Source organism: Xiphophorus maculatus, chromosome 16, assembly GCF_002775205.1.
Source record: "Xiphophorus maculatus strain JP 163 A chromosome 16, X_maculatus-5.0-male, whole genome shotgun sequence".
NCBI classification, from domain to species: domain Eukaryota; kingdom Metazoa; phylum Chordata; class Actinopteri; order Cyprinodontiformes; family Poeciliidae; genus Xiphophorus; species Xiphophorus maculatus.
This window is the reverse complement of record NC_036458.1, coordinates 12119164-12362956: the sequence shown is the minus strand read 5'-3', so window position 1 is coordinate 12362956 and position 243793 is coordinate 12119164. Positions and strand designations below refer to the sequence as shown.

At 37.6% G+C, this 243793-nt stretch overlaps 12 protein-coding genes, 2 long non-coding RNA genes and 1 other non-coding gene across 18 annotated transcripts; 11 read left to right on the top strand and 4 right to left on the bottom strand.

The window, feature by feature from the left end:
* The first annotated feature begins 732 nt into the window (after nt 1-732).
* Nucleotides 733-6718, top strand: tedc2 (tubulin epsilon and delta complex 2). Of its 4 annotated transcripts, none has more exons than XM_023348556.1 (9): nt 780-1221; nt 2015-2073; nt 2325-2862; nt 2957-3010; nt 3108-3186; nt 3572-3719; nt 4061-4156; nt 5816-6009; nt 6120-6718. In XM_023348556.1, exons 1-9 carry the CDS (start codon nt 1118-1120, stop codon nt 6267-6269), a joined length of 1422 nt encoding a protein of 473 aa, XP_023204324.1. In that variant the 5' UTR covers nt 780-1117; the 3' UTR covers nt 6270-6718. The 4 variants fall into 4 exon arrangements, with proteins under 4 accessions (XP_023204325.1, XP_023204324.1, XP_023204323.1 ...); XM_023348555.1 differs by having other exon boundaries at nt 2322-2862; XM_023348557.1 differs by lacking the exon at nt 780-1221 and adding an exon at nt 733-773 and having other exon boundaries at nt 2015-2862.
* trnat-agu lies at nt 1347-1420 on the top strand. The gene has a single exon. It is a non-coding gene; the product is annotated as a tRNA-Thr (tRNA).
* A 4467-nt stretch (nt 6719-11185) lies between the features above and the next one.
* Nucleotides 11186-14622, top strand: LOC102231619. Its single transcript, XR_002754083.1, has 2 exons — nt 11186-11278; nt 11414-14622. It is a non-coding gene; the product is annotated as an uncharacterized LOC102231619 (long non-coding RNA).
* A 4641-nt stretch (nt 14623-19263) lies between these two features.
* Nucleotides 19264-30703, top strand: ccnf (cyclin F). Its single transcript, XM_023348523.1, has 17 exons — nt 19264-19488; nt 20824-20978; nt 21057-21163; nt 21249-21316; nt 21456-21652; nt 21761-21814; nt 22140-22244; nt 22562-22639; nt 23005-23159; nt 23881-24045; nt 24173-24296; nt 24388-24568; nt 24650-24737; nt 26376-26475; nt 26557-26693; nt 27706-27884; nt 28956-30703. The coding sequence occupies exons 1-17, from the start codon at nt 19476-19478 to the stop codon at nt 29405-29407; spliced, it is 2358 nt and encodes a 785-aa protein (XP_023204291.1). The 5' UTR covers nt 19264-19475; the 3' UTR covers nt 29408-30703.
* A 1294-nt stretch (nt 30704-31997) lies between these two features.
* abca3 (ATP binding cassette subfamily A member 3) lies at nt 31998-56626 on the top strand. Its single transcript, XM_014472600.2, has 31 exons — nt 31998-32305; nt 33674-33772; nt 35248-35494; nt 37357-37484; nt 39705-39870; nt 40037-40296; nt 40394-40510; nt 41493-41613; nt 42904-43077; nt 43165-43346; nt 45019-45165; nt 45274-45403; nt 45499-45653; nt 45939-46094; nt 46184-46394; nt 47099-47249; nt 47706-47804; nt 49118-49316; nt 49399-49705; nt 50118-50391; nt 50495-50699; nt 50823-51042; nt 51661-51819; nt 51905-52077; nt 52437-52571; nt 52662-52856; nt 52944-53131; nt 53208-53378; nt 53689-53885; nt 53972-54045; nt 54845-56626. The coding sequence occupies exons 2-31, from the start codon at nt 33719-33721 to the stop codon at nt 54974-54976; spliced, it is 5127 nt and encodes a 1708-aa protein (XP_014328086.1). The 5' UTR covers nt 31998-32305; nt 33674-33718; the 3' UTR covers nt 54977-56626.
* Nucleotides 56627-57698: 1072 nt separating this feature from the next.
* Nucleotides 57699-61702, top strand: LOC102232134 (cytochrome P450 2K4-like). The gene is given in 9 exon segments (XM_023348942.1): nt 57699-57949; nt 58035-58197; nt 58586-58735; nt 58892-59052; nt 60114-60293; nt 60383-60524; nt 60808-60992; nt 61071-61212; nt 61303-61702. Coding segments are annotated over 9 exon segments (1518 nt in total). The 5' UTR covers nt 57699-57742; the 3' UTR covers nt 61491-61702.
* A 1556-nt stretch (nt 61703-63258) lies between these two features.
* LOC102232384 (cytochrome P450 2K4-like) lies at nt 63259-67940 on the top strand. The gene is made up of 9 exons (XM_023348941.1): nt 63259-63607; nt 63693-63855; nt 64363-64512; nt 64669-64829; nt 65389-65568; nt 65651-65792; nt 66528-66712; nt 66791-66932; nt 67023-67940. The coding sequence occupies exons 1-9, from the start codon at nt 63401-63403 to the stop codon at nt 67208-67210; spliced, it is 1518 nt and encodes a 505-aa protein (XP_023204709.1). The 5' UTR covers nt 63259-63400; the 3' UTR covers nt 67211-67940.
* Nucleotides 67941-71640: 3700 nt separating this feature from the next.
* On the top strand, nt 71641-75410 carry LOC102232646 (cytochrome P450 2K1-like). Its single transcript, XM_023348943.1, has 6 exons — nt 71641-72034; nt 73460-73639; nt 73717-73858; nt 74630-74814; nt 74898-75039; nt 75141-75410. Exons 1-6 carry the CDS (start codon nt 71828-71830, stop codon nt 75326-75328), a joined length of 1044 nt encoding a protein of 347 aa, XP_023204711.1. The 5' UTR covers nt 71641-71827; the 3' UTR covers nt 75329-75410.
* Nucleotides 75407-82474, bottom strand: LOC111611636. Its single transcript, XM_023348940.1, has 4 exons — nt 82255-82474; nt 78388-79074; nt 78175-78288; nt 75407-77938 (listed from the first exon to the last, which is right to left on the bottom strand). Exons 2-4 carry the CDS (start codon nt 79030-79032, stop codon nt 77009-77011), a joined length of 1689 nt encoding a protein of 562 aa, XP_023204708.1. The 5' UTR covers nt 79033-79074; nt 82255-82474; the 3' UTR covers nt 75407-77008.
* A 50-nt stretch (nt 82475-82524) lies between these two features.
* On the top strand, nt 82525-86026 carry rnps1 (RNA binding protein with serine rich domain 1). The gene is made up of 7 exons (XM_005809288.3): nt 82525-82596; nt 83431-83580; nt 83685-83864; nt 83950-84055; nt 85117-85270; nt 85366-85507; nt 85599-86026. Coding segments are annotated over exons 1-7 (840 nt in total). The 5' UTR covers nt 82525-82594; the 3' UTR covers nt 85705-86026.
* A 912-nt stretch (nt 86027-86938) lies between these two features.
* On the top strand, nt 86939-105173 carry LOC102232906 (arf-GAP with dual PH domain-containing protein 1-like). Its single transcript, XM_005809301.2, has 11 exons — nt 86939-87222; nt 90582-90712; nt 93349-93440; nt 94854-94936; nt 99673-99785; nt 99984-100130; nt 100283-100366; nt 101999-102061; nt 102173-102244; nt 102486-102714; nt 102805-105173. The coding sequence occupies exons 1-11, from the start codon at nt 87132-87134 to the stop codon at nt 102831-102833; spliced, it is 1134 nt and encodes a 377-aa protein (XP_005809358.1). The 5' UTR covers nt 86939-87131; the 3' UTR covers nt 102834-105173.
* On the bottom strand, nt 104242-155846 carry LOC102233168 (ras-related protein Rab-26-like). Its single transcript, XM_023349345.1, has 9 exons — nt 155270-155846; nt 153679-153789; nt 126512-126553; nt 125167-125233; nt 123581-123633; nt 107768-107833; nt 106718-106774; nt 106495-106571; nt 104242-105965 (listed from the first exon to the last, which is right to left on the bottom strand). Exons 1-9 carry the CDS (start codon nt 155453-155455, stop codon nt 105866-105868), a joined length of 759 nt encoding a protein of 252 aa, XP_023205113.1. The 5' UTR covers nt 155456-155846; the 3' UTR covers nt 104242-105865.
* Nucleotides 155847-187705: 31859 nt separating this feature from the next.
* LOC111611555 lies at nt 187706-188306 on the bottom strand. The gene is made up of 3 exons (XR_002754081.1): nt 188157-188306; nt 187961-188073; nt 187706-187888 (listed from the first exon to the last, which is right to left on the bottom strand). It is a non-coding gene; the product is annotated as an uncharacterized LOC111611555 (long non-coding RNA).
* Nucleotides 188307-189760: 1454 nt separating this feature from the next.
* Nucleotides 189761-191246, bottom strand: LOC111611554 (piggyBac transposable element-derived protein 3-like). Its single transcript, XM_023348416.1, has 2 exons — nt 190908-191246; nt 189761-190799 (listed from the first exon to the last, which is right to left on the bottom strand). The coding sequence occupies exons 1-2, from the start codon at nt 191098-191100 to the stop codon at nt 190321-190323; spliced, it is 672 nt and encodes a 223-aa protein (XP_023204184.1). The 5' UTR covers nt 191101-191246; the 3' UTR covers nt 189761-190320.
* A 25914-nt stretch (nt 191247-217160) lies between these two features.
* LOC102229521 (transcription factor Sox-8) lies at nt 217161-218957 on the top strand. Its single transcript, XM_005809289.2, has 3 exons — nt 217161-217576; nt 217874-218109; nt 218212-218957. The coding sequence occupies exons 1-3, from the start codon at nt 217161-217163 to the stop codon at nt 218955-218957; spliced, it is 1398 nt and encodes a 465-aa protein (XP_005809346.1).
* The last annotated feature ends 24836 nt before the right edge of the window (nt 218958-243793 follow it).

Here is a 243793-nt window from a genome sequence, read left to right as displayed (position 1 = left end):
ATGATTGATTTGATTAATCTCATCTCATAATTTCTTTTGATAGTTTCTTTTGCGTTTCAGGTATTTTAGTCCACTATTTGCTGTCCGTCCATCTGTAAGTCATTTCTTGACTCTACACATGTGGTAGTAACCATTGAATTCCCACCCAGCTTTACAAAGAATGTGGTGAATTACAGTTAACTCAGAATTTAGTTATTATTTAGTTACTAGTACTATTTCTTTGTGTAGGGCAAGGTTGGCTTGGATAGCTTAGTTCCTTTCATAAATTAAATAACAATTTAAAAACTGATCTTACATTTTCTTTAAGTTATGTTTGTTTGAGTTTAACATTAGTTTGATAATATGAAAAATAGCAAAAGCAGCTGGAGGTCTTTGAGTATACCAATCTAAACTGTGATAGAAAGTTTAAAAGCAGAGAACAAACCATAAAGATGAATGGTACACTCACATCACGCTTTGAGTGTCAAAAGGAAAATACTCAAACGGTAGAAATGAGAATATTATAAGGTGTTGAATTTTAATTGATCTAAAATGTTAATGTTTCTGGTGCCAACCATGAAAAATATCATATATGAATTTATAGATGAGTAGAAGATAAAAGAGCTGTTGCTTATATTTTTCTATTATTTATAACTCAATATGTAAAATGCACGTCAAAGCCAAAATTTTAATAATATTCACTGAAGCTTTATTTTTTTATTCGCGTGTGCAAACAGCGTCATACGTTGTCATGGTAATTCTCGCGAGAATTGGGAACTTGGGAACCTTGATAGGTTAGAAAGTTTTAGTTTGTGTTTGGTCGCTTGTTGTATAAAAATACATAGCCTACTACTCGCTCTTAAGAAATTATAGAATTACTGTTGATTGGTTTATTTTTACCGAACATGTAGATGTTAAACGTAATAACCAACTGCAGGCGAAACGTAGCTTCCGCATCCGTTAAGTGAGACTTCGCGGGTAAAGAGTATTTTATACATCAAGATATCAACCTGCGGTTTTGAATGCATATTATGCTTTGTAGTCGTTGAACGTTCAATTATTTCCTATTGTGAGAACCAGACGCTAAGCGGTATAGTTAGCTTTGTTACGAAAGAACAAACAGACCCACAGAGGAAACATGTCGCTGCTTTCTGCGGTAGAGGAGGCTATCAAGACCTATAAGGCCGAACAAGTCAAGCTTAACCGCAGCATTCAATTTCACCGAGAAATTTTACATAGTCTGTAAGTAGCAAAATATTTCAATGCTTAGCGGCCAATATAATTGCGATATCATCAACAACTTTCAAAAATGTACATTTTCACATAGGAATGGTTAAAGTCTCGAGTCCGGTGACGGTAGCGTGTCCGGCGCTGTGGCTTAGTTGGTTAAAGCGCCTGTCTAGTAAACAGGAGATCCTGGGTTCGAATCCCAGCAGTGCCTTTTGATGCAGTTTTGTCTCTGTGAAACGACTCAGCCTTCTATTGCATTATTTCTGCTGTGGCTGTATACTCAATAGAAAAAAATAACCAACTGAGAATTGGCATACTAGAATTAACATTTAGCTGTTTAGTCAGACCAAAACTATTTTAGGCTGCAATTAATCTCAATGTGGGACTAGAAATGAGCAGATTAGGCTTTCCGTATGCTACATTGATTTCCAATTTTCTTCTGTTTGTGTCATAAGACCACATTACACTATGAAAAGGTTCATCTGATTAATGTTGAATTCAGCAGAAAAACAATAAAATACAACATAATTTGTCCATAACTTAATCTGACTTCTACTTTATTTAATGATCATAAATAGTGTATAATTTTTGATACAAGTATTTCTGACGCATTTCTCTCATTATAAAAGCTAGCAATTTCTTCAAAAAGTTGCAGCACTGAGTAAATATCTTCGTAAAAGAGTGTGAAAATTGTATAGTCTATAATATATTGCTTTTGCTGTTTCTGCTTGTTATTTCCTTACTTTGCTTTCTACTTCTTTCAGGAAAAATGTACTGCTTAGTAACTTGTTTATTCCCCCCTCAGGATACCACAACCAGAGGCAGGCTCTGAAGAAGCAGAATTAGCAGACAATGCTGCTGCAGGTAACGTGGCCTGATGATTCCGACTGCATTAAAAATTGTTTTCTGAAATCATAGATTTAATTTACAGTCTAATGAGTGACGAATTACTGATAAAACTGTGAGCATTTGTACTATGAATAAAGCAAAAATATTTTACTTTCAACATTCACTCTTCTCTCCTTTTGAAAACATGTCATTTATATTATGATATGATATCCATAAGAGGTAATTACTGAAATCACTTAACTGTGACTGCATGATGCTCTCAGAAGCAGAGTCCTCGCCAGGGGAGAAGGAAGATATAGAACTGCTTGAGCAAGCACTGGAAAAAGCTCTTCGGGTCCGCACTGGCACAGAGGTCTCTAAGCAAGACTCCAGCAAAAGAAAACTATCCACAACTAAAGAAACAGAATGCATGCCAGCTCTATCAGCAGTGACTAAAGATAATCAGCCAACCAGCAAGTCAAGTAAAAAGTCTGCCAGCCTTCACAGAAAAGGGCACAAAAAGCCAAGTGTTTCACATAGCTCAAGGCCTTCAGCGGGCCATAAACCAGCACAGTCCAAAAACAGAACCCAACACCATCCCTCCTCAGCTGCTCATGCCGGGCATCACCAGCAGACTGTCTTGGCAGGGTTTGAATCTCCTGATCAAATCACAGCTTTGCTCTCGAAAAACAAGACGGTCAGAAGCAATATGCCCCGAGACGATGGGCTGAGCAAATTTGCATCTGTCCCCATGCCTTCTTCAGATCACATGTCCTTTTCAGGGACAGATGGATCTGGGGTCAGCAGTTTGCATCAACACAACGGGTAGGTTTAGCACAGCTGAGCTGTGGAAATAATCGTGTTTTTATTTGCAATTAAAGAGATATATGTATTTTTTTTCTACTTTACTTTTGGGCAGGGGGCGTCCTGAGCAAATTGCAAAATGGAAATCTTTAAGGAGCAAACAAAACAGGTCGCTAAGTATAGTTTTTTTTTTGTTATATAAGGTTATTGCAAAGTACAGATTTAATATTTGGATTCTGACATTTCCTCCTTTGTATTAACTTTAGATTGTTGGACAAAGTTATTGCTTTACAGAGGAACCCGGAGCCTGGGAGGAGTCGCTTCATACAGAGAATGAGGACGACGGTATTCTTCTGCTTTGAAATATATATTTTTAATTTCCAATAACCAATTTTCAAAATTGGTTAATTGATATACAGTAACTTTCAAATACTCAACTGTCTAGGTAATGTTCTGCTAAAAACAACCCCACCTAAGTCTTCATCTTATCCAGCACTATTTTGTCTATTTCCATCATACAGACTTATCCGGTTTTGTTAAAGTAAATTAATAGAGAACCTTATATCTTTTTACATTGGCTTGTCATAGAAAATCCCATTAAAATCCTGTAAAGTTTCTTCATCTAAGGTGCCTTAATATGGAAAGTTTCAGGCGTTATCAATACTTTTCCAAGGCATGGCACAGACTTCATTCAGTCCCTTGTTGCTATCTATTGCTCTGATCCATTTAGTTTCCTAGTGATTGGCCAAGTGGAAGTCCAGATGAGACCAGGTTTCAGCTCCACAGACTAACCGAAGAAGCATTCAACCTTGCACATCTTTGCCAGACCGAGAAGATTCTTGTCAATGAGGTGCCAGAAATGGACACTGAACTTCCGAGTAAGAACCGTGAACTGAATTGTACATGGAAACAATCAAAACTAAGAATGCAACAATCAATAGAAGTGTTGACATGTGAAAGGAGTGTCATGAAAATGTGGAAACAAAAGTTGGCAGAATTTTTATCAGCTTTTTTTTTTTATGGATATATAATCATGTTTTTATTTTTTTCTTTATTTTCTTTGCCAAAAATACATTTGGGACTTTTCTTTAATTATTTCAGCTATTACAAGGTGGTAACAACCTGCAAGCAGAGTGCTAATTGCAGAGCTACCCCATTCCACCTTGTTTTGCAATACTTTTTGTGAATAACACCAGTTTTTAATTATCTACCTCAACAGGTGGTAAGCAGACCAAGTCCCATTCCGACCTGACACCAGCAGGGTTGCAGCTGGCAGCTGCAGAGCTCCATGTCCTGGCAGATAAAGTGAAGCAAGGTAAAACTTTTATATGACCAAAAAGCAAGATTAAATTGCAGACTCTCTTAGATATTGTGTGCCAGTTTTAATTTAATTGTATAGCTATCACCCTGTCAGTCCAGATTGTGCTTTGCAAATATGTCTCTTGACTTTCTCTGCATTTTTTCATGCTGGAAATAGAAACATCATTGTTCGTATTGAGACTTTTTGTGATGGATAAAGAAATGATGAGTTATATTAAACTGTAGCTACCAACTGTATGTACAGTTAATACCAGATATTTACATAAAATATAATAAAAAACACCTTTTTTTGTTTGCCTGTAATTAAATTTGACTTTTTAGACTCATTTTAATTTGGCAAAGCTTAAATAATAAATAATTGTTCTTCCAAATGCCAGGGCAGTGGAAGTCATTTTTTAAATATTTTTGTAACTTTCCTCAAGTTCAAAGGTCAGACATATTGAAATTACAATGCCCTGATATAACTTTAGAGATCCCAGTTGATGTGGATGTTGAAGCGTTGTAAGCTTTTCATACAAACAATAAAAAGCTTCAAAAGACAGCAGTAGCTAAGTCCATCCATCCATCAATCCATTTTCTTTACACCCTTGTCCCTAGTGGGACTGAGAGAGGTGCTGGTGTCTATCTCCAGCGAGACATTTTGGGCGAGGTACACGCTGGACGCCAGTCTGTCGCAGAGTAGCTAAGTCTTTTTTTTATAATTATACTGTTTAGGAAGGGGAATGTTTCAGTGTCCTAGAGATGAATGATGCAAATTGTGCATCCCTAGAAAGAGCAAAAGGGAAAATACATTATGAAGACGTTGGCTGAATCTGGTAATAAAGTGTCATTATCTGCAGTGAATCTTTTGCCAACATGGGCGGAACAGTGAATTACCAAGAAAAAAAGACCTAATTCCAAACATGTAATAAAAAAGCTTGATTACAGCTAGCAAACAAACTGAAGGATGACCTGCTATCATAAAGGACATCCTTTATGATGTCCTTTCCATCATGAAGGAAAGGACATTACACTAATGCCTCTAAATAAAATCTGGTGCATGTACACTTTTGCAAGGCACTGAGTAAGGAACAGTACCTCAAGTGATACAGTTACCATGTAAATACTCACACATTTTCCATTCACACCTCCTAAATGATCAGGTCACTTTCAGTGAGGGACATTTGTTTATGTGCCTGTGTTAAATTTCAAACGTAACGCGAGCATATTGGCAAAGCCAGTGTGAGAGAAAAGTTTCCAGTTAATTGTAGGATCTCACACTTTTTTCTTTGTCAAAGGGAGCTGAATATGCGCATTAGATCTCACACTGAGGCGCCATCCAGTATTTTGTTTCATATTGTTTTATAGTGATTTATTTGGTTTCATTTTACGATCCAGATGTTTTTGATGAATATAGCGTGCTAACGAGCTAATGTGGGTGTCCATCTTGGCATGTGGAAAATGAAAACAGAGCCTCGGTGAAACCTCAGCGTCAGATCAGTACTTTGCTTGGCCTCATCCATGATCTCCTTCCTCCGTGACAGCAAGATTTTTACGCCGCCTCCCTCAGCGTGGCTTGGCGAAGTCCCAGTTATTTAAAGCGCCGACTACAGAGCAGAAAAACGTCTTGGGGTATGGTTGCTGACGCTCTAAAAATAACCTGGTTTTCCGTCAGAGTTGAAGGCATGGGATCGATGGAGGCCAGAGGGAGGGTGTCTTTGCCCGTCTGAGGCAGCTGGCCTGTTTGCAGATGGGGCGGCTTCACCTCTGCCCCTGACCATAACCTACAGCACACAGCAGGAGCTACAACAGCTGGAGGAGCTGCGGATGAGAGTGGCACTGCTGCAACAAGAGACTTACTTTGAACAGGTAGGGACTGTGTTCATAAATTACCTGAAAAACGGTAAATCAGATTGCGAACTCTACTTTTTTCATTCGTGTCCATACATTCTTTTGCTGACTCTGGTTTCGTGTGCCAGGTTCTCTTGGACTCTCTGTCCCCTCAGTTTTCATCCATCGGACCTGGACCTGGATGTCCCGGTCCAAGTACGCTCAGAGACATGTACTCCCTGCTGGGTGAGGGAGGGGAGCGTTTTGCTGCGATTGTCCAGGACTCTGAGCATGAATGACAGCTGAGGTGGTCACACTGGGAGTAAACAAAAAAGCTTAGCAGCAGGTATGGTTACATGAGGCACCTATTAGCATACGGTAGTGCATTGAAAACCCAATAGTCACTTCTTGTTGAAAGATTAGTTGAACCACAGTATAATAAAACATTAATAAATCATACTGAAATCTCTATTAAAGTTTCTCCAGTAAATTAAAATGTATATTTGTGTGAACTCTGATTGATGACCTATCTTTAACACATCTGAGCTCCTCCTTAACTCCTGTGAGCCTATGACTGATTAATGTTTTTGAATTTTTTCTTTTTAAATATCACCAGATATGAATGAATATATGGACAAATACAGTTAATGTTACTGATATGTGCTTATTTTTATAAGCTATTTTTTTTTCATAAATCCATGCTTTATGAATAAATTATTTAACACATTTTGTTATATTCCATTTCCAAACTTAAATGTATTTATTCTGGTGACCATAAATAAAGTTCACTGCAACAAATTGCCTCCAGAAGTCACCTAATTAGTAAATAGGTGTATAATCTCATTTTGGTCTAAATATAGCTGTTTTGCAAAAAGCTTTAGAAGTTTTTTAGAACATAATTAAAAAAAAACAACATTACAAAGGATTATGTTATAAAATATCCCAAGCTTAATCCAACTGAAAATCTGTGACAAGACTTGAAGATTGTTGGTCAGACACTGGATTTTATTTTGGGGTACTAGTGTAAAGGGAGATAGAATGGAAATTAACTACATGTTTTTACATTTTGTTGGTGAAAAATGCTGATCTTCCATGCATCATCTTCCTTCCACTTCACAGTAGTGTGCTACTCAGTCGATCTCATAAAATCCCAATACAGTGGAAGGTTGTGGTTGTTTAAAGTGTATGATGGCATTTGCTGAGCATTTTTAGTTAGACAATGTGCCAGCACTCAATATGAGAAGCGACCACAAAGTGACAGATGTTGTTACTCTGGGCAGTGTGTTAAAATAAACCTGTAAATTGTGAACTCTACTGAGCCAGTGATCTTATTTAATAATAGGACATCAATCTGGTTTTCATGATTCAAGCAATTATTGGTTATAAGTTGGGGTGATTCATGGACATTGGCCTGGTCTTTTCTGGGTTTATTTGATACGGTATGTATTTAAAATATTAGTATTTGAGGAGTTTTTGAGTCATGAGTTGGACCTGCATCACTTCCATTTTGTTTCAGTTCAATCAGTACAAGGGGTAAGGCAGGAAGCTCTGCCTTTGCGCTTCCTGTTCCACCATATGTTTTTGATTTCCACATTGGAGTTCACATCCAAACATACACATACTCAGCACATATGGGTCCATCACTATATGTTTGATTTGAAAACCCTGTTTTTTTGCCCATCTCAACTGTGATGCGAGGGCGTACGTGAGATGCAGGGGCTGGGTTTAAAAACGCTCGAGCCCACAGATGACGAGTGGACTGCAGGGGCCACGGCAGACTCGGCGACAGGTGGCGCTGGGTTCACACAGCAGGGCGTGGGTGTCTGAGCTCTGCTGCTCACACAAACATAAGGGACACGCACAACCAGAGCCAGGCTGAGTCACAAAGACGATGTGCTCATGGACCTGGCTCTCTGCACCCTGCAAGCTGGAAATGGCATGTTTCCCTGAGGACAGGAACCAAAATAAGATTAAAGAAAGATTACTATTTCAGTCTCAGATAGCCTGTTGCTTTTGAAGCAAAAGGCCATAGAATAATTCAATTGACTAATGCTGAGTTAAAAAATGATACTATTAGTTAAAACTTCAACAACAAATATAGCAAAAAGCTGCCTCTCGATAAATCCTCGGATCACTATTAGAGAGGAGATATGCGGGGAAGCGTCTCGGAGATCACGTCAACACCACACACAGGTCCCTCTGGGAACGGCGCCTACGCAGCTCAGCCTTCCTGTGACCTGTATACATCAGCGGCTCTGCTGTCACCAGCAGAGCTCCTCCACTCCCACCAGCATGGCCTACCCTGCCCAGGTTACCCATCTTTCACAGTTTTTTTTTTTCTCACGCTCCTTTTTGGTCACATTATGGGAAGATTTACATAAATTGTTTTACTTTCAAAGGTAGACACTTACTGGAAACTGCCTCTGGATCTCAGTCATATTCCCACACTAGTATGAATTAGCTCATAAATTCCTTCCTATGTTTCACTTCTTTCCGCCTCCCTTTTTTTATTTGAAGTGAAAGAGTTCAAGTACGAATCCAGAGAAACAAAACTGGGCTAGAAAGAATCCACTTCTCTCCTTCAATTGCCTCTTGCTTTTAAACTTTTTTTTTTCCTTCTGCCTCTGCCGTTCACAAACACATTCTTTACTTTCCCTCTTTTATTTGTCTTTGGCTCATGAATACGTCTTTTGCTCGGTGAGCTGCTTGTTAACTGTTTTGTTTTGTTCCCCTTAACAATCAGCCAGTTTAATCCCGCTTTTTCCCTCTGGTAACCTAACAACAATTGTCCCCACAAATAACCATGCCTGTCATTTACAGAGGAATACAAAGTATTTGTTCATTTGTTTTGTGCATGCCTTTAATTATCGGGAGCTGATTTGCTGCCAAGCTGAGGTCCTGTTAATGAAGCCATGGGGTTAAAAATGTAATTAAACTGGCTATTATTTTTTACAATACACATTTACTATGCCTTGGAAAGTATTCATGCCCCTTGAACTTTTCCAGTTTGTGTCTTATTAAAACCGTACACCTTAATGTTTTGACTTGTTTTAAGTGAGACATCGTCTCAAAGTACAAAGCAACTGTAGAGTTGACATAAAATACAATTCAGTTTATTAAATGACTTTAGAAATCTTCAAATTAGTCAATTGACCCCTAATGGCTTAAATAGACATCAACTGGACTTCTCTTGCTTCTTGAAAGTCTCAAAAGCTTCTTTAATTCTGACCATAGGTAGGATTATCATGGTTATTAGTTTTTGTCATCTGTAGTTAGTATATAGTCTACCTGTTTGTAATTTAGCCTCTATGTAAATGCAGCTGTGAAGGCATCAAAGGTTTTTTTTAGAATAGTGGAAAAAACACTTTGTAAGGTAAGCATAAGGAGTTATATTTGCAGTTTAACTCAAGTTATATAAAATAAAAGAAATAGGTGTAATCAGGTGACCAGGATTTGACTTTATTGGCCTGCGTGGCAAAAAACTAATACCACACATAAGCCCCAACACTCCATAGCAAGAATGAAACATGATGGTGGCAGCATTATACTGTGGGATGCTGGTGCCTCCAGGAAGTTTTCAAAGGGGTGGCTAGTTGAGGGTCATCTTTGTATTAGAGTTGTCCACCAAAAGCCATTAAAGAATTTCATGAGTTTTATAGGATGGGTGTGTGTGATAAGTGGACATTGAAATGTTTTTGTAAAGGACAAAATAATATGTATTAATATATAAAATATTGATTAGTAGGTTGTCATCTCCTTTAGACTTGTAATAAATGATTGATTTTGCATATAAAAATGTCCTTTTGGCCACTAGGGGCTGCATCATGCTGTGGGGAGACTTTTCTTCAGTAAGATTGATGCAACACATGACAGCCATGGAATAAACCTATTAGAGGCTGCAAAAACCTTGAAGTCAGGCTGGAGGTTCACCGTCCAAAAGAAACCCTAAATACACAGGAATGATTGAGATCACAGCCTATTCATGTGTTATATTGGCTTAGTCAAAGTTTGGACCTTATTTTAATTGAGAAATGTGTTATGACTTGAAAACTGATGCTCACACATTCTCTCTGCCTAGTCTGACCTGAGTTTAAGCTTTTTTTGCTACATAAATCTGGGAGAGAGATTTCCAAATGCCTTGCAGCTGTGGCTGCTGCAAAAAGTAATTTTATAAGGTATTGACTGCAGTGAATAAAAATACGTTACAATTTTCGGTTTGTAAAGCCACGTACAAATTTAATTCCACTTAGCTATTATATACTGCTTGGTATTCTATAATTAAATCCCAAAAAATACATTGAACATTTGTAGCATTACAAAAAAAAAGTTTGCCATGGAAAAATATTTTCTATGGCATGGTATGTTCTCATAGGCTCCTATGTTCTTTTTTGTATACATAAACTCTAAACCTTTACTTGTTTTCCTGGTCCATAATTATTTCCATAAATCACTGTGAGACATAAAAAAAATGCTTCGCCTCCATCTTCAAGCCCATAGTGCCTCCAGATAAAGACAGAAATCCAGATGTGTACTCCACATTTACTCTTTCCGTGCATTTCAGCCACGGAAAAGGAAGCTGTCTAGGCTGATGTTGTTTTCACAGAAAAGCGACCCGGGCATACTGAGAGATTAACTACAACCAGGTTGCCTTTCATTCAGAAAGAGCTGACTGAAAGAGCTGGCGTTTACTGTGTGTGTGGGTGGGAAATTACAGGGGGCTGCCTGTTTTTAATCACGACCATGACCATGCATTGAATTTTGCCTATTTTGATGCTGTTTATCTTTTTTTGTTGTTTAAATGCATGTAATGAAGTGTGGATGGTTGTTGAAGTTGGAATTTCTCAATTTTTCCACTTCCCCCCTTGGAGATTAAATGTGGTGCATATGTGCAGTACTAGTTCTTCTAAGTGAAAATGAGAATTTCCCTCTCTACTTCCAATCTTTTTCTGCAGGAGGCATTTTAATTCCCTATGGGAGGGTTGTATTCTCTGAAGAAAAAAACCCAGAAAAATACTGTTATAGAGGTGCAATGATGAGAAATTGAGTAAAGGAGGGAGATGTAAAGTCTTCTCCCCTCCCCCTTCCTATGCTTCCCCGTTGTCCTCCCTTCTTCAGGGTTTGATGTCACTCAAAATAAGCCAATCGTACCTCGTGGATTCCTATTCCAGTCTTTGCTCCTCCTATTTCCTCAGTCGTTTAAATATATTCTGTGGCACTACTATGTGCAGAGTGTACAATGTGCTGTCGAAGAACCAGCAGCCTGTGTAGAGCGTTACCGCCAGAGAGGAAAGAAGAGAGGAGGGAACGCGTGAGTGGATTTCATTGCTCAATAGAAGCCTTTATTTGACATGCTCCAGCGATTGCAGCTCAAGTAATTTCCTCCGTCTCGCACAGACCTTCTCTTTGCTGATTTTTTGTTTTTCTTTATGTCCTGTTTTTCCAGGCTTGTGCCTAGGATCAGCACTTCTGATTCAGTTGGAATTGCCCCCACAGTTAAGATGGGCTGCACAACGGGACAATTTGCTTGCCAACCACAACCCCAGATAAACTCTGGTCAGGAGAGTTTGTCTATGGAGGCTGGTGGTGCTAAAGTACCCGAAGTTCTCTCCTCCCTGGAGCGTCTATCTCAAGCTACTGGAGGCATGGAGAAGTCGTGGTACCGCTGCATCTTTCCCTTTGGCATCATCTCGTTGGTCATAGGGATTGCAGGAACAGGGGTGACCTACACTTACAATGACCTGCCACAAACTAAAGTTGTATCAGTGGTGCTACTTGTCATGGGTGTTGTGCTACTGCTGATGGCCAGTGCTTGCTGGACTCTCCACAAAAAGAAGAGAAGAAAAAAGAAAGAGGGAGAGTCTCTGACATCTGAGCAGTGTCCCCTATGAAGCAGATAACGGAAAGCAATTAGAAGAACCTAAAAACAGAGACTGGCCAAGAGTTTGTCTGTGCTCAAGGTATAGCTGAAAACACCCTCACCTTACCTTCAACCAATGCCAAATCCCCTCTTTTATTTATCACAGAGTTAAGAGACAGCTCAGGTAAAGAAATTAGAGTCAAAGGACAGACGTTGTTGTCTAGAGAAGGTTTTGGGATCACAATTTCTGAAACTCTCTTTGGTCATCAGGCATCAGGTACCTCTTGTCAAAACAACTATGGCGGAGACACACAAAAGCACACAGTTTGTGTGTTTACAAGCACAGAGAGACCCTTTGAGCTTTAATGTGTTGACACCCAACATGCTCTGTAGGACTGCTGCTGGTGTCACTGCTGCCATCACGGGGAACGTCAGTCGCAGCATTCCTCTCATAGGGACAGGTGACTCTCCAAGAGGTTAGAAGTGGGCCAAAGACTGCAACCTGATACCCAGCTGAAAGAGCAGCATGCCCGTGTCACCCGCCAACGTCATTCGCTCGTCCTGTGACACTGCAGCAATGTGTGAGGGGCTTTTTATACGCAACAGAAGAGTGGAACTTGAGTCCGCCAGTATCTTTGCTGGCATATGTGCCGATGATGACCTGGGGAGGACAGAGGACTGGTGAACTGGTCTCAGATCAATATTTGGTTGAGAGATTTCTTTAGAAAGTCCTGAGGAAATGAAAATTTGCACACATGCCCATCTCCAAGTCCATGCTTTCAGCGGCCTTTAGTAGCTTTGGGTGGGGGCTGACATTGACTTTCTGACTGACTGATTGCCTTTCTGTCAAGTGCGGGTATTTATGCCCAGCTTTGTGTCTATGAGGGATATTTATTGAAGGACACTGCCTGGGGGAGGCATACTACTGCAGGGGCACTTTGACTCATCCTGCTCCTCCATCGCCCCTCCCGCTTGGTGCCTTGATGCACTAATGGAAAAAATCTCTGTTACATTCCCCCATTTCTGTTTGAACTTCAAAAAAAAAAATCTATTTCTTCTTTCACCCAGCAAATATCTCTCCCATAGTTGAAGGGCAGTAACTTCGTCAGAGTAGAGTACAAAGCTGCACTGAGTAATGTTTTGGTTCTGATAATCTCTGGGGTTTTCCTTTCCCACATGCTTTCCTTCAGAGACAGACTGCTTGTGAATAGGGGCATTCGGTGAATGCGTGTGATGCACAAGGCTATTTTATTGGTGTCTTAAACACTTCTTTTCGTGACTGATTGTTGTGTGAGCTAAAATAAAACATGAAATCAAAGAAGGAATGTGTAATGTACACATAGATTAAGTGAAAGGAATATGCTCTGCTTGTCTCCACGTGAGTGACTCAACTAGCCCTGCAGGAGCTCTAAGAACTTTTATTGATCAAAACCACATTGATCCTGGCTTGGAGTTCAGTGATGTTTGCCGGGGAGAGCGTGGCTATACATGCACGTTGAGCAGTTAGCTTACAAAGCCACAGACCATCTTAAGCTTCAGCTTGTAAACTGGCTTTTGCCTTCCTGTCTGCTTTTGAGAACTGCCTGTTCTAATGGTTTGGAGCTCATTTGTGCATTTACTGCTCATGTTCCTTTTTGTATTGATGTTAGCCACACTGGTCGTTTAAACAGCAGCAACTGAGGATTGAACAATAGCGGTAATGAGCAGCAGGATCTTGGAAGTCGCTGCTTTTGAGATTTATGTGAGAACAGAGAGGAATGCCTACAGCTAGATTAGGATCAGTCATCCTGAAGAGAATGTAATTATTTAAGAGGAAATATGTTGCATCACTGGAGGTTACAGAGATGATTTCTGCTGTACTGCAGCGTAGCAGCTCACCTCTGAATCTACTCTCACTGCCGCGAGATGAGATTTAACAATTTCCAAAAATATTCTTACAGTAACCATTAATTTCTTTCACTTCATATGCCAATTTGTTTTTTTTTTACATTTGTGCTCAGAGCAGTGGTGTCCTTTAAACTCAGAGACAAAGCAGAAGCTCTGAAATGACATTACATTGGACAACATAACAAGCTGTCTGCCTCTGCATTTTGTGTGTGAACTACTTTTACATCTGCTCACTTTATGGAATCCCCTAAGAAAAACATAATTTTGCGATCCTTTGTTGTCTTTTATACATAACTACTCAGTGTTTAAATTAAAGTAAATACTAAACATATGATCTGGAAACCTCCTGCCTTATACAATGTTGATTTTTTTTAAGCTGTTGACTTAAAGGAGCCGAAAGAAAGACTGAAATCTTTGATGGGTAATTGTCTTGGGGGATGTAGTGCTTGCAAAAAATATAAATAAATGAGGTACACAGTCTTATATTTCTGCCTTGGCTTGTATATCATTGCAGTTTTTACATGTACAACACACACCGACTATATTTTGTTTGGATAGATATACCTAAATTTACATTTTTAAGCTGTATTGTGCCAGTATAAGTTGATGGGTGTTGACCAGATTTTCTTTTTGTCTGAAACATAAAGTGATTTCTTCTCTGCCTTCTGAATTTTTAAAGGGAAAGTCTACCTCTTTCTGCTGCAGGGACTAATGTCCCTCTCCTAGTAGACAGCTAAGCTGTCAGTCTGTTTGCTGTTTACTTCACTAAATATGTTGCTTACTGTGCCCTCCAATTTTTGGTGCTGTCTGTTTTTTTAATGTGTATTCTGTATTTCTATCTTTATGTTAATGTTCTCTTTCTGTTTCTATTGCATTAAATAAATGTTTATGCTTTGTGTCTTGAAGAAAACATGTTTTGTATTTTTTGAATGATAAAGTGGTTTCTTTGTGAACTAACTGGGTGGGGCTAAAAACAGTGAAGACTTGTTGGTTGTGGACATATTACAAATTACAATTGTTTTCTAAAGTATAAAAACGTTTTTGCAGAACCCACCTCAACTTCACATATAGCTGTAATATCTGTGTTAAGCAGACCTTTTGTCATGTACTGCCTTTGTCTGACTGGAGTAATGGCAGAGATATGCAGTCACTTGGTAGGAAATCAGACTGGCCAGTGTCAGGCAGAATAAATAACTCCCCCTACTGGCAGGCCACCCTCAGATATATTGTAACTGCTGCTAATATAAATGAACAGCAATCATACACAGTCAGAAGTTAACATCACCATGGCTGTGAGTGTTATAGCATAGCATGGTGCATGTAAACCATACTATCTTCAGGATGAAGCTGCAAGGATTTTTAAAACCGGTCTCTTTTTGCAAACGTTTGGATTTTTTAGGAAATTTCAGGATCTGATTCATGGACACAAACTCAATACACGTACACCCACACTAATACTTAGTCAGAGGTCTCTTATTGAGTTGACCTTACACTTTTTGTAGCCTTTGACTACATTCTTCAATTCTGAATGGGTAGCGTTAATTTAATTTGTTTTGTGCCTTTTAAGGATGGCCAGCAAAATTTAATATTGCAGTTGTGGAAAGGACCCAATGTTTAGATCGCTCTACTGGGTGGAGCGGCCAAACAGGTCAAAGTGCAGACACGGGTGGAAGTGGTCATTTGGATTTTGACTGTCAGCACAGATCACAGGAAACCAGTTGGGAGCAACTCATCCGCCTCCATATCTACAGGACTTGGCCTCCAACCAGAACATTCAACACTATTTGACCTCTCAAATTTTGAATTATACAAAACTGACATCACCTTAGAGAGAGAGGCATAGAGATGCAACAGGGAGCTCAGTATGACATTATTAAATCTGGATTGGAGCCATCTGGAGCCTGATGGCTTTATTTATGCTTTATTCAAATTCCAAATCAACAGCATCTGTGGAAAAGACAAATCTGTATCTAATTAGTCACTGCCTGAAGCCGGCTCCAAACGATACCTTCGTAGAGGGGATAGAGTTACTTTTCAATTGTGACTTGGCTAAGATATGATGACAGCTGATTTGGTGCCAGGTGTAGACAGAGATTATACACACAAGACCAGACAGTCAAACTGAATCAGAGGGAAATTATGTTAAAATGCCATCTCAACCTAGCTATTGTTAGCCAAATGTGATGAGACATATTAGATTTAATGAGACTGGGTAATAACAAGCACTGTCAGGCAAACTCAATTTGGATCTTTGATTATTTTTAATGTCCAAGAAGAAAATTTCCCTCTTTAACAAATATATTTCTTCATCTATTTCAAATATAATGAATCAGAATGATGAAGGTCAGAGTATCATTCCTTTTTTTATAACGCATCTTTGTGTGTGGTGCTTTACAAATTATGTGGTTTATTTCTTTAAAAATTTGATTTAAATGCCATTATTACCATTCAACCTACTATGATTTTTCTGAGGAAGTGCTTGAGATGGGTTGGTGTTTCTACAAAAACAGTGCATTTAGCTGATGATATCAGAGCCCTTAGCCTGACTGAGGTCACTCCTGCAATCTCGTCAGATAATTTGATCACTCACCTCCAGTGTGAAGTCAACGAAAAGTTAAGTTCCCCAGTGAGCTAAGGATAAATGGGAAATGTGCTGCCCCTATTTTAAATTGGCATACACTTGGATAATTGTTTCTAACTTTCCAAGAACTTGTTTTTACCATTCTGTTGAGTTAAACTCATAATCCTAAACCAGGGATCTCAAACTCCAGTCCTCGAGGGCCGCAGTCCTGCAACTTTTACATGTGCCTCTGCTGCACCACACCTGAACAGAATAATTAGGTCATTAAGGCTCTGGAAAACTGATCTACACAAGGAGGAGGTCATTAAGTAATTTCATTCCAGTGTTTTGTACCTGTGGCACATCTAAAAACTGCAGGACTGCGGCCCTCGAGGCCTGGAGTTTGAGACCCCTGTCCTAAACTCTTGGTCTTGTTTGTGATGATGATGATGATGATGATGATGATGATGGGGTTAGTTGCGCAGGTGATGTGCAGCTCAATATAGAGCCTGAGAGGGACAAATGATTATTATCAGGGCACTCTGCATCTCCATCACCCTTTTCAAAAGACCAGCAATCAGCAGGACACTACTCAGCTGAGAGAGTAGGGATGCAACACAAAGGTCTTAATTATGTCAGTCCCTCAATAACAGCTGCTTCAAAGGCCTAATCAGTCTGTTACTCTATTCAATCTCAGGACCGGTCAAAAGATTACACACTCATCATGAACATGAATGTCATATTAATTTGGGGTTAAAGGAGATGCATTTGAACCATTCTTCTTTCAGGGCAGACTGATAAGACATCATGCAAGCATAGAGATTTTTATCAACAAGAATTGGGTATATAAGTAATCCACCCAAAGAAATCGAAGTGAAATATTCCACAAATAAGGTATGAGTAAAAATGTTGAATTACACCAGTATTACGCATTGAACAAGTGTATATAAATGCATTAAGTGCTTGCAGAACAACCTTTTTTGGGGGGGAAATGACAACTACTAGAAAGAAGTTACATGAATTGTTCAGATTTTAAATTGGATACAAGTCAGGTGATCTTTCTATCTAATAGAATAGTATAGAATAGAATAGAAGTACTTTATTCATCCCAGCAGGGAAATTACTTCGCAGTTACAGCATAGAGACAAGACACAATAACAACTACCACTGAGTAGTAGTAGTAGTAGATAAAATAAAAAAAATAAAATCTAAAATACTATGGATTGTGAAAATATAAAATGCTGTTAATATAAAAAGCAACTTAGAGCAGTCCTTGCAAAGATTAAAAAAAAATGCAGATATGTATATTTAAATATATGTACAGTAAGTGTGCCACAGTGCAGTTGTGCAAAATTGGATTGATTAGTGCAGAACAATGATTTAGCTTTTATTGTACAGTGAGATGGCATGTGGCAGGAAGGATTTCCTGTATCTGTCCCTATGACAGCGGAGCTGGGGCAGCCTATGTGAGAAGGTGCTCCGCTGTCTGTCCACTATGTGGTGGAGAGGGTGCTGTTTATTGTCCATAATAGACAGAACCTTCTTCAGTGTCCTCCTCTCCACCACAGTTTCCAGGGACTCCAGCCTTAGTCCCAGTACAGAGCCAGCTTTCCTGATGATTTTGTCCAGTCTATTAGAGTCGCTGGCTCTGATGCTGCTTCCCCAACACACAGCAGCAAAGAAGATGGCACCGGCAACAACACTGTGATAGAAGGTCTCCAACATCTTGCTGCACACATTGAAGGATCTCAGCTTCCTTAAAAAATAGTCTGCTCATCCCCTTCTTGCACACAGCGTCAGTGTTAGATGCCCAGTCCAGTCTGCTGCCTATTACAACTCCCAGGTATTTGTAATCCTCCACCTCCTCCACCACTTCCCCTTTGATCTTCAGTGGCCGTGAAGGTGTCTTCTTCCTTCTGAAGTCAATCACCATCTCTCTGGTCTTACTAATGTTGAGCCTCAGGTGATTCTGCTCAGACCACTCCACAAAGCCGTTCTAAACATTCCTCCTATTACTGTGTTTTTGTCTGATTGTAAAACATTTTTTTTCAGATGTCATTTAGCTTGTCAGCTTGGGAAGCTGTAGATTGTAGCTTTGGCACATTATCAATTACAACACAAGATTAAGGTTTTGGAGTAAACTAGTTAAAGTCTGTGCTTAAATTTGATCGAGATGTGGTTATTGTAGCTATTCATAAGAAAAGCCCTCCAATGTGCCTGATTTAATTAAAACCCATTTGCAAAGAGGAGTGGGTCAAAATTCTGGAGTTCAAAAATAATTATTTGGTTTAAGTGGCAGTTACTTTTCACAATAAGCATATTGTTTTTGAGACTTTTCTGGTAATAAACAGAATCATTAACCCCACAAAAGACTTAATCTGTTAACGGGCAAATATGTTTTTACAGTTTTGTCTGTATTGTTCAATTTTAGCTGTACATAAAAAAGTTTTTAGTGACCAAAAAACACAGGATACATAGCAATCCCAAGTCTTTTGTATTTACACTCTGATATTATTTGTCTTTCTCTTATGAAAGTCAATAAAAACTGTCAAATTAAACTACAAATGAGGTACAAGAACAGGTTCAAAGAGATTTCCTCCGATACTGACGAAGAGTAATATGTAGGTACGTGTCCCTTTAATTACGGTACCTTTAAACGTTGTTATTCAATTCAACTACATTTCCCAAAGTACTCCACAAGAACGTGGAAGTTTGTCATATTCAGGTCAACCAATCAGATGTTCACACACGTGAGCGCGTACTTCGAAATGGCGTTCTCTTGTCCAATGACTTTCTAGAATTTTACAATTTATATGATATAACCAATCAGTGCTATCGTTCTTCAAAGTGACCAATCAGCATGTCGCGTCGTTGCGTAGAGGCGTCATCATTCTCCTCCAATCAAACAGACCGCAGCGTTTAAACCGTGTGCGCGGGCGGTCCTAGGGCGCTTTAGGGGCGGGTCCAAAGCAGGACGCGTGCTTAAATTTGAATTCAGGAAAGGTGCTAGTAACTTGTTTAAATATTAGTCAGCTACAGCAGCTCAACATTAGCTGTAACCTTTTATAAGTATTAATCTATGTAGAAATAATTGTATCCCTGGTTTACGTATAAATAATATTAGCTTCTACAATCGTAACGTTTAAACATCTGCTTAGTCTTGCATCTACATCCTGCTAAGAAGAGACCAGTCCACTTGCAATGAAAGCGGGCGGTAAGTAACTATTCTTATTTTCAGTTGTCTTACTTAACAACAATAGATGATAACTCACAAAATAACTGTTTAAAGATAGTATTTAATCGTCTTAGCTTCCGAGAATTCACTGGTTGCATGCTCATATCTTACCTGAATTAGTGATCGATTCCTTCTGGACTTCAGGACAAAATAGAAATGTTTAAAAGAAGCAAACCCAAGCCCCTTTTAGAAATGTTATTTTCTCACTGTAGCAGCTGCTGCAAACTAGATTCGAAGTTTAAACTTTGTGAAACTAAGTAATAATTGAACCCAACTTTACTGGACGATAGGAGGGAAATTTGGGCGCTTACTTGATTTGCCTCCTCCCTTACAGCAGCATTAGTTCGCCGTTGTTAGATTGGTCCTAAATGCAGCAAATAAACTTAAGAAAAACGTTTTGTTTCAGGTAATAATTAAGTCATTACTTGTACTTTTTATTTTAAAAAGTTTTAGTAGTTTTGCATGTGTTTTAGATTACCTTAATAGTCCCCCTGGGGGTGTCTTACTCGGGAACAATTTAGTAGGGTGACTTTCACTGTAAAGTTACAGGAAAGTAATAATTTTATTATACTGCAAAAGTAGGATTAATTGCTATATTTAGAAAATGACCTTCAACCATATATTGTATTTATAATTTCAACTGAAGACACTTTGTTCTCCTTATGTTATGTTTGTCCTTATGTTTATGTTTTTCAGTATAATTTTACCCAATTTTGAATATCCTTATTAAATACAGCTGTCATGTCAAGTGAGAAGTGTGCTTTTTCTCTTAGATGTTCAAAACTTCATAGTAGGTATGAACTACTGCATAGTTCATACCTACTATGAACTATCTAGTTCATAGTAGGTGCTACTAATTGGTATTGGCACCAATTCGTATTTATTTTGTTCATTGAATAAGATGAGAGTTCAAGCTACAAAAGGAAAAGCAGTATAAATTGTAATATGTTGGCCATGTTTTTTTATTTTATTAATTCAGTTTACTTGTACATCACCAAATGACAAGAAATTTAATTTTGGACTACTCTACGGATAAATCCAGATTTATTTCAGACCAGTTGTCATTAGATTTGTAAGGAACGCTTGTTGCACTGTTCATTTTGAATGTCTGTTCACAGTTTGCTAGTAGGCTGCACAAAAGCTTTAAATCAAGTGTAAATATTGGTTTGTCATTAGAGTGAGAATTGGTGTGCCAAATTTGCACTAAGATGTGAAGTGCTTGTTCACATTGTGAAGTAAATGGATCTGTTTGCCTGATATTGGATGGAAAAAACGGTTATTAAAAGTTTTTTTGCATAACTTTCTTCCTTCTAGTCGTCCACTGCCGTTGTTCAAAATGCTACTCGGTTCCGGCTCGGAAGCGGGTTCGTAAGCGATCGTCCACCCTAACTCTTCTGTCGCTACCGGAGGAAATTCTTCTCTATGTGCTCCAGTGTCTCTCTGCAGAGGACCTCCTGTCTGTCAGAGCGGTAAGTCAAACAACTCGTGACCCATATTTGACATCTCTTGTTGTTGATGGGTCTAAAATCCTTTGGTATCTGCTGTAGGTTCATTCACAGCTACGGGATATTATTGACAGCCACAACAGTGTATGGGCCAGAGTCAGTTTCAGAGACACGTGGCCATCTCCTAACGTTTTATGGCTGTTTGAAAGGTACAGATTCTTCTTCTGGGTAAAAAAGAATAAAAATAATTGCTCTCCGAAAAGATTTTTAGCTAAAATTATTCACTGATTTCAGGGCTGCTGAGAAAGGGAACTTTGAAGCTGCTGTGAAACTTGGGATTGCCTATTTGTACAATGAAGGACGTAAGTACAGCAGTTTTTCCTCCTACACTGTAAATGTCTGCTTAAAACATCATGTTAGTTGAATGGACGTCAACGATGGGCGCAAATTGTCTTGATGAAATGATTGCAGCTCTTCACTCTTGCCATCTCTCCCCTCCAGCTTTGTTGAGCGATGAAGGGCGAGCGGATGTGTGTGGTCGAAAAGCCTCCCACTTCTTCAGCTTGGCGGAGAGCCTGCTCTCTCCCAAAGCGGATCCCTTCACTTGGGTTTTCATCCGTCCTCCGTGGTCGCCCACTGGCAGCTGCTGCAAGGCCGTGGTGTTCGATCACCTAAAGGCTGAGTGTGAAAGCAACATGGTAAGTTCCACTGCTGGCAGTTCAGAGGAAACGAGTGTGAAAGCTGGTGATTGGATGATGCAGTAAATGCACACAGATTGATATATTTTTTACTCCATTTCTCTGCAGGACAAGAGGGGCCCTTTGTTGCACTGTTTGGCCCGAGTTTTGCTCCTGTTTGAAGTGAGTAAGCGTCTCATATATTTCTGGGTGGGGTTCGTTTGGTTTTTGTTTTTGTTATCCTCTTAACAAAATGTAAATGCGTTTTCCCTTGTCACCAGAAACGCAGGCCAAGCGGCTGCCTTTCTTCTCTTTATGCAACTGTTACTCAAAGCCCCCCAGTGGGCTCCGTTGTTTGACAGCATGACACATCAGGAGACTTTGTGTTAGCCAGAAACAATATGTGTCAGGCGCTGTTATTCAGCCGCTTTCTCAGAAGTGTGAGAACAAAACGCTCCTCTCCAAATACGTGCCGTGAACATCTGGATTTGTGCTGCCTGTTTTTCAGGAGGAAGAGAAGCGATCGGATGCTGTAGCCATGCTGGAGGAGTCGTCGCGGGCTGGCTGTCTGCAAAGTTCATACTTGCTGTGGGAGCACAGCAGGAAAGCAGCTGTGAGTTTGGTTCCGTCTTCAGTAGAACCTGGAGCGACTGCTAGATTTACACTGCCTTGCAAAAGTATTCAGACCTCTGTAGTGTAGCTCTGGAGGGGCTGCAGAGGTCCACTGCTCATGAACTGAGCTGGAAGAAAAACCTATGAACTGTATGTTTCATAAACTCATACTAAGGTTTTTCACTAAATACCAGTGAATATATTTAAATTTGAATATGACAAAATGTGCAAAAGTCTTTGGATAGTAATGCTTTCAAGGAAGCTTTTTAAACTACGTAAGGGGATAAATGAGGCTAAACTTGTTTTTTTGCAATTCAGATGTCTGACCCTGGAAGGTATCTTCAGTGTGTGCGAACCCTCAGGGACTATGCCAGCAAAGGATGCTGGGAAGCACAGGTGATCAAAGGCCTTTAAATGCATGGTTTGTTATATCACTGTGTGTTTTGTTTTCTCTTTGCTCCTCAAAAGTTTCCTTTGACACCATTCAGTTTCTCTTTTTGTTTTGACTCCTCCATTTTGAAAATTCTTGTTGAAACATTTATCACACTGTGTCAAAGAGGGCCTGACAGATTCTGACAGGATTTAGTTTCCCCCCCCCCCTTCTCATCCCAATGAATCATAATAATATGACTAATCTAAATCACTCTTAGTAAACTCAAGCCAGATTGTCATTAGGGTGCAGCACCGTTCAACAAGATGTCAAGATGTCTAAAGCTATTCTGAAGCACGTTTTAACATTTGGTCTCTTTTGTTCTTCTCAGTTGTCTCTGGCTAAAGTGTGCAGCAGTGGGAATCCACTGGGTTTGGAGTCCAAGGCCTGCTCGGAGATTGTGGCACAGATCTTCAATCCCTCCAACTCGGTGCATCAGCACAGCACTCAGGGTATCCTCAGACGAGGCATTAAGGACACAATGAGGTACGAGGAGACAAGAATTTCACTTGACCTAGTATATTAGAGGTTAAAATTCTTGTTTACGTTTTTGTCAATAGCAGATTCTCAGTGGTACCTGTACAATTTGCCAAAAATGCACACAGCTACTAAAAGATTTGTCATGTTTTATTAGTCATGTCATAACCGGCAGCTTTAATGTGTTTGCTGGATTTTATGTGATGGAACCACACTAAGCAGTGCATAATTATGAAGTCTGGTCTGAAGGTTTGACACCAGAGATGAAGAGACTGATTTCTTGCCCATTTCCCTGGACATAATACCACAACCTCTCTCTGATTGGATGGAGGCCTTCAGTGAACATCAGTTTAAGTTTGGCCATGAATTCATGACTTTCTTTAGGTCAGGACTTTGACTAGGCCATTTTAGCACATGAATTTGGTTTGATCTTAACCATTCTATCACTGCAGTTCCTCCAGAGACATTATGTGCATCTTGTTGGTTATTTTTGGGGATGTTGTGGCACATAAGGGTGAAGGGGATGCACTAATTTGTGTTGATCTGTAGCACTAAATCATAGAAAAATAAAGTGAAATTTGTGATTGACAAAATGTGATAATTGAAGGAACGCAAATGCTTTTGTGAGACTTTGTAGTGTTTGTGTTCTTTCTATACAGCTGAAATAAAAAAAATGAATAGATTTGTCATCATGAGAAATAATTACGTCCTTGTTTTCCTGCGGCTGCAGGTACATTCTGGTGGACTGGCTCGTGGAGGTGGCCACTATGAAGGACTTCTCCAGCCAGACGCTGCATGTGACTGTGGGTTGCGTTGACCGATACCTGGCCCTGCGTTCTGTCCCAAAGGCCCGCCTTCAGCTGTTAGGAATTGCCTGCATGGTGGTTTGTACACGGTGAGGGTCTTCACACTTTGAAGTGTTTTATTCTGTTTGTTTTTTTTCTCTCCAAAATTACAAGGGACATTGTAGTTTGGCTCATAATCATGCCAAACTGAAAATGTTTTTATTTATTTATTTTTAGATATATCAGCAAAGAAATCCTGACTATACGCGAGGCCGTTTGGCTGACAGACAACACCTACAAATATGAAGACCTGGTGCGAATGATGGGGGAGGTTGTGTCTGTGCTGGAGGGAAAGATAAGGGTGAGTGTAGCTGACTATCTAACTGCTGCTGTTCTTTAGTTTTGTATTCTATTGTAGAAGTAGTAATTAATTGTTCTTCTCTCCCCATCAGAGCCCCACGCTGCTGGACTACGGGGAGGTGCTGCTGTTCCTGCTCCCCCTGGAGAGGCGCTCCTCTCATCTCTTCAGCTATGTCTGTGAGCTGTCGCTGCTCTACTCTGCTCTCGCCACGCTGCCTCCTGCCAAGCTGGCCTGCGCTGCACTGCTCCTCACAAGGGCTCTGCATCACTATGGTAATAACACCCCTCTTTAACACAAGCATATAATGCAAGAGTGACGTTTCTGCTTAACTTGACTTGCCTGCTGCTCTGCAGGTCCCGTCTGGCCCGCCCTGCTGAAGGACTACACAGGGTTTACAGAGGAGGACCTCGTTCCTCTCACTGTGCTGCTTTATGTTAAGTGGTGAGTGCATCAGTGTGTGGGCGTGTGTGTGTGTTTTGATTGGATTGGATTAGCTAATCCAATCAAGTTTAGTCAAAAACCTGGCAAGCAAACTCAGGAGGATTAAAGAAAATTCTTGTTGCAAAGGTTGAGAAATGAATTACATTGAGATGATTACATTCAAAAATATATTGCATCTATATCTTTATCACTATACCTCTTTATTTTAGCATTTGTCTATTAGTATTTTATTTTTTAACCAACCAACTCGCTCACTCACATTCAAAAACAACAATGTAACATTTTATTGTCTTGAGTACAGGTTGAATTTTCTGATTTGTGGATCCAACTACCACAGCAGTTTTATAGTTAATATTTTTCTACTACATTGTTAAATGTCCAGAGTGTTACAAAAATAGTGAACAAAACCCCCCAAAAACTGTAGATTTAAGTCTGGAAACTTTAACAGTTGGAAACAAACACAAAAGAAACCTGGATATGTGCACTGCTGATGAGGTGGCTGAAAGAAAACTTTTAAAACGGACAAAATGTAATTGTTTTAAAATATTTCTGGTTGTGAAAAACAGACTGTCATGATTTGTGAAACTATTGCAGCACAATAGAAAAGTCCAGCTACTATGAGCTACTTGTTGTTACACTGTGTTAACTTCTAGGGCTGTGTAATTTTATCAATTCTATTATATTTATCGATATTTTTTCCCTCAAAGTATCAATTTTCCATCTGCGAGTATCATTACATACTACTTTGAGTTTTATGTCAAATTCACGCGAGTTAAATGACGGCTATCACACATGACTTTTTTTTTTCTCAGTTGCACATGCACATTAAAAATGACATGTAATGAAACAACTAGTTACAATTAATTAAATAATGAAATATATAAATCACATTATCTAATATAAATAAGACAAAAAAGGTTCATTTTCTGCATAACCAAATACACAAAGCCTCACAATTAACATTTAAACAAGGCAAATGTATAACAAAAACATTTATTACACCATCACTTCAATTAATTCAATCCAAGTCTATGGAACAGTCACAAAATGTCAATAACTCTGTCCCTCTACAATCTTTCAGAAAATCTTAAAAACGTAATGAATCACATCAAATTGTAATTAAGTGTCTTTACTGATTGCAAAACAGTGTGAAAGAAACCCACATTCTGAAGTGGAAACGGCTCTTAAAAACACTGCAGCCCACTTTCTGTTTTATTGCTGTCCCATGACTCACATGACCATCACCTATCTGTTCTCGTTCTCCATGAAGATAGTAAACAGGAATTGATTAGTCGTGAGTCTAGCTGTTCTCAACTTGCCTACATTGATTAGACAAATAAGATGTCAAACATATCTGTGTAGAAGGGAAATGGATGCCCATTTTGGCTTTAAATCAAACATGAAGCACAGAGCTACAGTGTCCTAAAGATGGTGGGAGGCATCGCTGGTTGAGAAACGTGCCTCAGTGTGAGTCACTTTGATAGGTGTGTGGCCTATCTATGGCCCAATCCTCAAATGGACAACTAATGAGATTTGTCCTGAAGAGTTGATTATACTGTGGAAGCAAGCAAAGTGCTCTCAGCTTAGTTTTTTTTTTTTTCTTTCTGTATTTTTTCCCTCGCTTCCATCTGTCCTCAGTTTCAGTCAAGATGTGCCCAAAGACTACAGGCACGTGTCTCTGACTGGAGTCAAGCAGCGCTTTGAAGATGAGGCCTATCAGCAGATCAGCAAGGAGAAGGTACCCAATTATAATTTCTTTTCTCTATTAGTTTTCTAAACCTGAATGGCTATTGATTTCTGAATTATTCTCTTTCACAAGGTTATGGATTTTAAAGAGCTCTGCCAGATATTGGAGATCCCCGAAGTTGTGCCTCAGATGGAGCCACCTAGTCCAACTAGTGGTCAACCAGCTGACATCCACACCTTCCTGGCTTCTCCATCGAACACTAGCAAGAGGTAAGACAGAGTCCAAACCGGCAAATTTTGGCTTTGAGCTTACCAATGAGGACAAAATGTGCTGTTTCTTCAGTCTTAAGATCTGCAAAGGTTCTTAATGTCTGGAAAATATTGGGAGATTGATTTGTGTTAAAATGATGGTCTTTATTTTGCATTGGACACATCACAACTTACGTTTTTGCCTAACTCTTCAATCGTTTTGTTGTTTAGGTGACAGAAAAGCCTCAGATGAATTCACACTAATTGAAAAAAAGTTAATTGACAAAAAAAAAAAAGACTTTGGATTCCCAAACATTTTTTCCCCACATTGTCACCTACCTAAAATTACAGTCCAAGTCAAATTTTGGCAATAAGGAGATGGTGATTTTTATTTATTTTAAATCATATTTAGCAAAAAATCACTGGGGCCATTATATTAGGAAGATGCCTTTATGTCAGGCTAAAGAATCCCAAGCAGCTGTTGTCACACTGTCATGAATTGCTTGGCGGGTTTATATGATGGGAGTTTATATTCAACAAAGGTTATTTCAGTACAGACATAAAAATATACATCTCTTCACCACTCTGGGTGAGCAGAAGAACTGTATTTTTTTTTCTGGAACATACAGTTTATAAAACCACTAGAAATCTTTTGAAGATGTGTAATTTTAAAACTCAATTTTATTTCCTTTCAAAGTTCAACTGGAAAACCATATGTACTGTTTAAAAACAGTACATATACTACAGTATTCCAAAAAAAAAAAAAGCTACAGTATATGACCATTGAAGAATCTGTTATTTGTGCAGTGAGAAACCGCAGCAAGGCTTCTGTCATGAGCCTGAACTTATCAGTAGAAAAATGACCACTGTTCCTGTGCCACTTTTCTTGCTCATGTGGCAGTTCTCGTGGGCCCCGTGCCGTGACAAACAGCCTTGGTGAACCGTCCAGACGGTGTTTTTTCTTTGTGCCATCTGCGAGAAGCTCCTGTGACTCACTGTAACCCCTCCACTCGTCCACTGTCTCTGTCCACAGGAGACGTGATGATGGCACACAGGCCCACCGAAGCGGCCTGGTGGCCACGCCCACAGCAGAGCTGTCCAATCAGGAGGAGATGCTGCTGGGAGACATCCTGGACTGGAGTCTGGACTCTTCCTGCTCCGGTTATGAGGGGGATCACGAGGAAGACAGCGAGGCGGAGAAAGATGGGGATTGTGAGTATAAAATAGAGATGATCTCACTGCAATGCCTCTGTGTAATGCATGTAAATGAAGTACTTTATATGCAAAGGAGCAGAATGATGCATCATCCCTTCTTTTAGTGGAACATTATTCCACTGGAAATGACTCTGCTTTGTCTTATCTTCATACACTTTTTTTGTTAATAAAAGCTAAATTGAGTAATGATTTACACATTGTTTGAAGAAGTTTGAAATTTCCATCATTCTCCAAATCTAGATTAGTCTGAAAAAAAAAACAAAAAAACATTTTGCCATTATTTTTTTTCAGCTGCCATCATTTAGAAAGTAATAAATAACCTTTTGTTTTTGGTGGTTGCAGAACAACTTATTGATCATTGTGATATTACAGTTCAGACTGGTAAACGCTGACTCCTTTGAAAATGCTTTTCTGTTTTGCCCTCAACATTGTTTTACTTATGAAGCATATGATCAAACGTTCTGATCTGAATTCAGTTCATATGCCAAACAAGCCTCGAAGCCACAGCTGAAGCCAATGTAATGTCCTGATTTGTGGAGATTAGAATTGTATGTTATCTTTAATTATTATACAAGTAAAACATTTTAAGCCTCGTTCTATTTTTATTTTGATAATGGCTTATAGATTATGAAAACCCCAAATTCAAACAAATAAGCTTGAAATATTTCTGTCTTAATAAATCAATATGAGTTTAAAAAAAAAAAAATTATATAACTATTTCATAATCCATTTTTTTTGTCACACGTATGTTTGGTTTTACCTGGCCTTTAGGTACAAACAGTTCCTCTACTGTGGCACATTTTTGATTCAACAATGTTTGGATTCATACAAAGGGAACATTTTATGCTCACTTTGATCACCAGTGATTGAGAATAATTTAATAACAGATAATTAAATACAAGTGGGCTGATGTTTACATGCTCATATGTTCTCAATACAATAAAAATCTGGAGTCTGGAGAAGTATGTAATGAAGAATTTGTTGGAACCATGGCTTGCCACAGCTGTGCGGATTGTTTTGATCATATCTCTCTGGTTTGTTGAACCAATTTCTTACTACTTTCAACAGTTTCCATGATGTATATCAAACTGCACCCCCTGGTTGATGGGGACAATAAACTGGAGCACTGCCGAGCTCTCTCCAGCGACGACGACGACAGCTTCTGTGAAGCGGAGAGTGACGGGAGCAAGGACTGCCCAGGCCGAGAGCCATCTGCCTCATCCGCAGATCTCCACAGCTCAGGATACTCATCTGTCCAGAGTGTTAGCCCATCATCTACATGCTCCTCGTCCTCCCTCGTGACCCACACGTTCAGGACCTTTACCACATCACTTGGCACGCCATCTGCCAAGGCCCAGCCAGGTTTCCGCCTCTTGGTGCCCATGCAGAGGCCCTGGGGGACCTCCACCAGACAGGTGAAGAGGAAGAACGTAGCGGCGCATAGCGTAAGTGAGGTGGAAAGGGAAGATGAGGATTTGGAGGAGGATTTTTCAGCAGGCACAGGCTTCCTAAGCCTGTGAGTCTCCACGACCACATGCTGTTCACAGACTACTTGCTCAGTTTCTAACTTGCAGAACTTTTAAATCTTTATCAACGTTCAACTATCCTGCGAGTCTGAGCTGGTCATTCAACTGCTAGAAGATCAAAGACGATAAGCATTTTAAGACTAGGCGAGAAAAAGGAACCGCTTGGCTTTCCTTTTCTATCACATTTCAGTTAGATGTTTACAGAAACGGAGAAGTAGAAATGCCTCCCAGGAAACCATAGTCGGCTCTAAAACCACTGGAATATCGGCTCGACTTTCCTCAGGAACCCAAAGTACTGGCTGCCATTTCTTTGTGCAACAACCTATCTCAGATACCATTTGAAAAGAAACAAAAACCTCAATGATTTATTATTTTCAGGGGTAAAAAGTGTTCTTTGTTATTAAAAAACAAGCATAATTGTTATGTTTGTGGTTGTTTTTGGTTGCCATCACCTCTGTTATGCACTGCCTGTACTGTATTTGAGTTATAACTGAAGGTGACTGCTGTTATTGAAAATATCTGCAACTGAAGTCTAAAAAATAGTTTTCTAATGATTTTTCTTCCTGAGTTTTGTTGTCCTGCAGCTTTTCCAAAGGTACTGTGTTGTAATTAGTTTTCAAAAATAACAGAGCTGTGAAATCAGTCACTTACAGCCTTAAATGGCTTCAGTTCAGTTTTGCGCAAGCTGTACTGTTGATGAATCATTTTGTTTACCTGTGGCACACTAATCCCATCAAGAGCCTCATACAGATGTTATCTTATTCACTAACATGAACTGATGCTTAAGCAAAAGAATAAAAATCAAGATACTTGCTGGAATTTTACATTTTGAAAAGACCATTGAGGAAATGTAAAGTAAAGTTTCCTCCAAACTGAATCAAGTTTAGCACTTTTATCACGTGTGCATAGGAATGTACCATTCTTCCTAATTTTTCTGTCGACATTCAGTATTGAAGAATATTTTAATGAATGTGTTTCTTTATTTAACACAACACACTAGAAGAAGCCTTAGAGGGTTTTTGTGCCTCATTCAGGATGCAGAAGACATGTCGTCTAAATGACTGTGATTGACTAAATACATTTTAAACTGTTACTCCAGACTGGTTGTATTTTTTTAAGTGTACATATTGTTATGTATAAATGGGAGGAAGACAAAGACCATGCCACTACTACTTGAAATTATATTTGACTTATTCCCAAAAATATTTTCTTATTGTTTTTCTACAGTTCAGTGTATTCTTTGATGTCCACATGTAATTTTTGTACTGTTTGAATTAAAAAAAAAAAAAAGAGTAATTAAGCTTTGTTTTTGGGCATCACTTTTATTACTTTGCTATTCACATAGGTGATGTGTGATAGTTCCTCCACATCCCATAGTTTTTCACTTTTTTTACTGCTATAACCACATGGTTTCATCAATGTAGACCAACACAGATTTGTTTAGAACTGCTATGGGCAATGAAATATGGATTTTAAATGATTCCTTGTAAAAAGCAAAATAAAAAAATCACACATGAAAACATTCTTATAACTCTTAGCCAGGCAGAGTTATACATACCATCGTATATTTGGCATGTTACTAAAAAAGCTTTAACAATTGGAAATCTGAAAAGTTGGACAAAATGGCATCCCCACAGCATGATGCTGCCACTGCTATGGTTCTGTGTCTGGTGGTGTGTGTTCAGAATGGCATAGTATGTGACAGTTTGGAATAGAATCAAATTTGATTGTATTTACATTAAAAAATTCCCAGAGAGGACTGAGAATTCTGCAATTTAAATCTGAAAATGTGTGAAAGTTTAGCATGAAAAATTAGTAAGATCCCTAAAACACTGAAAGACCTGCAGGATTTTTTTGTGGCTAATTTTAGGAAAAACATAAATAGTACCAAAGAGATAATGTACTGTCATTGCATCATTTATTTTGTCCATGTGAGAGCACCAAAAAGCAATTATGCTCGTAACGGATATGGCATGCAGCCTGCATAATTGGAGGGCAACAATTAAGATGCATTATGGAAATCAACTGGATCTGGCCGTTTGATAATTGGAGCTAATGTTTTAAATGAATGCCTCTACCTCTGATGCAGTGTTCTATTTTTTATCTTCTGTTTATATATATATATATATATATATATATATATATATATATATATATATATATATATATACTGCTCAAAAAAATAAAGGGAACACTTTAAGTGTTAAACACCTGTTTAAGTGTTCCCTTTATTTTTTTGAGCAGTATATATATATATGCAGGGGGAAAAATATTAAAAATCATTTTCATTAGTTTGAATCTTCCTGTTTGCTTGGGGGAATTATTTTTGTCACCAAGTGTTACAACAATTTTACTTGTGCAAAGACAAAAAGACAGGAGGTAAGGCTGAAAATAAAAGGGTCATTGTTAGTGATGATGGAAATGAGTATAACATATATTATTATCGTAGTGGCCTATATTGTAATTTTTTTAATATACATTTTTGGTTTCTACAATGATTTAAAGAAGATTGAAATATTTAAAACACTAAAAACCCCCAGCTGCTGAAATCACGTGACACTCCAATTGTGGTCACGTGTTCCGTGTTTTGTTGACGTTTGTCGGTCGCTGGCTTTTTGTGGATGAATTTACAGACTTTATCCAGCCGCTGGTGCAATGTCATCGGCCTCTCTGGCAGGCAGCAAACTGGAAGGGAAACAGTCGGCCGAGCTTCGCTGCCAACGCGCTTAGCTCCTCCAGATGCAGCCGCACATCGACAGGGAGGCTCGCTGTGATGTTTTACGGACCCGAGTGAGAAAATAAGGAGGAAATTGTTTTCACCTCGACTGGAGGAGAGCGAGAGATAAAGAGCGAAAGACCACCGTTTATATTCCGAAACTGTTTAATTTTAAGGTAACTTTTCATATTTGCATAATAAGACTTTAAATTGTCAATTCCATCTACAAGCCTGCAGATAAATGTAAATATAAAACGTCAATATTTCCTTTTCCCTTTTTGTCCAACGTTTCTACCTAGCTCCATCGTTTGCATTCGTGAGATCCCTTAGGAATTGACAAGCAGCTGTATTGTCCAATCAGATGAGCGAGAATTCGGCCCCTAGCCAATCAGAGAAGAGAGAGACAGTTTCTATTTTTCAGGAAGGAGTCCATGTCTTTTACGGCATTATTGTTTACTAAAACAGATGAACAAAGAAATCGTTGTCTTTTCGATACATAGCACATGACCTTTTAAACTGAATTAGGCAACGAATACGTAACATAAACCCAGAAGTATCATAATAATAGAATCGTCCGAAAGTCAGACAAATGCTGCCATTGTTAGCGTTATTACACGTTCAGACTTAATTACGTGATTATGCATAGGCAAAATAAGGCAAAAATGAGTTGTACGGTTGTCCATTTGTGAAAAATAATGTTATTTTAACCCGAGCACTTCTTTTTTCTTTCTTTTTTTTTACTGCTATACCTGACAAATGGATCTCTGTAGTTACATTTGCATAGGTCATTTTTTAAAATCTTTATAAATGTATTGATATATGTTGTAAAAACTGACTTTAAAAATACGAAATTGTGGAAAATAATACTTTTTTAGCCATCGTTTTTTTTTTCACGTTACAACCACAACTTTATTTTCCACATTTTTTTTCACAGCTTATGATAAATGTCTAAATAATTATCAACACAATAAAGACAATTTAAAATCTAAAGCTTCCATCGGTGTAAATATTTTTTATTTTTAACTGTATGGCTGACCAGCATAAAGCAGCACATAACTATGAAGTAGAAAGAAAATGACCCTCCACGCCAGTCTCAGGTGTTTTGCAGCCTCTAACATGTTTCGTTCCAGGATCTCCACAGTGTCATTCAACCATCACCATGTTTCACAATAGGGATAGCCACAAATAGCATTTTGATATAGGGTCAAGAATAAATAATTGGTTTTACCTGACCAGAGTACATTTTTTCCATGCGTTTGCTGGCTTAACTACATGACGGGGATTTTCTATCCTTTCTTTTAGCAGTTCAACAAAAAAACACTTTTGTAGCTATTTGAGATGACTAAGATAATTTGGTAATTATAACACTGTCGATTGCTCAATTTCACTTCTCTTTTTTTGTTTTGTTTTCTTCATTTATTTTGAAATGGAAACTGAGAGATCAGAGTCCTTTGCAGGCATTATTTCAAAATTTGCATAGTTTAGTGCCTTTAAAAAACAAGTAAAAACCCCTGTAAAATGTTAATGTCTTCTTTTTTTTTCAGCCCCTAAAGAAAGCTGCCTGGTTGGTGCCTTGTGTCTGTTCAGCTATGGCTATCGCTAGACAATTTGGACTGCTGGTGTGGAAAAATTATCTTCAGCAAGTGAGTAGGACATTCAACCCTTTTCTGTCCTTATTAGGTCCCATCATGGTTTACAACTGCATATTGTCTGGTTTTGAGTTTGGTTGAACTCAAAGAGCAGCTTGTATAACAGTTTTTAAGTGATGGGCTTTTGGACACAATAAATAAAATAAAGTGACTAACATTTTGCATTAACAATTTCAGATATGTTCCAGCCACCTTAAAATAAATATCTATATTATGCTGCATTATGTCACATGCTTTCTTCTTCCTTATATAGTTTTCATGAACTGTCTCATCTTCCTTCATTTAAGTTTTTAGAGGTATTGTGAAAGAAATCATGAGACTAAACAAGTCAGATGTTTTCCCAGAACACCATATCATAAGATTCAAAGGCTGACGGTGTACAGATGATAGGAAGTAATTCTTCTATTCAACAATGTTTAATTTTTCCCACCCACAGAGAATACTGGCACAGCTCTGTTTGCCTATTACTGATAGTAGCTGCTTGCATGAAGCAGAACATTATTATCAGACAATGACAACAATAAGTTAGATTATTGGGCAATGGAATGGCCTGTTGGCTATGAATCATACTTGCTTCAAAATATTAAACCCTCTGGAAACGTCTGTGTGAGATTGTGGTTCCTAAAGAATTTCCATCAGAAAGCAAATTAGATAAAATTTAATCCAGAAAAATTTTTGGCCTATTTTTTTTTATATTCAGCATTAAACAGAAGTGCTTAGAATCTGTTTTATGTTTTTACTCTCCTTTACGGAATGTGAGCCCCAATGCTTGGGAGTTTTTTTTGTCTATCTGAATTCCATGTTGTGTTTATATGCCGAGATAATGACTCAATATCAAAGCTGCAAAAATATTATAGATGTAATTTTTTGGCCTTAGAGAAATAATTGGTTTCAGAAGAGACTTTGTGTTGCTTAAATCCACCCTTCCCTTCTTTCAAAGTAAAGTCCAATTTTTTATTGATTCTGCGTAAACGTGATCTAATGCTGATGTCATATTCAGTTATGACACAGACTTGAACTTGATAATAAACATCCAATGTCCTGAAACTGTTCATCTCACTTTATGCTTTAACTACTGGTCAATGAAGTCAAGCATTTTTTTCCTGAATAGAAGTAATAATCTGATAAACAAATCTAACGCACTTTAAAATAATTTTGACTTTTTGGAAGTGCCATAAAACTACATTTGACTTTTTTGTATTTGTGTTTCTTGTTTTAACTTTTCCAAATGTCACAAAAACAGATTTTAATGTATTTTAAAGTTTGTTTTTATGCAACAAACCAAGGATTTGAAGAATTTTGCATTCTGCATTCTGAAACTTGCATTCTGGTTCTATGTTCCTGCTGAACCTGAAAGATATGCACACCTTAGCAAGACACTTTATTTATTTCCACGTATTTTTGTTTTAATCTATATTTCAACTTGACTGACTGCTATAGAAAAAAAATCTCCGATTTCTCCTCTCCAGAAACGTCAGATTCTGGTGACGCTGGTGGAGATCCTCTTGCCGCTGCTGTTCTCTGGCATCCTCATTGTGCTGCGTCAGAAGGTGCCTTTTCAGGATTACCCAAATGCCACCATCTATGAGAGCTTTCCTGTCAACATTTTACCCAGCCGTATTTCACGAGACCTGCAGCTGGGCTACGTGCCCAGTAACTCCAGCGTGGTGCGTCAGGTGGCGGAGGACGTCCGAGGCAGCCTGTCCCTGCACTCGGGTGGGTAATCATCAGATAGGGTAACAGGCATGGGGCCACCGTTGTAACTGGTAAGACAAATACCACAGGCTTCTCAATGTTTGTGGATCAGGACGGAGCTGGGAATACTGGTTCCTCTGGAAACAGCTCTCAGGAGAGAAAACATGCCACACCCTAGTCCTTTCCCTGTAGACAGGGAAAGAAAGGCAGCATGGACAATATAGCATGTCTGTCTGCTCCCTCAAGACACAGGCATAACGTCTCTTTGGTCTCTCCATACGCGTACATACCTTTTCTGCATGACTAGTCTTCCAAACAAACACTCAGGACACCTGACAGCTCTGCAAACATTATGACACATTTGGATTCATTTTGACAGACAGATAGACATACACACACACAGTGGCTGCTGTGTAAAGCAAAGATGGGTGAATGCACTAGCATTCACAAGTTTTCCTGTGGTCAGACAGGTCAGACATGTGAGATCCCACACTGGATCTCACATGTCATTAATTCTGTTTGAATTAATGAATAATTCAAACAGACGAAAAATACAGAGGGGAAGTTGGAGGGGAATGAACTGAATTACATTTTATTATTGTCGCATGCATGTGATCTCTGAAGTTAAAACTTGGACTGCATGCTTAAAATAGAATGTTTTTTTAACAGTAGGTTCATATTTAACTACTGCTGTAGGTGATCTGCACAATGCTAAATAATCTAGTTTTTGTAAACGCTGATAGCAGGGAAAAGGATATATGGTTTTACATCAGTAAACCACTGAAATTTATAGGGTTTGGACAATGAGGACATTAATCAGAGAAGCAGCCAAAGTCCATGTTGATCTGCAGAGACTCACCGCATTACACAGGGCAATACTGGAAAAAAAACCTGTTGGAGGTTGCAAAAGGCTTTAGACTGAGTTGTGGGTTCACTTTCCCATGCGGTGATAACCCTACAAATACTGGCAGAGTTATAGTAAATTGGCTATTCAAACCATATTCATGTACTAGAATGGCCCAGTCAAAGTTCAAATCTAAATTCTACTAATGAACTGTGGCAAGACTTGATTCTAAATGCAGTTCAACTGAGTTCTGGCCACTTTGCAAAGAAATGTAAAATATTTCAATCTCTGCATACGCACAGCTGGTAGAGAATTGGTAATTGTTGCAAAAAGTACAAATTGAATGTATTAAGAAAGGGCAGCAGAACTCTCAGGTTTTTAGTGGAAAGAAATCCATGCTTTTCTTTCCACTTTACAAATGTGCTCTATTCACATAAAATACTCATAAAGTGCATTGAAACTTGTGGTTTCAAAGAGAAAATTTGAAAAAACTCAAGGGGTAAAAATACTATTGCAAGGTGCTGAAAATATGACTCTAATTTTCTTTTCTAATTATACAGTTACATTTGCTTCTTTTATGTTTGCCCACTAACAAATAAGGCACAATAATCTCTCATTAAGCTGTACTGAAATTGCCAGCAACCTATGTGATTATTGTTTAAGCTTTTGGTTTGGCAGCTGCTTGCATTCCCTTCCATTCCCTCAGATTGTCTTTTACGCAATATTTGTTTTATGAGGCTAACCTAGATTTAACCCTGGCACTGATATAATGCTTACAGTTTATGCAGTACTCACAATATCTTTGTATTTGTTTGATAGAAGAATAGAAAATGACAAGTTCGGGAAAAAAAACTAAACAAAACTAAAAATAATTATCTATTGTTGATGTCTGTTTGGGGAAGTCACAGTATTCAGGACGGCAGCCAGATCTTGGCTATTTTCCTGCTCGTGAGAGTTAAACATAGAAACCAAGAGGCAGACATGGGCACAGTCGAACATGAGAGAGAAGTACCACTTTTTGTGTTTGTCTTGGTCGCAGTGCGTGGCTTTGAGACGGAGGAGCAGTTTGAGAAGCACGTCCGAACCGACCCTCAGTCGCACCAGATATTGGCCGCTGTCATCTTTGAGCACTCCTTCGCTCATGACGACGAGCCCCTACCCCTGCAGGTAAAAGGCATCGCATTCTCTGTCACACCCATGCTATGTGCATTTGAATACTCGGTCAACAATCCTGAAGCTGATCTCTACGTAAGGAGAAAAACCAGCATTGCTGGTTTAGCCCCTCTGGTCCACTTTCTTAAAATGTTGTTGATTTACTGGTTCAGAGTTGACAGCTTGGATAGAAGGAAGAATCCAGTCTAATTTCATTGAGTCTGGAGAGTTTAACAGTTGAGATAAAACATTTATTCTTGCGCAGCCAGAAAAACTAGAAGAGCAGAGCTCTGTGCTGTAAAGGAAACACTGATGCTTACCGCAGTGAAAGGAAATGAACCTCGACTAGAGTAAATCACCAACATCACCACTGTATACCCTGTCTCATTACATTTTACACCTTTACTGTTTTCACTTCAGTTCACCTGCAGTCACAGTCATAAAGTCTGAGACAACAAATGCATAAAAGTCTAATGTAAAACAGTAAACTGTTCACATACAAGCATTCATTCCTTTCAAGCATTTTTTCCTTTGTTTACAAAGTAGTGCGTTCAGAGGCTCATTTATCAAAGCAACAAAGTAATACATTGAAGAAGAATTAGATAAAACTTGACAGTGGATAATATTTCAGTGTAGTTCCTAATATATGTGGTTACATTTCTCATAAGATATAAATAGTCAAATGCGACAAGCCTCAAGTTGCTGAACTGGCTAATCACCACAAAAAGTATCGCAGCTATACATAGGTATATTTAGATTTGTAGATAAAACATTTATCTACAAATCTATTGTCATATTACTGAAGCTTCACAGTTTTCTATTTTTATTGAAATTAGTCGCTCTTTATTTACAGTTGAAATCAGATTTTTAAATACACTGTGTAAAAAAGCAAACAACCATTTTTTTCTTACTGTCATTGAATCAGACTAAACTTTTTTTTTTTACATCAGTTAAAATTACCAGAATTATTTCTAATTATTATTTACTAAGTACCAGGAAAAATATCCAAGATATTGTAGATATTTAAAAATAATTTCTTCAAATTCAGAATTTTACGTTTGTTTTATTTGTTTTATTGTGTCTGTATGTATTTTATATATCAGTCTTTTCTATTTTGTAATCGCATTGTATTTTATGACTGTGATCCTGTTGGTGTATAAAGTGCTTCATAAATAAAGTTGGTATGGTACATTGATATCCATAGTATCTGTTAGAATGTTTTTTTTTTAACTTTATGACTTGAGTAAAAGGTTTTGGATTTCCTTCTGCAATCTTCTCACAAACATTTTCTGGTATTATGGCCCATTGTTCCTGACAGAAATAGTGTTAATGTGTCCGGTCTCCAGGCTTATACACCTTTTCAACTAAGCCTACTAATCTCATACAGCACTGAGATCTAGGCTTTGCGAATGCCACTCCAAAACATTGACTTTTTCATCCTTAAGCCACTTTGTTGCTAATTTGGCAGTATCTTCTGAGTCATTGACTCACTAGCGCCCAAGCTTTAATATTCTACATAATCTCTTGAGATGTTTCTTTAAGATTTCCATCTCATCACCTTCCTAAAGTAATGACGTAGGTCACTTTTTGCCAAAAGTGTTGTTTTTTTTTTTACCCAAATCTTCTTCTGGCAATAAATAACTTGGGCCATTATTTTAAGAAGGAAACAATATGATGTTCTTTCCTCATGATGTCATCTGTTTTAGGAAGTGCACCAATCCATTCTGCACCAAAACACCCCCACAGCATACACAGCTGGTGCTCTCAGGCTTGGAAAAATTTCCCCTTAGCCACAGATTAGTTTCATCATGTTACAAAACATGAAGTTACTGAGTGCATTTGCAAACTTTAATCTGGCGTTCTGTGGTTCATTTTAGACTATTTAGCTTGTTCCTCTATGATGTTGATGCAGGACTTTTATTTATGCGGATAAACCAGCATCTTTACAAGATCTTTTTCTTTTGTTCTGTGATTGAGATGCACATTTCTCATCAAAACCATTTCACTTCTGGGACATAAAACATGTCTTTGTCCTGAAGGCATATTGAAGGTTACACATAACCATATTCTGGATTCTTTAATATAACTATTTGAACAGAAGATTGTGACACCTTCAGTTAACAAAACCTTTAAAGGAGCTTTAGACTCTGCCAGAGAGGCTAAGCATTAAGCTTTGCTCTAAAGTTGATTATGATTTTGGTGTTTTTATTTAATTTTCACTCTCTTGACTTACAGGTGAGCTACCACCTGCGCTTCACCTTCACCCCACGCAACGCCCCACCTAGGGAGAAGTCCGAACTGAGCCCAAACAGTGACCTGGACTGGCATACTCTCAGCCTCTTTCCCCTTTTCCAGCTGCCAGGGCCAAGGGAGCAGCATGACAAGGATGGTGGGACACCAGGTGACAACCAATTTTTGTGCATAAATTGCTGTTAAATATCTTAAAATCCTCATATGTTATTGCCAAATTCTGTAGATTTCAGTGAATAATTTCTTCAACCCAGATCAATGATGGCAGATTTACATTACTAACTGTGCGTTGTTAAAATGCATCTTTTCATACCAAGGTTATTACCGTGAGGGCTTTCTGGCAGTCCAGCACGCAGTGGACAAAGCCATCATGCGATCCCACAACAGTACTGGAGCAGACCGTCTGCTGAAACAGACCAGGGTGGTTCTGTCACGCTTTCCTTACCCTAGCTTTATCTATGATGTCTTCATCTTGGCCATTCAGAACCAGCTGCCTCTTCTCTTAGTGCTCAGCTTCACTTACACGTCCCTCAACATAGTGCGAGCTGTGGTGCAGGAGAAGGAGCGGAAGCTCAAGGTATTGTTACGTGCCCCTGTAGGAAAGTAGCTTAAATGATTAATTCAGCCGTAAAACATATACATTACCTTTGCCTTGTTTATCTTGTCCATTTCAGGAGTACATGAGGATGATGGGCCTCAGTAACTGGCTGCACTGGAGTGCATGGTTCCTGATGTTCTTCCTTTTCCTCTCCATTTCAGTGTTTTTTGTTACTCTGCTCCTCTGTATCCGGGTGAGTTTGTGACCAAAACAATCCCCTTTATTCTGATGTAAAAATAACATGACTTTATGGTTACTATTGTGTTTACTTACCGCATGTATGGATCCAATGAAACAATGTAAATCTAACTTAAAGCTCAGTGCTTTTAAGTGGTGGTTCAGCAAAATGACTACAAAGGTTGTGCTCTCAGTGAATCATTTAGAAACATCTAATCGCTTGGAGAAACAGAAGGAATAAAGAAGACAGATTTACCAAAATGCAAAAAAAATATCAAATATCTTTTTACTTTTCCATCTTAATCAGATTATTCATAGATTGATTAAAGTCTACATTTGTTGTATGTTTCTCTCCTTAGCATAATTGTGGTATTTTCATAGCTATTGTTATAACCATCACCATTTTAGCCAAAGATTTGAATATTTATTCTGTTGGAAACTTGTGTTGTTTAAGATAATATTTTTTATACGTTGTTGTTTTTTTTTTTTCAAAAAGATTAAATATGTGTTATGGAAGCTGATAGATTTTTTTGACCTTACTGCATCTCCTGAGTGCTGTTATTGAAGGCTGGTTGAATTGCAATTGCTTGTTTGAAAGTGAATTTTAGCAGCAGAGGTATTTAAGTGAGCTGATAGAAAACAGACAGCTGTCAATCAGATAAAAGAATGATTAAGCAACACTTTCTGTTAGCCAGATAAATAAAACTTTGCCTGCCAAAATTTTCACTGTAGAGGCATTTTGAAAGCACCAAAAAAACCCATGCAATGGACACCTCCACACACTTCTGTGGGATGGTGCTACATCTGTAGTGTTATTGTGAAATTTTACAGTTCATTGTGAGCAGAAAATTGCACTTGCTGACATTTTTTCTTGGGTTTTCTGTCCAGTAATTTTCTGTCTCTTTTTCGTAAGCATATTATTTGAAAATCCCTTTCATCACTGTTTAAATTATGCATTAGGCCGGATGCCTCCTTGACAGTCCATGTTATTGATTTAGGTGAGTCCTAACGGTGCAGTGCTGAACAACAGTGACCCCACCCTGGTCTTTGTCTTCCTGCTGGTCTTCACTGTGGCCACCATCAACTACAGCTTCATGATCAGTGCCTTCTTCTCACGAGGTGGGTGGCTTTGTCTGTTTGTAGTGGGTAATTAAGTCTCCTTTTCACTGGCTTTTTTTGTGCTGCACGTGTGGTCAAATGATTTTTTTTTCCCCAAAAAAGTACAAGTTGTACAACAGTTTGCAGTTTATCAGATTCTCCCCCTTAGTTCAAACAATGACTTAACAGAAATATGTACAATCTTTATATGCACAAATCATATGTACCTTTTAATGGTTAAAGGTAATTTAGTGATCAAATTACCTTTAATGTTTAAAGGTAATTTAATGTAACTTAAGTGGTTTTTTCAAGATCACAAATGTTCTGCTTACAGTAAATCTTAGAAAACATGCATAACAGGAGGCTTTAGTGGTCATTTTAAATCTCAGCATCTCATTGATAACCTCAAAGATAAAACAAGCTGCGTAAGCCTCTCCTTTTTCACTTCCCTTTTCTGCTTTCTTTGCTCTTTCACTCAAAGTCCATCCATCAAACCAGAATCCATTTCGTTTAACTTTTCTCCAACAATGCAGCTAAAATTGCAGCGGTTTCAGACCAATTTTTGCTCCATTTTGCTACAACAGTCGCACACAAGTTGTTATTCATTACATGAAAAGTATCTTGAGTACATCACTTGGAAATGTTTACAGAAGGAAGGTCTTGGAAAGCTTGAGATCAATTATTTACTCTTTTAAGACTGACATCGGTGCATTGATATGTTGTTTCAAAATGTGACCTCACTGCACTTTTTCACCTGTGACTCATTTTTCTTATCTGTGTCAGAAAATTCACTTGGTAATCTTGACCTGCATTACCTCTATTACTCTTGTTTTCAGCTATCACTTCAGTCTACCATTCCTGACCTTTGCATTGTTGATAAGCTGACTCATTTAAATAATGGCAACTGTTGCTACTCTTATAAAACTTAATTTTAGGAGGAGATAATGGCATTTGACCAATGGATGTTCCAGTTGAGCTCAGAATGTCACATTGACTGCTACAAGTGGTCTTTGATGGGTTCATGTTGTGCTCATTGGAGTTGGAAGCAGAAGCAGCTCCTAGTCTGTCAGTTTTGCTTCCTTTCCCATTTTTCCTCCCTTAATGTTTTATCTGAACCTCCGGGAAGATTCACGTTGCCAAACAAGGAAATGGCTTTTTGAAGAGCTCACAAAATCCTTTGCCTGTCAGCTATTTGCTTTCATTTATGTTATTGAATTGTATCAGCCAGCAGAATATATCTGTAATGTTTCTTTTGCAAGATTGCTCCCATTTTTAAGATGAATTTTCAAAATTTTCTCTGATGCTTTTTAGCCAACGTGGCGGCAGCAGCGGGCGGCTTCATCTACTTCCTCAGTTACCTGCCTTATTTGTTCTTGTGGCCTCGCTATGACTTACTGAGCCACGCTCAAAAAGTGTCGGCCTGCCTTATCTCCAATGTGGCCATGGCCATGGGAGCTCAACTTATAGGAATGTTTGAAGGCAAAGGTGAGGTTTGTGATCAAACTCAACCCCTGAAATGCTACAGTTTTCTTTGTTATTTCAAGTATTTATTATCAATTCTTTGCTCCTCAGGTACTGGAATCCAGTGGTCAAACCTGTTTGACTCTGTGACAGTGGACGATGACTTCTCCATGGCCCAGGTTCTGTGCTTGCTGCTCTTTGACTCGGTGCTTTACGGCCTGGTGGCCTGGTACATGGAGGCAGTGTTTCCCGGAGAGTACGGAGTGCCTCTTCCATCTTACTTCTTTCTACTGGTACGCCAATCATCAAAACACCAAATGCAAAAGAAACTTCTGGGGCTTAGGGATAAGAGTGCAAATTGATATTTTAGTATTTTGTCAATTATGGTTTTAATTGGTGTTTCAAACTAAAAAAGAAGGCCTGAAAATGTGAACTTGATGGTTGATAAAAATCCCTAACGCTTCTTCAGCACAACTTTTGTAAACTTGGACTCTATGCAATTTTCTTTTATTTAAATACCGTACACTAAACTGCATGTGCTTTATCCAATTTAGGAACCGGTATGTTTACTACTGTTACCTTTAAATGTAAATCAGAAATAATCAAAGGGTTTTTAGAATATAAAATAGACAGGCTAATGAGCAGAAATATTTTCTAATTGTAGTTTGCACCATTAAAGTATCACCTGGGCCAATTTTTAGACTCATCTCTCCAGGACTCAAGCTAACACTGTCAGTAACATCAACATTTTTTAAAATGTAGCAGAAATTTAAGATAATTAAAAAATGTGCATCCCTTCTTCACATTTACAGCAACTCCTCCAAAATCAAACTGTTATAAATATCTACATTCCAAATGCACACTGTTGAGTCGAACATAACACAAAATATAAAGAAGCAAAAAAGACTGAGGTAGAGGTATGTGGATAATGTTTCAGTGGCTGATAGATATAGTTACTTCACCCACTAAAATAAACATGAAGTAGCAGCAGAGTTTACAGATTTCCCTTCTGACAATATTACGTTATTAATGCTAGTTGTAGCTTCAAGATAGAAAGGAACAGGCCCTGCACTGCAACAGTTTTCATGCAGGCATGTGCTTGGACAGACTATTATTTGGTGTGGCTTCAGAGCATGTCATTAATAGTTAACATAAAAATTTTTCGCAAGGCAACAACTGATATGATGCCAATGTTACTGTTAATAGGTTAGCATCAATGCACACATAGAAACACATAAGATAAGAATACATGGATCTGTTTGCAGCCTCGCTACGGGGAGGTTTTTTTTTTCTTCATTTTAGAGTCAGGCACTCCTTGACAGGTGTATTTGATAAAGACTTTATACAGAACGGCGGTTGTCATTTTGGTCTGTTTAATGCATTTTTCTTCTTCCAAACACCAGTAAGTGTGGGTGTGTAAGAGCCCAAGAGAGACATCTGCTTTCAGTGAGACTGGTTTTGATACAGAGAGATTGGAAGAGACTTAAAATGGGAGGCTCAAGCATGTCAGCCAGAATGAGACCTTCAGGTTCAGCTGGTTAGAATAACAGGAAGTCCTTACCAGCCAACACAAACACTGTTTATCTTTACAACAACTTTGTGTGATCCCAAAGTGACGTTTCTTTACACAAACACATGTGTTTTTACACAAAAATAAATTCCTGGTAATTCGTTTCCCAGCTGGTCAGGAATTCAAGGGACTGCCAGTAGGGTGTGGTTTAGACGCTGACGCACGTCTGTCAGCATCCATTGTGTGTGTGAGGATGGTGGGCAAAAAATGAGCTTTTATTCTGACTCTTAGGAAGAAACATTCTCTTCTCATGCACATAAACATCAATCCTGCAGCTCAGCTGTGCTCCTTTGTTTCCTCTGTCTAATCCCTATTATTTGTAAGTGAAAATGTAATGTTTTCAAAAGCATTGATAACAGTTCTTGCGTATTTTGTTTTAATCTTCTGAACCGCAGCCTTCATACTGGTGCAGCAGCCCTCGCATGGCTATGGTAAACGAGAAAGAGGAAGACGAGGATGCAGAAAAAGCTATGAAGGGAGAGTTTATAGAGGAGGAGCCAGCTGGAGTAGTATCTGGAATAAAGATTAAACACCTCACTAAGGTAAGAGGCTGAAGACCGACTATCTCTTGGGTATTAAAGGCTCTGGGTCCCAGGTGTGCACACGTTATGGTAATGGTTGCACTGGTTCTGGGTATCTCCCTCTGCCAGGAGTTCAAAGTAGGGAACAAGACACGGCAGGCGGTGCGAGAACTGACGCTGAACATGTTCGAGGGGCAGATCACAGTGGTGCTGGGACACAACGGTGCTGGGAAGACCACCACACTGTCCATGCTTACAGGTCACCAGTCACAAACATGACCGGAAGCAAACACTGACCATGCACATCAAATGAGTCACCTAACTGGGATCTGTTCTGTTTCCTTCACATTGCAGGTCTGTTTCCTCCCACCAGCGGTCGGGCCTACATAAATGGTTACGACATCTGTCAGGACATGGCTTTGATCCGACGCAGTCTGGGCCTCTGTCCTCAGCATGACGTTTTGTTTGACAACCTCACAGTGAGAGAGCATTTGCTCTTCTATGCACAGGTATTGAACGATATAGCAACATGCAAAGTTACTTATAACTGTAAACTGATCTTATGATTTTTCCTCACACCAAAAGGTAAACATGAAACTCTTTATCCAGTGGTGCCACTGTTTTCAAGAACTGCTTTCTAATTAGATGCAAGTTTAAGGTGTAAAGGAGCTTAAAATGACCTCTTAGACTGAAGGTCAAAACTTATTTGTTGCCCGTTGACTTAAATATAAAAATGTGAAGCTAGTAAATAGAAATGGATTATTGTTTGTTATGTAAATGTTTATTTTATACAGCTAAAAGGCTTCTCCAAGGAGCAAATTTCAGACGAGGTGGATCGTATCATCTGCATTTTGAACCTGGAGGACAAGCGGCATTCTCGCTCCAAGACCCTCTCTGGCGGCATGAAGAGGAAGCTTTCCATCGGAATCGCCCTCATTGGGGACTCCAAGGTCAGGAACTTTACAAGTGCCTTTTATGGTCATTCATTTACTTAATGTCTCCCTCCGTCAGTGAATACCTCCTCTGCTCCTACCTCCAGGTCGTCATGCTGGATGAGCCCACGTCGGGGATGGATCCATCAGCACGACGGGCCACCTGGGACCTTCTCCAGGGAGAGAAACGAGGTCGCACCATCCTGCTCACCACTCACTTCATGGATGAGGCCGACCTGCTTGGTGACCGGATCGCCATCATGGCAGGAGGCGAGCTGCAGTGCTGCGGATCGCCATTATTCCTGAAGAACAAATACGGTAAGAAAAAGGTGTAGGGCGCTGCAGCAGGCCTTTGCCTGAAGAGATTTTTACAGGGTGTACATTTTGTTCTTTTAATATTAAAAACAAGTTCAGTCTCTCTCTTCTGTTCACTTTATATATTGAGACTTAATTTCACCTTTCCTGACCTCTAGGGAAACTAAAATGCAATGATTAGGCAGCAGTTGTAAAGGCTTCAACTCCTTTGCTTAACCCTCCTGTGGGCTTAAGAGATGGGGTCAATCGGACCCCACAAGCTTTTTACCCTATGCACGATCTGGTACAGTCACTCTGCCTCCGCATGAATTTTTTTTGTTTTGTGGGGTTTTGGGAACTGACTGTCTGATGGGGCACCTGCCACCCCTGGCTTCTGCACTGTCTGACTGTGACATCTGCCGCTCTCCTCCTGAGCGTTTCGCTAAAACCACAAGAGAGTTAAATACGATTGTGGAAAAAAAAGAAAAAGACAAGAATCGTGAACAGAAAAAATGCAAATCAAAGCCAAATAAAAAAAGTAATTTAAACAACTTATACATATACTGCATTGACAAAAGTACATTGCACTTCTTACATGGATTTTAAGGATCTGGATCTGTGACCCAGTGGCTTTGCCAATATAATATCTTAACATTTCCAATTTTGCATTGCTTAGTAAAGGAAAAATTATTATAAAAATAACATGTATGTTTGCGTTTGTTCGCCAGGTGCTGGCTACCACATGGTGATTGTCAAAGATTCACTTTGTAATGTATCAGAGATCACTCGCCTTGTCCATATGTATGTTCCCAATGCTACAATGGAGAGCAGCGCCGGAGCCGAGCTCTCTTACATCCTGCCTAAAGAAAGCACCAGCAGGTAAGTTATGCTGCCCCCAGATCATTCATGCTAAAGCTCTTGTAATCACAGTGTGGGCGGCCTTCCAGGTATTAGATTCACAAAACCCCAAATCAGTGACTAAGTTGTAATTATTCTGAACTGATTTATGAGGAGTACATTTTGTGAGTCAGCAAATGACTCACAATTAAATCTGGAGTCACTTGGTGTGTTAGCAGTTAGCTCAGATTTGTTTCTCATTACATCTAAAATGAACATCATTACTTTTTTATTTTTGTCTCTTTTACATACATTTTTGTACATTGGGTCAAACAGTAGAAGAGTATATTATTTAACAAGAACATTATTGTGGAAATTTAAGTGGTTTTAGGCTATCACTTTTTCGACCTTGCTATACCTTGACCCCTGTTCCCATTGACAGTTGAAAGTCAGCAGGTGATGTACAGTGTAGCACAGCTCTTTTGTTTGTTTATGCAGGTTTGAGCTGCTGTTTGCTGAGCTGGAAATGAACAAAGAGGAACTGGGAATTGCAAGCTATGGAGCCTCAGTGACCACCATGGAAGAAGTTTTTCTCAGGTAGGACACAGGATCTTCCTTATTTTCTCAACCACACCTTTTTTTTGTAGGAGCAATGTTTGTCTTCAGATTCAAACTAAGCTGGAGCTGATGTTTGCCTTCCTCCTTTGTTCATATAACTCCAGTTCCTGCTGCTCATTTATCACGTCTTTCTGCTTCCTCATGGGTTTGATTCTGTATCTGTGGCAACTTGCGCGCAGTCGCTTCCTCTGCTGTGGATTTAGCTCTGCTTGCTGCTGATACTGGATGTTTAATGATAACTTTGCTGCTCCCAAAGCCTCATTATTTACAAGTCCTGCTGAGATTCTGTTCATACCGAAAACATCAGATATGTACCGAGACTAGCTTTTATTTGAAAACCTTAATAAAAGACTTCATATTTAGTTTTAAAAATGCATCCAAGAGCTTTTTTACCCTTTGTTGTCACTTTGCAGTGAGTAGAATGCTATAAACTAAACAAAAACAGTAAGTGATAATAATATTCCCCTACTTCTGGGTATCTGAACAAACAAGTGGGACAAAACAAGACCTGAAAGGGTTTATTGATTTCTAATTTCCTGAAAACCTGAAGTGTTCTGAGAAAAGATTAAAACTGTGCACAGTGGGAACAAAGATTTAGTTTTCATGCTTTTAAATCAAAATATATTGATTATCTGTCATTCCTTACTTTTTCTGTGAAACATTGATGTGAACGTCTCTAACTGACCTGACCATCGTGCTGGTGACAGTGATATTTATTCACTGCTAAGTGCTGTGGATATGTCTTGGCCACATCCGACATGGACAGTTTCTAGTTGCAAGCCTCCCGAGGGGCTGACTAATTGTTCTGCTCCTTGACCAGACTACCTACAAAAGCATTTCAAGCATATTTCTCTGGATTCCTTGCATTCAAACACCTGGGGGTCAGTAAAGGATGCTCTCTCATAGAGACTGTGCAGCACTCTGTGTCCTACTGGTTTATTGAGAGAAAAACCCTCAAAACTTTCACAATGCATTGTGAAAGCTGCATTGTGTTTTCTTCAAGAATGTGCTTGCAGCAAGCACATTCTTGCTTCAAGGGGGAGCAAGAATGTTTAACTTTTTAAAGTCAAAATCTCATTTTCACTGGGAATTCTGTTTGAAGTCTGAAATTTTTTTTAGCAGAAAGTCTGACCACTGCACTGGTCTCCTAAAAGTAGCAATTTATTTATCCATAGGTTAAAGAAAACAACTTTTCTACTGTGTTTTTTTATTTTTTATTATGAAAGCTAAATTTATATCCTGGCGGTAAAAAAAAACAAAAAACAAAGTCTGTGGTCAATTTATGTCTGCAGAGTTGGAAAGCTGGTGGATTCTAGTTTGGACATTCAGGCGATCCAGCTGCCAGCCCTTCAGTACCAACATGAGAGACGCTCCCATGACTGGACCACCGATGACGCCAGCAGCATCAGTGGCCTGACAGATGTCACTGATTTCACAGACAGTGGAACACTCATCTCTGATGATGGGTCAAACATTAAACTGAACACAGGGGTAAGACTGCAGAAGTTACATGTTATATTCAGCGTATAACATCCACAGCTCTGTTTGAGTTCTGCTGGGTTTGCGTCAACAGGTCAGACTCCACCTGCAGCAGTTTTATGCCATGTTTCTGAAGAGGGCACTGTACAGCTGGAGGAACTGGAAGGTGATGGTGGCTCAGTTCTTGGTCCCTTTGATCTTCACTGTTGTGGCCTTAGTGGTGGCGCGCACCCTCCCTAACCACCAGGACGCCCCCCTGCTGAGGCTGGCCCTCAGCCACTACGGTCCCACCAGGGTCCCTGTGGCCCTGCAGCCAGGCGCGGGTTCGCTTTCTTCTTCTTTAGCAGAAATGTATACATCCCAACTCCCGGCCCAACTGGGTGAGCTGAGAAACATCACAGGTGAGACACTGAAAGAAAGAAAATGACTAACTCTTGGTATTCAGCTAACATTGTTACAAAAAGTTCTTTTGAATGGGGGGTAAGGGGTTCTTTCTTAAAATTGGATCAACCCACCAAAAAGTGTCACACAAGAATCTCAAACACTCTATGTGACTCAAAGCAGCAACAGTCAGCACATAATCTGTAGGGTACATGAAGTACAGAGACTTGTGGATTCCAAAACTTTAGAAATTGCTGCAAATATGGTCAGGTAGATGTAAAATGTCAGAACAAAGATCATCAACCAGACAAGTCAAGGTGTACTTAAAAATTACTTAATACTGTGTAAATGTATATAGGAATTAACAATTCAAAACCAAATTGCATGAAGATGTCAAATCACAATCTGCTTTCTTTCTTTTTGACTATTTAGATTTCACTAATTACGTCCTGACCAATGCGAAAGCAGAAGGCGGGGTCTTTAACGAGCGCTGCGTGGTGGGCGCTGCCTTCCTTGGCAGGAGTAGCCACTATTCAGAAGCAACAGCCTACTTCAACAACCAGGGCTACCACACACCTGCCACGGCCCTCATGATGGTGGACAATGCTCTGTTCAAACTCCTAGCTGGGCCCAACGCGTCCATCCTGACAGGCAATTACCCCATGCCCAGAAACCTGTCTGAGACTGCGAGGAGCCAGCTCACAGAGTGAGTACAGGACAGGATGTCCCTGATTAAAAGAAGCAGAAGCATGAAAAATTAATGAGTAACATTTGTAACATTTGCTTTTTGTTATTTCTGTTTTCTGTAGTAGTAAGACCGGGTTTGCCATTGCCATCAACCTGATGTACGGCATGGCCTCACTGTCTAGCACTTTCGCCCTGCTGCTTGTAACTGAGTCTGCTATCAAGTCGAAGCACGTCCAGCAGGTCAGCGGCGTCTACCTGTCCAACTTCTGGTTCTCTGCCCTGCTGTGGGACCTGGTCAACTTCCTGCTGCCATGCCTCCTCATGCTGGTCAGTGGGAAATCCAACCTCTGTTCACAGAAGAAATACTCTGAGAATAAATATCTGGCTGTGGTTTGGATTGTTTTGGCTACCATAAGAAGAGATTTTGTGTGTTTTCGTGTTTCGTTCCAGGTTGTATTCCAAGCGTTTGGAGTTGAGGCTTTTGTGGCGGATCACCACCTCATCGATGTTCTCCTGATACTCCTCCTGTACGGCTGGGCCATCGTGCCTCTGATGTATCTGCTCAGCTTCTTCTTCTCCACTGCTGCCACCGCCTACACACGCCTGACTATCTTCAATATGATCTCCGGCACGGCCACGTTTCTGACCGTTACCATCATGACCATCCCAGGTGAGAAATGGGCACAAAAGTAAAAAAAGCAGGCTGTTTTTGACTGAACCCTGAATGATTGCATTTTTGTGTGGAAAGAACTATCATTAAATATAAAGTGAACATAAACCAGCAATAACTGACAAAAAAGTTGTTTTTTCAGAAATACACAAAATCTATTACTGAATTTTGTAAAGCATTTTCTTTCCACCTATTTTGTGTTGATGCATCACTTAAACTCCCAATAAGATAAACTGAAATTAGTGGTTTTATTAAGACAAAATAAACAGTTTAAAAGGCATAAATACTTCAGGAAATAAGTACCCTGTAGTAAAACTGCACAAATTAATTTGCCTCTTCTTGCCAAATACAATGATCTTTATTATTGTGTGGGAAGGCATTGAGGGCTAATGTTCACAGAGTTGGCGCTTGGTTAGTTAAAGTGGGATGTGTGAAGCTTCTTGTTCTGGAAAGGTAAGAAACTGCAGGTGTGATTTCAACTGTATGAGGGAAGGTGTTTGTGAAAAATCCTTGAGATTATCTTTGGGTAAATAGTTAAAATCAATAATGACAGTCATGCAAAGGCCAATTAAGTGTCCATCATTACTGTTTATAGTCATTCTTCCTTATTTCTTGCAGAGTTAAACCTGGTGCACCTGTCACACTTATTGGATAAGGTGTTCCTGATCTTCCCTAACTACTGCCTGGGCATGTCATTCAGCCAGTTCTACCAGAACTATGAATTCATAAAGTTTTGCACCTCCAGTGAAATCAGCGAAGTCATTTGCAAAGTCTTAAGTAAGTTCCTCTTCAACAGAGCTGAAGTTAATAAAAAAGATTATGAAAATCATGAATTTGACTGAGTGTTGCTATGTTTTTGCAGATATCACATACCAGCCAAACTACTTCTCCATGTCAGAGCCTGGTGTAGGTCGCTTCCTGGTGTCCCTCATGGTGCAGGGCGTCGTCTTCAATGCTCTGCTGTTTGTCATCGAGCTGCAGTGTGTCCGCACCGTCTGCAGGCTCTTCACCTCTCTGGGCAGAAAACGCAAACAGGTGGAGGCAACAAAAATACTTCAGCTTGACCGTCCTCTTTATTTAGAAACTGCACAAACTGCAGTGAATATTTTCTTCTTCCATTTGTGAATCACAAGGAAAAGAAAGGATGACATGTCTGTATGTTTTAATCCATAGTGTGAGTTAAAAAAAAGTAGCTTAAGCGGAAAAGTAATTCAACACCTTCAAGTTAAGATTATTAAATATGTTATGCATTTTTTTAAAGGAATTATTTTTTTTTTTTTTTACTTTTCTAACTTTTATTGGTATTAAATGTAAGAAAATGTGATTTAAAATTTATATTGAAGTAGGATAAAATACTGTCATATTTTGATCTAACATATTTGCTTGGACCTCAGGTGACTCTCTTGGATGATGCGGCATTCCTTCCAGAGGATCGGGATGTGGCTGAAGAGAGGAAGCGGGTCCTGGAGTGCCAGCCAGTGGTGGAGTCCATGGTCGGCAGCCCTCTCATACTGCACGAGCTCAGTAAGGTGAGTTGCACAGTTGCCTCAGTGTAAATATGCGTGCTGCGTCGAGATGTAAAAATGTGGCAGGTAATCACGTCGCTCTGTCCTGCTCAGGTTTACAGCAGTGGGGAGAACCTCTTGGCTGTGGACAGGCTGTCTCTCGCGGTGGGGAAGGGTGAGTGTTTCGGCCTCCTGGGCTTCAACGGAGCAGGAAAGACCACGACGTTTAAGATGCTGACTGGTGACGAGAGCGTCACATCCGGAGACGCCTACATAGACGGCTACAGCATCCTGAGGGACATTAAGAAGGTGAGTCAGAGAAAGGGACACTATTTCAGTGAAAGACGGATTAGATGGTGCTGAAATCTGACACAAATGTTTATCCCGCTGTCGCAGGTGCAGCAGCGCATTGGTTACTGTCCTCAGTTTGATGCCGTGCTGGATCACATGACAGGAAGAGAGACGCTGAGCATGTACGCCAGACTCAGAGGAATCCCAGAGAAGTATGTAGCTGGATGTGTGGAGAATGTCCTGAGGTCGCTGCTGCTGGAGCCTCATGCTGATAAAGTGACCCGCAGCTACAGGTGAGTGGAGCTCTGTCCTGTACAGATGAAACAGTTAGTACATACAGTGTTAACTGAGATATTTGAACTCATGCAGCGGCGGTAATAAGAGGAAGCTGAGTGCAGGTATGGCTCTGATTGGTGGGCCTCCGGTCATCTTCCTGGATGAGCCTTCCACAGGGATGGACCCTGTCGCTCGGAGACTGCTGTGGGACGCCGTCACTCGCACCCGGGAGTCTGGGAAGGCCATAATAATTACCTCCCATAGGTGAACTCTTTATTAATTCTTTACTTGTTTGGTAAAAATGAGCAAAAGAGAATTATTAAAAGAGATAGAATTTATCATTTGAGAAGGTAAGAGACAAAAAAACCAAAACAACAAAGTCAGAACTAAACAAACGGAATGTTGTATCTCCGTTAATGGAACAAATCTTTGGAACAAACTGTCTAAAGAAACGAAAGAGAGTAGATTAATTTTTACGTTTACAAAGATAATAACATATACTAATATAAATAATAAAAATATGTATTGACCAATTACATTTTGGTCAATGTAAATGGATGTGTTCTCACATCAGCATGGAGGAGTGTGAGGCCCTCTGCACCAGGCTGGCAGTGATGGTGAACGGTCAGTTCAAGTGCCTCGGGAGTCCCCAACACCTGAAGAGCAAGTTTGGCAGTGGCTACACGCTGCTGGCTAAAGTCCACAAGGAGGATGATCTGGAGGACGGCGACCTGCAGCTTTTTAAAGACTTCATTGAAAGCACCTTCCCAGGTCAGAGGCATCAGGATAAAAGTGGAGTTGAGACCAAAACTGTGCAAGCAAACCAAATCTCACTTTGGACTTTCTCTCACAAACAGGAAGTCAACTCAAAGATGAGCACCAAGGAATGGTTCACTACCATCTGACAGATAAAGCACTAACCTGGGCACAGGTACAGTCGCTATGTTCATATCGAACGGCTGCTAGTTCAGCTGTATGTCACAGAAAGTAACTGCCTCTCTAAATGGGCTGTGCTAGAGCTCCCTCTAGTGGAGAAGGAATAACTAACTAGTAACTTAGGTAGATATAAGGAGAACAAAGCGAGTTAAGTAATGATTCTAGAAACTAAATGAAGTTCTACAAAATGTTTGATGTGAAAACGTACTTTTTTTTTCCTAATAAAGGAACAAACCAAACATTCACATGACAAAGAACCTTTACGGAACTGATTGATCAAAAACAATACATTTTAGAAAATAACATGAAAGAAACGTGGCGAAAAAAGAAAAAAAAACATTGAAATAGAAAAGCAATCAATATAATTAAAACATTGGACTATTTTCTCTGAATATTTTGGACTTATATTTTCTTGTTAAAATTAAGTATTTTGTGGCAAATACAAAATTTTGTAATATTTCTTTGTCAGTTTCGTTGCCAACCAGCACCAATGCTTATATGCTTCAGGATAGACACAAACTGTATGCTTTTAGTCATTTAGATTTCATGCATTACATAACATGACATGACATGACATGACATGACATGACATGACATAATATGTCAACATAACAAATATAATAAATGTGCATAAGAAAATTTTAAAAAGTATATTTATATTATAAATACAATATAAGAATATTTATATTTGAAATAAATACAGTTTTTAAGTGGTTAAAATTACATTACCTCATCACAAAGACATGCTTCATCTCTTTTGTCTCCCCTCGTCACCTTCTTTCTCCACTGTTCAGGTGTTTGGCACGTTGGAGGCAGCCAAAGAGAAGTACCGCATTGAAGACTACTGTGTGAGCCAGATATCTCTGGAGCAAGTATTCCTCAGCTTTGCTCAGTTCCAACACTGCACACAAACGGACAGGAAGTAGGTGGAAGGAGCCAGGAATCCGTCCATAGTCAACCTAAAACCTGGTGGAAGCAAAAACATTGTTTGACTCCCATCTCCATCTCTGACTTGAACATCAACACTAACAAAGTCAACGGTCCAGTCTGAAACTTGAGCATCTCTTCTGCTTCATGAGACTTTAATTGCTCAGTCACACTGTTTGTTGTTGCCGTCTGAAGCTAGGAACACTGACTCTTATCGTAGCTTGTGGGGTGTTGATTATACCAAGTGACAAACTCCTAGATCTGCACCTTTTTTAATCGAGTCAAACGCAATGTCAACCCTCAACCACTACGAACTGTGTGTGAGGGGGTTAATGTGTGTATGTGTGTTTGTGTGCGTTTAATATTTGTGCAAACTTTGTTTTTCTTATTTATGACTTTTATGACTTCTGTTCCCAAGACTTTGTGCTGATTGTCATCACAGGAGAGTGAACCACTGATGATTGTGAAGCTGCTGTGCACCTTCGAGCCTTATCCAACAAACTAATTCTTTTTATGTCGTCCTGAACAGAAGGACTCCAGACACCGAAGAGTCTCTTAATGTTGCCAGATGTACATAATGTGACACATCTATGGTACTCGTACTCAAATCAAGACTGTTTTCAGTGTAATGCATGCGGGAAATCTAAATGAGCAAAAGCATGAAGTTCAGCGGGAGGAGAGCAGCAGGTAATGAAGAATAATCCTTAAGTTAAATTTAATTATTTCTTATTATAGACTGTACTCCTCCTCTTTCAGTTAATGGGAATCACAGTTTCTGCAGCAACATGCAGCAGCAGCAATGTTAACCATTACAGTTTAGCTTACATGCTCTTACAGGTAATTAAATTGCACTTATGCAAATGATGCAGTGAAAATCTTAATTTGAATAATAATAGGGCAAATAATAAATCTGCCCTGTTATTATTGTTATTCCTTAACTAACTTCTATCCTAAAAAAACAACAAACCTAATTTAATATATGACAAAATTAGTTAGGAATTAGGAATACTTCTTCTAAGCAAACCAAAGCTTTTTCTCTGAGAGATAATAATCATCACTGTATTTTACTAACTTTTTCTTCTGCCATTCATGATATATTACACCCTAGATCAAAACTTGTCAACATTATTATATTCCCCATATATTATCTAGAAATACTCAGAGCTACATTTATTAAATAGTAACATTTCCGACTTAGGTAAACCAAGTCTCCTGGTTTCCTGTAATCTCTGTGATACAAACCGGGACAAATAAGATTATCTGCTCATCTCCTCATATTCGAGCGAATCACTTCAGCAGTCTGATGAATGTACGCTTCCCCCATGCCGTCTAACATAAGCAAGATAATACGTTATCTTTTAATTTTCACTTTTATGACTTTTTTTCTTTTGTATTTTTTTGCACAATTCTTTCCCATTAAGCGAATGACTTGAAAGAGTTACAGCATGAACACTTGAAATGTACGCACGGCAAACTTTTAAAGATCGACTCCTGCTGAAATTACGGTGTCATATTTTAAAAAAGGGAATTTGCATCGTTGTAAGTGTGTATTGTACTGTACCATGGAACTGAACCTGTCAAATCTGTATGTATCATTGTCCTTTTTAAATAAAATAATGCTCTCCATGCAAATGGGAGCAAACCTTTAAGTGTGATTATGGGTTTTCTATCGAGAATACTGGAAACTGTTCTTGCATAATCTATTTTGTATTAGTTGCAGGCAGATGTGAAACTGGTAACACTGGTAATGATTGTTTAAAAATAACAAATACAGCAGAATATAATTTAGAAATCTTTATTAATACAGTGTCATGTCAAAATAAAAAAGAAATGTATACATCTATATTGGAACTGCACAATGTTGGGTAAACATTTTATAATGCTAGTGAATATTTGACGTTCAGAATGGTTGTTCCAAAGGTAAAAGGCCCTCAGTTGAAAAATACCCCACATAGTGTTTTAGTCTGAAATCCCGATAGAATGAAAAAACTGAAAAATAAAAGAAACTTGTTTGGTGTTTCAAATATGAGGCCTGTGTGGCACAAAGGTTGTGTATACATGAGGGAGGATGAGCTGGCAGGAGGTGAAAGGGAAGGTGGGGAAATGCAAACACTTTTACGTCAATACCTGCAAAGTCAACAATTGAGGACAAGGAACCTTTCAAGAATTTACAGAAGAGCATATGTGCAAAAGAAAAAACACATCCATCAATTTTCTGTACACCCTTGTCCCTTAGAAGGGCCAGTAGGGGTGCTGGTGCCTATCTCCAGCTAACGTTCCGGGTGAGAGGCAGGGTACAACCTGGGCAGGTCACTAGTCTGTCGCAGGGCAACACAGAAACAGACAGCACACACAGAAAGACCCCGGGCCAGGAATCAAACCCAAGACATTCTTGCTGCAAGGCAACAACTCTACCAACTGCACCACTGTGCAACCCAAGAAAAAAATACAAATAAACATAAAATCATTTGCCAGTACAACCATAGAGGAAACATGACAGACTCAGTTCTTTATTAATGGGAAAATGTTCCTGGCATTAAATATTTGTGGTAAAAGTATGAATCCATTTTCTATATATATTTTTTATTCATCAAAGCTTCAGGGATGGAGTGGAGTAAACCAACACCAGAGTTGAGATCAGTGTCATGTTATTGCACAAAGGTTAGATAGGTGTGGCCAACAGAGAACAACAATCCTACAGGAAAATAAATTCCTCTCTGTCATAGCTGAAAATTCAGACCAGGAGATTGCAAGCAGCTGAGAACATGGAGACTTTGAAGGATTTTGGTTTCTTTCTTTTCTCCAGTCCTACCACTGTACTTGGAGTAGGTCTCCTTTTCATAATCCTTTATTTGGTGACTGTTGGTTCCTCCAGAGAAACGGGTAAAGAGCCTCCAGGACCAAAGCCTCTGCCTCTGCTTGGCAACCTGCTGCAGCTTGATCTCCAGAGACCCTACAAAACACTGTGTGAGGTGAGCTCTGACTTAAACTGTACAGCAACATTTAAATATATTTAATCTCTGTTTAAATTTTATTCTCCTGTTTTCATTCACTCAGCTTTCCAAGAAATATGGGTCTGTATTTACAGTTTATTTTGGACCAAAAAAAGTGGTTGTCCTAGCCGGGTACAGGACAGTCAGAGAGGCTCTGGTCAACTATGCAGACGAATTTGGAGAAAGAGGAATCACACCTATGTTTGTGGATTTAACAAAACATCGTGGTATGTCCAGAAGTAAATTATTACAAATTTTTTCCAAATGTACTAATGAACAACTGTTCTAATCCTCTTCAGTAGAAAAGTGTGACCTCTATTCAGTTTTTCTTTAGATATACTTCTCCCAGTATTGCAGAAGTAACATTTCTGCCCTTTTGTTTTTGGAAAATTGATCAATGTAAGTGAGAATGGATGGAGATTATCTCTATTCATTCTAAGGTATTCCAATGATTTTTAAAATAATTTACTTTTGGGTTTTGTGTTTATTTTAAAGCATCACTACTTATTGTTGGTCTATCACAGTAAACCTGCCAATGAAATGTTTGTTTTTGTAACTTGACAAAAGATTGAGACAAAGTTCAAAATTGATTCTGAGTTCTGTTTACTGTATAAGGAATTCTGTTTTCAAATGGCGAAACATGGAAAGAGATGCGTCGTTTTGCCCTCAGCACCCTGAAAGACTTTGGGATGGGGAAGAGAGTTGCAGAGGAGAAAATCTTAGAGGAGTGTGGACACCTCATTCAAGTGTTTGAGAGTTATAAAGGTATAACATAATGCTGTGTTTCTCTAAGAAACAGACATGAAATTCTTCACTGAAATGGTTTAATCATTGTTGTGGTCTACTAATTCATATTCCTTTTGTAAGTTAAGTACATTTTAATAGCAGACAAGATAAAACAGTTACTTTCTTGCTCCACAGGGAAACCATTTAACACATCCTGTCCAACAAATAATGCAACATCCAATGTCATCTCCTCCATCGTGTTTGGAAGCAGATTTGAATATGATGATCCTCAATTCAGAGGCTTGGTTAGTCGAATCACTGAGAATATTAAGATATCTGGCTCGGCAGGAATCCAGGTAAGCTTAATGTTTCACTTAAGTAGTTAAATTATTTACCAAGTTGCTTAAGTTAAACTTGGTATATGGTAGACCACGACAAAGTTAGCTGTATGAAAGGTAGAGACTGTTAAATTATTATCTAAAGTCCATGAAGTCCAAATCCATTAATTTACATGTATAAAAATACTCAGAAGTTTAAAATGAAATTCTCACAAAAGACCTATTTAGATTTATGTAATTTTCATAATTTGCTTTTTACAACCACAACCTTTAATGTATTTTGCTTTGGTGATTTTATGTGATAGACCATCAGAATGTGTGGATAAAATGTGAGGTGCAAGGACAAGCACACATATAGCTTTAAAATGTTTTCACATAAATGTTACATCTTTTTCCATTGTAACAAATAGGTGTTCTTCCAGGATTGTCCTTCATCTGTCCTTTAAATTATCTACCTGCTTTTGCTGCACATTACTGCTGCCACTAACATTTTGTTATTGTTATTGTTAGCGGTGGTTGTAATGTGTGGTACCTGAAGAGCTGGATTTTGAAAGATCAGTTTGTAGGGCTGGAGGAAGTTTTTGTGCCCTAACCAAAGAAATATTCCAGGACATTAATAGGACGGCCTTCACATCAGCAGGATTAAAATGTCCCATGTGACATGGCTCCACCTTGACCCAAAAAGATGTACTATAAGTTAAGAAATTTTAAATATTTGAGTATTGTCTACATTAATAAAATTGTAGCAATATTAAAACAGCACACTTCATATGGATGTGTGAGTTTACAATGTAAAACCTGTAGTCATTACAAAAACATTCAAAATCTTTGCTGCCCCCCAAAATTTGAGCCCCTTTAAGCCATTTCTAAAGCTGGGCTCATGGTGCCGGTTTGTTGTTAATGTTCAACCCAACATCACATTTAGTATACTGCAGAGCTCTGAAAGCTCCTTCCCAACAAGGATTTACTCTGGCCAGTATCTCAAAACAAGCTCACCCTGACTTCTTTCATGCTAAATAAATGAACCACTATTGAATTTCTCTATTCCTAAAATATAATATATTTTTCTTAATTTCAAGCTCTACAATACATTTCCTTGGCTGGTTGGATAGGTAAAAAGCCGTCAAGTTATGTTAAAAAATGGTGAAACGACGATGAGAGAAATTAAGGATTTAACCCAGAAACTGAAAGAGACACTCAACCCTCAGATATGCAGAGGACTGATCGACTGTTTTCTGATTCAAAAGCAGAAAGATGAGGCAAGGCAACACAAATCTATTTTTAAAGAATAATGGCAACATTAAACATGTTTGCCACAGGTACAGTATTTACACAGTTTTCTTTTTAGGATTCTTGTGTCAAAGACACTCATTTCACTGAGGATAACCTGTTATATACAGTGGCAAACCTGTTTGCTGCTGGAACCGACACCACAGCTGCAACACTGAGGTGGGGTTTGCTGCTCATGGCAAAGTATCCACAAATTCAGGGTAAGAAAGAGGAGAAAATATCTGGGATATTTTTCCTATGCCCAGGAAACATGATTTTCAGCATGTCCTCTGACGATTAAATGTTAGTTAAAAATAATATATAATCCAAGCATACAGTACATATGTGTACATAAGTCTATGAGGTAACTGTGATCCCTTGAGGGAGAACTGTTGATCATTTCCTTTTTGTTTAGCATACAGTACATATGTGTACATAAGTCTATGAGGTAATTGTGATCCCTTGAAAGAGAACTGTGGATCATTTCCTTCTCGTTTACTGCAGACCAGGTTCAGGAGGAGCTGACCAGGGTGGTTGGAAGCTGTGAGGTTCATGTGGAAGACCGTAAAAATCTGCCGTACACTGATGCTGTCATCCATGAGATACAGCGGCTCTGTAACATTTCTCCTATGGCTGTCCCACACAAAACCAGTCAAGATGTTACCTTTCATGGATATTTTATCAAAAAGGTCAGCAGGATGAAAATATTTCTAGGCTTCCAACAGACAACATCTTCCAGATGATCATGCTCGTATTTTTGTCTTCAGGGAACTACTGTGATTCCCCTCCTTACATCTGTTCTGTATGATGAGAGTGAATGGGAGAGCCCTCACACCTTCAACCCTTCTCATTTCTTGGACAAGGAGGGAAGATTTATCAAGAGAGATGCCTTTCTACCATTTTCTGCAGGTAAAACAACTCTCGCAGTTTGTTAATCAATCAGATAATCTTTACCATCCATGTTCGAATTGAAATGCATTACATGTTTTCTCGTTGCAGGTCGCAGGGTGTGTCTTGGTGAGAGTCTGGCAAGGATGGAGATTTTCCTCTTCTTCACCTCACTCCTTCAACGTTTTCGTTTCATTCCTCCACCTGGAGTTTCTGAAGATGATCTGGATCTGACTCCAGCGGTGGGATTCACCAGCCCTCCTTCTCCTCATGAGCTCTGTGCCATCAGTCGGCAGTGAAGACTGAAGCACTGGATTGTAGATGATTTTACTATCATATGTTACTTTTGCATATCTTTACTCTTAATTTGCTTTAAATATGCTTCTTTAATTTGAACACTTTACTTAAAGAGTTGGATAGTTTTTACTGTTTTAGTTACTGGCCTTATCCCTGCATCTTTCTACTGAGTTAATTTCACTGACTTATATAGATGATAAAGAGATTCAATTTGTTTCCATTTTATTTACTGAAGACAAAGCAAACTAAATTTACAGAGCATGTAATAAGAATTTAAGAGTGTCATGAAGTGCGGCTGTAAGGTGGTGAGGCAGACGCAGATGGAACCAGGTAGATGAATGATGATGATTTAATGAACATAAAATCCAAAACAGTCCACAAACACCGGGCAGCACGGCCGAGCGGAAGCCAGGGCTCGACGCCAGTAGCAACCGGTTACACGAAGGGACTAGACGCCACAATGAGACAACAGCTAGACAGTATGAAGCGAACAAACAACAAGGACCCGACAAAGACACAGACACGCAGGTGACACTAAATACACAGGAGGTAATTAGGGAACGAGAAACACCTGGGAGTAATCGAGGGGAGAACAGGACAACATGGAGACACAGAGACACAGAAAACTTGAAATAAACACACAGAAAAAGACGGAACATGACAAAGAGTGGTTACTCTGAACGTTACCCCTTACACGATCTCTTTTTCAGAAGTTGAAAAACAAATGAAATAGGAGCAAAATAAAATGAACAAATATGTATAATTTTAATGTGATAAAATGGTAAAAAGCAACTGTTACTGTATATGGAAAGCAGTTATGCAATTAAAAATAACAACAAATACTGCAGAATATAATTTAGAAATCTTTAGGAAATTTGATCCATCTTTTAATGCTGTAATACAATCTCAAATCAACATAAAAAATAAATGTATACATGTGTATTAGAGCTACACAATGTTGGGTAAACATTGGATAATGTTAGTGAGTGTTTGTCATACAGAATGGCTGTTCTAAAGGTAAAAGGCTCTCAGAAGAAAAATCCAACACATACTCTTTTGGTCTGATTGGCTGATAGAATGAAAGAAGAACTGAAAAAAATAAAATAAACTAACAATGGACTTTGAAAACCATTGAAATATATTTTTCTTAATTTCAAGCTCTACAATACATTTGTATTGTTCGCATTAGTATATTAAAACTAATTCTACAATGTAATAAAGTAGAGACCTTAACATGGATATACACTAATGCGAACAAATAAATTATTTCTCTTCATTAACTAAATCTCACATATTAAAAGAACTCCTCCACTGAGGATCAGGCAAATTTAGTAGTTTGTGACTTGCTATAATTAAATTGTTTCAAATACGAGGTCTGTGTGGCAGAAGGTTGTGTGTGCATGAGGGAGGATGAGCTGGCAGGAGGTGAAAGGGAAGTGGGGGGGGAATGCAACCACTATTATATCAATACTTGCAAAGTCAGAACAGTTGAGGACAAGGAACCTTTCAAAGATTTACAGAAGAGGATATATGCAAAAGAAAAAACACAAATAAACATAAAATTGTTTATTGTTTATCGTTGTACTGGCATAGTACAACGTCTATTGTTGTACTATGCCAGTACAACAATAGAGGAAACATGACAGACTCAGTTCTTTATTAATGGGAAAATGTTCCTGGCTTTAAATATTTGTGGTAAAAGTATAAATTCATTTTCTATATATATTCTTTTATTCATCAAAGCTTCAGGGATGGAGTGGAGTAAACCAACCCCAGAGCTGAAATCAGTGTCATGTTATTGCACAAAGGTTAGATAGGTGTGGCCAAGGGAGAACAACAATCCTACGGGAACATAAAGTCCTCTCTGTCTTAGCTAAACGTTCACACCAGGAGATTGCAAGCAGCTGAGAACATGGAGACTTTGAAGGATTTTGGTTTCTTTCTTTTCTCCAGTCCTACCACTGTACTTGGAGTAGGTCTCCTTTTCATAATCCTTTATTTGGTGACTGTTGGTTCCTCCAGAGAAACGGGTAAAGAGCCTCCAGGACCAAAGCCTCTGCCTCTGCTTGGCAACCTGCTGCAGCTTGATCTCCAGAGACCCTACAAAACACTGTGTGAGGTGAGCTCTGACTTAAACTGTACAGCAACATTTAAATCTATTTAATCTCTGTTTAAATTTTATTCTCCTGTTTTCATTCACTCAGCTTTCCAAGAAATATGGGTCTGTATTTACAGTTTATTTTGGACCAAAAAAAGTGGTTGTCCTAGCCGGGTACAGGACAGTCAGAGAGGCTCTGGTCAACTATGCAGACGAGTTTGGAGAAAGAGAAATCACACCTATATTTGCGGATTTAACAAAACATCGTGGTATGTCCAGAAGTAAATTATTACAAATCTTTCCAAAAGTGCTAATGAACAACTGTTAGACATTGTCACTTTTCTCTTATTACACCCACTGACTTCAATGTATTATATGGTTTCTCTGTGACAGATCAACATAAAGTAGTGCATAAATTGAGAAGTGAAAGGAAAATTATACATATGACTTTCAATAAAAAATAGAAAATCTGATAAATGTGACATCTGCTCAGTTTTTTTAGTTATACTTGTACTGGTTTTGCAGAAATAACATTTTTGCAATTTTGTTCTTTGAAAACAGACCAATCTCAGTCAGAATGGATGGAGATTGTCTGTGAACATCCATTTACAATGTATCCCAGGGATTTTTAAAAAGAATTTACTTCTGGGCTTTGTGTTTACTTAAAGCATAATTACTTATTGTTGGTCTATCACAGTAAAATTGCCAATTAAACAACTTGACAAAAGATTGAAGCAAAGTTCAAAATTGATTCTGAGTTCTGTTTACTGTATAAGGAATTCTGTTTTCAAATGGAGAAACATGGAAAGAGATGCGTCGTTTTGCCCTCAGCACCCTGAAAGACTTTGGGATGGGGAAGAGAGTTGCAGAGGAGAAAATCTTAGAGGAGTGTGGACACCTCATTCAAGTGTTTGAGAGTTATAAAGGTATAACAAAATGCTGTGTTTCTCTAAGAAACAGACATGAAATTCTTCACTGAAATGGTTTAATCATTGTTGTGGTCTACTAATTCATATTCCTTTTGTAAGTTAAGTACATTTTAATAGCAGACAAGATAAAACAGTTGCTTTCTTGCTCCACAGGCAAACCATTTAACACATCCTGTCCAACAAATAATGCAACATCCAATGTCATCTCCTCCATCGTGTTTGGAAGCAGATTTGAATATGATGATCCTCAATTCAGAGGCTTGGTTAGTCGAATCACTGAGAATATTAAGATATCTGGCTCGGCAGGAATCCAGGTAAGCTTAATGTTTCACTTAAGCAACTTGGTAAATAATTTTCCAAGTTGCAATTTGGTAAATAATTTACCAACTTGGTATATAATATACCAAGTTGCTTAAGTTAAACTTTATATATGGTAGACCACGACAAAGTTAGCTACATGAAAGGTAGAGACTGTTAAATTATTGTCTGAAGTCCAAACACTAAGCTTACTTATGCCACCCAATATTTTAAATGTATTAAAAGACCCCAAAGTTTCAAACTAAATTCCCATAAAAGACCTATTTAGATTTATGCAATGTTCCTAATTTGTGATTTTACAACCACATTCTTGATTGAATTTTGTTTCTTGGGGTTTTATGTGATAGACCATCAGAATGTGGTGCACAAAATGTGAGGTGAAAGGATAAGCACACATATAGTTTTAAAATGTGTTTTCATATAAATGTTACATCTACAGTATTTTTATTTATCACTGAATGGTATTCTACAAGTCCTTTAGCTCTCTTTAATGTTAAATACTTGAACTAGTTTTACATTTTTATATTTCAAAAATATATTGTGCTTAATTTGAAGCTCTACAATACATTTCCCCGGCTGGTTGGATGGATAAAAAGCCGTCAGGTTATTTTAAAAAATTGTGAAACGACGATGAGAGAAATAAAGGATTTAACCCAGAAACTGAAAGAGACACTCAACCCTCAGATATGCAGAGGACTGATCGACTGTTTTCTGATTCAAAAGCAGAAAGATGAGGCAAGGCAACACAAATCTATTTTTAAAGGATAATGGTAACATGTTTGCCACAGGTACAGTATTCACACAGTTTTCTTTTTAGGATTCTTGTGTCAAAGACACTCATTTCACTGAGGAGAACCTGTTATATACAGTGTCAAACCTGTTTGGTGCTGGAACCGACACCACAGCGGCAACACTGAGGTGGGGTTTGCTGCTCATGGCAAAGTATCCACAAATTCAGGGTAAGAGAGACAAGAAAACGTTTGGGTTATTTTCTCTATATCTAGAAGAAATTTTTTCAGACCTTTGTAGCTCTTTGAGATCACAAATAATGTAAAGAACATAATAACAATAATAACAATAATAACAATTACTATTATTACTATAATAGTAACTGTATACTATTATTATATGGTAATGGTAATTACCGTATAATTACTATTATTACTATAATAGTAATTATACGGTAATTACCATTACCGTATAATAATGACTATTATTACTATAATAGTAATTATAATTATATTATTATTATAATAGTAATTATTATCATTATTATTCTTCTCTCTCTTCTTCTTCTCCTTCTTCTTCTTCTTGTTATTATGGTGCTATATTTGAATATTTGGTATAAGCTTTCTGTTCTTCTCTTAAAGTGTGAAATATAAACTTGGCTCTTTGGAAATAAAGTAATCTCTGTACAAAAGTTTGTATTCAACCTGTCGATGCAAAATTCCGTCATATCATTCCCAGTTAAGCATGTAGACTTTAATGGCTAATTTTAAGCAGGATGCTTAAGTTTTTTAGTTGGTGCAATATTTTTTCTCAATATGTAAAAGTTAGAAGGTTTCAATGTTTTCATCTGGAAATAGAAACTGTAGAATATTACATCTGCTAAACTTCAACAAAAATACAGTATTTGTGGTAACTGTGATCCCTCGAGGGAGAACTGTAGATCATTTCCTTCTCGTTTACTGCAGACCAGGTTCAGGAGGAGCTGACCAGGGTGGTTGGAAGCCGTGAGGTTCATGTGGAAGACCGTAAAAATCTGCCATACACTGATGCTGTCATCCATGAGATACAGCGGCTCGGTAGCATTGCTCCTATAGCTGTCCCACACAAAACCAGTCGAGATGTCACCCTTCATGGATATTTTATCAAAAAGGTCAGCAGGATGAAAATATTTCTAGGCTTCCAACAGACAATATCTTCCAGATGATCATGCTCGTATTTTTGTCTTCAGGGAACTACTGTGATTCCCCTCCTTACATCTGTTCTGTATGATGAGAGTGAATGGGAGAGCCCTCACACCTTCAACCCTTCTCATTTCTTGGACAAGGAGGGAAGATTTATCAAGAGAGATGCTTTTTTACCATTTTCTGCAGGTAGAACAACTCCAACAGCATTTTAATCAATCAGATAATCTTTACCATTCATGTTTGGATTAAAATGCATTGCATGTTTTCTCGTTGCAGGTCGCAGGGTGTGTCTTGGTGAGAGTTTGGCAAGGATGGAGGTTTTCCTCTTCTTCACCTCACTCCTTCAACGTTTTCGTTTCATTCCTCCACCTGGAGTTTCTGAAGATGATCTGGATCTGACTCCAGCGGTGGGATTCACCAGCCCTCCTTCTCCTCATGAGCTCTGTGCCATCAGTCGGCAGTGAAGACTGAAGCACTAGATTGTAGTTGATCTCTCTACCAGAACACTGATGTTACTTTTGCATATCTTTACTCTAGATGTCTCTGTGTTACTTTAATTTGTGCACTTAATTTTAGGAATTTGATTGCTTTTATTTTTTTTAGTTATAGGCTTTATCCCTCCTATTTTCACTGCGTTAATTTCACTGACTTATGTAGATGATGACTCCATTAGTTTCCAAATACTTATGACATAGGAAATTTACAGAGCAAGTAATAATTTATGATAGTTTATTCTGAACCTTGCCTCTTACAAGATCTTTTTCAGAAATTGAAAAACAAATGGTATAGTAACAAAACAAATGAACAAATATATATAATTTTGATGAGTTAAAATGGTAAATGCTACTGTTACCGTATATGGAAAGCAACTGAGAAGACAGACCATGGCCAGTTTGCCACAGGAGCCTCTATTAGCTTCAACAGGGGAAGCGCTGGATGTGAGAAAAAGTCTTTGAAGTACAAGTACTCTTTTACACTTACTTAAATCAGACATGAACAGTAAAGCTACAATTTTTTATCCGTTCATTGTGGTAACTTCCTTTGTGATGCTTTGTGGATAGAAAATGTCATATTTTGGGCATGCTGTGGTGGCGTAAAGCATCATTACTTATTGTTGGTCTATCACAGTAAAATTGCCAATGAAATGTTTGTTTTTGTAACTTGACAAAATATTGAAACGAAGTTCAAAATTGATTATGAGTTCTGTTTACTGTATAAGGAATTCTGTTTTCAAATGGAGAAACATGGAAAGAGATGCGTCGTTTTGCCCTCAGCACCCTGAAAGACTTTGGGATGGGGAAGAGAGTTGCAGAGGAGAAAATCTTAGAGGAGTGTGGACACCTCATTCAAGTGTTTGAGAGTTATAAAGGTATAACATAATGCTGTGTTTCTCTAAGAAACAGACATGAAATTCTTCACTGAAATGGTTTAATCATTGTTGTGGTCTACTAATTCATATTCCTTTTGTAAGTTAAGTACATTTTAATGTCATGATGGGTACCATTTTTCTAACATGCAGAACACAAGACAGGAGAAGTTGCATATGAATAAGTGAGTTTATTGTGAACACAATAACTGATGAACGTGGAGTGACGGGTCTGGTCCAGGGAAGGAATGGGCTCACGGAGCGATCGGCACACTATGTGAAGCAGAGCAGGATGAGATGAGTTCAAAGGCCATCGGAAACGGGAGTACTAACAGGTAAATGGAACGAGCTTACTTGTGGAGATGAGGTTTGTTGTTTTGGGCGGATTCACAATAAATGAAACACTGACCAACATATTTGACGTGTATGATTTTGGTGATAGCTCATCAAACTCATCAAAATATTTGTTCAGTTCTTGACTGTATGGTGTTTTCTTTATAAATGTAATGTAAAGTGTAATGTGTTCTTATGTAAAGCACTTTGAACTGTCTTGCTGCTGAAATCTGTGATACAAATAAACTTAATTGATTGATTAAAAGGAACAAATATATATAATTTTGATGAGTCATAAGGTAAAATGCTTACTGTTACCATGTATGGAAAGAGGTGTGGTGAGAGGACACAACCTAGCTCAGTGAGAGGTACTTTGTTGTTAGTTTTGTTGGAAGGTGCCAAAGAGTTGTGCTGCCAAATGTGATGTGAACATTGAAGAATGGTGTTAATTTACACAAGCCAGTCATTATCTGTCACACCTGATGCCCTAGCAGCACCCCTCCCACCTTGAACGTGACTATTAATATTCTACCATCTGTAATTGCAAAACAAGCAGCTGTCACTTTGATTTTTTCCAACAACAGGACATCACCTGAAGTGTAAGCTCTGCTAGGAGATGATTTCTCTACCATCTAACACAAAAACACTACCCAAAAGTTTCAGTTGTATGAAAAAGTGTTTGCTCCCTTCCAGATTCCTTATATTGTGACACTTGTTTCAGAACATTAAAACAATTTAAATATTAGTCAAGGACATCACAATTAAACATGAAATGCATCTTTTAAATGAAAGTATTTGTTATTAAGGGAAATCCTGTGTGAACATTAATAATCCCCAGTTAAACCATAACTGTGGTTTATCACACCTTACTTCACTGTCTCTAGCCACATTCAAGCCTGATTAGTCCCACACCTGTTCTCAAATAAGATATCACTTAAATGAGATCTGCCTGATAAAGTGAAATATACCAATAATCCTAAAAAGCTAGAAATCATGCCCAGATCCGAAGAAATGGAGGAACACATGAGAAAGACAGTCGTTCTGAAAAGGCTTTCAAGGCCCTTTCTAAAGCTTTGTGACTCCAGCGGACCACAGTGGGAGCCATTATCCACAAATAGCAAAACCATGGAACAATGATGATTGATTAACCTTCTTACACTGCAAAAACACAAAATCTTGTCAAGCAAGAAACTAAACTAAAAAGATTAGTTTCTAGTGCAAAAGTGTCTTAAGTCAAATAATATCCTAGTGGAAGTAGCACTTTTTCATCAATAAAAGCAATTATTTACTTAAAACAAGCTTCAATATTTTTCTGAAAAGTTACATATCAGTTAGTTTTGTCTTATATTATGCTGAAGTTTGACAAACATGAAATAAGGGACATTAGGAAAGAGTAAACATTTTTTCACACCACCAGGTTTAGAAAAATTAGGTACACTGATGACGACTGAATTTTGGATAAAATCCTGTCTCTCCCATTGCCAAAGCTCCGTCTGGTGGATAAATATCTCAACAATAGCTGATGTGTGGCTCTGACGTCTTGTGTTCCTTTGGAGTTATTGAAGTGTAAAGACTTGAATGATAAGTGAAAAGTAACTATTTTTACCAATCATACTACATACATGGCAATGATACTTACAAAATCACCAACCTAAAGTTTTAAGTGTTTATGCCAGCATATGAGAAGCAATATTTGAAATTTATCCAAAGATGAATACACATTAATGAAGTGGTGACTTTCTGACAGCTTTAACAATGTTGTTCAGGGTAAGATGGAGCTACGTAATGTGTCCAAAAGCATAAAGTTACATCACTTTACAAGGATCCAGGTGTGAAATTGCGTTCTAAAGATTGCTATGTGGTAGTTTATGTATGATGAGTTCATTATATATTTTCTAAATTATAACAAAATTGATTTCACAGGACTTTAAAAACTAAGTAAAACTGTAACTTTTCTCTCGTAGAAACATCCTATGTAAGTTTTACTGTTAATAAAAAAAGCACACAGATTTCCCCGAGTAAGAGACGTTTTGATAAAAGTGAAATAAAATCCTCTTTCAAGTTAAATAATGAATATATGACTTACCACAGTAACACTGAAGTCCGTCTCTGATTCTTTTATTTCTGCTCCACATGCAACTCAGGGATCTCACAATGAGATTTACTGAATAATCTTTGTATCTTGTTAATATCTGATTCAATTCATGAAGAGCATTACATGTCTAAAAAGCAGGCAGCCAATCACTGAAAAAGCCTCAGTGATTAGAAAATGGTTCACAAAGTCATGTGGGGGTTGAAGCAGCATTCCTGTGAGTTTTTCACAGCAACACAAACTCTATCTCTGTTCAAAATGCAAAACAGGACTGGAGCTCACTTACTCACTGATCAGTTTCAGCTTAACTTTTAACTGGAGACTAATGTTTTCACACCACCTGTGTCTTCATCGCAGTCACCAGAGAGCACTGCAACAAGGTGAGTAATCATAGGCAACTTGACACAAATGTACAGGACTCATTAGAAATTTGGCAAAATCATCCAAAAAGCTTATTTGTCAGTTGAAATAATGTTTGAGGTCACCTACGTGTTCACTGTCAACACCCCCAAGAAATGTACACATCAATACTAAGCACAGGATATCACAAACCATTCACAGAAGAGCATATATAAAAGACCAAACACAAATAGACATAAAATCATTTACCAGCACAACTGTAGAGGAAACATTTAACAGAACTGAATTTGACAGTTTCAGTTCTGTCAAATTCAGATGGAGTGACAGATTCACTCACATCTACAGTAGAAACTGAACAGAAATTTCGGTAAAATAACTGAAGTTCAGTCAGACTTAATACTTTGTGACTTGGTATAATTAAATTGCTTCAAATACGAGGCCTGTGTGGCACAAGATTGTGTGTGCATGAGGGAGGATGAGCTGGCAGGAGGTGAAAGGGAAGGGGGTGGGAATGCAAACACTATTATATCCATACCTGCAAAGTCAGAACAATTGAGGACAAGGAACCTTTCAAAGATTTACAGAAGAGCATATGTGCAAATGAAAAAACACAAATAAACATAAAATCATTTGCCAGTACAACCATAGAGGAAACATGACAGATTCAGTTCTTTATTAATGGCAAAATGTTCCTGGCATTAAATATTTGTGGTAAAAGTATGAATCCATTTTATATATATATTTTTTTTTATTCATCAAAGCTTCAGGGATGGAGTGGAGTAAACCAACACCAGAGTTGAGATCAGTGTCATGTTATTGCACAAAGGTTAGATAGGTGTGGCCAACAGAGAACAACAATCCTACAGGAAAATAAATTCCTCTCTGTCTTAGCTGAAAATTCAGACCAGGAGATTGCAAGCAGCTGAAAACATGGAGACTTTGAAGGATTTTGGTTTCTTTCTTTTCTCCAGTCCCACCACTCTACTTGGAGTAGGTCTCCTTTTCATAATCCTTTATTTGGTGACTGTTGGTTCCTCCAGAGAAACTGGTCAAGAACCTCCAGGACCAAAGCCTCTGCCTCTGCTTGGCAGCCTGCTGCAGCTTGATCTCCAGAGACCCTACAAAACACTGTGTGAGGTGAGCTCTGACTTAAACTGTACAGCAACATTTAAATATATTTAATCTCTGTTTAAATTTTGTTCTCCTGTTTTCATTCACTCAGCTTTCCAAGAAATATGGGTCTGTATTTACAGTTTATTTTGGACCAAAAAAAAGTGGACTGTTTAATCATTTTCATAACAATCAAATGGACATTGTACCTGCAAATGCATCATTCACAATCATAAATTGATTTTGATTTCTATGAACTGTATAAGGAATTCTGTTTTCAAATGGAGAAACATGGAAAGAGATGCGTCGTTTTGCCCTCAGCACCCTGAAAGACTTTGGGATGGGGAAGAGAGTTGCAGAGGAGAAAATCTTAGAGGAGTGTGGACACCTCATTCAAGTGTTTGAGAGTTAACATGATGCTAAACTTGTCATTTAATCGATTTAATCATTGTTGCAGTGGACTAATTTACATTCCTTTGTAACTTAAGTGTCCTCAATAGATAAAACAATGACTCTTGCTCCACAGGGAAACCATTTAATACATCCCATCCAGTAAATTATGCAACATCCAACATCATCTCCTCAATAGTGTTTGGAAGCAGATTTGATTATGATGATCTTCGATTCAGAAACCTGGTTAGTCGGGTCAATGAGTCTATAAGTCTATTTGGCACTACAGGAATTCAGGTAAGCTTAATGTTTCACTTAAGCAACTTTGTAAATAATACACTGGGAGCCAAAGAGAGACTTTAGCAGAGTATATATTGATGAATGTTATCTGTGTGAAAGGCAGAGACTTAAATGATTGTCTGAAGTCCAAACACTGAGCTTACAGATGCAACACATAGTATTTTACATGCATAAAAATACCCCAAAGTTTAAAACTAAATTCCCATTAAAAACAAATTTTGGATTTTTATTTTGTGACCCTAAAGTTTTAAACTAAATTCCCATAAAAGACAAATTTTGGATTTGGGATTTTTATTTTGTGATTTTACAATCACATCCTTGATTTTATTTTGTTTCTTGGGGTTTTATGTGAAAAACCAACACAATGTGGTGCACAAACTGTGAGGTGTCAGAATGAGCAGACATATAGTTTTAAAATGTATTAACATGTACAAATTTGACATCTTTTTGTATTTATCTCTAATATGTCTTCCTCAAGGATTGTCCTTTATTTAGCTCCATCCTTCTGTTCTTTAAATCAACTACCTGCCCTTGCTGCGTATCTTTGCAGGGTCTTGCTGCCAATAAGAAGTTGATATTGTTGTTGTTGGTGGTTGCAATATGTGGTATATTTCTGATATTAATGTTCTACCACATTTAGCATATAGACCTCTTAAAGCTGCTTTCCAACAAGACTTTACTCTTTGCTCAAGTTCATTTTGACTCCTTTAAAATAACTTAATAAGTATTGATTTTTTAAAATGTATCTTTCTTAATTTAAAGCTCTACAATACATTTCCCCGGCTGGTCAGATGGATAAAAAACCGTCAGGTGATTTTAAAAAACACTGAAAAGACGATCAGAGATGTGGAGGATTTAACACAGAAACTGAAGGAGACACTCAACCCTCAGATTTGCAGAGGACTGGTGGATTGTTTTCTGATTCGAAAGCAGAAAGACGAGGCAAGGCAACACAAATCTATTTTTAAAGAATAATGGCAACACCAAACACATTTGTCTCATGTATATTTCCCTTCCAGGACTCTTGTGTCAAGGACATTCAGTTCACTGAGGAGAATCTGATATTTACAGTGATGAACTTGTTTTCTGCTGGAACCGACACCACAGCTGCAACACTGAGGTGGGGTTTGCTGCTCATGGCAAAGTATCCACAAATTCAGGGTAAGAAAGAGAAGAACATATCTGGGATATTTTATCTGTATCTAAAAAACATGATTTGCAGCATTTTTTCTACATTTAAATGTTACAGTGTCAGTTCCAGTAGTGCTATAGTGCCTTGCCAAAACATTCACAACCCTTATTTTTTTTTTTACACTTTATTAAATTTAGGGTAAAAAGATACAATTACATCTTTCATTTTTTTTTCTTTCTATTTTCAGCAAATTTTAGCAAGTGTGGATATGTTACAGTTTAAAGGCAGGACGGTTCTAGTAAAGCTATGTCCTGTTTCAGATATTGGCAGTAAATGTTTATAACGATTAATGTGATAAAACACTACAAAGTGATATAGTCCTTATTTTAAGATCTATTTTGATTATTTGGATGTTTTGAATCAACATAAGCAGAAATGTTCTCTACATGAAACAACATTGTATCCTTTAAATCCTGGTCGGAGCAAATAATTTCCTTGCTTACCATTGTAGGGGCCAACGTTCAAATTTGGAAATTTTAACCTTGGCTTTCAGTAAAGTTCACATAGCTTTAATGGTTGATCTGCATAAAGGAAAAGCAAAGCTTCACATAAACTTTAACATTAGGTTCTTTATTTGGTTTAACATTTTGACTTAAGGCTTAAAGACAAATACAAGGTTTAGAGATTTCCATCAACTCTGGCAAACTGTTAACCATTAGGTTTGCGTTTTGCCTATTTTTTGTGGTAACTGTGATCCCTCGAGGGAGAACTGTTGATCATTTCCTTCTTGTTTACTGCAGACCAGGTTCAGGAGGAGCTGACCAGGGTGGCTGGAAGTCATGAGGTTCATGTGGAAGACCGTAAAAATCTGCCATACACTGATGCTGTCATCCATGAGATACAGCGGCTTGGTAACATCGTTCCTATGGCTGTCCCACACAAAACCAGTCAAGATGTTACCATACAGAAATACTTCATTAAAGCGGTGAGCAAGTGGGAAATATTTCTGGGCTTCCAACAAACAATATTTCCAAATTTATGATGATCATGCTCATATTTTGTCTTCAGGGAACTACTGTGATTCCCCTCCTTACATCTGTTCCGTATGATGAAAGTGAATGGGAGAGCCCTCACACCTTCAACCCTTCTCACTTTTTGGACAAGGAGGGAAGATTTATTAAGAGAGATGCCTTTCTACCATTTTCTGCAGGTAGAACAACTCTGTCTTTTTTTGTTTTACTCAGATACACTCTATCAGCCATGACTGGATTAAAATATGTTAAACTTATGTTAAATGTTTTCTTCTTGCAGGTCGCAGGGCGTGTATAGGAGAGAGTCTGGCAAGGATGGAGGTTTTCCTCTTCTTCACCTCACTCCTTCAGCGTTTTCGTTTCATTCCTCCACCTGGAGTTTCTGAAAATGATCTGGATCTGACTCCAGCGGTGGGATTCACCATCCCTCCTTCTCCTCATGAGCTCTGTGCCATCAGTCGGCAGTGAAGAATGAAGGAAAATATTAAGGTTTTTCCAGTCATAATAAATAATTAAAAATAATTAAATATTAATTAATAATAATTTAAAATATCTTAGTTCCTCTGAGGCTTTTTTTTTAGATTCAAGGTACCTTTTAAAAATAGTCTTTAAGCAGGTATTAACCATATATTTGATTAAACCCACCTTTCTATTAAAAATGTTTTATGTTGATCTAATGTGGTATTCTAATTTTAAATTATGTGTTCTTATTTGTTCTAAGCAGAAAAATTCTAACAGAAATAAAGGCTTGAACATCTATCTGTGTAGTTAATCTATAATACTAATACAAAAGACAGCTACCAGTATTTATAGAAAGCCACAACTGCTGCTGTGTACTCCTGTAAATGTGTCATCGACACAAACAGTCATTTATGTACATAAATCACAACTGACTTAATAGTTTTTTCATACTTATAATTGTTGTTTACTGCATTAAAATTTTAGCCATTTCTGTTGTGCTTTCATTGTATGAAACCTCAGGAGATGTGAACATGTTTATTTCTCGAAGTTTAAGATGGAATAGTTTGTGTGTTTAATTTGGAAGTCTAGGCGGCGCTGTTGCCCTAAGTAGTTGCTAGCAGAAGAAAAGTTAAAGTTTTTGCTAAACAGTCACAAGATAAGAGCAAAATATGTTGAACTTCTTTATAGCTACGCACATCTCTCTAATAGTGTGAAGACACAGTTCTCTGACTAAATTTAATTGGACATTTGCTAATCTTTTGCTGAGGTCACTGTAATTGCGTAATTGTGACTGGAAGGATGGGTAGGAGCCGCTTTATTGACAACTACTCTGTGCTCTCATGGCAGGGGCCTTTCGACGTAATCACTTTTTAAAAGTTTGTGTCGCAGCCTTTCTGCATTGAAAAATCTCTGACAGACAATACTGATGAGTTGCATTAACTTTACTCATAAAAGAGAAGTGCGATCGGTGTACATATTTAGACAACAACTGAATTTTCAAACATTTCTTCAATATTATTAAGACCAGTAAAATGGGCAAATTTAGCTGGATTTTCATCTCGATATATAAATTCGCTATGCTTTTGCAACTTACTGTACATGTTCGCTTGGCTTTTGCGTACTCCTGGCTCAGTGGTTGCAGCTACTGGCCTATACGTAGGGGGGGAAAGTTATTTAATGGTTTTGATTCTCCTTCTTCATAATATTAAGTGTTAGAATTATAAAACTGTAGTCTTGTTCTTGTTAAGTTGCTTTTGGTTTAATTGCTTCTTTGTCTCCCAAGATTTCAGCAGTCAACATTCCATCCCGTTACTGGAAATACCTTACATTATGAAATAATTACTCTTTCTGGATCAAAATCTGAGTTTTATTTGTTAAACAGGTCAAAGTTATGAAAATTAACTGTTTGCGTTGGGTTTTCTGTTGATACAAGAAAAAAAATCACAAAAATATACAGATTCATGATTTGTTTTAAATTGTGGCCAAGTTAAATCAGAGGATTTAAAACTTTCAAATCTGTCAAGCTATTGCTGTACGTATTGCATGATAATGAACCTCAGAAATAAATTGAATAAAAACAGCTACTTTTACATTAGTAGTCCTAAAAACGTACCTTACACAACAATGCTACAGCAAATTAAAAGAAACACAAGTTCAAGTTCTTTCAGAGGACTGAACCTGTGTTATCTAAGGTCCTTCCACCTTGATGCTACTGAGTGGCTGATTATGTGAAGAGGAGTTCATGACCTGCTGGGTAGACCCGCTGCAGTCTGTGAAAGTCCTCGCAGAAAAATCTGCTGTTTTACTCTCTGGCGTTCTGAATGACTGAGTGTGTGTGTGGTCGTACAAGGAGACGTATGACTGTGTGTAGGGTGCCAGGAGGGCTTGACTGTTTTGCTGTTGATACGCAGCTGGATAAGTTTGTGACTGAGAGGAAGTGTGAGTAAGAGGAAGACTGTCTGCGTTGCTACATGGTGGAAATCCATTTATGCTTGGTGGGCTCATTCCTGGAACCTTAAAGGCCTCTGCGCTTTCTAATCTCTCTAAAGAGTTGTAGCCCGGCTGAGTCTGGCCGCACTGAGAGAACGTGCCTTGACTAAAAGTGTACGTTTCTTGGCCGAAAGAGGTAGTAGCAGAGGTTGCTGGCAAAGACGATGGCGAGGGAGTTTTGTTGAGCCGTTGCGGGGTTCTGCTACAGAGTCCTGCTTTAGAGGAGAGTGTTTGGAGAGTGCTGAGGATCTGCTTCTGAATCTGCGTCTGCAGTGACTGCTCCCTTTCCAGGCGGCACTGCTGCTCCACCATCATCTTCACTGCCAAGCCCAGGCTGCGAACCTCAGAGCCAAGGGTCTGGATCTGGTCCTGCAAGCTACCTCTTGCTCTGGTGTCCTGGACCGCCGATGGTGGATTTGAATTCCCCTCACTACTGCCTTGAGTCCTGGGGGACGGCAGACGAAGAACGGTTCCCGGAGATGAGGATGTCAAAGGCACTGGCGGGCGATTAGGAAGGTGAATCCCGACACGTGGAGGAGGATGAAGGGAGCGGACGCTCATTCCTGGTCTCTGTGCAGCAAAGCGCCGAGGGGAACTATTATGCCCAGGCTGCCCCTCCATAACAGTCTGAAAGAATAAAAACACTATATTTAGGAGTGGCTATGGTGGGACCTTCAAAAGGACTGTTCAGACTTGTATTTATAAATCTATTGCCACTTCTCTCTTGGATTGTGTTGAAGCTATTTGATAATAAACACAAGTTTTAGATAAATACTACACAAATGCTACTCCCAGTAAAACATAATATACAGGAGCAGGCGAAGCATTACTTTTAGACTTTTTAAAGTTTGTCGAGATCACACCTTTTCAGTGGTCAGGTCATAGGTTTCCGGCTGCTGTGGTAGAGCACTGCTTAAATCTGAACTTTGAACACCAGCCTGATCTCTCCTTAACAACGTCGCCATCTGGTGGAATGACTGGTAAATGTGAAAAGTATTTAAAAAAAACTACTTTAGCAATTTATACAGCTTTAAAGCAATTCACCAATTTTATAATTGAGAAAACTCTGTAGTTACCTTTGTCCTATGTGACAATGCTCTGTCCAAAAGTCTTTTTCGAGCTGCCAAAATTGAACTGGTGGCTGGGGAAGGTGTAACTCTTCTTCTCAGGAATGCTCCAGAAGCCATTAACGTGGAAGACATGTTTGAACTTGTTTCTGGCCTCCTTACAGGTGGCTGGGTCACCCTTTGTTGGCCATGCTGTGCAAGTGAAGTGACACTAACAATCTGAATGTCGTTTTCTTCCTTATTTCCACCGGATTGCTGCTCCGGCCTGCTGCTTCCGCTAGCCTCCCCAGATCCAGAGGAATTTGAGGTGGTCTCTGAATTGGTGGATGCCTGTTTGGAGAAGTTAGATGGAGCTGGATACTCAGTGCGATGAGGCCCGTCCCTCATCAGGTTCTGAAGGTGAATGTTGCTCCACCTCTCCTGCAATGCCCCAGCTTGCGCTTGAGCTGTTTGCGCCAATGTGCTATCTCCAGCCTCCAGAGGTCTAACCCTCCCTGGTGGTCTACCCTGGAACTCCCTCAGGTACAGGTAGATGGCTTGAGCCGACACCTTGATGTTCTCCAACTCCAGCACAGCTTTGATTTTGCGGAAACTGAGACCAGCCTTCCGCAGCTCCACCACTTTGTGTTTGGCAGCATCATCTAGTCGGCCCATGCTTGTTCAGTCTAGATAAATCCCCAGTTCAGATGATAATTGCTACAAGGGTCAGAAAATAAAAGAAGTTAGAAACAGTTTATGTTTTTAAAGCACACTGTTATCTTGCATTGTATTTACTGTAAGTACATGTTAAAAGAACAAAAGTGCTTTTTGAAGAATATCAAGTCTCATCACGTTTTTGAAGAATGCCTGTTGCTTTGGATGTTTTGTACAGTCAGTGTATATTGGGAATAAAGCGTGTAGAATTCAGTGTGTTAAATGAGTCAGAACAGAGTACTTTTGCTCTAATGTCAACAACAACTCTATTTCTTTACTTAGTAATTTTGAGGGAAAGACATAATGCACCTCACAGTCTATTTTGAGTCATCAAATAATTAATTGCTGAAATGATCAGAAAATGATCAGAGTATGTCAGATGAATGCACTGTGAGCCCTCAGAATGTTGTGGTGAGCTTGACCTTCAATGGTGCTGATTGAGTGTCTGCATAGGGTATCACATATCTTATTAGAACGTAGTCACTGCTGCAACATTATAATAAGTGTTACATCCCCAAGGCAGTCTAGGGGTTTTGGAAGGGGGCTGTAACAATAGATAAACCACAGAAAAATGAAGAGACAAAACCAGGAGGGTAAAGTTAAAGGGTTTATTCTTTAAGTGGGATTGGAAGAAGTCTCAAAATTGAAAATGAGAACCTAAAAGAAAAGAAAGGGGAGAATAACAACAAAAACCGGGGTTTCTAGGAGACAAATCCTCCATCACCGCACCACAAAGCTGCAGCACACATGCTGCCCAATTGGCCAAGAGGCCCTGAAAGTCAGTTTCCCAGCTAGCCTTATACTCTGCTAATCAAGAGGCAGAGTGAAACCAGCTGGGCCTGCTTAACCCGCCGGAGCTCAACAGCAACCTGAATTGGGGGGGAAATCCTACATGCAGCCACCACTGCATGTAACAATAAGAATTGTGTTGATACTGCAGGACGTATATTCCTCCACAGTTAATCTATCAGATTCAATTCAGGACTTTGGCTGGGCCACTCAAAGTTACTAATTTTACTTAAAGTTTAAAGACATTTTGGTAAAATTTAAAGTTTACTTGAAATCTAAACCAGTTAGGGGTCTGTTTACTTAACTGCATATACTGGCTGGCTATGGCTAATAATACATTTTTGTTAATGTTAACTACTACTAAAGTATTGTAGGATCTTTTGCAGTATGTGCGGATAATTGTTCTAATTTCATCTACTTCCTCTATTCTTATTTACATGTTTGAAATAAAATAACTTTCCAGTACCAAAACGTTGTTGTTGGACTTATTTTAGAAGGAGTGTCTGTGGCTCAGTCATCAGTTACCACTAGTCAAAGGCTTAGTGTAACATCCTTAAAGGCCATCTTTTAAGGATGTTTAATTGTTTCAATAATTTAAGGAAATCTCTGGCACTATTTGAATAGGTGTCAAATAAGATCATTGTTTTGCATCCAGCCCTTCACTGTGTTGTTTATGTGCGTGCTCTGTTTTGCATATTTGATAATTATATTATATTAAACAAAGTAACAGAAAAGTGAAACTGAACAAAAGGTCATGCACGACATTGTACTTCAACTTCTTCCTTTTTTCTAATTTGTAATCTTTACAGTAAATAGAACAGAAGTTCAACATTAATCAGCTTCCCTCAAAAAAAGCACCTTTGAAACTTGTCATGCTTTATGTCTTCAGTTGAGACATCTTAAGAAACTCTTTTCAGTGACACATGTTCAACAAGATTTATTGCTCACAGAGGCAAGAATCAAACAGTGTGGGTTGAGATTTTAGTTCGCTCATGCTGGTTATAATTTTTCATGGATAAAGGGCCTTGTAAAGGCCCCTTTCACACCCCTTTCACATTTTATTTAAAAAAAAAACAAACTGTGATGTACTTTATAAAGCTTTCATATGTAAAGAGCAGCACAGACAAGTGCATAATTATAAAGTGGAAGGAAAGTTATAGGTGGGTTCCTATTTTTAGTAAATATAAATCTGAAAAGTATGGCCTCAAAATATACTTAACCCCTTTCAACTGAAGCCCCGCAATAACAAAAAAATACAGTATAATGATTTGGCTTCAGAAGTAAATAGAAAATTTGAAAATAGAATGCACCTGCATATAGTTTAATCTTAGCATAAATACAGCTGTTCTGTCTTGGCTTCATAGATTTGCTGAGATAATGTTTGGGACTGACCAATGATAAAGCTGTGGAAAAATTTTAAGCAGGGTTAGGTTATTAAACAATACCCTAATCCCTAAGGGCACTGTTCAAAAAACATGTCGGTCCACCTAAAGTGACAAGCTGGGTCAAAGGAAAGCATTAATTAGAGATACGGCCAGGAGGCCTATCAAGAAGCTGCAGGAATCCATAGTTCAGGTGGAATAACCTGTTGAGGCAACTATTAGTCATGCACTGAAAATGTAGTCTTTATGGAATACAGGGAAGAAGACAGGCATTTCCAGAAAGAGGCCATAAGAAGATCTGTTTGCAATCTGTTATAGACACAGCAAATATTTGGAGGGAGGTGTCCTGGTCAGATGATATGCACAAAATCCTGTTTGGCTGAAAATGCCTTACCACTTTAACTAGTACTCCCAATTAACATTGCCAACTTATCTTAGTTGTACCAACTAATTTAAGAAAATCTGAATGCCTATATCATTTGTGGACACTAGTGAGGAAGGGAGATGTAAAAGACTAGGGTGGAGCAAAACGACTATAAATATACAGACAATGCTACAGTCAAATGGTTTAAAACAAGCCATGCTCATGTGTTTCTTCAGCTCAGTAAAAGTCTAGATCTAAATTCAATTAAGAAATTGTGGCAAGATTTTAAAACTCATGGTCACATGCTGCCCTGATTGAGTTCTGCAAAGAAAGGCTTGGTGTTGTTGGTCTTAGTAAAAGCCCAGTAAAATACATTTAAATTTGATCTTATAACATGACAATGTATGAAACAGTTCCAATGGTTTTAATAATCTAAATGAAAAAAAAACTATTTGATCTTACTATCATCTTGTTTATATATCTGAACTCAGAAAAAACAACCACATATTCAGAATAATAACTATGTTGCTGGCATTGTAATGACTTGTAATAAACTCCCAACTATACACCCGTTTTATCCAATCAGCTTTACAAGCAAATGCCCACACTGGGCTGCTTGAAAATAACCCGCATGTGCAGGAAACTCACCTGGATTAGCTGAGCTAGCTAACAACAACAGCCAAAATAAAGTGCAGCATTCACCTTGCGGAAGCCAGTCGAAAATAAGGAAGCTCTGCTACTTTTTTTACATTAAAAAAAAAGATAAAATGATTTCATGCACACAAGTGACACGGTTTGGATATATTTCTCTCTTGCGCTCTCTCTCATACGCAAACGCGTAAACCATTCCTCGTCAAATAACGTAAAAATAAACAAATGATCATAAGTGGCGCTCAAGCAACTACGCAACTTCCGCTATCATCATCAGCCAGCGACGTCTTTCCAGGCCGCGAGTGGTTCAACTGTAGCCTCCTGGTCCGAAAAAGAAATGTAGGTTCAAGCTTTTTTTATGGAATAAAAACTATAAATATATACGTGCGTGAGATATGTCTACTCAACTTTTAAGTATTTAACGCTTCACATGGTCGTAGTTTCGCTATAAGAGGATCTGTGCGGAAGGTTAACGGAAGCAGCTTGTTTTCAGGAGGGGGTGAATGAAATACAATGGCGGCCTGTTTTGTCCGAGAGTCGAGCTTTTTCATGAATGCACAGAACTTTGTATTAATGTTCCGACCGTGTTCCTAACATTATTATTCAAGTATATTTGTTCTGTATAATCAGAGTGTTTAAAATTAATCAACCATTTGTGTTTTTGATTTTGATAGACGGTATATATAGAAGCAAATACAACCGCAGTAATTTGAACTCAAAAATAAAAACAGCCACACAAACAAGCAAAAATGAATAAAATCTTTATGAGTATGGTGGTTGTCCAGCAGAATTATTTACTGTGACGTTGGGGTTCTTAATAAAGAATAAAATTGGGAATTTTTATTATTTTATATCATTTTTATCGGTCTGCAGCTTATCTTTTCTGCACAAGCTAATTTCTTTGTACCTTAAAGTTCATATGTTGTTATTATACAAGGAAGCCAAATGTTACACGTTATCCTATTAAATGAGCTGTCTCACTTTTACCTTTCCACGACTTAAACTGAAAGATTTATCAACAATATTTACAATTTTTAAGATTGGTAAAGGCAAAACACGTCAAGAACGTGATGTGATTAGATCTTGCATGCAGATTTCTTTCTGTTTGTATTTTCAAGAGCATGACACACAAGCATAACAGAACTAATATAATGTGTTTCTTTTTGAATTTAGGGCTCCATCACCCACAAAGCGGAAGGAGGATGAGAAAACTAAAGATAGAGGTAAAGAGAAGACTGGTACCAAGGATGGAGACAAGGAGAGGGGGAGGGAGAAAGTGAGGAAGCGCCGTAGTGCTTCGTCTGGTAGCAGCAGCAGCAGCAGGTTTGTATTCTGATGCATTTTTCTAGAGTATTTTGCTTGTTTTAGATGTCCTGCTCCAGCAAGATATTTTTAGTAAAATAATTGTGTTTCTGCTTCTGCTCCAGATCGAGCTCATCGTCCAGCAGCAGCTCGGGTTCCAGCTCAGGTTCCTCAAGTGGCTCCAGCTCTTCTGGCTCCAGCCGCACCGGATCCTCAAGCTCTCGTTCATCCTCCTCCTCCAGCTCCTCAGGCTCCCCGAGCCCTAGTCGCAGGCGCCATGACAACCGTCGCCGCTCCCGCTCACCGTAAGGGTTTCCTTAAAATCTTTTCTACAAATTGATGTTTCATAATTAGGCTTTATTGAAGAGGTTTAACTTAACGTTTTTGTAGCTCTAAAACACAGAAGAGGGGAGATGATAAAGACAGAAGGAAGCGAAGCCCCACCCCAAAACCAACCAAGGTTCACTTAGGAAGGCTGACCAGGAATGTGACCAAGGTTAGTGAAAACAGTCCAAGGTGACCTGGAATGTTTTCCCTGGAATGCTACTTTGCTTTGTTGTATTTTTCACATAAATTATGTCTGAGATGGTCCTTCTATTGCAGGCATGTTGCTGTTTCAGCACCTTTGATTAGGAGATCTAGATCTCTTTTCACTGCAACAGTCCTAAATGTGACTAAAGATGATAATGTCTAACAGTACAGCGTTGATCTCTGATTTAAAGCAAAATCATCTCCTCCGATTTCAACATTCTAGATAGTGTGGGACAGAAGGAAAGCGTTCCATTTCTAAAATAAAAAGCAGTAAGTTTCTATGGCAAAATGTTTTGAGTGGTTTTGTCACTGCAAATATATGTCACTACTTACGGAAAGTCACTCTGAACTTTATGAAAGGTCTGACTGTAACAAACCTTTCTGTCCACAATGACAACAGAGAAGAAAGTTCTGCTTGCGATTACAGTCGAGTGCTCTACAGCCAGAACTTTGTAATTGTTTTCTGTAATTTACTAAGTCAGAGAAAATGTGTAACCTTTACAGATTTTAACATTTACATAACATGAACACTGAGATGTGTTGATGTTAAACTAAAGGAAAACAAATAAAATGCCACGAACTATGCTGGAACTTTTTTTCGGTAACCAGGGTAGTTTTCTTATTTCGCTGTTTGAAACGCATTCTGTACTCCATTCAACCAGCAACACTCCTGCAGAAGGAATGACCCAGTCAGCCATCAGCGGATCTAATATTTGTACATTAATTGTGCATTTTGAGCATCACTTTAGAAACAAACAGAATTGATGACCAGGATAAAATAAAACGTAAAGTTCTTCGGTAACAATACTCTAGGTTTGATGGTCAGAACATGCCTTTTGTTTGTAAAAGAAAGAATGACAGACTGGACCTGATTTTTGCAAAAAATTATATGTGGTACATCAGGACAACTGCATGCATAATCTGTTGGCCTAAAGTAGAGTTATACAAAAATTATAGACATGACATGTTATCCTTCTGCTTATGATCTTGTAAATCCATTGATGATGCTGCTTCTCTGGTTAACAGGACCACATCCAGGAAATCTTTTCTACTTATGGGAAAATAAAGATGATAGACATGCCTGCAGATAGGCTCCATCTACACCTGCCCAAAGGCTACGCTTATGTGGAGTTTGAGACTGCCGAGGAGGCTGCGAAGGCCCTCAAACACATGGACGGAGGTTGGTGTTTGTTTCAGTGCCTGTTAATTACCCTAAGCATACGGCTGTGTCTGTGGTCACTGAATAAATATCTTTGATTGGATTTAAATGTTTAGGTCAGATTGACGGACAGGAAATCAGTGCAGCTGCTGTGCTGACTCAGCGGGTTCGTCTTCCACCTCGCAGACTGTCTCCTCCTCGCCGAATGCCCCCACCACCACCAATGTGGCGTCGCAGCCCCCCACGCATGAGAAGAAGGTACTCATTAGTATTCCATATAATTTGATTCCTTTCTTTTTCACTAGCATCATATTTTCATGGCTGCCCCTGTTTACTTTTGTCCTCTCAGGTCTCGCTCCCCGAGAAGGCGGTCCCCTGTACGCCGCCGCTCTCGCTCCAGATCCCCCGGTCGCAGACGCCACCGCTCTCGCTCCAGCTCCAACTCCTCCAGATAAATAGTTGTTTTACCTTCAGAGATCACATAGATTCATAGAGTCTGACACCAGATCAGCTGCAACTCTTAACCTTCTTGATGACTTCAATAGGATTTAAATCATCAGTTTTTTTGTAGCCATCTGTATACATGGTAAGAGCGAAAGTGCTTTTGTCATATTTTGGGCTAAGATTACTCAGAAAAGTTGGCTCTCTTTTTTTTTTTTTTATGTTGTCTCCACAGACATCTACCAATGTTTTGTTTGAATTGTGGCGTATTTTTACCTTGTATTGAATTTGTAGACATTGTGAAAAATAAAATTGCCGAACTGTCAACATCCTGAATGGCTTCTTTTCTTGAATTTTTTTGCTGCACACCCACTTAGTACTTGGGACAGGATTTCAGCTCAGTCTTAAAAACGTAAGGATTGGAAAAACCATGCTCCATTTTCTGCAAATTAACTAACAAATATCAAATGAACACTTCATTGGAAAAAAAATCACTTTTTTGCACAAAGCATCCATTTAGTATCTACAGCATCCAGGATTGAAATGCAGAGAGCCCAACATGCTCACAAGCTCTTCAGTGGCATTATTCCATGTCAGAAGGACATTCAGAAAGCGTAAATATTTGCTACGTGGCAACCACAAACTAATATATTAAAAATTATTTGATTACATAATGGATATGCCTTGAGTTTTTAAATTTTGTTTTTTTACAGAAATTAGATTGAGTTTGTAATCAACAGAAAACATGTAGAGAACGTTCATTTTCCAAAGGGAGTTATTTTTCCAAAGTACAGTTGGCTCAAATAGTTCAGATCACAACATATTCATGCATTAAAATTGCTCAATTTATTTTCTTTTTTGTTAAACTGAAAAGCATATCCTCCCTTTAAATGTTATGCTTCGTCTTAGTCTATTGTATAAAATCCCAACAGAGCACACTGTAGTGTAGTGTTTTTGTTATGGAATAAAATATGAAAAACCTCAAAGTGTGTTCTTAATCAATTACTATCTATAATCAAGAATAATAAGAAGAGTGGAAATCAGTGGGACTCTTGCTGTCAAGGAATTTGATCAGTTGGGTGTCAAATGTTGGATTCTATTTCTGAACCTTGTGGACGCAAAATGAAGGTTTTAGAGAATAAATTCACTTTTTTTTTTAATCTTCTCAAGACCCGTTTAGATTTTATTTTTAAAGGATGTTCATCTTAAAGCTGCCGCTGGGTGTCTCACTTCATGGGGAGACAAAGTTGAGAGCTTGCCTCTGACAACATGCATTCACCAGAGCATGCCCTAGGTGTCTTCTTCCAGCTGAAATGACAGCCTTTTTGTAAGTTGCTTAGACATCTTCCTGTTCCCGAGAGCTCAACGAGCCTACCTTGGATGACATTTGAGGGGTTTTCAAGCCTCTCAGCAGGAACCGGTCAAGCAGCGAGCGTTTGTGATGTCTTCGGAGCAGGAAAAGATCAGGGAGCGCATTAAAGCGCTCCTGAAGAAACCTGGGAATGGAAACTGTGCCGACTGCGAAGTTGCAGGTGATTTTTTGGAGCCGATCCGAGTCAAGCTGGTTAACAGTTTTTAGTTATTGTCAGTATTGTATATTGCACAGGGGAATTTTCTTACGAGTGTTTCTCAACCGTGCTAGCGGGCTTCTTCTTGAGATGCTCTGACTCACAACGTAAGAGAAAAGCATAGTGTCACAATTACTATTGAGTTGTTTTTCTTAAGCAGCAACAATGTAGACTCGTTTCTGTCCTCAGTGACACTGCGGTCAGGACATGATGAAACTAAGCGTTGACTCAGTCAACATCCTTTCTGCAGCAACACGCTATTGCGTTTTATTTATTCAGGCGTGTATCTTTATTCAAAGTTTTCCTATATTTAGGAAGATCCCAAATACATGTAACTACATACAAACATCCTTTTTATCTCATGTGCAACATTATGTCGTTTTAGCCAACTTTTGAAGAGGGATTGCTATAATGACAATTCTACACACATTTTGTTAATAATACAAATGTTACTTGTGAGACATGTGTTTGCATTTTAACGTTAACTGTTCTGATTACAAACAGGTCACATTGTGTTTGACCCCACAGAGGCCTGTTTCATTACCCACTTTCCTGTCTGACTTTTCTCAAATAAAAGCCACTAGAGCCAATAAAACCTTTAAAAAAGGGAAGAAAAAGAAAGATATTAAATAAAGTTAAGTACATCCAGCTATTGTAGCAGCAGAGTCTGCATGGATGACACTCAACATTTATCCTGCCAAATATTATGTCTATACAGTCATTTGCGTTTGGGATATTGTATGCAATGACACTTCAATAACGAGAGTAGTTCAAGGAACTATGCTGCTCTAAGTAATGACATATTTGATATTGTCATTAGCTAGATAATTGTTACATTTTGTTATTTAACAATTATGTTTTTTTTATTATAAAGGATGGTATGTCTCACAAAACAATTTAGCATTTAAATTATTAAAGAAAATGCTGTAATTCATACATAAATTTGTAACTTTATTGTTTCAACGAGATGTACCGTAGTTTTCTTTTTCACTGAGCTAGCTGTGAGTTCTGGTTTCCTCTAGCATGTGGTTACACATCCTGATGATCACAACTACACTGTTATGCTTGGTGTATCAAACTTTACCTCATGTGAGACATGAGCAATCAAGCCTAGTTTATAAATTGTAGTTTCTTCATTTGCTGAAAATGATTCCCAAAGATCTAGAATTTAGAGTTTTGTCATAAAATTATATTTTTTTTGTTTATGGAAGAATGCTCTTAAAATTTAGCAGATTTGTTTGCTAAATGGAGACTGATCAATTTACCAGTTATTATTAGCATTTTTAGTAGATCCAGTTAATTGCATCCTTTTTTTAAATGCATATTTAATGCAGGAAGTAAGGCTCTTGTTGTTTGCTATCTTTATTCTTTTTCAGTCCATTGTGTCTGCATGGCTTAGCCATGTGTCTGCATCACAGTCTTTATTTGTGATGGTGTAATGGTGCACACCATTTTTTTTCTAGAAGCCCACCTGTCAATTCAGTTCAAGTTTATTTCACCAAGAACAGCCCATTAAACAATGCTACATGTTTGATTTGTACATAGGTTTTCTAGCCAAGGGCTAATTTGCAAACCCAGTCTTTGGTTGAACCTATAAAAAAATACCCTCCTGACAAATTTAATTTCACCCTCAACTAGTAATTATTAGACTCAGTCTGTGAGTGAAGTCACACCTTTGCTGCAAGAATTTCTTGTTCAGTGTGTATGTGGTGATCACAGTTGAGTTGGTTGCTTCTATTTAGCGATCTGCTTCCTGTCTACTTCACATGTGTGGAGTGCAACAAGGCAGTTATTTAGGCATGATGCAGAAGAGTAAAAAAACAACTACAGAAGTAAGTGGAAAGATAAACAGTTCTATTTTTAGACATACCTACCCTACACTGCTACACCTTGTATGTAATTTTTGGCTGAAGAATCTCCTCAAAGTGTATATACTAAACTTTTGATTTTCATATTTGTTATGAACATACAGTGCCTTATGAATACTGTATCTTCATAACTCTAACTTTTTCTTTTACGACTACAAACTATCACTGTCTTTGTGTTAGTTTATCACAAAAGAATCCAGCTAAAAGTTTGTGTTTGCAGCATGAGAAAATGTGAAAATGTTCTTCCTGTCAATCTGTTTTCCCCAAAGTCAATTTTCAGCTTTAAAACTATCACTCATTTAACGTAAACAGTTTCACACAGCATCATGCCCTTTTTAACTGGTAATCATGGATATTAATACACTGAATAACTGATTGAAATAACTTTAATCATCTAGATTTGAACATTTTAATTTCTGAAGACCAGGGTCTTAGGTCTTTGTGCCATAATTACACATAAGGTCACAAAAGACAAAAATGATGCAAATGCAATACTTTAGTTTTGAGAAATTTCAATATCAACATGAAAACTTGACCTATATATAATAAGAATGATTCTTTATTTCATTCTTGATATAAAGAATTTATATTAAGAATACCTTTTTAGCAGGAGTGCCTTGCTAAGAAATAAGCAGTAAAGTGAAGCTATACTATATTAAAAAGTATATTTAACACTTTTGTTCTAGAAGGACTACCGAATAGAAACATACTTTATATCATCACTACATAAATCACCTTGGCCTTTTATCTTTGCTTTCTTTTGTGTGTTTGCGTCAATAGTTTTGGTAAGCTTTAGCAATAACCTCACTACTTCTTGATGCAAATATGAGATAATTACACAATTCTTTAACTTGGGAAGAGGGTTTTGTGAAATCTTCTTTGTTGTAACTCGAAGGCTTCCGCCGAACCCATTACCTCTTAGAGACAGTGAAATAAACATAACTTCATTGTTACATTTGTTTGCTGAAATGTTCTGGAAAGGGCTTCAACTTGTGGTTGTTAGTGGGGTTTTCAGCCTGTGTTTGGTGAAAGAAAACATTGTGGTTTGGTTTAAGAAAACCAAATGCTTGGCCAACTTTAAATTCAACCGAAAAGTCACAACAGCAACTCTGTTCTGCTCTAATCTGACTGATGAATCCGCAGCAGTTTTACATAAAACTCGTTGTCATTCTCTACTCAACTATTAGACTCCTGTCTCTGTTTACTAATATGATTATCACATCAGTTGAGATTTCACAACTAATTATCTTTTTATGTTTTAATTAAGACTTAGGAAATCTATAAATGGTAAAATTAGGATTGTTTTTACTTTTTGCAGCTAGTTCAGACACAATCTGGAGAGACAATAGAGACTCCTACTGAGGAAATCAGACAATGCATATGATTTATCCCACATGTAATATTCCTCTGCTCACTTCAACTAATTTCTGATATATGTTTTATATTAAATTGCAGACCCAGAATGGGCATCCTACACCTTGGGGGTGTTTGTGTGTCACAGTTGCTCAGGTCTCCATAGAAACATTGCTCAGATAAGCAAGGTAAAGTCTCTAGTGCTGGATCCCTGGAGCTACTCTGAGTTAGAGGTGAGATTTAGCTTTTTTTACTGTTTTACCTTCTGGACAAATCAAAAGACCCAGTATTTCATCTTTGAGCATAAATTATTATTGACTATTCTAATTATTTTTATTGATTCTTTTTTGATTTTCTACTTGCTTAAAAATAGTGTGAACTTGCAATATTTTAATTAAGTAGACTGATGACATCATAGTGCCAAGGCAAAAGATTTTTTTTAAATGTTTTGAGTTGTTTCCTGTTTTCTTAATCTTGTAAAAAACCACTTTCAATATATTCTCAGCAGCAACAAGAAAAGGACATGTGTCACTCTTCCTTTAAGCAAAAACATTCTTTATTTCGCCAAGTTTTGACGAGTTCAGCTAGTGGACGAGTTCCACTAGCTGGATGTTTTATTTACTTTGCTTTTATTAAAAAGCAAACATACTTTTTGTTGTGCCTTTTTTATTTTTTAAGAAGATTTTATTTAATCAGTTAGAAACATCATCATAAAAGATAAAAAAGCAGCCTTCAATCTGCATCAGCTACTGTATTATTCTTGAATTGACACAAAGTCCCTCTATGGGCCGCAAATCGCCCACAGGGCACTCTTTTGACACTTCTGATTTAAAAGAAAGCTTAGAGTAACAGCTGCTTCTAGAGCCTTTATTCCCTCTCAAACTACTGACACTGTCGCTTTCTGCCTCCTACGTTATCACTGTTGCTAGTCAACAGTATCAATTGAGCTTGGTCTAAAAAAAAGGCGTGAGCCAACAGCTGGCCGACACAGCCAGCATCTTTGTTCGAGTTTTCAGGGGCGCTTGTGTGTTTCTAAGATCTTGGAAATGTGCAGACATTTATGTTACAGAAAATGTGCATAAAACAAAATGACTTCTCTGTCTTCATAAAAATGTGAAGCAAAAGGCCGTTCAAAGCAGGAAATTAAATTAACATTTGTGGCAATAGTGGTCCTCCTGTTCTTTTATCTGTGTGGACTCTTTCCGTTTGATTTGTTGTTTTGAAAATGTGCAACATATGTATACATATTTGAGCTTAAAAAACAACAAAGCAAAGATGGCTATAAAATCTTACAGCTGCTGGGAGAAAGGCCTTAGGCTAACACTCCTTTGTGCATTTAGGATGCAGCAGTCTGTCACTGAAGAAACCTGCAAAGTCTGCAACAGCTTCATGTCCATCAGTGATGTTATTTCAGCCAGAGTTCATTTATCTCCCACCCCATACACTGGGTTGAGGGTAGGACAGAGCTGTTTTTCCTGATGAGCTTGGCTAATTGCTTCCTCTCAGCTGTAGATAAGCTGCTGCTCCAACTTATAGCACCATAGAAAATGGCGGATTTTACTGCAGAGTCAAATAAATTGTCCAGGAGCGTCCTCTGCACTCCCAAAAAACTCAGCCTCTTCAGCAAGCAGTTTGCTCTGTCCCTTCCTCTTTCTGTTAAAATGCATCAGTGTTGTGAGTCCAGTCCACTTTATTGTCTAGGTGAACACCCAGGTACTTTTAAGAGTCCATGATCTCAATTCCACTCTTAAAAACAGAGACTTTTAAGGTAGCAGTGCATTCTGCAAGATATTGGTAACATTATTTATGCCTCATATTGTTCCATACAACCAGTGTGTGCAAGTGTGTTGGAAAATTTATAAACTGACTTGCCAAAGAATTCATCATGTCCCTTGAACTTTGTCATATTTTGATACCAAAAAATAAAATCAAATGCAAAGAAATCACCCAATTAGTAGATAGAGTGTGTAATTCACTTCTGGTATAAATACAACTGTTCTGCAAAGGCCTCTTAGGTCTGTTTGAGAATATTGGTGAATGAATCTTGACAAAGAACACAGAAAATGTGGTTTAAATGGAGCACTGTTTATGCCCTCATCCAAAAAAATGTAAATAGAATGGCACAACTGTAAATTTACAAATGGCCATCCTCCTAAAGTAACAGGTTGGGCAAGGAGAGCATTAGTCACACAAATAGCCAAGAGGTCCGTGGTCTCTTTGGAGGAGCTGCAGAGATTAAACAGCTCTAGTGGGAAAGTCTGTCAGCAGGACAACTATTTATCATGTTCGTCATACTTCCATTTTTTTAGGTAATATGACAAAATGTAAAAAAGTTCAAGAGAAATTAATGGTTTTGAAAATCACTGTCATATAAAAGTAACAAATAAGATGAAGGATGTCATAAAGCAGCAATATTGCTCTTTCAGAGGTAAAACTTTCTGTTTCCCCCCTTATTCATAAGGTGAAATATTCTGCTTTTGTTGTTATTTTCTTCTGTATTACTCAATGCAAAGTCTTGCCATTTTGCTCTAAAATTATAGCAGCACTTCACTGAAAACAAACCTTTTATTTCAACAGTATAGCATGTTGAAATACTGCTCAATTTAGAAAAACAAACAAGCAGGGCTCTTGAAGATATAATCCCAATAATGAAGGACAAACGTTTCTCCTCATCCAACCTCAAAATCCAATATGACTTTGTTGTGGTAATATTTATCATACTCTACCATTAAGGGGTTTAATGACAGTGGCCCATTTCAGTATCGCAGCACATATGAACTCATTGTAAGTTAACAAGATCAGCTAGCTAAGTTAATGTTGCTCAGTGTTTGCTATGTGGTAAACGAACTCTCATCTTTCTTCTTTATAGTTTATAGATTCTGTGGGGAATAATGCTGCAAAGGCCAAATATGAACAGATAGTACCTGCCTTCTATTATCGGCCCACGTCTAAAGATTGCATGTAAGTAGTCCTCCTTCTATGACCCTCTTTAATCTTAGGATTTTCTGTCCTGTTTGATATTTGAGTTCAAACTTGTACAAGTAAGACAATTTTTTTTCACTACACATTAGCATAAAATTGTTGAAAGTTTCATTTTTCTTGGATTAATCCCTGGTCTGAATAGCTTTTGTTTGTAACGCAGCATCACAATGACACACAAAGTAGTGAAATCTGACCATTTTCATTTCAGGTTGCATTACAGTGGTTACAGCTTTTTATTCTAAGCCATTTTTAATCAATAAGCAATTTATTTAAGAGCATAAAGATTTTTAAAATGTTAAACTAGATTTTTTTAAAAGCAGGCTCAATTGAAGTTCTTTTTTTATCTCAATGGCCACAACCATGTTTGACCGAACTAGGACAAGTGGGGCGTATAATGCTGTAGATGTTGTTCTAAATTGTTATGTGATTTTCTGTATGAGTCATTAATGCATTAGTTAAATAGTTTTGGTAGGCCGTCACTCTAGAGAAAGTTACCCACTGTTCTGTTTTCTCTACTTGTAGACAATTGCTCTAAATTTGGTTCTCTGGAGTCCAAGGTCCTTACAAATGACTTAGGAACCTTTCCAAAACTGGAAAATGTCAATTACCGGTACTTACTTTTTGTTTCTATTTCTATCAGATTGGAACATGTCTTGCATTTTGTGTTTATTATAAATTGTCAGACAGTTTATATTTAAGTTTTACTTGAGTTTGTCATTAATGTAAAGGCCTGGTTGCGGTGAGTGGATCTGAACAAAAGTATTTGGTTTATCACAATTAAGCGGGGCAATTTTTGACACATGGCTTAATTAGTTTAAAGAGCTTTTTGCCATTAAGAATTTAAATTTTAATTTGAAAATTGCTGTGTGGATTTATTCAGTTTGTTAATTGATGATCTGAAACACTGAAGTAGGACAAAAAGGTGACTAGTTTATTTTCACAGCACTCTATTTTAAAGCTTTCTGAATAATAAATGTACTGCTGCAGACAAGCTTGCATTACATTTTGTAGACAAACATCATCTTCTGTATTGGTCAGTGCTTAGGCATAATTGGTGACTTCATATTTAGAGTTCTGCTGAACAAAAAGATGCCATCTGTGGTTTTGGTTTACCAAGAAGACGTGTACAAACTTAACAGTTATAAAGTTTGTACTTGTAAAACCATGTGTATTTAGAGCTAATGTGTATTTGAACTTTGCAACCTAAGTGAAGAAAAGGCTTTAATAAGAGGTAGCTGAGTTTAAAAACACATGCAAGACTTTTCATTTAGATTTCTTCTTCTTCAGAAACTAAATTGGAGGAGTGACATCAACCACAAAAGATCACCTCTTCCTCTTCAGACAAATGAGATAAACAACCATTAATCATTTACCATTCACTGTGTTCTGCAGGCTCCTTCGGGACCAGTGGATCCGAGCAAAGTACGAGAGGAAGGAGTTTATGTGCGTAGAGAGGCAGGAGCCCTACTCTGCAGGTCAGACTGAAATGTATCTGTACAATTAAGCATGAGATGCTTGTTGAGTGCGTTGGAACCAAATTGTTTGCATCTTGCACAGCAAAACAGATTCAGTGGTGAATGAAGTCCCAGCATCATCGGCAAATGATTAACAGTGTTCTTGGTTGCAATGGCTGACACAAAATGAGAAGCTACAGGGAAACCTTCGCATGCCAGTGTTGCATTTACTAAATTAGTTTTTAAAATTTCCGTTAGAGTTTAATGACTGTGTCTGTCTGTCTATGCTAGATAGCCAGCTAGCTGTTTCAAAATTGCTAAAACCTTTCATACCCATTAGTGTAATGGAGGTAACACTATTCTAAAGGTACAGCCTGTTAAGCAGTTAATTAAACAGGTAATATTAAACTCATTGTGGTACACAACAAATGCAGAATGCCAGTGATGTTACACAGTTTTTAAAATTTATTTAGCTTGTATATTTTTAAAGTAAAATAAATCTGTGTTATGGTAAAGTTTTTGTGTTTTTACTGAAAAGTTTTAAGCTGTTAGCATCTTGTGGCTTCTATGTATAATAAATATGACAAAGGATTATTATTATTATTAATAATTATTATTTAATTAATTAATTATTATTTTTTTCTTTTTCAAACAGTCAGGTAAAGTATTAAAAGTCATTAACACAGTTTAAGGAGGAAAGAATATGCACATGCACTTTTCTGCCTATTCTGAGCTGTGGTTACTAAGGGTGGTTTTTATCAGCTTTAATTGACCATTTCCCTTGGTTTCATATGTGCAGGAAACAGGAAGCTTGCAAAATAAAGACAGTTGAGCCTGCCTTCTGGCCATTTTTATCTAACTTTGCAGTAACAATACATAGTTTGCATCTCTGAAGCTGTTTTTCATGTAACAAATGAACACTTAGCACTTCCCAGCTTAAATTACTGGTACTGGAAGTATCAGTAATCAGTGTAGAATGCATTTATTCTTCACACTACAGTCTAAAGCATCTTGGATTAGTATCATGCATAAACGTAAATGTATGCATGTAAGGACTAAATGTCTGATTTCAGTTTCAGGTAGAGGATTAGAAGCTGCTATCAGAGTCTCATGACTGCTAAACACTGTGTCTTGCTGTCTGTGGCTTCTTGTTTTACACTGTGCAGAGGTTTGGGAGCATGTGGCTACGTGCCTTTGCCATTGAGGAAGAATGCCCTCTTTGTCCGCAAGCATTCTGGGTAACTTTGTTCGCAGAATTTAAGCCCAATACAGTAATGGAACCTGCAGGCACAAACTGGCATAAGATTATTATCAATGCATGTGTAAAATGTGTGAAAATACCACTTTTACAATATTAATATTAAATAATTATTTAATATTAATATTATAATATTAATATTACAATATTAATATTGTAATATTACTGTGGTGCATGCTGTGGTGGCGCAGGGGGTTAGCATGCCCCACGTTTGGAGGCCTTAGACCCGCAGACGTCGCGGGTTTGACTCCCGGTCCCGACGACCCTTGCCCCATGTCCTCCTTCAAAAATGGCGCCGGCTCAGCTGGCTGCCTGCAGACGCAGCTCCCGTCGTGTGTGTGTGTTAATCTGTGTATAAAAAATTCTTGCTGTAACTGCGAAATAATTTCCCTGCTGGGATGAATAAAGTAATTCTTCTTCTTCTTCTTAAAAAATATATAACACAATTGAGGAAAAGCAGCAATTATTCCTACTGCTGATAAAATAACATTTGAAATTTGAGAAAGTAACCTAGGCTTTTATTACATCCCACTTGGATTATTGTAATTCTATTCTGTTTTTCTAATCTGATCTAACATCACACCTAAGCTTACCTTTCTAGTATGGCTTCCTATTTGATCCAGTTCAAAGTTTATTGCTTCTTTTTATTGCTTCTTTTTAAAAGTCATAGTGATTTAGCTCCAGCATGTTTGTCTAATCTTTTGCACTCTCACGCTCCACCCAAAGCATTAAGGTCCGCAAATCAATTGTTGAATGACATCCGTGGAACCAGACTCAGAGGTAGAGCAGATGGAGCTGTAGAACAACCTTCCTCCGTACCTTAAAACTGCACAGACTGTTAGTGATTTTAAGAACAGCTTAACAACAAATTTCTACTCCATTGCTTTTAGTTCTAGTTGAGCAGAATACATTAGGTTTTATTATGTTATTTTATTTTATTCACTTAAAAAGTTTCAATATCTTATGTTCGGCTGACCGATTTATCGGTGCCGATTTCCTTAATTTTGGGAGATTGGTGATCAGCTGATTTTCACATATGAGCCCGATCTTATCCACCAATCTTATCTAGCTTGGCAAATGTGTAAGAATCAACCACTGTCCTTTTGCTCTCCAATGAGAAAGATTTGACTGACAGATCAGCCCTCCAAGTTATGTCTGCACGTTTATAATTAACAATAGTGACCCCACTGTTTCCTACTCAACAACTTTCTTGCTATGTTGAGCAATATTTCAGACAAAAAAAATTGGTATTGGCCAAAAATCAGAATCGGCAGATTACGGTTTCTAGAAGATCGGTAATAGGCAATCGGCCAGAAAACTGCAATGGGTGCACCCCTACTTATGTTTTAATGTAGTTTTAATTTATTTGTCAAGTTGCTGGTGAGTTTATGCAGCACTTTGGTCAACTATTGTATTAAATATGCTATCAAAATAAGTCTTTATGTTTAACTTTTTGGCTAATAAATTGATAAATTGTTCGAAACAATTTTTATCTCTAGAAATTTCTTTGGTATTTCTTTGGCATTTTATTTCAAGGACTTCACCCCATTGGAATCATTTGATTTTCGTGGTTTTGAAATTGTAACTTTGTAAAACCTTGATCTAGCTTTGCACTAGTACAAAAACCAGTTGGTTTAGTTGTAAATTCACTATTTTATTTTCAACTTCTGCCAGTCTTGAACTTTGTCACTTTTCTGTGTTGATGTAATTATGACTAGAGGGACCACGCCTCTCTCTCTGGAACAATAATAGCAGTCTGTCCCATGAATCATTGATAAAGTCATTGCTCAACAAGGCGTTTACTGCAGCATGTGGATAAAACATGGTTACTTTTTAACTGAACAATGAAATAAGAAACTAATGAGAGAGATCTCGGACAAACTTGCAAAGCAAACATCGATATCTTCCTTCCTGGTGCAATAAGGCTGTTCTTATTATTTATTGCATTCTTCTTTATTCTATCCAAATGCAGCATGGTGATCTCAACTTTATAGGGAAATGCTTCTCTAGTATAGTTTCTAGGTGAGGAAGTGGTTTAGTTCAGTTGTTTCTCATGTTGTCTACTTTCAGAAAATTCCTGTGAAGTATAAAATATAGCTATAGAACTGTAGGTTGGTGTAGCCACAAGTTAACTTTTATAGTGTTAAGCTACTTTTGAATATGTAAATTAAACAAAGTACATTCTAAAATATACAATTAGAATCATAGTAAACCCAAAAAGTAAATATATAGTATTTATTAGGGAAAAATTGTGCTTGCAATCAGTGCTGCATCCTGCATCGATCAGCACTTTGCCCAGAGAATACGAGATGTACTAATATTATTATAATTTGAATCTGCATGTCTGTATTCTGATGTCACGCATGTAAAAATGCATGCATAACAATGCAATGTGTTCTCTCCGATAATGGCTAAATATGGGCATTGTGGTGATGTGGTGAGTATCAGGAAGAGGCCCAGGACTAGATAGACAGATGAGTCCGATTGTGTGTGTGTCGGCGTTTCTGTGTGTGTGTGAATTTCAAAAAAGGTGATGAATGTTCATTGTCTCTTCAAAAATTTAAAGGCTCAACTCCTTCAGTTTTTCTGAAAATTAAAAGCTTTGCTGAAAACCTACTCTGCTGTTTTTTTTTTTTTTTTTTTCTTTTAAATGCCCTAGTGTGTGTGTTTATGTGTGTGTGCTTGCTTTAGTGATGTTCTGGCTGGTTCTGGAAGCAATCAGTTGAAGTTGAATTATTTATATCTTTTAATAGCAGATGCTCTTCCTCCCATTGCTGATTAAGGTTTACAAGACTGACCACATACGCTAAAAGGGTGAATGTATGACATGCGCAGACACACATACGCCAAAAGCTGTCGTTTTTCCGGTTTTTGTTTAAACTTTGAGGGCTTTTTTTAACTCGATGTGCTTTTCACGCAATAGTAGCAGACTGAAAACATTTCAGTACCATCATGTACTGTATCTCATTGAAGAAACACTCTCACAGATGTAAATACAAGCAAGAGCAGCGCAAAAAGCAGAAATTGCTGCTTTCTTTTTTACTTGTTGAGAAGAGAAGATAATGTTCCCATGTGAGTATATAGTGTCATAAATTATGTTTATGATCTTATCCACAATACAGACAAGAAAAGGAGCCCAGTACAAGGAACATGTTCAGTTGTCACATTTCAATGACAAGAGCATTGGCAACCGACCCACATTTTCCTCAGTGTTTTTTAATCATCACTCCTGACCTCTTTTAATGGGCTTTTGTTCTCACCAAAATGCATATAAATTGTTCATAACAATATCAATAAATGCTTAAAAGAACATCACGTTGTAATACTGCATGCTCTGATATTGCACTGCCATTGTGAATAGATATATTGACCTACAGGTTTGTTGAATGAATCATGGATCAGCTAAACAAAAAGAGAGGTTCGGTATGTGTATTGCTCCATTTGTGTGTGTTTTGAATCCTTAATTACAGAGAGATCTTTGTGACTCTGTTTTTGGCAGGCTACAGGGAAGGATGCTTATGGAAAAGAGGAAGAGACAACGGCCAGTACCTCAGTCGAAAATTTATCCTGACGGAACGTGAAGGTGTGCTGAAATACTTCAACAAGCACGATGTGAGTTGGTTTTTTTATGTGTTTCTTCGCACAATGCCACATAGGAAATTTTATGAACTAAATGAGCAAATTCAAGTCTACATAATGTTCAGGATGGGTTCAGCTATTGCATTTTTATAAAAATTGTTTTACATGAAATTGATAACTTAGGACTTAAAAGCATGATGCCTTACCATACTCCTGTTTTTCTCCCACCAGGCCAGGGAGCCCAAAGCGATCATGAAGATCAGCACAGTGAATGCTACTTTTCAGCCAGCTAAAACTGGCATTGCCCATGGGCTACAGATTACCTATTTGAAGGATAACAGCACCAGGAATATCTTTGTCTATCATGAGGACGGCAAGGTCAGCATGTTTCAGTCAGAATTCCTTCAACTCAAACATTTTAAGCCATAATAAATATCATGTACTGTGTTGGAGTCATCTGTGTCAAATGTGACAGAGGGAGAGCTGGAAGTGACTTGGTTTCTGATGCTTCCTGATGTTTTGTCCTAAAGGAAATGGTTGACTGGTTCAATGCAATCAGAGGTTCAAGATATCACTACCTGCAGGTGGCATTTCCCGGTGCTCCAAACTCTGAGGTGAGTATATGTTTAGTATATGTCTGCAGAATTCATATGATTACATAGGTATTTCTAAAATGATATATTTTCCTAATAACTTTTACATTTCGAGAGTAACTTTGGTAGCAGTATTTGGACTGGAATATCTGAAAACCTCTGCGTCAAGAGCAAATGTAAAATAATGTCAACTTGACAGATGAGGGAACAAAGACTGAACCTTAAACATATTGTATCCTGTAGAGGTTGCTAAATATTCTATTTTAATTGGACTTTTTCTCAGAGACAGTCTAACAGATTTAAAAACATGATGTTGCCCAGAAAGAAAAGAAAATCAAAAATTGCATGCATTGAACATCACTGCATCAGTTGTCAAATCCACACTTGTTTTGTTTAAACTGTCAGAAGTCTAAAATTTCACGGTAAACATGTTTAATTCAATGCTGTATTTTGAATTGCACCAAAAAGACATATTTATGACATTGTTGCAAAATCTTGAGAAGAGAATATCATGGAAATGGAATTGCATTTTAAATAGTTTCATTAAAAAGACAGCGTGCCTTGAATTCAACAGTAAAATTTTGGTCATGATCATAGTCTCTATAATATATTCTTCAAAGTCTTGTCAGTTTAATCCCTAGAGGACTAAAAATGAATTAAAATGTGACTAAGTGTAGCTTGTGACATTCAGAACTATGAGTATGAATAATGATAGCTTTTGCAAGTAAAATAAAAACGAAGTAGATCATCTCCAATGCCAGAGCCTTAAACTTGGACTGTGAGCAGAAAAAAAAGGTTTTTATACGATGATTCATTCTTATGTTGCAGTTTATAACTCAGTATATACAGTATATGCCACAGTATTAACAAGGTTGCAGCTGAAACTATTAAAACGAACTATAAAAAGTTTGAGAAGCAGGTGTGAAACCGGGTTGTTACTATGAGAACTGGCACTCACACTTTCTCTCCTATTGGTTATTAGACAGTGTGAATCCTTGACACTGTGATAATGTTATAGGCTGACAAATCCACTGCTGTGAAGGCCATTTTGAAGTTCTTCTAGAGTTCTGTTGCTGCAGGCAAAAAAGTAGAAAGGCCTTTGGGCCTCCTAAGGATCCTTGTAATTCTGACTGCTTTTCACCAAAAGTATCTTTTTTTCTTTTTAAGAGTTTATTTCTTTGCTTTGTTATGTCCCTGGTTAATACCTTTAAACATATACCGTAGTAGATGACAGACATATATGTGGACTTTTTCACATGTTTGTCTCTTTATGACAACAAACTGCACTTTCCTGGAATGGTGTACTATAGAGAACACAAAGTCGTGCACAATTGTGAAATGGAAAGGAAATTATACATTATTCTCACACTGAAATCTGGAAAATGTGGTGTATTTGTATTGTATTGTATTACAAATAAGGTGACTCCCAAAAAGAATTGGTTAATCAGAATTTTGTATGGGCTTTCATATTATGGAGGACTGAATACAAATGCACTCCACAACTTTCAAAAATCTTTTTTTGTGAAAATGTTGAAAATCCTGTCCCAATTTCTTCTTTTTTTGTACAAATAAGTGCTACTCATTGTTGCTGCTATAACAAAATTTCAGCGAAATACTTTCAAGTTTGCAGTCATGATGTTGTTTTTTTCCTAGTTGTTGCCAAAGCTGACCAGGAACTACATAAAGGAGGGTTACATGGAGAAGACTGGGCCAAAGGTGATATGCTTATTCCCAGTCATTAACCCCAATGTAAACTTATAATTGACAATAGTGATGTAAAATTGAATGTATCGATGGTTATGTTGAACCTTTCCTTTTGTCTTATAGCATACTGAAGGCTTCAAGAAGAGGTGGTTTACGATGGATGACAGGAGGCTCATGTACTTCAAGGATCCGCTGGTACATACTCAAAAATTTCAAGAGCAATGCTGTAGTTTACCTCAGTCCCCAGGAGATGCTGCTGTACCTCTTGTTTAGAGTAGAAATGAGTTTTGCGTGAAAGTAGCCAAAATAACTAAAAAGACAAATTTACTTGGTTTGTGGTGCCTAACTTATCAGGACAGCCATGTAGCTTTTTGCATGTTTGCATGTTACCATGTTTTGCATGGTAATATCTGTGCGACTCTTTCTGTGTTCATAGGATGCCTACGCTCGAGGTGAGGTTTTCATCGGCAGTAAAGAAAACAGCTACACTGTCCATCCTGGCCTTCCTGCCAACGTTCAGGGGACCCACTGGCCATTTGGAATCACTATAGTGACTCCAGACAGGAAGTTTCTTTTCGCCTGTGTGACCGCAGAGGATCAGAAAAGCTGGATGGCAGCATTTCAGATTGTCATAAATCGACCGATGCTGCCACAGGAGTATGCAGGTAAGCTGATTACCGGTAATTGAGTGATATTGGTCACTTTTGACTCACAGAATTATTCTGATGCGTTACTTCTGTGATTTTTTTCTGCAGTGGAAGCTTATTTTAAACACAAACCATGATTGTGTTTCTGCTGGAAGTGCATCTCACAGTGGAGGCTTGCACAAAGCCTGGTGTTTGATCCAAAGATGAACATTTGACAGCTACACTTCCACTACACTTCTTGACCCCAGCAACAACAGGAGCCAGACTAATCTTCTCTGAAAAAGTCCATCACTCCGCAACTCCCAGATGCCACAACATATATGCTCCTAATATAACAGGCGCAGTTGTTGTGTTACGTTACGTACAAACTTAAAACGGGACAAAACTGCTGGTGCTTTCATGTGAGGAAACATCAGTGTCTAATTTTCTCAGTTACTTTGTAGAATAATCAATACTGCAATTACTGATCTTTGCTGCAAATAAATTATATTTGGACCACTTAACAGGAATATAAAGACTGAAAGTATAATATCGTACAAGACTAATGATATATAGTCTCACATTTGGATGCTATTTAGAATTAGAATTACTGTACATGTATGAGTGCAATTGTATTTAATAATTTATTTTTAATTGTAGGCTATATGTATTCAATTCTTCTAAGATTGTATTACAAGCACTGATTTGCCATTTTATTTTCAGTTTCTGCATTAAGCAGCTTCATGTTAAATCCAAATTTAACATGCAAGTGGGTGACATGTTATTGCATTTACGTCCAGCAGAGGGGGACAAAATAACATTTTTTTTTTAAAACAAAACTCAAGTCTTCCCTAAAATCTCCAGTGACTCATTCATTTTGCCTAACTGGTGCCTTCAGGGCTCCATCCGAAATAATTAGCATGAACCCTGAATAATAAGGCAAGATAATGTTTTATGATAATCTATGGTTTCTATTAAGATGTATTAACACACTTTTAATATCAGTAATAATATTATTATGGTGCCAAAAACTATCTGTATGAACATGTAGCACAGAAAGATGTTCAGTATAAGACTTCTGTGATGAGAAGAATACAAACAGAAATGTTTGTTTTTTTTAAGAAATACACCTTTTTGTGTTTTCCAAAGAATAGATTTTATTTTAACAGCTACAAACAACAAGTTCAAATGTTCTTAAGAAAACCATGGCATTGTATATCATACTTCTATTTATTCATATTGTAGCACTGAAAAATAAAATATGAAGTAGTCTACTCAGTTTGCATATACGACAAATATCACAAGAGAACAGACATTCACATAAACTTCTAATTAGGGATGACACTGATCCTGATTTTTGTAGTCTCCAACTCTGATGTGAAATATTTAGGATTATATTTTACATATGGAGTCTGATTATTTATAAAGCGTAAATTTTCTTTTCATTTTTCTTTATAGTAACAGCTGTTTTGGTTCATCTTGACACTTTGCAGGACATTATCAGCATGCACCCTCAACACATTTAAAAAAAAACCTTCCAACAACATGTGATCTAAGATGTGATTCAATGTATTTCTATTTCTTGTTAAAGACAACTTGTCCTATCTGATGATCTTGTACTGAAGTTGTTTCTAATCTAAAGTCAGCTCGGTTTTGATTTGACTTGTTGATAATTTGGCTTAAATGATATTTCACTTTGAACTCCAGAACTTGTAGAAAATGCTATATGCACTTGGTGCTTTGCTTTTAAAGTCATCAATTATAATAAGAAGTGTTTCAGCTGATTTCTTTACAAGTCTCTCTTCCTTACACTCAGAGCTGTTTGGGAGTTTCCAAGCATGTCTGACAAAACCACAAGCAGTAGACCAACAGCAGGTATTGGAAGTTTAGTTCCTTCAGGGACTTGGATCAGCAGCACATCCCTATTTCTAATACAACATGTAACATAACACCACAGTAAGTCCCTTTAAGGTACTATTAAGCTTTATTATAATTATTTAAATATGGAAAAAATAGGTATGTACAACCAACATTCTTGACATATTTTAACACCTAATACATAATAGTATTTAAACATGAATTGTTTTATCCATTCATTTCCTATCTCTGCTCTACTTCATTGTCATGGCACAGCAGGTGCCTTTCTCAAATGGTCAGCAGGTGACTGATGGGTTACACACTGGACAAGATGTCATCAAATCACAGAGCCAATGCTTATGAAAAGTCAGACAAACAATCGTTCACACACACACACTCACTTTCTGGGTGATTTAAGTCAACCTGGCATGCATGATTCGGGACTATGAGAGGAATACCGTAGTACCTGGAGAGGACCAACGCATGCACAGGGAGAACATATAAACTCCACACAGAAAGATGTCAGCTAAAATTTGAGTCCAAGATGCTATTGCTGTGAGGCAGCAGGTCTAACCTCTATCCACGGTGCTACCCCAATTAGGCTTAAGATAAAAAAAAAGTACATTAGATAATGACAAAGAGAAGTTAACAATGCAAGATAAACATTTTTACACATAGGAATTTTCAAACTCTTCTCATCAGTAACTTTGTACCAAAAATAGCAACAACAGTTTGCTTTTACTGTGTGATGAAAGGATGCAAGTCCCCAAATGTTCACCAATGAATCATCAAAATATTCTGAATTAGTGCTGGTAAGTCAACCCGACCCCCTGGAGCCTGCTAAAAGACGTCTATGGTCACTGAAACATGTACAGAAGAAACATCAAAACACAACTAGATTTAATAATCCACAACATTCTAACAAAAGCTGCCAATATAGATAAAAATAATGAGGACATGTGGGAAATAAGCTGCCTTGCAACTAAGCATCTTCGCAAAAGAAAAAAAGAATCATGTTGTGAATAAATTAATTTGAACAAAAATAATTAGTCAAAGACAGTACAGCTGCCTTGAGAAGTAAAAATGTTCATTTTTAACATGGATCTAACTAAGCTGTTCTGTCTTATATGTTCAATCTTAACCTTGGTCTCCATTCATAGCTAAAGAAACAATTAGGTGAGTAGAAGAATATTAAAGGATTTAAACAAGAGAAACTTAATGTCAGGAAGATTTTACAACTGTGGAGACAACTCATCGTCCTTCATAAGTCCAGAAATGATTTCCAACATTAAAATGACGGTTAATCGGCACATGGACACACATTTTCAGCCATTTAGGTCCTGCAGCAGCCAGCGCCCTTCATCTCCTTGTTCACGTACTCATGCAGCTTAAACTTTTCACTGGAATCCTTCATGGACCTATGCTTCAGCTCCCTAAAGTGAAACAAAAACAAAAAAGAAAACAGAAAGTAAAACTGCTGTTTTACTTTCTGTTATAGAAAGTAAAGCTACTGTTTTACTTTCAATGTAGTAGCTCTTCTATTCAATTAGTCTTATTCCAAACTATTGGAAATATTATGGCAGACGTCTCTACTAGCTCAACACTTTTATAGAAATTTGCCCATTCTTCTTCATAAAATACCCAAAATTCATTTAGATTGGATGAAGAGTATGTCAAAATATCAGTTTCATCTAGTCTTGAAAATGTTTCCCACAATTTATAATCTAGTGAACTGTAGTGAATCAGCATATTCAACTGTGAGGAAACTAACTACAAAGCAGATATCCACAATCTCTTCTGAAAACAGGTTTGTTAAAGCAACATGTCTGTTGTCTTCCTCTTGTTTTAACAATTGCTAACAAATCTACTGTATGTGAGTTTGGAAAATTATACAAAAATCGCTGTCTCCTGTCCTCTCAGAGATCATATCTCCAACACCCACGGAAAAAAAAGGATACTCACTTGGCCACAGCAGTGAACGCCAGCTCTACATTCAGCCCTGACCTGGCGCTAGTCTCCATAAAGGGAACCCCAAACTCCTGCAGAGTCAAAGCATTGAATGTTTATCAGTGTTTATCTTTATTTTTCTCAGTGTTGATGTGACAGAGCTTGTACTAGAGCTTATAATGTCTGCAGCTTTACAACCTAATCTAAACAAAATCCTACACATTTCGCAGGTCTTTACCTTAGCAAGCTTCTCACCATCTTCTCTCTTTACCACCCGGTTATGAGTGGCATCAGCCTAAGGTGACAAAAAGTTTTATATTTACAAATTACCCCTAAAACATGAACCATAATTTTAATATATGATCCTATTTACCCCAAAGGTCATGTACACTATTGTCAGCCAAAACGATGGTTGATAAAGATTGTGAAGATTGTATGGGTGATATTTTTCTCTATGACTTGCTGAATGGATGAAATAATTTTTGGTTCTATAGTAAAGTTGTCTTGAAATATATTTTTCAGTTTTTTCAAACATTCCTTTAAACTTTTCTTTCTGAGGGGCATTTATTTTTATAGTTTAATTCCAGGACCTTTAACATTTTAAGTAATAGTCATTTCTGTATGCTAAGCTAGCTTTCTTGACATCGACCAAGTCCAAAAAAACATCTTTGTGTAAGTAAAGAACTTTATATTGAAGTATTTTAATAAGTTCTTTAGGTGTTTTGTTACAAGAAGGAAGTGATACAAATGTTTCTATTTCTAACTGAAGCGACTAATGATACAAAAGAATATACTTTACTAAAAACGTATTATTTCGTGAACGAACAACATGTGCTCTAAATATCAGTCAGTCAAATTTAGCACACTATAGATATTTTAGGACAATTTAGATTTTTTCCCCCAGCAAGACTGCTTTACAGACATTTTCTCTGTACTCAAAGTATCATTGTAAAGCCTAAAAGACCTTCAGTATCATAAACCTGGGTCAGTTTTCATTGCACGTCATGCTCTGTAAGTCTGTAATTTTAAAAAAAGTATTTTTCAACAAACGCTTTGCTCTGCCTTTGGGTCCTTTCCAACAACAAACATGACATTCAAAAAATTGGATGAATCAATCCATTCAAAAGACCAGAAATAATCATGATCGTTGTAAATAAGAAACACATTCGGAAAACTTGAATTGACTCCCAAATGTGTGGATATATGGACATTAAAATACTTTCATAATTAAACAGGGCATAAAAAATAACTTATTTTTCTTTTTTTTTTAGTTTGTTTGACCACTTGCCTTGTTTCCAAGCAGCATGAGCACCACATCTTGTTGGGCATATTCATGGATCTCAGTCAGCCATGCCTGGCAAACACAATAGAAACAAGAAACCAGAACACATAATAAATACCTGTTACAAAAAATGCCCCACCTTAAACAAAACATCAAAGAAAAAACAACAACAAAAAAACACAATACATGTAAACCTGATCTCATACTCGACAGAAACAGCCTATTAAATTTAATAAAATTGATACAGAAAAAAAAATAATAGAGAGAGACTACCGCTTCTTTGGCAGGATAATGGATCAACAAGTAAAGAAGGTGATACATTGTAGAAAAAAAGAGCGAAAGAAAGTTTTTGAAGAGAGAAACATTCAGTGTTACTGTGACAAACCAAGTTAATCAACACAGTCTGCTACATCCTGTCTGATACACAGGGGAAAGATACAACCTGAAAGAAGAACAAACAGACCAAACAGAACAAACAGACCTGTGACTGTTTACTCCAAGTGCAACAGAACCATTTTCTGCTATCTGGGTTCCTAAACAACATCATTTTCAGGCCCACATTTCTCTAAGTAATTGTTGAAAGACAACAAAAACAAAAATGTAATTAAAAGAAAAAAAAAACAATTTCAGATTTTAAAGCACAAGGCTCTTCACTTTCAAAACCTATACTCTGTTATACTATATACTTTTTAAATATAGCACCTTTAACGTACCAGAGTCGTTTTAAGTACCATGGGTTTAGATGAAAATCTGGATCTATATGAATTTGATTATTTTACTCATTTAGAATTCTGGTGATGATTCTGTGTTGGTAAAAAAGAAAGTTCCCCCCTCCGCACCTCGGGATCTGCCGTTTCCTCCTCATAATCTCACCCATCCAATAGGAAATCCAGGAAATCTTTATGACTGTCAGTCTGATTTCCCAAACGGCAGATACATTTTAAGGCTGATTACTTAAGCTCCTTCATCTAAGTGTTCAATCTGCTTTCTCAATTTTGGTGTTAATGCTTGAAAGATATGATTCAGGGGCCTCCGTTACACTGTGTCAAGAACAATCATGTCTGTTTTATGCTTTCAGTGCTGTGCAAACGAGGTGTAGGGTTTGTATGCTTTGGAATATTTCAGGGGCAAAGGTAATAATTCAAAGGCATTAATGCCTTCATTATAGTTAGAACAGAGATCCATAAAGTATTTAGTGACACACAGTAAATGTAGACAGAGTCAATATTTTAGGCTTTTGATTTGGTTAAGATTTGAATAACTAGTGACTTCTGTTATATTACAAGAGAACAAGAACATATATTCCAGAGACATGTTTTTGTTGTGACTTTTACTCTGGCATCTTAAATATGTGTACAATATCTGTTTTTTAAAATTGTGGGTTAGGGTTAGGGTTAGGGATTAGGGTAACCCTCATGCAAATATGAGTGTGCAGGTGCCCGTCTCTGATTGGTTCCCAAAAGACGACAGAGACGTACAATTGGTGGCCTCCTGGAGGTGACGGATATAAAAGCTGCAGACCAGACACCCTGCCATCCATCCTCAGCTCATCCCAACTGGCCACACATGGTTAACACCATGTGAAGTTCTGGAGTTTGTAGGAGTGAGCTGCCGTTTATGTTTCCTTAGTTTTCTCATGTTTTTCTTTATTATTGAGGTAAGTTTTTGCCATTTGGTTTATTTACTTTCAATTAGGTAAGTTGGTTAATATTCAGATAGTTTCCTTTTGTTTGTTGTTTTTGGCATTATAGCTTACTCAGAAGCCGTATGCTCCATTTGTAACATCTTAATCAAAAGTACATCTTTTTAAGATAAATTACATTATAAAATGTTCAACTTCGTGTGTGTCGGCTGCTTGGGATCTGAAGAGGATGGATCCTTCATGTTATCATCTGGCCACCACTAGTTGGGTCGTAACAGAAGGTATTTATTATTGTTCAGTAACTTAATGAGATAAAACAAGATGATTTAATGGGGACACAACATTATTGAACGTGCATTACACTTTGACATTTTTATACATGTATACATACAGTACTTCTAAGTTACAACAACATTCTATAAGCAGCATGTTTATTGTAAGCTTTGAAAAATATTTTAAGTCACTGAAAGGATATAGGTACTAATTGACTTTATTGATCAAGAGAGACACAAAGAGATTAAAATTTATTTTGAATTGATGTTTTATATTTGGTCCACTCTGAAGTTGAGTCAAAGGTAAAATGGGGTTTAGATCTAGTCAACAACCTTTGAAACAAATGCTCTTTTGAGAAAACTTATAGTGAATAATATAATAATAGTGAATAATTATTTTTAAAATGAAATTCTCTGATTCAAAATGGGCAACCTGCTTGCAGCTACTTGTTTTGTTTAATTTTTTTTAGTAAGCTTTTACAAAAATCCTATAATTGCTCTTCACATGTACAGCATTAGCTCTTCGATCGATTCTCTAAATCGCTGTGTTTCCTTTAAATCAATGAAGCATTATAATGGATTTGATGGCTGTTGAAGTAATGTCGTCTTGATGGAGAGTGTGTGGTTTGCATGCAGTGAGCTGCTCCTTGGTGGGCTAAGTGGGAGTGAGTCCAAAGATCACTTGACGGGGCGTAGACCTGAATATAATTCAAATTAGCGTAATTAATGCTTCTTCAAAATTCTGTTGGATTTTTTGGAAATATCAGAAAGAAACATTTCACATTTGATTTGGTTTGAAGTGAATCATGGATGATGACATCTGTCACCAAACCCTGCAGTATAATTTTTCCACAACAAGAGCACTTGACCTGTATGAGTAAGGCTGGGCAGCTTGCCTCGGTTATTCTCTTCATATGCTTGGATGCTCTTGATAAATAATAGCTGGTAATTATATCATTTGGCTATTTATAGCATGCTGCCTCATGGGTCATTTCACAGATACAATCAGTGATTCCAGATGATCCCACTTGTCACTTCCATTCAAGAGAATTAACTCTTCTCGCTGCGCTCATTTCACGGAAAAGAGATGCAATCAGATGAGTACATCTGTAAACATTAGTTTCGGTAAATCCTAATGAAAGTCATTTTGTGAAGCTATGCATTACCTACTTGCTACAAATGTTCTGTCAGAGTTGGTAAAGAGTTAAGTGTTATGGCCTGTCAACAAGTGATTTTCTCCCATCTTTACAGCAAATCAGAAGCTATAAGATGCCAAATGCCTTTTCAAGTAAATATTCTGAGCTACAATGTATGCTATGCACAGTTATTCCTTGGTGGAAGAGTCTTTAATAAATTACAAGCACCTCCTCTTTATAACCACCTGTAACAGCAACACTGGAGGGAAACCTGTTAGGTGTTATAAATCCCTGAGCCCGGTCTAGCTGGAGCTCCACTGGAAGAGTTTAGATTAAAGCAGGTTAAGGTTTTCAATTTGCTCAGTCAAAGTGCAGAAATAAATCTAACTGAACATCTCTGAAACAAGAATTTTAGACTCCAGATTTGTGAAGCTGTAAAATACACCCCCAAAAGACTTATAGCTGCAGGTATAGTGAAAGGCGGTTCAGCAAAACAGCAACAAGGGAGACAGAATACAAAAGCACTTTGTACAATTTCAAAAGACATGAACAAAATGTGTAAATTTTATTTTATAGTTATACCCTACTTTGAGTTGGTCCACCATGTATATAAAAAACAGCAAAATACCTTCATCTCTGTGGTTGTGACATGACAAAAGGTGAGTGGTTAAGTATGGAAGTAAATATGTGCATCAGGGTTTGAATTAAAAATGTCTCTGAAATTGTATGTTTGTTCTTACTTTTTCAGTGTTAAAATGTACTTACTGAAAAGTAAGAACAAATATACAACATTCAAATTTCAGAGGCATTCTTAATTAAAATCCTGATGGCACATATTTACTTCCATATTAAGGGTTACAAAAACTTTAATTGCAAACCATTACGTCTCAAATGCATTTAATTTCTTCCACATAACACATTAAAAGTATTTTTTTAAATAAATAGAACCATATTGCAATTCAAGATTAATTAACTACGAGCTTTGCAGCAAATGGGCATTCCAGTTTATCAGAACCAGTGTAGTGGCCATTAATGTGGCTAATATCTCTCTTTGGGTTATGCTACATATGAATCATTGTTGATTAGTTCAACCAAATTTATGAACAGGTACAGCAGTGGAAGGTCACTGTCTGTGAGACAGCTGCACAAGCAAGAAGCCGTCACATCCAGGATTCATCAGAGGGAAATTAGATTACACACCAGTGTTGTTCAGGGAACGATTGCTGGAGACAGTCCAGAATTAAGATGTTTGGTCCTAATCACCTAATCTGTTTTTTTTTTTTAAAACACATTAAAATACTCAATACTCAAATATATCGAGACAAATGGATCCCTAAGCTAATGACAATAGGGTGCAGAAATAGAATGAGAAAAGGATTATACCTTTCATCAACCTGTTATTACAGCAAAGTTGAGTTAATGTTGTGAAAATGACTTTGGTTTTGCATTTAAATCACAATGAGCAACAAGAGAACAATCCTAATGGGTACAAATTACACATATTATTCCTTAGAGGGCCTCATAGCCATTAATTACTTGAAGAGTAGGTTTTTGAGGTTGTGTAATGTTAAATTTGTTTACCAAGGTCATAATGGGACTGGATTTTATGCTGCTGGCTGGTTAATCATAAGTAACACTAGATTGGCCTGCTTATTGTTAGTGTATATGTCTATATGCCTAGGCTATTCAGTCTCCCTTTCAAACCATTATGCTAAAACTATTCAACACCTTATATAACTAATCATTATATAGGAAAAAATGAATGTGTCTAATATCCTCTGTGGCCACTGCAAGAAGAAAAGGGCTGTTTGTCCAGTTTCAAGACTAATGCCAAGATCTTTGGCCAAATGCTCAGGGAACCAAATGACTATAAACTGCACAGAGTCAGGAGGTGATAAATTGCTTCCCCTCCTTATTTGACTTGCATTAAGGTTTCAAAAGAGTATTACCATTCAAATTCAGCTCACTATGATTGTAAAAACCAATAAAAATGATCTAACACTCTGAGCTCTGTGAGTCAGGATAACAAGTCAACACAATTTAAAACTTCTCTGAATTTGGTGTTGAGTCTAAAAGAGAGTCAAATAAACTAGGAGATCAAGTTCAAAAAAATACAGACAGAAAGAATACAGACAACAGATGTCAAAACTGTAGATATAGTTACTTTAAGGTAAAAATAACCCTAAATTTGAATTTGTTAATGAATAGAAATGTTGAAAGAATTCTTTATAATTACCACATTGCAATGTTTTCTAAGAGCCAATACATACTGCTATTGACAATTAGTTCTGCTGTTTGTCTCATTCTATAAATTCTTCTCAAGAAAGAAAACTGATGGAGGTCCACTGTTTTTTTTTCCAGATATTTTTGCTGAATTCTTTAGATGTTTTCATAATGTCACATAAGGAAGCAGAATGTTTGAGGTGTTTCCTTGTAAGACTTCCACTCTACACAGGAAAAGTTAAGTCTCTCTACAACCCTGAGGATGAACTGTTACCTGTTTTTATACAGGCTCACCTGTTAACCATATACTTGAGGGATGTGAGAAAGGCTACCCATGACCCAATCAGTCAAGCTTGCACTTCAGCTGAAGTCCAAATCAATTTCTGCTTTCATAAAGTTACAATGCCAAAACAGTGAAACCTGACGAAGAGACTATGACAAAGTCAGGAAGCTTGATGCTACGTGTCAAAAAGGATGTTAAAAAGTAACAAGATGGAGACACCAAGTGAAGACAGAAGAAAAGACCGAAACATTTTAGAGGCGGCTGGCAGCTCTGACATTAACAAGACAAGCTGTCACTTTGTACAGGTTGCAGAGGCTGCTCTGATGTTGATGTTTTGGTTTTTCTTTTGTTGTCACTGAGAAGACAAATGAGTTATTTTCTTCTCTTTCAGCTCACTTGATTTAAAACGACTTAACTCTTTCAAATTATATACAAGCTCAGATGCAGTTTGAGATGAAAATAATCTAATAATAAAAGAGTTTTTTGTTTCTCCTGTTAAAAAAAAATACACACAAACAAGATAAATAAAATTTTCTTAAATTGGGATAGTTTTAACTACAAGACCTGGTTTAACAGTGCTGCTGTCACATTTAAACCATGAGAAGTGAGCGTCTTCAAATGCCTTGAATGCCTTAGCCTTGAATTCCCTGATGTCTTCTGAGCTATAAAAACTAAGAAGCCTAATGCAAGCACACATGATCATTCTCTATGCTGAAAATCTCAGCTCTTGCTTTGACTACATTAACAAACCCTAAATCTTTTCAAGTAGGCTTGGAGTTTTCCCTCACTTTGCAACTTTCCCTCTGTTGCTCTCTTGTCTAAGCAGATTTGCTACGGGTTGACAATGCTATTCTTGCCCAGCTTTGATCAGAGGGTTACACAGAGAGACAGAAGGCAGACGTCTGCTCCCGACAACAGGCTGAGTCAGCCTGAGCGACCCAGAGGAGCGGAGGATGAAAGTAGGACTTCTCCCCTGAGAGGAGCTTTAAGCAGCTGAGCAAAACACAATGACACCGTGTCACTAACACACAGAGAAACACTGGCACACCGACGGAGAAACAGGCAAACCTGCAGTTATTTAAAAAATACTGAAACTGTTTTAATCAACATCTTTAGGAAGTAACAGAAATAAAGTAAGGGATGCTTCTGTAGTAAAACCTTTGTATAATAATAATAATAACTGTAAAGAAAGCACTTAATTTCTTTGCGAAAGAGCAGATTTGTTTCAAATGACTATAAAATATTCTTATAGACTGATGAGCTGTGATAAGCTGCAGTCACACTCAATATAAAGAGAACATTGATGAAGACATATCCAGTTGTCAATCATAAAACACCCAAATCAGTGGATAACATGTATATAAATTCAGAATAAAGATAAAAACAATAAACATCAAAATAAATCAATAATAATCAATATAGCTACAGAGATGTTTATTAACACATTGGTGCACAGCCATTTATTTTATACTGACTAAAAACAGCACCTAAAAACCTTTCACAGGTTAGGACATTGAAATGTCATTTTTCAAATCTAAAGTTTTGAATTGTTCATATTAATGTCAAAATAAATTCAAGCATATTGACAAGGCTCACGCTGAACTTACAGAAAGTTTTTGTGTGACATAAACAAGTGAGTGTGGTGCTACTTTATCACATACAAACCAGTAGCTATGTGATAAAATCAGATTCAGCTACCATTTTCCATCTTTTTATATGTTCCCAGGGCAATATTTTTTTTTCCAAAAACTAGATTCACAAATCCTTAACTTTCATTAAAAAATATAAAGAAAAAACAACAAATTTCAGCTTTTTGTCATGTCACACTATCATTTTCTGTTAATTCAAAATGTTAACTGTAAAACAACTTTTTGCATAGAAAGAAGTCCAGGTAAACAACCTGTTAGCCATTAAGGCAAATAACAAAACAACAGAATTAAGGGAGACTACTGGGCTTCTCAGCTCATTAAGCAAATTAAGGACATTAAGTAAAAGTGCCTTCAAGTTGATCTCAGCACATCTAAAAACACTTAGTGTTTGGATAGAGGGAAATGAGACAGGACTGGGCGACATAAGTCTCTGCTTTATGAAGCACCACATCGATATATGCTCATCATCATTTTGGTCTTTTTGGATCCAGGAGTATTGCTATTTTGACAAGGAGGAAGAATGTAAAACAATGCAGATGCATAATTTAATAATCTATCATTTTACCATCACATTTTTAAAAATGACAAAGCCTAAATAAGACTATAATCACATGCTTAAAAAGCTTAATGATAGTCTATTGAAGATATTGTGGAGCCACACGTTTTTGCACAGCAGGACACTAAGATTTAATTTGACAGCTAAGGCCTGCAGTCTGTCGTCCAGCATCGCCCACTGCTACAGTCAGAGACATAAAGATTGCCCACTATTAACACTGGACTTCTAACCATATAAGGCCATCTCTCAAAATTATGAATACATGAAAACGAAGCTGAATAATTGAAGGTTTTCAATATAACATAAAGCCTATGATGAAGTGGGTGCTAAGAGTCAAGTGCCAGTAAAGTGGAGACTGGTCACAAAAGGATTGTAAAGTTTCTTCACTGCAATGAAAAAATGACTCAAGTCATTAGGAAAAACCTTAGCATGAATACAGTGTAAAAACAACTTAAAATGTGCAATTACATACAAAATATGCTTTTTCAGGAACAATATAATTGTCATATATAAATCTCTGTTGTCGTTTCTTCCGCCGCTTTTTAAAAGGAGTTTTGCCTCGAGTCTATTTTCTGTCAGTCATAATATTGTATTTGAGGTGCTCTGTTGCACTTTTTGTGAACAGAAAATCTCTGTTCACAAGACATCCATTCAGGTGAGGTAGGCAAGATTCTTTTTAAGTTAAATTTGGATCTTTTAAGTTAAGATCCAAATTATATAAATTGATTATCTTGAGTTATATATATATTATATATATATACTGTATAAGCTGACAAAGACAGACAACAAAAGGCATTTTTACATGCTACAACTACAAAATTGAATAGATTTCCTAGTTTATAGTTTGAACTTTGAATAGTCCATTTAGCAAATAAATATAGCTTAATCTAAAGTATTGAATTGTAGCTCTGGCTGTATGATTCAGGCAGTATAACAAAAGCAACTTTATGAGGATGTCGTGATGCTATCTTTCCAAGATAAAGAGATTTTTCTAAGCACTTTAGTCTTTTTAAATGGGACACCTTTAACCGATTCATATAATAGAGGAACTGCTGTTATCCTATTTCTGCTGGAATTGACTCCACTGCAACAAACAGCAAGCAGCTGTAAAATCCATCTTGCATTGTTTGTGTGCACATACAGTAATCGCCCCATCTGTTTTGTCACAGTGCTCCCTACATTCAAAATAAATTGGAAAATCCACAGAGAATGGCGGCCTGAGCACTGCAGGTCTCTTTTACCTGCAAGACGTAGGCACAGCAACACTGCACTGGCTGCTGCCTACATGTCTACTCAGACTGGAGCTGTAGCGCCAGTCCATGTTTCATGCAGTGCAGCAACACAGTACTGGAATCATTGCAAAGACTAATGTATATCATGGCTTAATCCACTTTTACTGAACCTGATAGTGTGGAAAAATTCTTAAGTTGCTTTAAAGCACACTTGCAAACCTAGAATGAGTCACTCTTCAAATGCCGGCACATATTCTTATTATAAATAATTGCTATTTGACTTTATATCACTGCATTATTTACAGACAGTTTCTCTCATCACCATCTGGTGTGCTGGTGCCATGACATTTAACTAGCAGCGATGTGGTAGGCAGGCGGCCATTTCATTTGAAGCCAGAACATGCCCTGGGGACAGACAGAAAGATGAATGAAAACAAGCAGCCGAATGTTTCATCTCCCTCAAGGCTTTCATTGTATTTCCACAACACAGACACGTACCCATGAAGCATTGGAACATCGGCACGTGCAATCTCACACCAAGATTTGCAAGCAAGAACAGATCATTTAACAGTCAGTGTAAAGGCTTTAGTGTTCGATACGGAACATTATGATATATTTACAGGCCTACAAAGTGGGCTTTCTAATTTGGGTTGGAGCAAGTCAATATGCAATCAGTGAGGTTTTGTTTTTGGTAGTCTATTTATCTGAATAGATCTGACTGACTTTGAACATAAACAGATAAAAGGTCTACATCTTTTGGTTCAGAATCAGATAGTACAGAAAACAAGCCATTTATAGGCTGGACTTTTTTATTAGATAGGTATGAAAAAAATATGCTGGCACTCATAATGCTTGTTTATATTCTGGTTTCTATAGCTGCATCGATCAATATTTCTTTATTGTGTGTATTGGTCGGTGCATCAATTATGTGAACGTTATGGACAATATACATGAAATGCACAGAAAACTGCACAGAAAGGCCAATCAGAGTTGTATTTTGTTCTTCTAATTTCTATAAAGTTCTGCTTGCAATAATGGTTGATGCTCTTGACCTGAGAAATGCTGCAGTATCAAAGAAACCCTTTCCAACACTATTACTGATACTAACAATACATTTTATTTAAAACAATCATTTCAGGACACACAAGGTCACCTAAATAAAATAAAAGCAACATATTTAAAACACAAAACATTAAATAAAACTTAGCGAGTAAAATGATGGGAAGTGTTGAACAATCAAAGTGAAAATGCTTGTTTGAACAGTTGGGGTTTTCAGTCAGGATAAAAAAAATTGCCAGAGAGTCCCCGGAATGATTGGGGAAATCAAGTCGTTGTTGAAGCCTATGAAGAAATCATGTGTTAAACCAGGCGAACTTCATTTGATTAGTGCATTTGTGCATCACAGATTGCACATTTACTGAATGGAAAAGGTTTATATTCACAAAGCCACATTCACTTAGAGTGATCTTGTAGCTCTGATTATGTTTTAATGTTCTTTTACCCTAAAAGAAAAGGAACTACAACTGATTAATACTTTTTTAACCACATAGGGAAATAATCATGTATCTAATGAAAAGCATCAAGATGTTGTATGACGTAAGACATCCAATCCAAACTTCACTTCAGAACAGTGGCCACAATGAAATTGTTCTAGGCTAACAAATAAAGTTCCTGGAGCTACATAAAGGATTATAAAAAGTTGTGTCTTGCATTTAATTAAAATCACTCAACTAATGCCATAGTACAGAAATCATTAAATCATTAATTTATTTTTTTTGCTTTGTTCCAGGCAAAAAAAATGCCTGGAACATTTAAGCTTTCTTCTGTCAGAAAGCTTATCTGACAGAAGCTTTCAATGGCTTATTTTCTAACTTCCTGTGCCTGCAAGCTGTGCCGTGATGCTAAAACTAATGGTTAAAAGTAATCTTCAACAAATGTTTTGTCTTTTATGGTATTTCATAAGGTTTAAAAGTTTTTTCTCAGTTAACTGTGCTTATCTTTTGGCAACCACAATAGCAGCAGCAGAAGCAGCTATAGGCCTCCTCTTAACATGTTAATGAGAACAAAATTACCAAACTTCTAAATCACACCACAAGAGCCAGGCTGATTTTTAGAAGACTAAGAGACAGATTACTTGCAATGGCAGCCTGCATAGACTTTTATGAAGTAAAATAAAATTGCCCCTATATTTTGTTTGAAGGACTGAGCTGCAACCTATAGCTAAAATAAAACAATCTGCAAATTTTATTTTCAAACTTCCTAAAACAGAGCAATGTTATTTAAGGAAAGTGACTGAATATATAGTTAAATTGTTTTGACTGAGCCTTTCATGCCTTATATTTTAAGCCTCTCTCTCCAAAAATGATTAACAGCTTCAGTAATGGTAATGCTATGGTTTTCTAACTCTGCCTCACTAAGAAGACAGTGACAGAGTACAAAAACGAATAGATCTGAGGGTAGAAAATATATTTTTTAATTTCCATCTGATTTATATCTTTCTCTCAGAGCGACATTTATCACCATTAGTGTTCAATAACCTGAGTTAATGCTCGTTAGACAGCAGCATGCCAGCAGGCATCTGGGGCTTGTAGCCAGAATTTCTTATTTCACTAATAGATGCTGAATAAATGTGCAGCAGATGATTGTAGAAGAGGGGAGGAAAGATGTCATTCTGTGCTTCCTAAGAATACTCAGATTCAATGAGAGACTAAAAAACCCTTTAAAATAATGATGTGCAACAATCTCAGTAGCTTCACACATCAGGTTTTGAAGTTTGGGCTTTTAAACCAAACACTTTGGAGACATTCTTAAAGTTGTGAACTAGTGGTATTTTCTCTTCCACTAACAATTCTGCATCAATAATACCACTAGAGGATTTTCAAATAGATGAACTTTTAAAACAATAAAATAATTTATAAAAAATAATAATAAAATCTTGCGACGTTTTCTTTTTGTGTATTTGGGTCAATATTGTCAATCAAGTCAGCAACAATCAACACAAGATTGTTGATTCTGGCTATTTCCAAAATTTGAGGAGATAATTGGCATTAGAAAGCAGATTCTTTTTTATTTTTTTAAAAGCAATTTCATCTCTTGCGCCAGACTTTTCCTTTAGGGAATACTACTCAGTTTTAGAAGAAAATAATGAGAATCAGACAAAGCTGAGCAAGGACTTCAACTTAACTTCTTTGAGGTAGAGTTTGACAATTTAGAACACATGATGAATACTGCTTGTGGTGACGAGGACAATGGTTGAATCTAAAATTATAATTACTACAGACTGAATGTTTCCACTTGATTAATTTCTATTCTATCTTAAGTGGGGGCTAACGTATAGGACTGGCCTCACCAGTAATTAGCCATCAGTCCTGCCAGGATGCATCGTTGGAACATCATTTTCAGTTCCAGCTTCTTATTTAAATGCACTGAAAAAACCATATAACAAAGTTGTTGCAGGTTGCTTTCAGTTAAATTGGATGTTTTTTTCCAGAACATAGAATGGGCATAATAAGCATAACTCTGACCAAATAACATCTGTCCTATTTGATGTAAATGGAGGCAGGAGCTTACATTCATTTTTAAAATGTTAAATTAATAGAATAAATGATTGTGGCCTGTTGCTGCGTAATGTCTAAATAAATTTTAAATACGTTTTACAGAAAAGTAAGGATAATGCTTACAATTTAGAAAACTTTTAATACAGACAATATTATTAATGGACTCAACAAAATAGGTTGGAGAAAAACTGACTTTTTCTTTACAATGAGGTAAAAAGAGACATAATTACCTGGAGCTACTGTAACTGATACTTACTGTATATCACAATTATATATCAGCACAGTCAGTAGAGGTGTCCCATTGAGAGGAAGGCTTGCAGGAAACATAATAAATTTCACATTTCATAGCTGTGTTGTGAGCATCTCTATGTCTCCTCCCCCAAAAGATGAATTTAAAGAAGTAACTATCTGGAAAACCAGGCAATTTGACAATTTGCTTACATATTTTGTGATGTGACCAGGTTCCAGATATGCAGCAGAAAATGGATAGATAGTAAAATCAACTCTGAATGTTTTATACATTGTGTTACACACTGTTGTGAAATTGTGCACAATTGTGCTCACAGGTTTCTCACCTTTTAGGAGGTAATGTGCTGTACCTCAGATGAACAACATAGTTCTGATGGTTTAAATGAGCAACACTAATTGACTAGGGTTAAAGGAGATGAGCTAAGATGGACATTTTGCTGTCATGATAGACATGTTTGAGTACACATTCACAGTTGCCCTACAGTAGAAAACCTGAGGTTTTGTGGATAGATGGGATCCTAGTGGAAAACAAAGCCTGGATTCCTGTGTGTTGTATCCACAAAAAAGTGCATAAGACTTTCTGTAGCTCCACCGCCTCACCATAAAAAGGGTAGGAGACAGTGTGTCAGATTGCTGACAGTTACTCATCCTCCCCTGTGTAACTGCCAAACAAATTCTTCTTCCCGGCAGTCTGTGCTCAGACTTTTGTTTTGCTCTTTGCTCACATCTGAACTTGAAAAGCATCTTGCCTGCTTCAGGGATCACTCAAAGCATAAAGGAACATCACATTTCTCTACAGTCTAGTACCAAAAGCCTCTTCTTCCATTAGAGCCCGTTGGTCCCCTGAAAGAGCAATTTTTGTGTACAATGTCAAATACAGCAGCTGAAAATTGCCTCTCTTCAAGCTGTAAGATACACTTACTTCACAAACAGAAACTGCAGATATATAGGCTGGAACAACTTGAACCTTTTTGACAGCAGAAAGTGCATGGAACAAATATAACATGGGGAATGGTGGCTTAGAAAGGCAACAATTTTAAAAGCTCCAACTGACACGTAATGTTTACAAGTGTTGAACATGCTTTGTTTTCAAAAGATGGTGAAGTGTTTCTGTTCAGCCTGTGTTCCAATGTAATAGCTGTTTTTATTCTCATTATTTTGCTGTAGGGAGGTTGCAATTACTACTTTTTATTGAATATGGTTGGCATTTTTCGCTTTAAACCTTCAGAGGGCATTCAGTCTGACTGCACATGCATCTCCTTAAATCCCCCCAGCATGCAGCTGACATTTCTTGTTTCCTGCCTGGTCCAATCATTTTGTCAATACAAACAGAAAAATCCAAAGCTTAGACTGTGTGGACACAAATGATCAACCAGCTGTGTTACAGTTTTCCAATGGGATGTTAGTCTTTCCAAATATTATCGTGCAACCCCGTTCAGAGCTTTTGTGGTCAGGGCTCAGCCAAAGCGTAAAAGGTAAAGCTGCATTTTATGGATTCACGTATTTTTCAGTTACCTTCAATCAGAGAGGTGTATGTTTTGGGTTAGAACTGCTGTAAATTCATTTATTATTTGAATGCTCCATTTGTCTCTCAATCTAGGTTTTTGTTTTTCAACATTTCAGTTTCAGATCTTATACTTACTTGCTATTTTAGGTTGTTGAACTTTTGGAAACATTTAATACTACTGTGATTACCAGTGTGTTTATGCATTCAGCTTACAAGTTATATTTGTCCTTATTCTTTTGTGTGGATATTGGAGTGAGGAAGACTGCAAGTTGACTATTTGTTCTATCTTTAAGTTTTGTTATGTTAACATTGGAAGTATCACCGATATAAATAGATCACTCAGACCACTATTTGCTATTTTCTGAAGAGGTGCAGTGGCTTCCCAAAGTATTCACACCCCTTGATTTTTCTTTTGCATTTTTAGTTATCTATAAGCTTGGATTGGGCCCACTAAACCAAGAACGAGGAGGCGACCTCCCACTCCTGTTTCTCCTTAAGATTGCTCTCACATATGGCTAGTTCACATGGCAAGAATTTTATGCCAAGTTTTGTCAATCTTATTCCTGCCATGTGTGGTGTGTTAAGAATGGTGTGGTCCAATCCAAAGGACGTCTGCACCTCGCCGTCCTGAAATTAGGGATATTCAACATGTGGGATTGTGTTGGCCCTATATTGCAGCATGTGTAGTGTTGCCCTATTTTTTCCCCCCTATTAAGTATAGTGTGCAAACAATAATGTTAATGATATGATATAATAATTCTATGTTGTTAGGAAACTATTATTGTGTTTCAGTCCCACCTGGACTCAGCTGGCAGCTTTATGTGAAGAGTTGTCATGCTTGCTCCTGCAACACTAAAACTCAGTATTTGGAGTGGTAGAGCATTTTAGGAGTAGTCACATTTAATACATAAGTGAGAATTTAATATTGCCTTGGAAGTGGGTCAGCTCACTGAACAATAATTCTTAGGTTTAATCAAATTCAGAAGATACATCTCCAGGCAGGGACTCATAGAGTAGAGGTTAACCAAATTGCTTGAAAGGCACACAACTGCAGGAAATATATTAAGAGGTACAGCATAATGTAAAGTCTGGAGGAAAGAGAGGTCAGATTAAAAGTATTAGCTTTCTACAGATTCTTCTTACCTGAAGAGTGATACATGTAGTTGCCTGGGACTGCTGAATGTTCACATTCAGCTTACAAGTTATATTTCTCCTTCAGCAGGCAATGCAGTCCAGCAAGAAAATGTTCAGATGCATGGAGAGACTAAAATCTGAACCAATCTTGCTGGGTCACATTCAGTCTCCATACTCTAAATCTTTCGATCTAATTGTGTCTCTTTCTCCAGAAAACACAACCGGAATTCTGCTTACAGTATTAGATGTGATATCTGGAGTACAATTTGATTGAAAACATAACAGCAAGTGTTCAAGTAATGAGAGAAAAGGGTTTGAGTCAACCAAAAAATATTTGGAGTCAAATAAGAACATTTAAAAAGAAAAGCAAATTACAAACCTGTATATTGTCAAAAGATGATCTGTTGGTGACATCGTACAGCAAGAGCAGAGCTGAAAAACACAAAAACGGATTAGGTTGAAAACACTTTGATAGACAAACTTCTTACCGAATGTTTTCTTTTTTTGCATTACCAATAAGTTCTGGTTAAGCTCACTTTATTATTTAGCAGCTCAGGAGACAGGAAAATTAAATGGATCATAAACCATATAATAATACTCATTTGGGAGAGCTGCTATTTGTTGTCATTCCATAGTTTGGAACCAGATCAGGGAAAATGAAAGGTTGTTTGTTGCATGACTGTGGTAAGTCCTGTGCATCTCTGCTGTCTTAAAATCTTGCCATGCTAGAATGTTTAAATGATAAATAATTTGAGGAAAACAAAAAAAAACATTTTGCATTTGTTTTGCAATTTGAGGAGCGAGGCTACATTAATTTAAAACAACAAATATAATATAATATACAAAATGCTGAGAACAAACCAAGGCAAGTAAAATGCTTTATGTCTGTTTTTGAACATATGTCTCCTGTTTGCAGCAAAAATAATCTAATACAATTGGAATATTTACATTAATGATAAATTAAGTTATTTTCCGCCAAACTTTTGGTGGGAGAGAAAATTAATTTGAATAATAAAATTCAACCATGATAAAAAGTCATCCAGCTGCTTTGGTTTATCATTTGCACAGTATGCTGGAGTTTAGTAATAATTTGAAAATGACTTCTTACAGGCTTATCACAGATATCTGAGAACCACCTCTAAGAATTTGCAAAATTATAAAGATAACACCTGTAAGATGTGTCCAAATATCCAGTCACACAGACAAACACTGAGCAGCATGTGATAACTGATTACAGAACATCAAAGAGTCCCTGAATCCTGAATGTGCCGTCCTTCCCTTTTTGAACAGAGTTATAAAGCCTCAGTACTTGATAAACACTGCAGAGTGGAAGTAAATACTCACATCTAAACCAACATGTCTTAGAAAAATAACTGGCATAAATTTTTGTTTTGATGGCAAGGGAGCAACCTTTGAAAATTCAATCAAAACACTCACCTACTTTCATGCCCATATAAACCTCTATAAATGTGTAATAATTTAATCATGTTTTGTTTAGAGTGTCACAACACAAATCTTAACTTTAGCAATTAGTCAGAAGTCCAATTTAAATCTAGTTAAACAGAGTCAATGCATACCAATTATATATGGCCTTGATTGAAGGTAAATAAATTTAGTATTTCGAAAATGACAGATTGTAGAAACTAATAGGCTGCCTTGGATATTAGTTTTCAGTCTGAGCACATATTAATTGACAAGGAAGAAAGTTATCTTCGTGATTTGTATTAAAAAAAAAATCAAGAAGAACCAAACACCCGAAAGTCAGCTCAAACTTGTGAAACTCAAATTATTGTACTTTGTATCAGAATCAATATACCACAACTTGAGAGATATTTATCAAATGGTAAATGCACAAAAACCTTACTGCAGCATAAAAGTTAACCATGGTTTCACACACTATTAATAATCACAAGATGTATTTTTTCCCAGAAACTGTAAATCAGCAAAGGGGTATGAATTTCTCACCATGAGCATCCCGATAGTAGGCATGTGTGACACTGCGGAAGCGCTCCTGTCCAGCTGTATCCCAGATCTGGAGACAAGATAAGAAATAGAAATTAAAGTAAAAAAGATCTTAGTTTTTGCTATGAGTTGATGTTAAAACAAGGGCATGATTTACTTTGATGATCCTGTGTGAGGATGAAATTCCTACCTTACTGTTTTTACTAAAAAGTTAACATGATTTTCAACAAGTCATATCAAGACAGAAAGTGCTAGAGTCACCCTACAACTTCAGCAATTGCTCGTAGTAAAATCAGTTGTATTAATCACTTTATTTTATTAAGACTGTAGATATACAGTATGTATGTCTTCAGATGATAAAATCAAGTTAAAAAGCTATATATGCTGTAGGTAATAAGTTGTCACATTATGGACGTTTGTCTGAGTTCACTCAAGCTGAAGAAATTACGCCAAAACATATTTTGCTGTAAAGAAAAATGAATAGGGATGATTGGCTTGATAGTTGCAAATATTGATATATATGGCACAAAAAGTGCAAAATAATTGGGACAGCTCTAATAAATTATGATCAGTGTGTCAACAGTAAAGCTACTTTAAACTCAAGTTTTAGTTACAGTTTTGTTTACACTAAAATTATGTTCAGTCTTCAAAGCTTTGTTTTGATCTGTGCCCCCTGAGAAAAATACCAGTCGCAGTAATTGCTTATTTATTATATATTTATATTAGTTTTTATTAAAAGGCCACTGTTTGATAATTTTCTGGGTTGCAGCAAGGCCGTCTCTCTGGTTTGAGTCAAATTTATGTTTTGATTTTTTTTTTACTTTTGCCACAAGTTAAACTCATTAATGGAGAACCTTTAAATCAAAATGTTTGCCAATATTTTCCCATCCATAAAATATTTTGACAAAACCACAAAAATAAAATAACCAAATTAAATATGCTTCCAAAACAGTTCAAGCCACTAAAGATTTCTGCACACTCAAAGAACACTGTTATACCTTTTTATTTTACTCTGTAATTTACCTCCTTTATATTAAATCAATAGAAATTAATTTAATATGTGGCCAGCTACAATAATAAATGTAGGCCACATAGAACCTAGTAAAGTCTGATATCTCTCAAACATTTTTAACTGGCTGTGTTGTACACCGGTATGGATCATAACATTAAATAGCTACGTATCTGTTTGATGCAAACCTGGCAAGCCAGACTCTGCTCACAATTTGGGTCCAATTATGTTTTAACCTTTTTTATATTGCAAGAGCTATGCTGTTTTGATCTTTGGATGCTTTTATCTACATATCTTTTCATTTTCTCTAAACTTACATTTTGATGGTGAATCACTTACCTGCAGCTTCACCTTGACTCCATCAATGGTCAACACTTTGTTCTGAGAATGAAAGCAAAAAAAAAGGAAAACTGTTTCAGAACAAGCAAGATGTCAATGTTTATTTTTGTTTGTGGCTAAAAGTTTTGTCCCGTCATGCTCTCATGCGCCTACGTATAGTGTTTGGAAATTTCCATCAATTCTGCATTTCTCCACCTCACTTGGACTCCTTCAGAAGAAGTCTGCCCTATTATAATTCTGCTGGTGGATTAGGCCCCTCTGCTCTCCTCACCAGTCTCTTTCTAATCTCTGAAGTTTAGTGAAATCTCAGTGACTTGCAGAAGTATGCAAACCACTTCAACTGTTTCACTTTGCAACAACTATTTCCAGTGTAATTTGTCAGAATTAATAAGATAAAATAAAGACAAAGAAGTGCATAAAACTGTCATCAGCTGCAAAAGGGGGAGGAGTTAGGTAGAAGTGTTGGTAATGGAATGCTTTGTATGGTATGTATGGACTTTATAACAGAGAGTTATAAACTAACCAAAATGAAACATAAGTGGTGAATAGAGGAATCCCAAGAAGTGAACCCTGAGGGAACCATAATTAACTCTGTCAGAGGTACAGCAGATGTCTAAATTACAATTTGAGATCAATAATTAATTTTCTTTACGATATATTAAATATTCACTTCACTATGCTTTATTCATTTTCTACATACTCATATTTCTCAAAGAATAAGATGTCAATTATTCTTCCATCCAGCATACTAACCCAAATCATATTGGTTGATACCAAGTGAGAACTGAGAAGTTTTCCACTACAATCATCCTACTTCCTATACAATATTCCTAAGTGGTTCTGGCAGTCACCCCCTAATACTCAAAGGTATTTACTGCTGATGAAACTTAGACCTGGATAGTCTTTGTTGACGTGTGGAGCTCATACTTCTTCGAGGGACCCAAAGGTGAACCCATACATATTCATGGGAGAATTTGAGCTGCAAGCTAGACTATAAAGTGGAGTCTGAAAGGAATCTCACAAGACAAGCTCCTTGTTGTTGTTGCTAAAAACAACCCAAAATGTGCTCAGAGGCTTCATGAATATTTAGTGACCCAGAAAGGAATGTGGTGATCACAGCACAGTGAGGACTTTGGGGGTTTAGCTCAGCTTGATTGCTTTAGTAATAATGCTGAATTTGTTAAGAGAAAAATGTTCAGGTTAGACCTACGGGGGCCAGAAATGCAGGACTGAAGATGATGAAATGGTGCTTCTTATCATCTAATATAAGCCAGATTACTGTGATATGAGGCACTGTTCAGAAAGACAGCAAATCCCACTTTAACAAGAACTACCTCCACTTTGCCTACACATCTCTCTCAGCAAAGTGTTCACAGAAAGCTCCACTTTAAGGTAAGTTTCACTCCCCGAACTGCTGCAAACACCCTCTAAGACAAGAACATCTTCAAATACAAAATCCTCCACTTAGGAGCAACACACTTGGTGTTAGCCACTTAATGCTTCTTGTCTTCCCCCCCAATGTACACGACTGAGAATATACCCTCAGAATAGATTCACTCAAACAGCACTTCATGCGGATCATAAATTACAGATGTTAGAGAAGCTTTCAGAGGAGCCCGTCAAAAGTGTGAGCCTATGAAACATTAATGGCTGCAGCATGATGCAACTAACAGGAACATGATGTCCACAGAAAGCCTCGATATGTGACAAATTACTAGTGCTGATGAGAATCGTACAGAAAAGTCCATCCAAGGCTGTTCCACGATGTCTTTGCTAGTGACTGACGCTACCTGCACTCTACACACAAGTCATAAATCAACTCACCAGGGCAATAAACTGGAGAACAGATGTGGGATGGAAGTAGTGTGAGACAGGGTGGTAAACCCAGTCCCCAGCTGGCATATCTAACGCACACTGACATACTGTGCAAACACACTGCACCGAAGAAGTCAGTCACATAACAGTCCTGTCTGTGTCAGAGAAACACATTTTACCAGCTCGGGCTTAGAAATTGTGGTTCAACTTTAAATAATACAGTTTAACATCCATAAAAATAAATATTTTAATAAGATCATATTTTGACTGAGCCAGATTGTGTTTTATGGTGCCATGCAAGAAATCTTCTGCTTGTCAAAGATTTTGAGAAGCAGATATATTTTTTTTCCCTACCTCCCAACTCTGCATTGAAATGGATATGAGCACATTTGCAAAAATATGCAGTGAAAATTTTGTAAATTTTTATTGACAAAATGATTTGCTAATTCCTTCAAAATTAGGAACAAAAACACAGGCAGTGTGTTTCTTGACTTTATAACAGCAAAATACATCTACAACTATCATTGCGTCTATTAAACATTTGGGTTTAACACTCAGTGAACTATTGAATATAATTACCAATAAATATTCAAATCACCCTAAAATGACACATTCTTTTGTATAAAACCAAGCACGTGCTAAGTTAAGATGTTAGTCACACATTTTGTAGGAAAATTAATCACTTAGTTATGGTATGAGAATAACTAATACATTTTCTTTTTTCACTTTCCAGTACATTCAGAGCAAAGCTGACTTAGTCTCTTCAAACTACAAGATTAAATACTTTACAAATATTTGAGTTGTAAAGTACCAGACATGTTTAAAGATCATAATAAATCACGCTACATCACATTTACATATAATATAACCTACATTTCTCAAGGAATTCATCTTTTGATGCTGAACTTGAGTGAAAAAAAAAAAAATACAGGAAAAATTATTTGACCAAAATCCTGGAAATTCATTGGAGAGCAGAGTTTAATGTAGCCAAAAAGAACAAATAAGGTTTCATCTGAGAACTTGAACACCCTCTGCAGAGCTCTGAGGTAAAGTTTTTTTTCATTTTTGACTGAAGCCCTGCTTTTCCAAACCACAGCAATACCTGCAGTCAGTGTAATAGAGGCAGCTTTCACTTTTATTGATTTTCTCACTTGGGTGGCCAGGTGAGGCTGAAGCCAGACTAATTGAAAGAGTGAAGAGCCTTTGGGTCATTTTAGAATTGAAACTGCAGCGCTGCAAAAAATAACCTCTCCTCATTCAATTGCAGAGGATGGCAGCAAGATAATAATAATAATAATAATAATAATAATAATAATAATAATAATAATAATAATAATAATAATAATAATAATAATAATAATAATAATAATAATAATAATAATAAAAAACATAATGACATTTGAAACAGGTTTTTTGCATTAATGCATGGCTGTGTAATATGTTAGGTTTTCATCCCCTACCCCTGTCCAAAAAAAAAGATGATTTGAATTGAACTCAAAAATTATATTTCAATATTTTACAAGGTGAGCTAAATTGGCTGGATGACTACTTTCTTATCAAGCAGTTTTGGGGAATCTATCATGCAGTCATTACTCATCTGAATGCAGTGAGAGCCAGCCTGAACTCTTTCAATGTTTGTCTTTATGACATTTCACAAGGAGTGCTGATAAAAATGGAAATGGCATTATGGCTCTAAGTATGTGTTTGTGCTGTGGCCAAGTGTGATGGTGAATAATCGTATGAGGCGGAGGGACCATGCTGTGAAATATAGCTGGTTGTTGAAACTCCAACTCTCAAATGCGCTTGCTATTCTGGATAATGAGTGTAAAGAAAACACAAACTAGGGATTGTTACAGGCGTCAAGATTTATCTATTTATCTCAGTCAATGTACCCTGCTTCCACAAATGGAGGCTCATGAATAGCTAAACTCAAACCATGTTGACAAGCTCCTAAAAACTAAACCTCTTGCACATCTGCATAGTAGAGTAACAGAACTAAAAGCATCATAATATCTTTAAGTTATCACAATTCTTGCATTGTTATTGAAAACTTTTTTCCAATATCACTTTATTTTCCCCCAATATTCAACAATAAAGTATTTAATTCCATCATTAAATATTCACAGCGCTCCTCGGCGCTCACCTCTCTAGATTCCAGTGACATTAGAGCAGCAGGTGGTAAAGCTGCTCATCATTAATAACAGACACCTCTATTGGTAATGCAAACACCCATCTGGTGCCTTCAATTTAGTGAAGGCAGAGACTCATAAAAGCATTGCAAGATAGTTCTTCATAAAGGAACCACTTCTCTTTTGCAGTGGGAAATGGCAGTATATTTTAGCTTAATTCATTGTTCAATAAATTAAGCAACATTTTAAGAGGCAGTGCAACTTAGACTGATTATGCAAATTTTTTTATTCGCACCCACTCAGAAAAGCAGAGTGGGTAACAGAGAGACCAGTCACCCATCTCTTCATTAAGCACAACAGAAAAAAGTGCAAGATCAGTGAGGCTATGACTGGATGGGCAGTGACATTAACAATGACATAAGATTTCAAAGAAAAATGTTCAAAAGTCAAAATGAAAAGTGAGTTTTATCCTCTTGCTGCATCTCAGTCTGTTTGTCTGTATTCACTCCCCTCATGATACTCTAAAATAGCTATGAAATACAACTTAACAGTCACTGAACACATGAATAGTGCCAAGTAAATATATTACAAACTCCTCGAACTTTTTCACATTTTTTCCAATAGAGTCCACCTGCATGTAAGGTAATGTCAGTGTAAATACAACAGTGTTGTCAAAGACTCAGAGGTTTATGAGAGAACAGTAGTGAAAAAAAACAGCCTCAAGTCCAGTGAGCAAAACAGAGAGGTTGGAATGTTGTAGTTACATATTGGGTACTCATGGTGTTACGGTCTAATCAGATATTAATTCAAAACACCTACAAAGGTTTCCTGAGCCTCTAAATGGTCTGGGTCAGTAGGTTGCACAGTCTTAGAAGACTGTTGACTTGACAAATGTCCAGACAGGAGGGTAAACCTGAAAAGGTTAATGAAGTGAGCACAACCAGGAAATTTTAGGCCACTTTATGCTTCCTTATACTGAAAAACGTTATGGAGAGGCTGATTTCATTTGCCAGCAGGACTTAGAATTTGTCCATACTGCCAAAGGTACCAAAAGCTGGTTCCATGACCACAATGCTACTGGTACTGGCAGGCAAACTAGCCTGCATTGAACCCCATCGAGAATATATGTTGGACTGTCGAAAGGAGAATGAGAGACACCAGAGACCCAACAATTACATGACATGGAGGCTGATACCCTCCATCTCATGCTGCATTGATGCAGTAATACATGCAAAAAGAGACCCAACAAAGTACCAACTGCATAGAAATGAACAAACTTTTCGGAACGCTACACTTTATATTTAAATTATATAATATTCACATTTTCTAAGACCTTCACTTTAGAGTTTCCATTATCAGTAAGCCCTAGCCATCACAATTAAAAGAAATAAAGGCTTAACATATTTCACTGTATGTGTAATGACTCAGTCTAATACACAAATCTAATTTTCATGAAAAAAATATATATATTGGACATTTTCATGGTATCAATATTTTTAGACAAAGTATTTTACTCAGCCTCTACAGTCAAGTCCACAGATTATAAAGTTCTGATAAAGAAAACACTTGTGTATCTTATATTCCCCTTGCAATACAAGGTCCTACATCAGTCTCTGATAAAAGAAGCAAAAATTGGACATTTTTGTTGTAAATATAATTAAGGTCCTCATCCCAGCAGGACCTTGCTCTTGTGTTTTTGAACACAAAGGAAACCAAGGACAGGATTCAACAACCCTGAAGCAGAATTACCATTAAAAACACTCGTAAACAAAGAAAATCTAATTTCTACGAGAGTGGCAGCAACCAAGCAATGACTAATATCCACTTGTTGCATGAGTCAGCCTCTCAAAGTCATCTGAAGATGGTGACCTCATATTTCACATAATAAAGCCAATTTGACTAGTCACAGACACTTCAGCATGTAATAATGCACTCAGTGCACCCATTTCAGATGATGTTGATGAACAAAGCAGCCCACAGTCAGTGTTTGAGGGGTGTGTAAGTATGCACACAAACAAAAACTCAAACTGACAAACACAATCTGAGTGCTACAGACCTTGATTGTCTTTATTTATTCCATTTTAGAGTGCCATCACTGAGGATGATCAGTCTTATGAGTCAGCAGCACAAAGAACAGAGGCTCAGTCCTTCAGCTTGAGTATGTTTCCATGTTTTGCATATCTGAATCAGTACCACATATGCTGCAATTAATGATTAGCCCCATCTCTGAATAATACTGTCTTGATTAGCAGACAGATTTAATAAGTCAGAGTAGTAAAATGCAAAAAGAAGTTAGCACCATCATGCACAAATATGATCACACGCAAGGGCAATTTAGTGAGAAGATCTTACTTAACATGCATGCGTTTGTGTAATAGCTAATGTATGCAAACTTTTGCATTTGATACATTAATTTGAAACCTTTTTTTAAATTTTCTCATTCTATGTATAGCATAATTGTTCTGATTAAGGTGTGTTCCTTCCCACACTATAAGCATGAACTGGGAAAAAATTAGTCAAGTAATATCAATTTTGGCAGGAAAAAATAAAATGCCAAGCAATTGATCGGAAACCTTTACAATGCAACAGTGAGACAATTTGGTGGTAGAATGAGTTAAGGAGATGCTTTGCTGCTTATCCCTGTAGGTATCAATCAAACAAGAAACAATAGGAAGTCAAATAAAGAAATATAGCATGCCTGATTCTAAACAACATGTCTATTTGTCTGTGGGTCACTTTTTGTTTAGTTCTTCTAGAAAATCTGAGGTCAAGTTAATAGTTGAATCTCAAAAAACATTACATGGATGGAGCTTCAGGGGAAAGCTACACAAAAATATATGTTTGTAATAACTCACTGAAAACAGATCACAAGGGTACTTATGATCCTTGGGGTCTTTGTACGGGACCCTTTGGGTCAGAAAAACAGGAAACAGTTGGCTCCTGCACCATTTTACAAGATTGGAGCATATAGAATAAGGGATCTTTCATTTAAGTCATTGATTATCATAAACTTTAGGACTTTGTTTCATTTCATTCCTTAGAATTAAGATTCCTTGCAGTTTGCTCTAGTATATGATATGTTTTTTCATGCTACTCTGAGTTGCAGTCATTAGTTACACTTGCTTGGTCATTGTCCCATTTACTGCTTCTTTGTTAGCTCTTTGTTCACAGTATTTGGGTTTGTGTGTATCCCAGTTTTGTATCTACTGTTGTTTACTTTTATTAGTGTCTGTTTTCCCAAATGAGCTCACAGAACTACAGTGAGCTTGTTGATGAGGCCATAGATGACCTCATGCTTGCTTGTTGTTTTCCTGGATCACAACAGATCAAAGAAGTTCTGAGGCTTTGAATGTGTGAATCTCCAAACACTCAAGCATTTTGGATCCAGACGGTTAATTGAGATTCTGCTTTGTGCTTCTTATGGATGTTTAATGTTTCCAAGGCACTAGTCCACTTCCTTATCCCGCTTGGCTGGGGGATTGGATATGCAGTGACTACAGGGATGAAGAAGGTGTTTGATCACTACTTTCCTGGAAAGGATTTGACAATACTGATATAACATATGAAGGTATTCCTTGTTTTGGTGTAGTGGGTTGAGGAAAAAAAGGTTTAAAAAAATCAATAAATAAATAGAAAATACACCCCCTATTTTTCTATTGGAGTTGGTCTTGTCTTTTGTCTTTGTTTTTTTCCTGTGTGTGTAGACGTGTTTGTTGTGTGCGTGTGTCTTCTTGCCAGTGGGGGCGCTCTCGCGCCGCTGTGGGTCTAGCGAGGAGAACGAGTTTCCTGGCTCTGGGCATGCGCGGCTCAGAATAAACGAGCTCTGCCAGAGTAACATTGTTTCAACTCGCTTCCTCTGTGATCCACAGGTAAGATAGAAGGCCACTCTCATAAGCCATGTAAAATGATCTGTATAAAGTAGTGATGGTGAGATGAAGCCTCATGAGGCATTGAACCACTTGAGCCAACTGGTTCGAGAAAAGGTTCATTTCTTGAAGCTTCATGTGCACACGAAACCACCTACTGGCCAGGTGTATCTTAACACGTGTGATGCATTGAATTTTTGTCTATTATGGCTCTTGGGAATGACTTCACAAAAGGTGTAGGACAAAATCATTTGTCTACATAAATTATGTATACACATATGTGCATAATAAAATATTGTTTGAATGTATTCTCTGTGTGTAATTATTCCCCAAATAGTAGTGTCATGTGATATGGTATGTTGTGTAATAATGTTTTTCTGTGACTCTAGAAAAATGGCATGGGCTTAATCAGGCAGAGGACAGTGAAAGTGCCTGTGGAACTAGGGAGGGGGTAGTGAATAGGCTAATGCTTGTGTAACTTGGATGATTTCATGAATTTTTATTAAGAAACAACAATTTCTCCACAGTTTTTGGTTTCAAACGATTTCTCTTTTTTGACACTACATGGATGAGGTGTTATTATTGTACCCCAACTCCTTGGAGCACAATAAACACCTCACCTTTACAGAAAATAAGAAACAGTGAAAAATACAGTTCCTCATAAGCAAACCTAATGCCTCTGCAAATGTTCAGCTCACCTTACCTTGTTAGGGCTTATCAAATCAAAATGTTACCACATAGGGGAAATCCTCCTCTTTCTCATCGGCTCCATCCTACTCCTATCCTGTCCTCGGGCTCCTAAATCTCCTATCTATCTATCTCTCTCCTAAACTCTCCAAACACCAAACTAACTGTCTCAAACTAAATAACCACTATTAAACTCTGCTATCCAAACTATCAAAACTCTATCCACTCTCTCAACTGACCGCAACTCGCCTACAACAACCCACATTTTGAATGGAGCCTGTGGGGTTTCTAAAGCTGTCAAACCCCGCGCCAAACTCTGAGTCACTTCACGAAGCAGTCACGTGGTACAGCCGGGCAGCGAGGCTTCGGACGTCATCGTTTTCGGCTCCTCCCCTAAATGAAGCAAGCCTCGATACGCGCTTTACGGAAACGCCCCCTCCATTACTCGACACACGCCTCGAAGCCTCGGCACATCACGTAACATCACTAGTATAAAGATTAATTTCAGAGTCTATTGTATAACTTACATGTATAATTGCAAAGTTTTGTATTGCCGTTGATCTGTGTCGGCGTGTAGCTTGCTTTTTGTTGTTGGAGCCTTGGGGATTTTAAAATTTATTTATATCACTTGATCGGTCAGTATTGTTTGGGTAGCATTATAATATTTTTGTTTCTTATAACAGTGTATTTATTTGTGGTGGGCTTGATCTCTTTTGTGGCCGCTGTAACAGTTACAACAGTTGTAACTGACAAACGTTAAAAAAAACAGTTGTAACTGACAAACGTTGGTGTTTACTGTGTGTTGTAGATGGAATGTTTTGTTCAGTTGGGTTTGAGGATTTTATTTTATTTTATTTTATTTTACTTTATTTTATTTCTTTGTGGAAACTCCGGATGTTGTTGACTGCATTTGAATTGTATTGTGGTTGTGTTTGTTTAATTGAAAATGCTCAGAATAAACGAGCTCTGCCAGAGTAACATTGTTTCAACTCGCTTCCTCTGTGATCCACAGAAATTGGTTGCAAAGGATTCATGTGCCTTTGCACCCCTTGATACTGGCTCAGATTCCCCTAGGTCTGGTGCCAGTAACATTGGCTTCCATTTATGTTATACACACGCACCCTTTAATCGATCCCAAACATCACTGAACCACTTGTATGAAAATGACATTCAGCTGCCCTGCTTCTTCAAAAACATTTTTTCCCCCATTCTAAATGAAGGGGTTGGTTTGAAAAGTGTTTTTTAAATGCCAGATACCCAGACAAAATATTTTCTAATAAATATTTTCAACAATAAAATAAAGGTATTTTGTGGTGGTTTATGTTTTTATTTCGCATCTCTTTATAATTTTCATTGATGTGCTCACATTCAATGTCATGAATGTGAGCACACTGCTTCCATCCATTAAACAAAATAACAGCTGTCATGGTGACATTGTCAGTTTTCATAGAGCATATGAGCCAACAGTGATGTAAGAGAGGCTGTGAACAATGCCTGGCTGCAATCAGGGATTGGTATCACTAAAGCTGCCATCCTGAACCTCCCTTGGTTCATTAACAGCTTCCACATCTGCTTAGCTTTGTTGTTAATCTCTGTTTTTATTTTCTCTGTGTGAATGTGATCATTGCCAGCTGCTAAATGTGCTGAATAATGTGTGACTGATTAACACGAATGGGAAGCACACCGATTGTTCTCTATGAGCTAAAGAAACATGCAAAAAATTTCAGATTTTGTTTAAATGATCAATGTTTGGGAATAGCCTTTAAATACAAAATATTTTTATCAAAACCAGACCTAATCTTGGCAGTGTGTTACCAGGTTGTTATTTACTTATTTATTTTTAACCCTAAACCCATGTCTTCTGTAAATACAGTGCAGACCAAAAGTTTGGACACACCTTCTCATTGAATTCAATGAGAAAGTGTGTCCAAACTTTTGGTCTGTACTGTAACTCTAGTTATGAATAAGATAATGCCATTGAACTTTTGGCTGAGGATTATGGGGTCAGAGGCGAGGCACGAAATCAGTATACACAAATCCTGTTTCAACTGAAAGGACAAAAAAAATACAAGTCTTGCACAGTTTTGTCACCTCCTTTTTCAGATACAATCACATGACGAATTTAAAGTATGTATATAGTAAGTATGATTATTAAACAAACAAATAAAAATCACCCCCAGTAACAACAATGACAGATCTCATGCAAATGGATTTGGCTTGGAGTTAAGTGAGTAAGGGTACATTTTGTTTTCTATTTTCTCTTTAATCTAATATTTAAAAAAATTCAGTTTATCATTCAAATTACAGTTGCTTGGAAAAACAGGGTGATCTAACCAGATGCTGTTTTTTCAGACAAATGTTGATTTATAAACAAAAGTGAAAATGCTTCCTATGTATTGCACAGACTGTTTTCAGGCAGGGAGATGGTGCTTGCTATATTGAAATGCAAAAGAGGGAAATTAATTGCACCCTTATTCGAAAATTTTTGAAAACACTGAGGGAAGTTGCCTGATTCATACCCTCCACCCCCGCACACATACTAAGCGAAGGCAGAAATAACATCAGAGAATATATGATTCAAAGGAGATGTGTGTTACATGTCAAACTCTTCTGTTGTGATTGAAACAGAAATATGGCTACAAACACATCAGCCTTGAAGATAAAGCCAAAGAAGTGGCACACAGAGCCTGTGTATGATAAACAGGTTTAATGGGAAAAAGGGACTTGATCTTGTATGGGAATTAAAAGTTATTTTATTTTCACCTTTAATGAGCTGAATAAGATATTTCATGAACCGTGACAGTTTAGCACAACAGCTGCTGACCATGGTTTCCGTTTGCTATCCCTGCTCATTACTCTGTCTGCTGTAAAGGAAAATCATCCAATGAAAAGTTGTTTTGGTACCAGCGGCTACAAACATGATGGCATTTGTTGGAGCCTATTAAGAATTGGATTAATTTATTTTTGCTAATGTATTAAGGTTACAGATCTAAATTTATATAAATAATATATCTATTGTAACTTGTTTATTTATTTGTTTTGTTTAGACCCTCCTCCTTATCAGGTGGCCTCCTGCTGTGATTAGGGAGCGGAAGCAGCTGCTGCAGGGCATCTGATTGTTTGGTTAAGGAGCGAGGGGTGAAATAGTTTTTCCACCGCACCAAATAAAGTTTAATTTTACAATTTTTGGAAAGTCAACTCGGAGAGTGTTTCTGTTATTTTTGTACATTGAGAAAGTCACCTTTTGCCACCAGAAAACTTTCCGCAAGTGCTTTGTTTTGGATGAGTCGGAAAACCCTCCTCCTAGAAACTAATCTGGCACCTTTTGATTGGGGCCTGCCATGCAAAGCAATGGCAGGAACCTATTGCTATTCTCCCAAGAAAAGTTTCTTTATTATTATTGGGGCCTGCCATGCAAATGGCAGGAACCTATTACTATTGTCGGAGAGAAGTGTCTCTTTATTTATTTTTCTTCCGTAACCGTTAATGCGGCTCATACCGCTGGGTGCACACCTACAAATGAGGTATCAAAACGTGCAGAAAATTCACGCCATGATTGCTATTACTTTTGGTGGGATTTGGGCTTAACGTGGCGACATAATTCGCAAAAAACTACGAAAAAAATCCCATTATAAGTCAATGGGAAAAATCCTAGAAATACCCTATTTTACCCTATTTTTGAGGATTTTCTGTGTCGTCACAAATTCACCTAGAAATGCCATTCAAATTTCATTTTGTAGATACGTCTGTGATCTCTTCGAAAGTGAAGACGGCTCGTCGATACCAGTTACGGTTTGTCCACAATTTGCCTCTAAGCGACCCAAAGTTTCTCATTTTTCTTCAAATTAGAGTGACAGCAGACCTCGGTTCATATCTGGGCACAACATTTCTTTCTCTCATCACTGTAAATGCTCTGAGTGAGGTACAGATATGAATCTCGGGACTATCGCAGAAGACACATTGAACTGTCATACGCTTAAAACGCTTTTCGAATATGTATTACGGTTCCCGAACAAGAAGGATTTGTTTCCAATGCTTTTTTTCAGTAAAGTGTGTTTGCTCAAACACACTTGTGTGTTTGAGCGCTCAGAGCTCAGAGCTCACACCTGCTGAGACCATTATTTGCCATAGCAACGGATCTCAAGAGGCTATTGGCTGCTGGTTAGGACTACGAATACGCATCACTGTAGTTCTATCTATAGTGGAATACTCAGTTGAAACAGAGGAGGACTGAACTGGCCTTTAGAACTGCTATGGGCTGTATATAACTGATTTAACTCAGTAACTGTTACACATGGGATTAGTTTGGAACTTTAAAATTAAGCATACTGAAAATTTCAAAATAAAAGCCTTGAATATTTTACATGACGTAATTGCTCTTTTTGGCCGTATATGACTTTTTCATCCAAAGCACTGTTACACATGGGATTAGTTCGGAACTTTCAAATGGAGCATAATAATAATTTCAAAATAAAAGCCTTGAATATTTTTACATCAACTACTTTTGTTTTGAGCATTATATAACTGATTTAACCCAATGACTATTACACATGGGATTAGTTTGGCCCTTTAAAATGAAGCATACTGAAAATTTCAAAATAAAAGCCTTGAATATTTTTACATCATGTAATTGCTCTTTTTGGCCGTATATGACTTTTTCATCCAAAGCACTGTTACACATGGGATTAGTTCGGAACTTTAAAATGGAGCATAATAATAATTTCAAATTAAAAGCCTTGAATATTGTTACATCAACTACTTGTGTTTTGAGCATTATATAACTGATTTTATCCAATGACTGTTATTCATGGGATTAGGTTGGCCCATTGAAATGAAGCATACTGAAAATTTCAAAATAAAAGCCTTGAATATTTTTACATCATGTAATTGCTCTTTTTTGGCTTTATTTGACTTTTTCATCCAAAGCACTGTTACACATGGTATTAGTTCAGAACTTTAAAATGAAGCGTAATGAAAATTTCAAAATAAAAGCCTTGAATATTTTTAAATCAGGTAATTGCTGTTTTTGGCTTTATGTGACTTTTTCATCCAAAGCACTGTTACACATGGTATTAGTTTGGCCCTTTGAAATGAAGCATACTGAAAATGTCAAAATAAAAGCCTTGAATATTTTTACATGACGTAATTGCTCTTTTTGGCTTTATTTGACTTTTTCATCCAAAGCACTGTTACACGTGGTATTAGTTCGGAACTTTAAAATGAAGCATACTGAAAATTTCAAAATAAAAGCCTTGAATATTTTTACATGACGTAATTGCTCTTTTTGGCTTTATTTGACTTTTTCATCCAAAGCACTGTTACACATGGAATTAGTTTGTCCCTTTGAAATGAAGCATACTGAAAATTTCAAAATAAAAGCCTTGAAGATTTTTACATGACGTAATTGCTCTTTTTGGCTTTATTTGACTTTTTCATCCAAAGCACTCTTACACGTGGTATTAGTTCAGAACTTTAAAATGAAGCATACTGAAAATTTCAAAATAAAAGCCTTGAATATTTTTACATCAGCTACTTGCGTTTTGAGCATTATATAACTATTTTAACCCAAGGACTATTACGCATGGGATTAGTTTGGCCCTTTGAAATGAAGTTTAACAAAACTTCCAAAATAAAAGCCTCGACAACATTTTAAATCGTACCGAACGGTGCGCGTCCGCCTCGCTCGACGTTCTTGCGGTTCTCCGCGTGCCGCTGATCGCGTCGCGGCGTCCTTTGGCGTCGACGCCGATTTCTGGCGTGACGACGCCGGGCCCATGCCCCCCGGGCGCGCCTCGGCAGGCCCCGGCTAAATTTCTTCCGAAATTTTCTAGTTGGGGCCTGCCATGCAAAGCAATGGCAGGAACCTATTGCTATTCTCCCAAGAAAAGTTTCTTTATTATTATTATTCTTTATTTTTCATCCGTAACCGTTAATGCGGCTCATACCGCTGCGTGCACACCTACAAAAGAGGTATCAAAACGTGCAGAAAATTCACGCCATTCCAGCTATTACTTTTGGTGGGATTCGGGATTAACATGGCGACATAATTCGCAAAAAACTACGAAAAAAACCCCATTATAACTCAATGGGAAAAATCCTAGAAATACCCTATTTTTGAGGATTTGCTGTGTCGTCACAAATTCACCTAGAAATGCCATTCAAATTTCATTTTGTAGATACGTCTGTGATCTCTTCGAAAGTGAAGACGGCTCGTCGATACCAGTTATGGTTTGTCCACAATTTGCCTCTAAGCGACCCAAAGTTTCTCATTTTTGCTCATATTAGAGTGACAGCCGACCTCGGTTCATATCTGGGCACAACATTTCTTTCTCTCATCACTGTAAATGCTCTGAGTGAGGTACAGATATGAATCTCGGGACTATCGCAGAAGACACATTGAACTGTCATACGCTTAAAACGCTTTTCGAATATGTATTACGGTTCCCGAACAAGAAGGATTTGTTTCCAATGCTTTTTTTCAGTAAAGTGTGTTTGCTCAAACACACTTGTGTGTTTGAGAGCTCACAGCTCAGAGCTCACACCTGCTGAGACCATTATTTGCCATAGCAACGGAACTCAAGAGGCTATTGGCTGCTGGTTAGGACTACGAATACGCATCGTTGTAGTTCTATCTATCCTCAGTTGAAACAGATCAGGACTGAGAACTGGCCTTTACAACTACTTGCTGCTTTGGGCTGTATATAACTGATTTAACTCAGTAACTGTTACACATGGGATTAGTTTTACACTTTAAAATTAAGCATATTGAAAATTTCACAATAAAAGCCCTGAATATTTTTACATGACGTAATTGCTCTTTTTTGGCTTTATTTGACTTTTTCATCCAAAGCACTGTTACACATGGTATTAGTTTGGCCCTTTAAAATGAAGCTTAACAAAAATTTCAAAATAAAAGCCTTGAATATTTTTACATCAGCTACTTGTGTTTTGAGCATTATATAACTATTTTAACCGAAGGACTATTACGCATGGGATTAGTTTGGCCCTTTGAAATGAAGCATCCTGCAAATTTCAAAATAAAAGCCTTGAATATTTTTACATGACGTAATTGCTCTTTTTGGCTTTATTTGACTTTTTCATCCAAAGCACTGTTACACATGGTATTAGTTTGGCCCTTTGAAATGAATATTAACAAAAATTTCAAAATTAAAGCCTTGAATATTTTTACATCATGTAATTGCTCTTTTTGGCTTTATTTGACTTTTTCATCCAAAGCACTGTTACACGTGGTATTAGTTTGGCCCTTTGAAATGAAGCTTAACAAAAGTTTCAAAATAAAAGCCTTGAATATTTTTACATGACGTAATTGCTCTTTTTGGCTTTATTTGACTTTTTCATCCAAAGCACTCTTACACGTGGTATTAGTTCAGAACTTTAAAATGAAGCATACTGAAAATTTCAAAATAAAAGCCTTGAATATTTTACATGAAGTAATTGCTCTTTTTGGCCGTATATGACTTTTTCATCCAAAGCAATGTTACACATGGGATTAGTTCGGAACTTTAAAATGGAGCATAATAATAATTTCAAAATAAAAGCCTTGAATATTTTTACATCAGGTAATTGCTGTTTTTGGCTTTATTTGACGTTTTCATCCAAAGCACTGTTACACATGGGATTACTTTGGAACTTTGAAATGAAGCATACTGAAAATTTCAAAATAAAAGCCTTGAATATTTTTACATCAGGTAATTGCTGTTTTTGGCTTTATATGACTTTTTCATCCAAAGCACTGTTACACATGGGATTAGTTTGGAACTTTAAAATGGAGCATAATAATAATTTCAAAATAAAAGCCTTGAATATTTTTACATCAGGTAATTGCTCTTTTTGGCTTTATTTGACTTTTTCATCCAAAGCACTGTTACACGTGGTATTAGTTTGGCCCTTTGAAATGAAGCATTCTGAAAATTTCAAAATAAAAGCCTTGAATAATTTTACATGACGTAATTGCTCTTTTTGGCTTTATTTGACTTTTTCATCCAAAGCACTGTTACACGTGGTATTAGTTTGGCCCTTTGAAATGAAGCATACTGAAAATTTCAAAATAAAAGCCTTGAATATTTTTACATCAGCTACTTGTGTTTTGAGCATTATATAACTATTTTAACCCAAGGACTATTACGCATGGGATTAGTTTGGCCCTTTGAAATGAAGGTTAACAAAACTTCCAAAATAAAAGCCTTGACAACATTTTAAATCGTACCGAACGGTGCACGTCCGCCTCGCTTAACGTTCTTGCGGTTCTCCGCGTGCCACTGATCACGTCGCGGCGTCCTTTGGCGTCGACGCCGATTTGTGGCGCGACGACGCCGGGCCCATGCCCGACGGGCGCGCCTTGGCAGGCCCCGGCTAAATTTCTTCCGAAATTTTCTAGTTGGGGCCTGCCATGCAAAGCAATGGCAGGAACCTATTACTATTGTCGGAGAGAAGCGTCTCTTTAATCTTTATTTTTCTTCCGTAACCGTTAATGCGGCTCGTACCGCTGGGTGCACACCTACAAATGAGGTATCAAAACGTGCAGAAAATTCACGCCATTGGAGCTATTACTTCTGGTGGGATTTGGGCTTAACGTGGCGACATAATTCGCAAAAAACTACGAAAAAAACCCCATTATAACTCAATGGGAAAAATCCTAGAAATACCCTATTTTTGAGGATTTGCTGTGTCGTCACAAATTCACCTAGAAATGCCATTCAAATTTCATTTTGTAGATACGTCTGTGATCTCTTCGAAAGTGAAGACGGCTCGTCGATACCAGTTATGGTTTGTCCACAATTTGCCTCTAAGCGACCCAAAGTTTCTCATTTTTGCTCAAATTAGAGTGACAGCCGACCTCGGATCAGATATGGGCACAACATTTCTTTCTCTCATCACTGTAAATGCTCTGAGTGAGTTACAGATATGAATCTCGGGACTATCGCAGAAGACACATTGAACTGTCATACGCTCGAAACGCTTTTCGAATATGTATTACGGTTCCCGAACAAGAAGGATTTGTTTCCAATGCTTTTTTTCAGTAAAGTGTGTTTGCTCAAACACACTTGTGTGTTTGAGAGCTCACAGCTCAGAGCTCACACCTGCTGAGACCATTATTTGCCATAGCAACGGAACTCAAGAGGCTATTGGCTGCTGATTTGGACTACGAATACGCATCGCTGTAGTTCTATCTATCCTCAGTTGAAACAGATCAGGACTGAGAACTGGCCTTTAGAACTACCTGCTGCTATGGGCTGTATATAACTGATTTAACTCAGTAACTGTTACACATGGGATTAGTTTGGAACTTTAAAATGGAGAATAATAATTTCAAAATAAAAGCCTTGAATATTTTTACATCAGGTAATTGCTGTTTTTGGCTTTATTTGACGTTTTCATCCAAAGCACTGTTACACATGGGATTACTTTGGAACTTTAAAATGGAGAATAATAATAATTTCAAAATAAAAGCCTTGAATATTTTTACATCAGGTAATTGCTGTTTTTGGCTTTATATGACTTTTTCATCCAAAGCACTGTTACACATGGGATTAGTTTGGAACTTTAAAATGGAGCATAATAATAATTTCAAAATAAAAGCCTTGAATATTTTTTACATCAGGTAATTGCTCTTTTTGGCTTTATTTGACTTTTTCATCCAAAGCACTGTTACACGTGGTATTAGTTTGGCCCTTTGAAATGAAGCATTCTGAAAATTTCAAAATAAAAGCCTTGAATAATTTTACATGACGTAATTGCTCTTTTTGGCTTTATTTGACTTTTTCATCCAAAGCACTGTTACACGTGGTATTAGTTTGGCCCTTTGAAATGAAGCATACTGAAAATTTCAAAATAAAAGCCTTGAATATTTTTACATCAGCTACTTGTGTTTTGAGCATTATATAACTATTTTAACCCAAGGACTATTACGCATGGGATTAGTTTGGCCCTTTGAAATGAAGTTTAACAAAACTTCCAAAATAAAAGCCTTGACAACATTTTAAATCGTACCGAACGGTGCACGTCCGCCTCGCTTAACGTTCTTGCGGTTCTCCGCGTGCCACTGCTTACGTCGCGGCGTTCTTTGGCGTCGACGCCGATTTGTGGCGCGACGACGCCGGGCCCGAACCCCACGGCCGCGCCTTGGCAGGCCCCGGCTAAATTTCTTCCGAAATTTTCTAGTTATTCTTTATTTTTCATCCGTAACCGTTAATGCGGCTCATACCGCTGCGTGCACACCTACAAAAGAGGTATCAAAACGTGCAGAAAATTCACGCCATTCCAGCTATTACTTTTGGTGGGATTCGGGATTAACATGGCGACATAATTCGCAAAAAACTACGAAAAAAACCCCATTATAACTCAATGGGAAAAATCCTAGAAATACCCTATTTTTGAGGATTTGCTGTGTCGTCACAAATTCACCTAGAAATGCCATTCAAATTTCATTTTGTAGATACGTCTGTGATCTCTTCGAAAGTGAAGACGGCTCGTCGATACCAGTTATGGTTTGTCCACAATTTGCCTCTAAGCGACCCAAAGTTTCTCATTTTTGCTCATATTAGAGTGACAGCCGACCTCGGTTCATATCTGGGCACAACATTTCTTTCTCTCATCACTGTAAATGCTCTGAGTGAGGTACAGATATGAATCTCGGGACTATCGCAGAAGACACATTGAACTGTCATACGCTTAAAACGCTTTTCGAATATGTATTACGGTTCCCGAACAAGAAGGATTTGTTTCCAATGCTTTTTTTCAGTAAAGTGTGTTTGCTCAAACACACTTGTGTGTTTGAGAGCTCACAGCTCAGAGCTCACACCTGCTGAGACCATTATTTGCCATAGCAACGGAACTCAAGAGGCTATTGGCTGCTGGTTAGGACTACGAATACGCATCGTTGTAGTTCTATCTATCCTCAGTTGAAACAGATCAGGACTGAGAACTGGCCTTTACAACTACTTGCTGCTTTGGGCTGTATATAACTGATTTAACTCAGTAACTGTTACACATGGGATTAGTTTTACACTTTAAAATTAAGCATATTGAAAATTTCACAATAAAAGCCCTGAATATTTTTACATGACGTAATTGCTCTTTTTTGGCTTTATTTGACTTTTTCATCCAAAGCACTGTTACACATGGTATTAGTTTGGCCCTTTAAAATGAAGCTTAACAAAAATTTCAAAATAAAAGCCTTGAATATTTTTACATCAGCTACTTGTGTTTTGAGCATTATATAACTATTTTAACCGAAGGACTATTACGCATGGGATTAGTTTGGCCCTTTGAAATGAAGCATCCTGCAAATTTCAAAATAAAAGCCTTGAATATTTTTACATGACGTAATTGCTCTTTTTGGCTTTATTTGACTTTTTCATCCAAAGCACTGTTACACATGGTATTAGTTTGGCCCTTTGAAATGAATATTAACAAAAATTTCAAAATTAAAGCCTTGAATATTTTTACATCATGTAATTGCTCTTTTTGGCTTTATTTGACTTTTTCATCCAAAGCACTGTTACACGTGGTATTAGTTTGGCCCTTTGAAATGAAGCTTAACAAAAGTTTCAAAATAAAAGCCTTGAATATTTTTACATGACGTAATTGCTCTTTTTGGCTTTATTTGACTTTTTCATCCAAAGCACTCTTACACGTGGTATTAGTTCAGAACTTTAAAATGAAGCATACTGAAAATTTCAAAATAAAAGCCTTGAATATTTTACATGAAGTAATTGCTCTTTTTGGCCGTATATGACTTTTTCATCCAAAGCAATGTTACACATGGGATTAGTTCGGAACTTTAAAATGGAGCATAATAATAATTTCAAAATAAAAGCCTTGAATATTTTTACATCAGGTAATTGCTGTTTTTGGCTTTATTTGACGTTTTCATCCAAAGCACTGTTACACATGGGATTACTTTGGAACTTTGAAATGAAGCATACTGAAAATTTCAAAATAAAAGCCTTGAATATTTTTACATCAGGTAATTGCTGTTTTTGGCTTTATATGACTTTTTCATCCAAAGCACTGTTACACATGGGATTAGTTTGGAACTTTAAAATGGAGCATAATAATAATTTCAAAATAAAAGCCTTGAATATTTTTACATCAGGTAATTGCTCTTTTTGGCTTTATTTGACTTTTTCATCCAAAGCACTGTTACACGTGGTATTAGTTTGGCCCTTTGAAATGAAGCATTCTGAAAATTTCAAAATAAAAGCCTTGAATAATTTTACATGACGTAATTGCTCTTTTTGGCTTTATTTGACTTTTTCATCCAAAGCACTGTTACACGTGGTATTAGTTTGGCCCTTTGAAATGAAGCATACTGAAAATTTCAAAATAAAAGCCTTGAATATTTTTACATCAGCTACTTGTGTTTTGAGCATTATATAACTATTTTAACCCAAGGACTATTACGCATGGGATTAGTTTGGCCCTTTGAAATGAAGGTTAACAAAACTTCCAAAATAAAAGCCTCGACAACATTTTAAATCGTACCGAACGGTGCACGTCCGCCTCGCTTAACGTTCTTGCGGTTCTCCGCGTGCCACTGATCACGTCGCGGCGTCCTTTGGCGTCGACGCCGATTTGTGGCGCGACGACGCCGGGCCCATGCCCGACGGGCGCGCCTCGGCAGGCCCCGGCTAAATTTCTTCCGAAATTTTCTAGTTTTTGTTAAAATCCAAGAGTAGCCGTAACAGCATTAGTTAGTATGCCTGATGGTATCCATCTCTCCTAAACCTGTCAGGGACTTTTATAGGCTACTTCAATGCACAGTGCTCCCAGTAAATCACTAAACATCTGAGGATGAATTGTTATACCACATAAGCATCTTGGTTTCAGGGTGTTCTTTGTGGTAAAAACAGAAACTTTTCTTTGAGTTGGAAATTATTACAACATTTCTATTTTGTCATTTTTGCCCTATTTGGACACTGAATAAGTCTTAATTTAGTGAATTCACATTTTTTACACACATTTAATCTTCTAAGGTCGTTTCACCTGAATTAGAAACGACTGATCTAGAAACATGGGAATTGGTTGGATCTGGAGGCTTTGAAAATCACAGAATGCAAAACAATTGTGCTATTAAAGTAAATCATGTATTCTGTTTTAAAAGGGTAAGTGGTTCAAAAGAGGCAGAAAAAGATAGCAATTTTAAGTTTGTTACTCTGACATTAAGAGCCAAAGGAACATATATTTAATATATGAATCTTAACAAATAAAATATGACTTGTACCAACTCTGCATCACATTCTGGTCAGCAATGACTTTTTCTACTTCACGTTATGACAAGAAATATTTTTATTTTGATAACAGTGAGAAATGTCTTTTCCAAGTGATACACATTTGCACTGTGGCTTGTATTTCCCTGGCAAGTCAGTCCAGCTCTTGTAACTCTGTCCATCAGGGACACTTTGAAAAGTCAGCATGTTCTTCAAGATTGATTTTCAAGTCCCAGTTTACACGGACAAAAAAAGAAAGGCGGTGAGGATGCAAACAGAAAGAGACTTAAAGTAAAAGGAAACCAAAGGGAGAGAAGAAAGAATGTCAATTTGGAAAGGCTGTTTTCTCAATTACTAGTTTTTACCTTGACATTACACTACATTTGTCAGTTTTGGTCATTAAACATCAAATGTTTATGTAAATCAGTGCTTTTGAGACTCATGTAAACTCAAAGATTATTTTAGTGACTTTCACCCTCCATCTCAAGGTTGGAAACCCTTGCAGTTACTTAATGAAGCAGGTCTTTAGTATATTGATGCAAAATGTAAGACAACATGTGACTACATTGCTACGTATTGCTATATATCATCATCCAGGACAAATGATCACTGAGATGAAAATGTGACATCTGAACCAGACAGTACTTTTTGAAAATTCACATATACTAAATCTTAATGTGTAAATCTTTCTGAAAAAGTTGCATATGAAACATATTATGAAGTAAGGAAAGAAATTACAAATATTATTTTAAACAGTATATCAATGCGGTCAAGCAGTGACATGAAAAAGCTCACAAAATCCAACTGAGACAAAATGTTCTTCATTTTTGACAAGATAATAACTACATATAAATTTTCATTATCAAAACTCTTTATGGCAATAACTGTTCATCAGATTTATCAAAGAAAAATGTCAGAAATTGTCACTAGTGTGGCATATGAGGAGCCACTGATTGTAATGATGGGCAGTTTTAATCTAATGGTTAAAAACAGCACAGTTCAAAATCATAAAAATGAAATAGCTTATGACTGAAACAATACTCTGTTACTATACCACACCAGGTAAGTACAAGCTACTGTGCAAAAAGTATATATCTCAGAAAAATGCATTATTCACTCCACATACAACAATATTAATTAATCTCTCTTACTTTTTTCATCTGTCCTGAAAATGACAACTATGACATTTTCATTTTAAGCAATATTTCTTATTTTTGGTAATTGCCTGGGCTATGCATGTCTTTCAAAGTGATTTGGAAAGTCTGGAACTGGATACGGAAACGGATCCAGGCTCAACTTCAGGTAAAACTTGGCCTGGCTAATGTCCCCATGATTTTCGTCACTCAAAAAAGTAAATGAGGACAGACTCGTATATTTGGGCAAGCCTATGACATGGACTCCTCTTTAAATCATGATATATGGTATAATTTATCATTTTTGGATTTGATCTATAACGTTCTGTATCTGTAATCCTTGTATCAACAAGGATTTCTGTGTTTTCTGAGCACGAATGTTAGCAGTAAAATAACAAAAAAAGAGAAAAAAACCAAACCTTGCTGGTGCTTGCTGTTTATGTAACATGAGTCAGTAGAGGCCCAACTGACCACTGTGTGGGAGAGTCCAAAGCATAGTGCAGCCACATCATTATAACACTGGCCAATAATTGATATTTTATATTTTAAAACCAAATTTTTACAGAAACTTTTTTGGAAGGTTTATCCTAATATGAAACTAAGACAATATAGCAGTAAAAAAAAACATAAAAATAAAAGCAACCTAAAGGGAACCTGAACTTTCTTTTTAACGTCTTCTGAATGTAGGCTATTTGCAAATTAAGACTCTTGGATTTTAGGATTATGACAGGAGTTTGTAATAGGAGCAAAGCAATTTTAAGGGTGAGAAAAAAAAATTAAGTCTTCTTTCAGATGCAAAAACACCGCTACTTGTACTGAAATACTAATAAATTCTAATAGCAGAATGACAACTTAAAATAAAAATTATTTTCAAAAATGATATTCTAATTTCTATCATTTAAAAAAAAACCTACTGGTCATTATTATATTACTTCCTTTACAAGGTCATGTTGTGTTGTGGTTTGAAACATAACAGAATGATTAAAAAATCACTATGAAAACTAAACCTTTATTTATCTACTGGCTCAAATACATGCTCCACATGCAGCAGAGTTGTGCAGAGTTGAAGATACACAAAGGTAATACAATAATCCTCAGCAAGCCAAATATATTATCCAGAATATTAATTTGTGTCATTGTTTGATTTATTAGGCTACTATAGAGGAGAATTTGCATCTAATTAATTTCATACATACCATAAAATTTACATAAATGTGCAAGGCGCTGCATGAAAGAACCTAGTTACCTATCAATAATACATTGCAATAACACGATACCTCTGCTATAATTAGATTCCAAAGCACATTTTTATCAATACAAATAAAACGTGAAATTGCATCCTGCACTGAAATTTGCTTCAGTTTAAGCCAAACAATGCACTGAAGCATTTCCATAATCCTGATAACATGTTGAGATTTAAACAACATGAAAGTAAAATTCAAAAGGACAGAAACATGGAATGTTGCTGCAGCTTTGAAGTGGGAACTGATTCAAAATCCCAGTGCAAAGCAAATTGTGTTTTGTTCCAAACAACAAAGACAATCAAAACTGTCGTCCCTAAAAATAACAATCACACCCTGTCACACAATCTCTGCAGTCTCTCCATTAGAAGAAACAAAACCCAAATTCTGCTTCTTAAAAAAGTCCTGGTTTCTGAACTCATCAGGCTAACTCACTACTTTTTAGATTTTACATATATGCAATTATAATGCATCTGTGTATTTGAACCAATTAAGTTCTATGTGAATGTCGTAAACTAGATATATAAACTATATATATATATATATATATATATATATATATATCAACATTTCATGAGTTTGATGATTTCTATTTGACCTGCATGAAAAAATTAAAAACATGAGCATAAAAGAGCTGGAGCCTTGAGTGAAGCAGCTCTGTACCACACTGCAATTAAATAATGAGCCAAAAATACAAAAGAACAGAGTAAGCAGTAAGAAACAGCTTTGAAATTTGTCATCCATTAGCAGGAAATGTTACAGAGAGAGAGAGAAAGAGAAAGAGAGAGCGAGAACTGATGAAGATCTTTAGTGTCCTTAGATGGACTTAAATGTGCTACTGTTATGCCATGTGTTACATAAGTAAATAAACCAACTGCTCATCCACCCACATACACATCCAGCCCACAAACAGGGCCACACAAGGATCAGATACTTTAGTTCAACAGGAACAGGTGGCAAATGTGCCTTAAGAGAGTAGAAGGACCTTGGATTATATAAGTTTCTAAATATTAAAACCTAAGTCACTTTCAAAAAGTGGAAAAGTTTTCATGTTGGCAGCTTAGAAAGTCCAATAATTTCGAATAACTTCCAACAAGCCAGTTAGGGTAAGTAGCTTTTTGTAGTCAATATTTTACCTATGAAGATCAATTTGAATGGCATATTTGTCATGTTTCTATTTTGAAGTTTAGCAAGGATAAATGACCTCCTGTGAACACAGTTTCTACATAGTTATCCTTAACATTAAACAATATGATGGTCCAAACTGGTATGTGATGACATTACTCTTTGTTATGTCACAGAAAACATATTTTTTCTTAAAAAGTGGAATGGAAGTTGAGAAACAACTTGGTGCTTTTCTGCCACCTTGTGTCTATTTCGTTGCTATGTGTCAAAAGCAGCGGGTAAAAAAAAAATCATATTTCTGATCCTGAAGATTGTAATACGAAGTTAATAAAAGAATATGTAGCTTAAGAACAATCTTAATACTTACTATTTTTCTGTTTAAAATTATACGCATAAAATGTTCATATGAAACGTTGATAGAGAAACTATTCAAATTTATTTAACAGTAAAATTAAGTGTTGAAACTTATTTTTTGTTTAGAAACAGAAGATCTTGGGTTTGGTTTTATTAGACTTTAAAGAACTTGAGATTTTAATTCCTAATCAGTTTTACAGATGTAAACAAATAAGTGACACAACTTCAGGGAAAGAAAAATGATATTAAATCTTTCACACAATGTAATTTGCATTTCTATGGCTTCAATAGGTCTTTTAACCATTCAGGCAGTTTTTACGCTATGATCACATTTGCTCATTCACAGACGGACTCACAGACTGGTGGGCAACAAGGGGCTCGTATCTTGCCCAAAGACATTTCGACATGTGGAGGCGGGGAGCTGGAACTGAATTCTCAATCAACCAATTGCCAAATGACTGCTTATCTCCACTGAGTATGAGATGGGACAAAATGCAACAACAAGATGCAGGCGTTTCTTAAAACTTTAAGCCTGTCATGATGCAAGTTTCTTCATACAAAAAGTTGTTTGGTTGCCATTTGTAAACTGCAATAGTATATTGTAGCATGTGCAGACATAAATTGATACAATTTTAAAACCAGCAGTAATGTGCTAACAAAACCTTCACTTCGACAGGTGCCAAATCATGTTGGAAAATAAAAACTGAATCTTCATGTGGCTTTTCAGCAGAAGCATGAAGTGCTCTGAAATTTACTGTGCAGACTTTGGACTTGTTAAAAAAAACTCAGAGGACAAACACCAGCAGGTGACATGGTTCCTCAAATCATCACTGAGTATAAAAACGTCCCGCTGAACCTGAAGCAGCTTGAATTCTGCAGCTTTCTCCTCTTCCTCCAGACTTTGGGACCTTTGTTTTCAAATTAATTGCAAAACATATTTTCCACTGAAAAGAAGACCTCGGACTATTGCAGTCCAATTCTTCTCCTTATTCAAGGTGAGACTCTTCTGACACATGTCATAGATTTGTCTGTATGGAAGCACTGAGTTCAGGTGAAGTCAAAATCCTTTCAATATATCAAAGTATCTAACTAATGTTTCACTTTTTGAACAGAATAACACTTGATAGCTTAACTTTTCAATGACATACTAATTTATTGATGTCTATATGTGAATAAATCTGCCTTTTTTCTGGCATTTATGTCAAACAAATAAAATAAAAAAAGGCTTCTGGGTTAAATTTATGATGTACTGATTTCTTTACGAGTCTCATTTAAAAAGTGGACCCATTGTCTCCCTGCTGCCCATTAGTGTCCACAAAACTGGTACATGATAGACACCATAATCACTCAGATAGGCTGAAAAAGTAAAACATGTCAAACTAATTTAAGAAATCAATATCTATCTTCTGACGCAAGAAATGCTCAAAGCTCTAGGGCCTTAAAGACACAGAATGGCTCTAAAAAGAATTCTATTAGAGACTGGCCCTGTTTCACTAACAGCGCTAAACACGAAAAATATGAAAGAACATGTTCTGCTTGTGGGGGGATTTGTGATTGCTTTCTCAGTCCATTGATTCGAACTCACCCTAAAGTCAATTCCCACTGTGGAGATGAAGCTGCCGGCGAGGAAAGCCCCGTCTTTGAAACGGACCAGTAGACAGGTTTTCCCAACACCGGAGTCACCAACAAGCATAACCTGCATAAAACACATGAGATGAAAAGTCGATTTGGAAAGATGGGATGAGAAGTGCTAAACATTGAACCCATGAATATTAATAAATTAGAACATCCAGACAAAAAAAGAGAATAAAAATCCTATGTAGGGGTGTGAAAAGACTGAACTTCCTGTGTATTTCTGTGTTTGGTCAGTGAAGAGTGCACCCATGACTGAGTTTGTGGACAGTGGATGTCCCTGCATCCTTCCTGTAAGTGTGTCCTTGCATGCAGAACAAACATACTTTGCTGTGCTTCTTTGTCACAGACACATGGTTTTCATTCAGAGCTGTGATTGGATTAAAGGTTTTATGTGATTACAGTTATCAAGTTAGCTGAGGGACTCTGGGACCCAGATATGGAAATCAAAAGTGGCTCCTGGGTCCAGAGAGGAAGCAGACAGATGAAAGACAGAGGAAGCAGAGCGAAAGGTGCAGAGAAACAGGGTCACCGAGCAGATGCACAGTTACAGTAGAAGATCTCACTCTCCTTTTTTCTATTATTTATTGTGATTATTTTCATTCAACAAGATTCATTAGTGACTAAAAGCTACAATGTTAACAGAGAAAACTATAATGCCTTGGAACAAGTCTTCAAAATCTGTTGATAGTTACAGATTTGAGCCTTTATTGAAGAATAACATGAAGAAAGTGGTTGCTGAAATGAAGCCAAAAACTCACATTGGTATTTGCTATAAGCAGTAAATATGCAGAAGAATGTGCTCCAGTGAGAGATGAGAGCATAGTTAAACGTTCTGGTCAACATGCAAAATGACAGAGCATTGCACATCAGCCTGAACACACCATCCATAACATAATGGTGATGACTGCATCATGTGCAACTACTTTTCAACTGCAGATCACATTTTATTGAAAGAAGGTTCTCTAAGATAATTATGTAATGGGAATGAACCCAACCTTTTCAGAATTTACTTGGATTAAAAATAGAAGCGTCACAACTTTATATTGGTCTACCACATAACCCCTCTCCCTCCCTCATATCCCTGCAGATACACTGAAGTCTGTAGTTTGTGGCAGAGTGTGGAAAAGTTTAATTTATACAAATAACTGTGGATTCATTTGTACAATGTCGCAATGTAGTGCGAAAAGAGCAACAAACTTGCTTCAAACAGTTGCTTCAAAAACATGAAGTAGGTGGCAGACGTGAAGCGTTTTTGACGCACACAATGAAAACCCGTGGGTGTGAATCTGTTTGTGTTTCTGTGAAGTGGCAGCTCTCCACTCACATGCGTGCTCTCTGAGGATGAAACCATGCAACAATTGCTTCGTGTGTGTGCAACGTCGTATCATCTGTAGCACGAAAAAAAAAGTGTACATTTGTTGTATAAAGTGGGCAACCCAGGATATGATCAAATCGCCCCTCACCTTTTTTCTTTATAACATTGTTTTCATCAAACTGACTGACATAAAGTAAATCTCACCTGCGCTGCTGTTTTACCTCACCTTGAAAGCGATGTCATAAAACTCGCTGCTGCTGCTGATGGAGGGTCTGCTGGGATGCACCACGCCGTTCATCTGAACAATGCTCGGGCTGCTCCACGCAGCTTTTCCGACGCCTTTCCCGCCTGGGCTGCCAGCTGACGGGCTGCTGTTAGGGGCTTTGCCTTTGGCTGCCTTTTTGCGAGACATCGCTTCCCCCCCAAAAAGATTTCAACAACTGCGGTGTCTCTCTCGGTTATTTCAAACTACAACCTAAAAGAAAACATCAACCAAATCCACGAGAAATTGGGTTGAAAGAAAGTTGCAGTGGTGCAGAAGTTCGCTGTTCTTTCACCTGTGCGTTGAACGCATCTTTGTTGGCAATTCGCTGCTTTTCAAAGTAAGAGGGAAAATGTCGCAAAACGCTGGCTGCGTCTTTCTGCAGCTTCCTGTTCCTGGTGTCCTTCTGGTTTCAGGACAACAGCCTCGGCGCTGAGCGCGGCAGCAGCATCAAGTGCATGTGATGCAGTAGAAAACTCCACCTTCACGGTAGATCAAAACTTACAACAACTGATTTAAAGCAAGCGGCAGAAACTCGCAAAACACGCTTAGACTTAAGAGGGGTGCCGATTAGGACAGAAAAGCTGGGATTGGCATACAAGAAACACACATATTGAAAGATTGATGATAAAAACAGGGCGTCACTGTCCTTGGTGCTGAAAGCCTGTCTTTACTTATATTCGGTTTTTATGAAGAGTAATATCAACAAAAACAAAACCAATCAATTTTGCAAACCATTATTTTGTAAATGTCATAAAATCCCACATTTAAAAGCATAAATTTAGAAATGTATATTTTAAAATCTGTATTTGCTTGCAGTCATATTTCTAGGCAAATATAAAAGAAATCTGCTTTAACCTGATGTTAAAATTGCATTTGGCAGTTCATTGTTTTATTTTGGTTGGTTCATTGTTTTATTTTGGAATAGAACAATGAAGGGAGCAAGTGAGAAGAATGACAGTCGTTTTTAAAAAATGTGTTCTGGAAAAACAACTGAAACACATTTGCCACCTGTGGAGCGTGCTTTACGTGCGATTTCAGGACAACGCCACACGAGGGTGCTACACTAACATAAAATAGAAAAATCAAATTTACACACCTGCAATGGACTGGCGACCTATTTAGGATGAATCATACCTCTTGCCCAATTAGAGCTTGAGATAGACACCAACCTTATAAAAACAAAAACAAACAAAAAAACAAACAAACTATGTTTTGTAAAAGTATTCACACCCCTCATAGTGTTTTACCTTCTATTACAAACACAAATGCCATAAAGACAAAACCAAGTCAACCGAAAAGTTTTATTTTGATCTCACCTGACCAGAAAACAGTGTTTGCAGTGTTTGTGTTTGCCTCATGGCAAAGGTTAAGCATGACAAGGAGTCGTTTTGTAAATAGATCGCACCACCTGAACTCTCATCTCTCCTCGGTCTGATCTCAGTCTTCCACAACCGGTTATTGCTTAGTTTAAGCAAAAGTCCATGTCGTAGGCATACTTTTATGAATTTCTACTGAAATTTTTGAAAGCTGGCCAGCCAGGTCAGGTATAAAATTGTGGAGGAGTTTCACCCTCTAAACTTCTCCACAACTTTCTCACTGATCTGTCTGCTGTGTACCTTGGTCTGCACAATGTTATTTGTTCACTAAGTTAAACAAATCTCCCAGGAGGTCAGGAAATAACTATAATCATAATCAGATTATATTACCACTGACAGATGTCTTTACTAATTAGGTCATTTCTTGAGACAACTAGTTGTACTTCCCAGTAATATATACATAAATTTGTGATTGCAACATTTTAAAGTGTGAGAAAATTCAAAGAGCTTTCATTATTTGTGCACAGCACTGTGAATTTGAGGGTCATTAAGACGTGGAAAATCACAGGTCAAAAAATTACATGAACTGCACTTTTCTAAAACTAAACTCAATAGGCTATTCCCCTGCGTCTCACCAGAATGCGACAAATGTAAATTAGATGATGGGACTCTGGGTCACATGTTTTGCTCCTGTCCTAAACTAATGGACTTCTGGTGCAAGATTTTTGAATTTTATAGCAATGCTTATGGCAAGCCTCTGTGTCCGGATAGGCATTTGATCATTTTGGGTTGCTCTAAATCCTCTCTTGCTCTTCCCATGTCCCTACAACAGTCTCTAATGTTTGGTTTAGTGGTAGCAAAGCGGGTTATTCTACGGGAATGGAAATCCTCTACCCCGCCTTGTTTTAAGAAATGGCTTAATGATATGGTGTCCTGTATCTATCTTGAGGAGATTCGATACTCTTTGTCTGACAATCATCAGAAGTTCCTGGATGTGTGGGGTCCTTTCAATAGATACATACAAAATAATAGGCTAAAATAACTGTCGTTTACATCTGGACCTGTATTTTCTAATAATTTATTTTACTCATTTACCGTTTCGTCATGTTTATTGTGATTATAACTTGTGTTCATCTTTTCTTGTTATTCCATATTCCATGGTGGGCTGTTTGTTTCAATGTCCTCAGAAATGTCTTTTACTCGCTTGGACTCTGTCTCATGCTCGATAACACTCTACAATCTGATGTGCATTTTATCCTCTTATCAGACCCTTTGTTAGCTGACAGTGTTTTGTTCTGTTCTGTGGATTTTTGTTTTGATGATTCTGGTTAGTTTTTTTTTCTTTTTTTTATCCTTGTTGTTTTGTCCTCTAATTTGCCTGTTTATTCTTGAAAATCATAAATAAATATTAAAAAAAAAAAATAAAAAATTACATGAAGGTTTAATGGTATGAAACAAAAACCACAGTGTTCTTTGCTCCTGTTGAGCTTAATTTGCTCTCAGTTGGAGTATTTCAGCTGATTCCTCTTGTAAATTAGGACACTCTAAAACTTAAACGCTGTGGCTATTCCTCTGCTTATTATGAGTTTAATGACCAACAAGATGAAGTTGATCTTTTTCCTAAATATCTGTTCTAGCACACAGTTCAGACGTACCAAGTGACTTGGTTGCAAACATACAGAGCATTCTGTCTCCAAATCTGCTGGCTGTCAGCATTTTACCACCCAATGCCAGCCGAAGAGCGAAGTGTCATTGGTTTTAAGAAAATCCAAACCTCAGGCTCCACCAACCCCCATGCACAGCTACCCATCGACAGCTGAGATTTGTTCTGCCCCCAAAGCAGCTGTCCACTGAAGCAACAGCTGTGCATTTTGGAGGGAATATAGGAAAATGTCACTGGAATCCATTCCTGGTTTCAGGGAAATTAAAAGCCTTGCAGAAATGAGTTAACCATACGTAGTGGCTGTGCTGTACGTTGGAAGGTTGTGACATATATTCAGTGTGCCATCTGCTTTTATGTACTTTTAAAGGTCTCTATTGAAATACGTGGCGACATAAAACTATAAACAGGTGTGTGAATGTAAACAGCAGAGCCAGTTCAGAGAAATTATGTAAGGTTGGTGTGGTCGCTCTGTTAAAACTAATAAAACAGCAAATATAATAAAGAAGTCTCTGAAGTGCTATAAACTGTGAAACAAAAGTCAAGCAGGCATCCAAACACTTCCACATAATAGCTGTAACACAAGCATCCTTAGAGGCATTTTAGATCACATTATGCCAACTCAAACAATCACAAAAGAGTAGCTTAAGTGTAAAAGTAAGTCAGTATTATGACTTTTAAAAGAAGGTAGACAGAGCTGGGCTGTAATGTGGCTGCATATGCAGACCCAATGCAGAAAGGTCATCAGGGCCTTAGGGTCATAACACTCTGCAGGCACACCCAAAGCAAAGGCATTTGTCAGTTTACCCAGGGTCAGGTGCCCCAAGTGTGCACTGGCTGGTGTGCAGCAGCCTGGCCAGTCGCTCAACCAAAGTCAGAGCAACTGTTGATCTCTTGGCATCCCCCTTTTTCAGCTGCCTTTGGACCGACTGTAGCGTGTGGGGAGGCGGGGGCACCAAGGGGCATCCTGCCAGACTTCACCCCTGTTTGTCAAGCCTTGGCGAGAGGAACCAACAGCAGACTGGCACTGCCAGGCACACATTCACTCACTGAGGCGTCTCCAAGAGAAAAGCACAGAGCAGCTTTGAGAGAGAGAGAAAAGAGTTGTTTACAGTCTTTTAAACAGACTTTTAGATAAACAGACCTTAGGGTAAAATAACCTTATTGTGTCAGATTAATAAATGTTAGCTTTACAAATAAGAGTTAAATAAGTCTAAATATTTGAAATTAGAGAGCTGTTACCATCTCAGTTACAACTTCAAGGGACAATTCATGTAGGTAATGGAAATGAAAATTACACACATGCAAGCATGGGAATTGTTTTTCCACCATTCTGCTGTCAGTTTGACAAAATAATGACAGAATGAATAGATCAGCATTTGTTTTTGCTGGGCCACAATAAACATTTTTGTTTACAGCAACATAATGGGATGCTGAACCTCATGTGTTTCTAAAACATAGCTATTTTAGAACCACTAAATATAGATATAGAATACTAAATATAGAATACTATATTACTATACTGCATATAGTAATATAGTATTGTATCTGGTTATGCATCCCTACATTTGGAATTTTAAAAATTACTTCATATCATACATAAAAACATATACTGTTTTTAAAATTACATTGAATTATATCACATTACAAGTATATTAAGACTAAGTTGTACCATGTTATATTGTGGTACAACTTTATTGTAATCCCACCTCATTGTGAATAGTCTTATTATATTTACGTCTAATATATTCCATTATAAACATATTTCTTAATCTCAAATCATATTTCATTGTCTTATCTCATATCAAATTACATCTAATTGTATCATATTGTAAGTGTCATTCTGTTGTACTGTATCATATAAAATTTTCTCAACTAGGGTTGTATTTTATCATATATTCTTGACTCATACCATATCAAGTCATAGTATATCATACTTAATGTGTCATTTTATATCACATAGTAAGTCTTGATATCACATTATATTGTGTATCACACATTATGTTCTACGGTCATATTCAATAAATCAGAATATGCAATTCAACTGTCAGATTACAAGTACCTTTTGAAAATAAGCACTGAACATATCGTGAAGCCCATATTTCTGTATTGGAAATGTTTTTTTCTTTATTGGTCTAATGTAATATTCGAATCTTAAATATTATTGTTTCATTAGCTAAAGAGGAAAATCATCAAGATGAACAGAAATACAGACTTAAAGACATACGTCAATCTGTATGTAAATAATCCATACAACATGTTATATTTGGTGAATTGAGTTACTGAAATCTATTAACTTTTCATTTCTTTAGTGGATCTGTATATAGTAATATAGTATTGTATCTGGTTATATTATATCACTTAATATTATCACTTAATAAAAAATAAACCCTTTACGTTACAGATTTAGATTTGATGTGAAACATTGTTGAATCTCTATAGGTTATGACATGTTTCCATAAAAATAATATAAAGCCAAAGAAACATAATCCCTCTGTGTCCTAGTTAACAACTCTTGCAAAGTATTGGCTTATGCTTTTATAGTTGCTTGGAATTGGCTTGGCAAGATTATTATACTTGGTTTCTTGTTGAACCAGTGTGTAAAAGTAACAATGTCAAGCCAGGGCTTCAAATCTGTCATCATTTAAAATTTTATTCTTTTTCTCTGCATCATTAAAAAAAGGTGACAATATTTAATATTGCCTTCAAAAGATATCATTGCAGCACCCAAGTGTCACACCTGCAATTTCCACTTGAAAAATGTTGATAATTTATTTATTAATTTCTTATTTTTCATTTTAGTCATAATTATTCAAGAGGGATCCATATTAGTTATGGCTCAGGGAGTAATAGCAAATTTATTTCAATGTGTTGAAAATAATGTAGACATGCCTCAATGGGTCTTTTAAAGGATCCAAGCATAAAAGTGGGAGCCAGGTTACCAGAGTGGAAAATGTCCACATGGGTAATAATTACAACCAGGAGCTCAATTTCAACCCTATATCTGCTCCACGTTTCAGACTCCTCGTTTTCTTGGACATTGACGTTGTAAAAATTAAATATATTCCAAGACTCATCTGTGTTTCTACTTGCACTTTCATTTCCACTTGCAAAGTTGACAGTCTGTCATCTTAAGAGAGTGGATAATGGGTGCATTCACAAGTGATGGTTGTGTTATCTACGGCCTGACCATAAATCCTTGCTAATCCCGGTTGCTTCCTGCAAGCAACAGTGTCGCTGGATTCTGTTGCGCTGGTGATCAGATTTATGACCTTGCATATGGTGTTGCTGTCAAAAAAGGAAGCATTTGGTGTTTCACTGACTCCCTCGTACACACCCCGACATGCAGAGTAATTTCACACACGAATGGTGAGATGAGAAGTGGCCAAACATCTGATTAAGCTCCAAAATGTATCTGATCAGACACTTGGGGCTGAGAGAATAATTGAATCAGAAGCACATAAAAAGTGGAAATTCAAAAAAAGTGGGGATAAATGACCTAGAAGTCACTTCATCTCCCTTTCTACTGTCATAAATAAAACTAGTTGAAATTAGGAGTGAAATAAAATAAAGCTCATCTCTTTTCCCTGTTGCCTTGCAAAAGCAGAGGTGGGTGAAACCATGTCTGTACTCAGCTGGAACTGCCGCTACAAAAAGCCTGCATGTTCACATATGAACGCACACACAGTTTACATGCAACCAAGAGTGGGCACATGAGCACCAACTGGAGAGAGTCGTGGCGAGCGGGAAAAGGTGTGAGCAGGAAAAGTGGTGTGTGTGGGTGAGTGTGAATATGCAAGAGTGTGCGTGTGTATTAGTAGAGTTTTTGCAGTTGTGACAGCTGGGATGAGGGAGTGGAGGCGGCGTGTGTGATTGGAGGAGGTGCCAACAGAGCAAGTGTCTCTTTATTTTCACGACACGCAAATGTGTATGTGTGGATATATGGTCATGAACAGCGTGCACATGTGTGTTTATGTCCAGCAGAAGTTTATGCTATTCTGATTTGTTTCCCTATTGTTGCAGTGTATTTAAAGTAGAATCACATGCTAGTTCTAAAACAGCATATGCAGACATGCAATCATATGAGCAGGCAAACACAGAAAATAGAAAGTGTACAATCATTTATTTGCAATCCCTGCAGGCACTTCACAACTGCTACTACAGTCTTGGCCCATCATGACAAATCAACAAAAAGTAGTTTCAGAGTCTGAAGTTAAAGGAAAATAATGTATGTTTTCATGTTCTACAAATTAAAATGGGATGCAATTATTATCCAGCCCCATGCACCTTTACACACTTTAAATAAAACCCAGTGCAACAAATGGCTTTAGGCTGTACAAGGAGGGCGTTAATCAGAACAGCAGGCAAGATGCTTACAGTAACTCTGGAGGAGCTGCAGAGTTCCGGAGTTCAGGAGCGAGAATCTGTTGACGGGGCAACAGCCTTTACCCTTTAGGCACATAAAACTGAAGCCCTTTGCATGGTAAGATACTACTAGTTTTGCATGTTTTGGGCATTGCACTGCAATATCTGCCTGCTTTGCATGAGACTGTGCATGTGCTGTGTAGGTGAGGTCACTCGCAGCCACAGGAGCCTGGCAATGATGAGCTCACCCTGCAAGAAGGATTAAGGCTGTAACAACTGGTCCTACAGCCAGCGCCAGGCGAGGCAGTTGTGCGGTGGGCATAGAACTGTGGTCCCAGCTCCACACCAGTGTTTACCCCAGTGTTGTTTTTTCATTATCCCGAAGCTGGCTGACGGTGTTGTGCAGCTTGCCAGGCCCACAGTGGGAACCCACAGTTGTTGCGTGGCTTTAGGGGTCTTTTTTCCTCTCTGCCCATATCTGTGGTCACACACTATGACCACAGTCCTCACACAGAGTAAAGCATCAGGTTACACACCAAACACACTCGTTAACTCAATTATACAAGCCTTTCCCGCTTTGATGTGTAGCAAAAATGCCAGGATTACTGAGTGGACAGATGCCACCCGACCACAGCAGAGCTCTGCTGCTGCATGCCTCAGCTCTGGCCGATGAGAGATGGACAGAACGGACTGCTGAGGGAAGACGGGTGAAGGACCACTTATAACCTGGGAGAGTTGAAAGATAGAGACAAACACGGGTGCTGGTAGGGGGTGGTAATAAAATGGCTTTTACACTTAATAAAGGAATAAAAGAAAAACTAAACAGGACTTAAAATTCATGCTGTCTACAAACCTGCACTATGTCTAGATCTATATTAGGTGATTTTATCATATCTGTGCACTCTACATCCCTCCTCTGTAGCTGAATAAAACACAACAAGCCCTGTGTAAGTTTCCACATTATATTTTGGACACATACCTTAAACCATTAGCAACACCACAGGGACCAGTTAGTTAAACCAAGCCAATGTTCTCTCAGTTTTACAGCATTTTCAGTCTTTTTTTTTTTAACCCTTTGTTAATTTATTCCCTAATTTTCTCTTTCACTAACCTTGGCAAACAAGGGGATATTTTAAAATGGCTCAGAATATTTATCTTCTTGATGCTTCATAATGGCACTTGATCCAGAATATCCCACAGAAACTCTAGATGAGACTTCAGACTTGCTTCTAGGGTTTGCTGAAGGGACGGGTGACGGAGGCCAGAGAAAAGTCCCTACTGTTCATTCCAATTACAAGATGAAACACAATAACTGTATAAAAGAATGCCACTTCTTTTCGCGGAATGCACACTAATTTAATCACAACAGCAAGGTCAGTTTGTGTGATTTCCACTAGGTGGCAATGCAGCTGTAGACTGACAGAGCAGGACATAGAAACACACCTGTAGATCACACCACGTCCTTTCACACTCACTTCATGCCACTAGAAATTACACTTTATTAAATTAAGCTGTTTGATTTCTGAAAGAGGAAATTGAAAAAGACAGGAGGTTGCCATTTTCAGAAGAAATCCAGCTGAATTCACTTTATGACAAGCCAACTTCAAGCCAACTTCTTATATACATATCTACAGATAGTCATACATAAAAATAATAATCCAGGAAATTGGTTTTCAGTTGTTTGAATCCAAAGTGGATTGAATCTACATTCCAGCTGTTTCACGTTATCAAATTTTATCACGTTATCAAGTCAAATTTTCAGAATCGTGTAGCACAAAATAACAAAAAATATATAAATCTCAGTAGTATGAATATTTACATACAAAAAATTGGATGCAAGTAATAAATTAAATTACAAATTGACTCATTTCTTAAATAATTTTTGATTTATTTCAAAGGTAGTCTAAAGTAACAGACATGAACAAGAAATGCAAAAGACATATTTCTGTACCGCAATCATCTTAACATGCTCGAAAAGGAGTAGGAAGAAGTACAAAACTTATGAACTCCTGCCCCATACACTCATACCATGTTTTCATATGGACCCTTATTATTAAATCACAAAAGGAAAATTTTGACATAGGCTAATTAATTTTTTGTTGTTGTTTTTTTGAAGAATAAATAACTATTTATTGTATCTTTTTGGCACACATATTGGAGTGATGAAGTGCCACCCTGAATACACATGCTGCTTTATTAAGTCATACAAATATGAGCAAACCCCACAAAATTACAGTTTGAAAAAACTCACATCACTGGCATGAAGTGTTTAATACAGTACACATACGTAAACTCACACACGCACGTCTCACCAAGTGCTGGTACGTTTAATCTAATATGTTCCTAACAGTGATTGAAATATAAAGGTTTTATTTTAGCTTTCTACGTAGCTTTTTTTTTGTTTTCTTTCAAATAACCCATCTTTAACATAAACGTCCTTTAAAAATGATCATAAACAGCGCTCCAAGCTTCAGTGTGTAGAACGTTTTGACGAGGAACAATAAGCCCCTGACTATTGTACACTATTATGTCTAACAGTTGTGAAAAAGTTGATGTTATTTGATCCTGTCAAGAAACTAGAAAAAGAGGTGAAACTCTTCAAGAATGAAGTTTTTCTCTTCCATGACATTGTTTTTCAACAACTACAGTTTATGACTGATGGTTGAGGTTGGAGTAAAGAGTTTTCCTGACCTTCTCACCTTTTTCTGGTTTCAGTTCCTGTTTTTAATCTTTAGCCAAGAGTAACCAAAACAGTGTCTGATGTTGTTAGTGAGGTTTTTGTTGTCTATCTCACAGCCTGGAAATCCCCTTCTCTTTCTAAATGGTTATCCTGTTTTTCAAGCTGGTCCTGCGCATCATTTGAGAACAGACAAAAACCCAGAAGCCTAACCTTGGGACTTTTCCACCACATGAAATAAATGTCGTATATAATGTAAATGTATGAGCCATAAAACAAGAACAACACAATTAAACATATGTGAGGCAGAAAAATCAAAGCGCAGATAGTAAATCACTTGTTAGTCTCTTGAGTTTAATTGGGTGGGAATAGGGGGATTGCTGTGCTTTGTCAGTGTTCACAGTGTTCTATCTTTTCAAAGGGGCTCATGAAAAAAATGACAGAAGAAGAAAGGGGATGAAAGTGGGATCAAGCTGATGCTCAGACAAGAGAGAGGATGAAAAATGGAAGAGACAAAAATAAGCGAGCATGAGGAGAGACGAGCCTGGAATCAATAATCTGGTTTTTCCAGTCAGGCCGAGGAGGGGAGAGTGATTGAGCGGCGCCTGAGGACAGCAGACCGCATCCTTCCTTCCTGCGAGGCAACATGGGGACAGGAAGGGCCACCAGGGGAGGTCACTCAGCCAGAGAATCACTTCCTCTCAGGGTCGACAGACGTGGGGAGGGATAAGTACACCCGGGTCAGAGGAGGGGTCTCTGTGATTATCTCCCTCTGATCACATGTTAACCCCAACTGCACCCAGGTGGGGATTTCAATGAAAAGGTGCCACTGTTGTTGTCTTTGTGTCTTGAGGTTGGCAAACCGCTCACAAATTTCCTTTGAAAAAGAGAATAAAGTACATTAAAATAAAGGAAAGTTGAAATGTTTACAACAATGTCGAATTTTAAGCTGAAAGACCTAAAATTCTGTAAATAGTGCTTTCCCCATTTTTATTGACAAACACATATTTTGTTTTCATGTTTTCAATAGATATATGGTGAGTTGTTAGAGTAGCTTGTTAAAACCCTTTCAGCACAATTACAGCACAAACCCTTTAGGGGTGCATATATTATCTGTAAAACAGTTCAAGCTCAGTCAGATTAGAAACAACTATTTTTAAGTCTTGTCACCTAATCTCAATTAGATTTAGGTCTGGACCTTTACTAGGCCATTCCGACATAAAACCATTACACCGCAGCTCTGGCTTTATTTTTAAAACTTGCTGTTTGTATTTCCATCAATTCTGACCAGCTTCAAAGTGTCTACAAAAGAAGAGTGTCCCATCCAACACATGTTTAACTCAAAACCATGGGGCAAAATCTTACCTCCCATAATGACTCATGGACCACCTAGTATACAGAGCCAGATAAATAGAACTTTCAAGATAAAAGTTATGTGCTTAAATTTTAGTTTATCGATGAAATCAAGCCAATTTTTGTCTGTAAAAATGTTCAATGTTATTTTATTTTAACAGTTTGTCAGTGGGGAATTTTATCAATACATTCTTCTACAAATGACAACCGGCCCTTTAAGGACATTTGATGTGGCCTAAAATTAATATGAGTCTGACGTCCCTGTCATGCAACATTATGCTGCCACCACCAGAGCGTTTCACAGTGGAGATGGTATATGCAGTGTTAGGTTTCTGCCTCACGTTGCAGTTTGGATGTAGGGAACCTCTGAAAGCAAATATTTACATTAGATTTTATTGAGCTGTATCACAATAAAAGGCGCTGAATTTTAATTATAGGCAAGACATTGAATTTCATGGTTAGAAAATGTTGAAATCTAGGAAACGTTCAAAGGTTATGAATCCTTTTGGAGGTTGCTGTATACTTGTTCACCAACTTAAGGTCTCTCAAAGTGACACAGTAGGGAGTAAGTTGGTTCAGGATGTCAAAACCAAATAGGATATGCAGTTACCTAATCTGCACTGGATGAATAAAAACAACAGGAGCAAAGAAACTGTACAGCTTGCCACTGTTCAGTCACCTCTCGCCACAAAGCAACAGGCGGTGACTTAAACCAGCTGACTGGTGTTTGCATGTCCGCCTGTATGTCTGCCTGTGCTTTTGAGAGCATGCCAAGCTGACCAGAAAGCTCTAGCAGTTTCCTTTAGATGCAGAGTTCCCCCAGGGGAAGGCCAAATAAACCTCAGATGTGAAGTTCCCCCACTTTGTTTACCCCCCTACTAAGACTGCACATGGGAGGGAAGAAGAACAGAGGGATATGAGGACAGAGAAGACATGAGGGAGGTAAAAAGATAGGGGGCATTCTGAGGTTTTAGACTATTTCTTTGTTTCTTTTTTTGGAACTTTCATTGTTGACTCATGGGAAAATTATACATGTTGAGCACAGGAACAAGACATTTGGAATCATACATTTTATTACCGTGCACACAGTTCACAAGCTCATGTCCTTAAAATGCACAAACAATGCATATTTTCTGTATTTACAAAAATTATAGGCCATAACATTTAACTGGATGAACACGATGAACTATAGTCTTGGAAAGGTATTCATAACCCTTCAACTTTTTCACTTTTGTTGTGCTTAAACCTCAAACTTCTAACTTCAACTTTGACAGGACCATTCTAACATACGCTTGCACCACTGTGCAGCTGTGGTTGTTTGGGGAGTCTGGTCCTGTGGAAAGCTAAATCTCTACCTGTTTTTTATTGCAGGTGGTCTTCCAGGATTTCCCTGTATTCACCTCCATTCCTATTCCCATCAGCTCTGACCAAATTTCTAATTCCTGCATATAAACACCACTATAGCAGGTTCCTACCTTCAAGATGTGGCAATCACATAAAGTACTCAAATAATTTCATTAAATTTTGTGGTCATAATGTCACACAATACAAAATAATAAAAAATAATGGGGGATATAAATAATTTTGTAAAGCACTGGTATTTTGGTAGGAGAAGATTTGTAAACAAAAACAGTTGCCTGGAAGCTTGTGTAAAAATAGCAAACTATTTTAGGGATACAGTCCCTTCTGAAAAACCCTCGCAAAACATTTTCTTAAAAATATACTTTCACGTGATCAAAGATTTGCTTCTATTGGGCCTCTGATTTGACTGCCTGGAATAAGTTATGTAAATAATCTCTGTGAAACACACATTAAATGTTACTTAGAAACTCTGCTGGTCTGAGAATGCAAACCATTACTTATAGGTTGTCCCTGCTACACCCAGTCATGACCACAAATTCTCTTTATGGACTGAGGACCAACTATGCAAATACAGGCATGCGTGAGTCTCTGACCCCACACCCTTAATTTCTAGCAGTGTGCAGATTTCAGCACACATTAGTGGGTTTACAACTACGCAAGACACCAGGGTATTTATGCCTTCCTAGGAACACGATTTGAATCCCTTGCTTTAAAATAGAACACCTTTACTCAAGGTTTGCATCCAGATCAGTAATAAAAAGTAAAAAATGATAGCCCCAATAAATCTATTTTGAAAATAAAAATTGTGAAACACTACAAAACAAGGTGAAACAATTCAAGAAACAGCAAAATGTGAAAATGCTAACTTTGCCCAGAGAAAACAATTCCCCATAGTGAATGGGGAAATAACTGAAGGTTACTGTTATGTTCAAATGCTTTACTCTACAAAAGTAAAAAGGCTTAAGAAGCCACATATGGTAAAGCTAAATACTATCAGAGTTTTTGTTGCGCAGAGTTGTTCAGTGAGAAAACTAGAATTGTGTGGACTGAAAAGTTTTTGGCATACCCTTAAAATCTGTTTTTTTAAGCAACTGTAACAACGTTATAATAATTAGATCTAAATTGCTCACAACCATTGTTTGGGGAAAAAAAAGGCGCTGGAAGTTTCAGGCTTTCTGAACAAACTAATAAGTTGTCCCACAAACGAACATTTACGTGGTTTTTGTTCGAGTTCACGATACCATAATTGGATTTCCGCAATTTAGCATTTTTGTGGTTTTGTGTCAGTTTGTTGAAATATTGTTTTTAAATTTTGTGTTCTTGTTCTCTTTTGTTAGTCTGCTCCATTTTTGGTTTGAGTTGGTTTTGCTTTCTGCTCTCTTCTGATGAGGTAGAAGGCAAAGTGTTTTGGCATCCTAAGCATACCTTCTTTTTCTTTTTGCGTAATTTAAAGTCTTTTATTGTTGTTACATTGTTGTTGCTTCCCCCCCCCTTTTAATTGCCATGCCAAACTTTGAGTTGGTTGTTTGAACCTATTTTCTGTTGACTTGTCTCACAGATCCTTTAATAATATTGAAAGCATTTGTTGACCCATATGACTACCTAGTTTTTCTGAATCTTTTAATTTGGGTGCTCATCCAATGAAAACAAGATGCCAATCACAATGGAAATTAAAATAGCTTTTCAAAAGTACATTTGGTACAAGAGAATCCACAAAGGACTTGAGTATAATTAGAGTAGTAAGTAATGTGCATCACTCTCTTCAACCCACAAAATCACCTAAATATGAAAAGAAATTATCACAAAAAAATATGCACAGTTCCTATGATTGGTACTCATTTGTTTGCTTCATAGCCCTTAACTTTATGTGATAGTATTGACAGTTTTGTTGGGTCAGTAATATATGCTTATAATGTATTTTTGGTCCTGTTTTCTCTTTTCCTTGACTTATCCTTTTACAGAGTACAATAATTTGTGAATGTATTAGAAAAACGTATATATGCTGTACCTCAGAACCTTTTACTCAAAAAAAAGAAAGAGCCAAAGACAGTATAGTGACAATAGTTCCAAACTCTTTTGGACTCAGATTCACAGATTTCTTTGTTGTATTCTATCTATTTTTTTAAAAACATTAATACATAAAACCTTTAATCAGTGCAGACATTTCTACAATGGAAATGCTTTCACCTGCAACTTGCTAAGAATAGAAGGATAGATGGATGGAACCTAATTTTTCCTTATCCAGACCTAGAAAATACTTAAAACAACTGATATGCTTTTCCTTGATTAAAGAACTTGGCTAAACATAATTGATTATTTATTTAGTTCTATGATAATTTGACCAAATGCAAAAATGTCTACATGTTATAATAGTTAGACTGAACTGTCTTGTGGAACCGTTATTGGAACCTTACTGATTAGGTATTTTTCTGTTTCTCAAACTTTTCGTATGAACCTGCTTTATTTAGACTGGACCAGAGTTGTCTACTTTATACTTGGCAAAATGTAGTACAAAATGTTAACAAAAACCACCCCTGCATTTGTATCAAATAGGTCTTGGCCCTTTGTGAAAAAATTTATGTAATCCCATGATGTCTAGAAGGTTTTGATGAAAAGCTGGACAATATTCTAAAACAGAGGATGCATAGAAACAGCAGATCAGAAACAGTTCCTTACACCTTGTTAAGAAATGCACAGGGATATTCAGAGTAATTTCCACTCAAATGCAACCTTCAAAACAGCCCCACAACTATGCATTGCCTAAAATTACTTGGACTGGATTTTCAGATTAAAAAAAAATCATTGCTGTAACAAAATGGTCTGGGATCAGGGAATGTTCCAGCTGAAGTAAGTGTTTGTCATCTTTTCAGAGGGAGTAATTTGTAATCCTACAAAATGCTGTAAATCAGTTGTTTTAGGACATCAGTGGGGGATCTTCTTGTTTTCCAAGCTTCTATCCTGCCAACCTTTTCTGGCAACTTGATCATCCTTCTGTATTCCCAGCTCTTGGACAAAATCGGCTGAGATGTACCATGCAAATATCCGCTGTGTCGATTATTTGCAATGTAGTTTCAGTGTGATTATAACAAATCACTTCTCCCAAAACAATCAATTTGTAATGGGTTTCATTTTAGCCTAAAGGAAACTACATAAACTGGCTTCCTGTCATTCCTAAAACCAACTTACAAAGCCACAGCAGAGCCTGAAACGTATGGGTGCCACCTTTATTTTCCTTCTAGACGTTTTCTGTTTAAGCAATCATCATTTAACAAGTCTGTGAACTGCTGCAGCAGCGAGGGCTGTGGCTTGATGTGAGCTTGGATTGGATGTGGTGTTGCAGTACTCGTGCCATACCCTGACGACTAAGCTCACAGTGGGGAAGTATCCGTTTACCCCCAGGTCTGCCCCGCTCTTTCAGACTCTGGAAGGATGCCTGTGAAGCTGGAAAGAGGGCGGAGGGAGACGTCTGTGTATTTCCATTATTGCACCCTTGAAACGTTAGAAGGCTCATTTTGAGGATCTAATTTTATTAAATCAACTGTGTGACAACATCGGGCAGTTTCCACAACACGAGCAGGTAACGGTGGGAGTTGGGCACGCAGACAAAGTGGTCTTTGAGTGCTGTGGTCAGGCGTTCTGCCAGACACCTTTCCACACCTAGCACTTGGGGAGCCTTATTGAGCACATAAGCTGAGCCTGTCATTACCTTTAACATTATTGCACTCAACACATGGCTGTGATACTCTGATAGCTGCAACACCGTAGCTACCAGGGACTCATTCTTGGTTTGTGCTTGTGCTTATAGGTCGGCTGAATATTTCTGCTTCTGTTGGTGCCGGTGAGTAAGAATGGTGACCCATGCTGCTGCTGGATAAACGCTTTGGCGATTATTTTGCACCGCTTTAGCCTGGCGGCAATTACAACATGGCAGGTGTGTGACAAATTAATCATAGTCTGTCACTGGAATAGCTGCGAATCATAATGAGACTTTAAATTATTAAATATGTGAGGGATTATTTATTGAATTTGGAAAATATGGAGTTATAATTCATGCTTCATTGGAGTTGGCGCCGGTCATGCTGTGGTTTCCAACATGGTGAGAACCTCCTCCCAGTGAGGCTTTGCTTCGCTCTGACTCAATTTCAACAAAACATACATCTGCTTGCGTCCTGTAAAACCAGCAAATAATGTACATCAATACATGACAGCTTCAGAAGACCTCATTCACTTTCCTGAGGGATTTAAAAAGTTGTAGGGTTGGTTTTTTTGGACACCGTACATGGCATCAGAGAAGAAAGAATAGATTTGATCACTCAGTTATGCCTATTCTGTTACTGTCTTTCTTCAACAAGGGGCCTGGGAGAACTAATCTCTATTATTGCTTAGATTCAAATCCAATCCCTCTTTCATCGAGTGTCAGAAAGCCAGCTGAATAGTGAATGGGAATATTTTGGCAGGCCGAGCCTTTCCATTTACATACTTTTCGAAGATTGATTTTACCCGAGGCCTAAATCTCCTAAAACAAGGTGTGCTCACTCAGTGGATGGGGCCTTAACGTTCTGGATTCAATTTAAAGCAGAATAAAACTGGAATGGATTTTGGCAAAATTTATGAAAGCAAGCTGGCCGGAAACATTATTCATGTCAGAGCGACAAATGGTGATACTAATCCTCATTGATTTGACCGCAAGTACATAAATTCAGATTAGGACAACTCGTCTCTAGTGAAACCACCAACCAATCTATTCATGAAGTTACAAATTTCCCAAAGGCTATGCAGAGCACTCAAGACATAACAACAGGGCCTTGCAAAATTATTCATGTCCCATTAACTTTTTAACATGTAATCATGTTAAAATTGACTGAAAGCACAGCATTGTTGTAATGAGTAAAGGAAATGATTGTTTTTCAAACCTTTCACAAGCAAAAATCCTCTCTACTCAGAACACCCACATAAACTCATACTGACCACACAATTTCTATTCAAAACACAGCGGTGGCAGCATCCTACTGCGGGGATACTTTCATTTAGTGTAGCAGAGAAGATGGTTACGGTTGATGGAAAAGTACATGGAGCTAAATACAGGACAATTGTTGCAGGAAACATGTTAAGTAGTTAGAAAATACTGAAAATTAGGAGGAAGTTTACCTTCTAGAAAGTGAACAAGCCTAAACAAGTCAGAATTGCAGTGCAATTGTGAATCAACAGCAAAACTTTAGACATACTCCAAGACCTGCCACTGTGAAGGAGGCTAAAGTGGGTTCCACAAAGCATACAAATGTACATCACACTTTTCACATTTTATTTAAACTTAATTGAAGACCACATATCATCTGTCCTCCACTTTACTATCCCATAAGATCTTAGCAAAATTAACTCAACTTGGCAGAATGTACAAATGTTTAAGTGCTCTGAGTATTTTTACACACTTTAGTTTTTTGATCCAAACATGACAATTTTTGATGGCTACTGAAGAACTTTGCAAATAAGAGCCGTATCATGCTCATGTGGCGGCGTTGGCTGGCGTCGCAGCACATCTGAACACCCAGAGCAGTTGCCTTGGTAATATCTCTGGGAAGACGAATCATAACACAAACATGCACTCACCGACAAAAACACAAGCACACGTATTCATGAAAAAATAGATTTACACAAACACCCAAGAAAAAACAATTGGCTGCAGGCATTGGCCAAATGGTGATACTTCCCTGGCCTGTGGGGTTTCACAATAGGATCCATTCTGTGTTGTTCCCTTTGCGCTCTCCCTTTCCTCCCCCTCTCTCTGTTTATGACTAATGACCTCAGGCCAGGGGTAAGTTGGGGGTCAAGGTGGGGGGATAAAGAGAGGGGCTGAGGCTGTTGCTGAGGATGCCAAGAAAACAACAGCTTTGCAAGATTAAAACTCTGCCTGGTCTGAATCCTCGTCAATGTAATTTTAAGAAGATCTGACAGAGTCTTGAAAATGAAGAATGTGAGTCAAAGTGCTTGTGCTTAAACTGCTCTGCATATTGTGTCAGTGGGTTTGTGTAAACAATGCTTCAAAGAAGCAGACGTCAATCATGTCCCTCAACTGATCTCTGTCTGTTTGGAAGCTATGGAGGAAAGTCACGTTTTGGACAGATGAGGAATAACGGGTTGGACAGTATTTCCCGCTTCAGTGCGCTGGCCAGAAAAGCCTCCAACATGTGTCTCCGTGCAAAAGACGATAACGCCATTAGGCAGTTGCCACATCTCCCTCTAAATCGAAAAAATGTTTCAGATAAACCCCACCATATCGCATTACCGTCGGGGATACTTTAAATAGGCTACAGCACAGTATCGTCGTCTGAGGTTAGAGCATGTATCACTCAGCTGGAGAACTGAGGGAGCGTGGCTCTGGGCCAAACCCAGTTGAGGGGAGCGTGTGCGGGTGTGGGGGCCGGAGCCAATAACTTGAGCCGGAGCACACAGATGTGAGGGCTCTGACGGATGTTTCAGCGACAGATGCTAACTTCTCTCAAGCATGTGCAGCTGCGTGGATGTGCACACGCGTGCCTTTGCACTTTTGTGAACAGTATTTGTTTGTAGAAACTCATCTGCGAGGGATATTTGTCAGACTTTGCAATAATAGTCTTTGGGTTGCGGTTTTGTCTCAAGTCTGCAAGTTTCTCTACTCTAAACTGGTCCCAATTAGATCTCTGGCTCCTCTCTAAAAGTCAGAATGACGACGACGCTCTCAGAGAGATTTGATTCGCTACTTCATCAAAATTAAACAGTAACAGATAAGAAACTAGCAAAAAAAATGGAAGAAACTGTAAAATATCAGGCGAAAACAGTCAAAGATGCAACCCATTTGACATCTCACTGCCAGCAATCACTTTTACACAGCACAGAAGGACAACCGAGTAAACAATTGTGAGCAATTTCTGCTCCCTGTTGAGTCATTATGTGCACATGTGCGATGGTTGTAAGTGTAATCACAGTTTCTGTCACTGATTGTGCTCATCTAATTGTGTCTGTTCACATATGTGTCAGTGAAGTGCCTGCATGCATGTCTGTTTGAAGATGACATAATCCTTTCTGCCCCTTTCATCTTTAAACTTATTAAGTACTCTAAAGTAAAAGTATGCCTATCTACCTAATAAAACGTTTCACATTTTCTCAAGATACAACCACAAATTTCATTTTATTGGACACAAAGTAGTAGATAACTGAAATATGAAGAGATACAGTGTGTGGTTCAATGAGTTTGCACGGACTGCATAGTGGAGCAGTTGCATTGCTGCAAGAATGTCCTGGGTTTCTTCTCCACAGAGCATGCAGGTTCTCCCTGTGGATGTGTGGACTCTCCAGGTACTCCGGCTTCCTCCCACAGCCCATAAATGCAGCCAAGAGGCTCTGGATGAGCTACTGAAATCTTCAACTCAGGTGAAATAATGTGTTGACATGAAAACTAGTGGTCATGCATAAGCCAAAGAGACTTCAAGATTTAACAAAGTTAAGCCCAGTGTTTAATTGTAATTAATCACAACACTAGATTGTAATAAATTGGATTACATTTTTCTAAGTTTTTTCTCTTTTTCTTCAATTGTGCCCTGAGATGACATATGCTATAAACAAGGAACTATATAGATTAAGTGAATTCAATTGAATAATTGGGATTCATATTGGTGACAACATCAGCTGTATTATGGTGTACATTTAAACCTATATATTTTTTCTGCTTTTTACCCTGCTACTGTTTGATACTTTAATATGATGGGATCTCTTTTAATCCTTTGTAACCTCTCCACATACAGGCTTTAGCTAAAGAAGTTGAACAAGGTAATGTAAGGAAAATCCCTGTAAGAGCAACTAAGGTCTGTTTCAAGTTAATCATGCTCTTCATTATTGTTGGCAACTGACCTATGTTGTGCTTCAACAAGTCTTGGTTTAATTTTGTGATGCAATCATAGTGGTGGAGCTTTTTTATTCTTTTCGCTAATAAATTATTTTTTTAAGGTTGAACTGTAAAATCCTGTAAGACTGTAAATGAAGCAGAAAAAAAATATTCGAAATGATTTAGCAGAGTGTTTTGTGTCCATCACACAAAAAAAAGTATTTTCAAAGGGCTGTGTTTGTTTTTAAAATCGAATGTACACTGACATTTTTGGTTGTAAAGTCACAAAATGAGGAAACGTTCAAGGCGCTTGAACACAGCAAGACATTGTAATAGGTTTACTTCTTTTAGCAGTGTGATTACAAACAGTCCCAGTAAGTGTCTGAAAGGAACTTTCTCTTCTTTTCTCTACTTTTCTTCCTCTTTCAGTCACTCCACTACCATAAAAAAGAGCTTTGAGTTTCACGTCATGCAAGTAGCTCATTGCGGTGCTAATGATTACGTTTTGTCCAGCTGTCTGATTAATAAAGTGACCATTAGAGCTCTGCACCACACTTAAAATCCCCCCATCCCCCACCGCCTTGGCACACAGAGTTTTATGGGCACAGGTGATAGAGTGTCACTGCAGTATAGCTCTGCTCCACCGTAGACCTAATGATCATTAATAGCATATGCACTCATTTTTACAACTGTGCAGCTTACAGAAAACCAACAATTACATGAAATATCCTTCAAAAGCTGCAGTTAAATGACATACACATTGGAGGGAGGAGCTAAGATTGTGGCATTAGGCACCCAGACAGGAAGCACAACAGATTTTTACAGGGCAGGGGCACCTGAAGGTAATTACTTTTAACATCAGCTGAAGCCTGTAATAAACAATTACTTGGATTACACTAACGCCATGCCTCATAAACACTGTGGTTCCAAACTACACCTGAGTTTCCAGTCTGTCTGCTGCTTGGACCAAAAACACTACCTCATAAGGGAACGATGTGTGACAGCTTGGCAGTACCCCAACCAAGGATGAACAGGTTTTCCCCAACGGTTGCTTCATACTGTATTTATTAAAAATGTTTAAGGGGGAAGAAGGAACTAAGAAACTGTATGAATGTTTTAAATATTGGTAACAGACACCAAGGACAACACAGACAAATGCACCAGTAAACTGGTGTGACAGCAAAAGATAAATCTGAGGCTCAAATTGCTTTATTTGAGACTATCATCCATACATAAACAACCGGCCATGTGGTTTTATGTATCCAGTGTTCTGTTCCTCTTCCCTCCAAAGGCCAATAAAACAAACACCACAGACTCTGCAGCCCCCCTTCTCCATCCCTTCCAAATACACACATGCCATAAGGGAGTACAATGAACATGTAAATGCTCTCAATCCCAGTTTTACTTTACCCTTTTTACTCCCGGACTCCTTTATGATCTGCACTGAATCATTCTTATTGCTAATGTGCTAAAATGGGCTCTGACCCCTTTAGCATGTCAATATAGTTTGATCTAAACCATTTCATTGTAGCTGTTTGGAGTCCGGTTGGAAGGTAAACCTTCACCTAGTCTTAAGTCTTGGCATCTCCAACATGGCTTCCACAAAGTTTTCCTTGAATTTAGCTCCATCCATCTTCCCATCGACTCCCGACATATTCCAGGTCAGAGTTGGCTTCTCGTAATGGGATACTAAAAGCTTGGAATATTCTTTGACCACCTAATCCTACTTTAAGCTTGTCTAAAACATCATCCTAGATATTTGTGCTGTGCTCCAAACAGCGTCTTCAAAATCTAAAAATCAGATGAGGCCTTCACAGAACAGCTACCTTTGTACTGAGATTTAATTACACACTGGGGCTCCCTTTACTTATTAGGTGAACTTGTTAGGCAAATGTATGCGCTGTTTTCATTTCAGTGGTAACAAAGTAGAGACGGATAACTCTCTAGAAAAAAATGAAAACTTTTCATTTTTTTATGTGGTTTCTGTGGTATTTGTGGTTACATAACAAAATATTGAAAATTTTAGAAGTGCACATTATTACAAGGCACTCCAAGTTCCTTGATCTCCTTTCCGTCTTCTTCATCTCTGTTTTTCTTCATGTTGCAGTAGCTGTAACGCTTTCTTTCTCTCCTAGTTGTCCCTTTGCTTGAGTCCAGCAATACAGCTCGGCTGGGCGGGCCCAAAACAGAGCCAGGTGGAGAGAGATTAACACAAGCCAGGAGTCATTATGCTGTTCATGAGCCGTGTCCAAAGCAACAACTTTTATAGCACCTGTAACACACCAGCTAATCTGTCTGACACCTCTGACCGAATCAACACACCAAAGATTCACACACACATCAGAGCAGTGCTGCCTTAATACATCTGCATAGTCTAGACATAGAAGAAATAAAATCTATGTTTTTTTTTTGAGAGGTGCACACATCAAACCTGTTAATTAAGAGGCAACGTCACACAATGTCAGCAAAAGAGCAGGTCAGTTTGCTCAAAACAAGGTTTTTCTAATATTCTGAAAGAAACTCCATTATCATAGCTAACATTTAAAAAACAATTCAGCATCCTTTACTAGTGATTAAAACCGTTTTCTTGGCTAGCATTTACTAGCATTTGATGAGCGTGCACTCTACAATGTAAACATCAACTTTCAAATAGAATATGAATATTTCCAAATCCAGGATTTTCCAAGAGAAGTAGAGGTTGAGAGTGAAAAATGTTACACAGAAAATTTGCTGCTCTCCATTCAGCATGTCTTTTGCTAACCACCTTGCTCTTTCTTGTGATCAACACACATCTTGAAATACTGTTGAAAATAATGTTTTCTTTTAAGGAGTTTCCAATATCTTGTTTCTTCCTTAAACTTAAAAAACCAAACACCTCAATTTAATTGAAAATAGTTAACTATCAGTCTTCATCACTTAATAACAGAATGGATACAAAAATGTGTTGATGTCAGTGTGATCTAGTAACACTCAGTGTTCAGTGGTTAGGAAAATGATTTGATCTTTTCATTTTTGACCTCTCACCAGTCAGAAGCAATCAAGCTGAAAGTAATCTAAATCTGGTCAATAGCTGGAATCTTGGTGCATCCCTACATCTTCGGTTTTGTCTGCCAGGACATTTTTTTTTTTTTAGCTCTGATGATAAATTCTCATAAACAAAATGCACTAATTTGATGTGTGCGTGCTTACAGATTTCGCCAGACCACTCTCTGTCTCTGTTTTGCACATCAACCAATGGCAGGACTAATCAGTAAAAAATGTAATCCAATAAACCAGAATGCAGACCCCTATATTTAATTACAGGAATCGAGAAGCTGAAGGAGAGCATGCTTTGCCAATGGAGAAACAAACCACTTTATTGACAAGCACACTGCACTAATTGCAGTCTCTGTGATTATGCAATTTAACAGTATTTAACCACATTAATAGGAATAGTGAGTACAGCCGGGAAGGACATAGTAATCCACGGAAAGCGGAGATGTATGTAATTAAATTATTTTCAACTCGCTGGCTGATATGCAGACAAGAGAAGGAAGTCGACTTCTTGTTGGTTGCAATGTTGTGCCATAGTCTTCTCATTAGGTACGGTCAAAGAAAGCCTTGTGGTGGGTTAGTCCCGACTTTGTAGCAAAACTGCTGAGAATGAGAGGGGAGGAATCATCCTGTTCTCAGGAGAATCAGGGGTCAGAAGGTCATCTGAACATTGTGTTTGATTATGTCAGGTCCCAACATGAAAAAAAGAAAAAAAACATGGAATAGTAATACACATCAAAACATTTGAAACCCAGAGATAAACATATGTTGTCTATGGTAATTTAACAAAATTACATTATGCATTTGATCTGTTAAGTCATTGATCTTTTGTGAGTTATTTGAAGCCTCTATGAGTGACACACAGCGTTTTTTCTCAATACGATATTCATCAGATTAATCATGAGTTCATTTTAAGAAAATAGTTAAAATACGGTCAAGCGAAAGCAATTTTGTAAAATAAGTAGTCCAGTATTCACACCCACTTCACTGCTCTAAACACTATCAGAATAGCTCAAATATATCCAAATTTAAATTATATTTATTTACTTCGAATAGCGTATACTCTTTCCTCAATAAAGTTTTTCTCTGCAACTTTCCTTACACATCTGTGTGGATTGTTAGTGTTTTGTCCAATCAGATGTTAGTATCTATGTTCCCCTGTCCTTCTGAATCAGTAGAGCAGGCCTACATTAATTAAACAATATAGCAGTGAAGCTGCTTTTTTAACCCATAGGTTTTCAAATTTGCCCCACTGGGACACCTAGAAGACTCATAATTATGTCAGAGGTTTTTCAATCCCTGATTTGATGGTCAGAGGTAACGTATTTAGCTTGGCTTTTGCAGCAAAACATACCCTCAACAATCTGCTCTTCTCACATTAATACTTGTGAATTATTTCTTTTTTTATGCCCACAATGACTGATGGAGAAGGAGAAATTGGTTTAATCCCAGGAGTAATTAAAAATCTGTTTTCAAGGAAGACTTTGTCCCAAAGAACTGGATATCGTAAAGGCTGGCTACTTTCTGACGAGTGCATATGAGCAGTACCTCTGGCTCTGAGGAGCATTGCAAATTATATTGCTGGAAATGCCTGCTACTGCAAGTGATCAACTTGGTGTTTGGAGTAACAGGGTTTGCCAACTTGAGTTGTAAGACTAAGGCAGTAGGGCATTTACAGACTCTGCTGCTTTTGAGAATATTTGGAGAAAAGTTTATTTCTACCTCTGGTTATGACTACTCCCATATCTGTCCCAACTACCACGCTGACATTCTCTATCATCAAGTGAATAAAACAAATACCAGTAATACAACAAGATAGAAGCGATTTGCAGCTCTGACCAAGGAAAAGGACTTGTTGATGGAACTGAGAGATCAGATCTATGACAGTCGTAGGCGTTTGGTATCCTTTAACTTGCAAATAAAATCTTTCTCCGTTTTCTTTAATACCAGAAATACTCTAAAAAACTTTTTGATCTACCAATTTTAACTCATTAAAGCACTTTGAAGAAGTTGTTCAACACTAGCAACAGAGTCTTCTGGCTTCTCATCCTTCTGCTATCTCATCCTGAATATACAGAGGATAGGTTTTGTCTAGAAATAAATAATCAACAATGAGTGAGTATAATGTACTTAATATTCACATACATGGCACAGTGGTGGCTATAATGTAGAGGTTTGGAGTTGTCTTAACTGGATTTTTTGTTTTAATGACAATAGTATTCACTTACAATGTGCAAAATGCTCCTCATAATTACAAGAAGTCTAACAGGACATCTCTAAATTACTTAACACAGTGTCTATAAATCTCTGTCAAAATAAGTAAGCCAGTTCTGAGGACAAAAGCAGATTCAGTCCCAGTAGTAGCATGGTGGGTGGACAATTTTAGCTTTAAGGGTTGCAGCTTTTATCCCTATCATCCCTATTTTTTATTTTTATTTTTTCTAAACTCAAATGTTTGAAATAACAGAGAGATTAACTAATTATGAAGCTGTTATGATGTGAGATTTCTCAAACCAAGAAAATGAGCAAATAGCTAATGCAGGCGGAAATGTGGATGATCTACCAAAAGACTGGGACATGTGGTCAGGGTCGAGGGTCATCTCACCCCCATGTTCACTTCCCCCGCACTGCAGCACACAGGAAGCCCAAATCACCGGACCAAGTCTCATCAGCAATTGTGCATGCACACATGCAGATATGAACAACAAGTGAATAACATTTCTTGGTATCTCCTCCGGGGCTGACCTACAGTCCCCTTGCAGAAATCCTGTTCTCAGCACCGTGATGAGCTGCTCCTGGAACTCATAAAACTAAGGCCACCCAGGGCGAGAGCAAAGTTGAGGTGGGGGCTGAAGGGTCTGCTCTAGCCTTAAGGCGGCTCTAAACCGGCCAACTGTCATGTCCTGTGACCTGACCTACCAGACCTGGAACTGCACACACATGCACACACACCCCAATAAGACAGCAGGAGGAGGATGATCCAGCAGTGTTAAGCCAGCAAATTCTGTTACAAGTGTTGAACAACTTCTGCAAAGTGCTTTTAAGGTACTAAAATTGGTAGATTGAAAAGTTAATACTTACAGTGTTTCTTAGAGTATTTCTGGTTAAAAAAAGGGGAGAAAGATTTTATTTCCAAGTTATTAGGTTATTGAGGAAGAGATCAAACTTCAAACATGCTGTAAGTTTTACTGGCTGATCGGTGTCACAGGTGGCACAGAGGATCGTTCCTCCTCAGACTCTCATTCAAATTGCCAGTTAGCCAAAGGAGGAAGTGCACCTGTTACCTTGGTAAACTCTGGTATTTATCTGCACACTGGTTTTTTTAACTTTATTTCTGTGCTCACATTTAGTTTTCTTTACCTGTAAGACTAACTTTCATAATTTAGTCAAACAGTTTAGAAGATGTTTAGGTCAGATTTTATATAAGCAGACAATTTAAAGTCAGTTTCGGTTTATTTGCAAGCTGAGGGAATGAGGGGTAAGTGAGCAGTTCTTGAGAGAAGATCATTTAGAAGTTATTAAATGAATAACAAATATTCTATTAGGTCACAAAAACATCACTAAATGGTTCCTTTCAACCAAATATTTGTTTCCTTCACAGAGTTAGCAAACAGAGATTGTTGCTGGACAGAGTTCTGATTATGCAGCATGTGTTTGGTACTGAAAGATGGTGGGGGGGGGTGTTCAGGGAAATAACAGTGTGGGGACTGTTTCAAATCCCATCCCAAGCACAAAGTTTCATTAATAAGAGAGGGTCTGGTCATGAACTTGTGGACCAGTCAAATAATGACAACATTTGTGGCCCTGACACGGAAAAAAAGTCGCTTAATTTCGACTACTCCTCAAAGTAGCTACTGATTTCGTTAATGCACTCTTTTCAGGGCTGTGTTGATGTAAGTTATCTGGAGCTTGGTAGATCTGTGAGGCTGTGTGGAACACCAGATGTGCTGGGCACCTGTAGTGTGCTGTCAACACAGAAGAGAGGACCCGGCCTCACGCAGGACAGTGGACCTTGTCCGAGCAGACACAGATGCACAGGGTCACACAGGGTGGCCATTGTGTAGACACCATTTATGCACAGACACACACCCATACACAAGCACACACACACCTGGGAACAGAGGCAGCAGCAAAGTGCCACAGTGTTGAACTGAATCAGAGAGCCAGCTGCTGTCTTGCTGTTGCAGGGATCCACCAGTATACCAGTTTATACTGGCTGTAAATCTGCAGCGGTCAGCCAGAGGCTGACTGATTAACATTGAATGCCCCTGACATATAGAGTGACCATGGATAGGGTATCATCTTCTTACTGTTCATTACAAAATAATTGGCATTTTAACTTCTTTCCACTCTATATTTTCAGATTTTTTTTTCTTTTTTGTTCTTGTGAGCTATGAATCATTCAGGCACAAAAAGGCTCCAGAAAAAGGACAATTTAGCGATAAATAATGGTAAAGGACAAAAAGCTCAAATCACAACACAGAAAACTCAAATGTAAAGTAATAAATAAAGCAATGGACATGAACAATATAACCCAACTTATGTGATTTAGCTACCAGTAACACAGAAGATTTAGGGGGAAAATATATATATTTTTATTTTTAATTTACTACTACATTACTTTCCGCTGCGACAGACTGGTGACCTGTCCAGGGTGACCCCGCCTCTCGCCCGAAACATTCGCTGGAGATAGGCAAAAGCACCCCTCCCAACCCCACTAGGGACAAGGTGTACAGAAAATGGATGGATGGATTACTTTCCGCTTCTTTATCTTTTATGAGGTCAACTCTTCCCTAAAACAATTCAAATCATTTTTATGTATGTTCTCAGATATAATTGCAACTATACTTAAATTGTAGTGTCCCTTCTTTACAGAAACCATGCTTTGAATTGAAATATCCCTTTTACATAAAGCTTGACGATGTCATGCTAGAAGTACAAAATAGTTGCATAGACCCTTAAAATTCAAATTGTACAATAATCTGGCTGCTATTTTTGAATATTAGAACACATGTAATGTAATTTTGTTACTGTCACAGACACTTGTAGAGAGCTTAAAAAAGGTACAAATGAGCTTACAAAAATTATTCCTGATACGACATGTTTAGGTTAATGGGATTTCCAGCCTGCTGGCATGAACTTGCTCTACATGTTTCAGACTCTGTCCTGATATATAAGGACAGAAAACTATTGGAAATCTGGTACAACCTGTGTAGCATCATGCTTCCCTCTTCATTTGATTCACACCTGAATCAAATGACTGGGGTAACAAGCAGCCATCAGTGGAGATAAGGAACATGCTGGGGAACTAATTCAGTTTAAATTAGCTGTGTAGGAGCAAGAGCACATATTAAACTTGCAAAGCACTGGCCATTTAAAACTGGACCTGGACAATTCTGCTATACAACTTCCAGCCATGATATTGCTACACTTGCCACAGACCTCTAGTTCTTAGTTTCTCTGTGTTAGAAAAAAGGTCAAATAAAGTCCGCTGACTGTATTAAAATTAAATGGAAGCAGAGAGAGTTTATTTGGGTTTGAATTCAATGCAAGATGAAAAGAGAAACTAATGCACAAAAATATGATTTGTACAAAAGCAAGACAAACTACACATCTTCTCTCGAAATTTGCAAAATTAGCACCACATGACATATGGGTGTAGCTGTAGCTTAAAAACAAAACAAATAAATAAAAATGCTTTGATCTTTCATCAGCAAGTCAATTTTTTCAGTTTAGACTGTGTGGTGATGATTACATTAGCAGCTTTTCAAATTTACAAAGTGAGACGGCATGCTATTTATGACTGAAGACGTAAAACCAATAAAACATCAGTGAAAGTATTTAAGTATTAAAACATCCAATCAATGCAACATAAATAACATCACAGTGTAAGCTATTCAAACAATTGATAATTGGGCGTTTTAGCTAACGTAACAAGATAAGACCAAAGGGAGGACAAAAGCAATGTCATAAACACAAATCTGTTAAGTAACAACTGTAGAGGGGAGCGGAGGTGTAAATGTGATTAAAGGTAAAAACACATAAAATTATGCAAAATTCGTCAGCACTGTGACATTTGCAAGATGAAGATAACATTCTTACAGAGCTAAATGGCCAGTTTAAAAATGCAGATGTCAGATAGCCCCCCTTCCCCATTTCTCGCCATTCCCTCTTCTCCTCCACTCTTGATCTCTCCACTTTGATTTATTCATTTTCTATGTTGGCGAGCCAGACGGGACAATGGTGTCTTTCATAACTGAGGCAGTGTTCCCACTACCAGCACCCTGCTGCCCCCCCCAGAGTCCCTCATCCGCCAGGCCGATCTGACGTGACCTGGTCATGAGGGACTGGTCCTACATCAGAAGGAAACACAGAGAAATATAGACAATATATTTCCAATGGATACTGGATGACAGTATTTTGAGTAATCCATTACTGAAAATACTGAGTAATGGATTACTCAGTATTTTAGCAAATTGACATCAGAACTGATCTAAATACGTGCTGTAAGGTGCACTTTCCGTTGTGGTGAAACAGGCATGAAAACAGAACTAAGTACAGTAATTCTTGAAAGTTTACATTGAAAATCATAATTTTTTTTTTTTTTTTTTTTACAAAACCGATGGTTTCTATTGCTTTAAAGTCTTATTATATGAGAGTTTGGTAAAACATCTGATTAAACAGTCACTGTGGGAGGAAAACATGGAATATGAAAAGAGGACAAGCGTTGGAGGAACTGAATGAGATGAGGGGAGTGAAGGCGCATGAGATGGGTGGTGGTGGTGGGGAGAGTGGGGACCAGGGGTCATTTTTGCCTCCCCCTGTTTTTGCTCTCCGAGGTGCATGCATGGTGGTTGACTGCAGAGTTAAGATTCATGGTTAGAAAGAGAGCCTTTCTGTTCTCCAGACTCCCCCCTCTGCTAATGCAATTCAAAAAATTAGTATAATTATGCTCCATATTGCAGATTGAGGAGGCAATGTGGCCCATGGGACGTAGACAGGGAGGGTGAACCAGTGTGGGTATTTGCTGACGGGAATAAGTAATTTATCGGGTACTTTTGCCATTTATGCAAGTGCATTCTTGCATTTATGACATTAAGTCTAATCGAATAAAAGGGTCCTGGAATGCTGCATCGCTCTCGAAATGAGATTCTGCTAATGTGAAAATGACTCCTCCTTCCTCCGTCGCTGTGGTCTTCATACTAACTGCATGTGTTTGTTTGCAACCACAGAACAACCTGTCTGAGCCACTGAGATGATGCATCTTCTGCATTATCTCTCAGTGGTCCATCCCCAATGTCTTCTTGACATTTGCTGCAACAGATGTGAAGACTTTCACATGGACAGGCAGGTTAAATGAAAGATTCTCCAATCTCATACAGAATGGAAGAAAAATTATACAAAAGGGCAACATTTTAGTGTTAATGCAGGATAGTCTGATTTTGTAACTTCTAAAATCTGTTATTAGTTGCTGGGTAAAGGTCTAAAATAATGATCATTCTAATATAAAACTGTAAGTTTGCTCTGGATACACATGAGCTGATAGCTTAAACGCTAAACACAAGGCAAATCATGAAAAAATACTTAAAATTAAACATTAATTAAATTAATAGTAAGTAAAATAACATATTGCAAAACTATTGTGAAATACTGTATATTATTATATAAGTATTACACAACATAAAGCTATTTATTCAAGTCACAACCAAATCATATGTTTTCAATGTGCTTTACCACACTGTTAACTCCATGGTTTTGGGGTTTTATTCTACTATTATGCATGCAACAAGAGGCCAGAAGGAAAATGGATTTTATTTCTGCACCTAAAGGTCAGTATTTCAAACTTATATGTGATATAATAATGTCCAGACTCACATTAAATGATGATGTTGATGATGATGATGATAATTTTGTGAATGTACACTGTAAAAAAAAACGGCCTCATTTTACGGTAAAAAACTGGCAGCTGAGTTGCCAGAAGTTTACCGTCTTTATACGGTAAAAGTCTGGCAACCAAAACTGCCAGTTTTTTACCGTATTTCTAAAATACGGTAAAATTCTGGCAACCAAAGCTGCCAGTTTTTTACCGTATTTCTAAAATACGGTAAAATTCTGGCAACCACAGCTGCCAGTTTTTTACCGTATTTGCTAAATGCAGGATTTTACCGTATTTTTGAAATACGGTAAAAAACTGGCAGCTTTGGTTGCCAGAATTTTACCGTATTTGCTAAATGCAGGATTTTACCGTATTTTTAAAATACGGTAAAATTCTGGCAACCACAGCTGCCAGTTTGTCACCGTATTTTGTAAATGCAGGATTTTACCGTATTTTTAATATACGGTAAAATACCGTACTTCCTAAAATATTTTAAAAAAAATAAAATGTGGTTTTGCCGTAGTAAATACGGTCATGCTGACTGAGGCATAATATCTACATGAGTGAAAAACACATCCAGACTGTATGATATATTGACATTTTATTGTAAACCCTCCCCCCCAAAAAAAACTTATGGTAAATTACTGGTCTCTGTTCCTACCAGAATTTTACCATACAAATTATAGTACAACAACCAAGGAAGTGTAACTTGTCAAGCATTTCTATACAGAAAGTTATAAAGAAAATAATTTCTAATTAAACAAAAATACAGATTACGAGTAATCCACTTAAAGAAACAATTTCTATTTAAAAAGTCAAGTTAAAAAAAGAACTGATTCTATTTTATGTCCAGTTTCCTCACGGTATTACTGAGATCTGGAAAACAAAAACAAAACAAACAGTATGTGTCCACATAAGAGATAACATATTGTAGAAGACAAAATGGTGATAAAAGGATTCTTGTTCTGGGTTGAGAGTCACAAGTCGCTGAGATCAGACGTTGCTCAGGATGGTTGTAGTCTTCCCAGTCACAGGTTGAAATTGAGACTCGCATGTTGTCAATCGGGTGTTTCCTCTCTGCTGGAAAACAAAAAGAAAAAGTTAGAAAGATGCACTACATGAACATCTTATTCGCTTAAATGTTTGTTTCACCTTTGTTGACTTGCATATGGACACAGGTACTTCAACCAGGTGGTGTGATCATTTCTGACTGAAAATTCAGTAGTTAAACCTTTGTTTGTTGTCAACAGGTGTGATCCTCTGGTCTGCAACCAGACAAAATACACAAACAAAAAACAAATAAAAACAAATATAACTGTTTTAGGCAATTTATGAAATAGATACTCACCATTTATCTGAGTCTCATGAAGGCCAATAGGTTGTCTTCAACCATTTATGTAAGTTACATTTCCTGCAAGCTAGCAGAAACAAAGCTGTAAATGTGAACACTTTTCATACAGGCAAACAAATTGATACAGCTGAGACAATTTATGCTAGGTTAGTTTTTCTCAGTCACTTTTGGTGCATTTCTCGAGTCATTGTTGGCATTTACAAAACAGTAAGCGCATTTCTCAAAACAATTTGTAGAAACAGGAAAAATAGCATTTGTTTGCTTTCAAAATCCTTAGTTCAGCTCTTAAAATCCTGTCTGTTAACATATCAGTGACTCAAAATAATAAGTTATAGTCTCTCTATGTACAGATAAGACAGTCAAATCGATTAGTCATGAGAAGAGACTACAAAAGGATCATTTACGCCAGTGTTTCTCAACCCTGGTCCTCAACGCCCCCCTGCTCTGCATGTTTTAGATGTGCCTCTACTCCAGAACAGCTGATTCAAATGATTGGATGACAATCAAGTACTGCAGAAGCTTGTTAATCATCCAGAGATACAATTCAGGTGTGTGGCAGAAGGGAAATACCTAAACCTGCAGGACAGGGTGACGCTGAAGACCAGGATTGAGAAACACTGATTTATGCTTTTGCTATAATTTATTCATGGACCATGCCATGGTGATTCAGAAAGAAAAAGACAGAAATGCAGAGAACAAAAAAAGTAGAAAAGGAGCCACAGGACAATCTCCTCAAGGAAAACTGTACAGTGCTGTAGAAATTACATTACATTTTAATTTCCATAGTCACTTTGTTCCTTAACTCCACTGAGGAATCTTTTTCCTCAGTGGGGTTAAGGAATGAACAGTAGGGTGGGAGGACCTCCATCAGCATCATGTTGTGGGTCTCAGCCATGTCCTGATGTTGGACTGATGGAAACTGGCAGATGTCCTCAGCCTCTTCTGACTCTTCTTCTGCTTTCCTCCCAACTATTTCCTCCTCAGCCTCACTCCTCTTCTTCTCTCTGGCTGTTCACTCTGCCCAGATACTTGTTCATCAGTTCTCAGACATGTAACATTGTGTTGTGTTCTGACTATATAGAGCATAATGTTGCCAACTGATGGTTCACAAGATGCACCTCCAATCTGTTTCAGAAAACTGGTTGATCGTTGGTTGAGCTAATGGTTCATACACTGACCTGTTAGAGAAACTCAGGACTCACTTGGGAGCAATTTACCAATTCAGGACAGATTTAGAAAATAATAGAATATAAATTAATTAATATATGATTCACATTATGACAACTTTAAGACTTATGCATGTTAAGACTTACACAATGAACTGATGCTATTTTGGAAGTTGAGAATTCAACACAGACACGTTGTTGTCCTGTTGTCCTCATTTTCTGTATACACCCTTTATCCTCCGGGTCAAAATGACCCGTCTTCAATAAACCCCCAATATAAGCAGCTTAATTGAATTTTAAACACCAAATTCTATCTTGTATATTGTCACTCACCACAAAATGTGTGAATACTTGACTTTTCCCTCTCCACTTGAATTTCTATAGCTTAAGAAAAAAAATGTGCAAAATGAGTTTCGAATGCATTTTTATTCATCACAGTGACTAATTTTCTTTTACTTTTCTCCAGTGAACAAGAGGATGTACAATACAAAAATATGAAAAATAACATAACCCATTCAACTAATTGGCACATGTAGGGCAGTATGCAAGTGCACAGCCTTTGCAGATATATTTCTTACACCTGCAGCACACAGTATGTGTTTTACAGTCTGAGGGCAGAACTGACATCTCTTCCTCTTACTTGGCTTAGCTGAGGAAGTGGCTGTGGTAGATGGATCCTCAGGTTGATCAGGAGCTGCTGCACTCTGAATAGCTTTCACAACCGCTGCTGAGGCTTCTGTGTGGGGGACATGCTTCCTTCTTTCAATGAGTGGAGTTACAAGTGCCTTTCCTAGCTGCTCCAGGAACACCCTCTTCTTGTTGTGCTTATGAGACATCCAGGTTGGGTTGATCTCTATCCAAATCACAAAGGCATTGTAGGAGGACACATCAATGATGTTGTGGAAGATGACCAGGGGCCAGCGGGCAGTCATTCTTCTGCAGCTATATGCTCCAATCACCTTATCTAGGTTGTCCACACCTCCTTTGTTTCGGTTTTATTCCAGGATGATGATTGGCTTCCTGTCCTCACGGTCACTAATGTCGCCGTCTTTGTGCAGTGTGCTCAGAAGAACTACATTCTTGTTTTTCTTTGGGAGGTAGGAAACTAGAGTGGTGGTGGGTGTGAAGGCAAACTTTGAGGAGAAGACCTCTCTCTCCTTTGACCCAAGCAGTGCAGGTGGGAGCTCAGGCTTGTTCTTTTGAACTGTACCAACCATGGTGATCTTCCTCTTCAGGAGCTGCTGTCCGAGTTCATAAGAGTTGAAGAAATTGTCACATGTCACATTGTGACCCCTCAGTCCCTCTGTCACATCAAGCACAACTCGCAACCCCTGGTTCTTCTCTGGGCATCCACTGGTTGACCTCCCAGTATAGACTTGCATTTTCCAAGCATAGCTTGATTCAGAAGCCACCCATGACTTGATCCCATATTTTGCTGGCTTGCTGGGCATATACTGCCGGAAAGGACAACAACCTTTGGACAAAAGACATTAGCATCAGTGATTAGTATCAGTGTCACAGAAAACAGTCAAAGAAATCAATAGTGAAAATCACTTTTATTACAAATATGAAAACAGATTACCTCTAAATGGAACCAGTTGCTCATCCACTGTTACATCAGGCTCTGGATTGTAGAGGTAGGGCAACCGCTCCACCCACTTGTCCCATACCTCTCTTATGGCTGCAAGTTTGTCTGTCATACGTCTTGCTGGTCTTGATTCACGGTCATCAAATCGCATCAGTCTTGAGTAGGTGTGAAAGAGTTTGACTGGCATTGTGGCTCGGAAAATTGGCCTTCCACTCTCTGCTCACTTCTGCTACTGATTGATCTGAGACACAACTAAAACTTTGTAACATTTTATGGTTTGTAAATAACTCTGTGACCTTGATTTCAACTCCATTTGCCTCACGGGTCATTTTGACCTGAAGACCATCTTTGTACCTTTTTTTGTACAGCTTACATGGAAATGAGAATAAAAGCAACACTGAACTTTTTCTATTGTCTGGGCCAATCTAGGAAAAGTCTTAAAATCTCAAGTTAAAAAAATTACATTTAGGGGATTGTTTGGGGGGGGGGGGGTTTAACACAGTGGCGGGTCATTTTGACCCGAGGACAACAGGAGGGTTAACATATTTTGATCAAGACGATAAAAGCAAATTACAATTATAAAAGCATAGAAGTGTACATAACCAGCTACATGATGTACAAAAGCAAAACTTGCAAAACAAATTTGTTGATGTGCAGAAGTGACACAGTAATTTGAAGATTGAACAGGTAGTTTTAAGAATTTCAATTCTGTTCTGAGAGATGCACCCAAACTGAGAAAAGCTGTAAAATATTAATATTTAAATTCTCTTATCTTCAAATCCTTCAACTGTCATGGACCCAGTGACTTTAGTGCAAGTATTTTGGGTGTGAGAGTCAAGAGGTCAAAGGAAAATATTAAATAATATCTCTGATGCCAAGCTTTATACTTCTAAGTATTACCAAAGTATTGAAACAAAAGCTAACATGTTCTTCAGAGATTTAACTTGCATGCATGAACATTTCACACTCAAAGTAATTCAAATTAATTATTGAACCAAACTTGGAAAAAGTTGCTTCTGCCATTAACAATAACTTTAAGCACATGTAGTCTGAAGTAGACCAGAAATATAATCTATGCAGCCGTTCCTACAGAAACATTAATGGAAGTGTTGCATCTGTGAAGATTAAATGTTCCATATAGTAAAAATATCTAGCTGCAGTGCATGTACATAAACAGCATGGCTCAGAAACTACACATTTCTTTGTCAGTTGGTTAAAGTTAGCTAACTTCAGTTGAAACCGTGAAAGGGACTCACCTGTGATGTGTTGCCCTTCTCCTCCTGAACGTGCAAAAATAGCAGAAATTTGATTTCAAAGACAGTAGCAGCATCTTGACAAGGACCAGGCCTACTGGGCTCTCAGCACCCTAGTTAGCAACCTTAGTTAGCACAGTGACTTTACTGTGTTGAGTTCAGGACACCACTACAGGAACAGAGTTAAAAGAATCTTGCTGCTGATGCTGAAGGATCAAGCAGCAATGCAAACTAGATAATTATTTGTTTACATGACAAATAACAGTCTCCATTTACTGTAAACCCTACTATTTATCACAATTACAAAATGAAAAACTCTCTAGACCAGGGGTCCCCAAACTACGGCCTGCGTCATTTGGTCTGGCAATGCCGGATCTGGCCCGCCTCCTCATACCAGAGAGCATTCAGTGTATTTTTTCATATATTGTATTTTCTGGTTTGTGGATTTCTCTTCAACCACCAGGGGGCTCTTGAGCAGATGTTAAACTAACTTTCCCTCAAATATATACTAGTCAGTCCCAGTCACCGTTTCACTCACGGTTTTTTCCATTTCCATTCTGGGTAAAAATCTATCTAAAAGCGACCGCGAATGTGTCGTAGTCAGCAACCCCCCCCCCCCCCCCCCCCCCCCCCCCCCCCCCGTCGACAGTTTCAAAGACAGAACAGCCCCCCCCCCCCCCCCCCCCCCCCCCCCCCCCGCCGACAATAAGTTTCTAAGGTATCTTTCTCCAAAAACTAAGACCGGCCCCCGAGCAGAGAAAGGAACAGCTATGTGGCCCTCGCAGGAAAAAGTTTGGGGACCCCTGCTCTAGACTATTCTCTACTAATAGCACAATATTCAAAACCAAGTGTGGGATTTGTGAAACTTCAATGATGGGTGACTTTACAACTTGTATGATTTTGGATAACACTAGAATTGTTCTTTATTGAAGTTTCACAAATCAGATAAAGGTTTTACAAATCCCACACTTGGTTTTAAATATTCTGATATGAGTTGAGAATAATCTAGTCCAGATTTGAAGAGTCTAGGTGTTGTAGTTTTTTAGCTAGAGTAAATTAAAGATGCTGATTGCAGTGAAAAATTAGGTGGAATTGCCCTTTAGCCATTTCCCAAATTGGAAGCAGCAATTGGAAACCAACTTCAGCTTCATTCAAGCAAGAGGGGCTAACATACAGTTCTCTTAATGTTAATGATCAAATGCTCTCATAAATGATGGTGGCGTTGGCTGTAGGAGTTTGCTTTGCAATCGGTGGATCGCCAGATCGATGCCTGGTCTACTGCTGAGATTTCAGTTTGGTGTATTAAAGGCATTATTAAAAAAGAAACCAAAATATCACACCAGCATTCTGTTCTTTGTAAAAAATTATTTTGCAGTCTTGTTTACGCTTTTACATTGTAGATCTAAACATCAGCAAAATTTGTAATTTTGGCTGATTGCTACTGTTAAGTTTAGGGTAATTAACTGCTGGCAATATTACAATTTTTTAAGAACTTTACAATTACTTATATTTTTACACTATATTTCTGTATTTTCTACATTCGTGACTGTCACAATTATTTAGGATATATGTTTATTCAGTTATGATAATGCCATGTATTTTCTACGGCAGTATAATGCTGTGAATATTCTGGTCAGTAACTGCTGGCATTTTACAATTTCTTACCATAAATTTACTGCCTTTCTTTGCAGTTTCGACTTACGGTAGTTCCATGTAATTTCTACGGTAATGCAATGTTTTTGGGTACGACGGTCAAAAACTGTTGGTCTTTTACCATTTCTTACCGTAAATTTACTGACTTTCTTTGCAGTTTCGACTTACGGTAGTTCCATGTAATTTCTACGGTAATGCAATGTTTTTGGATACGACGGTCAAAAACTGTTGGTTTTTTACAGTTTTGTACCGTAAATTTACTGACTTTTTTTACAGTGTAACAATATGACCCTGAAGCAAACTTCAGGAAGATCTCTTCTTCCTCAAGCCGTCCCATCAGGCCCCACCCTGCAGAAACGGAGGAACCAGTGGGAAGGCGGAAGAACATCATTTGATCCCTGCTCTAGAGAGCGCGGGCCTACACATCATGTATATCCTGTTTGGAAGAGCAACCGTTTGAAACTCATCTCACAGGTCCCAACGGCATCATCAAAGACGGATATGAGACAAGAGCGGAGAAGAGGAAGAATCCGGAAACCGGCGACTGCTTTTCATGATCAGAGATGCGGAATTCATAATCAAGACACTCAAGAACAAAGTTTTTGAAGAAGATGAAAAGCTTCATTTTAAATAAATATCATCACTTAAAAAAGCTGAAAGTAAATAAATAAAGGGAAGTTCTCAGGAGCCACAAAGATCAGATCCTCCCACTTTGGTCATATATTTTCAGCTGTATTTTTTGGGAAAACGGGGTCAATAACAGTTGATGCATAGATTCAGCCTAATTTTTTTATTATTTGCATTTTCTGTGACAAAACTTATTACAAAGAACTAAAATAAACTGACAGTCTAAAAGACAATTAGACTAACAGACCGAGCAAGTGCCGTAAAAATGGGAGACTAATTGAATTCAGATAGCATGATAAAAGGCCACCGAAAAAAGATTGCATAGAAAAATTTGATTACTGCCTGAAAGATCTAAGTCTGAAAAGATTTGGCAACAAACAGAGAGAAAATAAAATAAAATAAAGACTAACAGATAAATTGAAGTTTCATTAAAATCTGCAATTTTTTTTTCTTTCTTGTTTTTGTTACAAAAGGGTAAAAAATGTTTAATGTGTAAAAGCAGAAAAAAAATCCATGTGAATTACATTCAAAATAATTTCAAAAATATCATGAAAGGTATTTTTTTACAATAATCATTAAGTCCTGCTAATAGTTGCACCAAAATACATTTGAGTATAGTTTAACTGCTTGGCCCTGAAAAAATGGTCTGAAGGAACATTTTCACTTGAGATTTGTGGCAGTGTAGGGTCATAAAAATTTTTGTGACCGAAATAAAAAAAAAAAAAGACTGTCAAAGTTGCCGAGACACATAATGTTGACTGTAAATCAGTCACGGAGAGGAGGGATGTGGCTCCCTGAGGAAGCAATTAGCTGTGTTGGACCAGTTGCTAATAAAACACATGGGTTACAAGCTACCCAAAGCCCATGCAGGCCGGGGGCACCTACCATGCACTTTGTGACTTTATATGTGGGCGTGTGTGTGTGTGTGCGTGTGTGTGTGTGTATAAACTGGAGTCTAAGAGGTAGACAGTTAGAGCCACTGGCAGCAACTGGTCAAGACTGAGATGCTTTAACAGCAACCTTCAAGGATTGCTTTTAAAGGCATCAAATGTTTAGCCCTTTTTAAACCCCCATAAACAGAAAAGTGTCTTGTGTGGCTTATAATTATTTTCTGTTCATCCAAACGTCAACACAAACATAAGTGAATATAATCAATCACAGAGGCTTTGGCATAACTTTACTGTGAAGATTCTATAAATGGGTCATAATTATTAGCAACAAATTAAAATCTTTTCACAATGTAAAATGTTAGCTATGACATAGTAATCTTCAATTAACCAATCTTCTCATATTTCATTTTACAATATAGGACTACATGAATCCAGTTAATTTTTCTCAAAGGCAGACTTTGGTTATCCAAAGCTACTTTAAATTCATTGATTAAACGTCACTCATTTAAACCAGTGGTGTCAAAAAAAGAAAAGAAGCAAACCTTTTCCTTAGTGTAATCAAGTCAGACAGTTCAAAACCCTTTACATGATAATAACATAACACAATAACCAATTATGAAACATGAAACAAACATCATATTTTGCCATCAAGAATAATCATCATACAAAATACATATAATATATTAATGAAAGTTATAGTTGTTTTTGCTTAATCAAAGGCTAATCTAAACAAGTGGGGTTTTAGCCTTGAGTTAAAAGAACTCAGTGTGGATACGTACAGATGGCAAACTTTTTGTCACACAAGCCTGGCAGTTAAACAAAAAGTTGACCAGACTAAGGGGTATAAATTAGGCCTTTCTATCCTGCTAACTTTATCATGTAGCAATGTATCATCAAGCATTCCAGGTGTTTCATTCATTGATCTGATAATAGATATGGGGTAATTAAGGCCTGTGCTTGATTTCTTCTGACCAGTTCCTGACTCGTGAAGATCAATACACATCTGAGCTACTTGAATAGTATTTTACCTTGTCTTCTATATTTCTAACAATTTAGAGAAATATGTCTAACTTGTCTAATTGTGTCATATTTATAAAATTTTATAGAAACTGATAGGAATGCAACAAAATGTAAAGACAATGAATAATAAAGGTTGGATTTTCTACTTGACAACATTATGACAACATTTTATAACAATAAATCATTAATTTGTCTTAAGGGTTTGTAAACATATTTACCAGTTTTTCTAATTACCGTGGATAGCTGCTGTGACCGGCAAGAGCCAGGATGATCTGTATTACTTTCACTCACAAACCTACATTTGGCAAAAATGACAAATCAGAAAGCATGTGTAATAACAGTGATGTATAAGATACGCTTTGGAGGCTCTAATAGACTGTAAAGCAATTATTTTTACCTCAAGTTGTGTTTATAATTTTACAAGCCCTAACAATAATCTAATTAATGATTGAAGAAACTAAATTCACTTTCTGAGAAGTGTGTTTGAAAATGTTCATAGCTGTTTACACCTGTATTACATATTCTTGAAAGGTTAAAACTTCAATAATATATGGATATTGTTTGTTCTGTTTCTTTTTCATGTTATCTGATGTCATAAATCGGTATTGTTTTGTATGTGCCACCATCACAGAACACATTATAGTTAAAAATCAACAGTTTAATGTTCATTATGGGGAAATGAGCTGGCCTTCACAAAGAGTGCGAGTCAATGTAATAAAATGTATTTCAAGAGCATTCAGAGAAAATCAGAAAACCAACTTCTTCTGCAGTTGGAAAGCTTTTGACATCAGTATGGAGGAGTCAGGAAAATGACAACTTGCACACACCAAAAAAAAACCTCTTGTGTGACAAAGCACAACATTGGATCTGAGTTAGAATCAATGCCCTGGTAGAACACAGGCAGAAGACATAGCGTACCCCAAAAATGTCAACAAACCACATGACATGCCTTCTCATACTCTCTCCCTATAAAAGATATGAATTCAAAAGAGAATAAAAGTATGAAAAAAAGTCAAAGTGGAAAGCAGAAGGAGATGCACATTGATAAACTGTATTAAGGAGACACTTCTCTGCATGTTCAATGCCCAGTGGAGCTTTCCTTGTTAATAGCAGTAGATGAAGACCCACCCACGGCCTCCAAGACCACCATGATGAACAAAGTTGGATCAATGCAACTCTGGAAAATTTCCTTCAAGAGTGAAAGCAGTTTGAATACTACTTCTGACCAAAATGCTGTTTTCCCAGAAACCATGCAATACCGCTTCCACTGTAGCTACTGTACTTCATCAAAACACTATATTTATTAGAATTATTCCTATACATATTGTTGTTTAAAGGAACTTACAGCTGATAAGGGGTTTTGCCTCATTTTGTGGCAACAACTGCCTTTAAGCATTTGCATAGCTAGTAATACGTTTTTTACATCTCTTAACAGGAATCTTACGTCTTTCTTTGCAGAATTGTTTTATATCACCCTCATTTCAGTCTCAAAAATAGAACAGCCTTATATCACAGTATTTCAATCAAACATAAGTCTATATGTTGACTATGCCACTTCGACATTCTGATGATTTGTCTTGGCCCTGCCGCAGTATCCAATTTCACTTGAGTTTAAGGCTCAAGGCTACAAACTGATTTCCAGACAGCCTCAGGACTTTCTGTAAGCATGAATTCATCAGTTACTATGACATTGAGGTTTTAAAGCAGCAAAGTAGCCACAGACCATCCATCCATTCTCTGAAAATAAAGCTTCAAGGGGGTCTGGTGACTATCTTCAGTGGTCATTGGGCGAGAAGTGAGGTATACCCTGGACAGGTCCCCAGTCTTTCATAGACAGACAGGACAAACAACTATGCACGCACACACTCACACCTAACAACAATTTAGAGAAACCAATTAACCTGACAGTCATGTTTATGGACTGTGGGAAGAAGCCGGAGTACCCAGAGATAATCATGCATACACATGGAGAACATGCAAATTAGGTGCAGAAAGTCCCTTGGCTGTAAGGCAACAGTGCTACCAACTGTCCCATTGTGCAGCAGTCCCGCTGCGACCATCACACTGCAACCACTAATGGTTGGCTGAGTTTTACACATAACTGAGCAAACACTTGCCATTTTTCTTTCAAAAGAGTGTGTTCCCAACAGTTTTAGGGATTATTGGGGTGTTTGTCAGCAACTATGAGAGAGGCCCTTCTGTACTTTTTTGTCAGAAGTGCTTTCTTATTGTTGAATCATAAACCTTGGGCTTAACTGAAGCCATAGAGGTTTGCAGTGCTTTAGATGTTGTTCTGGGATAAAGTAGTTTTAAGACGCCCCAGATGAGTTCTTGATCCTCTCGAAGTAATTTTGGCTGGCCAGCCATTCCTGGTAAGGTTTGCCAAGGTTCTATGTTGTCTGTGTCAGTGGCTTTCTAACACTTCCTAGACTGTCACCTATTGTTAAATTTATTTTTTTAAAAACTAAAAAGAGGAAGAAAAAGTTTACTTTGGATCATATGATGTGTTGTATTTGAGATATTTTAGCCTACTTCATGTTGTTGGTCAGGTTCACCTCAACCCTCCTGTGATCTTAAGAGACAGGACCATTTAGACCCATATTTCATATTTTTATATGAAATTTTTTTTTTAGCTAAATATTTGTTTGCAGATTTAAGCAAACATTTCACTCTATCATCACATTTTCTTAGAGATATGAAAGGGCCTTACACAGTATTTTGACATATTTATTTGTTTATGTTTCCATAACACTTGCAAAAATCTTTTCTAGGTTCTCTTCTTTCATCTTAAACAATCAAGATCTACTTTTAAAGGCTGCAGTCTATTTCTGACTGCACTGATCTGGCAATCAGAAACCACTGGTGTATAAGGTGTGTGAATAAATAGAGCCATTAGTAAAATTAAATTAGGTGTTTGACATCTCATGGAAAGTCTCAGTGGTAAATTCAAGTGATTACTGACAAACATGAAGTGGTTGGACGCATGGACTAAATGCAATTAGCTTCACAGAGCTCACAAAGGGAATTACAAAATCAAATCTGATTCTAACCAGACCAAACTCAGCGCAATGTAACTTTGGAACCTTCCAGGAATAGTTTATAAATAAAAAAACAAGTAGAAATTAAATGAACTGGTACCCATGAGGACAAGGAAAACGGAGAAGAATTTTTGGTTTCCACATCTGATGTTGATTTAAAATGTTTTTTTTTTCTGTTTGGCAGTCTCATTGAGTGACATGCTGGTGCTGATGAACTGCAGGCAATTATATTATTTGTTTGCAGTTGTTTAGACAGCACAACTCTATCTTCAGCGGCTACTCGCTTCCAGTGCTGTGTATAATGCGACTAATAGTTCCATCCTGTAACAATCAAACAAAGTGGGGATGTGTTTGCATCTCTCAGCTGAAGTGTGAAACCATTTGTAGTGAGAAAACATGTATGCGTGTATGTGTGTTTAATTGTGTGCAGAAACCGAGGTGTGTCTGTGGAGCAGATTTTCACACACTGTGTGGTCTTGCCTCAAGAGGTGAGGAGAAGAACCTCACCCTTTGTAAACAGAAACGGAGAAAGGACTGGAAACTGTGGAAGTACAACTTTTTCCAGGGGAATGACTCAATGTAAAGTAGAAAAGAGCAAGATATCACAGAATCTTTCTCAGTTTTAAGAGACCTGTGGGAGCCAATGACAGGACAGAGACTCCCAAAGAAGGTGGGCTTATGGGGCTAGATGAGTCAGCAAACATGAGCAAGCTGGAAACTCCTTCGCTTACAGTCAGATGATTTCAAAAGAAAAACAAGGAAACAATGTGAGATGTGAAGGTAGGAGTGTCAGAGAAAGGGAAAGACCCAAAGACCCCCGAGAGCATGTGGGAATGGATGTACATGAATGTGGGGAAAGTATATAGGGAATTCATCTACATCTTTATATTTTTTTAATGAGCAGATTAGATCAGATCCACCACACCAATCATTTCCCAAACCCATATATGTACATACCTTAATTTTTTTTCAAGCAAACAGCTATTACTCAAATCAATGTTTTTAATTTGTAGTAGCATGATCCAACCCCAAAATATCTTTAATGTGTCATGGTTAATGTATGCTCATATTAAAGCATATTTATTACACATACTTATTTATTTCACCTCCCAAGAAAGCTCTATGTAAGAAAACAATATTATCTCTTTAGATAATATTGCTGCACAGAACAGGAGAGCATTGAAACTCCTGCATCTTAGCTAAGCTGCCTGTTTGAAACACTTAACTCACTTTAGTTGGTAAAGGAGTCTGCCAGAGAAAAATGACCTGATTATGTCGAAGAACAGCTAATCTTAATTGTGGTTCTGCATGAGACAGAGATGAAAGTCTATTTACAGAGTTAAAATTCTAGTTTTGGGGTAAAACAGGAACCGTTTAGGTTTACATATTACAACTAGATTATTGATTCACAAAAATAAAACAAAGAACATCCAATTCGCATAATACGTTTAGATTTATATTTTTATAAATCTAAATTGATTTCTGCTTTTACCTTTTTATATATCGTTAGTCGAGTCCTTATAATTAGCTTCAGCCCCTATAAATCTGCTCTACCTTTTTTTCTTTTTTTTTTTTTACAGTTGTTAAAACTAAAGAAAAATTATATTCTTGGCAGCGGCTGCACATGCTCTGGTCCATGCACGTCTGATTGAAAAAACACCTCCAACAGCAGCAGTCAAATTGTTTGGCAGGCAGACGGGCAGCCGGTGCAGAGAAACTGTAATATTCATTAAACACAAGAAAAGGCATAAAAAGCAGACAGGCAAAATGTCTGCTTTGCTGTTTACCATTTGAGAAGCATTGTTAGGGGTTATTTAATACATAGTTACTTGCTAAAGAGGGATAGGGTGTAAAACATATTAAAGCTGAAGAGACAAAAAGTTTGATTGCTTTTGCAAGAAATGATGCATGCAACAAGTCAGTTTGCCAAATTTTAAGTGATATCCCTGGTGAGCCTCAGCGTTTCGGAGCTGAAGCTGTACTGTAATGCAAATGTGGAGCTTTGCATCCTATTTTGCATTCAAAACTTTCCAGTTTGCTGTGACAGCTGGACGACGTATGTGTGGTACGGGCAAGAAAAAGAGTGATGGCTTTGAATAAGCAAATAAGTTCAGTTTACCTCTTTACATTTTCCCTATTACCTGGGCCTTTTTTTCAATGCAAAGTGGCCCAATTGGAGTGATGCTTATCACTTTACTGTAGCCGCTGTAAAAATAGGGAAATGAACGGTATGAACGTGACAGTTAACTGGCACCAGTGAGGATGGTTTACTTCCTTATTCTCCTGGAGTTCAGTTTAGTTGTTTGCATGCTTTCCTTTCTCACACGAAACTTCAAAGTGAAAGGTGTCAAAAAGAATTTGGGAAACCTTCACAGCAATTATACAGTTTTGTACTACACTAAAACAATCACTTTATTCTACCACCCTCAAAAACAAACTAAATATTATTTGTGCTGTTTTCTAAACAAAATCTTTACAGAGCCCATCCATCCGTTCCTAAACTAACCTCCCCTCGCTTTAGCTGTATCCCAGGGAGGTGAAATCCAAACCGGAGTGCAGAGAGCCCTCTCAACTCCTCAACCTCTCAACACATCCTCAGCACTACCCTTTGAAAATAAACCACACCGGCAAGCCCCCCTTCCCCACCTCGTTTCATGCTCTCGCCTCATATGCGAGCACACATGCCGCACACTCCACTGGGAGCTCTTTGGAGACTTCCCCGCTGCAGTTCCAGGAAGCAGATGTGAGAATGGCGGCAATCAGGCGTGATGCTTCTCAAGGCAATATGCAGACCATAACTCTCACTGCGTAGACATGGAAGTGAGATGAGAAATGTTGCATCTTGAGGCCGTTGCCCAGAATCGGTTAACATGATACAGCTCCGAGCAAAGGGCAGCAGCATCTGGTTTCATTTTGTCAGACTTCAGAAATATGGGCTGGACATATTTACAGGGCTTCAACAAATTCCTATTGACAAATGAATTGATGTAGATGATGGTAAATGACAATGATGGGCTGGTAATTGGTCACAAGAAAAAAAAAGAGCCTTAAACAATAACTTCCACACACCCACGAGTAAGCAGAGGGTTGATGAAACATTTAGGGATTTGATATAAACCAGTGACAAGCTTTTGCAGCTTCCCACACTCTAAAACACAAGGAGACATAGCTCCAGATGGCCGAAAGTCTGCGTTTTTTTTAAACATCCACCTTCTAATGATGATTGCTCTCCCACAGAAACTATTATCCGAGCAGCTAAGACACCCAGAATGATCCAGAATGTGTTGTTTATTCAATATCACATGAACCAGAGTGACAGAAAAGACAGTGAATAATAACCAGGAGCACTGCATGAAGAAATGGAGCATTACTTTTCCCTTGTGGTGTGGGAGGGAGCATTACGCCTGCAGGGTGTGTGAGATGGCGCCATGATGGATCTGATATCATGTCACTAAACTCAAGACTATACATCTATGCAGTGACTGTTTTTGATTTTGGTCATATGAACAGATGCCGAAGGCAGCGTTAGAAAGGCGTCCATAGATAAAACTTATTTGTTTCACCCTGAACAACTTTGTATTGCTTTTAAATATGTGCAGAACAAAAAGAGAAGGGAACTCCTGTATGTTGAGCTCATCGAGTTGTTTGCTGGTAATATTTTGTTAAATATTTATATTAAATATATAATATCCTGATTTATATTTCATTCAAAAAATAATTTTCTTGTAAATATAATGAATAGGATATGTTTTTCAGGGTCTCAAGGCAGGTTTTCCAAAGAACAACACAAGGCTTCACACTAGAGCAGCACATGATCCTCAAGTGAAAAACAAAGCAGACTAAAGAAAAACTACACATTTAATTTAAATGTGAAGAAAAACAAACATAAATGCTCTCAAATGATATTTATCACATTGCTGTAAGCATTCTCTTTCTCTCTGGCAAAGCAAATTTATTTGCTCTGAAAGAGATGTGTGTATTTGCATGTTTCCCTGACAACAAGAACATGTTTGCAGGAAATTGGAGCAAATTGAAACTACATTATTGATTCTATATGGATGTAGAGCAGGTAGCATTTGCATTTTGTATTTGATACCATTAAAGCTTAAAATAAAATACATGGGCAATAATTAATAGGTAAAAGTTGTGTGATGCTAAAAAAATAGAGTTTAAGTTTCAACTAGGCCAGTGGAACAGCTAATTACAACTAATTGGTTTAACTCCTAAAAATTATGACACATTAATACATATCCCAAAGAATCTTTAAAAATAGAAAAGGGAAGGGTCTTGCATCCATCATAAATTTTAGAGCTTGTTGTCTTTTGTTCCTAGAAAGGGTGATGTGTTAAGTTTTGTAGCTCAAAAGGTAAAGACAAAAAGATGGCAATTTGTCCAGAGAGAAACAAATTTTTTTAATAGGAATAAGCATTGGCTTTTTCACAAGATCAAATGTTAACCACCAGCGTTTTTATAAAACACAAGAACAATGAATGTAGAGGGAAGTCTCACTTTTCCACATGCAGTCAGTTCACTCACGAGGGGACTGCAGTAATGTAGCCGTATAAATAGATAACTTGTTGCACAATTTAAGCTTTATAATGCAGTCAACAGTTAGTTTTCGCAAAATGTCATTTGGGCCCAAATATTTACTTCAATATGCTAGATCAGTAGCTGAAGGAAAGTGACAAAACTGATAAACTGTATAATCTATCATTCATTTGGCTTCAAGCACTTCTTCCGCTGCCATTACTGAACATACAGGCCGACTTCGATTCTAAAACAGCGCAGAAAATGAGCATTATCGTTCAAATCTCCTTCTGTTTGCTGATTTGCCGGGTAGAAAATCTACTGGACGAATTGAAGTAAATCAATTAATCAATCAATGAAGTTTATTTGTTTAGCACATTTCAGCAAGGCAGTTCAAAGTTTGTTTGTCATAAAAACATAAAAATACAAAGTGAAAAAAGAATTGACACCACACAGTAAACCAGTGAACATTGCATTTTGTCAAATGGTATCCTGCTGCAATTGGTTATATCCTTATTTCATCCAAAAACAGTATGATATTTAGAGACAATTTTAGAGTGGTCCCATCCAGCAAGACTCATATTTTGTGTTACATAAAACATGCTTTAACATTACTTGTGTTTTATTAAAAATAGAATGCAGATGACGATTTAATGATTTTTCATACTTTGAATATATATATATACGGTATATATATATATATTATTTTCTGGTTTTAAAACAGATTATTTCTCTTTATAAATAACAGTTTTAACAAATGAAAATTGCAGTTTTGCACCATCTCTACCTAACATTGTAATTTCGGTATGTGACAGCATGGTAAAAAGATGTTGATCTAATTTTGCTTCTTCTCATGATTTCCTCAGTATATTTAGAATTATTCATTACAAGATGAAGATTTAGTTGGACAAATCTACTGTGTCTACTGATTTGCAGAAAGGATAGCTAAACAAATAAATACGTTTTTGTGGATGTTATAAAACTTTGGTCCAAACATAGTAGATTCCCTGCAAGGATGATGGTTAGACATGAAATCCAATTCAGCAAACAGAAACACTGGCCAGAACAACTTCCTCTCCTTTCTTTCATTCCTTTCTCGATTCCCAACCACCTCACACTACAAAGCCGGATGAAGGTCATCTTACAAATGTCCCCCATTGTGATGCAGAAATCCAGCATTTTGGCAGCATCCTGATCTGTTAAGGTCTTCATTTCACAAAGCTGACAGGACCTTCCTCTGCTTTCTGCAGTCGTTCCTCATCCTTACTGCTTCTAATGAATTTAGAGAATAAAGCAAAAAAGGCGTGCCTTAGAAATATAGGTAGAACCAATTTTAGTGTTGGAAGGGTTTATTTTTGTGTTGCTAATTATCTGCCAACATTCTCCCACTGTTTGAATGATTCTTGTTAAACACGCTTGTATGAGTGGGCAGTATTTCCACTGAGGCAGCCCTTTTGACACGTGCATATTGCTGTATTCCCGCGATGTGGGTGTAAACAGTATTTGTGTTTCGACACGGCGCAGAGTTTGTGTGCATATGCTGGTCGAGGAACGGGATCGCTGAGGATGTGTGTGCATGTGTCAGAGCGTATCTGTGCTGGGGGATAAAAAAGGGAGGCACAGCTCTGCAGCCTGATATTCTGGGAACAGCAGGGTGGCGTTGTTGACCCACCTGCTCCCTTCTCTCTTCAGCTGGATCTAGTTGAATTTCAGCAGCTGCATCCCCTCACAAAGCACCTCTTTGTAATCTTCCCAAGGCGTACAAATACAACTGCAACCAGGAGAGGAGCGGGGAAGGAGGAGGGAAGATGGGCCGTTGAGACAGAGAGGAAAAAAGGGCGGTAACTGTTATGCATGGCGTGTACCAGTGTCATCATAAATAAAGTGCTAATTAATGTACAGTAGCAGGTATTGGTATAAAGGAAGCAAAACTCTGATGCAGAATGACTAAGTATTTAATAAACTGAGCTGCAGAGATATTTTAACTCTCACACTATGTGTTGCTAAGTCTGAACATGCAGATGAATTCAAAAACTAGTAAAAGAGGAACAGGAGAGAACCTGCTCTACAAAAAATGAGTTGCAGAGCAGAGCAAGTAGTATGGTTGTTTCCCATTAACAACATTTTCCTCTGGCACGCTCATAATGGACCTCACGCCTCTGGAATATGCAGTGTCACATGAATGCCATTTTGCACTTTAGGCAACACACAAGCAGGAGTCTCCAGGGTTATTCTGCTCTCTTTACCCCAAACGCACCTCAGGCAACTCTTACTCAGAATTTGCATCGACAAACAATATAATGTTTCCTTTCCTTTTGACAATAACTGCAGGAGTCGTGACTGGGATGCCAGTTTTAAAGGACTCGTTTTGCATTTATAGATGTGTGATAAATGATTTGCACCTTCAAAGATTTCTTCTGTTGTTGTTTTGGTTAGTCACACTAAAAAGATTTAGACCATTAAATTAGATGATCTTATATAAAGCTTTTCTGATCATTTTTACCACTCAAAGCACATTCACACACACATTTATATACTGACATGCAGACTGGTAGGCAACTTGGGGTTAAGTGTATTGCCCAGGGGCACATCGACATGTGAGAGGAAGAAGCTGAAATCGAACTGACAGCCTCCTTATCACAAGACGACTACGCAATCCACAGAGCCACAATTGCCCCCTTAATTGTAAAATCTGACAAACTTAACCAGAAAAACTACAAAAGGCAGATGTCTAAGACAATGATTTCAAAAGGCAACATATTATGTGGCAATTAAAAAGAATTGTAGGAATAGACGAAAAACAGTCTCTGCTATCTATCACCTGGGAAAGGGGTACAAAACCATTTCTGAGGTGTTGGGACTCCAGTGAACCCCACTGAATGCCTTTATTCATCCAGTGAATAAAGGGACTTTCCATTGCTTGGAATGTTGGTGATCCAGGAATGGTGACTCCTGACCAAAAGTAACACAAAGACCCATATGAGATTTGACAAAAGAACATCTTGGTTATATTCAAAATTCTTGGGAAATATTCTGGAGACTGATGGGGCAGAAGTGGGACTTTTTGGAAGGCTTGAATCCCATTACATTTGACATAAAACTACCAATGTTTAAGAAAAACAACATCCTAACAACAGTCAAACATGATGATGGTAGAGTGGTAGTCTGGGGTTTCTATGCTGCTTTAGACTTGTGGTAATTGACAGAACCATAAATTATGCTCTTGCATAAAATTCTCAAATGTCCAGACATCAGTTTATGACCTGAAGATTACTTGGTTCATGCAGCCATAAAATTATCCAAAGCACACCACCAATTCTCCCTTTAAAATACTTAAAAACCTAAGTGAAGGTGTTGGAGTGGCCTAGTCAAAGTCCATATTAAAATCTGGCTGTTTTAAGAGATTTCAGTATCATACAGCAGAGGTGTCCATCCCCAATTCTGGTCCTCAGTTCCTGTTGCCCTCCATGTTTTAGGTGTTACCCTGCAGCTGCATACCTGGCTAAAATGAATGAGGAATTAACTGACGTCTGCAGCAATTGGAGGCATTTTAAGGAGGTAATCTAATCATTTGAATCAGTTGTGCTGGAAAGGGGAGACATCAAAAACCTTGAGGACAGTGGACCACGGTTCTGAACCACTGCTTTAGCCAGCTATAGTCCATCTGAAATATCGCCAAAAGCTGACTCTGAATCAGCTCTGAGGCATAAGAGGCAATTAAAAGGAAGTGGAAAGTCTGTCATTCCTTTATTTTTGAGTGAATAAGGAAAACAGTTTGTCACATAACTGAAAATGTTAAGTAAGGATTTCCTCTGAAGTTGTATGGATAAGGAAAACTGCACAGAAGGAGCTATACAGAAAACTAAAGGAAGGTAATTCAAGGTGAATGTGGTGAGTGGACTCAAATGCTGGTGATTTCCAGCTGCTATGTAATTTTATCAGCACACTGACAGTCATCGCAGATGACAAAAGGCTCTCGTTAGTTCACCAAAGGTGACAAATAACCCACAGTAACTCAACCCGGGACAACTGTAGTGTTAATTATTTGGCAAGCATTTGTATTCTGTTTTTTTTTTTTTTTAACTCTTATAAAACTAAATATAATCCAGAAGAACTGATTTCCTTTGGAAATGATCTTATTCCCTAAAGTGATAGGGCTGAGATGGAAAGCATTAATAAGAACTGCAGCCTAGAAACCCATGGTAACTCTGGAGGAGTTGCAGAGATCCACATCTTAGAATAGAGAATCTGTCGACACAATAACTATTAATTGGGCCTCTGTAGAATTGTGGCAAATAAAAAGCCTTTGTAGATCAAAAGACATAAGAAGTCTGACTTTCAGCTTACTACAAGTCATGTAGAGGTCACAAAAAACACATGGAAGAAAGTACTTTGCTGAGATGAAGCCAAATTAAACATTTCCATCTTCATGCAATCCTTATGTATGACTCAAAACTAAGAATGTGGGGAAGCTGGTTAGCGTTAGTCAGAACATGGATGGAGCTAACTGTAGAATAAAAACAGTTGAGGTGGTGAGTTGAGACTGGGACAGAGTCACCTTTAAGCAGGACAACATTCCTAAACCTGCAACGAGAGCCACAATGGAAATGATCAGGTCAAAACATATATGAATATGTATTAGATTATGGTCCTACGTACTCATTAAGTGGAACTTGATTGTAGTTTGTGCAAACTTTGGAAGGCATGTACAATTTTTTCCCACTTTATAATTACGTACACATTGGTTTATCACATAACCATCCAGTAAAATACTCTTAAAGTACAATTTTTACAGGGAATTGTACTAAACAATTATTATAACAAACAAAACAAGCTTCAGGAAATTCAGTCTGTAGGCTATTAAAAAGGTTAGATGAACCAGAATGAAGCAGACGTGGTGTTAAAGAGATGGGACATGTGATTTGGGAAATACAGCAACACATAGTCATGAACGAAAGTCCTGCGCCATCCAAATACAGATATTACTACCTTAAACATTAACTCCATCTGTAGCATGGCTAAACCAAGATTCACTACAGAATATCACAGTAAATGTTGCTCTCCACTCTTTTCTAGTCTTAAAATCAGGCTAACAGTTAGAAATAGTGAAGTGAGTGCAAACACAGTACCCTGCACCTTTAAACCAGTGTAAACGGTTTGCAGTTGCTTCCTTTTTTCCCTGCCTAAGGCAAAATATGTCAGTGTGACAGTTGGTAGGGAAGCTGTATAGAATGCCACATGAATGGCATCCCTCACCAGAATGTGGTGAATATGACTGTGAGTAAAAACAAGTAGACATAAAAGCAGCCTTCACAATAAACAAAGGTCAGGGAAAGGAAAAATGAACAATTTTCTGCATTCATGATTTAAATGTTAAGAAGCTATGTAACTAAGTAACTACTTTTGACCAATCTTAGAGGCAACCATAGAATCTGTTTTCACTTCGGTGACATCACCAAGTCTTTTGGGGTATGTCTCATTTACACATACAGAGACCAAATGTTTGCCTGTTCTCTTTGGCATGCTCAGTAAAGTTTTGTTGTTGTTGTGGCTTTTATTGCAGATAAATTTCTAAGTCTTACCATAAATTCTCAAATGGATTTAGGTTTCATCTTTGATTGGGACAATTCAACACATTGATTATTTGAAACCTTCCCAGCAGCTCTCATGTATGTCTGAGGTGGTTGTCTTGTTGGGAGGTGAAGCTTCACCCAAATCTCTTGTCTTTTGTAGTTTCCAATGGTTTCTTTCCCTCCAGAATTTTTCTATACTTCTAACTCTCATTCTCCGTACTGTAATAATTTGTAAGCGTAAGGCTTTTCTGTGGATATCATTACAACGCCTTTTACAGTTTGCAGTGCAGATCCTGGTGGGTGTTTAAAGGAGTAAGTTCAGGAGTTGAAAGAATGTGCGCAAAATTGTGTCTAAGATGAGGATTTATGAGCTTCTCATTGAATAACAACTATTCATTCCATCATATACAAAATACGCATTCCATGGGAAGAACTGTGTTGCTGAAGCATTTCATAATTAAAGACAAAGCTAATAAAACTGACGATCACAGACTGATAGTTCAACCAGTTAGCAGCAGGTGTGGTAATGTGTTTGACTGCAGTCATTCCTTCAAAGGTTGCAGACTGGCTGGAGACAGACAGACTAAGTGGTGCTTATAAATATTGGCCCGGTACACTGGAAGCCTAATTGGAGAATTTGATCCACCAAACCAAAAATCACTTTAATAGCATATAAATTATCCTGTAATATGTGAATAGCACCCAGGAGATTTGGGGTTTCATATTGCACTGTTCTGCCTGCGTTACGTCCCCTTCTGCATACAGTCCTGTTTGTGCAAACTTCTACATGCACATTTTTTGTTTTGCTTTCACAAAGCAAAAGATTTTTGTTTTATGAAACAAAAAGAATCACAAGTGTTTTGTGATTCTTGTTTTTGTTTTGTTTTCTGGACGCAATAAGGTAGACAAAATCTCTACTTTACGAGGTAAAGTTTCTAAAGCCAGATGAAGCCAATAGTCTTGGAATTGTAGCGCGGCCTCCCATTTCCCGTAAAGTCAAAGGGTGGGCTCACTGTTTTTCTGCCTCTCCTCAGCCTTGTTCTAACTATTTGCATGGTTCAAGCCATGTAGTTCATGGGAAAATTAAGGAGATGATTTAAGAAAATCAAAGATCAAAAAAGTAGACAATGTGGGAAACTCCATAGACCACAAATTCTTTTCAAAACATGATGACAAGAGAAAAAAGGGCACAGTAAATCATATTTATATCATGTCGGGGGAAGAAAGAACCAGGCATTTCCACTCTTCGTAAATGATTAAAGACAAATATGTTTTATGATAATTGTCCGAAACTGTTCTGTTTACGACAATTATGAAACACACAAATCAATTTGTAATACAAATTCATGCCCATTCTTAACACACAAGAGTTTTTACACCTAGTGAATTAATATCAGTAAAAACAGTATTATTATACAACTGTCACTAAGTAAAACTTGCAATCAGCTTTTTACATTCTCCCTCCCATTAATTCTAACTTTATCTGCACAGTAAACTATAATTGCATCATAAAGTTGCTTGTACTGTCGCAAGAAAGCAGAAAAACAAACTTTCAAAAAAAAAGACCCTCTTAAGCTAAATTCAAATAGACAAAGTCGACTCAGACTGTTTCAGACCACTCAGCTGGATGTTTATGTTCTTCTTTAATAAAATTGAATGGGAGAGACATCTTTGTGAAGAGCGGATTCTCTGCTTTGAAACTATAAAGGACTTGGGGTGAGGAAGTTGTGTGCATGCATGGGCGTGTGCGTGTGTGTGTGGGTTGATCCAAGTGGTGCAATCAGAAGCAGAAAAATTGACTGTTTCATGTTTTGGTCACATGCTCAATAAAAATGATTGAATTGGGTATAGTTTGGGTGGAACTGTTTGTTTAAAGCCTTTAGCTGAGTTTCTCTCCATCATTTTGATTTTAATAAGATGCACTGGTTGGCAAGTTTCATTTGGATTTCAGGCAGTCCAGGTGCAGAGGAGAAGAAGAGTTTGATTGCTGTAATGCCAATATAGATTGTTCCACTGAGTAGCGATGAGGTAATCATATCCAACTTACAATTTTTGTCTATAAATATAACTAAAAACAGTTTAAAAAAATGTTAGTCATTTTAATTTTCTTTTAAATGTAGATGCCTTTCTCATTTCCTGAAACAAAACAATCTAAAATAAATATAACTTAATCTGTGAAGGCTATGAAGAATTATGGGCCTAACTGTACAAAGAGTACACAGATGTGCAACCACAGTGCAGCAGATGTTTTTTTGTTTTTCTTGTAATAACATGATACATGTGAATATAATAGTAATATGATATTATCTTGTTCACATATGAAGAGTACATTGCAGCAGCATGATATTATATTGATCAAACATAAGTTCTCAGGACAATAACTTTTTAACGTTATAACAGCTTTATTAAGTTCTGTGCATAAAGGAAATATAAACATTATCTGTAAATGTGCTTATTTGAACACATTCCAACAAGAAGAAGTCTATATTGACTATTTCAACGACAAATGTTTTTTTTTAAAAACCACTTGATTTATCCTGTCATTGTAATAAAAACATCCTTATATATCTTTGCTAATTCAACTGAACACAACATGCAATCATCTGCAAAACCGCTGCCTCACAAAACAGTCATGTCGAAAAGAAAATGCACCAAATAATCTGGAAACACTTTGGCTCTTTTCATGCTCCTGACATTAAAATGGAAGAGTGACTGAGAGCCAAACACACCCAGAGATATTTTGAATAACAGTTACCATAAGGTTTTAAACACTCACCCATCCCTGCACCTTTCTTTCTTTACTAATAAGTTTGAATAAAACCTGTTGTTGATTCGGCAAAACCGTCATTATGGCATTTTAATGAATTTAGGATATTGTGAGGTCAAATGTCGGCAGGAGGTACTAACACAGAGCAGCTGTCATGTGGATTCGACTGTGATTAGAAGCAGTGCAGTCAAACATATCCAGATCTTTGGCCTCAGCAGTCAGATAACCAGGTAAATGTATCTGTCTGTAAACCAAAACAGAAAAAATCTGCTGTCTGGAGTTTAGAGGAGGAGAAGCTGAGAGGAAAATCATGTGGACCAGTCACCGATAACATATGTGCAAACAGTCCTCTAAATATCTTCATCTAAAAGTGTAACCTAACCCTATCCTATATCATGTCCTCTTCTAGGTAGCAAGATATGACCGAAAAGTTCATTCTTCTCCTGTCTGGTACCCCAGCCTCCCACTTATATTTACTGTAACTGTAAATTCTGCACTAATTACATTCTTCCTTAGTGTGTGAAACCAAAGATAGAAGTGGTCTGGTTGATGTGGCGTTGGGGTGAAGCATGGTTTGTCAGCAACCCAGGAGTTCTGTCCACATGTGGTTGTGCAGTGGTTGGGATCGTCTGGGTGAGAAGGAGGGCATGCCACTCTCCACAGTTCGCCCAGTTTATGTCGACTCATCCGGGGAGATTATTTAAGCAAATGAAGGCCTGCTGTTTGGGTTAAAGTTTAGCTAGGGAGACTCTGTGGCTGTGCAGACAGCTGTTCTCCATGTGGGAAATTGTATAGAATTTGTGACAAAAATTTTGTGGTGCAGATTCCACAAACTGCACAGGAAAATGTGAATTTCTATAACACGTTTAGTCAACACGTGACCAGATTTAATTTTTTTCTTCTTGCAAAACAATTCTGCTCTTTACATTCATACTCTTGCCAAAGTAAGGTAAGGTCATTTTTTTTTACATAGCACATTTTCAGCAACAAGGCCTTTCAAAGTGCTTCAAAGTATTCATATATGGTTATAATTTGTGACATTATAACCATAAATCTAATTGTATATTATTAGGATTTGATGTGATACACTAAGTTGAGCTTGAGTTGAAGAAAAGAATGACACAATTTTGTTTTAACAAAAACAAAAATAGCATCTGAAAAGTGTGAAATGTGTCTGTGTTTAGCCCCCTTCTATTTAGATACCCTTTAATAAAATCGAATGCAAGACATTTCCTTTAGAATTCACTTTTAAATGTCTCAAAGGCTGGTTGGAGAACATTAGAGAACACACAACATTAATCAGAGCAGAAGTCAAGAAGTCCATGGTAAGTTTAGAGGAGCTGCAGAGACCACCCGCCCAGAAAAGCCTCTTAACAGGAGCTATGCGCTTCACATATCTGGTATTTACAGAAGAGTAGCGAGAAGAAAGCATTGTGTTGCTGAAATGCATCAAATGTTATTTTGCATTTGCCAACTCAAGCCAGGTTTGGGAACATGGAAAACAAGTGGAAGATGGTTCTCTGAAAGGTTTGGTAAACTGTATGTAGAATTTGCTTTTCTTTCACTTCACAATTTCACACTATTTTGTAATAATCTATGTCAAATGCTTTTAAAATACACTGAGGTTTGTGCACGACAAATTGACTAATTAAAAATATTCAACTACTATGAACACATAGTGAGCTGCTGTTCAAATTTGAATCTAAACAGTGTAATATCAAGGCAGTGCAGCTGCTCCACATACTCAGTTTAATAACTTGCCAAGAGTTAAGAAATGTGCCTAACTGTATTAAAACACAGCAGCAGAGACCAAAGGGAGAAGGATTCCTGTGGGTGACTGCGTAATTTAATTTAGTATGCACATTAGAAGCCAGGGAGTATAATTTACATGTGGGATAGAGGCGACTTGGGCCCATGGAGCAGAAGCGGGCAAGCTAGTTCTAAAAATCTGAAAATCTTTACCACGATTTTGAGATCCACATCGGAAGAAACAGGAAAATGAAAACCTTCCCTAACTCCGAGGGACACATTAGGTTCATGCTCGGTTACCTCGTCTTCTTTTGCTCCTTCCTGTTCTAATTTGGAGCCCACATATCCTGGTTAGAGTTTCTCCCCACATTATAGGGAAGAAGGCCAGATCTGGTGAAAACTGTCTTCTATCCTCTGTCCCTTCCAGTCAGTTTCCAAAAAAAAACTCTGCCCCCCAAGAAGCAAAACAAAAAAGCCCCCCAAGTAACTGATTTAGTTGAGATGCAGTTGATTTTACTGTCCATCACAATGCTTTTTCTTTTGGCAACCCATTTGGCAAGATGAGTGGTAAACTAAAGCAATAAAGCTGCTGAGGATTTTCCTTTCAACTTCATTTAGCTGCACTTTTTATCATAAATTTCTTGTATAACATTACACCCAAAAGTACAGTTTGTATTTTGTTTGTGGAAATGACAAGAATCCAGTGTGATGCTTATTATTCTACATGCTCCTGTCATGTATGTTGATATTTGCATGTTTACACCATGTATGCATGTATGCTCCTCATAGGACACATGCACTATGAGTAAGCACTTTTCCATGGATTAGATTGAAGCCAGACCCAGTTAAGCTGTTAGCTGCTGTCTGGACTTTTTGCGTGCACACCCCCACACACGCCCATCCCCCCGCACACGCCCACACACACACACGCAGACATGCACAGACATTAAACTTGACCCTAGTGCTTTGGAAGCAGCTGCTAAAAAGGAAGCCAGCCTCATTTGACATGCAAGTCATTTACAAGTCTTTGTTATTCATCGGACTTTAAAGCTTTAGGTGCAACACTTTTTCAGCTTATGATCAGTTTTAGTAAAAGTCAATATTGTAATAACTTACCTTGGTGCACGAGCCACCAGAACTCTGCATGCATAAGTGTCAGTTTCTATTATTTCCACATTAGAGATCCTGTTCCCTCAGCCACCTGCAGTGTCCATGGAGCGAGGTAAACTGCCGTCCAGCACACACATACCCTGTCTTTTCACTGGGAGGTCAGTGATAAAAATCATCCCACAATACATGAACAAAGACAGCTGCAACAAAGACAGTGATTCAGTCCTGCTGCTTATCTCCCCTTCTCCCGATAATGTACCTTCAGGGTCATAAAATGGATGTTTCACTGGATGTGAAAGGCTTTATTGTGGAAACATCCTCACTTTGGAAAGGTTGAAACTTTTTGTTAACGTTGTAAAAGGGCTCATAATGGCCCATGATGACTGAACTTTTCAAGATGAAGTTGGTTCTGAAGCAAGGCTCACGTTTTACATTTGCTTAAATTTAAATGCGGTTCTTGACTAATATTGAATTACTAAGGAAATATTAAAATGAAGACATAAATGGAACACTTGACATCACAATCTACAGTAGCTTGTCTGTAACTGAATTATTTTTGTTTAATGAGAAATTTATTCTATCAGGAAAAATAGTGACAAGAGTTGTAAAATAATATCACATAATTGGCAAATCTGCTGAAAAATAGTTAGTTATAAAGTTTCATGTTTTTTTGTTTTTACTTATTTTACTTCATGAATACCATTCCATATGCCGGAAAATTTGTCATTATTTTTTTCCTTTTTTTTTTTTACCCCTCCAGGGGGTCTTTTGTGGGCTCTAGTGTCCCTTATGTGAAAGTAGGCTGACAGGAACGGGGGAAGAACAGGGGGGAAGACAGCCAGATCTGGAAATTATCAATTTTAGCACAGTAAATGTATGCATACTTTACTTTGTTAAGTTTGGTACGTTACTTTGTTAAATCAGTAAGATTGTTGCCATACTGGTAAAAGCTTGCTATAAACATTTAAACTTCTTCTAATAAGGTGAAACAAAAACTTTTTCTCTGAAAACCGTAGCTAAATTTTAGCGTTCTGAAGCAACATTTATCTCATAGTTAAAAAACATTGTTTTCCAACTAGTTTGGCTTTAGCAATAGCACCCCTCCTAGACTAGCTAGTATTGGGTACAAACATATATTCCCACTCAGACATAAAGATCTTGTACACCTTATGGAAATTTTTAACTTTTATTAAGTGAGTAAATTTATTTATAATACAAATGTTTATCAGTCTCTGCAGTACAAGCAAATAGGAACAGCTAATTTTGATAAAACTAACATCTTTAGTAAATTTTTTCTCAAAATATTTGGTAGGATTTACTCGCAAAATAAGTTAGCTGTGGCAGAGTTAAAAAATATATCAATATGCTTGGTTTACATACTAATATGCTTAGTTAAGATGCTTAGTATGTTATTTAATTAACTAAAATTTTGCATCCTCCAAAGTAAATTTTTACAGTGTAGAATCCAATATACATGTCCAGAATACATTACAACATTCATAGTTGTTAATTTTGTCATTGATACTTTTATTATCAATGACAAAAACTGTTTAGAAAACCAATTTCTGAGTGAAGATATATATATATATATATACTGTATATACAGTAATATCAATGCAGCAGAGAATATCACAGTTCATGCAGTTTCAGCAGAGCCATAAAACACCATGAAAAAACTAAAACATTATAATAATGAAGCCCACACAATTCCCACAACCAATGAGGAGATGGTGCTGATTTGCTCCAGCCAATCCCAGGCGGAAGGAGGGCTGAATGATTTAAAAGTCCGAGTCAAGTTGCAGTAACATGTAGCTCCTCGTTTCATATTGTGAACAGCAACTTTGACGACCGCACCCCCAATGGCAGCCTAAGACAAACAAGACAAACAAATCGGAGCTCCAGGTGACTGAAACAGTTAAAGGAATTTAACCAGGGCACACCGTGCGTAAAAGGCGCAGCGGAACCTTTGCTGCGGGGTCCCTTCTTTTTTTCATTTCTAACACAGTTTTGGATTTTCACCTGTGCTGGACTGATTGCATTATGTTAAAAATGACAGAGGAGCATGAAAAGTCTCTCAACGACCAGCCGTGCAGTCCATCAGGGACAAACAGCTCCATGTCTCAGGACGAGTCCGACTCCGACGCGCCGTCCTCGCCAACGGGCTCCGACGGTCACGGATCCCTCCTCAGCGGTTTGGGAAAGAAGCTGGACTCCGAGGACGATGAGCGCTTCCCAGCCTGCATACGGGACGCGGTCTCGCAGGTCCTTAAGGGATACGATTGGTCCCTGGTCCCGATGCCAGTGCGAGGGAACGGATCTCTGAAGAACAAACCGCACGTCAAGAGACCCATGAATGCGTTCATGGTGTGGGCACAGGCGGCCCGCAGGAAGCTGGCGGATCAGTACCCACATCTGCACAATGCTGAGCTGAGCAAGACACTGGGAAAACTCTGGCGGTAAGAAATATTTAATTACTAGGATTAATGTCTGCAGGAAAATAAAATATAACCCAGCTTTGAATAAGATAATCACCAAAGCAGTAACTGATAATATAGCTGCAAATATGAACTCACAATGAAAATGTAAGAGTCTGGGGAGATAAAATTTGGAAAATTATTTAAAGAAAACTATAGTTATGGCAGCAAATACGCTCAGAACAAACTTTTAAATTCAAATATAGCTTTCTCAATCTTTTTTTGTGGTTTGCTCATAAAATTTAAAAACTATTTTTTCTTCTATACTTTTCATATCAGCCTGCTTTCTGAAAGTGAGAAGAGGCCCTTCGTAGATGAAGCAGAGCGACTGAGGGTTCAGCACAAAAAAGATCATCCAGACTATAAGTACCAGCCACGGCGACGGAAGAATGTGAAACCAGGGCAGAGCGACTCAGATTCAGGGGCAGAGTTGGCACATCACATGTACAAAGCTGAGCCAGGGATGGGGGGGCTGGCAGGAATGCCTGATGGACACCACCACCCTGAACATGCAGGTATGTAACCAAGACTGCAAACAGGGCTATTACTTTTTAGGGATCATAGTTAGTTTTGTGTTTTAAGTGATCTTAACATTTTATTCTGACATTTCTTTTCAGGGCAGCCTCATGGACCACCTACACCACCCACCACCCCAAAAACAGAGCTCCACCATGGAGCTAAACAGGACCTGAAGCATGAAGGCCGCCGCCTTGCCGACAGCAGCAGGCAGAATATTGACTTCAGCAATGTGGACATCAACGAGCTGAGCACTGATGTCATCAGCAACATGGAGACCTTTGATGTTCATGAGTTTGACCAGTACCTCCCGCTGAATGGCCCAGCGTCGGGCTCCGCTGCCTTATCCTCAGATCACAGTCATGGGCCGGTTCCAGTCTCCGGCAGCTCCTACGCTTCCTCGTACGGCAGTGGTGTTTCATCCTGGAGCCGAAAGTGCGGCATGTCCTCCACTTCTCCTCCCGCCGGCGAGGTCGGCCAGCACCGCCTCCACATAAAAACAGAGCAGCTGAGCCCCAGCCACTACAGTGAGCACTCCCATGGGTCACCATCGCACTCTGATTACAGCTCCTACAGCAGCCAAGCCTGCGTCACCTCGGCCACTTCGGCCGCCTCGGGTGCTGCGTCTTTCTCCAGCTCCCAGTGTGACTATACCGACCTGCAGAGCTCTAACTATTACAGTCCTTACTCTGGCTACCCCTCCAGCCTCTATCAGTACCCCTACTTCCACTCATCTAGGCGGCCCTACAGCAGCCCGATCCTGAATAGTCTATCCATGGCTCCGGCCCACAGTCCCACTGCCCCCAGTTGGGACCAGCCCGTCTACACTACTCTGTCTCGACCTTAAAGGGGACCAGAAACAGTCTGTTTGCACCAGAGACTCATTCAGTTTGATGCACTACTAATGAAGGACATAAGGCAAAGGCGAAGAGCTGTATGAAGGGGCCTGTAGGGCCACCTGCGACCGTGTGAACGTGAAACAAACAAAAGAAAAAGTGCCTGCTGATTTTATATAAAGTTCTATTGTTGAGATGAAAAAAAAAAACAAAACAAAAAAAACAAACAAACACACGTGTACAGAGTTTTTACACAAAGAGAACTTGTGTGTGTCATTAGAGAGCCAAACTCCTCCGTGAGGACACGTTACTTAAGCTGACATCTTGTACATCCCTGTCCTTTTTCAGTTTCAAGTTGCAAAAGTGCACCGTTAAGGTGAAGGTGCAGACTGGCAGCAGAATTCTGCAGGAATTAAAAAGTTTGGCTAACAGTGCACACAGGACCAGATATGTTGAAGCTGCAGTAAAATTTACATAAGTGGCTGAAGCTACATATCGCAGCACACTATTTGCATCAGTGATTCAGGCTGAAAGGAAAAAAAAAAAAGGCTCATTGGAATTTTGTGTCATTTTTGCATAAAAAGTCTTATATGTATTTATGTTGATGCATTATTGGATTTTTGTTTTTGAATAGGTAAACACATGCTACATGTGGGTTCTTTTTTTGTTATTTAGAGTACAGTTTTACTGACTTAATGAAAAGGAGGTAAATGAAGTAAAGCACCGTGCATTTGATATTCCGTTGAATTTCCAGAAGGATCTCCATTCCGAGTTTGGGAGCAAACAGACAGGACCAACAGACTCTGGCGCAAGACTCAGAACAGGTGTCTGAAATCTACGCTTGGCAAATCGCGATTAGTCATGTTGTGGGCTTAAAGGAAATGGGGTAAAACAACACCACACGCTGAGTGACACGTCAGCTGGACCTCCTGTACATGTCCATGGGCAACGCGAGAACACGTGAGCAAACATGCATCCGTGTGTTGGGAGAGATAATGTGCAGATGAATGTGTGAGTCCATTTTCTTATAGGACTGAATACATATCCCATGACATAATCATAATACACACCAAATGATACAGAAAACATCTTTTCTTTTCTTTTTTACTTTACTGAAAGTGATGTTAAGCGTGACTGTTTTTAAAATATTTATTTCATAAACAATTGAAAGCCGACTCACTGCTGCATAAAAATGTGTTTGTGCCTTCTAATGCTAATTGTCAGTATTTTGGAATTAAATAGAATTTTTAACTAACAAACCATCCACTCAAGAGACTCGCTTTTAATTTCTGTCCTTAATTTGATATAATTCCCTAAAGCATCAGTTTGCAGAATTAAAATAGAGCAGAACTGCATTTTTTTGTATATCATTTTGGTGTATGATTTTGAAAAAAAAAAAAAAGGCTGTGAAAATGATTGTTCTATTAACTAGTTTCACACACACATGCACATCTAACCCTTCCGCTGGCCGTTTTTTCAAAAAAAAAAATAAATAATACTTTTTCTCGATGTTTGTTTTCGATCCTCTTCTTTCCATCTACAACTCATCTTATTCCATTTTGTACTTTTTTGTGCTCAAATACATTTGGAAGCGATTGTGAAAAACTATAATAAAATAAGAAATAATTTAATTGCGGGTTTCCCTTTGTGCTGGTTGGTTCATATTCATCTCCATGTATAACTTTGAAAGTAGTGAGATTTCACACAAAACGGATTTATTAAAAAGATTTGCTGGTGTTTATTCCTCAGAAAATTTAGACAAAAACAAGAATCCTATGAACCACTTTCATCATGTTTTGTTCTTTTCTCTTAATCTTTACATATCTTATTGTTTGGATTCTGCAAAAGCATAGCAACATATCTATCAAAGTTGTCAACTTTAGATTTATTCATTAAACAACCAGCATAAAAGGAATGAGAAGAGATCCTGTCTCCTTTGGTCCAGAGTTGGCTCTGGCCTGGCATGCCAAGCCACCGTCCCTAACCAGTCCAAGGGCGATGCCAAGTGCCAGGGCCGCCCTGCTGAATTTTAATGATCCATTATGCTGTGGATGGGGCCCTATTGTGTCCCTTTATCCGGAGAGCTAGAAAGGAATTAATTGGACAGAAAATGGAAGGGCAAGGGGAACTGACAAGCCGTTAAGAGGGTCCTGAATGGATGATTAGATGCACTAAGAGGAGAATCTCCCCCACCGCCCCCTTCATATTGCAGCACTCCACAAACAAACAAAAAAACAACAACAATAAGAACAACCGCAATGACCACCAGACTAAATAGCTGAAATAATATCAGCGCACATAATCTGAAGATAATAAAAGAAGATAATACCACAGCAGATGGGATGTGGGTGGCTCAAGAACGACTTGTTGTTTTTCTTCCCTCAAACTCTTTTTTTTTTCACAAGTGTTTGCCAAATACTTTCAGGAGGAACTCTTGAGAAAGAAGAGGAGTGAATAAAAGTGAGGCAAAAAGGCTCTTCAGGGTGCTTGGGTCCTGTTTCCTTGGAACAGATCCACAGTTTCTGATTGAGACTCTTGAAATAGGTAGGAATGAACTGCATTGGAGAGCTTTACTGCAAGATAAACTACCTCAGACAATTGAACAAATGGCTGCACATTCTATGAATTAAACAAATCTTTTTGTCTCAGCTCTATTTCAAGCTTGTGGTGTAAAATCACTCACACAAAACATTGCAGAAAAATTGCAACGGCATAGAATATGAATTTTATTTTATTTTTTTACATTTGGTGTAGTTGAGACTCTGCAACATTCCAGCTGTCAAATAAAGATGATGGGAAAGAAGGGGCGTCACTGGAAGTCGAGTTGTGGTCTTTTGCCCACTTAAACATGATGGAGCGGCAGGGTGGACCCAGTTAAGCTGCTGCTTTCACCCATTCGACCACGTAAGCATTGTCAGGATGGGGACAGCAAACCTGGTAATAGTCTCATCCCTCCCTAATGAGCCTGACTGACTCAGGGCATGTTTTGGTGAAAAGGGAGGGATCTGGGAACTGTGAAAACCCCAAGAATGTGAGGCTGATTTGCAAGGGAAATGAAGTGGACATAAAGCACAGTTATGGCCCGCTGCTGAAGCTGCATGGCCTTATTCCTCTCGGCAAAAACAAAAAAGGAGTTTCCTGAATGTTCGCCTAGTCTGCTCTTGGCCAGTTTCTCGTTGTCTCGTTTGTGTGATAATAAAAGAAAAACAAAGCTGTTTCGCGGGTACGAATGTATCTTAATAGTGCTTGCAAAGTACAGCTCCCTGCAAAAGTATTCATACCCACAGAAATTTTTCAGATTTGGTGATATTACAGAATTTGACATATTTTAATGAGGTTTAATGTGACAGACATTAAACCACATTCACACAAAGGTGAGCATAATTAGAAAAATGTTGGAAAATGATACGGAGCTTCTGACGCTAAAAAGTCAATGCATTGCAAAAACACCTTTCATTGCAATTACAGTTATTTGTCTTTTGTGGTAGAAGTATACAAGCTATGCAAATATAGAAACAGAACACTTTACTCAATTTTTCTGTAAAAAAATTTAAAAACGTATAAACTTGTTCATATATGATAGATTTTGACTAAGCCAATCTAATACAATAGTATTCCAAACTGTTCCATTGTAATTTTACTTGTACAATTAAAGCTGTTGTTCTGCTGGGATCTGGACTTCCAGAGCAGCCACAGGTAGGTTTTCCTCCAGAATTACCAGCACAAAATGATCCAGCCATTATTTTTTCAGGGCAACGGGCGATGTTAGTTGTCTGCCACACGTTCATGTTTGCATGACATTTTTGTCAAATCTTTCCATAACTATGGACAATTTTTTGTTGGTTTATCACATAAAATTACAATGAAATACATTGAAGTTCAAAGTTGTAACCTGACTACATGTGAAGGTTTGAGTACTCTGCAAAACATTGTGTGTGTCCACTATAATTTATGGCGGTAATCAGATGTTGGTATATATTTTATTCCAGGTGATTTTACTTTTAAATTTGCAACTGTTGCTTATTTGCAGCAGAAATCCCCCTGACCCTTCTGTTTGCAACAACATCTCGCTTCACATGCAAAGTAAACACATAGGACAAACTTTTAGCTGCTCCGCCCAAGCGAACAACTTCCTCAAAGTTATTTCTCTTGTCTCTCTCTTCCACCCATAAAATGTAGGATTTCTGAAATGATGTCTCCAAATTAATACAGTTATGACCAGGTCAAGCAAAACATTTCAACAAATCTGAATTGATACTGGTTTATTATTCGAAATGAATGTTGTAAAAGAAAAAAAAAAGAAATTCTTCTTATTTTAGCACATCTATTGCAACTAATGCCAAAATTATTTTGCTTCATATTTCTAAAATGTTGGCATTTGTTGGCGCTTTAAGGATTGATGCATTTATTTGCAAATCAGGAATGATTAAGAATGGCAACATTTTAAAACTTTCAGCATCACACTTCAAAATCCTAATCTTTAACCAGGTTTAAAAGAAAATCAACCATCCTAGAAGTGCTATCTATGTTGTTTAATGAATAAGAAATAAAAGCTTCATCAGTTAGCATTTACAAACATTTCTCAATCTGTTTGCACCTATTGCATGCCAGATGGGAGGAACTGCAGAAAATAAGAAAATGTTAATATACTTCTTTGTTTTAACTTTTTAGTGATGGAAAAAACTTAATCATATTATAGACTTCATAGACTCTCTAAGCGAGAGGGTAAAGGCCTTACGCACAATTTCAGTTAGGAACTTACTTCCAGATAAGCTCATCACAATTATCATAGACGTTTTAGAAATTCAGGAATGATAGGTTTATTTTTCCAAGCATCGGATCTATTTACTTGTAGTTATGGTATAAAAGACATACAGACAAAAAGAACCCAGCATGCATAAGTGACTTAAAATAAGTTTAAAATTCTGAAAGTTTCAGATTGACAGCTAAATCTGTTGTAGCTGCTGATGCATTGGTGAGACCATCTTGAGTAAAACCAAATGCTCTTTTTTTTGCCAGTTGCCTGAGGTCAGCTCTTCACACACTGACATTAACCGCCATGCCTTAGGCGACTGTCACACATTTTAATTGATGTAAAACAACCATGAAACATTACTCAAATAAATAAATACTACAATTGGTCTTTAAGTGGCTTAAAATTATTACAAGAGATTTTGCTCAGCACAGGTGCAGTGTTCTTAAAATTATTAGGAGAAAGTTGATAAAAAACAACACTTTGACATCTGGTCATTTTCAGCTCCCTGAACAGTTGTCCACAGTCTTTCACTTTGTTTTTTTATTCGTTCTCTCCTTTTCACTTTTCTTGGCACGTCTTGATCGTGAATGGGGTGGCAGCATAGCTGCTCATCTTATTTCCACAGCTTTAAGACTTGTTGATTAGTAACTGAGACTGTGTTTTCATTGTCACAGCTTTTTTGCTTTTGTTGAACTGTGGCAGCATTCCATGATCGTGTACTTTGTGTATCTTTATTTAAAGCAAGTTGATCTAATCCATTTTCAACTCGTTTCTCTCCCAATTTAAAGCATTTTAGGACACTTTAGTTTATTGGAAGATAACTTTGCTTGTTTTGAAATTCTATTTTGTAACAGGATAACACCAAGCATTCTGTAAGGCTGTTCTGTTGCAGCAATCCAACGTAGGCCTGTGGAGTTAATAAAAAGTCCATTTGAATTTCTGTTATAGCGCCAGCTAATCTCTAAAAAGGAGTGTGTTTTTAATTTAATGTTAAACAGCTAAGAAATTATTTATTCTTACTCTTTATTGCAAACAAAAAAACATTGATTTTAAGCACTTCAATTCACAAATTTGTGGTTACACTTTTCCCTTTCTCTTATTTTTAGTTCTTTTTTTACATTTATTAAACTTCTGATATTTGGCTGTTGAATTGTTTGTATTATTTGACACTTGATTTGCTGAAAAAAAGGGGTTTTCTCCCTGCTACCTGGTGGAACTCACAGTGTACACTGAAATATTATTGGAAGATGGTGAGTTGATCCTTATTAAATATGTATATTTATAAAAGGAGAGGGAGGAAGGGAAAGAGACATGTTTCAATTAAAAGACCAGATTTAATCTTCCACAAACTACTTTATTTCCTCACGTTCAAGTTTAAGTTTTACATATTTCCCATGCAGGATAAGAAATGTGAAAAATATTGATGGATAAAACTGGAAAAAATATATTTCAAAGGGCTCGGCTTCCATTTTTCAGCAGCTTGTTTCCAGACTCGCTTAATAATTGTGATGAAAAAGTTGCAATTTTGATTTTCAATATAAAACAATACAAGTGAACACTTGATGCCGAGCAACACACAGTGAGCGATTCAAAGCAGTTATGTCAAGTATGGAATCTCTCTGCTCTCTCTATGCAATTAAGGGCGATGAATTAGCATATTATTATTTCCCCCTACACACACTCACATTGTTGTCCTGCGGCGTGAGTGTGAGAGTGTGTGAGCCCTAACACTCACACACTCACATGTTACCAGTGATAAAGGGACAGAGAGAGAGGCAGCAGCCTGTGGAGTCCTGCAAAATCCTGGAATTTCAAGTGTGGGAGGCACATTTGCTTCAAAATTTTCATGCGCAAAGATTTCAGAGACAAAGCCAGGAAAAGGCAACGGGTGACGCAAAAAGACATCCACAATTGTAAAGAGGAAAAAGAAAAAAAGACATAAAACCGAAACTAATAGAAGATTGGAAAGACTCAGGTAGTAAGTGAAGAAAATGCTATGTTTTTTTTTCCTTTTTCTTTCTTTCCTTGTTTTTTTTTTTTTTTTTTGCAGAGCTGTTTGGCAGAAAGTGCAGCAGGGACAGCAGGCCCAGAGTTTTAAAATGTTGCTCAGTGCTGGCAGAGCCATGTGTGAGTGCACTCTGTGGGAGCACCAAATCTTGTTGCCCAGCACAACATGGTGATTCAGACACAACAGCAGAGACCATCAAAACCCATTTACCCTCCTAGAGCACAAAAACCCCCATGAGATGGTCGGCCTTCCATGAGGAATGCATTTTAAATAAGAGTCTGGGATGCTCCGTTTTTTTTTTTTGCCTTAACAGTCATTCTAAAACTAGAAAGTACACCGCAACATATTAGGTGACCATTGCAATATTTATCTAATATGCACTTGATCAGCAACACATGGCCATCCTCTCACACTTGATAGCGTTTGTGGTATGACAAAGAGCAGAGGAAGAGGAAAAAATAAGGAAGAGTTTGTTCTCCCATGCGGTTTTGGCCCGTTCTGAGGGGGCTTGGAGCCCGGCCAGTCTCTCCTGGGGTTAGTCTTTGATATGGATGGGATTCATTATGTAACTGAATCTATTGTCAGGGAGAAAAAACAATATGGGGCCAGAAGGTAGGTGTGTTGTGAGAGGACCTGAAAAAGCAAGTGAGTGAAAGAGCTTTTACACCACCTTCTTTACAGCTTATCGCAGTCTCGACTGGGGGAACAACGGTTCACGCTTTGGCTTTAGAGCAGCATTATCTACTCCCTAACAGGTTTCTCTCTTTGGAGATACAGTGAAAACTCTCTCCTGAATTCATTCACTTATTTTTCATACATCTGCAAAGAATAAGTGCAAAACCTGATGTGAATTATGGAGACTATGATCATCTTCTGAGTGCTACAAATGGATAGCATCAAAGATCCAAAAGGCAGCTCCACTGCTGCTTTCTTCGTATTCAGATTCAATGAAGCTGAGGATCTGGGAGTTAGTGTCAGCTTTGAGAAAATAACTTTGAGCATTTTCTGAATATAAGTGTAAAGTGCCTTGCAAAAGTAATCATTTACTGATTGAACATTTTCAAATTTTTTAACTTTACACTTGCAAACTTAATTGTACTTTTATTAGAATTTTATGATCAACAAAAAGTACCACAAAATTATGAAAATAATACATTTTCTTATTTGAAAAAATGAAATATGAAAAGTTAGTACCTTTTACCACAACTTCAGCTAAAATTCTTTTAGAACATGTCTTAGCAAGATAGGGAATGACATTGTTTTGCTTATTATTCTTTGCAATATCATAAATTTCTGACGTTTTCAAGACTTGTCATAAATTGCTGATTAGATTTAGATCTATGTTTAGGACTTTGGCCTAGGTTCATTTTGACATGTGAATATACTTTTATCAAAATTATTCCATTGCAGTTCCAGCCGCATGTTTAGGTTCATCCTGTGTCAATGTGAAACACCACTTCAGTGTCTTGCAGTCTCTGAAAGGTTTTCCTGAGGAGGACTTTCAGCGATTTAGCTTCATCCATCATCCCATCAACTCTGACCACTCACATTTCTGAAGAAAAGCTCCCCGCAGGTACATAGGGGTAGACCATATAAGATTTTTTTTTCTTCAGACTACTCCTTGTCATTCAGAACTTTTATGTTAACATGTGACATGTTCATTTGAATCTGTAAACTTAATTAATTAAATTCTACCACCACCATGTTTTACATTGAGAAATGTGTGTGATCAGAGTGACGTGGAGTGTTAGTTTACGTGTACAGATGGCATTTTGCACATAGTTTTCTATGTTCCCTACATCATTTGCACCAAACTACAACATACAGTTCTTGTGACTTTCAACAATCACTTTCTTCCTGCCATACTTATGTAAACACAAGATTTGTGGAGTACATAACTGGTAGCTGTCAGAGCAACAGATTCTTCCACCTGAGCTGTGGGTAGTTGTGGCTCCTGCAAAGTTACAATGTACCTCTTGACAGCTTATTTAATCAAATTAAATCATTTCTGACTAGGCCTTCCAACCTAGACAGACCTCCATGTCTTATCAGGCCCAGATTTATTAAATATCCTTTAATTTTGGATGAAAGGGTATGGCATTCGCAGTGATCATAAAATTCAAGGTTGGAATATTTGTTTAACAACCCAACCCTGACCAGTCTGGTCTGTTTGATCTTGCTGTTTGTTCACTAATGTTTAACAACCTTTGAGGCCTTCAGAAAAATATTGTGTTTATTATAAAACTGAATTATACACCAAGGGACTCAAATTAGGTGAATATTTTACTTGAATGTATCTATCTAAACAAAAGGCATTTGAATAGAAAGGCACAGGATAATTTTCAAATACTTTTATCAAAACAAATTTTGAAATCCATGTTTTCTTTACTTTTCCTTTTATAACTGTGTGGTGCTTTGTGTTAGCTTGTAACATAAAATTCCAATAGATTCGACTGCAGTTTGTTGTTGTAATGAGACAGAATATAAAAGACTGCCAGGTGTCAGTTTGCCAACCTAAATCTGCTGCTTCCTGCCTGATGGTCACGTCTGCTCTCATGCTAAAGAAGAAGAAGAAAAGGTACCTGATCAGAGTCAGATAAAGCTGGAGACTAGTTTGATTTGACTGAAGCCAAGAAAATGGTGCTCTATGCAAATAGGGACAGTAAGCTATATTCGGGCGACCAGAGGCTGAGGGTGATTTGAATGAATGAAAATGAGAACAGCGTGTTTGCTGTTTGAGGGCAAGATATTAAGAGACTCACCGATAAAGGCATGCTTAAATTTTACAGACACTAGCATCTTTCCAGAATGATATTCCTAGCTTGGTGTGTTGCAAAGTCTGTAGGGAAAGAAGGAATCTGTTCTCTATATGCAACAGAAAAAGGTGGATTTTGGGTCTCAAAATGACAGCTTTGACCACAAAAATCTTGTAAGGCAACACAGGGACAAAACAACAGCCATCATTTGTTTTAACTCCTTGATTTCTGAAGGTAATTTTTGAGGAGGTTCCTTTTCACTGCTTTATCCCAAAATGGAAGTGAAAATTATTACAATCAGTAGTCGAGTCTATACACTTGGCCTGGTTTGTCTAAATGTATAGACAACAATCAACAACAATTCCAACAGAAAGTCCTGCATATCTGAGCATTCATTAAATGGTTCACTAGTTTTGTATTGATGAGAAACATGCCAGAAAAAGGATTCAGTTAAGCAGTCCAGATCTCACTTCTAAAGTATTCTGTGTTGGACGCTAGAACTCCCTCATGACCACAGATAAAAGCCTCCTTCACAAGTTTCTCCTCAGTTCTTGAGCCAAGAGTCAAGAAGAAACACCCCGTTGTCATCGTATGTGCCACTTCCAGTCACATGTCACAAGCAGACAAGTCGCATCACTCTTTATTAACACAAAGTAAAAAACAAAACAAAAAATGAAATAAAACAAAAAATATGATGATGGCAGTCTTGTCCAATTTAAATGTCCTGAGACAAACACACAAGAGTTTGTTGGAGATATTGGGGTTGACAGGCTGTGCGGTGGATGTGATGAAATCCCTCTATAGTCACAAAACAATTTATTCCTTTATGAGTTTGAATCAAGACTCACTGAACAAAGGGTTTTTGGAGCTATTTTTAACACCAAAAGTTTTAATAGACTTATGAAAGGAAAGCACACTGTTGGGAATTTGTTAACTTTTTTCTGTGGTAATGGAAAATCCTGACTTTCTACAGTATTTATAGGGAATTACTGAGTTTTGTTGAGTTATCACCTATTTTATATCTCATTCCTTTATTCCTATGATTTGACTTATTTTTGTGTTTTTGTCATGTTGCTTTAGCACGATGACATACTTATTAGTAACATCCATACTTATTAGTAACAACGATAAAGATGTGTGAAAAGGATTAAATCAATTGAGCCATCATTATTCTGGGCACAAGAAAGGTCTATAGTAACAAAAAATGATCAAACAAAAAGATAAATAAGATAAAAGGTTCTACATAAACAAAATAAATTTGAGCTTTTATTCACTGAATTGAATAAAAGAAATAGTTAAATCTGCCCTATAGATGAACTGCTTTTATTTAGTGGGAAAATAATTAAATATGAAAGTATAATTATTTTTTGACAATTTACATAATCCTTTTACATTAAATGTAACAGTAGCACTATTCTTATTTGTGCTCTATTTTTTCTGTTAAAAAGAATTAATTCATGACTCACTATTCCATATGATATCAATCTTCCTAGACACAGAGATCCGTGATGGTGTGTGTTTCAATTTCAAAGACTCTGGGAACCTTGTTAGAGTACATAGATTCTTTGAAATACTGCAAGGTTTTATATAAAAATATGGTGGCCTTTGGCAAGAAAACTACAATTATTTGTCAGTGGGTCTTTTAGCAGGAAAATAATCCAATGTTAAGTGTTGCTCTCATAACAAAGAAAACTTTCTTCAATGACCAAAAATTCCCTGACCTACAGATAAGAAAATCCAGGAAACAGAATGATACCAAGATTTTGCAAAGATAAATGGTTAATGACCCTTTTACCAGGAATACCAACAATTGAGTCACCAGTGGCCTTGTAAATGCATTGAAATGAAGTTCGATCATTCAAAAACATCAGTGTAATATAAGAAAACCGCAATAAATGTGCCAACATGACAGACACCATAAGCAAACCCCATAACTTGTGCAGTCGGATTTTCTTTTTGTAACTTATTGATCATTTAAGTTTAAGTTCTTCAGTCTGAATTTGGTCTTTTTTAAGCTCTTTTTAACAAATCACATATGCCGAACAGATTCTGATTGCATAAGAATTATAGAAACTCACTTGCACAGCTAGCCAGGTAGCAGCGTCACAAGATCTGATTGTGTTTTTCGGGATAGAACGCCTTGTGTTTTGGGAGAATTTTTAAATAAAACAGATCATTTACTGGCATGTGCAATGATATCCCTGAGAAAAGGTGCTCTCATTGTTGCAAGGGGAGGTTACTGCAGGTAAGACATTCCCACATATAACTTAGGAAATATAAAACAAACAAACATTATCTTTGGAAAATTATGCATTACAATGATAATACAATTAGCTTTTCAAATATTTTTTCAAAAGTTTTTCAAATAGCCCTGGAGCTGACAAACATATACAGTGTGAGCGTGTTCATGCATTTTTGAATGTCTGCATATTTGTGATTGTGGCCAGTCTCCCAGGAAGGGGCTAATCCCAGGGCAGCAGCAGTGGAGGAGAAAGTCTGCACATGTGCAGATCTTTCAACTGTGGTTTGCGATGTTTAGTCTCGTTTCGTCAGTCCTTCTTGAAACAGGTCCAGAAAAGCTTTCAATAGACCATGATTCCAAAATCCCTCTGAATCCCAAAGTCGAATCGCCCTCCTTGCATCAAGGGAATATAAGGGGAGAAAAAAAATCATCAAACTGTGATCTTGACGGACAGCTTGGTGGAGTGGTGGTTAAATGCTGTCACCACAATGCGAGACAGTTTCCATTAAAGTCTCAGCTGGAGTCATTCTGAGCTGAGTTGTCGATGTGTGGGTTTTGTCCATCTATTGTGGTTTCCTCCTATAGTCCAGGAACATGCATGTTAGGTAAATGGCTATTGCAAAATTGCAAAATATTCAGTTCGTCCTTGATTTGGATGGATCCCCTCTGTCTTCAGATCTGAACAGTGAAAATTTTGAGTTCCTTCAGGTAAAGGTGTTTGTCTAAGATTGACTTCTCATTCTATATTCAGTTCTCATTTTCTTCTCTCCTGTGTCCCCGATTCTCCTCTGAAAGTTCTCCAGGGCACCTGATTTGGCTTCAACACAAACCACTTTCTGACAGGACAGTTTTGGGGATTTCCTGCAAATTTGTGGGCTGCAGTCCATCTCTGTCAAATACAGCCCACAGTCATATGATTTTATCAAACTGTATCCAAGATGGGTAAATGCTTATCACATGTTCTTTTTTTAATTAAATACAGTTAAAACATTTAACTATTACTAATCTAATTTTTAAAAAAAAGAATCCAAATGTTCTTTTGTTGCTCTCTACATTTAACGTGCAGCACAGTTGTGTTTAAAACAATAACCACCAGAGCACAGATTTTGGTAGAAATTCTACATTAATTAAGCATGAAGGTAGAAAATGTTGTGCATATTGGTTATAGGAAATCTCTGTCTGAAAATCGGATTATAATTTGTTGTTTCAGATAATAAATACACTGGAAAGGGGGAATAGATACACTATGCTCACAATTGTTTAAGTGTTTTGAAAATATTGTCACTTTTTAGGCATATTTCCTAATTCTCAGCTGAATAAGCTTGAATGCTTAAAAAGACAATTATTTTATGGAGGACAATGCTCCATCACATGCATCCAAGTACACCCGCTAGTAACGGTGTTAAAGATGAAAACCGTGTTCAGTTCTCTTGAATTCAATTTTATGTATATAGTGCGAGTTCACAAGAAATGTCATCTCAAAGCACTTCACAAAAAGTTCCTGTTGAGGGAGGTGTCCCTAAAAGGAGTGTTACAAAAACCCTATATACACCAGTATCCAAGCTACATTTGGTACATTTGCATTCTGATGTTGTAGAATGCAGAGGAAACATGTAATGTTGTCCAGTTGTTCTGGACTGAATACCTGTTCAGAGGTAGGTGAAGGACGACGACATGGAGTAACAGATATAAATAAATTCTCAGAAACAGTCCCTTTACAGCCATAGATTGCTTTAAAAATTCACAGAAAAGCTCCCTATTCAAGCGTCTCCCAGTTTGTACAGTAAACATTTTAGTTTGTAACAAAAAGTTCAGACGTTGTTACTCTAAAAACTCCATGTGTCCCCTTTACTTTCTTCTGTAGAAATATAATTATTTTTATTAAATAAATTATTAAATTATTTTTTTTTACATTTTTTGATTTGGAGGAAAATATGTCAGGTTTCTAATACATTTATATGTATTTAAATAAAAGCTGTTCTAAAGATTTTAAGTTTTCCCCACTTTTTCAAAAGCACTGCTATCATTTTATACGTAGGACTAAAAAGCAAAAAGCAAAACAAAACAAAAAACTAGTAACCTCCTCCTCTGCCCCCAAGAAACAAACATTTTCCTTTGCCCTTAGTCATGTGCAGTGTGTGCACCTTCACTCATAATAATACTCAGTGACCCTACACACGACAACTGCTCACCACAGCAATAACTTTTGCTTTCTTGGCCCTTTGCAGCTGTCCACTCGACCAGGTCCTTTGGTTCATAACAACAGCTGAGGCTCAGCCGCTTTACATGCAGCAACCTCCCTGTCACGAGTGCCAACATGACCTCAGACCCAATCCCTAAATATCTGCTTCCTTTTTACTGCCGCTCCACCCGAAGTTGTCACAGTTATTCCTTGATATTAAAAAAAATAAATAAATCAGTTTTTATATTGATAGCACCAAATAAACCAATTTTGATTCATCCCAGTCAAACTTTCTTATGATCGCAACCCACTCCAAACAGAATCTCCCATGACAAATACACAACACCCACTTTATCACTCACTTTGTGACTCAAGTGTTTCATACCGTTTTCCCCCCTGGCAGTTGTGAAACCATGTCAAAGCTAATAGACATTCAATTTACACTGTATATGTATATGCCTGTACATGTGTATAGTCAGAAAGGTCTGCCTGGATTCAGTAACTCTGTGAAGAGGATTTTATCTGAAAGTCCCACCTGTACAAACCAGTCACTGCTGTGTGATAGAGGCTTTAAATTTAGAGCAGAATTGCAAATAAATGTGGTTTAGGCTGATTTTTTTCACTGACAAAAATATGTGTTAAACAAAGTTATTTGCATAAAAAGAAAGTTCATTTAAAAGTCCTGGGAGCCACAGAAATGTCCTTTCATGTTTTGACCACAAGATGGCTCTGCAGCTCTTTGAATGATCATAAAACGAACACGGGGCCAATAGCCCCATCAAGTGTTTAGCAGAGAACATAAGAAAAAGTCTATGATCTGTTTTTTTAAAACCATTGCAGACTGTAACTCTGGCTGTCCGATTTCTCTGTGCACATCATCAAATAAAGTGTAAAATACAAAGATAAAAACAAATCAATCAGTTTATAAGCCACATTTAAAATGGCAACTGAAACTTTTACAGCAATAATCAAACAAGCAAATAAAGTCAAGACCATTTTTAAACTATGCATTGAAAAGATAAAGGGAAAAACACTCTTTGCAGGGTTTCATAAGTTATAATAAAAAATGTCAGTGGAGACTTAAATAAAAGTGGAAGGGAAGGTTTTTCATTTAAAATGTTACCAAAATATAAGTTTTATCTATAACATGACACTATAAAGCTGTTCAGTTAAAGCTGTTCTAAAAAAAAAAAAGGTTTAATAAACTTTCATATTCAATAATTATCTTGGTAAATTATGAAGCCATTTATGGTCTCAATTATCATTTAAATACATTACAATTAATTTCCTGGCCCTCTACATGATATCAGCTGAGATACATGCAGCCTCATTAACTTTTATCTTACCAAACTGCTTTCGCTATGAGACTTGGTAAAACCATACACCCAGTCATGTTTGCACGTTACTGCTTCCCTTAGCAACGTATGCATGGTTTTATTCCAGATGACCATAAAACAGCAATGACTTTAGCGGCATAGCTGCAGAGAGGAGAGACGTCTGTCTGGGAAAATGAAAATAGTAAAGATAATGCTTTCATGGTTCACTGTGACACTGAAGACAAATCCAGGCATAACTGTTGTTTCTAAAAGGCCAGTTTGAATTTTTGTTAGACAAAAAAACAATTTACTTTGAGACCTCTAGGGGGACACAGTCTTTACTGACAACAGTCGAAGCAGATATTTAAAACTCTGTCAAATCAATGCATGCCTTCATCAACCAATCAAACTGCAATTTATGTTCAGTATGTAATTCCCCAGACAGATTTGATATTAAAGAAAAAAGAAAATTATGAAAAATTCCATTTGTTAAAAATTATTCAAACTGCAAATGTCACAATTTTATAACGAAACACTGAAGCATCAAAAGATAAAAAAGGAAGGAGCAGGAAAAAATGTTGAGGCAAAGTCATAAGGTTTTGCTTCAAAACGTAGTTACAACAAAGCCTAACTGATGTAAGCATGTGTCAGCACAAAAGACAGATAACATTATTTTTGACTGAGCTTCTGTTTGGGTATATCACCTCCAACAAAAGCAAAAAGGAAGCTGATCTGAAAGAGTCTCCATACTCTGAGCTTAATCTCAGACTCTGTGTGTTGCCAGATTGTACAGGATGTGTTCTTCTGAATTTCACTGTTTAGAAAATGACAAGCTCAGAGGGGGAGCAGAGGAGAGTAAAGCACAGGAAGACAAAGATGAACATGAGAACATAGACAGCTTCATCAGTTTTGTTGACTTCTGGAAACAGAAATCAGATAACAGCTTCATTCTATAGATTTTCATTGCCAGTTCTAATCAATGTATATAATGTTTTAGAAATATCATGACTTTGTCATGAAAGAGAAATGTTGACAACATGCATTTCTGTCCATTTTATGCATTCAGACACATTGCAAAATGCAATTTCACCCAGCTTTATCCATCAGTATCACCTGAGTGAGCTACATTTGAGGCCATAAGTTATAATACTTATAACTTATAAGTATAAGTTATAAGTATGTTATAACTTATAAGTTATAAGATGTGGTACTTACATCTTGCAAGTACCACATTGGACCCCAATTTTACATATAAAAGTTTCTTAATTCTCCATAGATACAATACAGTGTTTGAAACATATGAGAGTTTGAACCATATTGACATGATACCATGATATAGCTGGTACACATTTGTCAGCTGCATGTCTGTAATGCAAATCTTTCATTTCATCCTATTCCGAAGGTGGTCTCTTGATTGAGATCTAGTGATAGTGGAGGCCATCATTCTCTTGGTTGCACTGTGGTCACAAAGGTGGGGACATGATCAGAAACAATGCTGAGGTGGGCTGTGATTTTAAAAATATCAATTTTTTTTTATAAACGAACCAAAGTATACAGCAAGAAAATATCACCCACAACAATGAATCACCACCAACAAACTGATACTACAAGGTAGTATTTATGCCATCTAAGTTTTGAACTGCTACCTACCTGGTCGTCACATAGCAGAGGCATATCTGGCCAGTAAGTATTCTTCCATTGTGGTATTATTCAATTTTGGTGAGCCTGTGCAAATTACAGCCTCAGTTTCTTGTTCTTAGCAGACATGAGTGAAACCCAGGTTGGTCTTTTACTGCTGAAGCCCATCTGCTTCAACGATGGGCGTATTGTACATTACTGGCTGGTATCCTACTTTCCCCAGCTATACCCAGACGTTATTTGAGCTTCTGTTGCAAACTGTTATCTGTTAGGAACTACAAATAACCAAAATAAATCAAACATGATCACAGAATTTCTGAGGTCGAGTGAGGTTGAAAATAGAACTAAACCTAATTTAGTTTTTGGGAAGATTCTGTTAGTTGGGATGGAATCACATATCAAACTGATCATATTTTCAACATTACACAAAGCTGGAAGACATAAGATGAGCAGAAGGAAACACTCATTACATAACAACATGGTTATATTGAAAGAAAAACAACAGTCCACTTTTCCTGGAGGTACCTGCGTAATAGAATTATTCTTTCGAGAAAGAGCTTAACATGAAAATGATTACATGTCTGCTGTTGCTGCCTTTTGAACACTCAAATGATCACTTTTTCTGATTTTGTCTATGTAATATGGCTGACACGAGTGACCTGCACACATGTCAAGAGAAAAGCCAAGGGGCTTGAAAATTGTTAAGTGACATGCCTGATGCAACTTGTGGTGTGGCACATGCAGAAACTCTCACACATGAGAAAACTCAAAGTGTACTCACGTTTTAGTAGAGAAACTCAAGCTGTGCTCATTTGCTTAGACAAACTAAATCAGAGGCTTTGCAGTCCTATAACCCTGCAAAGAGACAAAAAGAAGCCCAAAATCAGTTATTCGCTGTTCCTGTACAGAAGGCATTTATTCTTGCCCATACAGTAATTATTTTATTGATTTTCCTTAAATTTTTTTTGTCTCAAATTGTCAGTGTATGAGTGAGTGGTGTGGCCTTAAAAGTTGCACCATCAAAGGAAAAACACAGAGAAATATGAAGCAAAGATAAATGAGAACTCTTCACTAACTTTGGTCAATTTAAATTCACCAATGAATACATGCTTTTCAAGACTCCACTTATGGATGTTACAGTACGTTCTAAAGTTGTGTACCTGAAAGGAAACCCATCCTTAGCTTTTCTTGGGTATGTCTCTAAAGTACAAACCCGACACTTTTGTTTTGTGGTATTTTCTAACTTTCTTCTCTTGGTAGACAATTCCTCCTAGGTCTTTCCAGAGGTACTGATTTGAACTCAACTCTAGATTCTGACTGAGCTACTCAAAAACATCACAGACTCCCTGAAACATTTCCTTAGTTATATTGGGTATGTTCTTTGGGTCATTATCGTGTTGCAAGACAGCTTAGTCTTAGTTCTAAAGCGTTCTACAGGAAGTTTCCTTGAGTTTTCTCTCCATATTTGGCAACTGTCACCTTCTCCTCTGTAGTGTCTAGTTATCCAGGTCCTGCTGCAGAAAACATCCGAACAGCATCAGGCTACAACCACTGTGCTTCACAGTAGGGGTGGTGTTACTGCTATCCAGACCTGTGTTGCACAACAATAGTTTCAATTTAGCTATAATTATCTGTAAATACTGAAGGCAATTATGAACAAAATTAGTATTTTCAATGCAATTGACAAACTAAAATTGATGTATGCTTGTGTGATGGACCAAGTTAAAAACAGGAGGAGTCACAGGATATATTAGAAAAATAGTTGGGGTTTTTTTTTTATTTTAACCCAAAGATTATAAATGACAAAGATAAACTGAGCTCATAAAAGAGGTCAAAGAAACAAAACTGAACTCAGGCAAAAATGTAAACAAACTGGCTGCACAAACAAACATAACTGACCTAACAAAGAAATGACACATAGGGGTTTATATACTGGCTGATCAGACCAATTAAGACACAATAGGGTAACTAAACAGAATACAATTACAAATAACACAAAAACAAACAGTACAGCTAAATTTGGCTAAACTAAAGACCCAAACTGAAAATCAAAAATATTAAACTTTAAATACTATTATTTACTTAAATACAAAACCTATCTAAACAAAGAAACTACAATTTCCCCCTGCCAGCAGGAACTAGTGGTGCGGTCCAATCAGCATTTAAGCCTGCTGAGCCCTGGCCCCATCCTTTGTTTGGCAACTCCAAGGCATGTAAGTACCGGTGGGAAAACAAACAGAATTAATCTTAAGCAAACAAAATTAACTTTAAGTTGATATAAATACATACGCTAACTAAATGTGCGCGCTAATAAATAGAACAAATGCATTCAAATCAACTAATAAATGTTTTTATTGAAACTAAAGTGTTGTTGTGTTTATATGAAAAAAATAAACTGTGCATAAAAAAAGAGTTACCGACATCAGAGTGTGGCCATGGATTTGGCCATCACAGCTTGCCATAACACACAGTGAACAATGTATTACCTGTTTGTAAAGACAGAATACTCTGTGCATCTTAGCTTGAATTTGTGTTTACTGCCTTTTTCTGGGCTAAAATTCTCAGAGGACCCTTATTAGTGGTGAATTAATTGACTTAGTCCTCCTTCAGATGGTTTAGCTGCTGTTACTTAGCTTTGGAAATGGTGAGTCACAGTGAGAAATGTCTGACACCCAGAAGAGGTAAAAAGTAACTGGAATCACTTTAGATAATTAGATCTTGTAAATGGCTACATGGGGTGTAGCTGAGGTGTTGACAATAACACACCAGTTTATTAGATCTCTGATTGACTTATAAGCTTATATGGTAACTCCACTGAGGTTGTTGAAAAGATGACAGATGCCAATCTGGTTGTTTCTAAGTACACATACATATTGTACACTAATGGTTAAACTTTATAAGAACCATTAAGCATATTCTGGTCATCCCAATGTAGGTTGGTCTAGATCTAAATGTTTTGTTGACATTATGAGCTAATTTTAGATGTAAAATAAACATTAAAAAATGGCTGAGAATTTACCAAATCTGAAAGGAATAAAAAATGTTTTTCCTGATACAATTTGAAATATATGATCTTTATCAGATAAAAATAGATCACAGCCATCTTCTTTAATTTCTTTTAAGAACATGCATCTCTTTAGCTATGCAAAGTTACTTAAGTATTTTTTATCCTTTGTATTTAGATGTTTTATTAAGGATGTTTCATAGGCATCTAAGTTTCAACATAGCCACTCAAGAGCAATTCTTGCATTCTCCCAAACTACTACCAAAAAAAAAAAAAAAGCAGAGAATTCTCTATATTGTGGGGTGGAATAAAATGCAATGCTGTCCTATACAAATAGAGAAAACATAAAGAGATATTGCCAGTTGCTGCAAACCCCTGATGAAAGTTGCTGTTCCCAAAAGTACTATTATGGTTAGGGGACAGTATTTCACATAGTTCCAGGTTTGTTTTTAGTACTCAATTAATCCTTTTGTTTTCTTAAAATTGAATTTTATATTTGGGTTGTCTTTGCTTTATTTAAAATATGTTTGATGTTTTTAATTACATTCTTTGGAGACTGTAATTTTGCGGCATTTCATAAGGTTTTTTTTACCTCTGCAGTCTGTAATTTATCACACTATAGTTTATTCAACACATACACAGAAAATGGAAAATGGAAAGACAGCAGCATATATTGTTAAAGACATTAGATTAGAAAAACTCTGACATAGTATCAAAAAAATGTAATCTTGCTGTTGTAAGGTCCAATAGGATTTCCCTGCATTCTGTCAAGATATTTTAGTGGTTTTTGGTTATATGTGACCTTTGTTTTTTACTGGAAGAGCTCACATGGAAATTTTGTTTTTGCAACATAGGCAATTGGTTATAGGAGAAGTATTAGCTTTTTCTTTTTCATGACATGGGGAATCCAGGAACATAAAACATTCCCAATGACTTGTTGAATAAAAACATTATGTGAAGTTTGAGTTTTAGACTCTTAAAAATATGTTTCAAATATTCTTTCAGGTTTTGCAAATCTTCAGTCACTAAAAGAGAAATATATACTTTAACTGATCTTGAAATTAAACTATGGTGAATGCAGCATGGTTTCTAGCATTGCATCCTAATAAAATGGTGCTACAAAGAAAAAGGTCTCCCTTTACTTGTGGCAGGTCCTTAAAGATCCCTGTTTTATGAGATGAGAAGTAATCAATTTTCTTTGCCTTTTCCACATGGTAGCATGTTTCCATGTCTCCTGCATGTCTTGTTGGGGGTACATTCTGTATATTCTGCCCGTTGTCATGGAACTTATTATTTTGAAACATAGACCTCAAAATAGTAAGCTCCATGACAACAGGCAGTACTGATTGCTTTCCGTCCAGGTCTACTTACTCTACTCTTCAAGATGTTTTAATTAGGTTCTCCCAAGAGGTCAGCTTCCAACTGAGAAAGTTACATAATCAACAGCAGGGGTGATTTTTTATTTTTGTTGGTACACAGGGCAGTGAGATAGATACATGTATCACACAGAAACATGAAGCATGTGTGTGTCATGATGTGTGCATGTCATGCTGCTTAGAATGTCTCCTGCTTGGAGTTCAGTTTCTTCATTTATTTCTTTTCCAGTTCTTTCTTTTTTGGGTTTTCTTCTTTGTTCATGAATTATGGTTGCGTTCTTTTGTTTCCTCATCATAGCACACACTGTATATGTTTTGTCTTTTTCTAAATTAGTCACTGCACTGAGTCTGTTTAATCTTCTTGAGTCATGCTCACAACAAAACAAAATATGATAAATATTTTTTTTAATATTTTATTTTTCAAAGAACAATGAATTTGTCATGTGAGATGGTCAAACACAGAAATACATTCTTAATATTCTTAAGGCAGCAGAATAATTTTTTGTAGAGGCTTTATTGGGCAGAAAATTTAAAAAAAACCCTTTTACTTCACTTTAGTGACTCACAATTCTTACCGAAGAATCCCACTAATGAGAGCCAGTGATGACTTCATTTCCAGTCATCAGATGTCCCATGATATTATCAAAGTCTGCAAAGGAAGCATTATTAGTGATAATCATGTCTTATTTTCCAAAGACGTTAAGCTCTAGTGTTTTTCTCTTTCCATGAGGGCATTAGACAATAATAAATCTTAAACAAATGAGCCACCACAGCTGTGACTGTTTACTTTGACTCAGACAAAAAGTTATGGTGCTTATACTCATAAATAATATTTTTTGCTAAATATAGCTGCTTAGTAAAGCTAAAAGAATGATATATTAACTCAGCATTCATTCACCCGTGTAGCTTGTGAGACACAGATTATCCTCTACTATAACAGTTCGGTGATTGTACTGTCAAATGCTAGTTTTTAGAACATTGTAACTGAGTATGTTATTTACAAAAGGTAAATCTTTTGTAAATAACATCTAACATGAAGTCTCAGTCATGTTCCCAGATGATCAAAGTTCACACGGAGACATCACCTATTTCTTGGTTACTATCTATAAATAATAAAATTGTTTCTGTTGACATATGATCAAAAGTATTAGAAAATCTAAATACTGATTGCTAGACATCAACTCTAACGTTCTAAATAGTGAAGTGTGTGTTTGTGCAACTTTTCTTATGTATTGACTATTGACCTTTAACATGCAAGTCTTGGGATCTTTTCTCTGGACTTATCTGTTTTGCTTTCAAGTTATCTAGATTAAGAAAATTGTGACTAAAACAACTTCTGGTGCTGAGTGTGTTGGGGCAGCCTTTGTCTTGCCCATATCAGATGCATTATTTTATTTGAATACCAGTTTTCCAACAGCTAGATATATTTCCTAAGTGGTATTAAGACATTTTTATAGGTCAGATATTTCTTGTAAATCCAAGAATTATATCAGATTCACTTGCTCTGAATGCTTCACATTGTAATCATGTTAAATTGGTAAATCCTTGATTTAAAAACCATATCTCTTTTGTGATCAGACAGTTGTTTGTTTAAAGGAAAAGGCAAAGCTTCTTTATTTGCTCATCTTTATTTCTGTTCACTTCCTTAAGAATGTGAACAGGATTTGAACAGAATTGTGCTAATAACTATAGCTGTGGAGTAGCTATAGACTGATATTATTTAAGATGGTTTTCTACTTACAGGAAAGGAGAACGTGCCAGATTACAATAAGTGCACCATCATACACTACAAGTGTATGATGTACCTGTGTGTCATTGTGTCACAGTGCATTTTAAAGTGGCTGTTTCATTGTGGGCCAGGCACGTGTTGCTGTGTGTGAGCTGGAGAGCAAATTTGACGTCAGCAGCTCAGTAGGCAGGAAAAAAAAGTGCTTTCCATGTTCTTCATTGCTCAAAGGTCTATCTTATAAATGCATTTCTCTACAGTAAAACTATGACTGTGATATTTATCTTAACCCTTTCATGCAGGAATTATGATCCTTTGTGTCAGGATTGTTTACCAACTTTTTTTTTTTTTATTTTCTTAAGGCATAAAAAAGGTAGGAAAAAAGATTTTGTAAAAAAATAAATACTTTTTTCTAATTAAATTTTTTTAGGTGATCAGTTGTAATTTTCTCCAAATGCAAAGTTGTTATTTGAAAAATACTTCAATCATGGGGTTATCTGATGTCACAATATTTTTTTTACCTGCAAGACTCATCTACAGTAGAAGGAGGGACAGGGTCGGTTGACATGCTTTGTTGTCTGTCGGCCATATTGGATTTAACAAAAATAATTGCTTGCATCTGCAGCTGATGGCCAGGAGTTGGTAGTGTATGTTATGATGCATTAGTGCCCACTTCAGTGGTCTGTGTGCATTTATAACATAAAAATCCACAAGAAGCACAAGAAAATGTTTTTTAGATAGCTGTCCACTGTAGTGACCACTACGCATGAAAGGGTTAAAGCAAGCCATGGATTAAATGTAAGCACAAAGAGAACTTCAAATTCTTGAGAAACCATGTTTAAACTCCGCTGTATCATTTTAAGTCACCATTAAATTGACTTAAGTCCATTTTATGTTGGATTTAAGTTGTAAACTACTAAAGAGAGAAACAAGTCCTGGGGGTTGACAGAGTAACGCTAGCAGACCATTGTGCCTTCAAACTGCTTGTTGGAGTGCAAGTCATCTGGGCATCGTGAGAATTAAGTGTGGAAATAGAATAAGGGCCAGGGATATTTCATCATTAAAAAAAATATTTTTTTTACAGTACTATTATAGCAAAAGCACCTTTCAAATCTTTTGCAGTACAAATCTACCAAGTTTTATCAAGTTGAGGTGCAGTACCTCTGAGGTTTTCACAGAATGGTTTTTATTTTTAGATTAAGCCACACAGGCAGACTCTATTGACTACGTTGGTGACTCCTTAAGGCAATCGGTCAAAAAGGATAATATGAAAGAGTATCAGAGTGATGGTGGCTGAATACAGACACATATCACACTTATAAAAATTTAGCATATGTTTGGAAAACCATATTACTTTCAATTGTCATTGATTTGCTACTTTTAAGTTAGTGAATCGCATTAAATCCTCCAAAGTAAATGATGATTTATGGCCGTAACAGGGGAAACTTGTACCAGTCACTGTACATCTGGTCTTTATTGATTAATCAAAATATAGCTATTTTCCCAGGGAAGGTATTTTAGTGCAAAATCTTCATTGCAGTAGCTGTGGTTATATCTTATCTTTTCACTGGTTTTCTGTAGATGTGTAGGGATATATTCTTTTAAACAAATATTTAAAAACTTTTGTGAAGCCTTGAAGTTGCTTGTTATGTGGCGATCTGCCATAATGGAGAACTTGTTTACGTTGGAAAGCTGCTCACAGAGTCTTTTCAGTCTCTGGAGCCCTGAGGCTAACTCCAGAAAAATAAACCTGAATATGTTAAATAGATTTAGATTTGGAGCAAAACAAGAGGCAAGCAGAGGGAAGGTTCTTCTTTTAATCATCATGGGAAACGTGAGAATC

Excerpts from the sequence above, each read along its gene's own strand:
- ccnf (XM_023348523.1), top strand. Across the intron at positions 21,317-21,455 it reads CTATTTGTACAATGAAGGAC|CTTTGTTGAGCGATGAAGGG; the intron begins GTAAGTACAGCA and ends TCTCCCCTCCAG. Across the intron at positions 26,476-26,556 it reads AGCAGATCAGCAAGGAGAAG|GTTATGGATTTTAAAGAGCT; the intron begins GTACCCAATTAT and ends CTCTTTCACAAG.
- LOC102232906 (XM_005809301.2), top strand. The coding sequence starts at position 87,132 with ATGTCTTCGGAGCAGGAAAAGATCAGGGAGCGCATTAAAGCGCTCCTG. Across the intron at positions 90,713-93,348 it reads GGAGCTACTCTGAGTTAGAG|TTTATAGATTCTGTGGGGAA; the intron begins GTGAGATTTAGC and ends TCTTCTTTATAG. Across the intron at positions 102,062-102,172 it reads TGGAGAAGACTGGGCCAAAG|CATACTGAAGGCTTCAAGAA; the intron begins GTGATATGCTTA and ends TTTGTCTTATAG.
- LOC102229521 (XM_005809289.2), top strand. The coding sequence starts at position 217,161 with ATGTTAAAAATGACAGAGGAGCATGAAAAGTCTCTCAACGACCAGCCG. Across the intron at positions 217,577-217,873 it reads ACACTGGGAAAACTCTGGCG|CCTGCTTTCTGAAAGTGAGA; the intron begins GTAAGAAATATT and ends TTTTCATATCAG. Across the intron at positions 218,110-218,211 it reads CCACCACCCTGAACATGCAG|GGCAGCCTCATGGACCACCT; the intron begins GTATGTAACCAA and ends ATTTCTTTTCAG.
- LOC102232646 (XM_023348943.1), top strand. The coding sequence starts at position 71,828 with ATGGAGACTTTGAAGGATTTTGGTTTCTTTCTTTTCTCCAGTCCCACC. Across the intron at positions 73,859-74,629 it reads AAAGTATCCACAAATTCAGG|ACCAGGTTCAGGAGGAGCTG; the intron begins GTAAGAAAGAGA and ends TGTTTACTGCAG. Across the intron at positions 75,040-75,140 it reads CTTTCTACCATTTTCTGCAG|GTCGCAGGGCGTGTATAGGA; the intron begins GTAGAACAACTC and ends TTCTTCTTGCAG.
- rnps1 (XM_005809288.3), top strand. Across the intron at positions 85,271-85,365 it reads CCTCAAACACATGGACGGAG|GTCAGATTGACGGACAGGAA; the intron begins GTTGGTGTTTGT and ends TTAAATGTTTAG. Across the intron at positions 85,508-85,598 it reads CCCCCACGCATGAGAAGAAG|GTCTCGCTCCCCGAGAAGGC; the intron begins GTACTCATTAGT and ends TTGTCCTCTCAG.
- LOC111611636 (XM_023348940.1), bottom strand. The coding sequence starts at position 79,032 with ATGGGCCGACTAGATGATGCTGCCAAACACAAAGTGGTGGAGCTGCGG. Across the intron at positions 78,289-78,387 it reads CATTGTCACATAGGACAAAG|TCATTCCACCAGATGGCGAC; the intron begins GTAACTACAGAG and ends CACATTTACCAG. Across the intron at positions 77,939-78,174 it reads ATGACCTGACCACTGAAAAG|ACTGTTATGGAGGGGCAGCC; the intron begins GTGTGATCTCGA and ends TTATTCTTTCAG.
- abca3 (XM_014472600.2), top strand. The coding sequence starts at position 33,719 with ATGGCTATCGCTAGACAATTTGGACTGCTGGTGTGGAAAAATTATCTT. Across the intron at positions 39,871-40,036 it reads CAAGGATGGTGGGACACCAG|GTTATTACCGTGAGGGCTTT; the intron begins GTGACAACCAAT and ends TTTCATACCAAG. Across the intron at positions 40,297-40,393 it reads AGAAGGAGCGGAAGCTCAAG|GAGTACATGAGGATGATGGG; the intron begins GTATTGTTACGT and ends TGTCCATTTCAG.
- LOC102232384 (XM_023348941.1), top strand. The coding sequence starts at position 63,401 with ATGGAGACTTTGAAGGATTTTGGTTTCTTTCTTTTCTCCAGTCCTACC. Across the intron at positions 64,513-64,668 it reads AGTGTTTGAGAGTTATAAAG|GCAAACCATTTAACACATCC; the intron begins GTATAACAAAAT and ends CTTGCTCCACAG. Across the intron at positions 65,793-66,527 it reads AAAGTATCCACAAATTCAGG|ACCAGGTTCAGGAGGAGCTG; the intron begins GTAAGAGAGACA and ends CGTTTACTGCAG.
- LOC102233168 (XM_023349345.1), bottom strand. The coding sequence starts at position 155,455 with ATGTCTCGCAAAAAGGCAGCCAAAGGCAAAGCCCCTAACAGCAGCCCG. Across the intron at positions 153,790-155,269 it reads TTTATGACATCGCTTTCAAG|GTTATGCTTGTTGGTGACTC; the intron begins GTGAGGTAAAAC and ends TGTTTTATGCAG. Across the intron at positions 123,634-125,166 it reads CTACTATCGGGATGCTCATG|CTCTGCTCTTGCTGTACGAT; the intron begins GTGAGAAATTCA and ends TGTGTTTTTCAG.
- LOC111611554 (XM_023348416.1), bottom strand. The coding sequence starts at position 191,100 with ATGCCAGTCAAACTCTTTCACACCTACTCAAGACTGATGCGATTTGAT. Across the intron at positions 190,800-190,907 it reads GCAACTGGTTCCATTTAGAG|GTTGTTGTCCTTTCCGGCAG; the intron begins GTAATCTGTTTT and ends TTTTGTCCAAAG.
- tedc2 (XM_023348555.1), top strand. The coding sequence starts at position 1,118 with ATGTCGCTGCTTTCTGCGGTAGAGGAGGCTATCAAGACCTATAAGGCC. Across the intron at positions 3,011-3,107 it reads TTAAGGAGCAAACAAAACAG|ATTGTTGGACAAAGTTATTG; the intron begins GTCGCTAAGTAT and ends TATTAACTTTAG. Across the intron at positions 3,720-4,060 it reads AATGGACACTGAACTTCCGA|GTGGTAAGCAGACCAAGTCC; the intron begins GTAAGAACCGTG and ends CTACCTCAACAG.